This window comes from Glandiceps talaboti, chromosome 6 (assembly GCF_964340395.1).
Source record: "Glandiceps talaboti chromosome 6, keGlaTala1.1, whole genome shotgun sequence".
Taxonomy (NCBI): Eukaryota; Metazoa; Hemichordata; class Enteropneusta; family Spengelidae; genus Glandiceps; species Glandiceps talaboti.
In genome coordinates this window covers 2,232,424-2,470,000 of record NC_135554.1, presented here as the reverse complement: position 1 = coordinate 2,470,000, position 237,577 = coordinate 2,232,424, and the positions used below count along the sequence as shown (strand labels likewise).

At 36.6% G+C, this 237,577-nt stretch overlaps 7 protein-coding genes across 8 annotated transcripts; 3 read left to right on the top strand and 4 right to left on the bottom strand.

Annotated features, from left to right (window-relative positions):
- Nucleotides 1-2,070: 2,070 nt before the first annotated feature.
- Nucleotides 2,071-23,187, top strand: LOC144436107 (glutathione S-transferase P 1-like). Its single transcript, XM_078124797.1, has 5 exons — nucleotides 2,071-2,159; nucleotides 9,169-9,389; nucleotides 11,579-11,713; nucleotides 12,789-12,925; nucleotides 16,406-23,187. Exons 1-5 carry the CDS (start codon nucleotides 2,074-2,076, stop codon nucleotides 16,967-16,969), a joined length of 1,143 nt encoding a protein of 380 aa, XP_077980923.1. The 5' UTR covers nucleotides 2,071-2,073; the 3' UTR covers nucleotides 16,970-23,187.
- Nucleotides 23,188-44,727: 21,540 nt separating this feature from the next.
- LOC144436454 (zinc finger SWIM domain-containing protein 5-like) lies at nucleotides 44,728-115,232 on the bottom strand. The gene is made up of 13 exons (XM_078125253.1): nucleotides 114,866-115,232; nucleotides 76,009-76,371; nucleotides 73,520-73,668; nucleotides 67,546-67,696; nucleotides 67,088-67,261; nucleotides 66,625-66,792; nucleotides 62,351-62,509; nucleotides 60,190-60,336; nucleotides 55,184-55,480; nucleotides 54,402-54,537; nucleotides 53,569-53,714; nucleotides 48,557-49,346; nucleotides 44,728-47,146 (listed from the first exon to the last, which is right to left on the bottom strand). Exons 1-13 carry the CDS (start codon nucleotides 115,230-115,232, stop codon nucleotides 46,825-46,827), a joined length of 3,369 nt encoding a protein of 1,122 aa, XP_077981379.1. The 3' UTR covers nucleotides 44,728-46,824.
- Nucleotides 115,233-128,660: 13,428 nt separating this feature from the next.
- LOC144436234 (DNA-directed RNA polymerases I, II, and III subunit RPABC1) lies at nucleotides 128,661-156,513 on the bottom strand. Its single transcript, XM_078124972.1, has 8 exons — nucleotides 156,357-156,513; nucleotides 155,506-155,594; nucleotides 153,101-153,220; nucleotides 147,735-147,816; nucleotides 144,903-144,983; nucleotides 139,674-139,732; nucleotides 135,980-136,058; nucleotides 128,661-129,093 (listed from the first exon to the last, which is right to left on the bottom strand). Exons 1-8 carry the CDS (start codon nucleotides 156,411-156,413, stop codon nucleotides 129,028-129,030), a joined length of 633 nt encoding a protein of 210 aa, XP_077981098.1. The 5' UTR covers nucleotides 156,414-156,513; the 3' UTR covers nucleotides 128,661-129,027.
- A 6,306-nt stretch (nucleotides 156,514-162,819) lies between these two features.
- LOC144436453 (very long chain fatty acid elongase 4-like) lies at nucleotides 162,820-173,120 on the bottom strand. The gene is made up of 6 exons (XM_078125252.1): nucleotides 173,060-173,120; nucleotides 171,959-172,146; nucleotides 170,502-170,582; nucleotides 169,752-169,923; nucleotides 168,666-168,793; nucleotides 162,820-163,059 (listed from the first exon to the last, which is right to left on the bottom strand). Exons 1-6 carry the CDS (start codon nucleotides 173,118-173,120, stop codon nucleotides 162,820-162,822), a joined length of 870 nt encoding a protein of 289 aa, XP_077981378.1.
- A 1,341-nt stretch (nucleotides 173,121-174,461) lies between these two features.
- LOC144436244 (very long chain fatty acid elongase 7-like) lies at nucleotides 174,462-198,164 on the top strand. Its single transcript, XM_078124986.1, has 8 exons — nucleotides 174,462-174,634; nucleotides 186,199-186,281; nucleotides 187,392-187,579; nucleotides 190,394-190,474; nucleotides 192,004-192,060; nucleotides 194,586-194,691; nucleotides 196,656-196,792; nucleotides 197,178-198,164. Exons 2-8 carry the CDS (start codon nucleotides 186,230-186,232, stop codon nucleotides 197,406-197,408), a joined length of 852 nt encoding a protein of 283 aa, XP_077981112.1. The 5' UTR covers nucleotides 174,462-174,634; nucleotides 186,199-186,229; the 3' UTR covers nucleotides 197,409-198,164.
- Nucleotides 198,165-205,208: 7,044 nt separating this feature from the next.
- LOC144436587 (NADH dehydrogenase [ubiquinone] 1 beta subcomplex subunit 7-like) lies at nucleotides 205,209-208,868 on the bottom strand. The gene is made up of 3 exons (XM_078125411.1): nucleotides 208,696-208,868; nucleotides 206,327-206,495; nucleotides 205,209-205,683 (listed from the first exon to the last, which is right to left on the bottom strand). Exons 1-3 carry the CDS (start codon nucleotides 208,805-208,807, stop codon nucleotides 205,584-205,586), a joined length of 381 nt encoding a protein of 126 aa, XP_077981537.1. The 5' UTR covers nucleotides 208,808-208,868; the 3' UTR covers nucleotides 205,209-205,583.
- A 230-nt stretch (nucleotides 208,869-209,098) lies between these two features.
- On the top strand, nucleotides 209,099-236,874 carry LOC144436367 (glutathione peroxidase-like). Of its 2 annotated transcripts, none has more exons than XM_078125150.1 (7): nucleotides 209,099-209,234; nucleotides 212,999-213,099; nucleotides 217,747-217,894; nucleotides 221,001-221,149; nucleotides 226,996-227,020; nucleotides 235,150-235,209; nucleotides 235,835-236,874. In XM_078125150.1, exons 1-7 carry the CDS (start codon nucleotides 209,139-209,141, stop codon nucleotides 235,871-235,873), a joined length of 618 nt encoding a protein of 205 aa, XP_077981276.1. In that variant the 5' UTR covers nucleotides 209,099-209,138; the 3' UTR covers nucleotides 235,874-236,874. The 2 variants fall into 2 exon arrangements, with proteins under 2 accessions (XP_077981276.1, XP_077981277.1); XM_078125151.1 differs by lacking the exon at nucleotides 226,996-227,020 and adding an exon at nucleotides 226,895-226,919.
- The last annotated feature ends 703 nt before the right edge of the window (nucleotides 236,875-237,577 follow it).

Below are 237,577 nucleotides of genomic sequence, written 5' to 3'. Positions count from 1 at the left end.
ATCTGCCTTTAAATCTGTTGCCGATCGCTTAGATCCGATACAGTTCGCATATAGCAAAGAGAGGGGTTGAGGATGCCAGTTTCACCCTGATGCATCTAATTTCCAGTCACCATGATAATGCTTCCACTTATACTAGCATTTATGGATTTCTCGTCCGTTTCAACACCACTTGTTAGTCAAAAGACTGTTAGATTTAAATGTTAATCACTCCATTGTTCTTTGGATCAGACAATTCTTGAGCGATCGACCACAAAGGGTATTTCTAAGTGGGGCCAAGTCAAATGAATTAGTGTTAAATGTACTGGGCCGCCACAAAGTTGTGTTCTCTCGCCTATTCTTTTCTCAATCTACGCAAATGAAATAATGCTCAAATGATATGATGATATGGCATTAGTAGCTTCAAAAGACGAAGTCCCTCTGTTGCAATACCACCTTCAAATTGAGCGAATGCTTACATGGTTTAAGAATAGTTTCTTAACGTGGAATGTGAAAAAACAAAAGAATTAGTTATCGATTGTCGTAGAGGACCACATCAACATGATCCTGTCAAAATAGATAATGAAGAGGTAGTGACATTGTTCAAATATTTAGGTACCTATATGGATGAGAAACTGAATTTCAACGAAAACATTGATTGCATATTGAAGAAGGCACGGCAACGTCTACTCATGGTTAGGAAACTCGGAAGCTTTAATGTAAGCCCTCACATTCGAATTCTAGAATCTGTTTACCGTAGTTACATAGAAAATATACTCACATATAATACTGTATTGTGGTTCGGGTATCTGTCAATTAAAGGCAAGTCGAGGCTTTCAAGAGTAGTAAATATCTCTAGTAAGATCATAGGTAATAAACAAAAAGACCTCTGTGACCTATATAATTCAGCACTCCATAGGAAAGGATAAACCATTATAAGAGACTCATCACACCCACTAAATGATCACTTCCAATATTTACCATCAGGTCACCGTCTAATGATGCCCAGAGCTCGAAAGAACGGTTTTAAGAAGTCCTTTATTCCATCTGCTGTAAAACTTTTAAACTTGGACTTAGCAAAGAGTAAATGCAATTTTTAATGCTATTGTTCTAAGTCATTTTTCTGTAGCACAAGCAAGCACTTTTATTTACTTATTTTAATTTGATGTATACCCTTAGTTTTTATATTAGTGTTTTTTTTGTCTGTAAGCATGTCTTGTTTTTTATAATTACATTTTAATGTTTGTCTTAGTGCCAAGACGACTTTCCATGTTTTTATGGACAATAAAGTATATCTAATCTAATCTAATTTAGATTAACTTCTTTTATGAACTATCTATAAATAAAGATTACCATTACGAAACCTTGAAGTTCACTTTTGCCCCAAACTGCAATATAAGTTAAGCATTGATTGTGAAACAGCCAAGCATTTACATGACATGTTTTGTAACTATTGTGGTAGCTAGGTAATACATGTACACGTATATGTATATTTATAGGTATGTTTTAACTCTTACGTGAAGTATTGAATTGATGTAAGAAACAGGGCCGGGACAAGAACACATATTTCCATGTTCCACATTTCAGACAAGGCTATATGCCAGTGTAGAAAAGGATTTTTTTCTTCCACCACAATTCAAAACAAAACACAATGACCCCCCCCCCCCTCCACAATTTTCAAAACAGCATGACCTCCCTACTGGCAATTTCAAAAACAGGGTGACCCCCCCCCCCCCCCCCACGGCCGACCAAAACTGACCGGTCCCTTCCGTTCGTAAGCGACCTCCTGAAGTTAATTTGAAATTTCATGCCCAATTTCATCAATCTTTTTATTGCCCCCCCCCCCCCCCCCATTTCTCCCCAGGGCCCCCTGCCATAAATTCTGACCCCTGTCTTATGTAGTCAGACATGTAAACTTCGTCTTTTTTGTATCCCCGGTATCTCCATAACTCGGCCACATGACTGTTCGAAGGCATATACATGTATACATGTACTAAGTATATGTACGTAACAGGAAAGTGCATGCCCTGTCCTGGAAGCTGCCTGTCAATGAGCGCCCTCTACAGACGAATTTTTCATTGCGTTTCCCTTTCCAAGATGTCTGACTTTCTGCAGTTTGCTGTGGTGTTAGCAGCAGCACTGGTTGCCGTATATTACACCGGACATGGACCATATCTTCTCAGGTTACCTGTGATTTTTATCATTAATATTTGCACTATTATTTTCGAGGTAATGCACATAGCAAACACAGGGATATTAATTTTACAGTTTCACATAGCGGTGCGTACGTTGAACTCGCCGAATTCCTGTGCAGGTCATGCCATGAGGGACTTAAAAAGGGTTTAATCGTGTATGGTTTAATGGGAGTCAATGTGTTGTTAGTTGGTTGTCATTTTTATTCTATTCTAACTAAAAACACGATTTCCACTTTTTATTGTAGACAATAGATAGAGTGCAGATGAGCGGACACTAAACGAAAGTCGGAGCATCATACGTGTATTTATCAAACATGTGGATGACATGACACGTTAATATTTGTGAGGGGCCAGCTTATACATGTTTTACATGGTGTATTTCAGACCAATCATTCCACACGAATTCCTACGTTCACGCTATTGTGAAAACTGAAGTAGGAAACGAGAAACTTATGATCTGGAAATTTAGATTTAAAAAAAAATATTTTTGTGTTTATATCAAATCCCTTCGAAGTCAGTGTAGTGAAATTTTAAAAAGAGACATTGCACAATCAATAACTACTTTTGTCAACGTTTGAACAATATGGGAATATTATTACAGAACAAACATTGTACCGTGGGCTTACTAAAATCAATATTCAAGCACTGAAATTGACTGAATTGCTTTTATCTTGTTTGTTTTATCTTTAAACTCCAGTAGTCTTTTGGATATATGTGAAGTCAGTCAGACATGTGTTAGTGTAAATATGCAGACTCACTGTCATTGAATATCAGTGGTTAGACTTGTGTTAGTGTAAATATGCAGACTCATTGTCATTGAATATCAGTGGTTAGACTTGTGTTAGTGTAAATATGCAGACTCATTGTCATTGAATATCAGTGGTTAGACTTGGGTTAGTGTAAATATGCAGACTCATTGTCATTGAATATCAGTGGTCAGACTTGTGTTAGTGTAAATATGCAGACTCATTGTCATTGAATATCAGTGGTTAGACTTGTGTTAGTGTAAATATGCAGACTCATTGTCATTGAATATCAGTGGTCAGACTTGTGTTAGTGTAAATATGCAGACTCTTTGTCATTGAATATCAGTGGTTAGACTTGTGTTAGTGTAAATATGCAGACTCTTTGTCATTGAATATCAGTGGTCAGACTTGTGTTAGTGTAAATATGCAGACTCTTTGTCATTGAATATCAGTGGTTAGACTTGTGTTAGTGTAAATATGCAGACTCATTGTCATTGAATATCAGTGGTTAGACTTGTGTTAGTGTAAATATGCAGACTCATTGTCATTGAATATCAGTGGTCAGACTTGTGTTAGTGTAAATATGCAGACTCATTGTCATTGAATATCAGTGGTTAGACTTGGGTTAGTGTAAATATGCAGACTCATTGTCATTGAATATCAGTGGTCAGACTTGGGTTAGTGTAAATATGCAGACTCATTGTCATTGAATATCAGTGGTCAGACTTGGGTTAGTGTAAATATGCAGACTCATTGTCATTGAATATCAGTGGTTAGACTTGGGTTAGTGTAAATATGCAGACTCTTTGTCATTGAATATCAGTGGTTAGACTTGTGTTAGTGTAAATATGCAGACTCATTGTCATTGAATATCAGTGGTTAGACTTGTGTTAGTGTAAATATGCAGACTCATTGTCATTGAATATCAGTGGTTAGACTTGTGTTTGTGTAAATATGCAGACTCATTGTCAAAGTAAATTAGGATACAATATAACAGACAACACACTCACAATATTTAATAGCTCATTATCCTGAAAAAAACCCATCAAATTATCAATGTGGCATCACCTTGAAAGTTCATTTGTGTGTTTCAGTTTTTGTGCATCAAATTTCCAAGTTATTGTTGGCATTAGGATATGTTGGGATTGGGAGATGCAAATTATGTTGTTGTGATGTTCAGAAGTTTGAGGAGGTGACTACATTCATTGAACCCATGGAACTTCAGATAACTTGGACCAGACTTGTCCTGCTTGCAGGCAGCTTCTGGGACTCGATTCAGACAACATCCCTACCCTAAACATAGTCCAGCGTAACCTCGTACAACATACAAATTACCATGCAAATAAAATGCTTGCATGCAGGCCCAGCAATCAAATAGAAATGAATGGACTAACTGCCTATCTCACATGACTTGGATGAAAAATGTCTGCTCAAATGACTATGAATCTTGATATCAGAACTTTAGTTTCGTCATTTCTGGTTAGCTAAGTTTTCATGGCCAGTGGCTCTTCACCAGTGGCTCTTCACAGGCTGGCGAAGGAAAGGGACATTGTCAGAATAGAATCTCAATTTACTCTGTCTGCAACCAGTGTCTGGACTAGGGTGTCAGAATAGAATCTCAATTTACTCTGTGTGCAACCAGTGTCTGGACTAGGGTGTCAGAATAGAATCTCAATTTACTCTGTGTGCAACCAGTGTCTGGACTAGGGTGTCAGAATAGAATCTCAATTTACTCTGTGTGCAACCAGTGTCTGTACTAGGGTGTCAGAATAGAATCTCAATTTACTCTGTGTGCAACCAGTGTCTGGACTAGGGTGTCAGAATAGAATCTCAATTTACTCTGTGTGCAACCAGTGTCTGGACTAGGGTGCCAGAATAGAATCTCAATTTACTCTGTGTGCAACCAGTGTCTGGACTAGGGTGTCAGAATAGAATCTCAATTTACTCTGTGTGCAACCAGTGTCTGTACTAGGGTGTCAGAATAGAATCTCAATTTACTCTGTGTGCAACCAGTGTCTGGACTAGGGTGTCAGAATAGAATCTCAATTTACTCTGTGTGCAACCAGTGTCTGGACTAGGGTGTCAGAATAGAATCTCAATTTACTCTGTGTGCAACCAGTGTCTGGACTAGGGTGCCAGAATCGAATCTCAATTTACTCTGTGTGCAACCAGTGTCTGGACTAGGATGTCAGAATAGAATCTCAATTTACTCTGTGTGCAACCAGTGTCTGGACTAGGGTGTCAGAATAGAATCTCAATTTACTCTGTGTGCAACCAGTGTCTGGACTAGGGTGTCAGAATAGAATCTCAATTTACTCTGTGTGCAACCAGTGTCTGGACTAGGGTGTCAGAATAGAATCTCAATTTACTCTGTGTGCAACCAGTGTCTGGACTAGGGTGTCAGAATAGAATCTCAATTTACTCTGTGTGCAACCAGTGTCTGGACTAGGGTGTCAGAATAGAATCTCAATTTACTCTGTGTGCAACCAGTGTCTGGACTAGGGTGCCAGAATAGATTATCAATTTACTCTGTGTGCAACCAGTGTCTGGACTAGGGTGTCAGAATAGAATCTCAATTTACTCTGTGTGCAACCAGTGTCTGGACTAGGGTGTCAGAATAGAATCTCAATTTACTCTGTGTGCAACCAGTGTCTGGACTAGGGTGCCAGAATAGAATCTCAATTTACTCTGTGTGCAACCAGTGTCTGGACTAGGGTGCCAGAATAGAATCTCAATTTACTCTGTGTGCAACCAGTGTCTGGACTAGGGTGTCAGAATAGAATCTCAATTTACTCTGTGTGCAACCAGTGTCTGGACTAGGGTGTCAGAATAGAATCTCAATTTACTCTGTGTGCAACCAGTGTCTGGACTAGGGTGTCAGAATAGAATCTCAATTTACTCTGTGTGCAACCAGTGTCTGGACTAGGGTGCCAGAATAGAATCTCAATTTATTCTGTGTGCAACCAGTGTCTGGACTAGGGTGCCAGAATAGAATCTCAATTTACTCTGTGTGCAACCAGTGTCTGGACTAGGGTGTCAGAATAGAATCTCAATTTACTCTGTGTGCAACCAGTGTCTGTACTAGGGTGTCAGAATAGAATCTCAATTTACTCTGTGTGCAACCAGTGTCTGGACTAGGGTGTCAGAATAGAATCTCAATTTACTCTGTGTGCAACCAGTGTCTGGACTAGGGTGTCAGAATAGAATCTCAATTTACTCTGTGTGCAACCAGTGTCTGGACTAGGGTGTCAGAATAGAATCTCAATTTACTCTGTGTGCAACCAGTGTCTGGACTAGGGTGCCAGAATAGAATCTCAATTTACTCTGTGTGCAACCAGTGTCTGGACTAGGGTGCCAGAATAGAATCTCAATTTACTCTGTGTGCAACCAGTGTCTGGACTAGGGTGTCAGAATAGAATCTCAATTTACTCTGTGTGCAACCAGTGTCTGGACTAGGGTGCCAGAATAGAATCTCAATTTACTCTGTGTGCAACCAGTGTCTGGACTAGGGTGCCAGAATAGAATCTCAATTTACTCTGTGTGCAACCAGTGTCTGGACTAGGGTGTCAGAATAGAATCTCAATTTACTCTGTGTGCAACCAGTGTCTGGACTAGGGTGCCAGAATAGAATCTCAATTTACTCTGTGTGCAACCAGTGTCTGGACTAGGGTGCCAGAATAGAATCTCAATTTACTCTGTGTGCAACCAGTGTCTGGACTAGGGTGCCAGAATAGAATCTCAATTTACTCTGTGTGCAACCAGTGTCTGGACTAGGGTGTCAGAATAGAATCTCAATTTACTCTGTGTGCAACCAGTGTCTGGACTAGGGTGTCAGAATAGAATCTCAATTTACTCTGTGTGCAACCAGTGTCTGGACTAGGGTGCCAGAATAGAATCTCAATTTACTCTGTGTGCAACCAGTGTCTGGACTAGGGTGTCAGAATAGAATCTCAATTTACTCTGTGTGCAACCAGTGTCTGGACTAGGGTGCCAGAATAGAATCTCAATTTACTCTGTGTGCAACCAGTGTCTGGACTAGGGTGCCAGAATAGAATCTCAATTTACTCTGTATGTGCATAATGCACTGTACAATATTTTGCCCACAACTCTCTCAGATTTGTACTTTTGGACATACATCTCCTTGAAGTCAGACAAATCTCACCTGTGTACATGATTTTGTAAAAACATTTTTGCCAGGTGTAAAAATGTGAATTTGGTCAAAAACATATATCTCAAAAAATACTTGGTCAATGAGACTGAAACTTGGTGAGATGTTTCTAGAAGTGTTATTCGGTAGTTTTTCTGCAAAATGTTTTGACACAATTGGCCCTAGCAACCATTACTACACCCTTAGCAACAACCAAATAGTATACATTAGTCAAACATCATCTGGTAGGCAAGTGAGTAAACATTCAAGAAATGTATGCAAATACCCCTAGCAACCATGACCACACCCATAGCAACAGCCAAACGGTGTATTTCACAAAGATAACAACAGATTTTTAGAGAAGTGAAGAAACATTCAAAAAGTGTATGCAAATATGCCTAGCAACAAGACCATGCCCCTGGCAACACCCAAATGATCACATATTGCAAAGATAACAACAAGGATTAAAAAATAGACAAGTGAATAAACATCCAAAAACTGTATGCAAATATACCTAATATACCTAGCAACAAGACCACACCCATTGTAGCAACAGCCAAATGATCATGTATATTACAAACATAACATTAAGGATTCATAGACAAGTGAACGAACATTCAAAAAATGAATTCAAATATGTCTAGCAACATGACCACGTCCATAGCAACAGCCAAATGATCGCGTATATTGCAGAGATAACAACAGGGTTGGATAGGCACTGGATTGTCATTCAGCAAGTGAACACCTATACCTATAGCAACGCATAGATCAGCATGTGGGTAAACATTTTGAAAAACTGTAGTTGTGCTACAACACCCTTGTCGCTATTTTTCTCAAGTTTTATTGCAAATATTGTGCATGTCTTTCAAGAAAATCTGTTGACAAATTTCTAAAATTGCTATGTCTTTCTAATAAATAATTGATACCAAAACTGATGAAAATGGGCATTCAGAAACACATCATTGGCTATGCTTCACAAAATGTCACAAAATGTTTGTACAAAACCCAGTATTATCTGGTGATAATTTGCCTGACTTCAAGAAGGTGATGTCCAACAGTACATATCACAGCAGTACTTGTAAAAGCAAATAATATGCAAATTTCTAACATGATGAAATATCATGAAGATGGTCATCAATTAATGATTTTACTGAGGCGAGGTGTTTTGCAAACCAGACTTGTAGGTCAAAAGTCGTGTCATGCAATGCTGATAGTAGGGCTCATAGGTCAAAGGTCATGTCATGCAATGCTGATAGTACCGGTAGGGCTCATAGGTCACAAAATGCTAGTTGGTGTATGGGGCAAAGGTAACTTATTTTAACATCTGGGTCAAATGTCATATAATGCTGCCATATGAATTGATATGATGACATTATGTAATATCTGAAAGTTGACAAATAGTGCAAAAAGTAACTTAAAGTGTATATATATAGTCATTAGCTTAGTAAAATCATGGAATGTACAAAATAATGAATTATGACAACTATTAAAGTGGCCATATGGATGAGGATTGGATTTTTATTTCAGATATTTAATTCATGAAACCATTTTATCAGGCTTCTTACTTGAAAAATTAATGAGAAACGACAGACAAAATCCGTGTTTGATACTCAATTCAATATGTAAACATTTTGTTATTGTACGTACAGTAACAAAGATTTTGCACATTTATTAATCTTTTGCAATTCATTGATTTACAAACAAGAACTTGGCATATGTTGTTTGACATTAATTTTTCAAGTAGGAAGCTATGATAAAATTGTTCTATGAATTAAAAATCCCCAAATAAATACCAAATGCTCATCCATATGGCCACTTTAAAAATTAAAATTAATGTTTCTTGTCTTGTCAAGATGACTGATTACTAGATGGCTTTTGCTGCAGACTTCACTGTTGGTGACTCGGTCTTTGTAAGAGATTTACAATTTGAATTTGCTGTAAATATTGGAGAAAGTGCTGTTCAATGCAAGCAGGCAACAAAGAAAAGCGTGAATTAATGTAGAGATGGGATACTGTTAGGAAAGGCAATTTTAGTTTTAAAATATTGACAGCCATGTTGTTGAGTTTGGATTCTATAGTGATTACCTTATATATATATATGCAGGAAAACAACTGAGATAGTGTATGGTAAACCAGGATGTGCACCAGTACCTAAGATTGGTAATGTCACTATACACTATTTTGCTGCCAGAGGTAGAGCTGAACCAATCCGACTAATGCTAGAAGAAGCTGAGATCATATACAATGAAACGCTATTCACCAAAGAGACCTGGCCTGCAGCAAAGCAGAAAGGAATTGAAAGTGGCCTGTACACATTCGGACAAGGTGAGTTAGTACATGGAGTAACTATAGCCATAGACCCTCCACCAACACTGCAACAGGATACACAACATCAAAGAATCTCTAAATGTTTATTGTACAATGTTTTACATTAAGCTAAGCATTTCCTGTCCATTTCCGAGTTGTTTACACTCACTGTGACTCAGTGAGAGTTGCTAGCTATCCAGTAGGGTAAAATCGGAATACGGTCATCAGGAACTAGACTAGTAATGTATGAAGATAATGTAGAGTAAAATCGGAATACGGTCATCAGGAACTAGACTAGTAATGTATGAAGATAATGTAGAGTAAAATCGGAATACGGTCATCAGGAACTAGACTAGTAATGTATGAAGATAATGTAGGGTAAAATCGGAATACGGTCATCAGTAACTAGACTAGTAATGTATGAAGATAATGTAGGGTAAAATCGGAATACGGTCATCAGGAACTAGACTAGTAATGTATGAAGATAATGTAGGGTAACATCGGAATATGGTCGTCAGGAACTAGACTAGTAATGTATGAAGATAATGTAGAGTAAAATCGGAATACGGTCGTCAGGAACTAGAATAGGAAATCATGATGCATGAAACACATGTCAGCCATGTTTATACTTGAATTCGATGAACGTGTTGTAGAATTCATAGTCCAAATATGTCAAATAAAACGACATAGTAGCTCTACATTTTAATTTGAAAATACATATATATAGCTGATTTATAAATTTATATGATAAAATCAAAGAGAGTGAAAAAAATTCTCACCGTTTTCAATGATTTTTTCGGACACGGACGAATTAGCTGATGAATTACAGACTAAAAATTACATCATTGTCAACTATTAACTTGCATTATATGTACATCGTGATCGCATCCACTTTGTGTATTGGTTTTTAGATGACGCAAGGTGACGTATAAAGTCTGTGGAAAAGTTACGACACTGTATCCAATTTTAGACTTTGTTTAAAAATAGGAATACAATACAGCAATTTCGCTGCCTGGCATGCAAGATTAACCATTGTTCCTGCGATCCCTTGAGTGGATCCAACTCTAATTCAAAATCTAACATTTTCAAGTTTGTGTTGAAACTGATTTCAAAGGTAACATTGTCAATTTCAACCGGCTCTTCATCTGTGCCCAGACAGCCATAAATCACAGTCTGACAGCTAGTTATGAAACCCCTGCCAGCGACTTTTTCATACGCACATCAATTTTATAACCATACTTTAAAAGTTTGCTTCCCTTGATCTATCATACATACTGCACTGTACGTGCGATTACGTTGAGAACAGTGGTATTGCTAAGTGTTTGACACTTCAGCTTGACCCACCCTAACGTGGTTGCACTCAGTGGGATCTCATGAGATCTTCCGCGAGACGGATAATGCTTTATTGTGTCAAATCTGAGATGCCATGAAGTTGAAAGTGACATTAATACATTACATAGATTTATATTTTATAATACATTGATATTCAGAACTTGCCTAACGTAGCATTGATATTTTCAGTAAAGCACTAATCATTGTCGTATTCTGTGGAAGGTATACTTATGCTATTGAACAAATGATAATATAATTGTCTGTATATAAATATTTGTTCAGTTAAGGCCAAAAAAAAATTAGTTTCTGGTCAACACATGCATCACTTAAATACCCGTGCGTCAGTCTTTGTCCAAGCCCATGCAGTCTGCAGATCCGTGGGAAACACAAAAATAACCCTCCCTACTTCAGGTAAGACAACTGCAGAGCCATTATGAACAAGCAAATGACATCTGCTCCACACATACACACTTGCTCTAAAGTGCTAAATAAAAAGAACAGTAACTGCCATAAATAGTAGATTGAGTGACAGGTTTGTTGAGAAGTAAAAAAAGAAAAATTGCATCATCACACCATTTTAGACAAAATGTCCTTTTTTTGCCTAATACATGAAGTGTATGAAGTTCAATGTCTGCCCTGAGATTAGTAATGCGTGCAGACAAGAATTGATTGTGACATGAGAAGCTTGGTCGTAACCACTAAGTATTGCATTATTTAGGTGATTCCATTTCTTCAGACTCATTACATTTCATGTTCTTTTGAATATTTTCTGGGTGTCTCAAATGATTATTGGTGTCTTAACAATGGTTGACTTTTGAAACAATAAAACAATTGATTGAGAAGAATAACCTACTGCCATGATTGTTATTTACTAGTTCCTGCCATTACAACCACCTCTGGGATAGAAATGGTACAAAGCCAGGCAATTGTACATTACATTGGAAGATCTACTGGTATGGAATGTGATTGTCAGGACCTCCATTTCTGTGAAGTTGTAGCCTTAGCCATTGGTAAGTTATATGTAACATTATGGTAGAGTTGTTACCATTGGTAAGTTATATGTAACATTATGGTAGAGTTGTTACCATTGGTAAGTTATATGTTAAATTATAGTAGAGTTGTTACCATTGGTAAGTTATATGTAACATTATAGTAGAGTTGTTACCATTGGTAAGTTATATGTAACATTATGGTAGAGTTGTTACCATTGGTAAATTATATCTAACATTATGGTAGAGTTGTTACCATTGGTAAGTTATATGTTAAATTATAGTAGAGTTGTTATCATTGGTAAGTTATATGTAACATTATAGTAGAGTTGTTACCATTGGTAAGTTATATGTAACATTATGGTAGAGTTGTTACCATTGGTAAGTTATATGTTAAATTATAGTAGAGTTGTTACCATTGGTAAGTTATATGTAACATTATAGTAGAGTTGTTACCATTGGTAAGTTATATGTAACATTATGGTAGAGTTGTTACCATTGGTAAGTTATATCTAACATTATGGTAGAGTTGTTACCATTGGTAAATTATATCTAACATTATAGTAGAGTTGTTACCATTGGTAAGTTATATGTAACATTATGGTAGAGTTGTTACCATTGGTAAGTTATATGTAACATTATGGTAGAGTTGTTACCATTGGTAAGTTATATGTTAAATTATAGTAGAGTTGTTACCATTGGTAAGTTATATGTAACATTATGGTAGAGTTGTTACCATTGGTAAGTTATATGTAACATTATGGTACAGTTGTTACCATTGGTAAGTTATATGTAACATTATAGTAGAGTTGTTACCATTGGTAAGTTATATGTAACATTATAGTAGAGTTGTTACCATTGGTAAGTTATATGTAACATTATGGTACAGTTGTTACCATTGGTAAGTTATATGTAACATTATAGTAGAGTTGTTACCATTGGTAAGTTATATGTAACATTATAGTAGAGTTGTTACCATTGGTAAGTTATATGTAACATTATGGTAGAGTTGTTACCATTGGTAAGTTATATATAACATTATGTTAAATTATAGTAGAGTTGTAACATTATTTATTTTTCATCTTTTATTTTACAGAGGACATTGGACAAAAACTAAGCAAAGTAGTGTGGGATGTTGATTTTTCAGCACAGCTACGTGATGACTATTTGAAAAACGTGGCCCCAATATGGTTAGGCTATCTAGATAAAATAGCACCATGTATTACAGCTCAGGTAAAGTTTGTGGAAATATAATATCTGTATAAAGCCTTTCCAGTTACAATAATCCTAGTTAGTGAGTTCTTTTAGTAAGTACTATTATGACACTGGGTAATACTTTACACTATTATGACACTAGGTAATACTTTACACTATTATGTGTGTGCGTGTGTGCGTGTGTGTGGATGATTTGGTGATGGATCACTTTGTCGGAATTTCAACTTGTCCCATTCAACTTGCCCCAGTGTCAACTTGCCCCAATTTCAGTGCATCGGATTTGTGGGCTGATTGCTTGTTTTTATTTTTCATTATGTGTTTCTCATAAAAAATTAGTTTTTCTTATGAAAATGATGGAGGGATAAACCAAATTGAAAGTCAAGACATAGTGGATGCATGATGTTCTATACCGTAACGTCTTTTATATGTATAAAGATTAAAATCAGGAAATGCAATCGCAACCACATCAAACTAATCCTAATGCAACTTCCATAAGTAATATGCAAATTAGGGCTAAAAATTTGGTCGAGGAAATCTTTAATTCCAAAACTACTGAGTAGATTAGGCTGAAATTTAATGGGGGTGCATCTGGGGTATATAGATGAAGAAATATTTAGCATATTATGATCTCATCCGTGATATGCAAATTAGGTGTAAAAATGTGAATTTTGGTCAAAAACTTGTATCTCAAACAGTACTTGGTCGATCAATGAGACTGAACCTTGGTGAGATGTTTCTATTTTTTGCAGATTTTGTTCAAAACATTTCGACACAATTGGCTCTAGCAACCATTACTACACCCTTAGCAACAACCAAATAGCAGTATATTTCATTCAAATAACATCTCATAGGCAAGGGAATAAACATTCAAAAAATGTAAGCAACTATCCCTAGCAACCATGAGCATGCCCATAGCAACAGCCAAACAGTGATGTATTTCACAAAGATAAGAGGTTCAAAAAGTGTATGCAAATATGCCTAGCAACATGACCATGCCCATTGCAACAGCCAAATGATCACATACATTGCAAAGGTAACAGGGATTAATAGACAAAATGAATAAATATTCAAAAGATGTATGCAGATATATGTAGCAACAATACCACTCACATAGCAACAGCCAAATGATTGCATATATTGCAAAGATAACACAAGGGCTGGATAGACAAAATTGTTCAACTGGATAATCATTCAGCAAATGAACACCTATACCTAGCATGGATCAGCATGTAGATAAACCTTTTTAAAAACTGTACAGTTGTGCTACAACACCATTAATTGGCACTTTTTTTTATTCATAAAACAACTTTACTATGTTTTCCTAGTTGGAAATAGAATGTGAAAGAACATATATGAAGTCTATGTTTGTAACTCAATAAATTGCAAAATGCTAGAAAGTGTGTGAAAATGTTTGTTATTGTATGTCATGTGTTAATTTTTGGCACTTTATTGAGTTACAAACAAGTACTTGCAATATGTTATTTCACATTGTTTTTCAAGTAGGAAGACATAGTAAGGTTGTTTTATGAATAAAAAATCCAAAATAAATACTGATTTGTCATCCATATGGCCACTTCAACCTCAGAACATCATATAATGATATAGTCAGGGTCCTGGAAAACCCTGGAAAAACCCTAGAATTCCAAACCCTCCCTGGAAAACCCTAGAAAAATGCTCCCTAACCCTGGAAAACCCTGGAAAATGATCGTGATCGATTAATATTGACAATTGACATGTCTGTGCTTGAGCCACCCATTCATATGATTCACTACACTGAATCTCGTAAATGTGATATGGCAAAAATATATTCAAAGTCTTTCACCACCACGGTCAATCACGCTGATTAAACCCAGACAGTCAACCGATCGTTCCACAAGATACTTTGCCCACAGACCGTACCTATAGTTGAATGGGTGCCGCAGTGTTTCTTTCGATCTTGCCTATTGCTACTCCGAGTCCAGTCATCATTTCAGTGACATAATATTTAAACAGTACAGTACAGTACAGTACAGTACAGTAACATTCCTAAATGGTCGAGTTCATCATCATCATTAATTAAAGTCGATTTCTTCCCCCTGGCGGGGGGTCACCGACTGTCCTTCTTTCCATGTGGCAATCACATTCCTCCATTTCTGCCTGTTCCCATAGTCATTGATGTTTAATCCAATCTGTTTACATTGTCCTTCCACCATACTCTTCCATGTCAGCTTTGGTCGCCCTCTCCCTCTTTTTCCATCCACCTCCAGATTCCATGCCCTCTTCACTCCTTCTCCCTCATCTTTCCTCAGCACATGTCCACACCATCTCAGAGAGCTACGCCTTGCTACCTCCACAATTGACTCACATAGACCTAGCTGTTCCATTAGCACCTCTGAGCCAACCCTGTCACTCAATTTGACACCACATATCTTTCTAACCATAGCTCTCTCTGCTCTCCTCAAGATACCTGTCGAGTTGAGTTGAGAAATCGCAATGTTCCACAACACGTAGACTGTCGACAGTCGTTTGTGCCTTTTTTGCTACGTTTCATCTAAATCAAAGTCATCGCCTCGCTCGGTAGCACTGGATACTAATGCGTACTGATAGGAACTGCGATTGCCGAAGGCACAAACGTGCCTCCGGCACTCGCTGATCAGTACGTGGTTATAGTATTGCTCCAGATCGGAGCGAGGCAACGACTTTAGTTTTTGATAAAACGTAGCAAAAAGGTGCAAACGACTGTCGACAGTCTACGCAACATGTGGCGTCCATGCGCACATAAACATTGAGATGCAAGGGCTGAACGTATTCAGTTATTCATAATGTGAAATTTCATTAAGTAAATGATGTTTTTATTCAAAATTTTTAAGAAAAACATTATTTTTGGTGACCTCTAAATCTAATCACATCAAACCGTACAATAATGAGGACAAACTTTAGTTTTTAAATTGTTTTTTTTTTCAAGATATGTCTGAATTAGACTGACGAATGCTGTGACTCAAATCTTACACGATCAATGCACCAGCTTGACGTAACGACTACCTAGGGGATATGACAGAGGTTTCTCTGTTTAATCTTGGCTTGCAAACGTGGTTTTGAAACCAACATCTTGCTTTTGTCTTTTAAATGTTTTGTGACATATTATGGGAACCCTTGTTAATTTCTTCTCGTCCATATCAGACAATAAGATGTCATTCAAAAAATATACTTTGGTGTCAACACCCCTGGAAAATGGCCAAAATCAATGTGAATACCCCTGGAAAACTGGCGAAAAACCCCAGGAAAGTCCTGGAATTTTGTTTTGCTTTAAGTTTATGAACCCTGTATAGTGCATTCTCTTGATTGAAAAAATGCTCTTACTATGAGATACTTTCTGAATGGTGAGATAAAAAGATAGGAGTTTTAGTTAGACACTCATTTTTATAACACATGCCCCAGTTGTTGTAATCTTTTGCAATGAGAATAATGTGACCACTAGTGAAATTCAATCAATAAATATTGTATGTTTTACATAAACAGGATACTGCCTTCTTTGCCAGTGAACGTCTAACTTGGGTTGATTTCTTGGTTTTCAATATGTTGGACATCCATGTGGAACTAGCCAATGTCCAGCTGCCTGGTTTCAAAGTGGTGGATATCCTGACAGACTATTCAAGGCTGCTGTCATTTTATAACCAATTCAAGGCTCGGCAACGAATTGCTGCATATCTAGAGAGTCCACGAAGGTCAGCATATAAACTTCCACATACGCCTGCTAAACCAGGGGGTGCACCACCTCAACAGAAGAAACCCATCCCTACACCCACAGCCCAGACAAAGAAACAGGTTCCACCAACCCAAGGTCAGGCACAAAGGAAAGCCCCTGAACCTGCCAAAGTGAAAGCTACACAAGAAAGAGTACCCAAGCCTACAAGTGAACAGAAGAAAGCAAGTCCACCACCTGTCAAGACTGCTCCTACAGGAAGACAAGTACCACCGCAGGCTGCAAAACAGGTACCACCGCAGGCTGCAAAGCAGGTACCACCACAGGCTGCAAAACAGGTACCACCAGCAGCAGCAAAACAATCAGGTGGTAAGCAATAACAGCAACTGGAGAATCTTAGCGTGCAAACAGGACTCTAAATAATACAACCTTGATAAATAAGTCATCTTTCTTTTGGGAGGGGAATAATTCAACTGTGCAATTCAGATTTTTTCCTTTTACCCTCTGTCTGTCTGTCATATCTTGTAAGGACATTGTTATCCAATAGAACTATATAGATTCAAGTCATTTTTTGTTGCAGGTCACAATTCCAAGAATTACCATAGCAACTAATAATGTTGAAAATTATGAAAAATAATTATAAATCATGAAACAACAAAAGGGACTGGAACAGAAATATGAAATAAATTGTTAAAAACACTAATTTATTTTGTGATTTTCAAGTTCTGAATGTGATGAAAAGATAATAGTTTTTAAAAATCCATTTGAATGCCTTGTCAACTTCATTTGAATGCCTTGTCTATTTCATTTGAATGCCTTATCTATTTCATAAGAATGCCTCATCTATTTTCATTTGAATGCCTTGTCTTTTCATTTGAATGCCTTGTCTAATTCATTTGAATGTCCTTTTTGTTTCATTTGAATGCCTTGTCTATTTTCATTTGAATGCCTTGTCTATTTCATTTGAATGCCCTTGTCTATTTCATTTGAATGTCTTTTTTTTCATTTGAATACCTTGTCTATTTCAGTTGAATGCCTTGCCTATTTCAGTTGAATGTCTTGTCTATTTCATTTGAATGCCTTGTCCATTTCAGTTGAATGCCTTGTCTATTTCAGTTGAATGTCTTTTTCTTTTCAAGTATGTAACACACTAAAGGGTAGTACATTGTAATTGGAATTTCCTTGAAATGAATAATGTATGTTATCAGACCCATGGTATTGATTGGTAATCTCAAGTTTGTTGACCCCACCATTATAAACATTTTCATCTGCCTCAGTGTTAGTAGCTGTTCAGCTTTGAGTTGTCCCTACCACATATTCTGTTTTTATACAGCACGTTATCTACTTCTTGTGATTCTCCAAATTTTGTAAATTGTGTGAATACAATACAATAGTTACCAGTAAGAGTTTGATGATGACATTTTAATGTTCATTGCTATGTGATTATTTGGTAGCTTGGCATTATCTTCTTCTTTTCTTTAAATTAGCTGAAATTGAGTTAGTAACAGCATTTTTTAGTAGAAGTTTGCAGAAATTCATAAAATCTTTCTCCTGACATAGTCGTAGGACATTGATATTTTGATTTCACTTATAGTCCCATTTTAACTTGATTGTGTACACACCTTAGGCATATTGATTTATGTACACCTGTTTTGGAATGTTGGTTTATAGCACATGACTAGTGACTCTGTAGATAGTAATATTGGCAAAACTACAGGGTATACAACTGACTCTGTAGATAGTAATATTGGCAAAACTACAGGGTATACAACTGACTCTGTAGATAGTAATATTGGCAAGACTACAGGGTATACAACTGACTCTGTAGATAGTAATATGGCAAAACTACAGGGTATACAACTGACTCTGTAGATAGTAATATGGCAAAACTACAGGGTATACAACTGACTCTGTAGATAGTAATATGGCAAAACTACAGGGTATACAACTGACTCTGTAGATAGTAATATGGCAAAACTACAGGGTATACAACTGACTCTGTTGATAGTAATATTGGCAAGACTACAGGGTATACAACTGAAATTGTCAGTCATATCATAACTGTATTCAAACTGAACAAGTCAAGTGTCTTCAGTTGGAAGGTAAGAATAAACATTAAATTAAGTAAACACAAACTTTTATTGTAATTATTTTAGTCAGAATTTAAAGTTGTGTAAAGGGAATGTTTTAAATTGCAAATTGTCAGACATCTTGGTTATAACAGGGTAGTCAGTGTTGTACTAATAAAACCAGTCACAGTCAGTGGACATTGAAGAAAGAGATGTCACATGATCAAAGCTGAACCCAATTCAAAGTTCAAAGGTCAACTTTCATTAGATATCAAAGCTGAACTGCTTGAGCCTAATATAAATTAACCTAATATGATAAAAAAAAGTCAGGTGTCACATGCCAAAAGTTGAACTTAATGTGTCAAAGTTCAAAGGTCATCCAAGACTAAAAAATTAAACAAAAATATTAGCTCATATGACCTACTCACTGTATTTTCTTTCCAACATAAATGAAAAAGAATATAAAGTTTGGATTCAAAATCCATACTTGAGAACCTTTGAAATTGTTGTTGTAAATGTTGACATGTTTCTTGACAGTGTACATATACTTTCAGTTAATATAAGACCAGAAGAATAAAACCATGTCTGGTTTTCAGAACCTAGGAATTAAATAAACAAACTAATAATCATTGATAATAGTACTTAGGCAAGTAGTACTACTGTCCAATGTTTTATTGTCAAGTGTATGCACAGATGAAGGACGGCTGCTTTCCTATATTTTATTGTCAAGTGTATGCACAGATTATCACCATCACCATCACCTTAGTCCAAGGTGATTGGGTAGTAGTTTACACAGGGAACCTTGCGCATCCTAGCACTAGGATGTGGCCACACCCTAGTGCTAGGAAGAAGAGCACAGCTATGTACCAGCTGTGTGCCTCACAGCCCCGTTACAGGGTATATTTTTTCCACAGCCCTGGGACACCAGTGGTTGTGAAAAATAAGCCTGTTGAATGGATGTGGAATACTGCCTCTGTACCATGGCTGTTTTGCACATCCCAGTACCCAGTACCATAGCTGTGTATTGCATACCTAGCACACAGTTGTACACATACATGTAACAGCTGTGGTGGAATAATACCCTGTAGCAACCCTTTTGTTCATATCTAGCATTGCTCACATAGCTGGTACATGGCTGTGGGAAATACCTATGTTACAGCTATGCTAACATAGCTGGTACATGGTTGTGGGAAATACCTATGTTACAGCTATGCTAACATAGCTGGTACATGGTTGTGGGAAATACCTATGTTACAGCTATGCTAACATAGCTGGTACATGGTTGTGGGAAAAAGCTCTTGTCCATGGATGTTGTAAAAACCTATGCTGCATTGCTATTTTTCACATCCATGTTACATTGGTGTTGGCATACCAGTTACACATCTAGGTATGTTACACCTAGTGTGTTGGCCAGAGCTGTAACAGGGATATTGTACACATAGCTGGTACAGTCCCTCTGGCTCCACTGAGCTGGTACAGCCATGTGCACAACCCTGTCCTAGGTATGTGAATCTTACAGGGTGTGCAAGGTTCCCTGTGTATGGAGAATATTACACAATAGTTTTGTGTCTTTAATGTTGAAAACTGGTCTTTTTACTGCGCATCTTCACTGCACAGGTAAAAGTGTTCTAATCTTGTGTACGTAGAGAGTGTGGGCCCACTTACACGCACTCACAGCTATGGTTTTGTAAACTGGCATTCACTGTTGTGTTAATCTACACCTGAAGGAAAATGGTCTTTGGGGCTGCTTTAGTTGTCGTAGTGCTCATGATAAATCGATTTATGATAGTACTAGTGAGTTAACCTATCTTTTTCCAACCCAGCCAGTCAAGGAGAGCGATACACCGATCACTGTGCATTGAGTCCAGTATACACTGTGTGTGTGGACAAGTTTCGGTCCGGACTGAAAGCGATCAGTAATTGTGGACTAGAATCATTGTGTTTTTGGTCAATGTATTCTGTATGATTAGGGCGTTTAAGATATCAGGATTTAAAACTCTGGTTTTACCTCAGAAAGGCTATTTTTTGCCTCAGGCAGTATTATATTAGTACAACTCTCCCCCACGACTCCAACTTCAAAATGATCTTAAAGTTAGCTAGAGGTTCCATACGTTGCAACGTTGAACTGTGTAACTTGATGTTCTTGTTGAGAAGTTCGAAAGGCATAGTGATTGTGGTTTAAAACTGAATCTTACAAACTGTGTATCGGAGACGTAAACTTGTGCTTGCCAGTCAATTTATGCAGTGGGTGAGTGCGTTACTCAGATCTGAACATATTTCACAGCAAAAGTCCCACCAATAAAACCCTTAGTAACAGATGCAATGTCGGCGACAAGTTAATTCATCCATTGGTTAATTTTAAAACTGCTGTAGGCAAGATAAGAACATATTTTTGTGCAACTTTCATTTTAAGAGCATATACTTCCAATGCAAGAACTATGATTTTGTTTGGACATGGAATTAGACCTACCCCATAGTTCAATTCCCCCTGTAACTGTTAGAGCATATCCCAATTCCTTTGTGTGAGTTAGAAGGCATCCTTTGGAAAGTACCCCATTCGTCCCCTGTTAGATCTTGCATCCCTATTACCATAACAATATTACAAATATATGTAGCCATGATTGTTGTGACCATGAAGTCAAGTTCCTAGCTGCATGAGCAACTTTACTGATGAAATCTACAATTACCACAAGTATTGTAAAATGACATCATAAATTTTTGATCTCCAAAATGACCAAAAACAAGACTATTGAAGATATCTTGCTGTCGTGAACAAATCTGAATAGACTTTACGATAAAAAACCACATGGAGCGACAGTTTCTCTGGTGTTAGAAATAAAATAATATTACTCATTGGGAGCGAACGCAGTGTCAAAAAAATCACACTGGCTCAAAACATCACAGGGAAAAAACTTTCTCTGCCACACCTCACTTAAGAAATATAGCCACAACAAAACAGTTAATATGGGGACCCTGTCTTTTTTCTTCATTCAATCTTAACTTTATAATATAAAGAATAATATATATCAAAAAGAACAACAAAATGAGGGCAGATTTATTTTTATTTGGAAGCAAATAATCTGTTTGCAATGAATCTTGGTGCAAATTTTACGAATATGTGGTAACAATACCTAGAACTGAGTTACTGTACGAGTATATTGAGAAACTTTAGGTAGACAGGTATCAATTGCCCAGGGAAATAAGGTATGATGTCCAAATTTCATAAAATGCTGAAATGAAAAACTCCTTCACATCATATGAAAAAGTACTACTGGCTATGTCTGCACAACACAAACAAAAAATTGTATGATTTTTTCCAAAAGTGCATTGACTTTGAGTTAGCCTAACTTTTTACCGGAGACGAGGATCCCTAGTTTTTATTGCATATATTTTCAGTACATATATTCAATTTCTTATGTTGAAAGTATAGAAAAATGAGGGTAGATCTTATACTATTTAACTACCTTAACTATGCTGTATGATAGTGCTGATGGTAATCCACAACACAAAGTGATGGTAATCCACAATACAAAGTGATGGTAGTCCACAATACAATGTGATGGTAGTCCACTATACAATGTGATGGTAGTCCACTATACAAAGTGATGGTAGTCCACTATACAAAGTGATGGTAGTCCACTATACAAAGTGATGGTAGTCCACAATACAAAGTGATGGTAGTCCACAATACAATGTGATGGTAGTCCACTATACAATGTGATGGTAGTCCACTATACAAAGTGATGGTAGTCCACTATACAAAGTGATGGTAGTCCACTATACAAAGTGATAGTAGTCCACAATACAAAGTGATGGTAGTCCACAATACAATGTGATGGTAGTCCACTATACAAAGTGATGGTAGTCCACTATACAAAGTGATGGCAATCCACAATACAAAGTGATGGTAGTCCACTATACAAAGTGATGGTAGTCCACTATACAAAGTGATGGTAGTCCACAATACAAAGTGATGATAGTCCACTATACAAAGTGATGGTAGTCCACTATGCAAAGTGATGGTAGTCCACAATATGAAGTGGTGGTAGTCCACAATACGAAGTGATGGTAGTCCACTATACGAAGTGATGGTAGTCCACTATACAATGTGATGGTAGTCCACTATACAATGTGATGGTAGTCCACTATACAATGTGGTGGTAGTCCACAATACGAAGTGATGGTAGTCCACTATACAATGTGGTGGTAGTCCACAATACAATGTGATGGTAGTCCACTATACAATGTGGTGGTAGTCCACAATACAATGTGATGGTAGTCCACTATACAATGTGATGGTAATGGTAGTAAAGCAGACTTTATGATAGACTGCCATAGTAGACCAGTCAGTGGATTACTAGAAATGTGTAATGTAACCTAGTCAAACCATAAGCTTAGTCTTCACCGGATCGACATTTAGACCTAGTTTATCTGATGTGTTAAAAGTTTTGCAGTGAACCCATCAATTTCAGATACTAAAACTAAAAACAAATATTTTCTATGGACAGTGTTTTGGCATGGATTGTGACCTCTCTGTTGTGTAACTTTTATGTTAAAGAAAAAAAAAATAAAATCCTCCAATCTTGTGGGAACATCTAGTAAAATGTGTATTTTTCTTGCACTTACCATAAGCTTACCATTAATAAAATAGGATATTTGCTGACATGTTTAGTCATATAATGTTCACAATACCACTACTGTCAATATATGTTGTAAGAATAGTTTATCCCCCAGATACGAGGTTTAGTGTTGTCACTTTTGACAATATACGTGTAAGAATAGTAGCTTAGGGGCGACATCGAAATAAAAAGCATCTTAATTACGGTCCTACTACTACTATCCGGACGCTGCCCGGGCCAGATGTAGGAATCTTCTTGCTGTTCTCGGTGCAGATTACTGCTTTTAAACCAAAACAAATCTTTGTCGCAGCAAAAAGCTGAGTGTGAAGAGTTGAAAACACCGTTTTTACACACAACAAAATCCACGACCAAGCGATCTTATTTCAGGACGGCATTTTGATAGTCATACTCGACCATTCTATGATAGGGGTGCCAGGAAAGTTAACTTTGACGTGTGTAAGAACACATGCATGTTTGTGACACAAATATTTCACCATCCTTTTGTAATACACAGAAAGTCTCTTGGCAAACATCCACGACTGTTTACAGTTTCTATATCCGGCGTTGCATGCAGTTCTAAAAACTTTTCCGCCCATGCTAAAAATCCTGCAACCCCTCCTACAGAATAGTCGAGTCTTGAGTCCAAGATAGCGTTCCGTTTACTGAGTTTAATAGTAGCGCTGGAACAGGGGGTGCAATGTTTGTGCGATAAAACGGTGTTTTAACTTTTAAGCATTTACAAATCTATTTTTGCGTGATAGTAATTATATTATATCTGTAGTGTAGAAATCTGTGATTAAAATGGTAAGCACACTTCTACTTTCTGTGATCGCGCATGTTCACTCACTGCGAAAGAAGACACAGGCATTTGTTTCCCGAGTTATGTCTCATAATATTTCTATAAGAATACAATAACATGTCGATAATATCGTTAATATTGACGTACATAACCAACTATATACGAAAGGGGTAACATTACACTTGTTTCTGTGATCGCGCAGGATCACTCACTGCGAAAGAAGACGTCTTCTGGTGCATTGATCGTGTTAGATTCGAGTCGCAGGGTTCGTCAGTCGATATTCGAACGTTGTCCACAAAAACAAATTAAAAACTAAAGCTTGTCTCGCATTAATATATCGTTTGATTTGATTGATTTAGAAGTCACCTAAAAACATTTTGTTTCTTCAAAATGTTGACGTCATTTATATAACGAAATTTCGGGCTACGAATAACTGAATACGTTCATCACTTGCGTCTCTATCTACCGACATCATGCATCACGTTGCCGAACATTGCGATTTCTCAACTCAACCCCATCATTTAGGAATGTTACTGTACTGGGAAACATAAAAAAATAGTTGTTGTTTTAGAATATATAAAACAAATTCCGTTATTCGATGATATAAAAGTCAAAACTGCACTTCCGCAACCCGGAAATTCAACAGCATTTCTTGGCCCTACCATTACCATGGCCGCCAAGCGTGAGCTTGTAAGTTGTACTGTTAGTTTGTCGACCGTGCAGAAAACAAAAAGAAAGTCTAACCGCGATTGATGCTTTGAAAATCACAATTGTACGATAATCTTCCTCAAAGATTTACTGTTAACCCAGGACTATTACAATATTACGTTCATGCGTCCATCACAATAAATTTTGAATGCACACCGTCATGTTCGTGAAAAGATTTACTGAATATTGAAACTTTGATTTCGTGCGTATCTTATTGGTTTTTTTTAAATGAATATCGCCCATGAACTTGCACTTATAAAAACATGTACAGTACTAGTTTCATCAGCACATTACTGGCTGGAGTACGTGGTTTTCTTTGACGATCGAAAATTATGACAAACTACGATCAACTACGATAGAAGACGATGTCATCATTGGAAACACGGAAGGTGAGAATCACTATCTATTGTGTGTTGGTGATAAAAAATTACGCGTATCTACGCTCAAAGACGACGTCTTTACGGGAAACAAAGAAAAGTGAACTGATTATCTATTCATGAACTTGAACACCTCATTATCTCCTGTTTCACGTAGTACATCGTAACTACTAGTAGCTATACTCGGCTTTACTCGTTACGACGCGTAATTACGATGTGTTTGATTTTTGATGTCGTCCCTTAGGAGGTTTAAAGTTGTCACTTTTGACAAAATATATGTAAGAATACAAAATGTAGTAGCTTATCCCCCTGATAGGAGGTTTAGTGTTGTTAGAGTTTTGACAATATTCATGAATGAATAGTAGCGTATCCCCCCGATGTGAAGTTTAGTGTTGTTACAGTTTTGACAATATCCATGTAAGAATAGTAGCATACCCCCCTGATATGTTTAGTGTTGTCACATTTTTAGCACAACTGAACTGACAAGGTTTAGTAGTGCTAAGGGCATGGTGCAATGTCTCAGTTTTAATTTAAATATGAGGAGAAGAATGGACAAGATGTCTTTATTTAGTAAACAAGTGACCGATCGGTCAGAATAGCTCCGCTGTTTTTTGTTGTTGTTTTTTTGGAACATGTGTAGAAGTGAAGTTTTGTTTTAGCAAAGTAACAAAGTGGTTAGTGGCTGGTGAGAAAATATTTTTGTCAAAATGTGTTTTTGTTACTCTTAAAAACAGTCATGCCCCCCCCCCCCCCCCGAAATGAACCAATTCAAAATTGTTGTAATCCCCCCCCCCCCCGCCTACACATGTTAATGTGTAATTATACAGTACCCCCCCCCCACACACACACACACACACGCATACACACACACACGCTTCCTGCATTCTAGAGATGTACAACTGTATGGTACACTACATTAAAACAACCGTGGCGTAATAATTAATGTCAGCATCCGCATATAACAATAACATATGTCTTTACAAATAGATGTGGACTTTGCAAGGAGGGGTCTCACATTGGGCTGTAACCTGTATTTGGAAATACTTACACAACAGGGTTTTCTCGTTCAATCTTGACTTTGGGCAGAAACAGCACCCCCATCCCCAAGATAGTTAGTTGGGAGGGGTGTCCCCCATCTTGAACACATTTTTGAAAATAAGGACATGTAGGAGGTTATTTGTTTAGTGAGATAAAATTTCGAACCCTACAGATTATTGAAATCCACAGAGTTCAAAGATTGTCTCCAATACCCTCAATTTTACTCGACACATTATTATGCAACTGTATGGCTATATTGGCAACATTTTATCCTGGTCAGAGATATTGTTGCAGACACACACATTCACTTGGCTATCGACTACCTAATAATTAACTATATAATATGTATTAAAGTGAAGTGAACTGAACACCTTTGCAAATGTATAAGGTAAACTTTTTACACACACACACATACACATACACACAGAGTCTGAGAGCCAAACAGACAGAGATAGAGGGAAGAGAGACCATGGACATACACAAACGCATTCTTATGTCAGTCACCCACCTCATTACTGAACTTACTTGATCTAATTGCGGTGAATAAGCAGCAAGGAATTGTCATGTGTACTTGGTAAATGACCATTCCTGAGGTTTAATTTGATGAATCCCTTTCAAATCATCATACTTTTCATGCACACCCCTTCACACCCTCAATTTTGTTCGTACCCCCCTTGATCCACAGCCCCCTGCCGTAAATTCTGACTGCTCCCTAAACCATTTGTATTTTATGCAAACCTTTACTTTATCAATAAGTGAAATGTATCAGGAACAAAAATCTAATAATATTTTTTTTTATTTAATTTATTTAAAACACTGCATCCATAAATGGGTTTTCATGCAGATGTTAAAAGAAAAAATAAATAAATGTACATAAAGCAGAACACATACAATAAAAACAGTAAGGTGGAAAATAAAATCTACAATGACACATAAAAAACACAAAGCTATTTTATTCTATTGTTTGCAACAATGGAAGTCCTATATACAAAAGATCTATTATGTGCATTTGGGATATGGTAATTACTTCTAGTATTGTGCGAATGAATTGAGGAGTTTGTAGTCAATAGATCTGAAATATAGGATGGAACTTTGTTTCTGAGACATTTGTTAACAAGTTTGTTGAAATGTTTATCGTGCCTTTCTTGAATTGTTGGCCAGTCTAACGAGATTCTAGCAGCAGTAACATGATCAGATTTTTTCAGACCACATTGAATGTGGACTGCAAGATTGATAATGCGTTGCAAGCTGGTTTTAAGTATAAGGTTACAGTTTGAGTAGATGCTATCACAGTAATCTAAGAGTGAGAAAACAGTGGCAGAGATTACATGTTTTCGAGTGTTGCCAGGTATACATCGTCTGGCCCGGGCCAGACTGATAAGGCGGTATCCGCAGGCCCGACGAAGATGAGCGACGTGGTGTGACCATTTGAGTTCAGAGTCAAGTCTGATACCCAGACAAGTAGCAGTGGAGGTCGAGTGAATTGTATGGTCTCTGACTTTGAGAATTTTGATATGGTCGGGTACTTTTTTAAGTAGTTGACTGGTGCCGAGGAACATATATTGATATTTTGAAATGTTTGGTTTTAGTAAGTTTGAGTGAAACCAGGTTGTTAGGCGGTCGATTTCGTTGGCCATTTCACTGTGCAAATTGTCAAGTTGTGAGATAGATGCAGACTTTAGGATGTTAATATCATCAGCATATCCGTACACAGGTGTATCTGATTTTATCCAGGTCGGAAGGTCATTGTTGTACAGAGAGAAGAGAAGTGGTCCACAGACGGCGCTGCCTTGAGGTACACCGGTTACAACAGGAGTCTGATCTGAAGTTATCTTTCCAAGTTTAACACACTGTGTACGGTCTGAGAGGTAACTTTGAAACCAGGTCAGCGCAGTTGGGTGGATGTTGTAACGTTGGACTTTGTGTACTAGGATTTCATGGTTAACTGAGTCAAATGCTTTCGATAAGTCCAGCATCAGAAGACATGATATTTTCTTTGTATACATATTTTGAAGTATGTCATCGGTGATCTTTTGTAGTAATGTTGATGTTGAATGTCCTTGTCGAAAACCGGAGAAAGTTGTATGAAGAATATTATTTGTTTCCAAGTAAGCACTGAATTGCTTACAGACAGTCGTTCCAAAACCTTTGACAAGGTAGGCAATAATGAGATGGGCCGGTAATTAGAAATGTCTTGTTTATCCTGTTTTCCATTTTTGAAGATGGGAACTATTGTTGCTTTTTTTCCACTGAATGGGCATAATTCCTTGAGATAAAGACATATTAAAAAATTGAGTCACTGACGGAACGATAGCTGGTATGGAAAGTTTAATCAGACGTGAGTCGAAATCATCCGGGGAAGATGATTTGTTTGACGGCAGAGAGGTCAGTTCAGAATGGACATCTTCTTCGGAGATAGTCGAGAATTGAAATTGCACACCAGGTGTCGGTATGTGATCTAACAAAGGTTCTGTTTGTTGAAGATCCTTTTTTATCAGTGAACCAATATTTGCGAAATAGTTATTGAAGTTATTTGCAAGAGGTAAGGCATCATCATGAACAGGTAAAACGGTAGTGGACGGTTTCAGAAGTTCGTTTACTTTGTTCCAGACTTTGTGACTGTTGTTGATGTTTTCAGAGATGAGTCCTTCATAAAACTGGCAACAGTGTTGATATGTCTGTGTTATTGCAGTACAGTGTTATTCTGTCTGTGTGTTATTGCATTACACAGGGTTATTCTGTCTGTGTTATTGCATTACACAGGGTTATTCTGTCTGTGTTATTGCATTACACAGGGTTATTCTGTCTGTGTTATTGCATTACACAGGGTTATTCTGTCTGTGTTATTGCATTACACAGGGTTATTCTGTCTGTGTTATTGCAGTACAGTGTTATTCTGTCTGTGTGTTATTGCATTACACAGGGTTATTCTGTCTGTGTTATTGCATTACACAGGGTTATTCTGTCTGTGTTATTGCATTACACAGGGTTATTCTGTCTGTGTTATTGCATTACACAGGGTTATTCTGTCTGTGTTATTGCATTACACAGGGTTATTCTGTCTGTGTTATTGCATTACACAGGGTTATTCTGTCTGTGTTATTGCAGTACACAGGGTTATTCTGTCTGTGTTATTGCATTACACAGGGTTATTCTGTCTGTGTTATTGCAGTACACAGGGTTATTCTGTCTGTGTTATTGCAGTACACAGGGTTATTCTGTCTGTGTTATTGCAGTACACGGGGTTATTCTGTCTGTGTTATTGCAGTACACGGGGTTATTCTGTCTGTGTTATTGCAGTACACAGGGTTATTCTGTCTGTGTTATTGCATTACACAGGGTTATTCTGTCTGTGTTATTGCAGTACACAGGGTTATTCTGTCAGTGTTATTGCATTACACAGGGTTATTCTGTCTGTGTTATTGCAGTACACGGGGTTATTCTGTCTATGTTATTGCAGTACACGGGGTTATTCTGTCTGTGTTATTGCAGTACACGGGGTTATTCTCTCTGTGTTATTGCAGTACACAGGGTTATTCTGTCTATGTTATTGGCGTTATGGCCAGTACTTGACTATTTTACATTTAATACATTTTCACATTCTAAGGCTGCATGAAATACATTTAATACATTTAATACACGGGAGACGGTTGAGGTACATTTAATGCATTTAATACATTCTAGAGGTGCACGAAATACATTCTATTTCTCGGCGATGGTCCGGTAGCTTGCATTTAATACAGTTAATACATTCTAGAGGTGCACGAAATACATTCTATTTCTCGGCGATGGTCCAGGTAGCTTGCATTTAATACATTCTAGAGTTGCACGAAATACAATCTATTTCTCGGCGATGGTCCGGGTAGCTTGCATTTAATACATTTAATACATTAAATACATTTAATACATTCTAGAGGAGCGCGAAATACATTCTATTTCTCGGCGATGGTCCGAGAAATGTATTAAGTGTATGTATTATATACAATGTTTTATATACAAGCTCCCTGGACCATCCGCCCGATCCTAGAATGTATTCCGTGCAGTCATAGAATGTAAAAAATGATTACTAAGTTCTGTTAAAAATGTAAAACGTGAATAAGTTAAATGTAAAAATGTATTCCGTGCAAAATATCTGACTTCTGGCCATGGATGAGTTATTGCAGTACACAGGCTTTAATTTTCGGTCTGTGTTATTGTAGTACACATGGTTATTCTATCTGTGTTATTGCAGTACACAGGGTTATTCTATCTGTGTTATTGTAGTACACACGGTTATTCTATCTGTGTTATTGCAGTACACAGGCGAGGGTTATTCTATCTGTGTTATTGCAGTACACAGGGTTATTCTATCTGTGTGTTATTGCAGTACACAGGGTTATTCTCTCTGTGTGTTATTGCAGTACACATGATTATTCTATCTGTGTTATTGCAGTACACAGTGTTATTCTATCTGTGTTATTGCAGTACACAGTGTTATTCTATCCGTGTTATTGCAGTACACAGGGTTATTCTCTCTGTGTGTTATTGCAGTACACATGGTTAATCTATCTGTGTTATTGCAGTACACATGGTCATTCTATCTGTGTTATTGCAGTACACATGGTTATTCTATCTGTGTTATTGCAGTACACAGGGTTATTCTATCTGTGTGTTATTGCAGTACACAGTGTTATTCTATGTGTTATTGCAGTACACAGTGTTATTCTATCTGTGTTATTGCAGTACACAGTGTTATTCTATCTGTGTTATTGCAGTACACAGGGATATTCTATCCGTGTTATTGCAGTACACAGGGTTATTCTATCTGTGTGTTATTGCAGTACACAGTGTTATTCTATCTGTGTGTTATTGCAGTACACAGGGTTATTCTGTCTGTGGGTTATTCCTGTACACAGGGTTATTCTATCTGTGTTATTGCAGTACACAGGGTTATTCTCTCTCTGTGTTATTGCAGTACACAGGGTTATTCTCTCTGTGTTATTGCAGTACACAGGGTTATTCTGTCTGTGGGTTATTCCTGTACACAGCGTTATTCTGTCTGTTATTGCAGTACACAGTTATTCTGTCTGTGGGTTATTGCAGTACACAGAGTTATTCTGTCTGTTATTGCAGTACACAGGGTTATTCTGTCTGTGGGTTATTGCTATATACAGAGTTATTCTGTCTGTTATTGCAGTACACAGAGTTTTTCTGCCTGTTTTATTCCAGTAAGTGTTATCACAGACAACTAAGAAGAGTTGTCCGTGGTGTTATCTAAGATGTATTATAAAGATAGAGCGGTGGTAGAATACAACAATGTACCGTCCATCTGGGACTTCATCCCCAACACTGACATTGTACTTATGAACTCTCGTATAGGAGAATTTCGCTTTCCGATCTCATCATATGCGATATTAATTGTGATAGATAGTCCTTCATTGTTTGCTAAATTAAGAGACAAATGGAGTGACAGCACTGTTTACACTTTCAAACTGATTTCATTGGTAAAATTATATTTTCAACTTTTTGGACAAAAACGAGTCTTTTGGGGGGCATAGCTTTTAGAGTACACAGTACAGAGTACATTAAAAACAGCTTTGTTCTAGAAATGACAGTGCAATGATTTCCAACGTCTCTGATCCTCTCCGTATAAGCAAAGCATGACCCGTCCGTCATCTGTAATTCACATACATATACTCACAAAAGAAATAATCGAATGTTTAATAGCTTCGATTTTTCCGTATAAGGGAAAAGTTAAGCTTGGTTTCACAGTTGCCCCCCTGCGTCTACCAAAACAACACGTACACGAATACAGCAATGACTCGACTTTACCATCATTTAATACATACGATTAGGTTTGAAAATTCTGTTATACAACGAAATTGTTGACACAAGTAATGATAGCATGCAAGGCATTTGAATATACATTATTTCCCATATATTGAGAAGACATTTACCAGAAAGTAAATATTCGGATGTCCCGTCCTCTTCTTAGTCATATGCAAAAATTGCTTATTCTGTGCGCGATTTCATTGGCCAAAAGTTTCTATCATGTCATAAGTGCGACTACGCCTACTGACGAATGGAACGCTTGTCGTCTAGCAACTACCACCATTTACATACTGAATCTATCACAAGAGAACAGTCAACCATACTTCGCATCTTGAAGTTCTGTTGACTTGATTTACTCTGCATACGCTTTAAAGAAGTTCTGTTGACTTGATTTACTCTGCATACGCTTTAAAGAATACCTTTCCCAGTATAAGTATCACTACATCGAGTATTAGAGTTCTATCACAGAACAAAAGTCTACACGGCGACGTCAAAATAACCAGGCTGGTGAAATTAAATGATTTTCCCCTTTATGTATCCAGCAGTTGTACCAAGTTATTGTCTTTTCATGGGTCCATGGCGATGCAATTCTTAGGACAACCAAAACGATACTCTGGCATTTCAAAGAATCCCAGTCTTTCAATTGTTTGCATACAGTTTATTCTTTCAAAGTATCAACCAATTCCATGATTTAGCAGATAGAAGTATTGAAGTACCCTCAACGAGGTTGCCTTCCGATTTGAGGAGATTCTTGGAGAAAAGACCACATTAAAGAGAAGACTAGACACGTGTTGTATGTTTCCAAGGTGGCGTACAGAGAGGAGGAAAGAGAATACTTAGTATATGACAGCCTCAGACAGCGAAGAACTGTGCAGTATTCATGAATTAAGGATAATATAATAACTGACATCGTTGAGGAAAACAACGAAATGTTTGCCAAGACAGGGGTGCTAGAAGCAGTCTTTCTATTCCTGTTGTTATCTTTGCAATATACGTGATTATTTGGCTGTTGCCATGGGCGTGGTCATGGTCGCAAGGGCCAATTTTGTCAAAATGTTTAAAGAAAATCTGCAGAATAACACTTTCAGAAACATCTCACCAAGTTTCAGACTCGGTGACCAAGTACTTTTTGAAATATAAGTTTTTGACCAAAAATGAACATTTTTACACTTAATTTGCATATCACTCATGGAATCATTGTATGCTTAATATTTCTTCATCTATACATCCCTAGATACATTCCCATTAAATTTCAGCCCAATCTGCTCAGTACTTTTGGAATTATAGATTTTTAACCAAAAAGACACATTTTAGCCCTAATTTGCATATCACTGATTGAAACTCTTGGAGAAATGACCACATTAAAGATAATATATTTGCTCATTTGGCTGTTGCTATGGGCGTGGTCTTGTTGCTAGGCACATTTGCATACATTTTTTGAATGTTTATTCATTTGTCTTTCTATTCCTGTTGTTATCTTTGCAATATACGTGATTATTTGGCTGCTGCTATGGGCGTGGTCTTGTTGCTAGGCAAATTTACATACATTTTTGGAATGTTTATTCAATTGTCTATTAATCCCAGTTGTTAACTTTGTGAAATACACGACCGTTTGGCTGTTGCTATGGGTGTGGTCATGGTCGCTAGGGCCAATTTTGTCAAAATGTTTAAAGAAAATCTGCAGAATAACACTTTCAGAAAATCTCACCAAGTTTCAGACTCGGTGACCAAGTACTTTTTGAGATATAAGTTTTTGACCAAAAATGAACATTTTTACACCTAATTTGCATATCACTCATGGAATCATTGTATGCTTAATATTTCTTCATCTATACATCCCTAGATGCATTCCCATTAAATTTCAGCCCAATCTGCTCAGTACTTTTGGAATTATAGATTTTTAACCAAAAAGACACATTTTTAGCCCTAATTTGCATATCACTGATGGAATCATGTCATGAACAAATCCTACTTTACATCCCCTTAAGAATGTTCCCACCAAATTTCGCACTAATCTGGCCAGTAGTTTCTGAGTTTAAGTTTTTTGACCAAAAATCCCATTTTTTGCCCCAAATCATACACAGGTGGTAAGATCATCTTGATTTGAACAATTTTCCAAACTAGACACCCAAGGTAATATACTCACCAAATATCATGGCAATCAGTCTAGTGGTTTTTGACTTTCATTTGTTTACACACATCCACACAGACACACAGACAGACAGACAGACAGACAGACAGACAGATAGACATACATCCATGCAGACAGACAGACAGACACACATCCACACACAGACAGACAGACAGACAGACAGACAGACAGACAGACATTTAGTCATGCCTATAGCTAATACCGTATCAGTTCAGTTGTGCAAAAAAATCACGTTTTGACCTAAATCACACATCAGTGGTAAGATCATTTTGATTTCAACAATTTCCCAACTTTATATGCACCATCATTTTAATGTTATTACATAATTGAGCCATTAACTAAGGAAGTGGGGTTTCTTATCTCTCTTATCACTGATTATTTGTGTTCTTACTGTCCAATTCTAATAAAATGTCATGTCTGTACCGGAAAGGTTTACGTGTCTTACTGCGGCAGTCGCCATGTCTGAGCGAAAGTTGTGAACGACTATTTGTTATGCGCAGAAGCGGTGCGCAGTGGTTCAAACAACTTCAGCGGGCAATAGTCCCGGGCATTAGTCTCTGCACGAGCGGGCAATATCACCTTGTGGGCAATAGCCCAGTTAAAATCGGTCACGTGATACGAGTCTGACCAATCACAGCCTTCGGAAGAACGCCGAGGTGTAATAAATGGTGATATTGCCCTCGCTGGCATGTGTTATTACTAAATAATGTTTGTTGGCAATATTTACAAATGTGATAAAGCACTATTGCATAACACATCAGTGTGAAGCGCCTAATGTCATATCATTTATTATCAGTTTTACAGACCCATTATCAGTGACATTGAAAATAGCTTTAGAGATGCAAACAATTTTTATGACAGACTTGCTGGCTCACCAAGTCGGGAAAGTTATACTTGAACCGCTAATGCAAAAATCTGTCATGTGATATTTGCATTTTCTGACATTTTTACAGGTAATATAGAATAGAAAAGAAAAATTCACAAATGTTACATGTGATGCAGGCATATGGATGGACATATATGGACTGAAAGACAAAGTTCATTTTAAATCCATTGAGTAAAACAGTAATGCATTTATATGTTTCTCTTGTGTGCATTCAACATTAACATTGTTTGTTTACAGACCACCTCCCCCTACATTAACATTGTTTGTTTACTGACCCCATCCCCCTACATTAACGTTGTTTGTTTACTGACCCCCTTCCCCTACATTAACGTTGTTTGTTTACTGACCCCACCCCCTACATTAACGTTGTTTGTTTACTGACCCCACCCCCCTACATTAACGTTGTTTGTTTACTGACCCCACCCCCTACATTAACGTTTTGTTTACTGACCCCTCCCCCTCAATAACGTTGTTTGTTTACTGACCCCATCCCCCTACATTAACATTGTTTGTTTACTGACCCCCTTCCACTACATTAACATTGTTTGTTTACAGATCCCCTCCCCCTACATTAACGTTGTTTGTTTACAGATCCCCTCCCCCTACATTAACATTGTTTGTTTACTGACCCCCTTCCACTACATTGACATTGTTTGTTTACAGATCCCCTCCCCCTACATTAACATTGTTTGTTTACTGACCCCCTTCCACTACATTAACATTGTTTGTTTACAGACCCCATCCCCCTACATTAACATTGTTTGTTTACAGAATCCACCCCCCTACATTAACATTGTATGTTTACAGACCCCCTCCCCCTACATTAACATTGTTTGTTTACTGACCCCCTCCCCCTACATTAACATTATTTGTTTACTGACCCCATCCCCCTACATTAATGTGTTCTTTACAGATCCCCCCTACATTAACATTGTTTGCTTACAGACCCACTCCCCCTACATTAACATTGTTTGTTTACTGACCCCCTTCCCCTACATTAATGTTGTTTGTTTACAGATCCCCTCCCCCTACATTAACGTTGTTTGTGTACAGACCCCTCCCCCTACATTAATGTTGTTTGTGTACAGACCCCCTCCCCTACATTAACATTATTTGTTTACAGACCCCCTCCCCTACATTAACATTGTTTACAGACCCCATCCCCCTACATTAACATTGTTTGTTTACTGACCCCCTTCCACTACATTGACATTGTTTGTTTACAGACCCCTCCCCCTACATTAACATTGTTTGTTTACAGAATCCACCCCCCTACATTAACATTGTATGTTTACAGACCCCCTCCCCCTACATTAACATTGTTTGTTTACTGACCCCATCCCCCCACATTAACGTTGTTTGTTTACAGACCCCATCCCCCTACATTAATGTGTTCTTTACAGATCCCCCCTACATTAACATTGTTTGTTTACAGACCCCCTCCCCCTACATTAACATTGTATGTTTACAGACCCCATCCCCCTACATTAACATTGTTTGTTTACTGACCCCCTTCCCCTACATTAATGTTGTTTGTTTACAGATCCCCTCCCCCTACATTAACGTTGTGTACAGACCCCTCCCCCTACATTAATGTTGTTTGTGTACAGACCCCCTCCCCTACATTAACATTATTTGTTTACAGACCCCTCCCCTACATTAACATTGTTTACAGACCCCATCCCCCTACATTAACATTGTTTGTTTACTGACCCCCTCCCCCTACATTAACGTTGTTTGTTTACTGACCCCATCCCCTACATTAACGATGTTTGTTTGCTGACCCCTCCCCCTACATTAACGTTGTTTGTTTCCTGACCCCCTCTCCCCTACATTAAAAATGTTTGTTTACTGACCCGCTCCCCATACATTAACATTGTTTGTTTACTGACCCCATCCCCCTACATTAACGTAGTTTGTTTACTGACCCGCTCCCCATACATTAACATTGTTTGTTTACTGACCCCATCCCCCTACATTAACGTAGTTTGTTTACTGACCACCTCCCCCTACATTAATGTTGTTTGTTTACAGACCCCCTCACCTACATTAATGTTGTTTGTTTACTGACCCCATCCCCCTACATTAATGTTGTTTGTTTACAGACCCCATCCCCCTACATTAATGTCGTTTGTTTACAGACCCCTCCCCCTACATTAACGTTTGTTTACTGACCCCATCTCCCTACATTAACGTTGTTTGTTTACTGACCCCATCCCCCTACATTAATGTTGTTTGTTTACAGACCCCATCCCCCTACATTAATGTCGTTTGTTTACAGACCCCTCCCCCTACATTAACGTTTGTTTACTGACCCCATCCCCCTACATTAACGTTGTTTGTTTACTGACCCCCTCTCCCTACATTAACGCTGTTTGTTTGCTGACCCATCCCCCTACATTAACGTTGTTTGTTTGCTGACCCCCTCCCTCTACATTAACTTGTTTGTTTACTGACCACCCCCTACATTAATGTTGTTTGTTTACTGACCCCCTCCCCCTACATAAGTGTTGTTTGTTATCTGACCCCATCCCCCTACATTAACATTGTTTGTTTACAGATCCCCTCCCCCTACATTAACATTGTTTGTTTACAGATCCCCCCCCCTACATTAACATTTTTTTACAGACCCCATCCCCCTACATTAACATTGTTTGTTTACTGACCCCTCCCCCTATACTAACATTGTTTGTTTACAGATCCCCTCCCCCTACATTAACATTGTTTGTTTACAGATCCCCCCCCCCCTACATTAACATTTTTTTTACAGACCCCATCCCCCTACATTAACATTGTTTGTTTACTGACCCCTCCCCTATATTAACATTGTTTGTTTACAGATCCCCTCCCCCTACATTAACATTGTTTTTTTTACAGACCCCATCCCCCTACATTAACATTGTTTGTTTACAGACCCCATCCCCCTACATTAATATTGTTTCTACATTAATGTTGTTTGTTTACTGAGCTTGTCAGACATAGTGGGATCATTCTTAAGTTGTTAACATTTCTTTCCAAGTATATAACAACATTAATCACAAACTTTGTCCACTTTGGAATAATTTATTTTCAATATTTGATTACAGTATTTTGGAAAATTCATTCAATTTTTCTCGTAGCCTTTTTAATACTTTTCTGCAAATAAATATTAAATTCTTGAGTTACAATAATGCAGTCTCAATAACTTTGATTTGCTGCCTACAGTCAGCTTATTCTTCTAATACCATCATAAAAAAACACAGTAATATGACACATATTTCTATACTCCAAACAACCACGGTTTACATCTCTATGCTCTAATGGATGTTTCACTCTCAACTTAACTCTTGCACTTTAAATATCAACATTCCACAATCTAGTTGAATCTTAAAAACAATTTAAAAAAAAATAATACTGCCAATGGCATTAAAGCACAAGTGATTATACTTTTACTTCATTTAGTACTTGAACAATTATTGACGTACTTAAATTTTCAGTTTGACAAGAAACACCTTTTCACTTATAAACTTTAATAAAACAATCTTGCCTGGAACAAGTCATCACCTGGAATAAGTTATCACCTGGGCAAGGATAGGAACATCCAACCAATCTCCCCAGTAACTTGTAAGTTTTAGATTTCAATTGACCCACTTTTAGAGCTAATTTGAGACCAACATGGGGAATCATCAACCATTCTTAATGTACACATCCCAAGAAAAATCCGTATAAACTTGATTTTTAACCAAATATCCTGTTTTATCCATCTAAGCATATCAATACCATGTCTTCATATATGCTATATGTTTGGACCCCTACAAACATCCTATATCCATTCTATTCTATAGATTATGACTTTTAAGAGTTTTACACCAAGACACCCTTTTAAAACAACCACATCACACCACAATTCAGACTAAATCCACTTGTAGTTTTTGGTGTAAACTATTTGTCAAAAACATTCACTCAAATGCGCTATCATGTGACTAATTTTGCAACTTGACATTTTCAGCAATACATTGACAAATACCAAGGTAATCAGCAAAGTGTTTTTTGAGTTTAAGTTGCCACACTCAAATTCACACAGACGTCCATCCATACATACACAAATAGACAGACCCTTCACCATACCTACAGTCTTGAAGTTGTGATAAAAACCCTCAGAGGTACAGCATCATTTAAACTGTACAGTATTGTATTGATTTGTAAAATCATGAAAGTACACTTCAAACAGTAACATTAAAGATAATGAAGTTTTAAAACAAAGTCTTCTTGCAAAAAAGATTTTGCAGTGTGTATTTGTATTGAGCTTGATCACAATGTTGCTGAGAGTGAAACAACCAATACACATGGATGCTAGGGGCGCTATACTCATAGACTGCTGTCAAGTCAGAGGTCTTTAAAAGGTAAAAGTTCTAACGCCTTTACTGAATAAAGAACCAGCTAAGATCATGTGACAATCAATATCATATACAAAAAGAAATTGATAAATTCCATTTGATAACATGTTGAATTGCAATGCCTAGCACACTTGCATAGGAAGTTATCAATTAAAAATACATGAAATAAAGAATAGAGGACATGACAGAAAGATAAAAGAAAGCAGAAATAGAATAGTGCATTTTTTTTGTCAAGATTTGGTCTTCCTACTTGTAGATGGAATGCAATGTATAGAAATACACACATGTCAAAATAAAGGTGTACATATTTCTAGCTTTGACGTGTGACTCAATAATAATAAAACAACAACAACAACAACAACAACAACAACAACAGTACACATGGAAAACACAATTAACAATTGAAATTTAAACTGCTACAGACGTTTGCATTCTACCTCATTATTATTCAACTTGTTTGATCAATCATATTGACTGTATTACTTGCTTTACTTTGACAACTTATATAACATAATCTCTGATTGGCTACAACTGGTTGATATTTTTTGTTTGTTTTTGTTTTTGAGCTTGCTGATCAGAGGGTATCAGAATTGTTAATTCTTTGCCTTCTTGTCAAAGATCTGATTGGTTGAGAGAGAAATGGAAATGCCATCCATTTCTATACATATATAAGTAACTTTGCTAAGTATACTAATGCCAAATAGAATGATTTAATCTCATTTGTGTGCACCCATATCATGGTACTCGATATGACAACCTGTACACCATACATACATGTTTCAAGGTGTTGAAACACTTCTACATTCTATAGTCAACAAACACATGTAGAAAAAACCCACATTTCCTTTGCTATTGTTACATTAAAGTGTATTGTGTACTATGTTTTTGCCAACAAAGTAGCTTTATAAAGCATTACTAGCCAATACACACTTATACACCCATACCCAGGTAGGATTGTATAGTAAACTCCGGAAAATATATTGCTCTGGACCACCTTGGAATGGGTATCTTTCTTTTTTCTTTTTACAAAGCTCTATGAAAATGTACATCATGGATATGGTATGCCAAACATATCTGTTTGTTTCCAAGGTTACATGGTTACATCTACCAGCACTGTGTGTGCTAACAAACATCACAGTAATTACTATACAATTGAAAACAAATGGAAGAAATGAATTCATTCCATTGCAACCAATTCAACTTACTACCATGGTAATGTCAATAGTTTTCATGTGATTTTTGTCTCCAAGTAGACGATCCTCCTGAAAACACCTGACTGACCGCTTTTTTTTTGCATAACTATCATCATTGTTTGTTTGGTTATTGTTTGCCCCACTAAATCATATACTGTAGGATCCAATTCATTATAAATACCATGATTCTGTTGTATGATAACAGTGAATTCAAAACCACATCGGATTAGTTGTACTCAAATCTATGGTTTACATACATTTTTCTCACAATGTACTTCATACTCCGAAAGTTCCGTCTAAACTGCATGAACCCCACAAAGTCATTTTTTCCCCGAATCTGTCTGAAAAAACAACAAAAAAGGACAAACAGGAAGCAGACATGTAAACATAAGGAATCACCTAGATAAACAATTACAAATCTATGAATGACCTTTCACCTTTATACACAAACATACAAACAAACAAACAAACAAAGCTGGGTATAATTACTACCCACTATAGACACAATACACATACTACATTTCTTCTATAGCTTTCTCTATATCTAGATTATATCTAGAGCTTTCACAATCTGGAAGTTCATATATTTAAAAGAAAAATATCAAAAATTTGTTTTCTTGTATTTTTTCTGCTGACAAAGGACAAGTAAAGACTGCTATTAGTACTTGTTAATACCATGTAGAGTACAGGTTTGTAAAAGAGAGACAAGTATAAAATACAGGTGGGGTATTGGTCATAAAATCTTATTCTCTTCCCTAACCTTTCACTTTCACGCTTGCTTTGAGGTAGACATTCTTGATAGAAATTTTAAAAAAAAATTAAATTGACTTATTTCAGTCCCTTTCTTGTCTCATCTTCACCATCAAATACCTACAGGGGTATGTAGGTAAGAATAGTTATTTGGTACACATCATCACCATCAAATACCTACAGGGGTATGTAGGTAAGAATAGTTATTTGGTACACATCATCACCATCAAATACCTACAGGGGTATGTAGGTAAGAATAGTTATTTGGTACACATCATCACCATCAAATACCTACAGGGGTATGTAGGTAAGAATAGTTATTTGGTACACATCATCACCATCAAATACCTACAGGGGTATGTAGGTAAGAATAGTTATTTGGTACACATCATCACCATCAAATACCTACAGGGGTATGTAGGTAAGAATAGTTATTTGGTACACATCATCACCATCAAATACCTACAGGGGTATGTAGGTAAGAATAGTTATTTGGTACACATCATCACCATCAAATACCTACAGGGGTATGTAGGTAAGAATAGTTATTTGGTACACATCATCACCATCAAATACCTACAGGGGTATGTAGGTAAGAATAGTTATTTGGTACACATCATCACCATCAAATACCTACAGGGGTATGTAGGTAAGAATAGTTATTTGGTACACATCATCACCATCAAATACCTACAGGAGTATGTAGGTAAGAATAGTTATTTGGTACACATCATCACCATCAAATACCTACAGGGGTATGTAGGTAAGAATAGTTATTTGGTACACATCATCACCATCAAATACCTACAGGGGTATGTAGGTAAGAATAGTTATTTGGTACACATCATCACCATCAAATACCTACAGGAGTATGTAGGTAAGAATAGTTATTTGGTACACATCATCACCATCAAATACCTACAGGGGTATGTAGGTAAGAATAGTTATTTGGTACACATCTTCACCATCAAATACCTACAGGGGTATGTAGGTAAGAATAGTTATTTGAAACACATCTTCACCATCAATGAAAGTCAACCCTGGAGTGCACTCACTGTAAGTCAACCCTGGAGTGCAATCAATGAAAGTCAACCCTGGAGTGAATCAATGAAAGTCAACCCTGGATGTGAAATCAATGAAAGTCAACCCTGGAGTGCAATCAATGAAAGTCAACCCTGGAGTGCAATCAATGAAAGTCAACCCTGGAGTGCAATCAATGAAAGTCAACCCTGGAGTGAATCAATGAAAGTCAACCCTGGAGTGCAATCAATGAAAGTCAACCCTGGAGTGCAATCAATGAAAGTCAACCCTGGAGTGCAATCAATGAAAGTCAACCCTGGAGTGCAATCAATGAAAGTCAACCCAGGATGTGAAATCAATGAAAGTCAACCCTGGAGTGAAATCAATGAAAGTCAACCCTGGAGTGCAATCAATGAAAGTCAACCCTGGAGTGTAATCAATGAAAGTCAACCCTGGAGTGAATCAATGAAAGTCAACCCTGGAGTGCAATCAATGAAAGTCAAACCTGGAGTGCAATCAATGAAAGTCAACCCTGGAGTGAATCAATGAAAGTCAACCCTGGAGTGCAATCAATGAAAGTCAACCCTGGAGTGTAATCAATGAAAGTCAACCCTGGAGTGAATCAATGAAAGTCAACCCTGGAGTGCAATCAATGAAAGTCAACCCTGGAGTGCAATCAATGAAAGTCAACCCTGGAGTGCAATCAATGAAAGTCAACCCAGGATGTGAATCAATGAAAGTCAACCCTGGAGTGCAATCAATGAAAGTCAACCCTGGAGTGAATCAATGAAAGTCAACCCAGGATGTGAATCAATGAAAGTCAACCCTGGAGTGCAATCAATGAAAGTCAACCCAGGATGTGAATCAATGAAAGTCAACCCTGGAGTGCAATCAATGAAAGTCAACCCAGGATGTGAATCAATGAAAGTCAACCCAGGATGTGAATCAATGAAAGTCAACCCTGGAGTGAATCAATGAAAGTCAACCCTGGAGTGTAATCAATGAAAGTCAACCCTGGAGTGCAATCAATGAAAGTCAACCCTGGAGTGCAATCAATGAAAGTCAACCCTGGAGTGATTCATTGAAAGTCAACCCTGGAGTGTAATCAATGAAAGTCAACCCTGGAGTGCAATCAATGAAAGTCAACCCTGGAGTGCAATCAATGAAAGTCAACCCTGGAGTGATTCATTGAAAGTCAACCCTGGAGTGCAATCAATGAAAGTCAACCCTGGAGTGCAATCAATGAAAGTCAACCCTGGAGTGCAATCAATGAAAGTCAACCCTGGAGTGTAATCAATGAAAGTCAACCCTGGAGTGCAATCAATGAAAGTCAACCCTGGAGTGCAATCAATGAAAGTCAACCCTGGAGTGCAATCAATGAAAGTCAACCCTGGAGTGTAATCAATGAAAGTCAACCCTGGAGTGAATCAATGAAAGTCAACCCTGGATGTGAAATCAATGAAAGTCAACCCTGGAGTGCAATCAATGAAAGTCAACCCTGGAGTGAAATCAATGAAAGTCAACCCTGGAGTGAATCAATGAAAGTCAACCCTGGAGTGCAATCAATGAAAGTCAACCCTGGAGTGCAATCAATGAAAGTCAACCCTGGAGTGTAATCAATGAAAGTCAACCCTGGAGTGAATCAATGAAAGTCAACCCTGGATGTGAAATCAATGAAAGTCAACCCTGGAGTGCAATCAATGAAAGTCAACCCTGGAGTGAAATCAATGAAAGTCAACCCTGGAGTGAATCAATGAAAGTCAACCCTGGAGTGAAATCAATGAAAGTCAACCCTGGAGTGCAATCAATGAAAGTCAACCCTGGAGTGCAATCAACAAAAGTCAACCCTGGAGTGAATCAATGAAAGTCAACCCAGGATGTGAAATCAATGAAAGTCAACCCTGGAGTGAATCAATGAAAGTCAACCCAGGATGTGAAATCAATGAAAGTCAACCCTGGAGTGCAGTCAATGAAAGTCAACCCTGGAGTGCAATCAACAAAAGTCAACCCTGGAGTGAAATCATTGAAGGGTCATCAGAATAAACCAAAATGATACATACCATGGTGTGTACACGTATATATCTACCTGATACAGGGTTGACATACATACCATGGTGTGTACAGGTTTAAATCTACCTGATACATGGTTGACATACACACCATGGTGTGTACACATTTATATCTACCTGATACCGGGTTGACATACACACCATGGTGTGTACAGGTTTATATTTACCTGATACATGGTTGACATACACACCCTGGTGTGTACACATTTATATCTACCTGATACCAGGTTGACATACACACCATGGTGTGTACAGGTTTATATCTACCTGATACATGGTTGACATACACACCATGGTGTGTACACATTTATATCTACCTGATACCGGGTTGACATACACACCATGGTGTGTACAGGTTTATATCTACCTGATACATGGTTGACATACACACCATGGTGTGTACACATTTATATCTACCTGATACCGGGTTGACATACACACCATGGTGTGTACACATATCTACCTGATATAATGGGCTGACATACACACCATGGTGTATACACATTTATATCTACCTGATATAATGGGCTGACATACACACCATGGTGTGTACACATTTATATCTACCTGATATAATGGGCTGACATACACACCATGGTGTATACACATTTATATCTACCTGATATAATGGGCTGACATACACACCATGGTGTGTACACATTTATATCTACCTGATATAATGGGCTGACATACACACCATGGTGTATACACATTTATATCTACCTGATATAATGGGCTGACATACACACCATGGTGTGTACACATTTATATCTACCTGATACAATGGGCTGACACACACACCATGGTGTGTACACATTTATATCTACCTGATATAATGGGCTGACATACACACCATGGTGTGTACACATTTATATCTACCAATACAATGGGCTGACATACACACCATGGTGTGTACACGTTTATATCTACCTGATATAATGGGCTGACACACACACCATGGTGTATACACATTTATATCTACCTGATATAATGGGCTGACATACACACCATGGTGTGTACACATTTATATCTACCTGATATAATGGGCTGACATACACACCATGGTGTGTACACATTTATATCTACCTGATATAATGGGCTGACATACACACCATGGTGTGTACACATTTATATCTACCTGATATAATGGGCTGACACACACACCATGGTGTGTACACATTTATATCTACCTGATATAATGGGCTGACATACACACCATGGTGTATACACATTTATATCTACCTGATATAATGGGTTGACATACACACCATGGTGTGTACACATTTATATCTACCTGATATAATGGGCAGACATACACACCATGGTGTGTACAGGTTTATATCTACCTGATATAATGGGCTGACATACACACCATGGTGTGTACACATTTATATCTACCTGATATAATGGGCTGACACACACACCATGGTGTATACACATTTATATCTACCTGATATAATGGGCTGACATACACTTACTTTTGTCTTAGATTTATAATTCTCTCAAAGAACTTTCAATTGAAGAATTACAACATGAGAAATGTTTGCTTCCATTGAATATCTAAGATTGTCAGATGGAGACAAGAAGAGGACAAATTCACCTAAACAGGAAAGCTTTCAGGTAACTCTGACAAAAATGTCAGATTTGGGCATCAAATCATATATAATATCTGCATATCTGTCTTTCAAAAGATTTACCTTAATTTTGGACGACAAATAAAATAGACTATTTTAGCTAATAAATTCCACAGGTTCAGGAATAAACTAAAATGAAAAGAAGATTCAGATATGTGTAACTGTCATGTAGTCCAATGTCTTAAAACATTGAAGAATGTCCAATTATTGGCAGCTACATCACGACTTTGCATTAACGTTATTTGTTGAAAGCCTTTGAACCCAAACTTCTAAAGTAATGGACTATGTTTGTGATTTGTAATCAGAGACTGAAAGTAACATTTGATTACTACTATAGTCTGGAGATTATAGTTTATTTGGATGCATCTCAACTCTGTCATTTATCATAACACTTTACAGACAGAGCTCTGCTCACATTATCTTTAACATGAGAATATACATACATGTTCAAATATATATTTTTGGACAATAATTTCCAAATAAACTTGGAAGATGGTGAAAATAATGAAAAAAAGTGATAAAATATAGTTTTTACTGTTAACATTTTGTGTGGTTCATCACATTATTTATCAGATTATTGGGGCCAAATAAAACTGCCAAAAATCAAGGGTCAAGCGTTCAGTTTTCTTGATGCAACAGGCTAACTTGTTTTCCCATGATGCAAAGGGCTAGCTCGTTTTCCCATAGTTCTCAAGAAAACCAATTGCTTTGCAATTGGCTATGAACCTCCAATGTCATCCGAACCTTTCCCGAACAAGATGCATCAGTTTCTTCTTTCCTTTGTAGATTGTCTTCAAATTATCTATCAGCTTGGCAAACTGGATATGTCCATCATGGGCTAGAAGGAATGTTTCTCGTGCTTTGCTCAGAAAATCAATGAAGTCACCATAATGGCGAGGACTAATATGAGTTAGCCTGGAGTGGGCAGTGTTGATGTATGCAGTGATGGCAGCATCAAGTAACTGGCGTAGTGGTGCTTTGTCATAAGACAAAATTTTGTTGCCTCGCCGACGTCCATCAGGTAGTCCACCAATACCAGGAGCTGATAGTGTACATCTGTATGGAAACAAACCCAAACTGTTTTTTTTATTTTATCATCGGTACTGTCTCAGTGATGTGTACCAGTATTACTTCATAGAATAGACATCATGCAATAACAAGCCTTCATTCAGGACACTGGATTTGTCTGGTTTATGGTAATCAATTTCAAAATGAACCAATCAGTCAGTCAGTCTTTACTGACTTTACTGCAGCACTAGACTGACTGACTGCAGCATGAGTCCAACTGCCTGCCTGCAGCACTAGACCGACCGACTGACTGATTGATTGATTGCAGCACTAATCTGACTGACTGATTGCAGCACTAGACCGACTGACTGATTGCAGCACTAGACTGACTGACTGATTGCAGCACTAGACTGACTGACTGATTGCAGCACTAGACTGACTGACTGACTGACTGACTGACTGACTGATTGCAGCACTAGACTGACTGCCTGATTGACTGCAGCACTAGACTGACTGACTGACTGACTGACTGCAACACTAGACTGACTGACTTACTGATTGCAGCACTAGACTGACTGACTGACTGATTGACTGATTGCAGCACTAGTCTGACTGACTGACTGACTGCAGCACTAGACTGACTGACTTACTGATTGACTGATTGCAGCACTAGACTGACTGACTGACTGCAACACTAGACTGACTGACTTACTGATTGCAGCACTAGACTGACTGACTGACTGATTGCAGCACTAGACTGACTGACTGACTGACTGCAGCACTAGACTGACTGACTGCAGCACTAGTCTGACTGACTGACTGACTGACTGACTGCAGCACTAGACTGACTGACTGACTGGCTGCAGCACTAGACTGACTGACTGACTGACTGATTGCAGTACTAGACTGACTGACTGATTGCAGTACTAGACTGACTGACTGATTGCAGCACTAGACTTAATGAATACAGCAGCTAAACTTTAACATTTGTCCTTGACAGTCAAGGTCAAGGTAAATTGGCATTTTGCTTAAAGAACATTAGGTACTGTGTCAGGCCAAAATGTTTATCTGACTTGTACATTTGTTTTTCAAAAAAGTATCACTAACCATGGGAAAAAATCTTTGGAAGAAATTTTTAAAAACATGGACATATAATGTTGAACAATTTCTTGTACTGTCATACACATGGCCTGCATGATGACAACTTTAACCCTTGTTTTAACTTAATGTGGGGGTGACCTTGAATGATCTTCCTTTCATAAATGACATATTGCCAAGTTGGGCCATTGGTTAAAATCGAAGATGGCTACTTCTAACATAACATGACAAACTTATCATACATAACTAAAATGAAGCAAACCTATAGAATATCGTACTAGACTATTTACATACAAAAGACTTAGTGTTCTGTACTCTGATGTTATCAATACTCTGATGTTATCAATATGAGAAACTTACCTCCTTAGAATATCAGCAAGAACAGATGCACATTGTACACTTTTGACCACCAATGGTATCATTGCACTTAATTCAGATTTACCCAGTGAGTGACTAAGAGCACATGCCCAGTGAACATCATTAATTGCAGGATGTGTATCTTGGTTGTAAGCCAATGATAGATTCCTCATTGCCAGTAAAGCTAACTTGTAAGCTCTGATTGGGTATCCGCGGTGTTCCATGTAACGAGCAACAGTAAAAAGCTGGGTGGAATTCATCACTCCATTGGCTGCATCAAACACAATATGATAGGCCGTTTCAAAGGCAATTGGATCCTTCTCACATAGAGTTAGGGCACACAGAGCACAATTTGGGGGATCTTTGGCAGCACACTGTAATGCTAAAGTTCGAGCACAACTCGCAAGTTCTTCTTGTTGCTGATAATCTAGGCGTAACTGCAAAGCGGTACTGGGTGAAACTACTGTCATTGCAACCATTGATGTTGCTTCGGTGGGTGTGAAAAATGTGTACCAGGATTGCATAATACTGACAAGGGCACTGACCCCAATCTCTGTTGCACAGGTTACCATCCATCGCACCATTTCACGGCGACGCCAATTCAAGGTAGACAGCGTCATCCTCATAACATGAAGACCTAACTCAAATGCTGCATTTAGTAAAGAATGGTGGGTTGGTCCATCAACTGGAGTAGCTGCTTTAAATACATCTTGGGCAAGTTTAAACAGGTGGGAAGAACTGTGTATATTCTGTTGAGATGACTGCAACACCTTACGAAGTCGTCTTGGATCACCTACACAATAAATCACAAAAGTTCATACATTAACATTTAAAACTTTACAAATATATAAAATTTCAAAAAGGACATAAAAATATCACTAATGGTGCTAAAGCTCAAATGAGATATGATGGACATGCTAATTGTGTTTGTGTGTGTTCACTGTTGCTATGTGTGTGTTCACTGTTGCTATGTGTGTGTTCACTGTTGCTATGTGTGTGTTTACTGTTACTATGTGTGTTTTCACTGTTACTATGTGTGTTCACTGTTACTCTGTGTGTGTTCACTGTTGCTATATGTGTGTGTTCACTGTTACCATGTGTGTGTTCACTGTTACCATGTGTGTGTTCACTGTTACTGGGTGTGTTCACTGTTACTATGTGTGTTCACTGTTACTGTGTGTTCACTGTTACCATGTGTGTGTGTTCACTGTTACTATGTGTGTGTTCACTGTTGCTATATGTGTGTGTTCACTGTTACCATGTGTGTGTTCCCTGTTACCATGTGTGTGTTCACTCTTACTGTGTGTGTTCACTGTTACTATGTGTGTGTTCATTGTTACCATGTGTGTGTGTTCACTGTTACTATGTGTGTTCACTGTTGCTATATGTGTGTTCACTGTTACTATGTGTGTTCACTGTTACTATGTGTGTTCACTTACTGTGTGTGTTCACTGTTACTATGTGTGTTCACTGTTACTATGTGTGTGTTCACTGTTACTATGTGTGTGTTCACTGTTACTATGTGTGTGTTCACTGTTACTATGTGTTTTCCCTGTTACTATGTGTGTTCACTGTTACTGTGTGTGTTCACTGTTACTATGTGTATGTTCACCGTTGCTATGGGTGTGTTCACCGTTACTGTGTGTGTTCACTGTTACTGTGTGTGTGTGTTCAGTGTTACTGTGTGTGTGTTCACTGTTATTATGTGTGTTCACTGCTATTATGTGTGTTCACTGTTACTGTGTGTGTTCACTTTTACTATGTGTGTATTCACTGTTACTATGTGTGTGTTCACTGTTACTATGTGTGTTCCCTGTTACTATGTGTGTGTTCACTGTTACTATGTGTGTATTCACTGTTACTCTGTGTGTGTTCACTGTTACTCTGTGTGTGTTCACTGTTACTGTGTGTGTTCACTGTTACTATGTGTGTGTTCACTGTTACTATATGTGTGTTCACTGTTACTATGTGTGTGTTCACTGTGTGTGTGTGTTCACTGTTACTGTATGTGTGTGTGTGTGGTGTGTTCACCGTTACTATGTGTGTGTTCACTGTTACTGTGTGTGTGTTCACTGTTACTGTGTGTGTTCACCGTTACTATGTGTGTTCACCGTTACTATGTGTGTGTTCACTGTTACTTTGTGTGTGTGTTCACTGTTACTATGTGTGTGTGTTCACTGTTACTATGTGTGTGTTCACTGTTACTATGTGTGTAGCTATGGCTATGACAGAATTTAGGTATACCCCTATTGAACTAAACTGGTTCAGTAGAACTGTAAAGTACAACTTTAATTGATTATTCAAAGTACGATAGCCATATTGATGACAAATGGGTATTTATTTTGGATTTTTATCTGATGAAAGAACTCTACAATATCATTTAATCTACTGCAAAACATTACATGACACAACATAGGCATTTTCCATGTTTGTGACTAAATATTGCAAATTGCAAAAAAAATTTAAAATAGTGCCAATGGCGTTGTAGCACAACTGTATATATTTTTTTAACTGCTTACGAACACTTTATAGGTGTTCATTTGCTGATTGACTATCCAGTTGCCTATCAAACCCCTGTCATTATCTTTGCAATATACACTGTTGCTATGAAAATGGTCTTGTTGCTCAACATATTTGCATACAATTTTTGTTATCTTTGCAATATAAACGTGATCATTTAGCAGTTGCTATGGGCGTGGTCTTGTTTATTTTTTGAATATGTATTCATTTGTCTATTAATCTCCACTTATCTTTGCAATATAGGTGATCATTTGGCTGTTGCTATGGGTGTGGTCTTGTTGCTAGGCATATTTGCATACACTTTTTGAATGTTTGTTCACTTGTCTAAGTACCTGTGTTGCTAATACCGTCGGGCTATTGCTATGGGTGTGTTCATGGTTGCTAGGGAAATTTGCATACAATTATTGAAAGTTTACTCACTTGCCTACCAGATGATGATGTTATATGAGCAAAATATACTGTTGTTTGGTTGTTGCTAAGGGGGTGGTCATGATTGCTAGGGCCAATTTTGACAAACTGTTTTGAAGAAAATCTGCAGAATAACACTTTCCGAAACATCTCATTAAGTTTCAGTCTCATTGACCCGAGTACTTGTTGATATATAAGTTTTTGACCAAAAATTCACATTTTTACACCTAAATTTGCATATCACTGATGGGAATATCATGGCCGGTAGATTTCTTAATCTAAATATGCCTGAAAATGTTCCCACCAAATTTCAGACCGATCTGCCCAGTCATTTTTGAGATTAAGTGTTTTTTACTTAAAATAACACTTTTTAACCCAAAAAAGACTCTTTGTAGCATATGAATGAACTTCATGTTTTAATCATAGACACTCTCTATAATTTAACAAGTCATTGAGAATGACATAGTCCCCGCTATGATTGGGTTTTAAGGAATTATCACTACTCTGATCACGCAACAACACTTGTGAACCTAAATCATACAGACTTAGATATGTTGTGTCTGCTTGTTGGACATGGAACATGCCTACAACAATAAAGGATGGGTCGGGTATGGGGGATCATATCACGATGAAAATGGATATGCACATGTATGTCATAGAACACTGTCCTAATACCAACTTTGAATGTGATCTGTTCAAGCATGTCTTAGTTAAGGCTTTGGACATTGAAAAATCGCAAACAAAATGGCTGCCAGGAGGCCATATTGGATCGTATCATGACAACAATGAATATGCACATGTATGTCATAGAACATTGTCCTAATACCAACTTTGAATGAGATCTGTTCAAACATGTCTGAGTTATGGCTTTGGACATGGAAAATTCACAAACAAAATGGCTGCCAGGCAGCCATATTGGATCATATCACGACGAAAATGGATATGCACATGTATGTCATAGAACACTGTCCTAATACCAACTTTGAATGAGATCTGTTCAAGCATGTCTGAGTTATGGCTTTGGACATGGAAAAATCGCAAACAAAATGGCTGCCAGGCGGCCATATTGGATCGTATCACAACAACAATGAATATGCACATGTATGTCATAGAACACTGTCCTAATACCAACTTTGAATGAGATATGTTCAAGCATGTCTGAGTTATGGCTTTGGACATGGAAAATTTGCAAACAAAATGGCTGCCAGGCGGCCATATTGGATCGTATCACAACAACAATGAATATGCACATGTATGTCATAGAACACTGTCCTAATACCAACTTTGAATGAGATATGTTCAAGCATGTCTGAGTTATGGCTTTGGACATGGAAAATTTGCAAACAAAATGGCTGCCAGGCGGCCATATTGGATCGTATCACAACAACAATGAATATGCACATGTATGTCATAGAACACTGTCCTAATACCAACTTTGAATGAGATATGTTCAAGCATGTCTGAGTTATGGCTTTGGACATGAAAATTCACAAACAAAATGGCTGCCAGGTGGCCATATTGGATCGTATCATGACAACAATGAATATGCACATATATGTCATAGAACACTGTCCTAATACCAACTTTGAATGAGATCTGTTCAAGCATGTCTGAGATATGGCTTTAGACAGGGAAAATTTGCAAACAAAATGGCTGCTAGGCGGCCATATTGGATTGTATCATGAAACAAATTGACGTGCATATGTATGCCATAGCATGTTGCCCCTGTACCAAGTTTGAAAAAAATCGGTCAAGGCATCTCCAAGAAACGGCTGCGGACGGACGCATGGACGGACGGAACCCAATCCATAAGTCCCCGTTCCGGACTTCGTCCGCAGGGACTAACAAACTCTGTATATGTTCTGCAACATTATTTTTTCAAGTAGACAAACACAGTACAGTTGAAATACTTACCCATTTGTCATCCATATGGTGACTTTAAGAGAAAGCTGTTTGTGGTCCTATAAAACTATTGACACTACCACTATATACATAGTGAAGTAAGTTGAGATTATAGATAATGTGACAAATAAGCCTTAGCAGGACAGCTCTGGGCCAACATTAACACCGCATAATTGTATACTTACTTTTAGCTGCTGTAAGCATACACACTGCTAGTTCACACTGCTCTGTTTCCACATGTCCAAGTACAAACCAGCGTGGATAACGACCAGTCACAACTGATCCAACACCATTCTGGCCATTCTCCCCTGTATTGTCTAGTACTGGTAATCTACAAAATATACATAACACCTTAAGTCATTCACTGACACTGTACAACACATTAAGTCATGTACTCACACTGTACAACACTTTAAGTCATTCACTCACACTGTACAACACATTGTCATGTACTCACACTGTACAACACATTAAGTCATTCACTCACACTGTACAACACATTAAGTCATTCACTCAAACTGTACAGCACATTAAGTCATTCACTCACACTGTACAACACATTAAGTCATTCACTCAAACTGTACAACACATTAAGTCATTCACTCACACTGTACAACACATTAAGTCATTCACTCAAACTGTACAACACATTAAGTCATTCACTCACACTGTACAACACTTTAAGTCATGTACTCACACTGTACAACACATTAAGTCATTCACTCAAACTGTACAACACATTAAGTCTTTCACTCAAACTATACAGCACATTAAGTCATTCACTCACACTGTACAACACATTAAGTCATTCACTCAAACTGTACAACACATTAAGTCATTCACTCACACTGTACAACACATTAAGTCATTCACTCAAACCGTACAACACATTAAGTCATTCACTCACACTGTACAACACATTGTCATGTACTCACACTGTACAACACATTAAGTCATTCACTCACACTGTACAACACATTAAGTCATGTACTCACACTGTACAACAAACTAAACTTACCTCATAGCTCTAAGTCCAATTCGATAGGCCAAATCAGTATCAAATGATAACAATGCATTGAAAAGATAACGTGAAAATGTATGCATGGGAACACTCTCTGTTGGTATGCCAACTCCAAGCCCACTCTTTGAACCACCTATAGAAGACAAAACACAGTCAAAGGTCAGTCTTGTCAAATTACTGTTAACAACAAACAGTACATATAGGTACTTATACCATGTGAACCTAGCCTTACTATTGTTAGTAGCTACTATTAACAACAGTACATATAGGTACTTATACCATGTGAACCTAGCCTTACTATTGTTAGTAGCTACTATTAACAACAGTACATATAGGTACTTATACCATGTGAACCTAGCCTTACTATTGTTAGTAGCTACTATTAACAACAGTACATATAGGTACTTATACCATGTGAACCTAGCCTTACTATTGTTAGTAGCTACTATTAACAACAGTACATATAGGTACTTATACCATGTGAACCTAGCCTTACTATTGTTAGTAGCTACTATGACTTTAAGCATGTGTATGCAAATTTATAGAAACAAACTGTTAAAACTGAATGGCTTTTTTTTTTTAAATACAGTAATTTACAATCATACAGAATATATGTATGACAGGTGTGTGTTGAACACACACATGCACATATAAACACATAAGCATACACAGACATGCACACACACACATTTGCACACACATACACACACACATATGCAAACAGACAGAGACAAATAACTGTACTAAATATATACAAATATATACAAAGGCTTGTTTACCTTCTAGGAGGTGATATGCTTGTTTGCGTAGGACAGAGACTAATTTTGGATCTAGATCTATTTGTTGTAACTTTGTAATTAATTCTTCCTCTGCTCTGCATGCTTTATCCTGTGCATACAATCCAAGTGGCATAATACGTTGCTGACCAAGACCAATCAATGCACTTTCAAAGGCTAGCATTAGATAGGACTCATTTCGATCATAACTGCCAGGCACTTTGACATGTTTGTAGTGTGCTTTACTATTCTCTATGGATGATGTGCTGGCAAAGTTGGTTGTTGTTGAGTTGTTGTCACCTGTAAAAATTAGAACAGTATGTTAGCTAGTAGTCTTTCCTACAACAGTAACAAGGTAAAATCTGCCCAAGTTACCTAAGTACATGTATTTGACGAGATTTCATTACCATAATCGTCAATCAATTGTTCTATCATCTTCTCGATATTTCTTACTCAATTGTATCGATACACTGGCTCCTTAGCTGTCTCTCCACTTTTGATTAAGTGTTATTGCTTAAAACATTAGGTTTACTGTAAGAGTTATTGCTTAAAACATTAGGTTTACTGTAAGAGTTATTGCTTAAAACATTAGGTTTACTCTAAGAGTTATTGCTTAAAACATTAGGTTTACTCTAAGAGTTATTGCTTAAAACAATAGGTTTACTGTAAGCGTTATTGCTTGAAACAATAGGTTTACTGTAAGAGTTATTGTTTAAAACATTAGGTTTACTGTAAGTGTTATTGTTTAAAACATTAGGTTTACTGTAAGTGTTATTGTTTAAAACATTAGGTTTACTGTAAGAGTTATTGCTTAAAACATTAGGTTTACTGTAAGAGTTATTGCTTAATACATTAGGTTTACTGTAAGAGTTATTGCTTGAAACATTAGGTTTACTGTAAGCATTATTGCTTAAAACATTAGGTTTACTGTAAGAGTTATTGCTTGAAACATTAGGTTTACTGTAAGCATTATTGCTTAAAACATTAGGTTTACTGTAAGAGTTATTGCTTGAAACATTAGGTTTACTCTAAGAGTTATTGCTTAAAACATTAGGTTTACTGTAAGAGTTATTGCTTAAAACATTAGGTTTACTGTAAGCATTATTGCTTAAAACATTAGGTTTACTGTAAGAGTTATTGCTTGAAACATTAGGTTTACTCTAAGAGTTATTGCTTAAAACATTAGGTTTACTGTAAGAGTTATTGCTTAAAACATTAGGTTTACTGTAAGAGTTACTGCTTAAAACATTAGGTTTACTCTAAGAGTTATTGCTTAAAACAATAGGTTTACTGTAAGCGTTATTGCTTGAAACAATAGGTTTACTGTAAGAGTTATTGTTTAAAACATTAGGTTTACTGTAAGTGTTATTGTTTAAAACATTAGGTTTACTGTAAGTGTTATTGTTTAAAACATTAGGTTTACTGTAAGAGTTATTGCTTAAAACATTAGGTTTACTGTAAGAGTTATTGCTTAATACATTAGGTTTACTGTAAGAGTTATTGCTTGAAACATTAGGTTTACTGTAAGCATTATTGCTTAAAACATTAGGTTTACTGTAAGAGTTATTGCTTGAAACATTAGGTTTACTCTAAGAGTTATTGCTTAAAACATTAGGTTTACTGTAAGAGTTATTGCTTAAAACATTAGGTTTACTGTAAGCATTATTGCTTAAAACATTAGGTTTACTGTAAGAGTTATTGCTTGAAACATTAGGTTTACTCTAAGAGTTATTGCTTAAAACATTAGGTTTACTGTAAGAGTTATTGCTTAAAACATTAGGTTTACTGTTAGAGTTATTGCTTAAAACATTAGGTTTACTGTAAGAGTTATTGCTTAAAACATTAGGTTTACTGTAAGAGTTATTGCTTGAAACATTAGGTTTACTGTAAGAGTTATTGCTTGAAACATTATTAATCCACACTATCACTTGAGAGAATGAATATAAGACTTAAGTTTTTAAAGCATTGTTCTTTTCTATGAGCAGTCTTAGTGATTGCTTGTTTGAAGATATATGTATATACGGTAGTAAGATCTTAAAAATATCAAGATTTGTAGATATACATAAATGTTGAAGCCTGTCTTACGTCCATTGGTAAAGAATGTAGAAATGTTGGACATGGGAACGCTATGGAAAGAAACTATATGATAGAAATCTGATGAGCAGGAATTAGGAAAATTAATCCATTTATCTTTGTTACTTAGCATCTTAACACATAAATGTAATATACATTAAGATTATTACAAATTAACAAGTTTAGTAGAAATACAAGATCAATGCTTAAATTCTACTGGTAATACATAATTTTATTCCAAATATCCCAGACACTTTGTTAAATCTATTCCAATACTGCTGTTGGCACTTTTAACAGTGGAACTCAATACTGTACCATACATGTTTTGAGTATCAGTTGATAATTATCAAACTCTATATACACTTGTCAAACCTATTCACAATGTCTTGTTCTCTTTTTTTCACTTTTGAAATGTCAAAATAAATATATTACACAAAAAAGAGGGAATAAAAAAAGTATTCTTCAAAGAACATTCACTTTATATATTGTTGCGAAGGTAACTTTCTTATTGAAGATCAGCAATGAATAATTCTACGTCATATATGTTACAAAGTAATCTACAATATGGTGTAGACTTAACAGAAGAAATTAGGTGCTGAGTCATAACCCAGAGTTTCCCGATTTTGCAATCATAAGATGACTAAATCAGTTTGTCGAGGTCTATGTTTTTATGTATTAAAGATAAAAACACGTTATCATATACCTATGCCCATATCAATCACTCCTTGTGGCATTTAACGCAAAATATCACTTCTGATAACATCTCTCTGATTGGGCACGACTGTGTGAGCCATCCGCTCACACTGTACGCTACCCATACCACACTATCATACTGCAGTAGTTACGCTCGCAGAAGACCATCTAGTTTTATTAACATATTAAAGCATTTTCTGAAACTTTTAGAGAACTTACTCTAAAACCAATATTGTATTTCGAAACAATTATGAAAAGTTATACCGAAGACACACGAAGCGCACTGCATAGCAAGCCGTGCTCGTATTATTTTTCGTAATTTCCCTTTGAACTCGTGGGTATAGGCATATGATAAATCAGTTATTACCCAATATCACCTCTTCATTCCTCATTTCACTGTTCGTGCAGTTTCCGTAACGTGACATGAGTCGTTAGTCATGTTACGGAAATTGCACTCATGGTGATACGACGAATGAAGAGGTGATATCAGGATAATAGCCTCATATTATCTATTTTTTGAACTTGACTATTAAAGACATGCTGGTTTTATGGAATTCCATTTAAACCATTACATCATCACATCTATGCAAATGAATGTATCTCTCTGTAACATTGTGGAACTAGACAATAAATTTTAAGTCTTCAGGTATGGTGCCTGAAATTAATATCAGTGTTTCCTCTGGGTCAAAAAATTTACTAGCAATTTGGCTAATTTGCCTCGAAATTTATTAGCCAAACCAGACTTTCAATTAGCCAAACTTTTGTGATAAAAATGAACTTATATAAATAAAGACAATGATGCAAACTTGTATGTTTTTACTCTGTTTATTTACATACATTTTTCATGTCATGTTGGCAAACGTCCGGTTCTCATCTTTGCTTCAAAGTTGTAGCACTAGACATCTAGGTTTTAGTCAGTTCTCATTGTAACTATTTTCTAAATCTCAATGCGCAGTGTGACCTGTGAAATTTGAATATGACCCATGGTATGCATAACGTTTCAACAGTTTCACGTGCCCCATGACCATTTCCTGATGTGGAGATCACGTCTTAGGTAGTTTAGAAACCACGCGATATTATTATTACTTATCCATGTGATTGGTTACTTATTAACAGATGTGGTTAGAAACGGTTTCCATCAATAGCACGGCCATTGCGGTGAAGCATCTTCCCTCACGAGCGAAGCGATGATCAAATGGACCTCATCGTTGGACAGTCTATGATGAAAACTTCACTTAGATAAATTCAAACTGCCATGTCACCATTTCATTCTCACTAAAACTGAAACTTTTTCTTTTTGAGCTACGTTACTAGATTGAATGCATTACACAAATTTATTGTTCACTACACCATGCTCTTCGTCTGAGGTGAACATGGTTCACACGTTATGTTAAGGCATTGTTCAAGAATAAAGGAATAGCTTCACGTATACAGAGTTAACAGTTCTCCTCAGCGACACAAAATTTGTATCAGATGCTTTTAAAACTGTATCTCTGTCAAATTGAAAGTGCATGCTGTCGTTCGTACTTCATGTCATGGAACTCAGTTTGTGCATTGTGGTATTGATTTATTTTTTCGGCCTGCATAGTGGAAGGGTAAAGATGACTCATCTTCCATCACCCCTTCAAGGCTTGCGTGTGATGAACTACTTGATCACATTTTACAAGCATGGATCGCAAATCAGATGCTGCAAAGTTATACACAACGGAACTTACAAGTTTGTTGGATGGGATGTTTATTTGCATTGCTGATGTAACAATTTTATGAATTGTTTAACTTTTGAGGAACGCACAATTTGTACACTTCCTTCTAAATGTAATACAATGTAGTTTAAATTATGAATGTTCACCCTTGTGACAAAGAAACCACAAGCATTACGTATAGATTCTCTGGTGCCCTATTCTAAATTGGCTTCGCAAATTTGGCTAACTATATCAAAAATATTCTCTCCAAATGCAGATTTTATTCGCATTTTGCGATTTGGCGAGTGCGCAGCGGAAACACTGAATGTCCATGTTGTTACTGAGAAGATTAAAAGAAAATTACAATTATAGTTATTTTGGATTTCAGAAATTGCAGTTTACTCAAAACCTTGCCATGTATCCTCCTCTTCATGACTCCTTTGCATACGTTGTCATGGTAACTACATTACCCGATTCACTTGTAGAGTTGTCATGGTAACTGCAACCTCTTCATGTGATTTACTTGTCTGTCATGTTTGCTATACCTTCTATTTGACTTACCTGTATTAGGATTTGAATCGTCCTGTGTTATTGATGAATGAGTGAAGGTATCAAACAGACATCCTATTGGATCTAAAGGATGTCCAATCCAGCCTTCTTTACTGTTATCAAGTGACAACAGCCTCTCACCAATTCCTCTACTTGGAACTGAAATAAACCCACACAAAACATACTCCCTTTTGTCAAATTTACTTTTTAAGGTCCCTGACCATGTAAAACATACTAATTTTTGTCCTGACCACACAAAATATGCTAGCTTTTGTCAAAAAACATGTAAGCTTTTGTCAAATTTAGTACATATGGACCCTGACCACACAAAACATGTTAGCTTTTGTCAATTTAGTATGTATGGACCCCCTGACCACACAAAACATGTTAGTTTTTGTCACATTTAGTATGTATGGACCCTGACCACACAAAACATGTTAGTTTTTGTCAAATTTAGTACATATGGACCCTGACACACAAAACATGTTAGTTTTTGTCAAATTTAGTACATATGGACCCTGACCACACAAAACATGTTAGTTTTTGTCAAATTTAGTATTCTCCTTAGGTGGTATTTGTTTGTACACAACTAAGTACATGTTGGTCCTCTTTCTCCCTAGGGGGTATTTGTTTGTACACAACTAAGTACAAGTTGGTCCTCTTTCTCCCTAGGGGGTATTTGTTTGTACACAACTAAGTACAAGTTGGTCCTCTTTCTCCCTAGGTGGTATTTGTTTGTACACAACTAAGTACAAGTTGGTCCTCTTTCTCCCTAGGGGGTATTTGTTTGTACACAAGTAAGTACAAGTTGGTCCTCTTTCTCCCTAGGTGGTATTTGTTTGTACACAACTAAGTACAAGTTGGTCCCCTTTCTCCCTAGGGGGTATTTGTTTGTACACAACTAAGTACAAGTTGGGGGAAATTGCATAGTAACCTTACCTCTAATGATGTGGATGTATACATTGCCATGGTATCTCTAGGAATGACACTTCCAAATATATTGAACAATTTACCATTTGACCTTGATGATGAAGGTCAAAGCTCTAGTATCCAGCTTGAAAGCTAACCTCTAGAACTATAGGTATCGACACTTGAATAAGGTGTCTCTAGATACTAAAGTTTATAATTTATTAATAAATTATTTGCTACTTGATATACATTGAATATGGAGGCCAAAGCTCAAGGTATAAGAAAGCTTACCTTTAATAATATGAACATAGATACTTAAAGGCATAATTTCCTGGTGCCTGGCACCCTATTTTGCATATGACTGACCGTATGTTTGGAGGTGGAGAACTTGACTCACTGGCAAGTAATCGCCAAAAGATAAACATTCCCTAACTGAATTGTTCACATATGCAAATGTCGCATATTTGAATTATCCTGAGTGACACACAAACAGCTGTTTGCAGGGGAATTTGTCTCATTTTGAAAGGTTTTTACATTCTATGAAACAAACAAATTGATTTTCAAATAATTTGTGTATTAAGTTACCATCCTACGACATTCACAAACAATTTGTATATGATTCATGACCTGTGTGTTTCTCAGAGCACAGAAAAAATGCTGAAAACAAGACCCAGAAGCTAGTGCTCTATACAGCAGTTTGAATTTCCCGCATTTGCATAGATTAGCCATAATCCTCTTTATATAGGGCAGTTCTGTGTTTAAATGGAGTTTTACGTATTGAACTTCTTGAGTTATCAGTGTGACAAACTGAAAATCTTTGTCAAGGTCAAAGGTCAATTTCTCACTAGAAAGCTTATCATTGGTAATGTGGTGGTAGACACTTGAATGGTGTCTATGTATCAAACTTTTGGAGATAACAGGCAAAATGTGCTTTTTATCATAAATATGGCTGCCTTTTTGCTTTAAAGGTCAAGGAAATTTTACAACAAATATGGCCACCATTCGGCCACATTTGATTCAGTTGTAAAAAAACAAAGTGATGTGCATATGTCTAACATAGTATGTTAAGCTTGTACCAGGTTTGGTTGAAATCTGTTGGTACATGTTGGATATATGAGGGTGAATGTACATACGCATACACACATGAATGGATAGACAGATGGACCAATGTAATAGCCTCCTCCAAGTTGTGCCCATTGAGGGCTAATGAGGTTCACAGGTAAACATAAGCAATAAAGAGCTAGATAAGTAATAAGATGCTCACGTTCTTCCTCCTCATCCTCATCCTCATCTGAATCACTATGACGACGAAGCTGCTGTAACCGCAGATAGTGTACTATACCCACAGCAAGTCGCAATGCCTCCTTAGGATAACCATGTGACTGAAGTGCATCAACTCTGGCACATGCTGTAGGTAGATGCTCTAAGGAATTACAAACAAAAGTTAATACAATTATTATACACTGTACAACATTATAGGGCCAATACAATACTCAATGTGTTATATTTTGTCAACTGGTAGGTCATTCTACCAAACATATTTATCACTAGTTACCATGACATCTTTAAGTATTTATTGACTAGATAAAATAGTGTGTTAAGTTGGCCAATGCCTGGTATGTATGCCAATACACTTTGTGCTATACTGTAGCAATGCCTGGTATGTATGCCAATACACTTTGTGCTATACTGTAGCAATGCCTGGTATGTATGCCAATACACTTTGTGCTATACTGTAGCAATGCCTGGTATGTATGCCAATACACTTTGTGGTATACTGTAGCAATGCCTGGTATGTATGCCAATACACTTTGTGCTATACTGTATCAATGCCTGGGATGTATGCCAATACACTTTGTGCGATACTGTAGCAATGCCTGGTATGTATGCCAATACACTTTGTGCTATACTGTAGCAATGCCTGGTATGTATGCCAATACACTTTGTGCTATACTGTAGCAATGCCTGGTATGTATGCCAATACACTTTGTGCTATACTGTAGCAATGCCTGGTATGTATGCCAATACACTTTGTGCTATACTGTAGCAATGCCTGGTATGTATGCCAACACACTTTGTGCTATACTGTAGCAATGCCTGGTATGTGTGCCAATACACTTTGTGCTATACTGTAGCAATGCCTGGTATGTATGCCAATACACTTTGTGCTATACTGTAGCAATGCCTTGTATGTATGCCAATACACTTTGTGCTATACTGTAGCAATGCCTGGTATGTATGCCAATACACTTTGTGCTATACTGTAGCAATGCCTTGTATGTATGCCAATACACTTTGTGCTATACTGTAGCAATGCCTGGTATGTATGCCAATACACTTTGTGCTATACTGTAGCAATGCCTTGTATGTATGCCAATACACTTTGTGCTATACTGTAGCAATGCCTGGTATGTATGCCAATACACTTTGTGCTATACTGTAGCAATGCCAGGTATGTATGCCAATACACTTTGTGCTATACTGTAGCAATGCCTGGTATGTATGCCAATACACTTTGTGCTATACTGTAGCAATGCCAGGTATGTATGCCAATACACTTTGTGCTATACTGTAGCAATGCCTGGTATGTATGCCAATACACTTTGTGCTATACTGTAGCAATGCCTGGTATGTATGCCAATACACTTTGTGCTATACTGTAGCAATGCCTGGTATGTATGCCAATACACTTTGTGCTATACTGTAGCAATGCCTGGTATGTATGCCAATACACTTTGTGCTATACTGTAGCTATAACCTCAAGTCTTTTGTATTACATGTATACATTGTATGTAAATTGACATGAAAAGAAATATTAGAAAACAGTAAATCCAGGACTAGTTCAGGTTGTACCTAATTAGCATACATTTAAGGGGATTATATTTGAATTCAGACAGCACCCTCTAGTCAAACAGTGATCGTTAGTGAGTTTTCACAAAAATTTTCATCGCTTCATATTATCGTCGTCGTTGACCAACCATACCTAATTTGTGGTGATATTGAATAGCATTGTTGGTGAGAATTCGCATGTAATTTTTCAAGAATTTCTATGAAGAGAAACTGACATTTTAATGGTGCAATAGTTTTTTAGCGATTGAATATATGTACAAGTTTACCGATGCCACAAATACATGTAATGATATTTACATCCAAAACAAATCCTATTTTTCATAATACGAGAAACATTGAGACGTAATTTCTGTTTGGCTCAAGGTCTTGATACAAACTTAGAAACATTTAAAGATGACCATGAATGGACGTTTCCATCATGGCGACCTTCCTATTGAATCACTGAGTGCACATGTTCCCAGGCCTTAGATTTATAGTATAGTACTACTAGTGCACACACTGCTACACATGTCTAGTGTATACAAGGAACGACGGAAAATTGAGTTTCGTGTATATTCCGTTTCGGCAGTTGAAATCAGAATTAACTCATCTGTAATTGGTAGTAATAGAAGCATTTTGAGATTTATTTCAGAATAGCTATTCACAAAGTATTTGTGTTTCGACTTGCAGGTACGGAGTGGTTGGTCCTTAGAATCGAAGGAGGGATTTCTGGCGAGACATTCTACAAAACTTAGTCATTTGCCATATTATTTTGGATAACTTTGCTTATTTTCTGAACTTTTTCAGAGGTGTAAAGTGGCAAATTACATTTCGATATTGTCTTCTCAGGTCATTTTTTTTCATTTGTCCAAATAGTGGATATTGCTCCTTTTCAGCTATTGTAATTTTAATTCTTGCATTGTACTCTTCTATCATGATCCTAATAAAATCATTCAACAGTTCTGTCACCTAAAAGCAAGGTTGTCCTGAATAAAATGTCATTTATATGATTTAACATATATGTGCAAAGAAATGGCCATAAAATAACATATATGTGCAAAGAAATGGCCATAAAATAACATATATATGTACAACAAAATGACGATAAATTAACACATATATGTACACAAGAAATGGCCATAAAATAACATATATGTGCAAAGAAATGGCTATAAATTAACATATATATGTTATTTTATGGCCATTTCTTTGTACACATGACCATGATGTAAACTTATAGCACGTTGTTCTCGCTAGTGTATGAAAGTGGGCTCAGGCTGTACAACAGCACTGGAATATTATGATGACAGTATATATGGGGAAAAATAAACTGCTACTAGTGCTAGGGTATCATTATTTCTGTAGACATGGAGGAAAACTTGTCTTCTAGCAGACATCGACATCCACTGACATCTCAGAATATACGTCTTCTAGCAGACATTGACATCCACCGACAGATCTCAGAATACATGTCTTCTAGCAGACATTGACATCCACTGACAGATCTCAGAATATACATCTTCTAGCAGACATTGACATCCATTGACAGATCTCAGAATATATGTCTTCTAGCAGACATTGACATCCACTGACAGATCACAGAATACACGTCTTCTAGCAGACATTGACATCCACTGACAGATCTCAGAATATACATCTTCTAGCAGACATTGACATCCATTGACAGATCTCAGAATACATGTCTGCTAGCAGACATTGACATCCACCGACAGATCTCAGAATACATGTCTGCTAGCAGACATTGACATCCACCGACAGATCTCAGAATACATGTCTGCTAGCAGACATTGACATCCACCGACAGATCTCAGAATACATGTCTTCTAGCAGACATTGACATCCACCGACAGATCTCAAAATACATGTCTGCTAGCAGACATTGACATCCACCGACAGATCTCAAAATACATGTCTGCTAGCAGACATTGACATCCACCGACAGATCTCAAAATACACATCTTCTAATGAACATATAAACCTAATACGGTATGTTATAATCCTATTATGTAGATTATAACACTAAGTATATCAAATGTCTAATAGTGTCTGCAGGGAGTATTTAGTTCTCATCAGTGAATTACAAGATGAGTTTCAATTTTTTTTCGTCACCCTCAAGCTGAGATTATAATTGACAAATCTGAATGGGATAGATGTTCCTTCTTTAGGCCTGAAAAAATAAAAATGCTGTTCAACAGGGAACCTAACCCAACATTGGGTAGGTACATGTAGGTCAACTTTTTTTTTTAACAATGCTTGACAAGGATGTAAAAACAAACCATATATCATTCATGATGGCAAAACATTTCAAGTTGAGTTTATATAATATTTATTCAGTCATTTTGATTTCATCTCTGGTAATTGGCAATCGATTTCCATCAGTTGTACAGTTAGAAAATGTACAATTTATAGTCAAACAAATTTTGTAGCTCATTACTTCTAACTGTCAACCATATCTTGGCTATGTGGACAAAGTGCTATTACTACTAGCTGTCAACCATATCTTGGCTATGTGGACAAAGTGCTATTACTACTAGCTGTCAACCATATCTTGGCTATGTGGACAAAGTGCTATTACTACTAGCTGTCAACCATATCTTGGTTATGGCTATTTTCTTATTAATATTTGATGTCATCAAATTGATGGATGACTTGTATCACATTGACTAAGATTTACGTAAGTGCACTTACCTGTCCACAAAGGCTGTCCATGTTGATCAAATTTACCGTGGATACTGTGGTGTCCATGGTAATAATCATCTGACAATATGTTCTGTAGATGGACATTTGACCAAACTAAAGAACATGCGTCTATTGCACGATTAAATATGGTACGAGGTCTATTGGATGAGGAGGGACCTAAAAATGAATCACAAGGTATTCACCATCAGTTGGGCAACATCGTAACAGAAACAAGATATTTCACAATGAGTTAGGCAATATTGTCACAATGAGTTAGGCAATATTGTCACAAGTTATTGTAACAAAAACACAAGATGTTTAAACTGAGTGAGGCAACATTGTAACAGAAACACAAGATTGTCAACATGAATTAGACAACACTGTAACAGAAACACAAGATATTACCAATGAGTTGGGCAACATTGCAGGTCTGTACCTGCATGATTGCTATGGACAATACTGAGGTCTGTACCTGCATGATTGCTATGGAAAGCACTAGGATGGAGAGTTGTCAATGTATTTCTGGTATCTGCATCTTCTAGTGGACAAACATCTATTTCACTCCATTTTTGTAATTTTTCCCTCCAGCATTGCTTCTCTACTTTGACACTATGGGGGTTGAGTACTACACACATCCATAGGGCTCCTGTAGAATGGCAGAATGAGAACAGAGTTAGGCTTAATATCTCTACATGTATGTCTATATCTCTGTGGTTGGTATGTTATGTCAACTTAATATCTGTCTCTGTGGTTGGTATGTTATGTCAACTTAATATCTGTCTCTGTGGTTGGTATGTTATGTCAACATAATATCTGTCTCTGTGGTTGGTATGTTATGTCAACTTAATATCTGTCTCTGTGGTTAGTATGTTATGTTAACTTAATATCTGTCTCTGTAGTTAGTATGTTATGTTAACTTAACTAACTCACCTAATTGATCCCAAAGTTGTCTGCATTTATCTGTCATAGGTGTTCCTTGCTGTTTCCATAGCAACAGACGAGGATCGGCTAAAAACTGTTCTGTGATTAATGTCAGCATTCTAGCACCATTAGAATCATGGACTTTTAACATTTCACGAACCTGTATGAAGTACACAATGAACAAATCATTATAATATAAAACACAAACCTTTAAATTATTGTAACGAATATACACTAGTCTTTGCCAAAGACATACTCGCACAATATTTCAACTTACTAAGGGACCGGTCAGTTTCTTCTGCCTGGGGGGGGGGGGGGGGGGGGGGGGGGGAATTGGTGGGGGTGGTCACCCTGTTTTTGAAATTGGCAGTAGGGGGGGGGGGGTCATGCTGTTTTGAAAATTGTGGAAGGGGGGGGGGGGGGTCAAGGTGTTTTAGATTGTGATGGAAGAAAAAAATCCTTTCTACAATGGCATATAGCCTTGTCTGAAATGTGGTACATGTCAATATTTGTTCTTGTCCCTGTTTCTTACATGAATTCTTTAACATTACTTATTAGTTCAAACCTAACTATACATATTCATATACATTGTACATGTACCGGTATTACCTAGCTACCACACTAGTTACAGAACATGTCATGTAAATGCTTGCCTGTTTCACAATCAATGCTTCACTTATATTGCAGTTTGGGGCAAAAGTGTACTTGAAGGTTTCGTAATGGTAATTTTCATAGATAGTTTATAAATGAAGTAAATCTAAATTGTTCTACTCGTCATGCTATTGACACTACAAATCACCACATCTCATCAGATTCCAGTTACTATTATACACTAGGTATGACCACCTAAAGTTCTCTAACATACGGGTGACTTTATTATACATACATGTATATTAATGCCCCTATATACTAATGTTACGTGTCCATTTTATGTGATATGAGAAACTCATTTAAAAACGTTTTACGTTAGCTTTTCGAAGCTTGGAAATATTACTTCAAAGGTTATGAATAACCTAAACATTGCCTTAGTATCTCAAGCAAAAAACTCCAGATCTGCCAGGGGGAAAACCCCAAGGACTCCCTCACCCCCAGAGGTCACTCATACATTCAACCAACAATCAGATGCACCAACAACCTTTTTACTGTCATAATGGTATTAAACTTTTCTTAAATATTTTCACCCTATTCTAATTTGATATGATATTGTCTTTTCAAGATCTGAAACGTTTGCCAAGATAAGTAAAAATCCTCTAGGGTTTCTAGAGGGAGACCCCCTCAGACCCCCCACATGAGGTGGACATATCCCAGTCTCAAGCTCTTCCCCTCTTACTGTCAAGATGCTATCAAAGTATATTTCAAAAGTATTTCAACCCTATGTAGTTGCTTTTAACATGTTGGTGTTGTCTTGTAAGGCTTGGAAATTATTGCCCTAGAGGGCGCCCTGGAACTAAATATAAATGACAATGGTCTTTAACTATTAAGTTCCAAGGTTATATATGGCTATATAATCTGGCTACCAATAACTAGCCATGTCAGGCACTTTTTTAAAAGTGTCTTTTGCTTATCAAACCTGTAGTAGTTAAATAGATCTCATTGAAAGATGAAAAATGACACTTGAATAGCTAAAATCGGCCAAGAACTTTTGAAGATACAGATATGTAAGGCATTAAATTTCCAAATTGTTTTTCTGCCATGACTTCCAAATTGTGAACAATTACATTTTTGCCAACTTTGTGATATGATTTAAACAAGAATATGACATTTCTAGACAGTTATCTGATTTCCACATAGAAAAAGTGTTTGTCAACTGAAATAAGGAGGTACTGTAGTAAGCATCTATCATAACAAGTCATTGAGAATGACATAATCCCCGCTATGATTGGGTTTTAAGGAATTATCACTACTCTGATCATGCAACAACACTTGTGAACCTAAATCAAACAGACTTAGATATGTTGTGTCTGCTTGTTGGACATGGAACATGCCTACAACAATAAAGGATTGGTCGGGTATGGGGGATCATATCACGATGAAAATGGATATGCATATGTATGTCATAGAACACTGTCCTAATACCAACTTTGAATGAGATCTGTTCCAAGCATGTCTGAGTTATGGCTTTGGACATGGAAAATTCACAAATAAAATGGCTGCCAGGCAACCATATTGGATTGTATCATGACGAAAATGGATATGCACATGTATGTCATAGAACACTGTCCTAATACCAACTTTGAATGAGATCTGTTCAAGCATGTCTGAGTTATGGCGTTGGACATGGAAAATTCACAAACAAAATGGCTGCCAGGCAGCCATATTGGATCATATCATGACGAAAATGGATATGCACATGTATGTCATAGAACACTGTCCTAATGCCAACTTTGAATGAGATCTGTTCAAGCATGTCTGAGTTATGGCTTTGGACATAAAAATTCACAAACAAAATGGCTGCTAGGCGGCCATATTGGATCGTATCATGACAACAATGAATATGCACATATATGCCATAGAACACTGTCCTAATACCAACTTTGAATGAGATCTGTTCAAGCATGTCTGAGTTATGGCTTTAGACAGAGAAAATTTGCAAACAAAATGCCTGCTAGGCGGCCATATTGGATCGTATCATGAAAGAAATTGACGTGCATATGTATGCCATTGTATATTGCCCCTGTACCAAGTTTGAAAAAAAAAACAGTCCAGGCATCTCCAAGAAACGGCTGTGGACGGACGCACGGACGGACCGACGGACACAGGGATGCACAGACAGACGGAACCCAATCCATAAGTCCCCGTCCCGGACTTCGTCCAGCGGGGACCAACTAGTATGCATTTGCAAGTAAAAGCGTAGTTCCAGGGCACAGTAAGGTAAGAACAAGCATGAAGGCTCTGTCTGAGTTAGCATCTAAGAAAAATAAGGAAAAGTCATCGAGGACTCTGATACCTCCGTCAGAGAGATACATGCTACATGCAACACCATGTACCAACAACAAGCACATAGTAAAAGCATGATTTTGATTAGACAGTTTTGTAAAAATAAACATGTCTTCTGTCAAATTAGTTAGTTGTTGGTAGTCGTGTCTTTGCTGATATGACGTACGTGCCACTGTCCACATATACATGTACGTATCTCGGCCTCCATGTAAATTGCAGTTGACATTCATTTCACTCAGAACAACACGATAAAAACGTCTTGAATTGTTCACGATAGTTTAAATATTGATGTAGACAGACGTCATTGACAAACAAATTTGTCACTAGACAAAAACTAGACTCGATTGGTATATCGCTACCACGTAGTAGTCAAGTACGCTCAATTTCGGAGCAAGTCGCTGTAACAAAGGACCGGCCCAATCGGCCGGGAGGAGTAAGTTTACACGTGGAAGCACATGTCGTGTGATTGTATGCTGGCGAGTCTATGCCGATTGTTTTTGGTCAATACAGTTGGATTCCGTAAATAGGACAAATTTAATATTCGTCATCAAAGAGCTTTAGCCGTTCATACGTTCAAGGGGTGTGGATCATTGATCATTGAACGATCTTGAACACAAGAAATCGCGTACTTGTACAGTGCAAGGTCACGGAAGTACCGTACATGTAGTTTTAACTTGCACTTGTGAATTTAGTTTGCAGTTAATTTACCTAATACTGTTAAAAACTGAGCAATGTGTCGCCCATTAATTGCGTATGTATGTTTCTTGTAAAGCACTTTCTCTAAATTATAAATGCTATCCATCATGAAATTTCCAATTTTTTTATGTTTCAAAGGGTGCTGAACCTGATGATGTCATAGTAATCTGAGTTCAGATCCTCCCAATATGAGTTTCTGAAATTATGCAAATGTTTGCAAAAATTATGAAAGAGAAAAAGTACACTAGTCTTCACTAAATTTTCTTTCATACCGTGCACCATATGGTACCAACTGCGACGTACATACTATAGAGGCCACCGTTCTGATTTCAAATGCAGGTTACAATGCATCCCTGAATATAGGCGATAAACACCAGAGAAAATAATGAAAATTTAAACATATTTTTTCATGTTATAGTAATAAAGAACAAAAACCATCTTTCTGCTCATTTTCATCACCAAAAGGAATATATTCATCACTTTAAACCACTTTAAGCCATTCAGAACTAATAGCATCATCGCATCGTGTGGCGGCCATTTTGATCAGTAATCACTGCATATCTTGGCCTGGCTTGATGCCCACACACATACATGTACTTCCGCTAAGACAGTTCGCTTGGAAAACTAAACTCGTAAAGACAGAGGACTCACTCGATCAAAATGAGTAACAAATACATAATTCTATAAAAGAAACACTAAATTTCATCTCAGAGGTATCGTTATCTGAAATTCCTGGCATTTCTGGTCCAAAATCGACTTGAAAGTTTTAAATTGTCTCCTAAAGGCAGGTAACAGCAGAGAATCAATAGGATGATGCTATGACCCATTGTAAACTTCCAAGGGTCATATGTTGAGATTGGATTACCCATTCCCTTGGAATTGAGGAATATATGAGGCATTTGAAAATGGTCACTTTTTTGCTCGGCGTGCAGTTGAATAAATCGCATTTTCAAGGGTTTTTTGTATTTTTTCTCATACCTACTCAAAAATAATTTTACAGTTAAAATGAACTTTTAAATCTGAAAAAAATGATGTTTTATTTATCAAAATCTGACCTCTCTGAGAGGAGATATTGTCTTCTCAATGTCAGTGTTTGTGCCGTGGATACACAGTGGCAAAAAATTACTCAGTGTGTCTGACATGGCTACAATAATGTCAAGGTCGTGTAATTACAGGACAAGCATAAGTACCATTTAGTATCATGTTACCTTTGCACCAAATTTGGTTGAAATCTGCTAATGTATGTCAAAGAAATAAGGATGCACAGATGGACAGATGGATGGAAGGATGGTCTGACAGACAGACTTGTGGACAGAATCCAATATAATATCCCCTCTGGGTGTTGCCCATTGGGAGCTAAAATTAATACCCCCTCTGGGTGTTGCCCAGTGGAAGCTAAAAGTAATATCCCCCTCTGGGTGTTGCCCATCGGGGCTAAAAGTAATATCCCCCTCTGGGTGTTGCCCATTGGGGCTAAAAGTAATATCCCCCTCTGGGTGTTGCCCATTGGGGCTAAAAGTAATACCCCCTCTGGGTGTTGCCCATTGGGACTAAAAGTAATACCCCCCCCCCCCCCCCCCCTTCTGGGTGTTGCCCTATTGGGGCTAAAAGTAATATCTCCCTCTGGATGTTGCCCATTGGGGCTAAAAGTAATACCCCCCTCTGGGTGTTGCCCATTGGGGCTAAAAGTAATACCCCCCCCCCCTCTGGGTGTTGCCCATTGGGGCTAAAAGTAATATCCCCCTCTGGGTGTTGCCCATTGGGGCTAAAAGTAATACCCCCTCTGGGTGTTGCCCATTGGGGCTAAAAGTAATACCCCCTCTGGGTGTTGCCCATTGGGGCTAAAAGTAATATCCCCCTCTGGGTGTTGCCCATCGGGGCTAAAAGTAATACCCCCTCTGGGTGTTGCCCATCGGGGCTAAAAGTAATACCCCCTCTGGGTGTTGCCCATTGGGGCTAAAAGTAATATCCCCCTCTGTGTGTTGCCCACTGGGGCTAAAAGTAATATCCCCCTCTTGGTGTTGCCCATTGGGGCTAAAAGTAATACCCCCTCTGGGTGTTGCCCATTGGGGCTAAAAGTAATATCCCCCTCTGGGTGTTGCCCATTGGGGCTAAAAGTAATATCCCCCTCTGGGTGTTGCCAATTGGGGCTAAAAGTAATACCCCCCCTCTGGGTGTTGCCCATTGGGCTAAAAGTAATACCCCCTCTGGGTGTTGCCCATTGGGGCTAAAAGTAATACCCCCTCTGGGTGTTGCCCATTGGGGCTAAAAGTAATACCCCCTCTGGGTGTTGATTCATACAAATGATCAGATTGAAATAAAGTATCCATTCTCTTTACTTAGTACTTACTTTTGCAAACATGGAATTGAGTTGTTTCCCTGAGTCATAGTAGCCTCCTTGTGACAGGTACGCTTTGACTTGTTCCTGGACTTGTTCCTCATCTAAATGCCAACAATTGTCATCATCAACACTTGCACCTGCTGTTGGGTCTGGAGCACCTACAGTTCAGTGTACCAGTCACAGAAAACAATGGTTACCTTGTATTCATGAAGTGATTACACATATACACTTTTAAAGCACATCTTGACGTCCTAATCTTGAATAATTAACAGTAATGAATAGTAACTGCTTTTTAGTAAGAGTAACGACCAAGCCCCAGTCCAATAATGTTTTGTACAAAATTGTATATACCATTTAATATAAATATCAACAGTTTGTAACAACACATGCATTTCCAAGACATTCACACATCCACACACATACAAAAATTTATCACCACAATTATTAGACACTTGAATGGACTCTCTATACATTGAAATTTTTTACTTATGCAGTAATATTTTGATTTGTTACTCAAAAATACTGCCAATGGCGCTGTAGCACAACTGTACAGTTTTTAAAAATGTTTATCCATATGCTAGTCCATGCTACCAATAGGTGTTCATTTGCTGAATGACTATCTGTCATGTTGTTAGATATATTTGCATACATTTTTGGTTCACTTGTTTATGAATTCCTGATATTATCTTTGCAATATATGTGATCATTTGGTTGTTGCTATGGGTGTGGTCTTGTTGCTAGGCAAATTTACATACATTTTTTGAATGTTTATTCAATCGTCTATTAATCCCTGTTATCTTTGTGAAATACATGACCGTTTGGCTGTTGCTATGGTCATGGTTGCTAGGGTATTTGCATACATTTTTTGAATGTTTACTCATTTGCCTACCAGATGATGTTGTTATTTGACCAAAATATACTGCCATTTGGTTGTTGCTAAGGGCATGGCCATGGTTGCTAGGGCCAATTTTGTCAAAATGTTTTGAAGAAAGTTTCAGACTCATTGACCAAGTACTTTTTGAGATATAAGTTTTTGACCAAAAATGAACATTTGTACACCTAATTTGCATATCACTCATGGAATCATTGTATACTTAACATTTCTTCATCTATATATCCCTAGATGCATTCCCATTAAATTTCAGCCTAATCTGCTCAGCAGTTTTGGAAGTATAGATTTTTAACCAAAAAGACACATTTTAGCCCTAATTTGCATATTACTGATATTACTGCTCATGTCATGAACAAATCTTACTTTACACCCCCTTAAGAATGTTCCCACAAAATTTCGCACCAATCTATCCAGTAGTTTCTGAGTTTAAGTTTGTTTTTTTTTACCAAAAATCACATTTTTTGACCCAATTGATTTGATGTCTATAAAGGTCAAGGTCTTACAAGATAACTTGTACTTTTTGAGATACAAGTTTTTGACCAAAATTCATATTGTTACACCTAATTTGCATATTTCTGATGAGATCATATATGCTTAATATTTCTTACTCTATACACCCCATCTCTATTAAATTTCAGCCCAATCTGCTAAGTAGTTATGAAACTATAGGTTTTTGAATAAAAGACACATTTTTAGACCTAATTTGCATATCAGTGATAAGATCATCATGTCATGAACAATTCTCAATCTACACACCTATAAGAACATCCTCACCATATTTCACACAAATCTGCACAGCAGTTTTTGAGTTTAAGGTTGTTTGACAAAACATTACATTTTTTACCCAAATCACACAACTGTAATGCGATCATTTTGTTTTGAACAATTTCCCAACTAGACACCACAAGTGTAGTGTGCCCACAAAATACTAATGCAATCGGCAGTTTTTGAGTTTAAGTCGTCTGCAAACATACACACACACAACAGATAGACAGATACCACACCATGCCTTTAGCACTACTGAATCTTATCAGTTCAGTTGTGCTAAAAAATTGGATATTGCATGGCTGAGAAATGAAACATTATGGATGCATGGATGGATGGACTAACAGACAGACTGAGCCAATTGTAATAGTGCCTGGCCTATTCTCTTCGTGGCCAGGGGGACTATTCTCAAACTCAGGTATTTGGCTACCTATTAATGCAAAAACTAGACACTCAACCAAACATACCTACCAAGATGCATACAAAGCAGTCACGTATTTTTGCTTTTGACCAAGTCATTTACGTTCACTAACATAAACATAGAGAGTTACAAACATCTGTACCGCATGTCATGACAATACTGAAGTACAATCTTAAAGTTTAGTTCTGCTAACTATAACATATGAATCTTGTCATATGTGTTTACAAGTGTAGGTACTCGGGGTATTTGTATCCATGTTTCTAGTGTTTTTCTGCTGCATATTTTGTTGCTACGGTTGTGATAAAATAAAGCCACAGAGAACATCACAAGCAAAGAATAGTATACCAGACTGGTAGTGGTACTCACATGTGATGGGGTTCTGTATGTGACAGATGTAAACAACAAAATGTATTACGATACCTGGCAATTGATTGATTTCAGACTTAGACTGGAGAATTTCATCAGCAAGTTTCTGTGCGGTGGGTAAAACATCTGTGTGATGTGCACTTATGAGGTACTGAGCAAACTTTTGCAGTTGTTCTCTGTCCATTTGTAACAGGGTCTCTGATATAGGTACGCGGAGTTCAACACTTTCCGCTTTGCGAATTCTATACAATGACAATGCTACAACATGCTGACACCAGAAAATGTCCTTGTTGTCACAACCGCATGTTACAGAAGTAATTTTGCAACGGTCAAAGCTAATGGATACCCTGTAGACTCTATCCGGCTCTGAATATAATTGATTGCCTGGTTCTGTTACAGTACCACTCAGGTGAAAACCTGCAGGGAAAACAAAACAAAAACTACAGTCAATGGACATCAAAACACAACTGAATACTCATGGTTTGCATTAGAACCCCTTATCAGATTACAGATTACATGTATATTTGATGTCAGTCGATGTCATTTACATGACAAGGAGTATTGTTGGACAGTGCCAAAAAATTTGGACAAGATTTTTGAGAAACAAGTCATTGAAAATGATTGGGTTTTACGGAACTGGCAGTTTATGTTGTCATTTTCAAAACCTGGTTAATGTTGTTTGGCCTCATATGGTTGTTTTTGATATCACTACTCTGTTCAAGCATGTCTGAGTTATGGCTTTGGACATGGAAAATTCGCAAACAAAATGGCTGCCAGGTAGCCATATTGGATCGTATCATGACAACAATGAATATGCACATGTATGTCATATAACAAAGTCCTAATAGCAACTTTGAATGAGATCTGGTCAAGCATGTCTGAGTTATGGCTTTGGACATAGAAAATTCGCAAGCAAAATGGCTATCAGGCAGCCATATTGGATCGTATCATAACTGAGAATTACAATTTCATCTACAAATTACAATGTATATACTGGTGATATCTACCATTTCCATAACTGTGAATTACAAGTTCATCTATATATTGGTGATATAAATGGTATATGATCACACTTTGTAGTACATGACCTGAATAAAGAAAGATATGCAATTTGTACTTATGAATAATGTCCTTTTCTTCCAAGGTTACTAATTCTCACTTAGAGTATGATGATTTAATATCCCCCATCACACCCTAGGATTTAAAACCTCTCCCCCACCCCACCCAATTTTCCCTACTAGTAGTAAATAGAAAGGTATAATATTGTTCTTATTTGCAGAGTATGATGTGTCATTTCATATAGCTGGGTAATTTAGCTCTGAATATGAAATCATAAGATGTCTCTAAAAATGACAAAAAAGGCTGTGTTTTTGATATCAGTGGTTTGGTAAGTGTGGAGACCAAAGTGGGCTAATACATGATTTATGTTGACAATTTTGCCTGCATGGCTCCAGTTCAGAGATATTAGAATATTTTGATGAGTTCTACAGGTTTAATCAGTGTTCAAGTCTTAGCCACTATATTTCATAATCTCCTCAGCTGTCCCTGAAACACAATTACAACTTCCAATTTTCAGTCCTGTCATTCCACTTGATCAATGTAATATTTTGGTCCATTTTATGGCAATGTTAGAATCTCCAAAGCAGTCACTCCATATTGTCATTATCTTTTTATGACAGTAAAACATTACAGTTGGTATTGTAACTAACAACCCTTAATTGTGATATATACAGGATTACAAAGTAATATGGCTACAGAACTCTCATCAATATTTCTAATATATAATGTAGTGATCAAACAAGGAACACAAAGTGTGTAAATCACAAATGAACAAGTCATTGAGAATGACATAGTCCCCGCTATGATTGGGTTTTAAGGAATTATCACTACTCTGATCACGCAACAACACTTGTGAACCTAAATCAAACAGACTTAGATATGTTGTGTCTGCTTGTTGGACATGGAACATGCCTACAACAATAAAGAATGGGTCGGGTATGGGGGATCGTATCACGACGAAAATGGATATGCACATGTATGTCATAGAACACTGTCCTAATACCAACTTTGAATGAGATCTGTTCAAGCATGTCTGAGTTATGGCTTTGGACATGGAAAATACACAAACAAAATGGCTGCCAGGCAGCCATATTGGATCGTATCATGATGAAAATGGATATGCTCATGTATGTCATAGAACACTGTTCTAATACCAACTTTGAATGAGATCTGTTCAAGCATGTCTGAGTTATGTCTGCGGACGGACGGACGGACGGACGGACGGACGGAACCCAATCCATAAGTCCCCATCCCGGACTTCGTCCAGCGGGGACTAACAAATATACACAAGTAGCAGAAGGCAATTTTCTCTATAATACCCTATTACGTTTTGTACACTTATATGCTATATTATTTACATGTAAATGTCTGTTATATTAAATGTATAATAGGTGTCTGTGTCTGTAACTTACATTTCTGTGTCTGTAACTTACATTTCTATGTCTGTAACTTACATTTCTGTGTTTGTAACTTACATTTCTATGTCTATAACTTACTATATTTCTATGTCTGTAACTTACTATATTTCTGTCTGTAACTTACTATATTTCTATGTCTGTAACTTACATTTCTATGTCTATAACTTACATTTCTATGTCTGTAAATTACTATATTTCTATGTCTGTAACTTACTATATTTCTATGTCTGTAACTTACTACATTTCTATGTCTGTAACTTACTACATTTCTATGTCTATTACTTACTATATTTCTATGTCTGTAACTTACTATATTTCTATGTCTGTAACTTACTACATTTCTATGTCTGTAACTTACTACATTTCTGTGTCTGTAACTTACATTTCTGTGTCTGTAACTTACATTTCTGTGTTTGTAACTTACATTTCTGTGTTTGTAACTTACATTTCTATGTCTGTAACTTACTATATTTCTATGTCTGTAACTTACTATATTTCTATGTCTGTAACTTACTATATTTCTGTCTGTAACTTACTATATTTCTATGTCTGTAACTTACTATATTTCTATGTCTGTAACTTACATTTCTGTGTCTGTAACTTACATTTCTGTGTTTGTAACTTACATTTCTATGTTTGTAACTTACATTTCTATGTCTGTAACTTACTATATTTCTATGTCTGTAACTTACTATATTTCTATGTCTGTAACTTACTATATTTCTGTCTGTAACTTACTATATTTCTATGTCTGTAACTTACTATATTTCTATGTCTGTAACTTACTATATTTCTATGTCTGTAACTTACTATATTTCTATATGTCTGTAACTTACTACATTTCTGTCTGTAACTTACTATATTTCTATGTCTGTAACTTACTACATTTCTATGTCTGTAACTTACTATATTTCTGTCTGTAACTTACTATATTTCTATGTCTGTAACTTACTATATTTCTATGTCTGTAACTTACTATATTTCTATGTCTGTAACTTACTACATTTCTATGTCTGTAACTTACTACATTTCTATGTCTGTAACTTACTATATTTCTATGTCTGTAACTTACTATATTTCTATGTCTGTAACTTACTATATATTTCTATGTCTGTAACTTACTATATTTCTATGTCTGTAACTTACTACATTTCTATGTCTGTAACTTACTATATTTCTGTCTGTAACTTACTATATTTCTATGTCTGTAACTTACTATATTTCTATGTCTGTAACTTACTATATTTCTATGTCTGTAACTTACTACATTTCTATGTCTGTAACTTACTACATTTCTATGTCTGTAACTTACTATATTTCTATGTCTGTAACTTACTACATTTCTATGTCTGTAACTTACTACATTTCTATGTCTGTAACTTACTATATTTCTATGTCTGTAACTTACTATATTTCTATGTCTGTAACTTACTATATTTCTATATGTCTGTAACTTACTATATTTCTATGTCTGTAACTTACTATATTTCTATGTCTGTAACTTACTACATTTCTATGTCTGTAACTTACTATATTTCTGTCTGTAACTTACTATATTTCTATGTCTGTAACTTACTATATTTCTATGTCTGTAACTTACTATATTTCTATGTCTGTAACTTACTACATTTCTATGTCTGTAACTTACTACATTTCTATGTCTGTAACTTACTATATTTCTATGTCTGTAACTTACTACATTTCTATGTCTGTAACTTACTACATTTCTATGTCTGTAACTTACTATATTTCTATGTCTGTAACTTACTACATTTCTATGTCTGTAACTTACTATATTTCTATGTCTGTAACTTACTATATTTCTATGTCTGTAACTTACTATATTTCTGTCTGTAACTTACTACATTTCTATGTCTGTAACTTACTACATTTCTATGTCTGTAACTTACTATATTTCTATGTCTGTAACTTACTACATTTCTGTCTGTAACTTACTATATTTCTATGTCTGTAACTTACTATATTTCTATGTCTGTAACTTACTATATTTCTATATGTCTGTAACTTACTACATTTCTATGTCTGTAACTTACTACATTTCTGTCTGTAACTTACTATATTTCTATATGTCTGTAAACTTACACACTATATTTCTACACTCTTTGTCATAAAAGCTTAGCATTTGGGTGTTTGACACACACACAATCCTTGTTTGAGACACACACAATCCTGGTCATAAGACTAAGAGCTTAGCATTTGCAGTTTTGTGCAACATTTTACTCTAAAACAGGACACATCAAAAGATGTGTCAGCTAGAGGCAACAAAACAAACAGTCCAGGTGAAACCACACCAACTTACGTCTGTATTAACTGTGGTTGATGCAACCCTTGATGTCTTCTATTTTAGAGTAAATTGTTGCAGAAAACACCCAAATGCTAAGCTCTTATGACCAGAATTGAGGTGTTCGAAACACACTGAATCCTGGTCATAAGAGCTTAGCATTTGGGGATTTTCTGCAACAATTTACTCTAAAACAGAACGTATCAAACGGCCGTCAACATACATTGACAGTACAGGCAGTCTTCACGAGGGGTGTTTTCGGTGACCAACAATTACAATTCTGGCTCGCCGATGCCCCGGTGGTGGTAGTTGCTGGATCATGGATTGTGGGTACCCATGCTTGTTAGCTAAATTTCATACGTACCCCTTTCCAGTAAATATTTCAATGAAAAAGAACCCTTTTTTTTTTAGTGAATCTGGGAGAAAATCACTGCAAAAACCCCCTTCTTTCCGAAATTCCGGAGGTTTTACCTTCAAGGACACCTAATCCATACACTGCACATGATGGTCCTAGGTAGAGAGAGTCAAAAAGGGGCTTCCTACCCATATTCTTGGAGGGTGATCTGAAAAAGTACCCCCTTTTTATGATTCCAAGGACCTAGATACGAGATACGATACATCCATTGGGACGACTTACTCCGTATGCAAGCAGGACCAAGCGAACATTGTGATATTGCGATTCTGAAGAGTCACTATCACGGTAGTCCTGCTTGCAGACGATGCACGCATTTCGCTCAAGGGATGACTTACTCCGTATACAAGCAGGACTACTATCACAACAGAGTACCATCTAATTTGGACGAAGAATCATTGAAGTTTGAGCGTATCATACACCACTTTTTAAAATTTGATGTAGACACTGGACGTACCAGTACGTACTCTACGAAAAGACAGCAAAAGAGGGGTTAAAAACGAGACACAGGAAATATCAGTGGAGAATGGGATGGACCACCAAAAACACTGTCGTGTAGACATCTACTGACTGCTCGAACGCTCTCTTCCACTTTGAAAGCGGCATCTTCTGATCTTCATAAATGCTTAGCATTTGAGAGTTAATGTCAACAATTTACTCTGTTCAACAAACCAGAAGTTTGTGTGTCTTAGACACCACACAAAATTGTAACAGTGTGTAAGGCAGGATGCTTTGAGGAAGTCAACTCTGACTAACGCATCTTTTGATGTGTTCTGTTCTAGAGTAAATTGTATCATAAACGTCAAATGCTAAGCTCTTATGACCAGGATTCAGTGTGTTTCAAACAAGGATTGTGTGTCTCAAACACCCAAATGCTAAGCTTTTATGACAAAGAGTGTATGTCTGTAAACTTACACGCTATATTTCTGTCTGTAAACTTACACGCTATATTTCTGTCTGTAAACTTACACACTATATTTCTGTCTGTAAACTTACACGCTATATTTCTGTCTGTAAACTTACACGCTATATTTCTGTCTGTAAACTTACACGCTATATTTCTGTCTGTAAACTTACACGCTATATTTCTGTCTGTAAACTTACACGCTATATTTCTGTCTGTAAACTTACACACTATATTTCTGTCTGTAAACTTACACACTATATTTCCATCTGTAAACTTACACGCTATATTTGTCTGTAAACTTACTATATTTGTGTCTGTAAACTTACACACTATATTTCCGTCTGTAAACTTACACGCTATATTTCTGTCTGTAAACTTACTATATTTCCATCTGTAAACTTACACGCTATATTTGTCTGTAAACTTACACGCTATATTTCTGTCTGTAAACTTACACACTATATTTCTATATCTTTTGTATTTCTATGTGTTAATTTCCACTCTATAATTCTATAAATTCTATAAAATATTTGTTTCTGTTTCCAGCAATGTTTGTCCATCATTTTTCATGTTATTTGTGATTGTATGTCTCACTCTGTCATAAACAAGTTTGAATACAACCTGGTTTGATTTGATGTATTTTCTATCAAACACTGAAATGTGCTTGTATTGTATTGTTTCACTCCATAAGATCCATATTTTGCATTGTCATTGTACTGACTTATCTTTGCATATACTAGTATACTGCTATCTAGGCACAGCTTGAGGCAACACACTACCTAGTATCAATTCATATGCAAATTTACCCATAGCAATTACTCAAAACTTGTACCAGTATAACTTTAAATTATCATCAAATCTGTCACCAATTTATCTTCCCTACATGTCCAGATATATTTGGAAAGATGATTTTTTCATGGGAGTACAGTGGTTACATTTGAAGTGAACAGCACAAAATCTCCTTTGTTGCGAAAATTATTACCTACAGTTTCTCATCAAATTTTGTCAATGATTATTTGACTACAGGCAATTTCCTTGACAACAGTGACTCAGTAAGTTTTCAATGTATTGTTAAAAAATAGAAAATTGAATGAAAACTACAGGGCTTTTGAGGAAGTTCATGAGATGACAAGGCAGGGTACTGTATGGTATTCAACAAAGATGCATAAATTACTGACAAAGGCCATCACCAATTGCATGTTTATGACAAATGAATTGGCACAAAAGGGATATTAAATTCTGGATGGAGTACGGTGATGTCACTAATCATGTATGGTATGAGACCCTATAGCTCTCTATACTTTAGTAAGATTACAATGCAAATCAACCTTTTTAATCTTATTCTATCATCTCAGCTTCTCTCTAGGCATCCATCCATCTCTCTTAATATTCTACCATACGAGTCAAGCATTATTGGTGCTGTCAGTTTTCACTGAAAGCACTAATCACAGCAGATTATCAGTAACCATGAATACCAAACAAAATATATCCCATAATGTATAGAATGCCAGTGATAAAACAAAATATATCCCATAATGTATAGAATGCCAGTGATAAAACAAAATATATCCCATAATGTATAGAATGCCAGTGATAAAACAAAATATATCCCGTAATGTATAGAATGCCAGTGATAAAACAAAATATATCCCATAATGTATAGAATGCCAGTGATAAAACAAAATATATCCCGTAATGTATAGAATGCCAGTGATAAAACAAAATATATCCCATAATGTATAGAATGCCAGTGATAAAACAAAATATATCCCATAATGTATAGAATGCCAGTGATAAAACTAAATATATCCCGTAATGTATAGAATGCCAGTGATAAAACTAAATATACCCCATAATGTATATGCCAGTGATAAAACAAAATATATCCCATAATGTATAGAATGCCAGTGATAAAACAAAATATATCCCATAATGTATAGAATGCCAGTGATAAAACAAAATATACCCCATAATGTATAGAACTGCCAGTGATAAAACAAAATATATCCCATAATGTTAAAAATATTTACCCACATGCTGATCCATGCTAGGTGTTCATTTGCTGAATGACTATCCAGTTGCTTATCCAACCCTGTTGTTATCTTTGCAATATACGCGATCATTTGGCTGTTGCTATGGGCATGGTCTTGTTGCTAGACATATTTGCACACATTTTCTGAATGTTTGTTCACTTGTCTATGAATCTGATTCCCCAATATTTTCCATTGTTCAGCCATGGAAGTCACGAGTGACCAGTCAGGGAAAGAAATCATGAGTGAACTAAGGGGTCTTGTCACGACCAATCGCTAGATGAGTAATGACAAACCCTTTGGTCATGAATATTTTCTGATTGAATGTGGACAAATATTAGGGAATAATATAATTTAACTTCCTCTTGAAAGCATAATTTATGAAAAATCAGTTAATATAATAGCAATTTGGCACATTTTTGACTCATATTTCAAGCACTGCAGAACCTGTGACGTAGACACAGATTGTTGTCACATAGAATGACAAGGGCATAGAATCCATATTTTCGGTTCAAGATAATAACTTGGCTTGTGCATAGCATAATTGGCAATATTTCTATTTTACCTCTATAGCTTAGACTTATATTACAGAATGATAAAACTGTATCTACATTTGGTTGGCATTTAGTTATTATCTTTATGAAATGATCATTTTTTAGATGCATACAAATGCAAATCAACTCAATACACTGCAAATTAATGTTCCTGTATATTTCAACAGTCACAATAACAGTAAGTTATAAATACTGCATACTATGTCATACTATACATTTCAAGTCAGAATAACAGCAAGTTATAAATACTGCATACCATGTCATACTATACATTTCAAGTCAGAATAACAGTAAGTTATAAATACTGCATACCATGTCATACTCTTCATTTCAAGTCAGAATAACAGTAAGTTATAAATACTGCATACCATGTCATACTATACATTTCAAGTCAGAATAACAGTAAGTTATAAATACTGCATACCATGTCATACTATACATTTCAAGTCAGAATAACAGTAAGTTATAAATACTGCATACCATGTCATACTATACATTTCAACAAAATATTAGGTTCATCATTTCCCACTGAAATAATTTCAAATGTATATTCAACGACCTTGCAGTGAAATGAACAAAGGACTGTGTTCACTTGACCTTCATCATCAACCTTCTAATGTGTTACATCAAAACATTAACAGTAGTAAAAGGTTCACTATGAAATCTCATCTCTGGAAATGTTTATTTCTGGCCCTTGTTACATTGCTGCATTCAGGGATCAAAATAACCTTCCTTCCTTTATAAAAGTATTGATTTGCATAACAAACAGCCATTGTACTTTGTCCTGCCTCAACAATGTACACATGTGGAATCTTTTGTTGAGAACAAGGAATGCCACTTGTACTGAATGACATGGATACATTGCTGTCTTTTGTTTTTTTTACAACTGCACAATTTTCACATAGAAAACCTCACTCATTCATCTTTTAGGCCAAAAAAGAGAGAATTGTTTCTGGTCAATCATGAACAAGCAAATCAATCTGCCCCACATACACTTTTAGGTGTATCGCCTTGATAATAACAAAAACAGTTTACACCTTAAGAAGGTATGACGGTAGTTTCCATGGTCGGGTAAATCAACCCGGATTTTCCAAGCCTTTCCTAATAAGTACACATACGATACCATGACCGTTTTTGCATTGCATCTATGAATACGAATGAAACTTAAAATTTATATTTATTCTTAATAATGACTACTCTGGTATGGTTCTGTGTTAGAATTACTGTCCTAAATGATCAAGTTTGGATGTCAATCGTGATTGTCATTGCACGATATAGCAGCCATGTTTGTCACGCACATGAACACTGAATGTATTTGGTAATTCATAGCCCAAATTCGTCACATAAAAATATATATTTCTGGCAAATTTTGATGACAAATCTTTCTCCATTCATAAAAAAAAAATATCAAAGGTATAAAAATAAAAGAAAATGAATTGTTTTTAGATTATTTTTATAAAATGACATGCAAGTTTACAAGGCAAAACCAACGACTCAAAACTAACTGATAAGCTAACCTATAGGTGCATGTACTTAGCATGTGTAGTATGCTTGGCAACGTTGTCAAACCTGTGTAAACTTTCAATCTCCTTACTAAAACTTTTACATTGTGAATAATGTTAAAGGTTTGGAAATTGTTGATCTGAACAAATTTCTATGTATTCTAGTTTGCTGAATGGATAAAATATGTATTTAATTGATTGTAGGATTTTTTTTGTGATGATCTGAAAAAATATGCTAATGGTATACAAATTAATATGCAAATCAGGCCATCCCTTTCGTGGAGAACCCTACACTTGCTCTAAAGTACTAAATAAGAAGACCAATAACTGTCATAAATAGTAGACCAAGTAACAGGTTTATTGAGAATTAAAAAAAAAAATTGAGTCAGCGCACCATTTTAAACAAACTGTCCTGACCAGAAACAGGGTTTTTTTTGGCCTTATATCTCCATTAATTCTCAAATCACAACATATCACTGGCAAATATTATACATAAATTAGTAATCTGAATTAAACAGACTACATTATCACATCAAATTGACAAATGTGTTTCTTTTCAGATTTTGACTGCCATCCTCATTGCTTTCCATGACATGTTTTGTCAAAATGTGGTCAAAAGATACATGTACTCTGTGATGCTGTGAGTCAACACTTTTTTTGGTAATTCAATGTCATTACAGGCATAAATGCAAAACCTAATAAAAGACATGCTGCATACATAAATGTTTTTCATGGCTGATGAGGATGGCACCATCAGCCAGACAGAGAGACGTTAGTGTATACACACCACAATTTTCTGAATATATATGCAAAGTACCTACATGACTACCTCATGTCAAAAATGGACTACATAATTGTAGGCTTCAATATTAAAGGTGATTCAAAATGCTCACATTCACTATTGCTATTTTGCTAGACGACATGTTTGTGAAATATATACTGGTTTTAAAACTTTAAAAAAGCGTCTGCAAACACCTTAAAATGACAGTCAGTCAGATCCCATCATATTTACTTTGAGAGTTTTGGGGTATTTCCGGTCCCACGAAGACCATGCTTGTTTTGTGACATCATAGAGAGACTGCTTTTAGCACTGAAGCTATGACAAGCATAGTCAACAGGTGACTAAAACTCAACAACATTGCCGACAAGAGCACTGCGATACCATCATGGCGGCATAAGTTTTAGCCCACTCACTCGTGTCACCTTTTTCGCAGCTCATTTAACAACAAAGTAAACATATTTCATCTCAAATAAAATATACTAGTATCTATTAGAATACTCATAGAAAACTTCAAGAAAGCGATTCAGGACATGCAGTGCCACAATATTCTTGTTCCAGGCATAATATGTTATTGATTAAATTGTCCTATGCTTGGCTTGTGACAGTGAGTTTACAACTATTATTTTCAGCCAGGTACATGTATGTCTGCTAGGGCGTGATACTCTAGACTAATGGAACCCGAGTCTGCAACCTACATAAAACTTGCATTCAGACTGAACATAAGCCGGCCTCATTGACTTAATGGGGACTCAAATTATTGGCATGGTGTACAGGTGATTATTAGGGGTATTCATTTATCTGTAGTTTGGTAGTGTTGTCAGTGCAGTAATTTTGTTTCATGGGTAGTCACCGTGGTGGTATGACCATTCCCCGGTGAAAGCTGAAGAAGTGTACAGATAGACTTGGAGACCACACTTGCATTGAATTTATCTATAAAATCCATATTTATCAATTAGTAAAATTGAAAAATTCTTAAAGTCATACAGAAATAATATTCTGTGTTGTTTTCGGTCTATGGAAGAGAATCCAAAAGATCAGAGTAATAGCAAGTTTAGATTGAGTGGTTCCAAAGTTCAATCACTATAAGTTTTACCATAATTACTAGTATAATGAAATCAACATTATCTACACAATCTTTAAGTAACCATGGTAATCAAACTTAGCATGGAAGTCATTCAATACAATCCCTTCAAAAGTATATGACATAATTAAGGACAATGGCCTGACAAATAAACTCCAAGTCATTTACCAGCAGTGCTTTAGTGGTTTGCATTATAACTTTACAATATAACAGTGCATAACTTAGAATTTAACTGTTATAACAACTTTACAATATAACTGCATAATTTCGAATTTAATTGTTACAACAACATTACAATATAACTGCATAACTTAGAATTTAACTGTTACAACAACTTTACAGTATAACTGCATAATTTAGAATTTAACTGTTATAACAACTTTACAATATAACTGCATAATTTAGAATTTAATTGTTACAACAACTTTACAATATAACTGCATAATTTAGAATTTAATTGTTACAACTTTACAGTATAACAGAATAATAATTTGAATTCAAATACATCAGTATAATTTAACTGAACTTCACAACTATGAAAACAATTCTACTGCATTATAAAGTTGATTTTTGTGAATAGATTCATACCTACTATCATTTATTATAGGCTCCCCTAACTCCTGCATTATTGTCAAACTATGGTAACACCCTTGACGAATCCCTAACTCCACACAGAATGTCACACACCACTTGCCATGAGTTGCATATCCATACTGATACACGTATATTCCATGACATGTATATGTTGCTATTCCAGAAAATGAGGTAAAATCATAGAAAATCGGACATTGATGTGTAGAACACTAAACAATGAGTGCTTGACGTATGCAAACAAGGAATACACCATACATCAGACACATACATGTATAAGAAATAGAACACTTTGTTGATAACGATGACTGCAGTCACCTACTTATATGCTAGGACACAATGGCATTAAACTATAACTATAAGTAAGTCATAAATTACTGCGTCAAACAATCTATCCATACCATAAACTACGCTGGCCTTCTAGAACTCAGTTTTAACCACAAAATAGAATATGCTAACCATACCATTAGTCCCTAGTGTTATGTCAATGCCATATTGTTCTATCCACTACATGTAAACAGCCAATGTTCTGAGTGCAGTACTTCAACTCTCTTTCATTTCTGTGTCATTGACAATAACCACTTGATGTTGTATGTGCTACAAGTACACATACAAATGTACTTAGCCTGTCTTCATGTTTTCATCTTGGTTACAAAATTACCTTGTTGTTATACCATATATTTGTGAGGTGGTGGTGGACACATTACACTACATACAGCAGAGAACACTGCTCCAATTTACCGTTCCAAAGTAACTATATTGTACTGTCCTATTGATTCTAAGAACCATGAACAATATATTCTCCAATAATCATGTTGTTTAGATTCATTGACATATATTTTATGCACCAACTCAATACTGTTGGAATTAAAGCTTAGCAAACATATTTTTCTTTAACGGTATTCACTATTTGCAAAAATCCAAATAGTGAATTCACCTAGCACTGTGTATATCATCTAACTTGTTGACATTAAAAGTTATTTTTTCCTATCCCCACACATCAGATGAATTCACCTAGCACTGTGTTTATCATCTAACTTGTTGACATTAAAAGTTATTTTTTCCTATCCCCACACATCAGATCAGATCAGTCCAAAAAAAAACCAGTTGTTTTAAGAATTGAAAAATTTCAGTTGGTAAATATCTGCCTTTTATTAATGGCAGAATCTGTTAGTTGAGAACTAACTCATATTAAGGCTATTAGCAGTATGATTTAGTGAATCGTTCAGATGACTTGTTCTGCATCACACCCTTCATATGTCATTTCATATGAGAGCTAATAGGAATGTTGGAACAATTGTATTATGATAACATTTCAGCAACACATTAGGCTTGACAGGGAAAAAAATACCTCCAATGCACTGTAGCACAACTGTAGTTGGCTGTTGCTATGGGCATGGTCTTGTTGCTGGGCATATTTGCATACATTTAAGCATTCCTTCCCATACATAAGTTGACTCACTTTTCGCATCCACTATTTTTTGCCAGGCTTCACAATTTCGGTGATTTTTTTTCTAAAATACATAAAAAAGTTTAGGGTCGGAATGAAAAACTAGGTGGGGTTGAGTAACCGAAAAAAAAACCCCATCTTTTTTTAGACCTTTATAGTGCAAAGGTTGAGAATAAAAACATGTCACCTCCCTTGATAAAACTATACTTCATGAACCCAAAAAAAAGAGATGACATTAATATCAATGGAAACCATGTAGGACTATACTACAACAATGAAATGGGTACAAGACACTTAGACTGTCGACAGTCATTCATGCCTTTTTGCTATGTTTTATCTAAAACTAAAGTCGTTGCCTTGCTCTGATCTGGTCCGGAGCAATACTATAACCGTGTACTGTTCAGCGAGTGCCGGAGGCACGAGCGACTGTCACCACTCACTGTATCTCCCTTTCTATTACTTATTCATGATGTGACGTCATGGAATTGGGCTTTACTCTATTGTATGATTTGCATACAGTTCACTCAACATTCAATGCATATACATGTACACTGCAGTGCAAATTTGACCCCGTAAATGTATTTTGATGGTCATAATCAAGTAATTTACCTTTCCTATCTTTCTTTGTGAAAGCTTGAAAACATGCATGTTTTTTTGGACATTTGTAAATGACGTCATTGGTCTATGGTGCCGTGTACGTGTACAGTCTATTAGCTAGCTGTGAGTCGAAGGAACGCAATTGGCTCCAACTCATGGACTGTTATCATGCATATAATTTTTTTTTCTCTGAAAGTCTTTCACGTGTGAATATCCAAGTTCTCCAATACGTCTTGATATGTTTACTTGTTTGGTGACTGGCGATGCCATGTTGATTTTGATTGACAAGCTTTGAATATGATGACCCCAATGTCAAACATTCTACAATAAAAATGTTCTCACTATTATTGTGTGAGGGCGCGGCAAGGAACAACAGTCGTTCGTGCCTTCGGCAATCACAGTTCCTATCAGTACGTATTAGTATTCAGTGCTACAGAGTGAGGTGACAACTTTGATTTAGATGAAATGTAGTAAAAAAGGCACGAACGACTGTCGACAGTCTACGAGAAACCTTTCAATTATCAAAATTGAAGTACATCACTAATGTATATGTCTCGATTACATGTATATCATTGCAGTAATTTAATTTGAAACAAAGCATAACTTTCCTGAATTAAACACAATAAAAGTATACTCAGTAACAAGTATTTTTGTCATTGAGACTGAGGTCTGCATACACAAAGCTAAAAATGACACATTATATAATATAAGCTCACTCAGTGCTATCAAAAAATGAAAACACATCTGTGAATAGCTCTGGCATTGCATAACTTATGCAGTCTCTTCCACAGTGAAAGGAATGGTTTTTTAAAACTGTACTACGAGGACAGCTAAAAGTAACATTCTGAAAAATATGATAAAAACATGAAGCAAGTTAATGGATTTTTTCAAACAGTACAAGTTTTATGTCCTGGTCATATAAATAAAGAATGTAATAATAGAGAACCGTTATCATCAGAATTGGTTGACTTTGAAAGCTGTATAATGTGTGTCATGATTTATGTCCAAGGTCTTATGTGCACATATTAGCATTTCAATTGTGTGCTCTCAACAGAAAGGCAGGCATATCACTAGTTGAGAACAAAATGAAAGCTGACAAGCAATCAAGTGCATATCTTACAGATTTGAATGTTCAATATGGCTATATACATACACATTTCCAAAGCACATAAGTAACAAGATCTTTGTCAGCAAAATGTAGCATTTTATATCTCAATATTCAGTTTTACTATTAAGTCATAATTCCATGCAAATATTCTACAATATTTCGTGGTAGACACCATGATTGATTCAAGGTCAGTTAGGCATTGAACAATACCTAGAAATATGGCATACACATGTATGTAGCAAATGGCTGGATTTGGATAATTGATCCCAAAAGTCAAAGGTCAATGTTTTAAAAGAAAGTGTATAATATGGGGCAGACACTTGAATGGATCAGGAATCTCTACATATTAATATGGGGCAGACACTTGAATGGATCAGGAATCTCTACATATTAATATGGGGCAGACACTTGAATGGATCAGGAATCTCTATGTATTAATATGGGGCAGACACTTGAATGGATTAGGAATCTCTACATATTAATATGGGGCAGACACTTGAATGGATCAGGAATCTCTACATATTAATATGGGGCAGACACTTGAATGGATCAGGAATCTCTACGTATTAATATGGGGCAGACACTTGAATGGATCAGGAATCTCTACGTATTAATATGGGGCAGACACTTGAATGGATCAGGAATCTCTACATATTAATATGGGGCAGACACTTGAATGGATCAGGAATCTCTATGTATTAATATGGGGCAGACACTTGAATGGATCAGGAATCTCTACATATTAATATGGGGCAGACACTTGAATGGATCAGGAATCTCTACGTATTAATATGGGGCAGACACTTGAATGGATCAGGAATCTCTACGTATTAATATGGGGCAGACACTTGAATGGATCAGGAATCTCTATGTATTAATATGGGGCAGACACTTGAATGGATCAGGAATCTCTACATATTAATATGGGGCAGACACTTGAATGGATCAGGAATCTCTACATATTAATATGGGGCAGACACTTGAATGGATCAGGAATCTCTACGTATTAATATGGGGCAGACACTTGAATGGATCAGGAATCTCTACATATTAATATGGGGCAGACACTTGAATGGATCAGGAATCTCTACGTATTAATATGGGGCAGACACTTGAATGGATCAGGAATCTCTACATATTAATATGGGGCAGACACTTGAATGGATCAGGAATCTCTACATATTAATATGGGGCAGACACTTGAATGGATCAGGAATCTCTATGTATTAATATGAGGCAGACACTTGAATGGATCAGGAATCTCTACGTATTAATATGGGGCAGACACTTGAATGGATCAGGAATCTCTACGTATTAATACGCATGGACAGACGGAACCCAATCCATAAGTCCCCGTCCCGGACTTTGTCCGGCGGGGACTAATGATGACACAGACAGACACACACTGACGGACATACAGACAGACAGACATCCCCATTTTAATACCTCCCATACCCTTACGGGAGGTAATAACCATCCATCAATTGTAAGATGCCAGAGTTGTTATTTTGTAGTAAGGCGAAAGAAATAACAGTGCTGGTTTGTGAGAATGCGACTTTTAGTGCTTTTACATCTTTGTATGATCCGTAGATGTAGCAAGTTTCATTGAATTCGAAGCAGTCATTCTGCATATATAGCCCCATTTATAAATTCATTAACTATGCAAATTAGCATTAATAATGCAAGCCATTCCCACCAAAAACTAATCAGCGCTAACTGACAATGCCACATAGTAAATTGGAGAACATTTGCTTCAGTACTTTTTGAGATATCAGTAGAACAAAATTTCTGCACAGACAGACACACAGACAGTGCCACGACATCAGCTCCTATACAGGAGCTAATGATGTTTATACTCCCCATGGAACAATTCACCCAATATTGGAATGGAATAACCTTGACCATCAACTAAACTACATACAGTAAGTCTGTAATTATACTCTAAATTGATGCCTGAGTTTTGAGCTCTGGGGAATGAAAGGACTGTCTTCACAGAAACCATTAGGTCAATTACCAGGCGTGTCTAAATTGTTTGTGATGTGGAAGTTGAACCCTCTATGGACTGTACATTGTCATCACATCATACCATTTTTACCATTCAATTTCCATCACCACCAAGTTCAAACATCAATGGTCTATAGACAAACTTTAAGGATACCAACCTCCCTTGGCACAAATTCTACTCACTATTATGAGTACATACATTGCCTATATTTCTACCATGAAAGAGCCTCTCACTTTTAAAATACATGAAACCATAACAAAATGGCATAAAATCTATCCACAAATTGCATGTCAAGAGAATGGTATTCAACAAAGGAGAGTTGATTTATCTTAAATACATTGACTTGCTACATGTATGGTTCAAACAACACAGAGACAAATGTATAGCTAAATTATTTATACAGTTACAAAAATAGTGCCAATGGAGTTGTATCACAACTGTATACTTCCATTCAGTTAAAGTGATCAGATCATTTTATTCTGAATATAGATACACCTGGGAACAATGGTGCAAACTATCAAACCAAGGTATGTCTGGGAACAATGGTGCAAACTATCAAACCAAGGTATGTCTGGGAACAATGGTGCAAACTATCAAACCAAGGTATGTCTGGGAACAATGGTGCAAACTATCAAACCAAGGTATGTCTGGGAACAATGGTGCAAACTATCAAACCAAAGTGTGTCCGGGAACAATGGTACAAACTATCAAACCAAGGTATGTCTGGGAACAATGGTGCAAACTATCAAACCAAGGTATGTCTGGGAACAATGGTGCAAACTATCAAACAAAGGTATGTCTGGAAACAATGGTGCAAACTATCAAACCAAGGTATGTCTGGGAACAATGGTGCAAACTACCAAACTAAGGCATGTATGTAAATAGTTTCTAAGTTTAAGATTTTTAACTGAAAATGACATTTTTTTGTACTTTGCATTACTGCCATCTTTGTCTTTATCAATCTTTAATATGAGTCTTAAAGCTAGGAAAACAGCTACCTTACATTTGTGTACCACTCACCCATAACAGAATTGAAACCTGATAAAACCAGTGTACACAATACTAAATGAACAATTAGAGTATACATGTAGTTAATTCAGCTATTAATCAAATGGATTGAATTTTTTGGAGCAAAGGTTGGGAAAATTTTAATAGGTCAAATAATTAATGAAACAAATTATTCCACTTATACCTATTGGGGCTTTGATTTACTTGGGTAATCAATATGATCAATTTTCAGTCAAAAAGTAACCAGTTCTCAATTGAATGACAGAGGCTATACCATATCTCACTTCTTTAATGAAAGCAATATTTCAAATATACATTCTCATTTTGCTCTATAATCCGCCAAATACTTTTCCACATCTTGTTGCGAGAGGTCATTTTCCAGTAATAATGGTGAGCCCTTATACCAGATGAATTACCAGTAGTGAGAGGTCATTTTTTTCAGAAATAATCAGTGTTCTCCCCAGAATTTATTGATAGGATATCGACTCATTAGCATAAATTAGCATAAATGTACATGATAAAATAATTATATTTCTGAGTAACTTAATGATAAATTCAAAATACATCATTATATCAAACAAGTAGTACATGTATATGTGGCCAAAGGAAAGTTGAAGGCCAATTTATTATTACAAAATATTAGCACCAATAAGAAACTCATAACAGTTGTTTAAGGTTATAGACCACGTTCAATGTCCCTTGCTGATATTGGTTTGTAGTTAAGAAAGTAATGATTATACACATCCATAACTATACATTTTCTGAAAGCTCTTGATCCACTCTTTACAATGAAATTAGTAAAATTTGGTTTTATGTACTTCAGATCACGTGACCTCTACATACGTGATAATTTGCATGTTTGGTTCAACAAAAATTAGCTCCTTCAAATTTCGACTAACAATAGAAAACGACGCACAGTGTTTATCACCACGTCAGTGGCTACAAAACCGTGTCTCAGATTTTTCCTATCTGTTTTTGTAACGAAGATATATAAATAATAATAAATAGTGTCCAAATAAACCATGTATGTCTCATCTAAATCCGTCTAACTTTCGAACAAAAGACGCAATCAAAAATCTGAGACACGGTTTTGGAGCCACTGACGTGGTGAATAAGATCCTACTGTGTTTGTTATTGTCGGGTACTCTTTGAGGTTGCTAATTTCCACAAAGTAACGCAATTCTTTACAAAATGTAAACTTGAGAAAATGACAAAAACATGTGTTTGAGTTGAAACAAACAAAAAACGTTTAACACATCCCTTACAGAAAAGTTGTAAGTGTCACATCCTTTATCACCTTCAAAAATTTGTTTTTTTCCATGTTATGACCATTCTATTGGCCAAAAAATATGAAATCTGTCAGTTCAAAGGTAGCCAACGCCCACTATTCGACATGCGATTTTGGCTATTCGGGTTAAAAATTAACTTCCTCATTTACATATGTTTGCGAACAAATTGAGGGCGGAGCCTACTTCCTTTTATGGAAAGCAGAGTGTCAAGCTACGTTTTTAGCGGTCTCAGGTTTTATGTAAAATAAACGTAGTGGTTTATGGTGAGAGAGTAAATGTTCCCTGGGTTCCCGTTCAACATGAAACGACGGAAAATATACCAAATGCTTTGAAAGTGGTGTTTTAACTAATAAAGAATCTAGTTAGCTTCATAAAACATCTTTAGTATGATGGTATTTTCTTGGAGTAACAATGTATAGTCCGGTCGCGATTGTAGATGTACTATGTTTTGCTTTGAAGCATCTTACTCAGAGTCGATTGTTTTTATTTTGATACATAACATGTATCTGTGTCGAAATCAACGTCAAAAGACGCACCACCATTGTTGTAATTTGATATGTTGCCATTGTTGAATTTGTTGTGTCTACCAGCGCCGGTTCATCTGGATACAGCATACACAGTACATTCAACCATGGGTGGAGGATCTATGATTCAACACATCGCTTCAACGTCAATGCAAAACGAAAACTGTTAGACATGTCTAGCAATATAGCTCTCTCATGTCTCTAGCTCTTCGGCATGTTAATTTTTTTTACAAAAGCAAAAATAGTCGGAGATGACACGGCACCACGCGAGGGCTTCAGTGAGCACGGGCCGTGTTTAGAAAGAAGACGAAACCACCTCGTGTCAATTTGTGGTTGGTAATGAACTCAAACAAAAGAAAATGAAATAAGCGAGTACATAGTTTTCAAGAGGGATAGTTATCAGACAGCTTCGCTCTACTACGCGTATACGACGACTTCGCATTTGGAAGGTCGAAGACTGTAGCGTGATGACACGTGCTACGAAGGGAAGGGGGGGGGGGGTGGCGGACTTAGCGTTCGATACTGACGTACCGCGTATAGCGATGGAAAATCTGTACATTGAATATCGTAGATTTTTGAGGACATGTACCCAAAAATTCAATAACTGGGAATGATAATGTACCACGTTGTTCGTTTCTGTGACATTTTATTTAGTGTCACCTAAGTGAAGTAGTGTCGATGAACAACACGGGACGGTATATGTTTACATGGAAACGATCTGTTGACCTGTACTAGATAACTAGTCTTGCTGCTAGACGTTCGGGCTTTCTTTCGTATAAGTTACTATAACCATGGATGTATTAGTAATACATCCATGCTATAACATATAAGCGAACGAAGTTTGCAGTGAGGGCTTGCCCGAACATCCTCGATAGCGATGTTAGGTCGTGTGTCGTAATTGTAACGGAAGAACATCCGAGGTCTAACAGATAGATTACTAGATAACGGGAGAGATACGAGTGGTGAGTTATTTTTTTTATTACAAAATAGCTATGCATGTGGTTCACGAAAAGATAACTTCCAAATCGTGGGTTTTGACTTCACTCGCTGAAACATAATCACCACTACTGTACCACAAGGGCGAGTATGTTTTGTAAACCTAGGCTATGAATCATTACTTCGCCTAGATAGCGAAAATGGATTCCCCAGAGGATCGATGCGTTGCTGATAAATCAGCTGATAAATACTTTTTTCCCTTTTTTGTTTAAAATTGTGATGATGTGGTACTATTTACACCTTTCCACCATTCTTTGTTGTAGGATGCCTTTGGGTTTTGGAAGACTTCGCAAAGACCATCTGTGCTAAACTGTAACAAAGCTGACTTTCACTTGCATTTTGACACCTATTGTAATACATTCCTTTATGCACAGTAAAATTTCATTAAAATTGAGAAATGTTTTCACCATTTAAATAGTTTTGAGTAGACAATCGGTTATAAGTAAGAGAGAGAGAGAGAGAGAGAGAGAGAGAGAGAGAGAGAGAGAGAGAGAGAGAGAGAGAGAGAGAGAGAGAGAGAGAGAGAGAGAGAGAGAGAGAGAGAGAGAGAGAGAGAGAGAGAGAGAGAGAGACAGCAACTCTAATTCATTCTCTTTATTCATTTTTTTAGCTCGCTCATTACATTATTGGGCAACTCTTTTTTGACACTGGAAGGACGTCCTCTTGTTATTCATACTTGTGGTACACTGTACCCCAGACCCCATGACCATAGCAATTCTTTTACTGGTCTGAGACTGTACTGTATCAGCAAGTTTATGTAAATGAGTAGCCAAGTACTTGACACATTTCGTCAAATGTATGCTAATGAGCTGCCTAGTACTTGACACTTTCCGTTATATTATAATAAAGTGTGCAAATGGTTGTAAAGCCATGTGCATTTGTTTTGGTTTTTTATTCCTTCCCATATCTCAAGATTGAGAAGTGCTACATTTATTTGGGTTGCATACAATGATAGCTCAAATGGTTGGTAGTCATTTCCCCCCAAAAAGTTAATTTTGTAATTTTTTCTAGCTTTATCGTGGTCTATAACCTTAAAGCAGTGTTATTGATTATTATTCTTAGGAAAGCTGAAATTATTTCAATGTAAATGTCTACAGATAAATTAGACTTTCGAAACGTGAAAAGTTTGTGTACAGACATCGTGTTAGTCCGAAATTTCAGGATACACGAGACTTACTATACTTCCCTATTGAGCACTTCAAAAGCTCGTGATAGTTTGTGACGTTATGGCCGCCATATTGGAAAATCCATGCTTTCATCGTAGTCATATGATGTGTCAGTCTACAATGTCAAACTACAAACTAAAAGTGTTTTCAGAGTAAAATTGAACATGAAACTGACAATCGGAGATAACATCACCACTTTATTAGTATATTAGTTTGTTCAACTCTTTTCAAAATATGGGAAGTAAACCAACTATGCAAATCACTCTTGGGTTGAGACATACTCGGTGTTACTCAGTCATAGAACGAGACACTGAATGCCAACTTCATGTGTTTGTCGAACTTTTATACTTAATTGCAAAATGGCACAGCATCGTTTGATTTTATAGTTGTGAAAATCTGGCAGTTCCGACATGCTTCTACGGCCGAACCGACATTACAGATAGGCTGGTCTTGCCTAGATTTACCAAAAGCTTGTAGAGTCAGTAGTGTGAATCACACTACCATTAGCGGGCTAGTGGGACAACTGATCATGTATCGGCGATAATTAAAGGATATCGGGCCCAATACGTGAAAACCCTCTGAGGAGAACACTGAATAATGGTGAGCCATTATACCAGATAAATGACCAGTCATCTTTGCAATATACACGACCACTCGGCTGTTTCTGTGGTCGTGGTCATGTTGCTAGAAATATTTGCATATATTTTTGAATAATTATTCACTTGTCTAAGAATTCCCGTTATTTTTGTGAAATACACCACCGTTTGGCTGTTGCTATGGGTGTGGTCATGGTTGCTAGGTACATTTGCATACATATTTTGAAAGTTTACTCACGTGCCTACCAAATGATTTTGTTATTTGATAAAAATATACTGCCATTTGGTTGTTGCTAAGAGCGGGTCATGGTTGGTAGAGATTTAGACGATAGTCACAATCAAAACTGACTAAATCCACGATGTCTAGTTCTACAACTTTGAAGCAAAGATGACAACTGTACGTTTGCCAACAGTAAGCCCCATTTGTCCCCTGTTTATGACACATCCCCAGTGACGCATACATCCCCAAAAATGTATCCCAAGTGTCAAATATGCACAAATAATGCGTTAATGCAACCTCTGGCACGTACACACCCATGAACGGATGGACAGATGGAACCCAATGTACAAGTCCCCTCTGGGTGGTGCCCGATTGTGACTAATAAAATCACTTCCATGTTATCAGCTGAAAAATGAGTGCGTCCTTGTTTTGCATAATGTATTCCATTAACTGTATAGAAATGTTCATAATATGCTTTGTTGTTAAGCAAACATTGCACCCTCTTTGGCAGTAATTTTGATATCATTCACAAATATAGGAATTCATGTTTAAAATTGCATGATGATTGTGCATCCGTCATCTTTGCATTTTTGCTGTTCTGAGGTTGAATTTTTGACGATTTCCCTGTGACACGAAACATGCAATTCCAAAACATTTCGCAATGTATACACTGATAACATTTCCAACAGTTTATAATAAATTTGGCATTTGAAATGCTGGGTTAGCTGGATTTCTAGTTGTCTGTTAGGTTTGTTAACAAGGATAATTGCAGTGATCATTGCAGTGATCAAGTAATAGAAGAAGCAAAAAATATGGCTGTTGGTGAAACATATGCATTCCCATCGACATGATTCTCATCAAATCAGAATGCAAATGTAAATCGTAATAACACCATACAGGAACAAGTCATTGAGAATGACATAGTCCCCGCTATAATTGGGTTTTAAGGAATTATCACTACTCTGATCACGCAACAACATTTGTGAACCTAAAACAAACAGACTTAGATATGTTGTGTGTGCTTGTTGGACATGGAATATGCCTCCAACAATAAAGGATTGGTTGGGTATGGGGGATCATATCACGATGAAAATGGAGTCTAAGTTATGGCTTTGGACATGGAAAATTCACAAACAAAATGGCTGCCAGGCAGCCATATTGGATCGTATCACGACGAAAATGGATATGCACATGTATGTCATAGAACACTGTCCTAATACCAACTTTGAATGAGATCTGTTCAAGCATGTCTGAGTTATGGCTTTGGACATGAAAATTCGCAAACAAAATGGCTACCAGGCAGCCATATTGGATAATACCACAATGAAAATGGATATGCACATGTATGTCATAGAACACTGTCCTAATACCAACTTTGAATGAGATCTGTTAAAGCATGTCTGAGTTATGGCTTTGGACATGAAAATTCACAAACAAAATGGCTGCTAGGCGGCCATATTGGATCGTATCATGACAACAATGAATATGCACATGTATGTCATAGAACACTGTCCTAATACCAACTTTGAATGAGATCTGTTCAAGCATGTCTGAGTTATGGCTTTGGACATGGAAAATTCGCAAACAAAATGGCTACCAGGCAGCCATATTGGATAATATCACAATGAAAATGGATATGCACATGTATGTCATAGAACACTGTCCTAATACCAACTTTGAATGAGATCTGTTAAAGCATGTCTGAGTTATGGCTTTGGACATGAAAATTCACAAACAAAATGGCTGCTAGGCGGCCATATTGGATCGTATCATGACAATAATGAATATGCACATGTATGTCATAGAACACTGTCCTAATACCAACTTTGAATGAGATCTGTTCAAGCATGTCTGAGTTATGGCTTTAGACAGGGAAAATTCGCAAAGAAAATGGTTGCTAGGCGGCCATATTGGATCGTATCATAAAACAAATTGATGTGCATATGTATGATATAGCATGTTGCCCCTGTACCACGTTTGAAAAAAATCGGTCCAGGCATCTCCAAGAAACGGCTGCGGACGGACGGATGGACGGACGGATGCACGGACAGACGGAACCCAATCCATAAGTCCCTGTTCCGGACTTCGTCCGCGGGGACTAACTAGACTAACATGTACATGCCTACATTGTATATCACTATTGTATCTTTGGTTCACTAGCATTAAAAATGTTCAACAGATGCCTGTTTGTCACTAAAGCCTTTATCTGTCAATCCAAATAAATTCAATGGCTGACATTAAGTTTGTTGGTTGTGAAAGTCACAAGTATTGTTTACAGATACACCATGGTGGTCCATTGCATTTCTATAGTTGAAGTCTGGCTGTAACACTATGCAGATACACCATGGTGGTCCATTGCATTTCTATAGTTGAAGTCTGGCTGTAACACTATGCAGCATAAGACCAACCTAAATCACCATCTGGCTCTAAGGTTCTACAGACTCTACAAAGAACAACCTTGAAATAAACTTTACAACAAGTAAAGAACTCTTCTCATTGAACACAAAATAACAAACAAAGCTAGCCAAAGCACCTTTTTTCAGTCATTTTCAAACAAGACTTTATTTCAATGAAGCCTTCCCTACTTTCATTTACTGATAAACAAAGCATTCACCTACTGTACTACCAATGGCTGCCTAGTTTATCTATCAAGTAGGAAACTTGTCTCAGTACAATACTTTATATATAATTAGCGTAATTACAAACAGTTCCTTCCAAGTAGTCAAGTCAGTGGTCAGCATAGTCCATGTTACAAACCTCCCCTACTGCCAAGTAGTCAAGTCAGTGGTCAGCATAGTCCATGTTACAAACCTCCAGACATTACCACTCAAAACCTGCTAGACTACCAAAGGTTTTCACTAAAATTATTTTCAATTTCAAAAATACCACCAATGGTGTTGCAGCACAACTGTATTTGGATGTTGCTATAGGGTGGGTGGGTGGTCTTGTTGCTGGGCATATTTGCATACGTTTTTGGATTTTTATTCACTTGCTTAACCTTCCCAGTTTTCATCTTTGCAATATAAACCATCATTTGGATGTTGCTAGGGGTGTGGTCTTGTTCATTATTCACTTACCTACCTGTCTGTTGTTATCCTTGTAATATGCATTATCACTTCACTATTGCTAAGGGGCATGGTCATGGTCATGGTTGCTAGGGCCATTTGTGTCAAACTGTTTTGAACAAAAACTGCCGATAACACCTCCAGAAACATCCATTCACCATGTAGTTTTAAAGATATACGTTTTTGACCCAAATTGAAATTTTCAGATCTAATTTGCATATTGCTGATGGGATGACCATGTTGTGACTACATCTTCATATACAAATCCCTATAGGCATCCCCATTAAAATTCATCCCACACACACACACACACACACACACACACAGACAGACAGACAGACAGACACACACACACACACCCACACGTTCTCCGCAGAGGGTTTTAGCGTATTGGGCCCGATATCCTTTAATTTTCACCGATACGCTATCAGATTGCATAGGGTTCGGTAAATATTGCAAGTTGACATTGTTCATCTGTCAATCGGTCAGCTGACGCCTTTGTTGTTTCGCAACGTTTGTATTGATCCTTCACACATAAGCAGCAAGTAAAACTAAAGAGTGTCTAATTAGTTCAAACGACTATTCAACCATCTACCATTACCAGACAGATTTCATTGAAGTTTGCCGTCAGTATTGTTTTCGATAGGAATAAAATGCATAAACCTGCTAATGGTAGTGTGATTCACACTACAGTACAAAAGCTTTCGGTAAATCAAAGGCAAAACCGGCCCTTCCATAACGTTGGTTTGGCTGCCGAAGCATGTCGGAACTGCCAGATTTTGACAACTATATAATCAAACGATGCCATGCCATTTTGCTATAAAGTATAAAAGTTCGACAAACTCATGAATTTGCCATTCAGTGTCTAGTTAATTTTCTATGAGTGACTGAGTAACACCGAGTATCATGTATGTCTCAACCCAAGAGCATGTGCATTCCTCCATATCGTGAAAAGAGTTGAACAGACTAATGTACCTTCAGATAAAGTGGCGATGTTATCGATTATCAGTTTCATGTTCATTTTTACTCTGAAAACACTTTTAATTTATAGTTTGACATTGTAGACTGATACATCGTATGACTACGATGAAAGCATGGATTTTCCAATATGGCGGCCATGACGTCACAAACTATAACGAGTTTTTCAAGTCCTCCATAGGGAAGTATAGTAAGTCTCGTGTATCACGAAATTTCGGACTAACATGATGTCTGCCGGTAGCCGTACACAAACTTTTCGTGTTTCGAAAGTCTATGTGGACATTAAGATTGAAATAATTTCAGCTTTCCTAAGAATAATAATCAATAACACTGCTTTATGAGTTTCTCATTGGTGCTAATATTTTGAAGTAATAAATTGGCCTTCAACATTCCTTTGGCCACATGTACATGTACTATTTGTTCGATATAATGATGTACTTTGATTTTATCATTAAGTTACTCAGGAATATAATTATTTTGTTATGTAAATTGGTGGTAACAAACAAATCCTGGGGAGAACACTGTGTGCGCGCACACACACACACACACACACACACACACACACACACACACACACACACACACACACACACACACACACACACACACACACACACACACACATTTCACCATGCCTATTAGAGCACTACTGAACCTCAGTTCAGTTGTCCTAAAAACTGCCTTTTCAATGTTCTGTCTTCGGTTTCATGTTGATTACAAAGTCAGCCAACATGTCTTGACTCCCCTTTCACACCTCGAGGTCCACATTATCATATAACAGCATTTATATAGGTGTCCTTTATTTCCAAAGGAAGGGGAGCATTTTCATGTACCAATGATTTTCCCTAACTCGACTGTTTATAGCAATGACTTGTCCCCCTCCAAACAATGACCTGTCCCCCTCCAAACAATGACCTGTCCCCCTCCAAACAATGACTTGTCCCCCTCCAAACAATGACCTGTCCCCCTCCAAACAATGACCTGTCCCCCTCCAAACAATGACCTGTCCCCTCCAAACAATGACCTGTCCCCCTCCAAACAATGACTTGTCCCCCTCCAACCAATGACCTCTCCCCCTCCAAACCTTTTATTGGGTAAACACTTACCAATGACTTGGTTTGCATACCTTTGTGTAGGCAAACACTTAAAATGACTTGGTTTGCATACTTTTGTGTGAACACTTACCAATGACTTGGTTTGCATACCTTTGTGTGGACGAACACTTACAATGAGTTGTGCATTTGTACAGAACAGGTGTATGGAGCCAAGACGATAGAAAATGGTCCTCAATATGCTAACTGGTTGAGATGGTGAAAATGGGTCACAGGAAAATGTCAATTGATCACCAAAAATTGATCGCCTAAACATTTGCATATTTTTCACAAGATTAACGGTACCTCTGGGAAGTCTCTGAACTAACATTTCCATTCTCTGAAACCTTGGGAGGGGTGTGTAGCCCCTCAAAGTTCGACTTTCTTGGAAAACAAAAATTAATGACTTAACCAATTGACACAACATTTTGACCAGGCCGACCATGACTTGACCAGTTGGCAGTCCTGGACGGTGAATCTCTTCCATACATGAAATCGGCTACGCTGACGAATGACTTGACCAGTTGGCGGTGAATCTCTTCCATACATGAAATCGGCTACGCTGACGAATGACTTGACCTGATTTAATAATAGATGTTTTTTTCAAAGTGGAAACATTTTTGAAACCCTGGTTATGGTTAAAGCCAGATGATTCAATGTGTAATATAAAGATTGCTCTAGAAAAGCAGACGGAATTCTACACCACCTGTTCATAAAGACCACTGTCCTGTCAACCTTTAATACCCTTTTGTTGATATTAGACAATGGGGGTGGGGGAGGGGGGTGGGGAACCATCTTTTAAATCTGTGAAGTACTTTGTACCTTACATAACACACTACTGTGCAAGACTGTTGATAGGTTTACATTGTTCAGAAAGAGCAAAGATCAGCTGTTTGTGTTTGGACAAGTTAATCTGACATAAACCAGTCTTAAAATGTCCTGTTTGATCAACAACTCCCATCATGCACCTTGCAACTACGTGAAGGAAAACATTGTCTCAGCATAATGAAATTTGGTACACACCTTCTTTAGGTAATGGCTACAACTGAGTAGGTTTTGGCTAACAAATAAAAACAATGAATATTAATGAGTTATTTGCATAAATAACAATTTTCGGTAGGGCATGCTTCAAATGTCATGTAATTTTGTACATACATTGATGGTAATATAATACATGTGTGTATCAAGCTTTTTCCATTATAATGAATAATTGCTCATATTTTTTATTTTCTGTAATTAGGGAATATATTTTGAACGCAAGCTTCAAATTTCATATAATTTGCTACATACATAACAGCAAAAATATGCTATAAATCTGATGTATGTGTACCTTTCAAATCTTATACATGTAAGAGTATTCATAGCATATACTGTACAGTGCATTTTCTAACACTCTACCAGGACACAAGTACATTGTTAATTTATTCATAGCACACACTGTACAGTGCATGCATAGTACAACAAATTTGGAAAAATATCCATAGTCACTCATAAAAAATAATTCTCCTGGTAGTGATAAGAAAATACAGGAACAATGAAATGATTTGTTGGTGTTAGGGAGAGCCAGACTAAAAATAGATATGATCACACTGGTGATGACAAGGTTTACTTTGTAAATAGTACATTTAATCAACATGTTCTGTCAAGAAAATGAATTTTTTTGAGAAAAGAATTTGCATACAAGTTACTTTTTGCTATGAGAAGAATTAAAATACACTACACAATTTCAACAATACTGAATAAAAACTACACAAAACAAATACATGCAGAATTACAAGAAATTATTTTCTTGTTGTTCTATCATGTTTCTGACATTTCAGAATTACAAGAATAATTTTCTAGTTGTTCTATCATGTTTCCAGGCACTCCGCACAACCCTTATTAGCATATTAAATTGAGAAAAGTAATTGAAAAACGGGTTCGTTACGCTGGGCCCCATACATGGTGCTTGAATTGGGTCAAATTTTTCCCAATTTTCGGACGTTGATTGGCTTCGTTGTAGACCATTCAAAGTAATCTGGTTGTTTGTATTGAAAGGTACGTATATCAAACTATATTTTGATGGTTTTTTGTCCAGTTTTGATTTTTACATTTCGAGAAACCAAACGAATTTGAGAGCCATGAAAATTCACTTCGGCATGACTTGCCTCGCGAAATTCTTGAACTGAGTGTTACACAAGGATGTCACCGTAAACGAGCTGTATAGAATAAAAATATAGACCTGTATCATGCTTACCATGAAGTGTGTAAACTTTCTGGTGCGTGTTAGAAATGTTATGAAGGCTTGAATTTTGTTTATGTTTTGCATTGGAAATGCCATTTTCAGTGGAAAATATGGCGGGAGCACACAGCGTGTACTATAATGAGGCGATGTGACGCCTGAGTGAGGCGATCGGTGAACAAGCTTTCCCTTACTGAGATTAGCAAAAATGACTTTGAACAACCCTTTCGTCAACTAACCTTTACCTAGTCCTTCAAAAATCACAAATGTAGGGCCAAAGTATATGCATAATTCATGAAATGTTTAGTTGTATTTAATAATTTGATCACATCGATCACATCGTGTCTAGTCCTGCTTGCATACAGAGTAATCCGGGACTCAATTCTGACAATTGTCCATCCTATTTCTCCGTCCTGCAAAGAGCCAGCCGTGAAACACAGGCTTACTAAAATGCCAGTAACTAAGGAATAAAATTGCCCAGTGGTCAAATATTAGCAATAAATCGATTATTTAGTCTGTTTACCTCATCTTGACTGCAAAAATTCCATTGCGGGTTACCAAAACTCTTGAAATTGGAACTTTTCAATATCTACAGTAAATTGAATCACAGCTCCTTACGTACGTCAGCGCAAGTGTCTCTGGGTAATTATTCATCTCACTCAATGATATCAAATATGGCGGTGTTAACAAGGTTTATTTGAATGTTGCAGTTTGAACTTGAAAAGGTCCGATTTCGATGCTTTTTGTGATCTGAGCAGGGAATACTACCGTCATAGGAATGGAAAAGGTGTAGATATTCGATTGATTGCTAATATTTGATCATTGGGTAGGCAATTCTCTTGCAATTGGTGCAAATACATTTTGCTTGTGGTGTCGTAATACACCGCATACATCATTCTTTTGCATGACGGTGTTATGGGTTGTGTCAGTAATACAGACTCGTGCACCGTCTGCAAGCAGGACTACATAGTGTCATGTCACATGCTTGCTAGTTATGCAATCCACTCGTGTATAGACACTCATACTCATGTTGTTGTGCGGTGATCATCAACAGTGACATTTCTGTTTAGTGCACTTGAAATTTGTCTTTTTCAACTGTGAAAACACGTTTTTTCTTTTTATTTGCAGAATCGAGGCAAGACTACAATGCACTATACTCAACTGCAAATTTTACAGCTTCCCTATATATGTAATAATAGATTCTCTTTTTCAACTGGAAGTCGGGAATTTCTTAAAGTTGAATAAAATCTGTTCTGTGTGGACTTTTACGTGTATTTGTCTTTTCAAGTTATGACATAGCGATGTGGGTGTCGATTTAGCTATATTTTCCCATCTTCATGTGTTTATCCTTCTCACTTTCATTGGCCAGAAATTACACAATTATATTCTTATATTACGGTAAAAACTTACAACTTCAAGGTATATACAGTTCTAACCATTCCAGCTTGACTGTATCTCCAACTAGTTTACTAGCGGATGACATTGGCCTTACTTGTAATTTTATGTTCATCATCCCATTGTATTTAAACCTTGTACTTGACATTTCGCAATATCTATTATTTTCAACAAAATACATGTACCTCAACATGCCTTACCTTGCTTATACTCAAAGCAGTCCTGGTATGATCACTGACATGACCAGAGAGAACCTTTTCGGATTTACATGTAAAAAGGGGAAAGATGCACAAAACATAATGCAAAGTCGGAAGCCAAAATAAAGTTGTAATCACATTTACTTGCCAAATATTTGCATTTTGGAAATGGCAAGACATGTTCATGTTGGCCAATAAACAAAGTTTGGTCGATTCACAGTACGCAGTGTACAGAGAGTCTCGGAGACTGCCCATGCATAACTTCAGCAGTATGCCTTTCTTACGCAAGTTTTCTTCATTCTAGTTCACTATCACTCAAAATTGCATGACAATATCGAATTAAACACAAGTTACATGTTATCTGAAAACATCAAACCTTTATAGTGGGTCTGAAGTGTGATTTTAGTGAGTACCAAGAACTCCTGCATTGCTGCTGGCCTTGGAAAATAGCCCGGTCAAATGAGGTCAGCTTCAACTTCCGGGTCAAATCAGTCGCTTTCTACCAAAAATTCTCGAACGGACCCGTTACACAACGATCCTACTAAATTTTCTTGCCATGGTTATTTAAAACACAAAATCCATCTTCTTGTGAAATTTGTAAACTTTCCGGTCTGTATTAAGGAAACTATGAGCGAAAAAACAGGTCAAAATTTCAGGGCCTCAAGTATGTGTCCCGAATTAGTCGGAAAATCGGTATTCCTAAATTTATTTTGCTGACACAAAAGAAGAGATGTCAGTTGAGGTTTAGGCGCTCACAGTATCTAAAATGGTGGACTCAAGTGAAAGTTACGACGAGTTGAAAATACCCAAAAATAAGGCATGTGAGCAGCCATTCAAAGTATAACGGTCGCAATCTGAAGGATAGATTGTATGCAAATGAGGGTGTTGCGGACTGGCTGTTTCTGACTTCTCAGAATTACAATAATTATTTTCTAGTTGTTCTATCATGTTTCTGACTTCTCAGAATTACAATAAATTATTTTCTTGTTGTTCTATCATGTGTCATAGGTTCTTTAGTGATTATCACTACCATAGTACCAGTAAAAATGTTAAAATTGTCATTATTTTCCAAAAATTTCATAAATTAAGTTTGTGCTGGTATAATTAGATTGTACTTTATTCCCTTATATTTTTCTTCATTCAGCTGGATAATACTTGTGACATGTGTTTGCCACTCCTCGTCTTTCACTCATATTACCAAGGGCCCTTATGATAAAAACTAAACAATTAAAATATTGGTGTATAAACAGATGACAACTTACAAAATATCAGCTGTTTACACTTATATTTTATTGTTATACGCTTAGTACTACATATTTTCAAAAAATTATTTTATTTAAAACATTTGTATATCTTTTTTTTAAAGTTAAAATAATTTCTTGTATATAGTTGTATATCTTTTTTTAAAAGTTAAAACAGTTATGTATATATTTTAAAACGGTTTGCTATCTTTTTTAAAAGTCTTATATACATTTGTCTATATTCAAAATAAGTTTAATGTTACGCACACCAGTATTTTTTTAAAAATAGTTTGCATACTTGTATAATTTTTTAAAAGTTTATCTTTATTTGTATATAGCTTTTAAATATTTTGTTATATAAAACGTATATCTTTTGCTTAAAATAGTTTATATACATGTGTATCTTTTGCTTAAAATAGTTTATATACATGTGTATATCTTTTGCTTAAAATAGTTTATATACATGTGTATATCTTTTGCTTAAAATAGTTTATATACATGTTTATATTTTTCACAAGTTTGTTGCATTCATTTGTATATCTTAAATAATCAATTGCTATATATTCACTAGCATATCTTTGAGTATATGTCATTTATATGTCATGACCAGATCCATTTGTTACTTGGGACGTCTTCCCTCCTCTATTCATTCAACTCATACATGTTCATTCATAAATAATCTTTACAACCTCTAGTAGATGTATGACTTTGTCAGCATTTCCTGTATGTGTGTACACTGTGATAAATGTATATATAAATGTTTTGAAGAGAATCTGGAGAATAACATTTCTAGAAACATCTCACCAAGTTTCAGTCTCATTGACCAAATACTTTTTGAGATACTCGTTTTTAACCAAAATTCACATTTGTACACCTAATTTGCATATCACTGATGAAATCATTATATGCTTAATATTTCTTCATCTATATGCCCCCACATGCATCCCCATTAAATTTCAGCCCAATCTACACAGTACCTTTGGAATTAATGATTTTTGACCAAACAGACACATTTTAGCCCTAATTTGCATAACACTGATGGGATCATCATGTCATGAACAATTCTTAATCTAAACACCTTCAGGAATCTTCCCACCAAATTTCAGACTGATCTGCCCAGAAGTTTTTTGACCAAAAATCACATTTTTTGACACAAATCACACACCGGTGGTAAGATCATTTTAATTTGTACATCATACGAAACGAAAACATTTTTTTCCCAAAATGATGGGTAGTTGCGTCACAAACTATCGCAAAGTTTTGGAGGCTTCAACAGTAAGGTATAGTAAGTCTCATTTATTACGAGATTTCGTCCATACGATGCATATGTGTACATATATGCAACTTTTTAGAGTTTTGAAACTGTACTCATCTTTGGATATTTAGTTCGAAACAATTTTAGCTTTTCTGAGAAAACTAATCAAAAACTTAGATTGAAAAAAATCAGTGTGTAAAGATTGAGTTTAGAGAAATTAACAGATTTAGACACAGGTTACAATATAGAACTGTGAACAACAGTCTCATTCTTGTTATACAAATATAAAGGCAATGATATTATACCTTTGCTAATAGAAAGTCCACACATATCAACTGAAATATTTCACGATTTGTGACTTTCATTTTTTGGGTGACCATTATTGTTGTCATTCACCAAAGTACAAATGTAACTAGCCCCTGTACATAGCCAGAGCTAACCCTGCAAGGCAAATGAGAGCTTGACAGGGTCACAACATGACCATGACATCTAATGCAAGTACAAGTACATGTTTCTTCAGCTGTGTCTCAGCTAAAAACTGACAGCCCAGTTGACAACACAAACTATGTGAGGCAGGTCAATGTCAAGGATTATACTTTCAATTGCCACATGTGCATGTAAGTGCAAAGCTCTTCATCATTACTGTTGGCCCATATAGATATACATATTTAGCGTTGACATGCTATCAACAATGCTTGCATTTGTCCCCAAATGCCAAAACAAAACATTCCCATTAAATCAAATTACTGAGATTACTGACTTGACTTAGTTTTGAATCCTGTAAATTGTCATAATGATAAAATATTTTTGAATGGTATGACATGCAATTTACATTGTCAGAATTCTTTTCCTCTACATGTAAGTTAAGTTTTTCCCAAGTTCAAATTTCATAGTATGTATGTATGTATGTATGTATGTATGGACAGATGCATGCATGCATGTATGCATGTATGTATGTATGTATGTATGTATGTATGTATGTATGTATGTATGTATGTATGTATGTACGTACGTATGTATATATATATATATATATATATGGATGCATGCATGTATGTATGTATGTATACAACCATCAAAGAAACAGAAAATGTCAAGTGATTATGATGGACATTAAACTGGAATTATCAGTAATTTGCTGCATGCATGCATGCATGTATGCATGTATGTATGTATGTATGTATGTACGTACGTACGTACGTACGTACGTACGCAGGTATGTATGTATATATATATGTATGCATGTATGGAGGCATGTATGTATGTATGTATGTATGTATGTATGTATACAACCATCAAAGAACAGAAAACGTCAAGTGATTATGATGGACATTAAACTGGAATTATCAGTAATTTGCTACATGGGGCATGTGCTTGGAAAAAAATTTGCAGTCAAAGTACTAATAAAATTGATTTGGGGTCAAATCCCCCAGCACCCCCTCCCATATCAAATGGTTTTTACTCCTTACTACTTTCATGAACATATTTGGGTTAGCATTCTATCTCTGCTCCTTGCATTTACACTTTTTGGGTCAATGCTCAATGCTGCTGGCATACATTTATGGCACTCTATACTTTCTCTTTGCATATATACAGAATTGCTGGTTTAAATTACACAATATACCAAAGATTGATCATATTATGTTTAATGTCTTTTATTTCCTTTAGGTAAATAAAGTGTCAGAACCATATATGACATTAATGTGAAGAAGATTCTTTTGTGAAAGGTTTCTATGTTTCAGATGTCTACTAAGATTAGTAAAATTCTACTAATACACAATTTTATACTTGTGTAATAGGACCCCCCCCCCCCCCACCATCTATTTAGTTACAGCTACTTCTGCAGTATACATTTCACTGAGTGTCAGCCTTCCAATTCATCAAGTAGTTTACTACATTATGTTAGGTTTTTTTGGAGACAAACCATTGCTTTATAAATCTCATGGATTTTTAATACTTGGCATATAGTTAATTAACTGACACCTTTTAACTTACTGATAGGGAGTCTTAGAAATCAAAGAATGTGTTGTTTTGAGCTTAAATATTGGCTTGATTCTTTCACCTAGTTACACTTAATAATGACCAAAATTGACAAAATGAGTGATCTGAAAGACATGGCATTGACTATACCTGTATGCAGCTTTTCATGCAAATTACATCAAAGGAGAAAAAATAACTTGGTAATAAAATGTATTTGAAATGTGAGAAGTGGTTACTGAAAGTGTGTAAAGGGTGGTATAACTATGAGTTAAGACTGAATTAGTGAATAGTATATTCTCTGCACATACACTCCTCTGTTTGAGTTGCATCAACATTCATAGAGGTAGAGAGGATCCATTTGCTCAGCTTTCTTCTTTGATAACATGCTTTCCAATCAATAGAACAGCACAGCGGCTCTGTGCAGCTGATGAAGTATGGTTTGGAAGCCAAATACACAGTGCACTGTCACATATTGCCATCACTATAGTCATACAATTGCTTTTATGCCCCATGTTGGCATGCTCTTTTGATAAAGGACGGATGAAAATGAATGAAAGCCTGACACAAGATCATAAATGTTCTACCCTCTTTTTTGCTCTAATGAGAGAATATATCATACTGAAACTGAATAAATATTTTTAGTACCATTTATGCAACCAATCTGCACAGAACACTCCCTTTGTTGAATTAGTATTTGCCAATACTTCATGTACCACATTGTACTGGGCGTCCAATCAACATTTACAGGCTAATGGCATAGCAACTACCTTGGTAATAAAAGCATGATAGAACTGCCTGCCTTTGGGGGTTCTAAATTCAACAAAATGCCTTGACAGAATCAGTCGGAATTACTCTATCTACTTTGTTCTGCTAGAAAACTAATTCCCATGGAAAAGTAGCTTTGACATGGACTTCCTCATTGCATTCACGGTTACCATTAAATACACTACGGCTGCTGCTGCATACATAAAACTTAGCCGACAGCAACAGTGCTGATGGATAATTTTATCAATATTCTTCGCTGGATAATTTGCCATCTGTTAATGGCTGTTTGCGGCCTTTACATCATGTAAGAGTTTTCTCTTTGCCGTATTTTTTTTCTCTTGCCCGATGAAAAGCACAATGAAGGCCTACAGACAACCTTCTAAAAGCACAGTTGGTTCCTTTGCTATTGACCATGTTTGCATTTATTTAGCTGCAGTTCTCCCCGGGAAATTAGACTCGATTGTACATCTTTTTAAGGCAGATTTCCATTGCCAAAATAGGCATTGTGCGTCATTTAATAAAGGGAAATGTGGAATTTTCTTTCGGGGCCTTTCATGCACGAGTAAATAAGTATTTCCTTTGTGAACGTAAATAGGTCTGAATAAGAAAGCGCAGGCCCCTATACGTGCACTGATGTGTCCAAACCTTCCGTTCTCGCACCTTCCAGTCGCCTCGCTCTTCGCTTTGTTGTACAGACAGAGTGCTTCGCGACCACAACAGGAACGAATTCAAATACGATGTAACGACTCTACAATGCGACAAGCAAGTAACCCGAGAGGCAGGGTGGATTTTTGCATGCATGAAAGTCAGCGGAAAAATACGGCCTGGCTAAATACAAGAAAAAATAAACACCCCGGTGAATGGGATCAAAGCTGCGGCCTCTCTGTAAATACGAATACAATGCGTTAATTCTTTACCGTTTTGTCGGGAAAATTCGAGGAATTAACCCACTCCAGATAATGGGGCCATCAAAAATGTTTCGGGCTTCTCCAAGTTGACATTCTCGTCAATACGCAGAAACGAACATACTCCGAGAGCGACGGAGAACGGTGAATGAATGAACATGTGCGACTGACCCCGAACGTTCGACCATGAATGCAAAAAAAATCAAAAGAAAAAGCACTTACCAACTTGAAGAACATTATCAACCGCACCATTTTCGAGTAGCCTGATCCCCCGTTGGAATGGCAGTTTGTTGTAATCGCTATCGTTTACTGAAGCATTATTCAACGATGAGTACATACAGATGTCCTTCTCATTGCGAGGAAATGACCAGAAAACAATCCTCCTTTGAACCGGCTCCGGGATACGAGAAAAACGCTCTTCTACTCGTTGGAAAGGGATATTCAACGCCACAATTTTGGCGCTAACGTCGAGTAACGACTCTGGTTGACATACTCCGCTGCCTTTTCTGTTATTCTTCGGCTGATGTTGTAAGTTTTTCTGGTCATTTTGACCAGCTCGGCAACAACAAAGTCTCTTCGCAGCCGCCATTGAACAAAATTGAACTACTGCGGAAACAGTAGTACGCATGCGTCTGGAACTTTAATTAACCAGTACGCATGCTCAAAGCAATTAAATATTTGCATATATAAATAGTCATTTTAATATGATAACATTATCACTTCCGGTTCTCACAATGCTGTTCACGATGAGATCTCGGAGACGTCGGAAATGAATCATGCGAGGAAAGAAGGGTGGTCGCGGATTAAGAGTATACAAGGCCTGAAAGCTAGGGAAAATGAAGAGTGGTTCTTTATCTTTATGTTTAAGTAAAGTTTTTTTCTTTTAAATACACCTACGACGAGTCAGCTTTGAACTGAAAAGAGAAATTCAGTCGGGAATATTCGGATATTAATGCTAAATGGCAACTTCCTCCGTCGCCGTGTGTAATTTACATTTTGTAAACGTGTTTCAACCATGGCTGAACCATATTGTTTACTAGTATTGTTCACTTTATATTCCTGATTGCATGCAGGCGGATTAAGGTCTGTCTCGAATCTGACATTGGTCTTTCTCGATGTGTAAATGTCAGAATCAAGTCCCGACTAACGCTTGTTACAGCTACATGATATAGTTCTCCATATTGCGGAATTACGCACAACACTCGGATGACATTAAAAGTGTTGACCCTCAGTTTATTATGAAGATGTAACACTCTTTTTGATTACCCATCGGTGTGTGATCAAATATCCACAGAAAATATGTATGGTCATTGCCTCAGTCCATGCATGAATCTTTTATCAATATTCTAAACGGTACAGGCCAGGTAAAGGCCAGGCCAGGCCAGGTCAGACAAAGATTAATATATTTTTGGATTCACAATCACATTTGGATCCAAACATCTGTCATCTCTTTTTAATTGCAATATATATTTGCAGTATATAATTTCATCTCTTTTATAAATGCTAATTTAACAATGTAAGTACTCAAATATGTTCATATTCTGTTGAAAACGTCAATGATAAATACTCTGAACTGCCCAAACAATATCTCTCTTGACAACCATTAATTTCCAATTTTAAATACCACTTACATGGAGCATGCACATTTAGATGTGTCGTAGAGTGTTTAGTAGACAAGCAGAAATCAAAGCCTATTTGTTACATTGCATACAAAAGAAGTGAGTATAAATGGAAGATCTATGTGTACAATGATGGACAGGGTTCGCTTGGTCCTGGAAAACCGTGGAATTTCAAACCCTCCCTGGAAAACCCTGGATAAATGCTCCCTATCCCTGGATAACCATGGAAAATGATCGTGATCGATTAATATTGACAATTGACATGTCTGTGCTTGAGCCACCCATTCATATGATTCACTACACTGAATCTCGTAAATGTGAAATGGCAAAAATGGCAAAGTCTTTCGCCACCACGGTGAATCACGCTGATTAAACCCAGATCGTCAACCAATCGTTCTACAAGACACTTGGCCCACAGACTGTGCCTATGCGTAGTTGAATAGGCACCGCTAAGTTTGTTTTGATCTTGCGTATTGCTACTCCGAGTTCAGTCATTTCAGCGGCATAATATTGTAACAGTCCCGGGGGTAACAGTAGGTCTGTTAGCAAGATTATCGTAAGATTGTAGCGAATATCAAAGCATCACCAACCCAATTACCAACCATGATTAGAAATTGTTACAAGTTTGGCACATGAGTCTACATATTACAAGCTCACGAATGGCAATACTAGGGCCTAGGGAAGTGCAGTTGAATTTCCGGTTTGTGGAAGTACGGTTTTGACTTTTATGTCGTCGATAAATGGGTATTTGTTTTACATGTTCTAAAACAATAAACTACTTTTTTATGTTTGTCAGTACAGTACAGTAACATTCCTAAATGGTCAAGTTGAGTTGAGAATGGGGCGTCCATACATGAATATCGAGACGCACAGGATGAACATATTAAGTTATTCATAGTGCGAAATTTCGTTACGTAAATGACGTTTTTATTCAATATTTTGAAGAAAAAGTTATTTTGGTGACCTCTAAATCTAGTCACAACAAACCGTACAATAATGAGGACAAACTTTAGTTTTTAATTTGTTTTTTCTGGATATGTCTGACTTAGACTGACAAATGCTGCGACTCAAATCTTACACAATCAATGCACCAGCTTGACGAAATGACTGCTTGGGGGATAGGACAGAGGTTTTTCTGTTAATCTTAGAGTACAAATGTTGTTTTGAAACCAACATCTTGCTTAGTGTTGATTGTCTTTAAAATGTTTTTGTGACATATGGGAACCCTTGTTAATTTCTTCTTGTCCACATCAGACAAATAGATGTCATTCAAAAAATGTACTTTGGTGGTCAACACCCCTGGAAAATGGCCAAAATCAATATGAATACCCCTGGAAAACTGATGAAAACCTCCTGGAAAGTCCTGGAATTTTGTTTTACTTTAAGTGTACGAACCCTGGATGGAAATCCCCATTAAGCCATTTTCCGTCTTATACCTAACAACGGTTGTCAAGGAGGTCAAGCTATCGGCGTTGCCATGTTGTTTACATGAAGGTCAATGCAGTCGTCTGAAAAAATTCTCCCTTTTGTGACCATCTACAACCTCAAGTTGTCATGGAAAACATTGACAGATTGAAAGTATCCAAACAAAAGAGCATGTTATGAAAATTTGGCGTATCAACAACAAGTTGTAAGAAAAATATGTCACGGTGTCACATGGTCACTTCCGAACTGACTGTCCTTTCTGAGAATACATTGTCAGTGCCAAACTTATACAGCATACTAGATGGCTATAATATTTCAATCTTGATAAATGGTAATTAATGACAAGCAAAATTGAGTAGTTTTGATTATAGTACACATGCACATGGTGGAAGCATTTTCTGTCACCAAGATCAATAGTAGTATTTAGTACGCTATGCATGTGAAGTGTCGCATCGTACTAGTAGTATTACACATATACCGTAAGTATGTACCGTTGACATTTACATTGTTGACAAATATGAATGAAAGCTAAAAGTCTTACACATTTTTTAGAGAACAAATGCCCCATTCTAAATTATTGAGAAGCTTCGGGAAATCATTGTCTAGTTCCTGACGATCATATTCCGATTTTACTCTACGTTGTCTTAATACATTACTAGTCTAGTTCCTGATGACCGTATTCCGATTTATATAACATAGGGTAAACTCGGAATACAGTCATCAGGAACTAGACTAGGAAATCACAACATGCAAACAACGTGTCAGCCATACTTTACATCAGTTCTTAGCAATGGACATGTTGGAGAACTCATAGTCCAAATTCGCAAAATAAAATGACTTAGTATCTCCGAATTTGAAAATACATATATGTAGCTGATTTATAAATTTACATGATAAAATCAAAGAGAGTGAAAACAAATGCTCATCTGTTTTCAATGTTCATACCGGATGCGAATGAATTTAGCTGATGAAATACAGCATTGTTAGTCCCCGCCGGACGAAGTCCGGGACGGGGACTTATGGATTGGGTTCCGTCTGTCCGTGCGTCCGTCCGTCCGTCCATCCGTCCGTCCGTCCGCAGCCGTTTCTTGGAGATGCTTATACCGATTTTTTTTCAAACTTGGTACAGGGGCAACATACAATGGCATACATATGCACGTCAATTTGTTTCATGATACGATCCAATATGGCCGCCTAGCAGCCATTTTGTTTGCAAATTTTCCCTGTCCAAAGCCATAACTCAGACATGCTTGAACAGATCTCATTCAAAGTTGGCATTAGGACAGTGTTCTATGGCATATATGTGCATATTCATTGTTGTCATGATACGATCCAATATGGCCACCTAGCAGCCATTTTGTTTGTGAATTTTCATGTCCAAAGCCATAACTCAGACATGCTTGAACAGATCTCATTCAAAGTTGGTATTAGGACAGTGCTCTATGACATACATGTGCATATCTATTTTCATTGTGATACGATCCAATATGGCTGCCTGGCAGCCATTTTGTTTGCGAATTTTCCATGTCCAAAGCCATAACTCAGACATGCTTGAACAGATCTCATTCAAAGTTGGCATTAGGACAGTGTTCTATGACATACATGTGCATATCCATTTTCGTCATGATACAACCCAATATGGCTGCCTGGTAGCCATTTTGTTTGTGGATTTTCCATGTCCAAAGCCATAACTCAGACATGCTTGAACAGATCACATTCAAAGTTGGTATTAGGAGTGTTCTATGACATACATGTGCATATCCATTTTCGTTGTGATACGATCCAATATGGCTGCCTGGCAGCCATTTTGTTTGTGAATTTTCCATGTCCAAAGCCATAACTAAGACATGCTTGAACAGATCTCATTCAAAGTTGGTATTAGGACAGCGTTCTATGACATACATGTGCATATCCATTTTCGTCGTGATACGATCCAATATGGCTGCCTGGCAGCCATTTTGATTGAGAATTTTCCATGTCCAAAGCCATAACTCAGACTCCATTTTCATCGTGATATGATCCCCCATACCCGACCAATCCTTTATTGTTGTAGGCATGTTCCATGTCCAACAAGTCATTGAGAATGACATAGTCCCCGCTATGATTGTTTTTTAAGGAATTATCACTACTCTGATCACGCAACAACACTTGTGAACCTAAATCAAACAGACTTAGATATGTTGTGTCTGCTTGTTGGACATCACAGGTGTGTGATATGGGTCAAAAAATGTGATTTTTGGTCAAAATACTTAGACTCAGAAACTACTGGGCAGATTGGTGCGAAATTTGGTGGGAACATTCTTAAGGGGGTGTAAAGTAAGATTTGTTCATGACATGATGATTCCATCACTGATATGCAAATTAGGGCTAAAATGTATCTTTTTGGTTAAAAATCTATAATTCCAAAGCCACTGAGCAAATTGGGCTGAAATTTAATGGGAATGCATCTAGGGATGTATGGACGAAGAAATATTGAGCATACCATGATTCCATGACTGATATGCAAATTAGGTGTAAAAAAGTTCAATTTTGGTCAAAAACCTATGTCTCAAAAAGCACTTGGTCACCGAGTCTGAAACTGGGTGAGATGTTTCTGAAAGTGTTATTCTGCACATTTTGACAAAATTGGCCCTAGCGACCATGACCACGCCCTTAGCAACAACCAAATGGCAGTATATTTTGGTAAAATAACAACATCATCTGGTAGGCAATTGAGTAAACATTCAAAAAAAATGTATGCAAATACCCTAGCAACCATGATCATGCCCATTGCATTAGCCAAACGGTCATGTATTTCACAAAGATAACAACAGGGATTAATAGACAATTGAATAAACATTAAACAAATGTATGCAAATTTGCCTGGCAACAAGACCACGCCCATAGCAACAACCCAATAATCAGGTGTATTGCAAAGAGAACAACAGGAATAGAAAGGCAAATGAATGAACATTCAAAAAATGTATGCAAATGTGCCCAGCTACAAGACCACGCCCATAGCAACAGCCAAATGATCATGTATATTGCAAAGATAACAAAGGGGATTAATAGACAATTGAATAAACATTCAAAAAATGTATGTATATATGCCTTGCAACAAGACCACGCCCATAGCAAAAGCCAAATGATCATGTGTATTGCAAAGATAATATCAGGAATCCATACACAAGTGAACAAAAACATACACAAATGTATGCAAATGTATCTAACAACATGACCACGCCCATAGCAACAGCCAAATGATAGCATATAAAGATAGCAACATGGTTGGATAGGCAACTGGATAGTCATTCAGCATTCACTTATTGTTAGCATAAACATTTTTAAACACTGTACAGTTGTGCTACAACACCATTGGTGGTATTTTTAGATGACATGACACAAGTCTGATGAAAAGTTATGACATTGTTTCAAATTTTAGATGTTTATTTAAAAATAGGCAACAATATAGCAATTTTGCGACCTGGCAAGCAAGACATCCAATAAATAACCATAGGGCCTGCGATCCCACAAGTGGATCAAACTAATTCAAAACATAATATTTTCAAGTTTGTGTTGAAACTGATCTCAAAGGTAACACTCAGTTTCAATCAGTTTTTCATCTGTGCCTGATTGCCATAAATTGCCGTCTGATGGCTAGTTATGAAAACCCCTGTTGGCGACTTACATTCCCCACATGCACATCATTTTTACAACCATACTTTTAAAGTTTGCTTCGCTTGATCTATCATATACTGTACGTATGATGATGCTGAGAACAATGGTGTTGCTAAGTGTTTGACACTTCAGCTTGACCCGTCATAAGGTGGTTGCTATGCACTCAATGGGGTCTCATGGGATCTCGTGAGATCTGCTGCAAAACAGAAGATGGCTTATTACAAAGCATAGAATGTAACCATATCACCTAACCTGATTTTTTGTGCCAAATTTCATTGACATCTGATGCAACGTATATATATGTTAGTCTTGGTTACCCAAACTCTTGCTGTTGAGGGCTTCAGCTCCACCAGGGATTGAGCCCTCAATGGTAAGAGTCCGGGTAACTGAGACTGCGTATATGTATCAATATGTATATTAAAGCATAATTTTAAACATTCATGTAAAACAGATTGAATATAAGGCAAACTTTTAAACATTTCTTATTATTACACACACTGTTTCACTTGTTAAATTCTAACGATAATTACTATACATGTTATATAAATAACCATTGACCTTTTCATATTCAACGCATTTGTATAAACATGACTCTCAACAAAAAATTAGGACTTACGGAGGGCATTCATTTTCACAATGTTTTTTATCAGTTTTTGCAAACTACCAAAGGTTTACCCTCTGAGTTTGGGTGACAGATTTTCAATCATGAAATAGAGTCACCTGCTAGATCGTTATTTACCTTTGGGGATGTAATTCCTAGAACAGAAGACACTAATTGCATGGTGATTTTGAAAACAAAGATAACTGATGGCGAATTGCTGAGAAAAAAATAACCTGACAACTAATCAAAAATCTACACCAAATATAATGACGGATTCACATCTTTGGATCTGAATCAATCTGATTAAAATTTGATGTGGTGAAAGTGGCTAGATGCCTTTATTTACCTCTATTTCCATCATTTTGTGTCATTTGTTTTGTTCCGAGTGATCGTCGCCTTCCCACCTCTGAACCTGTATAAGGGAGCCTTCAGTATTTACGGGGGGGGGGGGGCAGAGGAAATCACACATGGTCTGTTAAGTAAAACATGATGCCCCCATTCTCCATTTGTAAAAAGTGACCCTCCCCTTCGTCCCATTTTGTAAACCATGACCCTCCCCATGACAATTGCATATACTGAACATTAATCAATATTTCCATTATATGTATACATACAAATTAAATGATTTTGACTCTGTATTAGAAAGCAATATTTGTACATATAAAGTGACAAAACGTAAAGGACTGGCTAAGTTACCTTTCTCTTATAATCATACACAATCTAGTTAGTATCTAAAACGTACTGTCCATGTTGTGCATACTCTGCCTGATCTGGTCACTTGTAAAAGTTCCCTGATATCATTGTCATCATAATCACCATCACCATTATCAGTGGTATTGCCATTATCACTGCTCTAATCTGACTCACTGTTACTACTTGAGTCAGTTTATGTATCACTGTCTGTGTTCTCTATGACATTCAAAACTAAATAATAATAATAATCATCATCATCATCATCATCATCATCATCATCACTGCTACCATCACCAACATTAACAACAACATTCACAGACAGTGTGAGTGATAAGGTGAGATGGCACACTCAACAAAATGCATCCTTTTATAAAACAATTTTCTGACAATATATGTATTTTTATTTTTGTATTTTGGCATGTAAAGTACTCGTAAAAAGTGCTCATCTCGCTTTTACATCTCAAAACACACAAAACGAATTGACAATAATTGAATCTTCAATTTGGTCACAAAACTACGAATTGTAAAATGTGACCCTCCCCCAAATATTGTAATGCAAAATATGACCCTCCCCCCAAGAGCAGGTTTGTAATATGTGAACCCCCCCCCCCCCCTGATTCCTCCACCCCCCTGTAAATACTGAAGGCTCCCTAATAGACAATTAACAATATTGTAAGATTTTCACAACCAATCAGCACGCTTCAATTTCTCCAGTGTGTGCAGCTGCCAACATAATGTATCCTGATTGGCCAATCGAAAGCATGAGATTCAAACACGATTGTCTATTACACAGGTTCAGATGTGGGATCAGCAATCACTCAGAACAAAAGAAACAACACAAAATGATGTACATATAGAGGTAAATACAGACATCTAGCCGCTTTTACCTCATCAGATTTTAATCAGATTGGATCTGAATGTGAATCCAAACTGATGTCAAATTTCTGAGAAAAAATAACCTGATAACTAATCAACAAGTCGTCATCGGAGATGACTCAGCCCTCGCAATGGATGTTTTCAGAGAATTGCCAAAAATCATGGTAGTGCATATTATTAGACTGTATGAAATATAGTGTCACTGGCATTGTAGGACAACTGTATAATCCATTGAATATTTGCATACATTTTTTGAATGTTTATTTATTTGTCTATTAATCCCTGTTATCTTTCCAATATGTGATCATGTGGCTGTTGCTATGGGCGTGATCTTTTTACTAGGCACATTTATACATTTTTTGAATATTTATTCAATTGTCTATTAATACATATTATCTTTGCAATATACCTGATCATTGGCTGTTGCTATGGGCGTAATCCTGTTGCTAGGCACATTTACATATTTTTTCATTTATTCACTTGTCTATTAATCCCTGTTGTTATCTTCGCAATATATGTGACCATTTGGCTGTTGCCATGGACATGGTCTTGTTGCTAGGAATATTTGCATACACCTTTTAAATATTTGTTCACTTGTCTAAGAATCCCTCATTATATTTGTGAAATACAGCACCATTTGCCTGTTGCTATGGGCGTGGCATGTTTGCTAGGGATATTTGTATACATTTTTTGAATGTTTACTCACTTACCAGATGATGTCATTTGCCCAAAATATACAGCCATTTTGTTGTTGCTAAGGGTGTGGTCACGGTTGCTAGGGCCAATTGTGTCAAAATATTTTGAAAAAAAATCTGCAGAATAACATTTCTAGAAACATCTCACCAAGTTTCAGTCTTATTGACCAAGTACTTTTTGAGATACATATTTTTGACCAAAATTCACATTTCTACAGCTTATTTGTATAACACTGACAAGATCATTATATGCTTAATATTTCTTCATCTACACATCCCCAGATGCATCCCCATTAAATTTCAGCTCATTCTGTTCCGTAGTTTTGGCATTAAAGATTTTTAACCAAAAAGACACATTTTTAGCCCTAATTTGCATATCACTGATGGAATCATCATGTCATGAACAATTCTTAATCTAAACACCCCTAAGAATGGTCCCACCAAATTTCAGACCGATCTGCCCAGTAGTTTTTTTAGTTTAACTTTAACTTAATCACATTTTTTTACCCAAATCACACACCGGTGGTAAGATCTTTTTGATCTGAACAATGTCCCAACTAGACACCCAAGGTAATACACCCACCAAATATCATGGCAATCGGTCCAGTGGTTTTTGACTTAAAGTTGTTTACACACACACAAATCCACACACACAGAGTGACAGACACTTTGCCATGCCGATAGCATCCTTATCAGTTCAGTTGTGCTAAAAACTGTCAAGGTGTTTGCAGACATCTTTTTTTTAAGTTTTAAAACCAGAATACATTTCACGAACATTTTGTCTAGCAAAATAGCAATAGTGAATGTGAGTATTTTGAATCACCTTTAAACCAATTTCAATAGTCGGGCAACATGCAAACTTGAATGTGTGAGTCTAACAGTTTTGGATTAGTACTGTTTTTAACATCAGTGGAGCCATAATCACAATTTAAATCTTAAACAAGTCATTGACATAGTCCCCGCTATGATTGGGTTTTAAGGAACTGGCAGTTTATGTTGTCATTTTCTTGATATCACTACTCTGATCACGCAACAACACTTGTGAACCTAAATCAAACAGACTTAGATATGTTGTGTGTGCTTGTTGGACATGGAATATGCCTCCAACAATAAAGGATTGGTTGGGTATGGGGGATCATATCACGATGAAAATGGAGTCTGAGTTATGGCTTTGGACATGGAAAATTCACAAACAAAATGGTTGCCAGGCAGCCATATTGGATCGTATCACGACGAAAATGGATATGCACATGTATGTCATAGAACACTGTCCTAATACCAACTTTGAATGAGATCTGTTCAAGCATGTCTGAGTTATGGCTTTGGACATGAAAATTCGCAAACAAAATGGCTACCAGGCAGCCATATTGGATCGTATCACAATGAAAATGGATATGCACATGTAGTTATAGAACACTGTCCTAATACCAACTTTGAATGAGATCTGTTCAAGCATGTCTGAGTTATGGCTTTGGACATGAAAATTCACAAACAAAATGGCTGCTAGGTGGCCATATTGGATCGTATCATGACAACAATGAATATGCACATGTATGTCATAGAACACTGTCCTAATACCAACTTTGAATGAGATCTGTTAAAGCATGTCTGAGTTATGGCTTTAGACAGGGAAAATTCGCAAACAAAATGGTTGCTAGGCAGCCATATTGGATCGTATCATAAAACAAATTGACGTGCATATGTATGCCATAGCATGTTGCCCCTGTACCAAGTTTGAAAAAAATCGGTCCAGGCATCTCCAAGAAACGGCTGCAGATGGACGGACGGACGGACGGACGGATGCATGGACGGACGCACGGACAGACGGAACCCAATCCATAAGTCCCCGTTCCGGACTTCGTCCGCGGGGACTAAAAATGGATAAAAACGAAAGTCACAAAATGCTAAAAATGAATACAGGATAAAAGTGTTGGAATTAAATGCTACAGATATGGAAGTAAAATATGACTACACGGTGAAAAGATCTCACTAACCTCGAATGTATTCCTGGATGGTAAACTAAAAAATAAATGGAAAATATGATGACAAAGGTGAGGGAGAAAGTGGACAAAAAAGGGGGAAAGTTAACCCTCTTTATGGTAATACCCTTGGGTGACAGTGTGTCTAAATTGTTGATGTACGAGAGTTCATGCAGTCTTCTGACCCTTGTGTTAGCGGTGCGTATCTTACATAAACTGCTTATTTTAAAGTGAGTAAGTTTATGCCCAGGTTGATTGAAGTGTTCGGATACAGGGGTTAATTTGTTGTTACGAATAGTGTAAACATGTTCATAAATACATCTCTTAAATACTCTTTTTGTTTCCCCGATGTATTGTTTTAAACATTTCTGACAGGTGATGACATAAATGAGATTACGAGTGGTACATGTGATGTGACTTATGACATTGTGAGTGTTGTTGGTGGTCGTGTGGGTTACCGTGTTACCTTCGGTGATAAATTCACATGGGTTACATTGACCACAGCGTTTAGTAGTGCCTGGATTATCAGAGATGTTTTTTTTGGTTAATTTAGCCTGTACTAGTGATCACCTTATGTTAGGAGGTTGTTTTTATGCAGTGATAGGAATATCAGTGATGGCTTTAGTGATTTCTTTATCACATGCAATTATACCCCAGTGTTTGGTAAGAATATTAGATATTATAGGGAGAGTGGGGTTAAATGTAATGACGAAAGGTATTCTGTTTTGCTGTTTACGGTTAGTGGGATGGGGTGTGATGAGCTGGTTCCTGTCAATAATTCTAGCTTTATGAATTTGTTTGTCAATTTCATTAGTGTTTAGCCTTTGTTTATAAAGTGTTGTTTCATCTCTGTGGTGGCGTTGTCATACATAGTTTCAGTACAGCAAATCCGATGGTAACAAAGGGTTTGACTCCAGGTAATTGATCTGAAAGTATGTTTAGGGTGTCAAGAGGTAGACCAGAGGTAGGAGTGATGATCTGTAGGTTTACTATAAATGGATGTGATAATTTTTTGTTATCCTGTATCGACATAGTGTATCTAGGAAGGAGACATTTTCTGAGCTATATTCCATTATAAATTGGATGCTAGGATGAATTTGATTACAGTATTGATGGGAACGAATATCAATTATGAATCTTCCCCATTTATTGGGTTTGAGATCATTACCTTGTAATAATCAAACTCGATCTTGCCCATGGCAAGATTAGCATATGAGGGTGCGACCTTTGACCCCAAGGCTGTGCCATGTGTTTGAAGATAGTAATTGTCATTAAATGTGAAATAGTTGTGTTCAAGAATAAAATCTAGCATTCTATGATCAGTTCTGGATTGTCAATCTTCTGCCGATGATCTGTGATAAAGTCTTTGACAGCATTAAGACCGAAATTGTGTGGTATGTTGGTATATAGGGATTTCACATCCATGGTGACGAGAAGAGCGTTGTCAGGGACGTTGACTTCATCAATTACATGAAGGTGATGGTTAATGTCCTTGAAATACGATGGTAGTGACTGAACAATAGGTTGGAGGTGATAGTCAATGAAGGTTGCAAGTTGATTGGTGATAGCTTGACACTAGGGGATAATGATTCGAAGAGGAGTATCTTTCTTGTGTACTTTAGGTAGTCCATAGAAATGACCGGGTTTAGGTTTTTCGGGTAGGAGTTTTGAAGCTATTTCATTGGTCAATGTCGGTTTTCATAAAGATCATCAGAAGATTATAGTGACTGGTCGAGACATCTTTAATTTCTACCTCGCAATTAGCATAGTTTTGTTTTTTTCAGTATTGAGGTACATGCGGTTGTCTCTACATCACTTCAGTACATTAGTGACGTCGTGATTAAGTTCATCCTGAATTGAAGTAAGTGATGTTCCACTGGAAAACATAGTGGAGTCATCTGCATACATTTCGAATTCACAGTTATCAAGGTACAGGGGAAGATCATTTATGTATGCAATAAAGAGTAGTGGTCCCAGGATCTAGGATGCAGCCCTATGGGACACCACTCACAATGTTTAACTTATTAGATGAAAATCCATTAAAGTAAACATATTGTGATCTTTCATAAAGATACCATTTAAACAAACGCATAGAATTTCCCGAGCAACCATAGGCATTCAATTTGGCAAGTAAGACGTCATGATTAATAACGTCAAATGCCTTTTTCAGATCAATTAGTACAACCCCAACCATTTTACCAGTATTGAAACCTAATCAGTTTTAGCCATTACCCTGCAGAACATGTGCACGAAAGTTCGTTCGAATTGAGCCACCTGTTTTTTGAGAAATGGTGATACAGACACAGACTGACAGACAGACTTTTCATACCTAATATATAACATTCATAATGGAAGGTAAAAACCTATCTCACAAATAACAATCACAGGTATGTCAATACCATATCTGTTGACACAAATATAGAGTCACTCGCAAATAGCATAATGCTTGATATTTTATTGAAAAAAGTACACTTCAACATTCAAGGACACATGTATTTAAAAAAAACTATGACCGCTCTTGCCTGTCACTTTACTTGTATAGCTGTCAGAGTCTACTTCATGCCATGCTATCAGCAACATACCTGATAGGGCTGAACAACAGGACATATCTTGCAGTCTAGAGTCTACTATAATGTCATTAAAGAAAGTGTCAAAAGATTGCCATGTAATGTTAGGAGTCTTTAAAAACACATGTCTTAGCTCCACATAGGATAGTTAGGCAGGGTCATCTCATCACACGCAATGTTCATTCAAGTCATTATGATGGAGTGAGAAGACTGCTTGTAATGTTTGGTTTGTCTTGCAGCACACAATATGTGATGAAAGTAGAATATTGGAATCACTGAACCAAGCGATATGAAATATATCTTCCTGCTGTCTCACTTGGTCGTATGATTTTTACAACCTGTAGCAAAGGAAAAGAAGAAAAAACTCAAAATATTAAGTGCTCCTTCCTGTATCGATGACAATACCCCATTTCATTTGAATTTACAGTACCCTTCACTTACTTACTTACTTATAGTAGTATTAGGAGACATTAACCCATATTTAAAGGTGTATTCTCATACCTGTAACTCTCTTATTTTTACACACTTCATAAACAGTAACTGTAACTCTGAACAAGACACAATACCCCACCCCCCACCCCCACCAGTGTGTGAACTTAAGGGAAAATGACTACTGGTCATAAGGACCGACATGTAGCAAATGCTGCTGGTCCTTAAGGAAAACTGCTGGTCCATACTCAATGCAGTTCATGTTCACGACCTGTATCTACACCCCCCCCCCCCATTTACAGATTAAATGATTTTGAACTTTAATATGATACAACATATCTATAGATATAAAAGTAAAAGAGAGTACAACGAATTGTTCACTATCCACTATTATTTCATAAAATTTCCACTCACAGAGTCAAAAAATAACTAGTAAATTTTGGATTCACAAGCAAGTACTTTTTTACTCTGTGAGTAGAGGTTTTCATTTGTAACTATGAACCCAGAGACTATGAATATTCATTCTCGCATAATCTGTTCCTATAGACTATAGTGGTCTGAGACTGAATGTATTCATTCCACCATAGAAATACATATCCATAGATTGTAGATAATATGGGTGAATGAATCAATAAATCTACATTATCTGCAATCTCTAAGAGATAACAGTCCTCTCCTTCCTCTCTGTACGATTCACTATTAAAATTCAGATTCATCGTATGTGGCAACAGCTGATGTAGCTTTCCAACTCTTCGCGAACATAGACCCACAAATTCATCATAGTAGAAGGTTTTGTCACATAACCATCCCTCTTGAAAACTGTGTATTTGCTTTATTGCAATTTCCATCCACACAGTGACACGGAGCGGTTTCGTCTTCCTTCAGTCTTTACAAATATGTACAGAAGCCCCCCCCCCCCCATAAAGCCCCTACCCGTATACCCTACCGTGGTGTAATTGAGTATCGTCTCTGCTTGTTTGTGTAAGAAATCTGACCATGATGAAGAGGACTATCATGGCTAACATTGTCTTACAGTGCGAGGTTTTTTTGACGTGGGAACGTGATATGGTAACTGTATTGTAATGTGTCATCCACTATGTACCCGTGTTTGGCATGATGCAGTAATTTTCCAGATACAACAATGGCAACAAAAATGCAACATTTCTAAGTTTATACGTTGATTACAACATGACAGGACGTACTTTATCAGATGCATCAAATTGAAAGCAATCAGACTACGCATTTTTTTTACTGTTTTTACAAAAAAAAAACTATCGTACTGAAGATATTTTACGAAGTGTACCTGTCTTCTTTATTAGTTAAAACGCCATTATCAGAGTAGTTTATATGTTTTCCGTCAGTTTGTTTCGATCATGGCCACACACATGGGGAACTCCGGTAAATTGATCGGGAAACCCGCAAACATTTACCGGCTTTAATACCAACAGTGTCTGTTTCGTCTTCTTCTTCGGAAGCTCATTAAATATCGCCACATACTTTATAAATACAACGTGGAACTGTCTCAAACACGTTAAAAGTTTCACACATTTCGAACAGTAAACTTTACAACAATGATTAAATGATTACGATATCATGGCGGAAAAAGACGCATGCGCTGAATGCGTAAAATGAGTCTGAATGTCTAAAACGTTCTGATTAGACAAGACAAAAAATAATTAGAGAAATTCAGCGAATCAAGTGTTTGCTAACATAATTTCATAAAGTAAATGCTGTACGCTACGTCATATGTAGACATGATATCAACATTGACAATAACACGTAGCGAGCTAGCTCTGTGTCGCTTGACTTGAACGAGATGTCGAGAGTAAAATAGGTAACACAAGATCAGATTCCTGTAGGTGAAATTGGATATATCTTTAAATAGATGTTATTATTTACTCCAAATTTCAGTCGGTCATAAGGACCGATACGTTGTTGTAATTCTGAAAAACTGTCGGTCCGAACGGAAATATGTTGGTCTCGGGCCGAAGGACCGGCATTAATTTCGCATGCTGCCCCCCCCCCCCCCCCCCCCCACCACACACACACACACACACAAACACTCCCCCATATATCAGCCATGGCAACATCTCATTCCCTAAAGTATTGGAGATAGATATAGTTACCCCTCACTCCTCAAGTATTAATGAGTATACCCTCACTTTAGAATCATACATAGTAACCCGTCATTCCCTCAAGTGTGAGACACAGTAACCCCTCCCTCCCTCCCTCCCTCAAGCATCACACACACAGTAACCCTTTAGTATTATTACACACAGTAAACCCTTGCCCACTCAAATTTCACACACAGTAGCCTGTCATTCCCTCTATTATGAGAAGAAATTAGTGATAGTGAGAGACTAAATACTAGTATATTTTCCAATGTGTGATTTTTTAAAGATTTTTCAGAGACCACTTTACACCCGGTTTCATGAACTTTTTTAGTACATTTTTTGTTGTTGGATCATGGGATTATGCATGCTGTTCACCATGGCAGGTACTCAACCACATCAATGTCATTTTCCCGGAATACCTGTTACATAGTAAGTTTACCATGAATGTTATTAAATGCAAAACCTTATTTAAAAGTAATTTTGTATTGTATGTTTTCTGTTTTTTGTGTATCATCAGCTGGGTTTGTGTGTTTCGTGTGACTCGAATGATGCATATATGTGAATGAAAGGAGCTCAAGCTATGATGAACATACAAATATATTGCCAATAGTGTTGGAGCACAACTGTACTGTTTTTAAAAATAGCACTAATGGCGTTGTAGCACAACTGTACAGTTTTTAAAACGTTTATTCACATGGTGAGCCATAATAGGTATTCATGTTCATTTACTGAATGACTATCGGGTTGCCTATCAACCCCTGTTGTAATCTTTGCAATTCATTTGACTGTTACTATAGGTGTGGTCATGTTGTTAGACATATTTGCATAGTATTTACACTTTCAATGTTTATTCATTTGTCTATTAATCCCTAATATTGTCAGTAACCCCCTTCCTCCCTCTAGTATCACAAAGAGTAACCCCCTTCCTCCCTCAAGTATCACACACAGTAACCCACTTCCTCCCTCTAGTATCACACAGTAACCCACTTCCTCCCTCAAATATCACACACAGTAACCCACTTCCTCCCTCTAGTATCACACAGCGCAACCCATTCCTCCCTCTAGTATCACACACAGTAACCCCCTCCTCCCTCAAGTATCACACAGCGCAACCCATTCCTCCCTCAAGTATCACATACAGTAACCCCCTTCCTCCCTCTAGTATCACACACAGTAACCCCCTTCCCCCCTCTAGTATCACACACAGTAACCCCCTCCTCCCTCAAGTATCACACACAGCAACCCATTCCTCCCTCAAGTATCACACACAATAACCCCCTTCCTTCCTCTAATATCACACACAGTAACCCCTTCCTCCCTCTAGTATCACACACAGTAACCCCCTTCCTCCCTCTAGTATCACACAGCAACCCCCTTCCTCCCTCTAGTATCACACAGTAACCCACTTCCTCCCTCTAGTATCACACACAGTAACCCACTTCCTCCCTCAAATATCACACACAGTAACCCACTTCCTCCCTCTAGTATCACACAGCGCAACCCATTCCTCCCTCAAGTATCACATACAGTAACCCCCTTCCTCCCTCTAGTATCACACACAGTAACCCCCTTCCCCCCTCTAGTATCACACACAGTAACCCCCTCCTCCCTCAAGTATCACACAGCGCAACCCATTCCTCCCTCAAGTATCACATACAGTAACCCCCTTCCTCCCTCTAGTATCACACACAGTAACCCCCTTCCCCCCTCTAGTATCACACACAGTAACCCCCTCCTCCCTCAAGTATCACACACAGCAACCCATTCCTCCCTCAAGTATCACATACAGTAACCCCCTTCCTCCCTTTAGTATCACACACAGTAACCCCCTTCCCCCCTCTAGTATCACACATAGTAACCCCCTTCCTCCCTTTAGTATCACACACAGTAACCCCCTTCCCCCCTCTAGTATCACACATAGTAACCCCCTTCCTCCCTCTAGTATCACACACAGTAACCCCCTTCCTCCCTCTAGTATCACACATAGTAACCCCCTTCCTCCCTCTAGTATCACACTCAGTAACCCCCTTCCTCCCTCTAGTATCACACACAGTAACCCCCTTCCTCCCTCTAGTATCACACTCAGTAACCCCCTTCCTCCCTCTAGTATCACACACAGTAACCCCCTTCCTCCCTCTAGTTTCACACACAGTAAACCCCTCCTCCCTCAAGTATCACACACAGTAATCCCCCTTCCCCCTCTAGTATCACACACAGTAACCCCCTTCCTCCCTCTAGTATCACACACAGTAACCCCTTCCTCCCCCAAGTATCACACACCAACCCATTCCTCCCTCAAGTATCACATACAGTAACCCCCTTCCCCCCTCTAGTATCACACACAGTAACCTCCTCCTCCCTCAAGTATCACACACAGTAATCCCCCTTCCTCCCTCTAGTATCACACACAGTAACCCCCTTCCTTCCTCTAGTATCACACACAGTAACCCCTTCCTCCCTCTAGTATCACACACAGTAACCCCTTCCTCCCTCTAGTATCACACACAGTAACCCCCTTCCCCCTCTAGTATCACACACAGTAACCCCTTCCTCCCTCTAATATCACACACAGTAACCCCTTCCTCCCTCTAGTATCACACACATTAACCCCCTTCCCCCCTCTAGTATCACACACAGTAACCCCTTCCTCCCTCTAATATCACACACAGTAACCCCTTCCTCCCTCTAGTATCACACACATTAACCCCCTTCCCCCCTCTAGTATCACACACAGTAACCCCCTTCCTCCCTCTAGTATCACACACATTAACCCCCTTCCCCCCTCTAGTATCACACACAGTAACCCCCTTCCTCCCTCTAGTATCACACACATGAACCCCCTTCCCCCTCTAGTATCACACACAGTAACCCCCTTCCTCCCTCTAGTATCATACATTAACCCCTTCCCCCCTCTAGTGTCACACACAGTAAGTCCTTCCATCCTCTAGTATCACACACATTAACCCCCATCTTCCCTATAATCACGGTGTGTATGTATGTATATATGTATGTATGTATGTATGTATGTATGTATGTGTGTATGTATGTATGTATGTATGTATGTATGTATGTATGTGTGTGTATGTATGTATGAATGTATGAATGTATGTATGTATGTATGTATGTATGTATGTATGTATGTATGTATGAATGTATGAATGTATGTATGTATGTATGTATGTATGTATGTATGTATGAATGTGTGTGTATGTATGTATGTATGTATGTATGTATGTATGTATGTGATTATGTATGTATGTATGTATGTATGTATGTATGTATGTATGTATGTATGTATGTATGTGTGTGTGTTTATGTATGTATGTATGTATGTATGTATGTATGTATGTATGTGTGTGTTTATGTATGTATGTATGTGTGTATGTATGTATGTGTGTGTGTTTATGTATGTATGTATGTATGTATGTATGTGTGTGTGTTTATGTATGTATGTATGTATGTATGTATGTATGTATGTGTGTGTGTTTATGTATGTATGTATGTGTGTATGTATGTATGTATGTATGTATGTATGTGTGTGTTTATGTATGTATGTATGTATGTGTGTATGTATGTATGTGTGTGTGTTTATGTATGTATGTATGTATGTATGTGTGTGTGTTTATGTATGTATGTATGTATGTATGTATGTATGTGTGTGTGTTTATGTATGTATGTATGTGTGTATGTATGTATGTATGTATGTGTGTGTGTTTATGTATGTATGTATGTATGTATGTATGTATGTATGTGTGTGTGTTTATGTATGTATGTATGTGTGTATGTATGTGTGTGTGTTTATGTATGTATGTATGTATGTATGTATGTATGTATGTATGTATGTGTGTGTGTTTATGTATGTATGTATGTGTGTATGTATGTATGTGTGTGTGTTTATGTATGTATGTATGTGTGTATGTATGTGTGTATGTATGTATGTATGTGTGTGTTTATGTATGTATGTATGTATGTATGTATGTAGGTATGTACGTACGTATGTACGTACGTACGTACGTATCGTGTGTATGTATGTATGTGTGTGTTTATGTGTATGTATGTACATATGTACGTACATATATACGTACGTACGTGTATGTACGTGTATGTAATCTAAGATTTTCATCATATAACATCATGATAAAGGGTAAAAATTGACTCCTCATTCGGAATCTGAAATACTGGTTTTCAATAGCTCTTGGTATATAGACTCTGTACTCTGAGGAGGCACTTAGATAAAGACGTGTCATAGCTCTCTGAGCCGTGTAACACATGCTAAATATGGAGCCACCTTTCATTAGGTTCAAATATTTCTGTTTTGATTCAGCACAGTCCCTCCACCAGGAGGGACTGTGGTTTTAGGTAGAACGTCTGCCATTTGCATATTTGAATTTATAACACAGTAAAACTATTGAAATTGTGTACACTAGGAGTTAGATTTACTGATTATAGATAAGGCAATGTTTATGGGACGGAGTACTAGTATTCACTAATGTCCGAACCTGGGATTGAAAGACAAGGCTTTAAACTTTCTTTGGAAGAAACTTGAAAAGAAAGTTAAATGTATCACTCCACAGAAGTAGGACACAGGCTACACAGTCAAACTGAGGCTATTCCTTGGGATAAGGCATGTGGTCTCTTTACTTCTTATTAATACAATATATAAAAGTAAACAAATTCTCACCTGTCCTCGTTTGAGACCAAAATATCTGGCAACTGGATCACCTTGTTGGATTCTTGGCAACTGGTGTTCTTTTAATCGACTGAGAAATATGTTAAGGAATACTTGCCATGGAACAACTTAGACCACAAAGTGCAATTAATACCTACCAAGTTATGGTATGGTCTATTGGAGATATTTACCATGGTACATTTTCAACTAATATTACCCTAACAAACTCAAACACATATTATACACCAAGATCACATCAGTTAACATTTACAGTCAAAGTCAAAGTCACTTTTTTTAAAGTTATTGTGCATTTAAGACTACATGGTTCTGTAACTAGACAATAAGGAAATTTGACAAAACATGACAGGAATTTCCTTCTTCTGGTGGAATGACATGTACATGTATAGTCAATGCATTATCCTATTGTTACTGATTACACAATGCAAACATAGGCATCACAACCCACTCAGAGTCAACATTACAAACAAGTACTTTTCTGCTTTTACGTACTATAGTAATAATTTTGAGTTAGAATGTGAGTTCAACTTTGACCAAGCTTAAATATCTGATGTGGTTAATACTTGAACTCCTATGGTAATAGGTCAAATGTAGAAAGGAGGCAACACTCACTCCAAGAATAACACAATCAGATGTAGGAAGGTGGCAACACTCACTCCAAGAATAACACAATCAGATGTAGGAAGGTGGCAACACTCACTCCAAGAATAACACAATCAGATGTAGGAAGGTGGCAACACTCACTCCAAGAATAACACAATCAGATGTACGAAGGTGGCAACACTCACTCCAAGAATAACACAATCAGATGTACGAAGGTGGTAATACTCACTTCAAGAATAACACAATCAGATGTAGGAAGGTGGCAACACTCACTCCAAGAATAACACAATCAGATGTACGAAGGTGGTAATACTCACTTCAAGAATAACACAATCAGATGTAGGAAGGTGGCAACACTCACTCCAAGAATAACACAATCAGATGTAGGAAGGTGGCAACACTCACTCCAAGAATAACACAATCAGATGTACGAAGGTGGTAATACTCACTTCAAGAATAACACAATCAGATGTAGGAAGGTGGCAACACTCACTCCAAGAATAACACAATCAGATGTACGAAGGTGGCAACACTCACTCCAAGAATAACACAATCAGATGTACGAAGGTGGCAACACTCACTCCAAGAATAACACAGTCAGATGTAGGAAGGTGGCAACACTCACTCCAAGAATAACACAATCAGATGTAGGAAGGTGGCAACACTCACTCCAAGAATAACACAATCAGATGTAGGAAGGTGGCAACACTCACTCCAAGAATAACACAATCAGATGTAGGAAGGTGGCAACACTCACTCCAAGAATAACACAGTCAGATGTACCAGACTGTCCCTATCACCTATGTACCAGACTGTCCCTATCACCTATGTACCAGACTGTCCCTATCACCAATGTACCAGACTGTCCCTATCACCTATGTACCAGACTGTCCCTATCACCTATGTACCAGACTGTCCCTATCACCTATGTACCACACTGTCCCTATCACCTATGTACCAGACTGTCCCTATCACCTATGTACCAGACTGTCCCTATCACCTATGTACCAGACTGTCCCTATCACCTATGTACCAGACTGTCCCTATCACCTATGTACCAGACTGTCCCTATCACCTATGTACCAGACTGTCCCTATCACCTATATACCACACTGTCCCTATCACCTATGTACCAGACTGTCCCTATCACCTATATACCAGACTGTCCCTATCACCTATGTTCCAGACTGTCCCTATCACCTATATACCACACTGTCCCTATCACCTAGGTACCAGACTGTCCCTACTGTCTTAATACCAACGTTGAACGAGATCTGTTCAAGCATGTCTGAGTTGTGGCTTTGGACATGGAAAATTCGCCAACAAAATCGGATTGTATCACGACGAAAATGGATATGCACATGTATGACTGTGCTAATACCAACTTCGAGTGAGATCTGTTCAAGCATGTCTGAGTTATGGCTTTGGACATGGAAAATTCGCAAACAAAATGGCTGCCAGGCAGCCATATCGGATTGTATCACGCCGAAAATGAATATGCACATGTATGTCATAGAACACTGTGCTAATAGCAACTTTGAATGAGATCTGTTCACGCATGTCTGAGTTATGGCTTTGGACAGGGAAAATTAGTAAACAAAATGGCTGCTAGGCGGCCATATTGGATCATATCATAAAACAAATTGACGTGCATATGTATGCCATTGTATATTGCCCCTGTACCAAGTTTGGAAAAAATCAGTCCAGGCATCTCCAAGAAATGGCTGCGGACGGACGGACGGACAGGACTACGTCCGGCAGGGACTAATAATAAGCATATGATAGACGTCTTCTTGGTGCCCCCTTAGCCATGTAATAAGTATATGATAGATGTCTTCTGGTGCCCCCTTAGCCATGCAATAAGTATATGATAGATGTCTTCTGGTGCCCCTTAGCCATGCAATAAGTATATGATAGATGTCTTCTGGTGCCCCCTTAGCCATGCAATAAGTATATGATAGATGTCTTCTGGTGCCCCCTTAGCCATGCAATAAATATATGATAGACGTCTTCTGGTGCCCCCTTAGCCATGCAATAAGTATATGATAGATGTCTTCTGGTGCCCCCTTAGCCATGCAATAAATATATGATAGATGTCTTCTGGTGCCCCCACAGTCTAGCTGCTAGATCTCTTGCGGTCTGGCTAAAGTCATCTCCACAATCCATGATATAAATAACAGCCTATCACCAAGAAGTATCTAAATCCTAAGAACAACATAAACATTCTAACCATGTGCGTTAATATGCATCACTTATTGAATACATTACCCAATATGCATACATTGCCCAGCCCACAACATGTAAATTAGCTTAAAGGAATTTTTCAACTTTTGATAAACCCATTTGGGATATCGCCCTCACTAGCGACCTTCAGTCACCTTCACAGTGAGCAGAATAGCCTGTGGGGTTTTGTAGCAAGACTAGTGACATCATAGCCATGCAATGAGTATGTAAATAGACATCTTCTGGTACCCTCATAGCCATGCAATGAGTATGTAATAGACATCTTCTGGTACCCTCATAGCCATGCAATGAGTATGTAATAGACATCTTCTGGTACCCTCATAGCCATGCAATGAGTATGTAATAGACATCTTCTGGTACCCTCATAGCCATGCAATGAGTATGTAATAGACATCTTCTGGTACCCTCATAGCCATGCAATGAGTATGTAATAGACATCTTCTGGTACCCTCATAGCCATGCAATGAGTATGTAAATAGACATCTTCTGGTACCCTCATAGCCATGCAATGAGTATGTAAATAGACATCTTCTGGTACCCTCATAGCCATGCAATGAGTATGTAATAGACATCTTCTGGTACCCTCATAGCCATGCAATGAGTATGTAATAGACATCTTCTGGTACCCTCATAGCCATGCAATAAGTGTTAACTACAAAAGATTTTTATCCCTTTTTTCCCTAAGATTTGGTCACTTTGAATTACAGGGTTCATGATTCCAAAATAGTTATATTTGTCCATGATTTTCTGAAAAAACTTCAGATTGCAGGACTGTTGATGAGTGTATTTTGTAACATTTCATGATGTTACCTGTACAGCACACTATACTATATAAGGATACTATCTCGCTAACAGTTCTGCCTTTTCCTCTGGTGTCATCACAACATGTTCTGGGACCAGCTGAAAAAGAGATTATTAATATGAATAAGAACTCAACTTCTCCTATAGTCAGAAGTACATGAATTTGTAGCTCACAAACATCTCTGCACTTCACAGAAGTACATGAATTTGTATCTAGATTACAAATGTATTTCATATATGGGTGAGGATAATAACAAATTGGAATAACCATTTTATATTTTCAGACTGATCTACAAAGTATACAATCTGTGAGACACATTGGATAGTGCGTCAAATCTTACAAAGCCTTCAGGTGATGAGAACAAAACGAAAGTGATAAGGATTACACTATCCATACATCGATAGATTATGAACCTAAGTCTACCCCTATAAACATTGTAACCCAGGACATTATGTATACAGTCTACCCCTATAAACATTGTAACCCAGCACATTATGTGTATAGTCTACCCCTATAAACATTGTAACCCAGCACATTATGTATACAGTCTACCCCTATAAACATTGTAACCCAGCATATTATGTGTATAGTCTACCCCTATAAACATTGTAACCCAGCACATTATGTACACAGTCTACCCCTATAAACATTGTAACCCAGCACATTATGTACACAGTCTACCCCTATAAACATTGTAACCCAGGACATTATGTGTATAGTCTACCCCTAAAAACATTGTAACCCAGCACATTATGTATACAGTCTACCCCTATAAACATTGTAACCCAGGACATTATGTGTATAGTCTACCCCTATAAACATAGTAACCAAGCACATCATGTATACAGTCTACCCCTATAAACATTGTAACCCAGCACATTATGTATACAGTCTACCCCTATAAACATTGTAACCCAGCACATTATGTGTAGTCTACCCCTAAAAACATTGTAACCCAGCACAGTATGTGTACAGTCTACCCCTATAAACATTGTAACCCAGCACATTATGTACACAGTCTACCCCTGTAAACATTGTAACCAAGCACAGTATGTATACAGTCTACCCCTATAAACATAGTAACCCAGCACATTATGTATATAGTCTACCCCTATAAACATTGTAACCAAGCACAGTATGTGTACAGTCTACCCCTATAAACATAGTAACCAAGCACAGTATGTGTACAGTCTACCCCTATAAACATAGTAACCAAGCACAGTATGTGTACAGTCTACCCCTATAAACATAGTAACCAAGCACAGTATGTGTACAGTCTACCCCTATAAACATAGTAACCAAGCACATTATGTATACAGTCTACCCCTATAAACATTGTAACCCAGCACATTATGTATACAGTCTACCCCTATAAACATTGTAACCCAGCACATTATGTATACAGTCTACCCCTATAAACATAGTAACCCAGCACATTATGTATACAGTCTACCCCTATAAACATTGTAACCCAGGACATTATGTGTATAGTCTACCCCTATAAACATTGTAACCCAGCACATTATGTACACAGTCTACCCCTATAAACATTGTAACCCAGCACATTATGTACACAGTCTACCCCTATAAACATTGTAACCCAGCACATTATGTATACAGTCTACCCCTATAAACATTGTAACCCAGCACATTATGTGTAGTCTACCCCTAAAAACATTGTAACCCAGCACAGTATGTGTACAGTCTACCCCTATAAACATTGTAACCCAGCACATTATGTACACAGTCTACCCCTGTAAACATTGTAACCAAGCACAGTATGTATACAGTCTACCCCTATAAACATAGTAACCCAGCACATTATGTATATAGTCTACCCCTATAAACATTGTAACCAAGCACAGTATGTGTACAGTCTACCCCTATAAACATAGTAACCAAGCACAGTATGTGTACATTCTACCCCTATAAACATAGTAACCAAGCACAGTATGTGTACAGTCTACCCCTATAAACATAGTAACCAAGCACAGTATGTGTACAGTCTACCCCTATAAACATAGTAACCAAGCACATTATGTATACAGTCTACCCCTATAAACATTGTAACCCAGCACATTATGTATACAGTCTACCCCTATAAACATTGTAACCCAGCACATTATGTATACAGTCTACCCCTATAAACATAGTAACCCAGCACATTATGTATACAGTCTACCCCTATAAACATTGTAACCCAGGACATTATGTGTATAGTCTACCCCTATAAACATTGTAACCCAGCACATTATGTACACAGTCTACCCCTATAAACATTGTAACCCAGCACATTATGTACACAGTCTACCCCTATAAACATTGTAACCCAGCACATTATGTATACAGTCTACCCCTATAAACATTGTAACCCAGCACATTATGTACACAGTCTACCCCTATAAACATTGTAACCCAGCACATTATGTACACAGTCTACCCCTGTAAACATTGTAACCCAGCACAGTATGTATACAGTCTACCCCTATAAACATTGTAACCCAGCACATTATTTATACAGTCTACCCCTATAAACATTGTAACCCAGCACATTATGTATACAGTCTACCCCTATAAACATTGTAACCCAGCACATTATGTATACAGTCTACCCCTATAAACATTGTAACCCAGCACATTATGTATACAGTCTACCCCTATAAACATTGTAACCCAGCACATTATGTATACAGTCTACCCCTATAAACATTGTAACCCAGCACATTATGTGTATAGTCTACCCCTATAAACATTGTAACCCAGCACATTATGTACACAGTCTACCCCTATAAACATTGTAACCCAGGACATTATGTGTATAGTCTACCCCTATAAACATTGTAACCCAGGACATTATGTGTATAGTCTACCCCTATAAACATTGTAACCCAGCACATTATGTATACAGTCTACCCATATAAACATTGTAACCCAGCACAGTATGTATACAGTCTACCCCTATAAACATTGTAACCCAGCACATTATGTGTATAGTCTACCCCTAAAAACATTGTAACCCAGGACATTATGTGTATAGTCTACCCCTATAAACATTGTAACCCAGCACATTATGTACACAGTCTACCCCTATAAACATTGTAACCCAGCACATTATGTACACAGTCTACCCCTATAAACATTGTAACCCAGCACATTATGTACACAGTCTACCCCTGTAAACATTGTAACCCAGGACATTATGTATACAGTCTACCCCTATAAACATTATAACCCAGGACATTATGTATACAGTCTACCCCTGTAAACATAGTAACCAAGCACAGTATGTATACAGTCTACCCCTATAAACATTGTAACCCATCACATTATGTATACAGTCTACCCCTATAAACATTGTAACCCAGCACAGTATGTATACAGTCTACCCCTATAAACATTGTAACCCAGCACATTATGTATAGTCTACCCCTATAAACATTGTAACCCAGCACATTATGTATACAGTCTACCCCTATAAACATTGTAACCCAGCACATTATGTACACAGTCTACCCCTATAAACATTGTAACCCAGCACATTATGTATACAGTCTACCCCTATAAACATAGTAACCAAGCACATTATGTATACAGTCTACCCCTGTAAACATAGTAACCCAGCACATTATGTATACAGTCTACCCCTATAAACATTGTAACCCAGCACATTATGTATACAGTCTACCCCTATAAACATTGTAACCCAGCACATTATGTGTATAGTCTACCCCTATAAACATTGTAACCAAGCGAATTTCATTACATACTATCATATATCACTGCAACAACCACAGTCCATCTGGTCCAAGTTAAAAGTGAAATTAGTTAGTCTGATTGATGAATAATAAAACTACATGTTTCACCATGCATAAGAGTGTTTTGGCATTCATTTACTACATGCATATTATTGTGCAACACGTATGTCACATTACCTGGGTTTCCCCATTGGATACATGTGATAGAACACTTGACAGTGTGTTTGTTTTTGAAAAAAACACTTGCATCTTTTTGTCAATACATCCGAGTTTTATCTAGGCCATCTTACACAAATTTCAACGTTTCTCGAAAGGTGTAGTTTTAATCTAAATTATCAAATGTAATGGATGACTTGCAATGTGGACACTGGAACTCTATGTGAATTTGAAGCAGACTAAGATCAAAGATCTTTTACATGTAAACACATACTGTCTTGTGTTATTGACTGACACCACATAGGTAAGACTCAATAAAATGTCCCTGAAATGATCAAAATGCTACATTTTAATTCCTAATTATTGAATTCTAATCAAAACGAAAATGATCTAATGTTTTTGTACCCATCTTACAGCGATTGGGTATCGAGTATGGCTTCCCTAGAAAACTACGCAATGCAATGTAACACTATTAATAACACTGTGGGCAAGTCTACTTTTCATGAATGGGTGGGGGCCGTGGCAAAGTCTTGGAAGGGTCCATTTTTATGTGTACATGTACTCCAAGATCTATGGTTTTCAAAGTCGCTATGGCTATGATTTGTTGGAAATCAGATTTTCTATGGCTATGTTAGTATTGAATGCTACATTGCCCTTTACAACGTATCAGATTCAGGGGTGAACAAATCATTTTGATAACTGGTGGTCCCCGGACCAGTGCCTTAAAAAATCCAGGGGTCCTGCTGAAAGAATTAGTGGTCCCAGGTCCTGCTAATGTGAAACATTAAATCTTACCTATGAATCTGTATATTCAGATGACTTTTTAACATAGTTATTAACAGTAAGGTACTGGTCCAACGGACCAGACAAGGTAAAATCTGTGTGGTTCGCCCAAAAAAATCACTAGTCCTGGACCCAGGACCAGTGGATTTGTTCACCCCTGAGATTTTCTATGGCTATGTTAGTATTGAATGCTATATTGCCCTTTATGGCTATGTTAGTATTGAATGCTACATTGCCCTTTACTAACACACACACACACACACACACACACACACACACACACACACACACACACACACACACACACACACACACACACACACACACACACACACACACACACACACACACACACACACACACACACACACACACACACACAAACACACACACACACACACACACACAGATTTTTCACCCCTAATATATATCCTTCCTTACGGAAGGAAAAAATAGTTTAAATCAGTTCTCACACATTTATTTTAACAATAGAAATTGCAATGTCATTTGATTGGACCGTCCCTTTAATAATAAGCTCTGCTTCTAAAACCTGAAAGTTAAAACATTGTCTTACCTCATGTTCTGTAATATTAATAAGAAGTTCTGCCTCTAAAAACTGTTCAAGGATGTACTTTGGTGCCATATCACTTAGTGACTGTAAATTGCAAATTGAAAACAGAAATGAGAAATATTAACCAACAAGAGTTGATTGTTCATCCAAGATAACAATATTCCACTTTAAACAGACAGACAGTCATAGTCACAGAAATACAGACTGACACATAAATAGACACATAGTCATACATAGACAGTCATACATACATGTAGACAATCATATCGACCGTCATACATCAAAAGTCATGCATAGACATCATATATAGACAGTCATACATATAAAGTCATACATAGACAGTCTTACATACATGTAGACAGTCATACATAGAAAGTCATACATAGTCATACATAGACAGTCATACATACATACATACATACATACATACATACATACATACATACATACATGTATACAGTCATACAGTCATACATAGACAGTCATACATACATGTAGACACAGTCATACATAGAAACAGTCATACATAGTCATACATAGACAGTCATACATACATACATACATACATACATACATACATACATACATACATACATACATACATGTATACAGTCATACAGAGTCATACATAGACAGTCATACATACATGTAGACACAGTCATACATAGAAACAGTCATACATAGTCATACATAGACAGTCATACATACATACATACATACATACATACATACATACATACATACATACATACATACATACATACATACATACATGTATACAGTCATACAGAGTCATACATAGACAGTCATACATACATACATACATACATACATACATACATACATACATACATACATACATACATACATACATACATACATACATACATACATGCACATACATACATGTAGACAGTCATACATAGAAAGTCATACATAGTCATACATAGAAAGTCATACATACAGTCATACATACATGTAGACACAGCCATACATAGAAACAGTCATGCATAGACGTCATACATAGACATTCATACATAGCAATACATAGACATAGTCATACATATAAAGTCATACATAGTCATAGTCATACATACATGTAGACACAGTCATACATAGACAGTCATACATAGACACAGTTGTACATAGACAGTCGTACATAGACAGTCATACTTAGACACAGTCGTACATAGACAGTCGTACAGTCATACATAGTCATACATAGACACAGTCATACATAGACATACATAGACACAGTCATACATAGACACAGTCGTACATAGACAGTCATACATAGACAGTCATATATTCTGTAGGCACAGTCATACATAGACAGTCATACATAGACAGTCATACATAGACAGTCATACATAGACATAGTCATACATTGACACAGTCATACATAGACAGTCATACATAGACATAGTCATACATAGACAGTCATACATAGACATAGTCATACATAGACACAGTCATACATAGACAGTCATACATAGACATAGTCATACATAGACACAGTCATACATAGACACAGTCATACATAGACAGTCATACATAGACATAGTCATACATAGACATAGTCATACATAGACAGTCATACATAGACATAGTCATACATAGACACAGTCATACATAGACAGTCATACATAGACAGTCATACATTGACAGTCATACATAGACACACATGACATATATACTATAGACAAAATATAGACTAGCACAACCATAGACAGACATATACACACCCATCCACCCACCACACACACAGTGACACACACACACATACATACAACATACATACATACATACATACATACATACATACACACACACACATACATACATACATACATACATACAATGTCATACATACATACATACATACATACATACATACATACATACATACATACATACATACATACATACATACATACATACATACATACATACATACATACATACATACATACATACATACATACATACATACATACATACATACATACATACATACATACATACATACATACATACATACATACATACATACATACATACATACATACATACATACATACATACATACATACCGGTACATACATACATACATACATACATACATACATACATACATACATACATACATACATGCATGCATGCATGCATGCATGCATGCATACATACATACATACATACATACATACATACATACATACATACATACATACATACATACATCTCATAAACCTGAAAGTAATTTTTCTGCTCACATAGAATATAACTCTGACTTGAAGTACAGCTTAAAATCAGGACTTAGCAGCACTCCTAAAATATTCGTAAGTAATGACTGTCATGACAATTAATCCAACCTTGAACCAACAACCTTCTTTATAGCATGAAATTCAGTCTTTCTTCAAAGCATCAGTGTTGGCAGGTATTGTTTGTTTCTATACAGGAATCAAACCACTACTACCTGCCTACTTGTCATACAAAATTCACATTTACTTCCTGTTTTCAGAAAGATGCACATCAGCCATGAGTCGAAATGATCCAAGTATAAATAGAATGCCTTCCATAACAGTTGTTGTTCCTATACCAAATTACATAAAATTTGAAGCATGCCTTGTCAAGATGCTAGATATATGTATTTTGTCAATGTATGTACCAAGTCATATGAAATGTGAAGCATGCATTAAAATATTGTCTAATTACCAAAAAATAATTGATCATTATACAAGTGGGACATATACATGTACGACAGGAATACACATCACACCACCATTACAGCACTACTTAATCTCTACTTCACTATTGCTCATACAATCTACTCACCTGTTTAGCAGATGGTGTCATGCCTGTCTGTACAACTATTATAGCTCTGGTGATATTTTCTTCTTGTAGTTTCTGGCAGTATCTGGCATAACACAAACAGAATTACCATAACATGACAATAGTTGTTTTCAAAACTGACAGCGAGGGCACTGTTCTTCCCTCTCAGTCTGTGTCCCATGGGGGAAATGTCATCACTTTATTACTACTAGTTCCTCACTGCAAATGGTAGGGAATGCAGGTCCACACATTGACATTCCTATATATATTATAGTTCTGATTTGGGTTATATTGTAGACAAGTGACAATGAGGCATAAACTAAAAGTTCCTGGCTGCATATCACTCATAGCACAAATACACAACCTTTAACCAGCATTATAAAATCCTCACCATTTACCGGGACAATAAACTTGTTAGGGACGTACACTGTGTTAGGAATGGCATTATAAAATCCTCACCATTTACCGGGACAATAAACTTGTTAGGGACGTACACTGTGTTAGGAATGGCAGAGTAATAATCCCCACCATTTACTGGGACAATAAACTTGTTAGGGACGTACACTGTGTTAGGAATGGCAGAGTAATAATCCCCACCATTTACCGGGACAATAAACTTGTTAGGGACGTACACTGTGTTAGGAATGGCAGAGTAATAATCCCCACCATTTACTGGGACAATAAACTTGTTAGGGACGTACACTGTGTTAGGAATGGAAGAGTAATAATCCCCACCATTTACTGGGACAATAAACTTGTTAGGGACGTACACTGTGTTAGGAATGGCAGAGTAATAATCCCCACCATTTACTGGGACAATAAACTTGTTAGGGACGTACACTGTGTTAGGAATGGCAGAGTAATAATCCCCACCATTTACTGGGACAATAAACTTGTTAGGGACGTACACTGTGTTAGGAATGGAAGAGTAATAATCCCCACCATTTACTGGGACAATAAACTTGTTAGGGACGTACACTGTGTTAGGAATGGCAGAGTAATAATCCCCACCATTTACTGGGACAATAAACTTGTTAGGGACGTACACTGTGTTAGGAATGGCAGAGTAATAATCCCCACCATTTACTGGGACAATAAACTTGTTAGGGACGTACACTGTGTTAGGAATGGCAGAGTAATAATCCCCACCATTTACTGGGACAATAAACTTGTTAGGGACGTACACTGTGTTAGGAATGGCAGAGTAATAATCCCCACCATTTACTGGGACAATAAACTTGTTAGGGACGTACACTGTGTTAGGAATGGCAGAGTAATAATCCCCACCATTTACTGGGACAATAAACTTGCTAGGGACGTACACTGTGTTAGGAATGGAAGAGTAATAATCCCCACCATTTACCGGGACAATAAACTTGTTAGGGACGTACACTGTGTTAGGAATGGAAGAGTAATAATCCCCACCATTTACTGGGACAATAAACTTGTTAGGGACGTACACTGTGTTAGGAATGGAAGAGTAATAATCCCCACCATTTACTGGGACAATAAACTTGTTAGGGACGTACACTGTGTTAGGAATGGCAGAGTAATAATCCTCACCATTTACTGGGACAATAAACTTGTTAGGGACGTACACTGTGTTAGGAATGGCAGAGTAATAATCCCCACCATTTACTGGGACAATAAACTTGTTAGGGACGTACACTGTGTTAGGAATGGCAGAGTAATAATCCTCACCATTTACTGGGACAATAAACTTGTTAGGGACGTACACTGTGTTAGGAATGGCAGAGTAATAATCCCCACCATTTACTGGGACAATAAACTTGTTAGGGACGTACACTGTGTTAGGAATGGCAGAGTAATAATCCCCACCATTTACCGGGACAATAAACTTGTTAGGGACGTACACTGTGTTAGGAATGGCAGAGTAATAATCCCCACCATTTACTGGGACAATAAACTTGTTAGGGACGTACACTGTGTTAGGAATGGCAGAGTAATAATCCCCACCATTTACCGGGACAATAAACTTGTTAGGGACGTACACTGTGTTAGGAATGGCAGAGTAATAATCCCCACCATTTACCGGGACAATAAACTTGTTAGGGACGTACACTGTGTTAGGAATGGCAGAGTAATAATCCTCACCATTTACCGGGACAATAAACTTGTTAGGGACGTACACTGTGTTAGGAATGGCAGAGTAATAATCCCCACCATTTACCGGGACAATAAACTTGTTAGGGACGTACACTGTGTTAGGAATGGCAGAGTAATAATCCTCACCATTTACCGGGACAATAAACTTGTTAGGGACGTACACTGTGTTAGGAATGGCAGAGTAATAATCCCCACCATTTACCGGGACAATAAACTTGTTAGGGACGTACACTGTGTTAGGAATGGCAGAGTAATAATCCCCACCATTTACCGGGACAATAAACTTGTTAGGGACGTACACTGTGTTAGGAATGGCAGAGTAATAATCCCCACCATTTAGCGGGACAATAAACTTGTTAGGGACGTACACTGTGTTAGGAATGGCAGAGTAATAATCCCCACCATTTACCGGGACAATAAACTTGTTAGGGACGTACACTGTGTTAGGAATGGCAGAGTAATAATCCCCACCATTTACCGGGACAATAAACTTGTTAGGGACGTACACTGTGTTAGGAATGGCAGAGTAATAATCCCCACCATTTACCGGGACAATAAACTTGTTAGGGACGTACACTGTGTTAGGAATGGCAGAGTAATAATCCCCACCATTTACCGGGACAATAAACTTGCTAGGGACGTACACTGTGTTAGGAATGGAAGAGTAATAATCCCCACCATTTACCGGGACAATAAACTTGTTAGGGACGTACACTGTGTTAGGAATGGCAGAGTAATAATCCCCACCATTTACCGGGACAATAAACTTGTTAGGGACGTACACTGTGTTAGGAATGGCAGAGTAATAATCCCCACCATTTACCGGGACAATAAACTTGCTAGGGACGTACACTGTGTTAGGAATGGCAGAGTAATAATCCCCACCATTTACCGGGACAATAAACTTGCTAGGGACGTACACTGTGTTAGGAATGGCAGAGTAATAATCCTCACCATTTACCGGGACAATAAACTTGCTAGGGACGTACACTGTGTTAGGAATGGCAGAGTATGCTCTAGTGTATGCCATTCCCAACAGTAAATATTTTGCGAGAGAGCGCTATAATTGCCGTTGTTTTGCATCCTGAAATGAACAATTTCACTATTCTATCTGTAACATAACACACATGATACAGAATTAACATAACATGGCAATGTCACTATTCTCTCCTTTTAGCACAGGCACTACATGTGTGTATACTATATATGGCATAACACTATGAAAACAATATTATCACTCATTCCTTTCAAAAGACAATTACACCATATGAAATACAATTTTTGTACTTGTTAGGTACATGTGCATGTATGGCGACTTCATTCCAAAATCTCTGCAAGAACTCTTTATGGCTTTGTCACATGAGGTCTTTACACCCAGCAACATTGCTCCCACTATGGTTTATCAGTATGCTAGAAGTGCAGTCACATTATCTGCTTTCACAAACAAATTGTGTGTTTGCCGCAAACTATTAGTGGTAAGTAATGTGTATACATGTACCCGTGTGTAACTTATTATCAAACAAAGTAATCCTAACGTAATCCTGAATAATTAACGACCAAGCTGAGAATCACTATCTTTCTCAGTAACTACTGGTAAGATGACCAAAAATCACATTTTTTGACCCAAAATGCACATCTCTGATGTGATCATTTTCATTTGAACAATTTCCCAACTAGACACCCAAAGTAACATGACCACCAAATATCAAACACACACACACACACAGACAGACACTTAGCGATGCCTATAGCACTACTGAACCTTATCTGTTCAGTTGTGCTAAAAAGCAAACAAAGTCTTACACCCGTTATTTATGCTTTTCTAAAAAAGTATTACACGTGTTGTACTTCGAGTGAAAATTAGCGTTCATTCACTTTCGTTGTAACTTGTAAACAATGTCACATATTGCTGCCCTCCTGTCTCCACAAAAACATCGAAAACCATAATAATCCGAGTCAACAAAGGGGGCATGAAGAGACGACCGCTACTTGAAAGTAAAGGGGCATCTAATGCGAATGGTTAGCATTGTTGAAAGAGATGTGATGCCAGAGTGAGTCATCGAATCGATGCGCTCTCTTTACCTAAACCCAACCTTACATTGGTTATATGTGGGAGTATAGTAACGTTGTAATTTGCTATGTAACGTGTGCGAAAGCATTGCATATTCCAAAAGAGAACCGAAACAACTCTTTACTAGTATCCTTTATTTACTATCCTAATTTGACAATTAGTTCAACTCCAGGACTATCCTTGCACTTTCCGTATCAGTGGAAGTACACGGCTCAGTGTGAACACTATCAACAAAAATCATGTTGAAAAAATGTTGTTTCTTTGACAATCACCTACAATCGTAGTGACTTAGTAGTAGTGTTCGCTATTCATCTTTTTGAAATCTTTCATTTCAGCACTGTTACTTTATGCATTATGCATAGACATTGTGAATAATGCCAATGCTTTATGAAAGCAAGCATACATGGCATGCACCTTTATGCTTGGGCATGCATGGAGAGGTACTGATTACAAATCATGTTTACTTTAAGATAACGTTGATTGCTACACAAACTTTATTTGATTTACATACCTATATTTGAACAAGTGTGATTGGCAGGCATTTTAATTGGCAGGCATTTTATTCCCGGGTTTGAAAAGTAACGACTTTTCACTAGTAACGAACAGACCCAGTTTGACTGTGTTTTGTACGAAATTGTCTCTACCATGTTTAAATATCACCTTTCTGTGACCACACCTGCACTCCACAGACATTCACAAGTCTACACATACCAAATTTATTACAAAAATCACCAGCTGCTCATTATTATCACGGCTTTTCAGAGAGGAATCAAGACGTTGTTAACAGTCTGCATTCAAATCTGACAATAACCCCACGAAGTTAGGGGGCCTTTTATACCCAACATTCGCCTTTTAACAAATTACAACTTTTCCTACAGAACTACAAAACAATCTCTTGAACCATCAGCTGCCACACATTCTCCATCAACCTCAGGAAACCATACAGTATGTAAACATTGCCAAACAATATAGTTCCATTAGGTACATTCTAAATGTCATGTTAATAGTGTTGTAATGAAGTGGATAATTTGCACTATAATCTAAGTTATTGTTATTATGACTGCCATTCTTTTGAGAGAATTACAAGTACAGCACAAACATGAAACTCTTAATATGGAACACTCTTAATATGGAACACACATGGAAAATTAATTTATAGTAAAGGACATACGTTTTAATTGTTTTAATCCCAATCTTTGGCTCTTCAGGAAAGAATACAAACATCTGGTCTGTTGGGTCATCATTATGAGCAACAAGAACAGTTAAGTCATTTCTCCTTGGTCGTCCCTCACTGAAAACAGTAATACAACAAAATATGCACAATGAAAAATTCATATTAACATATATGATCAAAAAGTTGATATTGAGGCACACTGGCAAAAAGTAGAAATACATAGAGTATGCCACACTGGTAAACACTTGTACAAATACCCACAGTATACCACACTGGCAAACACTTGTACAAATACCCACAGTATACCACACTGACAAACACTTGTACAAATACCCAGAGTATGCCACACTGGCAAACACTTGTACAAATACCCAGAGTATGCCACACTGGCAAACACTTGTACAATTTCAAATACCCAGAGTATGCCACACTGGCAAACACTTGTACAAATACCCAGAGTATGCCACACTGGCAAACACTTGTACAAATACCCAGAGTATGCCACACTGGCAAACACTTGTACAAATACCCAGAGTATGCCACACTGGCAAACACTTGTACAAATACCCACAGTATGCCACACTGACAAACACTTGTACAAATACCCAGAGTATGCCACACTGGCAAACACTTGTACAAATACCCACAGTATACCACACTGGTAAACACTTGTACAAATACCCAGAGTATGCCACACTGGTAAACACTTGTACAAATACCCAGAGTATGCCACACTGGTAAACACTTGTACAAATACCCAGAGTATGCCACCCTGGCAAACACTTGTACAAATACCCAGAGTATACCACACTGGCAAACACTTGTACAAATACCCAGAGTATACCACACTGGCAAACACTCATACAAATACCCACAGTATGCCACACTGGTAAACACTCGTACAAATACCCAGTGTATGCCACACTGGCAAACACTTGTACAAATACCCAGAGTATACCACACTGGCAAACACTCGTACAAATACCCACAGTAAGCCACACTGGCAAACACTTGTACAAATACCCAGAGTATACCACACTGGCAAACACTTGTACAAATACCCAGAGTATACCACACTGGCAAACACTTGTACAAATACCCACAGTATACCACACTGGCAAACCCTTGTACAAATACCCAGAGTATGCCACACTGGCAAACACTTGTACAAATACCCAGAGTATGCCACACTGGTAAACACTTGAACAAATACCCACAGTAAGCCACACTGGCAAACACTCGTACAAATACCCAGAGTATACCACACTGGCAAACACTTGTACAAATACCCACAGTATGCCACACTGGCAAACACTTGTACAAATACCCAGAGTATGCCACACTGGCAAACACTTGTACAAATACCCAGAGTAAGCCACACTGGCAAACACTTGTACAAATACCCAGAGTATGCCACACTGGTAAACACTCATACAAATACCCAGAGTATGCCACACTGGCAAACACTTGTACAAATACCCAGAGTATACCGCACTGGCAAACACTCGTACAAATACCCACAGTAAGCCACACTGGCAAACACTTGTACAAATACCCACAGTATACTACACTGGTAAACACTTGTACAAATACCCAGAGTACATGTATGCCACACTGGCAAACACTTGTACAAATACCCAGAGTATGCCACACTGGCAAACACTCGTACAAATACCCAGAGTATGCCACACTGGCAAACACTTGTACAAATACCCAGAGTATGCCACACTGGCAAACACTTGTACAAATACCCAGAGTATGCCACACTGGTAAACACTCGTACAAATACCCAGAGTATGCCACACTGGCAAACACTTGTACAAATACCCAGAGTATACCACACTGGCAAACACTCGTATAAATACCCAGAGTATGCCACACTGGTAAACACTTGTACAAATACCCAGAGTAAGCCACACTGGCAAACACTTGTACAAATACCCAGAGTATGCCACACTGGCAAACACTTGTACAAATACCCACAGTATGCCACACTGGTAAACACTTGTACAAATACCCAGAGTATGCCACACTACACTGACACTTATGTATCATGAGTTTTGTCATAGAATTCAATAGCTCTATAAGACATGAGTGCATGTGTGGGCCTGAAAAAAATAAAAAAGCTGTTCAACAGGCAACCTAGCCCACCACATTGGGTAGTTGGGTCAATTATTTTTTTTACAATGTTAGGCAAGACGTGAAAACGAGTCGTATATATTGATAGCAAAACATTTCAAGTTGAGTTGACATTTTTGTACATAGCACTTATTCAGTCATTTAAATTAGACTTGCAATTTGTCTGTATGGCAATCCATTTTGTCCATCAGTTTTACAGGTGTCTTGGTGATATATAACTAAACCATGTCTCTGAATGAAAAGTTTGAAACTGGTATTGTTACCTTGGCTTATCTCCAAACTGTGATTTGAATTGTTCGACTGTCTGGTCCAATTCTTCTTGTGTTACTAGATACCCTCTATCATGGCAAAGCTGAGAAGTCAAACAATGTGTGTGTCACTATGTCAAAATATTATTCCCAATGCAATAACTCCGGCAGTTTTTTCATCATCATCATCATCATATCATCATCATCATCATCATCATCATCACCAAATTGCCAGAACATTGAAACATAAATGAATGCAGATAACTTAAACATAATGCTCTTGGCAAAACAAATTCTTGAAAACATACACACAGACTATATAATGCAATATGTCATTGCCAAAGAGATTTTATTTTGTTATAACTGCTAGTGTAGACTGGCTAACAGTTCAGTGATCACTTTCAAAGAAATAGTCAGCTCTTGTCATAGTCCTGTTTACAGACGGAGCAAGTCTTTGAGGGCAATGTCAGAATCTAGTTCCGACTTACTCCCTCCTTGGAGTAATTATACTTACTCCAAGCTCCGTCTGTAAGCAGAACTACTGTCATCATCATGGCCATATGGAGGCAGAATCACATGTTGTACAACAACACCAGATCAGTGGATTTGTTCTTCCACAGACACGAAAGAATTTCTTCCTTGTATGTGGTGTGGGTCTTCATAATCAGTTTCAAAAGAATGTTAATAGACCGTCATCGAACCACTCTTTTGCGGTAGAAAGACTCCACGTCCAACACTGCATTCATGAGTGCACTAGTCTTTTAGAATACACAATACATGCGATCAACACAATACGCTTAGTACGGAAGTTCCCCAGTACTATGGATGGATTATTTGGGAGGGAAATGCCTTCATATAATACTTACCTGCATAACTGTTTTCCGTATTCTCCACAGCTTATATGTTTCAGCTTCATCGTCCATCTTTTATTTCTTAGAGAAAGACTTACACACACAATACCGAGAGCTTATGCTTCCCTTTCAGCTTTATCTGTTAATGCAACTTGCACGATCAGCAGTCGACGAAATAAATGGCGCACGAAATCCCGCGTGGATCGACGAGAGAAGATATTGGTCGAATCCACTCCTCATAATAGGAACATCGAACTAAACTAGACGTGGGGGGGGGGGGGACAACTTTATTTTCCTCCCCTGTCTAGATTTGGTGCTTATCTTTTTCCTTTTTTCTTTAAATTACTATTAAATCCTGCCATCATATACGTTACATAGAATTACATTATAACAACAATATGGTATAATTACCACCCCTTGTACCACAATAGAGTAGCGGGACAGCCCTCTTTGTCACATGACACGACAGAAATAGATCACGGTTCACGGAAACGAGGCACTGAGTGTTCCTTTTTCATGCTGTATTCTTATTTCAGCGCATTTGCCGTAATGCGTGTTGCAGTTCGTTCTGTCAGGGACGTATATACGTCCCTGGTTCTGTAGCATGGCCAGACAACATGGAGGTAGTAAGGACGATGGAAGTACCATGGATCTATTATTGAGATATTAAATAATAGATCCATGGAAGTATAAGAGGAGAAGATATAGGTGAGAGGAGAAGAATGGACAAGGCGTCTTTATATACAAATGAAAGAGAGAAAAGTAGACAGGGAAAGAGAAAAAGAAAAGTTTTTATATCACCACAAAACTCAATGAGTGACTTGATCAATATCACAACAAAATAAGTTATATATTGCACCCAAAAATTGATCATTCAATCGATCAATCATTCAACCAAATAATAAATAAATAAATAAATAAATAAATCAATCAATAAATCAATCAATCAATCAATCAATCAATCGATCGATCAATCAATCAATTACATGCTTGCTGACCCCTGTGACCATACTATAGTACACTGTCAGACAGGTTACCCATAGCACACTGTCAGACAATAATCACATACAGGTTACCCATAGCACACTGTCAGACAATAATCACATACAGGTTACCCATAGCACACTGTCAGACAATAATCACATACAGGTTACCCATAGCACACTGTCAGACAATAATCACATACAGGTTACCCATAGCACACTGTCAGACAATAATCGCATACTAGGTTACCCATAGCACACTGTCAGACAATCGCATACAGGTTACCCATAGCACACTGTCAGACAATCGCATACAGGTTACCCATAGCACACTGTCAGACAATCGCATACAGGTTACCCATAGCACACTGTCAGACAATCGCATACAGGTTACCCGTAGCACACTGTCAGACAATCGCATACAGGTTACCCGTAGCACACTGTCAGACAATCGCATACAGGTTACCCGTAGCACACTATCAGACAATCGCATACAGGTTACCCGTAGCACACTGTCTGACAATCGCATACAGGTTACCCGTAGCACACTGTCTGACAATCGCATACAGGTTACCCGTAGCACACTGTCTGACAATCGCATACATGTTACCCATAGCACACTGTCAGACAATCACATACATGTTACCCATAGCACACTATCAGACAATCACATACAGGTTACCCATAGCATACTGTCTGACAATCGCATACAGGTTACCCATAGCACACTATCAGACAATCACATACAGGTTACCCATAGCATACTGTCTGACAATCGCATACAGGTTACCCATAGCACACTATCAGACAATCGCATACATGTTACCCGTATCACATTATCAGACAATCGCATACAGGTTACCCGTAGCACATTATCAGACAATCGCATACATGTTACCCATAGCACACTGTCAGACAATCGCATACAGGTTACCCATAGCATACTGTCTGACAATCGCATACAGGTTACCCGTAGCACACTGTCAGACAATCGCATACAGGTTACCCGTAGCATACTGTCTGACAATCGCATACAGGTTACCCGTAGCACACTGTCTGACAATCGCATACATGTTACCCGTAGCACACTGTCAGACAATCACATACAGGTTACCCATAGCACATTATCAGACAATCGCATACATGTTACCCATAGCACACTATCAGACAATCACATACAGGTTACCCGTAGCACACTATCAGACAATCGCATACAGGTTACCCATAGCACACTGTCTGACAATCGCATACATGTTACCCATAGCACACTGTCAGACAATCGCATACAGGTTACCCATAGCACACTATCAGACAATCGCATACAGGTTACCCATAGCACACTATCAGACAATCGCATACAGGTTACCCGTAGCATACTGTCTGACAATCGCATACAGGTTACCCATAGCACACTATCAGACAATCGCATACAGGTTACCCGTAGCATACTGTCTGACAATCGCATACAGGTTACCCGTAGCACACTATCAGACAATCGCATACAGGTTACCCGTAGCATACTGTCTGACAATCGCATACAGGTTACCCGTAGCACACTGTCAGACAATCGCATACAGGTTACCCGTAGCACACTATCAGACAATCGCATACAGGTTACCCATAGCACACTGTCAGACAATCGCATACAGGTTACCCGTAGCACACTATCATGCAGACAATCGCATACAGGTTACCCATAGCACACTATCAGACAATCGCATACAGGTTACCCATAGCACACTGTCTGACAATCGCATACAGGTTACCCATAGCACACTGTCTGACAATCGCATACAGGTTACCCATAGCACACTGTCTGACAATCGCATACATGTTACCCATAGCACAGTATCAGACAATCGCATACAGGTTACCCATAGCACACTTTCAGACAATCGCATACAGGTTACCCGTAGCACACTATCAGACAATCGCATACAGGTTACCCATAGCACACTGTCAGACAATCGCATACAGGTTACCCATAGCACACTGTCAGACAATCGCATACAGGTTACCCATAGCACACTGTCAGACAATCGCATACAGGTTACCCATAGCACACTATCAGACAATCGCATACAGGTTACCCGTAGCACACTATCAGACAATCGCATACATGTTACCCGTAGCACATTATCAGACAATCGCATACATGTTACCCATAGCAGACTGTCTGACAATCGCATACAGGTTACCCATAGCACACTATCAGACAATCGCATACATGTTACCCATAGCACACTATCAGACAATCACATACAGGTTACCCGTAGCACACTATCAGACAATCGCATACAGGTTACCCGTAGCACATTATCAGACAATCGCGTAGCACACTATCAGACAATCGCATACAGGTTACACGTAGCACACTATCAGACAATCGCATACAGGTTACCCATAGCATACTGTCTGACAATCGCATACATGTTACCCATAGCACACTATCAGACAATCACATACAGGTTACCCGTCGCACACTATCAGGCAATCGCATACAGGTTACCCATAGCACACTATCAGACAGTCTCATTTACCATTCTTCTCTGAATAACCATGACCAATATCATTATGTTCTTTTAGTTACTGTAGACAAAGTATTCCTCTGGAAAGACACTTACAACAATTATTTTGATTTTAAATATAAACTTTATTTAAATCTGGTTAATACACGTACTAAAAAATAGCGCCAATGGCATTGTAGCACAACTGTACTTGGCTTTTACTATGTACATGGTCTTGTTGCTAGGCATTTTGCATACATTTTTGAAATCTTTAGTCACTTACCTACCCATCCCTGTTGATATCTTTGTAATATGCATCGTAATTTCACTGTTGCTAAGGGTGTGATCATGGTTGCTAGGGCAATTGTTTCGAAATGTTTTCAACAATAACTGCAGAATAATACCTCCAGAAACATCCCCACCAAGTTACCAGCCATTCACCATGCAGATGTTTTTGATCAAAATTGAGATTTTTAGACCTAATTTGCATATCGACACATTTTTAGTCCTAATATCACTAATGGGATCATCATGAACAATTCTTAATCTTAACACCCCTAAGAATGCTCCCACTAAATTTCAGCCCAATCTTCTGTTTTGGAATTATAGATTTTTGACCAAAAAGATGCATTTTAGCCCTAATTTGCATATCACTGATGGGATCATCATGTCATGAACAATTCTTAATCAAAACTCCACTAAGAACGTTCCAATCACATTAGAACCCAATCTGCTCAATAATTTTGGAATAATGTATTTTTTACCAAAAACACACATTTTTAGCCCTAATTTGCATATCACTGATTGGATCATCATGTCATGAACAATTCTTAAGATCGATCTGCTGAAAAGTTTTTCAGTTTAAGTTTTTTACCAAAAATCACATTTTTTGACCCAAATCATACACCGGTGGTAAGATAATTTTGATTTGAACAATTTACCAACTAGACACCCAAGGTAATATACCCATCAAATATCATGGCAATCGGTCCAGTGGTTTTTTACTTTAAGTTGTTTACATCCACACACACACATCCACACACACACACACACACACTTTGCCATGCCTATAGCACAGTACAGAACCTTATCAGTTCAGTTGTGCTAAAAATCAATAAAAGTAATTATCTTTTAAACACAAACAATGTATCTTTCCTTTAAGCTTTCTTTGATCAACTTCTTAAAATCATAACCAGATTAAATGAACAGTTTGTTTCAACTATCTCTTGAAAAATATATAAATTATGTAATTTGAAGGTATCTTGAGACCCTGCAGTTAGTATCATCTGAAAGTCTACACACTGCGGTTTGCATTGTCTGAAAGTCTACAAATTTTTTTTTTATCCATCCATCCATACACACACACACACACACACACACACACACACACACACATATACATACATACATATACACACACACGCAAAACATCCATCCATACATACATACATACATACATACATACATACATACATACATACATACATACAAACATACATGCATATACATGCACACACACATATACATACATACATATATATATATATATATATATATATATATATATATATATATATATATATATATATATATATATATATATATATACACACACATACATACATACATGCATACATACATACATACATAGATGCACACACACATGCATACATACATACATACATACATACATACATACGCACGCACACGCATGCACGCACGCACACACACACACATACATACATACATACATACATACATTGATGTTTACATAAAAATTTACCATTTTGATGATTTCATCAGTAATTTGAATGTTGAATGAAGTGATGACTTAGGAGTAATTTTTACTTTTTGCATTTTAAGACACAAAGTCAACTGTGAATATTATCATGATATAAGTAGCCTATAAATTAGACTGTATCATTTTTTTCTTTTTAACCACTTTCAGAATTCATACAAAACAATATCAAACAAGTTCAAGGTAAGCAAACCTTTGAAATACCAAATAGAAAAACAACAATATTAGACTAAGATCAGTTACCTTTTTTGAAATAATCTTTTCATTTAATTTATAGCCATGTAAAAGACTTATTGAGTACAATGGAGTATTTTGAAAATCATCACTTCACCCCCTTTTGATTCCAATAGTTGGCAGTATCACTTTTGCTTATTTTAATTTTCCATGACGATGATAAAGAAACCATGAAAGTCTTTGCAATACAAATATTAAATCATATCATGAAACTTATCACGTGTCTTTGTTGACTGCTTCTTTTCATGCCATTCAATTGGTCTTCATGACAAAAATCTAAAGCCCTGGAACACACTTTGTGTAATGCTTCAAAGTGGGTAACCAAAATATGTATACAAAGCTTACAAATCAAGAAAATAGCTTAATGCAGCAGAATAGAGAGATATCATGTGAAACATAAAGTCAGGTGATCACGCTTGGTCTGTCTGTAAATACACAACTCATCGGAAGCAATCAACATACATAAAATTTGCACAGACTAATTTATTAAAAATTTAACAAAAAGTATAGGGTAACTAATACTGATTACAACACCATCTTCATATAGCCTTCAGTGAGTGGCTTAGATCATATCCTGTGGTATGGACTATTGACCCATAGCAACTAAATTTGCATATTTGAGCACAGTTGCATTCTATTATCCCTAGGGCAATATTCAAGTAGTACAACAGTCCTATTGGGAATTTGCTTATGTGCCTGAGAATGTGATGTGTTACAAAACATTACTGCCTGGCTTTATTCAGACACTAGTAGACATCTACACCCCAAGGACTGTTATGTAGCTGAAGCAAAAGGAAAAAGTTGCTATATAACATTATGAGGGGTAATTTGGCATCTACTAGTGCTTGAAATAGTCACGACATAACAACCCTAATAGACATCTTGCAGTGCCCTCATAGGCAGGCAACAAGTGTATATTAGTTTATCATATCCTGTAAATACTCATTGAATAAATGTTAATCTAATTTGGCTACATCAAAACCATTCTGCTTTATTCCATTTAGTTCTCTTCTCCTCAGTTGTTCATGTTTCTGGTAAGCTTTCTTTTCACCATATGCTTTACTATAAAAATTACCAAACAGCAGAATCATAGATAGTGCATACATGACTACAGCAAGATTAAACCCCCTTGGAAAGTCACAATCTGACTGAATAAGGTTGACACAGGTATGAACCATCACAGCAAAAAACTGAGTCTGTAATTGAAAAGTTGATAATCTAATGTCAGTCATGATCTATTATTATGAACAAACAATATTTACCTTGCCAACTTTACACTAGTGTCTATTGGTCATACAATTATGTTACCCATATGTCTATTGGTCATACAATTATGTTACCCACATGTCTATTGGTCATTACAATTACATTACCCACATGTCTATTGGTCATTACAATTACATTACCCATATGTCTATTGGTCATACAATTATGTTACCAATATGTCTATTGGTCATTACAATTATGTTACCTATATGTCTATTGGTCATAGAATTCTGTTATCCATATGTCTATTGGTCATTACAATTCTGTTACCCATATGTCTATTGGTCATAGAATTCTGTTACCCATATGTCTATTGGTCATAAATTATGTTACCCATATGTCTATTGGTCATTACAATTATGTTACCAATATGTCTATTGGTCATATAATTACATTACCCACATGTCTATTGGTCATACAATTATGTTACCCATATGTCTATTGGTCATTACAATTACATTACCCATATGTCTATTGGTCATACAATTATGTTACCCACATGTCTATTGGTCATTACAATTATGTTATCCACATGTCTATTGGTCATTACAATTACATTACCCATATGTCTATTGGTCATTACAATTACATTACCCATATGTCTATTGGTCATTACAATTACATTACCCATATGTCTATTGGTCATACAATTATGTTACCCACATGTCTATTGGTCATACAATTATGTTACCCATATGTCTATTGGTCATACAATTATGTTACCCATATGTCTATTGGTCATACAATTATGTTACCCATATGTCTATTGGTCATTACAATTACATTACCCATATGTCTATTGGTCATTACATTATGTTACCTATATGTCTATTGGTCATACAATTATGTTACCCACATGTCTATTGGTCATTACAATTATGTTACCCATACGTCTATTTGTCATATAATTACCCATATGTCTATTGGTCATTACATTATGTTACCTATATGTCTATTGGTCATACAATTCTGTGACCCATCTGTCTATTGGTCATAGAATTCTGTTACCCATATGTCTATTGGTCATAAATTATGTTACCCACATGTCTATTGGTCATACAATTATGTTACCTATATGTCTATTGGTCATACAATTATGTTACCCATATGTCTATTGGTCATTACAATTATGTTACCCATATGTCTATTGGTCATTACAAGTACATTACCCGTATGTCTATTGGTCATACAATTATGTTACCCATATGTCTATTGGTCATACAATTATGTTACCTGTATGTCTATTGGTCATTACAATTACATTACCCATATGTCTATTGGTCATACAATTATGTTACCCACATGTCTATTGGTCATTACAATTACATTACCCATATGTCTATTGGTCATACAATTATGTTACCCATATGTCTATTGGTCATACAATTATGTGACCCATATGTCTATTGGTCATTACAATTACATTACCCATATGTCTATTGGTCATACAATTATGTTACCCATATGTCTATTGGTCATACAATTATGTTACCCATATGTCTATTGGTCATTACAATTATGTTACCCATATGTCTATTGGTCATATAATTACATTACCCATATGTCTATTGGTCATACAATTATTTTACCCACATGTCTATTGGTCATTACAATTACATTACCCATATGTCTATTGGTCATTACAATTATGTTACCCATATGTCTATTGGTCATACAATTATGTTACCCACATGTCTATTGGTCATTACAATTATGTTACCCATACGTCTATTTGTCATATAATTACATTACCCATATGTCTATTGGTCATTACAATTACATTACCCATATGTCTATTGGTCATACAATTATGTTACCCACATGTCTATTGGTCATTACAATTACATTACCCATATGTCTATTGGTCATTACAATTATGTTACCCATATGTCTATTGGTCATACAATTATGTTACCCACATGTCTATTGGTCATTACAATTATGTTACCCATACGTCTATTTGTCATATAATTACATTACCCATATGTCTATTGGTCATTAGAATTACATTACCCATATGTCTATTGGTCATACAATTATGTTACCCATATGTCTATTGGCCATTACAATTATGTTATCCACATGTCTATTGGTCATTACAATTACATTACCCATATGTCTATTGGTCATACAATTATGTTACCCACATGTCTATTGGTCATTACAATTATGTTATCCACATGTCTATTGGTCATTATAATTACATTACCCATATGTCTATTGGTCATACAATTATGTTACCCATATGTCTATTGGTCATTACAATTATGTTATCCACATGTCTATTGGTCATTACAATTATGTTACCCATATGTCTATTGGTCATTACAATTATGTTACCCACATGTCTATTGGTCATTACAATTACATTACCCATATGTCTATTGGTCATTACAATTATGTTACCCATATGTCTATTGGTCATATAATTACATTACCCACATGTCTATTGGTCATACAATTATGTTACCCATATGTCTATTGGTCATAAAATTATGTTACCCATATGTCTATTGGTCATTACAATTATGTTACCCATATGTCTATTGGTCATTACAATTATGTTACCCACATGTCTATTGGTCATTACAATTATGTTACCCATACGTCTATTTGTCATATAATTACATTACCCATATGTCTATTGGTCATTAGAATTACATTACCCATATGTCTATTGGTCATACAATTATGTTACCCATATGTCTATTGGCCATTACAATTATGTTATCCACATGTCTATTGGTCATTACAATTACATTACCCATATGTCTATTGGTCATACAATTATGTTACCCACATGTCTATTGGTCATTACAATTATGTTATCCACATGTCTATTGGTCATTATAATTACATTACCCATATGTCTATTGGTCATACAATTATGTTACCCATATGTCTATTGGTCATTACAATTATGTTATCCACATGTCTATTGGTCATTACAATTATGTTACCCATATGTCTATTGGTCATTACAATTATGTTACCCACATGTCTATTGGTCATTACAATTACATTACCCATATGTCTATTGGTCATTACAATTATGTTACCCATATGTCTATTGGTCATATAATTACATTACCCACATGTCTATTGGTCATACAATTATGTTACCCATATGTCTATTGGTCATAAAATTATGTTACCCATATGTCTATTGGTCATTACAATTATGTTACCCATATGTCTATTGGTCATTACAATTATGTTACCCACATGTCTATTGGTCATATAATTACATTACCCACATGTCTATTGGTCATACAATTATGTTACCCATATGTCTATTGGTCATATAATTACATTACCCACATGTCTATTGGTCATACAATTATGTTACCCATATGTCTATTGGTCATAAAATTATGTTACCCATATGTCTATTGGTCATTACAATTATGTTACCCATATGTCTATTGGTCATATAATTACATTACCCACATGTCTATTGGTCATACAATTATGTTACCCACATGTCTATTGGTCATAAAATTATGTTACCCATATGTCTATTGGTCATTACAATTATGTTACCCATATGTCTATTGGTCATTACAATTACATTACCCATATGTCTATTGGTCATTACAATTACATTACCCATATGTCTATTGGTCATTACAATTGTGTTACCCATATGTCTATTGGTCATTACAATTATGTTACCCATATGTCTATTTGTCATATAATTACATTACCCATATGTCTATTGGTCATACAACTATGTTACCCATATGTCTATTGGTCATTACAATTACATTACCCATATGTCTATTGGTCATACAATTATGTTACCCACATGTCTATTGGCCATTACAATTATGTTACCCATATGTCTATTGGTCATTACAATTATGTTACCCACATGTCTATTGGTCATTACAATTATGTTACCCATGTGTCTATTGGTCAGTACAATTATGTTACCCACATGTCTATTGGTCATATAATTACATTACCCATATGTCTACTGGTCATTACAATTATGTTACCAATATGTCTATTGGTCATAAAATTACATTACCCATATGTCTACTGGTCATTACAATTATGTTACCCATATGTCTATTGGTCATTACAATTATGTTACCCATATGTCTATTGGTCATTACAATTATGTTACCCATATGTCTATTGGTCATATAATTACATTACCCACATGTCTATTGGTCATACAATTATGTTACCCATATGTCTATTGGTCATTACAATTACATTACCCATATGTCTATTGGTCATACAATTATGTTACCCATATGTCTATTGGTCATTACAATTACATTACCCATATGTCTATTGGTCATTACAATTACATTACCCATATGTCTATTGGTCATATAATTACATTACCCATATGTCTATTGGTCATTACAATTATGTTACCCATATGTCTATTGGTCATTACAATTATGTTACCCATATGTCTATTGGTCATTACAATTATGTTACCCATATGTCTATTGGTCATTACAATTACATTACCCATATGTCTATTGGTCATACAATTACACTACCCATATGTCTATTGGTCATTACAATTACATTACCCATATGTCTATTGGTCATTACAATTACATTACCCATATGTCTATTGGTCATTACAATTACATTACCCATATGTCTATTGGTCATATAATTACATTACCCATATGTCTATTGGTCATTACAATTATGTTACCCATATGTCTATTGGTCATTACAATTATGTTACCCATATGTCTATTGGTCATTACAATTATGTTACCCATATGTCTATTGGTCATTACAATTATGTTACCCATATGTCTATTGGTCATTACAATTACATTACCCACATGTCTATTGGTCATTACAATTATGTTATCCACATGTCTATTGGTCATTACAATTATGTTACCCATATGTCTATTGGTCATTACAATTATGTTAATACCCATATGTCTATTGGTCATTACAATTATGTTACCCATATGTCTATTGGTCATTACAATTATGTTACCCATATGTCTATTGGTCATTACGATTATGTTAATACCCATATGTCTATTGGTCATTACAATTATGTTACCCATATGTCTATTGGTCATTACAATTATGTTACCCACATGTCTATTGGTCATTACAATTATGTTACCCACATGTCTATTGGTCATTACAATTACATTACCCATATGTCTATTGGTCATTACAATTATGTTACCCACATGTCTATTGGTCATTACAATTACATTACCCATATGTCTGTTGGTCATACAATTATGTAATCCACATGTCCATTGGTCATTACAATTATCTTACCCATATGTCTATTGGTCATTACAATTATGTTACCCATATGTCTATTGGTCATTACAATTATGTTACCAATATGTCTATTGGTCATTCAATTATGTTACCCATATGTCTATTGGTCATTACAATTATGTTACCCATAATATTTATATGCCTATATTGGTCATTACAATGATGCTCTCCATACGTCTATTGTAAAACTATGGAATGGAAAAGTTGTAAGGAAGCACTGGGATGATACTAAAGTATTACTTACTAGCTGTAACTGCGTCATATACTTTTTCCACCATAGATACCTCTTCATAGAAGGGCCAATGGCAGCAAGTCCATAGTATGTGTACATAATAGTATGAATAAATGAATTTACCATGGCTAAGAAGAATGCTAAAAAAAAACAGATTTAAACAGAAAATTATGCTTCAAAATATATAAGCTTACATAAATTACTGAATGACTTTGCTAGCTGTTATAATTTTGCAATCATTTCTGATATTTTATCATAAGGTTGTGACAGTGAAGTATCTTCTCCAATATTGAATGTTCATGTTCATATCTTAACTTATATGCTATATTGCATTTATTTCCTAGAGAATAGCAAAAATCAACAGACTTAGACTACATTTACAAAACAGGAAAAGTACAGTCGCTAATGATGCACCGGGGTGGGGGGGGGGGGGTGGGGGGGTGCATATACATATATGTACTGGGGTTTTGAACCCCCCCCCCCCCCCCCCACTTTTCGACTCATATAGACTTTTGAGCCTTGATTTTTAAAGCATTATGTAGAGGTTTGGCCCCCTCTTTGAATGCATGTACAACTTTTGACCCCATATATGGTTGTTTCCATGGTTGTTTTCAGTCATCTTCATCAGAAGTAGGCACCTCTCCCCCCTGGCCCGGGGCAGCCAATGAAATGGCGATGACTGAAGCATGTACATATCATGTGAAAGTGTATCAAAAGTGTTCAAAACTCATGACCACTCACCCCCCCCCCCCCCCCCATGTAGACTTTTGACCCCTGTTTCTGGTTAAAATGTAGACTTTTGACCCCTACTTTTTGAATTTTTGTAGAGTTTGTGGTTGTAATTTTTGTCCACCACTGAGGGCACATATGTATCTATTACCCACCTGAGTACCCCCCCCCCCCCCATGGCGCACCTGTTCCATATCCCAGACTATCAGATGGTTTCAATACCTGTTGCACCCTCAAGGCAATGTGCCTTTTGAGCTTAGCAACTTAGCTTTGCCATAAAGCTCCAACAACAATTTCTATTCCTTTATACTACAATACAAGTTCATATATATATATTTATATATATATACTGACCACCTTACAACTTACACTGTCCACCAGCGATATACTTGACACCTAACCACCAGTTAATTATCATTGTACTGTGATGGTAGACATGAAGGAATGTTACTTGGTTGTTCTTCTTGCGTAACATGAAAAATACTGTATCAAGTACTTCTATCACTTTGGAGAAAAAGAACCACCAACAGACACTAGCCATCTGGAAAATCAAATGATTCATATCTCATTCAATATATACAATGGAAGCATAGACCCTCCCAAGTTGGTGGAGGGTCTACAATGGAAATACTCATAAGAAACTGAAAGGTATAAAGAACAAGGCAATATTATATTTTAAATATTTGCAGATGGATACTTTTGTTGATACATGTGACATATTGCCTGTTACTAGTTACAGGATGGATGTAGAGAACCTTTCAGAACTTTTAATACTTTTAATAAGGAAGATTATGATAGAGAATGTTTTCAAATTTATTTTATTTTCATTATCATTCACATCATTTCTACATTCTCAGCAAAAATGAACAACTAGTGTACATTGTGTTCTGTTTATATGAATGGATTATTGTGTCTGTCTCTGTGTGTCTGTCTGTGTGTGTGTGTGTGTGTGTCTGTCTGTCTGTCTGTCTGTCTGTCTGTGTGTCTGTCTGTGTCTGTGTGTCTGTGTGTGCACACCTTTGATCAGAAAACCATTTATGTCAATAACTTTGATGTTCTCTCACTTAGCGTATTATTCAGTTAATGAACACATAAATTAGTTATAAACATATTACTTACTCGTAAAGCCAACGGATCATTAGAATAATCAACTGGTTGACATTTGTAACTGTAACCAGCAAGAGTTGATGTCACTGCAAACTAACATATAAAATTAAATGAAATTACATATGTATGCATAAGATTATCTCATTCCTACAGAGGACCACTGCTGTCCATGACACCTCAATTAGAAGCTGATAGCAGGATTGCACCAAGGAATCTGCATGGCAGTTTTGGAATTTAAAAGACACACTTTAGACTAAATTTGCATATCATTGATGAGGTCTTGATGTCAAAAAAAAATGTTTATCTATACACATTCCTAAAATAGGCTTCAATGGTGTTATAGTACAACTGTACATTTGTTTGTTTGTTTATCTGTTGCCTTTCCAGTTCTGTTGTTACATTACCATACAATGCCATCATTTGGCTGTTGCATGGCATAGTCTTGTTTATTTGCAGTCATCTTTTGTTTGTTTATCCACTTGCCTAACCATCTGTGTTGTTATATTGGCAATATACATTATTTGGCTGTTACTATGGGTGTGGTCTTGTTGCTAGGCATATTTGTACATATTTTTCGAATGTTTATCCCCCTGCCTGTTAATGTCTATTATTATCTTTAATATTAATAATAATAATAATAATAATAATTAAATAATAGTATATAGTAATAATAATTTTTATAATAATAATAATAATAATAATAATAATGTTGGGTTCTTATATAGCGCTATCCCACACCATGCTCAAAGTGCTTTACAATTATTACCCCTGGCTCGGCCCTTTAGTCTTCCTCAACTCCCAGGGGAGCATACAATCCATTGCAGCCATGCAATGTTTCTTTACAAGAAACTTCATCTTTAGGTTGTTGGTATGGGTGTGGTCATGTTGCTAGGCACATTTGCATACATTTTTGGAATCTTTAGTCACCTGCCTTCCCTTTACAGTTTTCATCTTTGCAATATAAACCATCATTTGGCTGTAGTTATGGGCATGGTCTTGTTGCTAGGCATTAAAAATCAATATTCACTTATCTACCAATCCCTGTTGTTATCTTCATAATATGCATCATCATTTCACTGCTGCTAAAGGCCATAGTAATGATTCCTAGGGTCAGTTTTGTTGATATGTTTTGCAGAATAACTGCAGAATAACACTTCCAGAAACATCCTCACCAAGTTTCATCCCCATCCCCATGTAGTTTCCATGTCAAGATATAAGTTTTTGACCAATATTGAGCTTTTTAGACCTCGTTTGCATATTGCCAATGGGATCATGTTGTGAATTAACCTTTATCTACACATCCCCCGATGCATTCCATTAAATTTCAGCCCAATCTGGTCAGTAGTTTTCGAATGATAGATTTTTGGCCCCCAAAAAGACACATTTTGAGCCCTAATTTACATATCAATGATGAGATCATCATGCAATCAATATTTCTTATTCTAAAAAGGTTTATGAAATATACTTACCTCTACAAACATATAAGATGATAATATAACTAATGTTAGATTGTAAATTACTAAAACTGATTTGAGTTGATAAGGTTGCTGATGTTCCATAGACCTGGGTAGCAGCCATACTACTAGCAGGTATACACACACAATGATCATACAGGGTATTGGAGATTTCATTAACAACCAGTTCTCAACTCTAGGATCTATCAACAAAAAAGAGATATAATATTATAACTTACATGTTAAATAAATAAATAAACATAATATGTACCTGTATATATATATTATATATCAATCTACCCAACTGACTAGTCCAGTCAAAATACTGGATGCTGACCAAAGATAATCATTCTCATTAATTTTAAACAATGGATTCTGGTGAGTCATTTCATATTTTATGAATTTTTAAGAAGCATCAGCCAAGTTGAAATTATGTGCCTCATTTGGGAATTCTGCTGTGAGCCACATTGCATCAAGGGAGTTAGCAGAAATACATTATGCAATGAATATTCATGATACATTCAATGGAGTGAATAAGCACTCAGGAGTCATGAATATTCATTGCTCACCTATTGTATACACATTTCTGCTGACTCCTATGAGGCAATGTAGCCCACAGCAAAGATCTCAGAATGGCACACAAGTTCATTTTAATGTTTCTCTGAAATCATGTGTAATGTAAGAGATATGAAATATGAAATAAACAAATCTCCAGAACTCCAAGTTTATGGAAATGCTTTTATTTTCTTGGAGTGGCCTTCTCAAATACAATGTAAGTCTTTTGATTATGCCAATCACCTTTTTACCTAATTTACATATCAAAGTTCCTATCAATTTGTATGTACAATTTCTTGGCTAGACACTAAAACAAATATTCCCTAAAGTATCATAGCACTTGGCAAAGTAGATTTTAACCTTTAGTCATGTCACATGTTAACAAAGACAGACATATAGACAGGCACAGTTATCACTGCAGAAACTTAATTAGTTCAGATGTGCTAAAAAAGTAGAAAATACATATTACAAAGTAAGTTAAATAAAGAATGTAAACAGACATTAATGTTAGCCAGTCCTCATTCACTTTAGAGTTCAGATAAAAATGGATAATTATTATACCTCCTTCCTCTAGCATCCAGTTGTAAAAGTCCGTTGTTTTCTGCATCGCTTCAAGTTCCATGATTTCTGTATGGAAATTATTACAGGAGGAAACGTTTTCAGAACAAGTGAACTCTCGGGTTAATAGGAAAGTGGATGTGAGTGTGTGAACAACATGTAGAAATCAAAACCATAAGACCTATTGCCTTGATATTTGGTGGGAATATTACTTAGGGCGTGTAGATGGAAAATTGTTCATGAAAATGATTGCACCCCAGGTGTGTGATTTGCCATTGACCTAATATATCATATTGGTATTAGCATGGTCATTGTTGCTCAAGACACCTTGTGTATGGTTGTTGCTATGGGCATGACCATGGTTACTATTCACATGTATTCAAATGTACAAATTTAAATGTTATTTTCATAATTTGCAATTGAGCACTTATTTTTTCTGTAAATATACTGGGGGACCCCCCCCCCTTCCCCCCCTCATCAACTTTTACATTGTTTACAATATTTATTTCAGTAATCACAATTTCAGGACTTTAAACTTCTTCTTTTCATGTCTTGTTACCATGGAAACAAGTACGGTGATCCAGTTTTCAAGCCGTTGGAAATAGATATTGAATATTTGTTGTCAAGTGGTATGAAATTAATTAACATTACTTTCAAGAAAGTTACATATTGTCGTACTTGTGGCCCCCTCTATCAATCCATGCTCCCTCCCCAAACAGAAACACAGCTACATTCCATAATGACGTCTTAAAAGTAAAGCACTGCACAGCTCTGAAAAAGCCTTTCCTAGTATGGTAAACATTTTAAATCTATATTGTTGCCCTTCCGTGTACACGATTATTCAGTATTGACCTACGTTCACCTCTTACATAACTTTACATAACTAAAGTAAATTAAATAGCTGTCTTATTAAACCGCATTATTTTCGTTGAATTTAGTTGGACATTTAAAAGCAATGCTAATATTGTTAGAGACACATTTCCTTAGGCGAAGGAGAAACAGAAGTTTCCATTGTTGTAAACATCAAATCATCATTATTATGAGTGAAAATCTTTTCATTCATTGATTTCAATTCGAACGCCTACACGTGTAAATACTTAGCAACCATAAATGCATAGTTACATTAATTACTTTTATACTTTACCTGGTTATCACGGTAGTTATTCGAAAAAAAAGTGTCAATTCAAAGAGTCTGGGTAATCCTGACTCTTTACTATACTTGCAAAACTTGTAGTTGTACGGCTCGCGGCTGTTATGCATATGCGTGCATATGAGCTACGTAAATCACGCCACCGACGTTCATGCATGTGTAGTGTTGAACTGACGCCCACACTATTAGCATATCACAATGTTAGGTCGTCATGCAAATATGATAGAGCCTCGTTTTGCCATGTGAGGACTTCGACCGATGCATGCATTTAGCCTAGCCTAAGTCGTGCATAATATATCTCAGATGAATGATAGGTTCCAGGGCCGGGGATTGGTTGTGGATCGGTCACTGAATATATTGTCGTACATGCTGCACTAACAACTCGACTAACACTGTTTCTGATAAATTTGGCAGCTGTACGTGATTTCGTAAGTATCTAACGATGTATCTATGGTATAAGTCATGTCACAGATTTTCTCATTGATGTGCTGTGTGTTGTAATTCACGTTCGTAACGACAATGTGGTCTGGTGTGGTGATAACATTAGGCCAAGAAAAAAAAATATTGTGTTTCTCATCCGGGGGGGGGGGGTATGGAAATAATGGTGCGCGGTGCGCTAGAACGCAGTATTCTTCTTAAAATACTTTTAAGGGACTTAATACTAAATTAATTAATAGGATTAGAAACAAAAATAAAATATTACAGACTAGCTTTCAAAAGTTTTCAAAAATGTATTTCGAATAGATGTATATTACTCATTACTCAAAACCAAACATGTACAGTTACGACATTCTTATGGTGCTGAATGTATTACTGAATATTACATTGAGATTTGGACAATATCACGTAAATCAAAATGCCCTGATGCGCACATTCTCAAGTGGTGCACGTGGGGACAAGATAGAAACACAACATTTTTTTTGTTGGCCTTAACTGGCGCTGCAGGGTCATACGTTTACCGCCTAACCTAGGCGTGGTATGGCACGCCGTCTCCTTGAGAACGATTGCAAACACACGTCTTGACAGATCTTTGACAAGGGAGAATTCATTTCCCCGATATAACATTTTTGACAAATGGATATTTTCAAAGCAATGCCAAGGTACATGGTTATCATTTATAAATTGAAACACGGCTGTGCACAACTTGATGTGTGATAGCTTCACAGGAAAGATAATTGTGTGGGTTTGTTCACTGATTAGTCTGTAGGTAATGAAATCCATGCAGAACTGGAGGTCAAAACAGTTCAATATGCATTCTTGACCCCATGTTTTGAAATTAGTAACAAACGGCTTGTAATGCATACTTTATTTATTTTATTTGAATGCAAGAAACAATTTGTGCACCACTTTTGCTGAAAAATAAAGCACTAGTTTTTTTGACTGTATAAAAGCTTACACAGATTTGGCAACAAATAAACCTTTTCACAAATTAAAATACACTACAGATTTATTGTTGACAAAATGGGGAAGTTTAATTGTTCATGACATTTTCAGTGTTACAAATGATTTCAATTATCAATGCACTGAAAACTGCTTAAATTACTAATAAACATTACTTGAATGCTTGATTGAGACATATGAACATGACATTAATTGGTGGGCTTTACCATATATCAAATGTAGTTGCCATGACAACAGACACTGGCTGTAACTTATTTCATAATATCTTATATTATATTGGAATTAATTAACTAGTAATACCTCCTAGAACAGATGTAATAGTTCAGGTATTTCAGTATGATAGAACATTGTACAGATTGATTCAAGTTTCCATGGAGATAACATTGTTGTAGTGGCTGGGTATTTATATTATCATGAATGGTCTCATGATAATTATATCATATATATATATAATCTTGGGTCTGTAATAATCAATGGCTATGATCAGTAATATGGCATTCAGATAACTACCACCTGTCAAGGATCAGGAATATCTGTCTCTGTCTGTCTGTTTGTTTGTCTGTCTGTCTGTCTGTCATGATTTTCTCTAACATGACTGGGTCAATAAAACTTCGCCTTGATGCACATCTTTCTTATGGAATAAGGAAGAACTGGTTAGGTTTTGGTAAACATATCTGAATATTAAGGAGGCATTTTCATAATTTGATAATTTCTGGAATTTGGCAATATCTTTAAAATGTATTCCTCAATTATCATACAAGTCGGTATATAGAAGTTGGTAACAAAGCGCAAATATCCTATAAGGGGAGAACCATTTGATTTCGGGGGGGGGGGGGTATGGAGGAAGTAGGTATGGGAGCAAATTTTTTTTCCAGTCAGTGACAGCAATTTTTTTTTCTACTGTCAGTCCTGCATCAATTTTTTTTTTCAAATGGAGTAGCAGTGCAATTTATTTTTTTAATTAGTCATTAAGTTTGTAATGCGTTGTTCATACCTATACCACGTCACAATGGTTCACAACTGTACCTCTAAATAACTTGTTCTGTGCAAGTAGAAGAATGAGCAGTTAGTATGAAAGACGTCTGTCTACCAACCATACTTCTGCTACTTAAAATTGTATGTACAAAAGATGACTGGTAAAATATCCCTGAGGAGCTGACTGATCTTGGGAGTGCTGTACCCCTGACCCCTGTGAATTGCTTTCCTTTAAGCCATCATAGTAGTACCAGGAACCAGAAGAAAATATCTTGCATGTGTAATGTGACCCATTCCAATATGTTGCAGCATCTAGAACAAACCTATGTATAAAAAACAGGAATTTATATATGTACTTGTATTAAAAACATTTGTGCCGCCTATGGATATATGAGAATAAGGTTTCCAAATTTGCTCATTTCTGGTGCATTGTGACAAATTTTTTTTTCACTTCTGTCTGTTATGAAAATTTTTTTTTTCTCAAGCCATTACAGGATCAAAAATTTTTTTTTCTTGTTCACCTGGAAACAATTTTTTTTTCTCAAAATCCTCCATACCCCCCCCCCCCCCATCCAAGAAATCAAATGGTACATGGTTCTCCCCTAAAGCTTGTTGACTACTAGTACTAGCCTTGGATTTGAATGAGTAATTTGCATAACTGATGATTAGCAAAACTGAACTGAGGTTCAGTAGTACAATAGCCACAATGAAATGTCTGTGTGTGCATGCGGATGTGTGTGTATGTAAATGACTTTAAAGTCAAAAACCACCAGACCAATTGCCTTTATATTTGTTGGGGACATTACTTAGGGCGTGTAGATGGGAAATTGTTCAAATGGAAATGATTGCATCAGAGCTGTGCAGTTTGGGTCAAAAAATGTGATTCTTGGTCAAATGCTTTGAGTCATCCTAGTAATGAAAGGTTATTGTTTTATTGAAGTCATGAAATCATTAAATCTTTTTGGGCTAATTCACACATCAATGTCAATGGCATCAAGATTAACCTCTGTTTGAGGTTGCTTGGAAACACTGTTTTTAGCACAGCTGAATTAAATCATAGACACTGTCTATGATTAAAACAAGTTCATTCATGCTACAGACATGATAAAGAGTCTTGTCCGTCTGTCTGTCTGTCTGCGTACGTACCTGTGGTTGAAGAAAAGTAAAAAGTCAATAAACCACTGGGAAAAATATTTTAATATTTTGGTAGGGATGTTGATTTCAGTCTCTAGTTAGCACAACTGAACTAATGAAGTTCAAGTGCTATAGATATGGTGCAGTGTCTGGATGTCTATCTATCTGTTTGTCTGGATGACTTAAACTCAAAAACTGCTCAACCGATTGCCTAACTTTGTATTTTGTAGGGACAATACTCTTGGAGTTTAGTTGGGAAATTGATGTGCTTTTTGGGTCCAAAAAATTGATTTTTGGTATAAAAAAAAACTTACACTCAAAAACCACTGGGCAGATTGGTCTGAAATTTGGTGGGAACATTCTTAGTGGTTTGTATATTAAGAATTGTTTATGACATTATGATCCAATCAGTGATATGCAAATTAGGGCTAAGAATGTGTCTTTTTGGTCAAAAGTCTATGATTCAAAAACTACTGAGCTGGTGGGGCTGAAATTTTGGTGGGAGCATTCTTAGGTGTGTTTAGATTCAGAATTATTCACGACATGATGATCCCAGTGATATGTCAGTGATATGCAAATTAGGTGTAAAATGTGTCTTTTTTGTCAAAATTCTATAATTCCAAAACTACAGAGCAGTGTGGGCTGAAATTTAGTAGGGATGCATCTAGAGATGTGTAGATGAAGGTGAATTAACAACATGATGCCATTGACGATATCCAAATTAGGTCTAAAAATATCAATTTTGGTCAAACACTGAAATCTTCAAACTACATGGTGAATGGGGCTGAAACTTGATGGGAACATTTCTGGAGGTGTTATTCTGCAGATTATCTTCAGAATTTTTTGACACAATTGTCCCTAGCAACCATGACCACACTCTTAGCAACAGTGAAATGATTATGCATATTGCAAAGATAAGAACAATGATGGGTAGGTAAGTGAATACATATTCAAAAAAATGTATGCACATATGCCTGCCAACAGGACCATGCACATAGCAACAGCTAAATGATGGTTTATATTGCAAAGATGAAAAGTGGGAAGGGTAGGCAAGTTAATAAAGATTCCAAAAATTTTTGCAAATATACAACACAACAATACTATGTCCATAGCAACAGCCAAATACAGTTGTGCTACAAATGCCATTGGCGCTATTTTTGAATCAAGTATTTCAAGTGATGATGGTATTTTCATGACTTTAATAGTAATCCCTTGTCCACAGACTACCAATTCTTGTCATGGGGCTACCCTAATGTTCAGCTGGTAGCCCACTCAGACTACCACTGATTATGCAATGATTTAAAGGATGGAAGATTTACACTGACTTTTTTTCAAAAGAGGAACTCTGTTTTCAGTTCAGGAATACATGTACAGGACTATTTGTCACAATCCTTGGGATACCAATTTCTGAAATTGGTGGCCCACTGCGACTGCTAAAGAAAACAAGTTAATTTTGAGCCCTGATTTTAATCATGTCTTTATTAGCACACCTGAACTGATAATGTTCACTAGTGCTATAGGCATGGCAAAGTGTCTGTCTGTCTGTCTGTCTGTCTGTCTGTTTGTCTGCCTGTATGTATGAGTGTGTGTGTGTGTGTGAGACACCATTCATAATTTTGCAATAAAACATATAAGTTGGAGACTGTGTGTTCTATTGAAGGCTTGTTGGTAATTATGTTATACCATAAGACAGTACATGTTAATTCCATATAATTGGTATATACACAGGGTTTTATATCACTTTTTAGTAATGAGGGTCTTTGTGACCCAAGGTCTATAATTGGTACATACACAGGGTTTTACATCACTTTTTAGTTATGAGGGTCTTTGTGACCCAAGGTCTATAATTGGTATATACACAGGGTTTTATATCACTTTTTAGTTATGAGGGTCTTTGTGACCCAAGGTCTATAATTGGTACATATACAGGGTTTTATATCACTTTTTAGTTATGAGGGTCTTTGTGACCCAAGGTCTATAATTGGTACATATACAGGGTTTTATATCACTTTTTAGTTATGAGGGTCTTTGTGACCCAAGGTCTATAATTGGTACATATACAGGGTTTTATATCACTTTTTAGTAATGAGGGTCTTTGTGACCCAAGGTCTATAATTGGTACATATACAGGGTTTTATATCACTTTTTAGTTATGAGGGTCTTTGTGACCCAAGGTCTATAATTGGTACATATACAGGGTTTTATATCACTTTTTAGTTATGAGGGTCTTTGTGACCCAAGGTCTATAATTGGTACATATACAGGGTTTTATATCACTTTTTAGTTATGAGGGTCTTTGTGACCCAAGGTCTGAAAATTTGGGGGTCATTCAGAAAACCAAGCAATTAATGTCTGTAAGATGGGGAAATAGTACAATGGAGCGATTGAAATAAGCCAGAACAGAATTAAATTGATTTGAATGAAATTGAGAAGGCAAATGAAAATATAAATAATTAAGTGTAATCCCAGTCTTTATTCACCCATGAGATAGGAACTTTGTTATACCATACATTTACATTTTTATTGTTCGAGAGATTTTGAAAGTACCTGTTCAATGCATTCCTTGAACTCCCTGACAATCTGGGGCTGTTTGTAATAGTCAGTGTCTAAACCATTCAAACTTTGAACATGCATGAAATTGGTATTTATACATCATGATCACAAGGGAGATCTTGTTTAGTCATTATATCATAACGTAAACATGTTAACAGTTTGCAGTTGAGTTGCGTATGACTATGATATTACATTGTCACTCATCTCTTGCGATTTCCTCTCGTTTGTTACCTGACGGTCTGTAGTAAAGTCCAACTTCATGGACAACAAACAAACACTGTTTATGTGACTTCTAGAGTCTTTATTTCGTGTAAGAGTCAAGTTTCTGTAATTTGAACACCCTTCAGAAAAAGAATTTTTTTCATTTTGCTTTGAAACAAACGTCGCATTCCATGACGTTACGGTCTGACAAGTAACAATCTGATTAAAATACGATGTGTAGATAGGCTACGTTTCTTTTATTTACCTTTACTTCATCGTAATTGCATCTTATACATACGTCTTTTGTCTTCCGGTTGTTACCGGTGAGATTGGCGGTAACACTCGCAAGATAAAATATGTATATAAAAGACGCAATTACAAGGACACATGGAAGTACAACGTAGCCTATCTACACATCGGATTTTAATCAGATTGGACAAGTGACAACAACATTTAAAACGACTGAGCCACCCATCGTTGAAAGTTCAATTATTCGTCGGTAAAACCGGTGACTTCTTACTACTACCAATAATTAACAAAAATCTCGAGTATTGAAACAAGGCACCGACGCAGTATATATCTTGCTATTGGTGCAAATGATGACGTCCTGATGTATAAATAATGAAGTTCCGGAACTTTTCATTTCAGGTCGGGGGGTAATCAGAATCTAATGCTGGTGAATGCAATCACTTCAAACGGGGGGGGGGGTATTATATCTTGCGCCAAAATTCTTGCGTCAGGATGCGCTCCTAATTTTTATGAGGGTCACGAGGCCATAATAATGCGTAAAAGACGCAATATATTGTGTCATGTAAAACCCTGCATACATCAACCTTAACAAAAGCATACATAGCCTTTACAGGTTGTTGACATAGCTATTAGCTTTAATATTTCTTTTCACATTTTTAAATTTTAATGTAGTTTGGTATGATTAATTTGCCAATTAAGGAGTATATCATTGTGATAGCTATTAGTATAGCTAATGATTTTGCATGTCGATAATTAATGTGTGTAGGAACAAAAATCTGGAGGCTTAGCCCAGACTAAAGGTGTACAGTTTACATCTGTGCACTGTCAATTGTAAATTGTTATTTGCTATCCATTTAGGTATGGTTGTGCATTTTAACTCTTCTATTAGGGAGGTAACCATAATGAAATAGCAATTTAATGTCTGCCGCTTTGTTTCTTGTCTCTGTCTCTTTGTCTTTGTCTCTATCACATTTTCTCTATAAAAAAAACCTTAGTCAATTTAATAAAAATTGGTACTTCATTCTTATGAAAAAAGGAAGAACTTGGGTAGATTTTGGGAGACATCCCCAAAGTGAGGTATTTACATAATTAACAATTTTAGGAATTAAGCATTCTTCATCTCTGGTATGATTTAATTAGTGTATATGAATGATAATAACAATTAAAGCACGTCCTACAAACCTTGTGATGATGTAGCCAATTTGCCTAATTAAAATTCTGTAGAAATATCTGTGGAATGTATGCTTCAAATCTCACATGATTTGGGTATACATTGTTAACAAAGCTCCTGTATAATTCAAAACTTGTTGATGTAGTTTTTTAATTGAGCATAATTAGTGATGTTTAGCACAACTTAAGACGAAAGTAATTCGCTAGGGCTATAGGCATCACAAAATGTGTGGTTGTGAGCGTGTGTGTTACCAATTTAGAGTCAATAACTACCTGACCAATTGCCTTGAGATTTGGTGGAGACATTACTTTGGTGTCCAGATGAAAAATTGTTCAATGACAGTGATCTGATCAGTTGTTTTCAAGTTACATCGAAAAGAGTGATTTTCTATCGAGATAGTAGGTCTTTTAGAGCCGAAGTCCATAAAGTATGGTTATATAATGTTACATAATTACTTGACTAAAGTCCATGGGATATTCCATTATCCTGGAAGGGTGTTTTCATGTTTGAAGTTTGTTTCTCAGACATTGGATTTCAGTTGTGCACATTGAGCCTGACAGTATTTTTTGTAATTAACCTATATCTTAAGAATACCTGATTTAATTCTCACATAATTTGGTGTTTACATATTCAACATTTTCTTAATGTAGCTTGTCTTTGGGCAAATCATTTGCATAATTGCGTCCATGTGTCCGTAATACATCATTTCTCAGACATTCAATATCCAATTTCTTTAAAACCTGGCACAAAGGTGACATATCATATGGGACATATGCACATAATTTTATTTTTTGATATATGCAAATTTGACCAACTGGTAGCATATTTTTAGTTAAAAATCAATATTTACTGCATAACTCAATACATAGACTACATTCAAGTGCCTACCCCATATCAGTTGCAAGCTAGCATTTGAGACCTTGACCTGCAGTCAATTGTCACATTCAAGCCAATTCCTGTCTATCACAGACTTATTGTAGTATTTACATATAGTCAGTTTCTTTTAAATCGTGTTTACAAGTAATATTGAAGAAAGGAATTGTACCCAAGTATTATGTTTGGTGCTGATATCACTTTTACTGAATGACAGCAATATTGTAGGTTAAAAAAATCATCATTTACTGCATAACTCAAAAAGTACATACATAGAGACTCCATTAAAGTGTCTAACAAGTGGCTAAGTGTAAAATAATATGTTTTTGTCAAAAAATCATCTAGCTACGGCTATTAATTAAGCTGGAGGGTTCAAAAGAATTAGTCATTCTAGGAACATCACTTGCCATGGTGACCAAAATCACCACTTTATGTGAATTTTTTTGAAATTTAGCCATAACACATGAAAAAAGAGTACGAAAATATTTCCTTGCTCATGGCATTTGAGAGTCGATGACATGAATTGTAACACACATGAAACGAATAAAACACATGTGCATTTTCTAAGGAAACATAATGTTTTTTAAAATTTCTAGATATACTGGGTATGTGTATGGTAACAGCACCTCAAGTTTTAAGAGTCTTGTCAAAGGTGTATGCTGTTCACAAATGCCAAAACAATACAAAACACTACCATCAAATCAAATTACTGAGATAAATGACCTGACTTAGTACATTATAATCTCTGTTAAAAGCATAATGATATGTGAATTTGTAGTTCAATTCATTATTTTGCGATGGTCTAAATAAAACTTAGCTTCACCAGTGAAAATTTATATTTTGAACGTCAGATGTTGTATACAAAACTAAATACAAAGAATTTTTCTTCAATAATTCTGAAGATATGTTCTTGTACCACGAACAAGGGTTCTTACTACATGTACTTGCAAGTAACAAATTGCCTGTTCAGGTCAACAGGCGTTGTGAGCTCTTCATTTGCTGCCTTTACTGTCATTTTGATAACAATATCTACCTCAGTGAAAAGTTTTCATGAAAAATTATTTTGAAAATCTAAGTACAACCACATAACATTAAAAATGCCTGATTCTGTGATGTTTTTGTTAGCACAACTGAACTGTGGTTCAGTAGTGGTATAGCCATGGAGAAATGTGTGTGTGTGTGTGTGTGTGTATATATATATATGCATGCGTGCATGCGGATGTGTGTGTATGTGTATGTATGTCGTGTATGTGTGTCATGTGTATGTAAACGACTTAAAGACAGAACTGCCCTATATAAAGAGGATTATGGCTAATTTATGCAAATGCCGGAAATTCAAACTGCTGTACAGAGCACTAGCTTCTGGGTCTTGTTTTCAGCATTTTTTCTGTGCTCCGAGAACACACAGGTCAATATATCATGTACAAATTGTTTGTGAATGGTGTAGGATGGTAACTTGATACACAAATTAGTTGAAAATCAGTCTGTTTGTTTCATAGAATGAAAAAACCTTTCCAAATGAGACAAATTCCCCTGCAAACAGCTGCTTAGATTGTGTGTCATTCAGGATTATTCTAATATGCAGTATTTGCATGTGAACAACCCAGATAGGGAATGTTTATATTTTTTGTGATTATTTGCCAGTGAGTCATCACAAGTTCTCCACCTCCAAACATACAGTCAGTCATGCAAAAATAGGGTCCCAGGTGCCATCAGTTGCATGTTTAAAGTAAAAAAAATGCTTGACCCACCACCTTGGTATTTGCTTGGGACATTACTTAGGGCGTGTAGATGGGAAATTGTTCAAATGAAAATGATTGCATCAGAGATGGGCATTTTGGGTCAAGAAATATGATTTTTGGTCAAAAAACTTGAACTCCAAAACTACTGGGCAGATTGGTCTGAAATTTGGTGTGAACATTCTTTTTTTGTATTTAACAAGATTTTTATTACAGTCAGAAGTTGAATAACAAAGAAGAAATACAAAAGCTGGAAAGTCATTCAAGAAAAGATTACAATTCACTACAAATCATTTCGACCAAGTTTTTTAAGAAAGTCACACCATTTTTTAAAGTGCTTGTCGAGTTTGGTCTTACAGTTCACAATAAAAAACTCAGTTTTTTGTGTTCTGTGTACAAAATCGGGTAATTTCCCATTACAACCACTCACATAAATATATCTCTTAGCTGCTAACAGAAGGAAATTTAAAAGAGTTGGCAACAATGTATTCCTCAAAAGAAGTTGTTATGCTGAAACCACAGTTCGCACCTGGAAATGTTTGCCCCAATTTTAATTCAAAGAAATTTTGCCGAAATGTTTTTATCAATCCACAGTTATAAAATAAGTGAAGAATAGTTTCTTCTTCCAGACCCCAAATGTACAGGCTGCAGAGGCCACTCTTGGTGGGAACATTTTGTACAACTTGGCATTCGCCATAAGAATATTGTGTGAAAGTTTCCATTGAAAATTTCTTAGTTTTGTGTCCAGGGTTAGTCTAAATGGTAACTGGTAAATGGCTTCCCAAGCAACAACAAAATAAATCTGTGAACGAGGTGAAATGAAGTAATTAGATATGAGCTTTGGAGTGATAATTTTGGTTTTACACTGGTATAGGCTATAAGACGCATTCAAAAATTGAATATTAATGGTGTGTTCCTCTTGTTTAGATTAAGAAATGTTCATGACATGATGATCCTATCATTGATATGCAAATTAGGGCTAAAAATGTGTGTTTTTGGTTAAAAAATCTATAAATCCAAAACTACTAAGCAGATTGGGCCGAAATGTAATGGGGATGCATCTTGGAATGTGTAGATGAAACTGTATTCATAATGTGATGATCCCATTATAGATATGCAAATTAGGTCTAAAAGTCTCAATTTTGGTCTAAAGCATATCTTGAAACTGCATGGTGGATGGGTTGAAACTTTGTGGGTATTTTCTGGGGGTATTGTTCCGCAGTTACTTTTGAAAACATTTCAACACAATTGGCCCTTGCAACCATGACCATGACCATGCCCTTAGCAATAATGAAATAACAATTCATGTTACAAAGATAACAACAGGGATGGGTAGGCAAGTGACTAAAGATTCAAAAAAATGTATGCAAATACCCCTAGCAACAAGACCATGTCCATAGCAACAGCCAAATACAGTTGTGCTACAATGCTATTGGCATGGGTTTTTTTTAAAGCCTGTAACTCTCCTTAGCAAATTGTAGGACTATAACAATCAGATGAATGAAACCATGATAAATATGTGGCAGAAATTACTTGGGAGAAATGGGCTCTTTAGATCACCATGGATCACCACAATATGTACCTTGTATTTTGGAGAAATGGACTCTTTAGATCACATGGATCCTTGAATATGTACCTTGTATTTTCAGTACAAGATACAAGTGAACCAAATATTGTATATTATTTATTTTAACAGATTTGTATCAAGAACTTTAACACCTGCAATCATGGTAATCATGGATATGATAGGATGGTACAAGGAGACTATGAAACATGCTGGTGAGTTCTTCCTGGGTATAGGTTTGATTAGCAACCATGACCATGCCCTTAGCAACAGTGAAATGATTATGCATATTGCAAAGATAAGAACAAGGATGGGTAGGTATGTAAGTGAATAAAAATTTTACAAATGTTTGCAAATATGCCTAGCAACAAGACCATGCCCATAACAACAGCCAAATGACGATGCAAAGATGAAACCTGGGATTAGTAGGTAAGTGATTAACGATTCGAAAAATGTAACCAAATATGCCTAGCAACAAGACCGCATCCAAATACATTTGTGCCAAAATGCCATTGGTGCTATTTCTGACCTTGCGAAAGGTGATGAATTCGGTTATGTAATTTGCCATGGAGAATACAGTACTGTATTAGTGAAATTCAATTCAAAATTATAGAAAAAATTATATGGATGTCATGTATGTGATAAATATATAATCCCATGAAATACAAATAATCACCTGTGGCTCATCTTTGTATATTAGTCTGCAGAATCATACGTGGAGCATTATGATGTACAACTAACATTGATTTCATGGGATTATATATATAAAAATGTCAATGTGAAAAGGTTGTCTGGCAGACTATAGGAAATAGTTGGTCCAGAACAATAGATCCCACATAATCCGTATGGCTCTACTCTATTAGATGGGATTGAAACAATAGATCCCACATAATCCGTATGGCTCTACTCTATTAGATGGGATTGAAACAATAGATCCCACATAATCCGTATGGCTCCACTCTATTAGATGGGATTGAAACAATAGATCCCACATAATCCGTATGGCTCTACTCTATTAGATGGGATTGAAACAATAGATCCCACATAATCCGTATGGCTCTACTCTATTAGATGGGATTGAAACAATAGATCCCACATAATCCGTATGGCTCTACTCTATTAGATGGGATTGAAACAATAGATCCCACATAATCCGTATGGCTCTACTCTATTAGATGGGATTGAAACAATAGATCCCACATAATCCGTATGGCTCTACTCTATTAGATGGGATTGAAACAATAGATCCCACATAATCCGTATGGCTCTACTCTATTAGATGGGATTGAAACATAGCCCTTTAAATTCTTTTTGTTTTGTTACAGATCCTAGACTTGATGTCTATCCTCTGATGTCAGACCCTACACCTGTCTGGATAATCATCATGTCATATTTACTTTTTGTATGGCTTGGCCCTAAGTGGATGAAAATTAAAGAACCATATGACATTAAAAATATTATGTTAGTTTATAATGTTTGTATGGTGGCACTCTCAGGTTACATATTGTATGAGGTACGTAGCCACTGATTTCTATGCTCACTTGCTTGAAATTATCAACTGCTTGCTTGAACTTTGAACTTATCAACTGCTTGTTTGAACTTATCAACTACTTGCTTGATCTTTGAACTTATCAACTGCTCGCTTGATTTTTGAATTTATCAACTGCTTGCTTAAACTTTGAACTTATCAACACCTTGCTTGAACTTTGAACTGAGCAACTGCTTGCTTGTACACTACATCTCACTATTAAAGTACTAACAAACTGTTAGTCATGAGTATTTTCTGGCTATATAAAGTGAAGAATATTATTGGAAATTATATAATTATACCTCCTCAAGTATTATATATAAAAAGTATCAACAATAATGTCATTTTTAGCAGAAATGAACCGAGGTTCAGTAGTGCTATAGGCATGGTGAAATGTGTGTGTGTGTGTGTGTGTGTGTGTGTGTGTGTGTGTGTGTGTGTGTGTGTGTAAATGACTTAAAGTCAAAAAATGCCAGACTGATTGCCTTGGCATTTGATGGGGACATTATTTAGGGCTTGTAGATGGGAAATCGTTCAAATGAAAATGATTGCATCAGCAATGTGTGTTTTAGGTCAAAAAATATGAATTTTGGTCAAAAAACTTAAACTCCAAAACTACTGGGCAGATTGGCCAGAAAGTTGGTGGGAATGTTCTTTGGGGTGTTTAGTTTAAGAACTGTTTATGACATGATGATCCCATCAGGGATATGCAAATTTGGGATAAAAATATGTCTTTTTTGTTGAAAATCTATAATTCCAAAACTACTGAGCAGATTGGGCTGACTTTTAATGGGGATACATTTGAGGGTTTGCAGGTAATATAATATTAACCATATAATGAGCTCATCAGCAATATGCAAATTAGATGCAAAAATGTGAATTTTGGTGAAAAATTTGTCTCAAAAGGTGCCATGACCAAACCCATAGCAACAGCCAAACTATGGTGTGTTTCACAAAGATAAAAACAGTGATTAATAGACAAGTGAATAAACATTCAAAAATGTGTGTAAATGTGCCTAGCGAAAAAGACCATGCCGATATCAACAACCAAATTTATATTGCAAAGATAACAACAAGGCAACTGGATAATCATTCAGCAAATGAACACCTATACCTAGCATGGATCAACATGTTGGTAAACATTTTTTTAAAAATGTACAGTTATGCTACAATGCCATCGGCACTATTTTTGAATGGTTTGATTGTTATTTTTAGCACTGCTAAGAACGAATGACAGAGTTGGTTGTCATGACATAGAACGACCAGGGTATGAAATCCACATAATATCTGCTCAAAGGCTGCTACAAAGAACCTTCATACCATAGATTTAATTGATCTAGCTAAGTTGGTATTTTTGGCCAAACACCTTGTACATTTTTTGAAATAATTTGATCAAAATACAGAAATATATTATTATGGAGATTAAAAGTGAGTTATCCCTTTTTAGCACAACTGAACTGATAAGGTTCAATCGTACCATAGGCATGGTGCGGTGTATGTCTGTCTGTCTGTCTATCTATCTGTATGTGTGTGTGTGTGTGTGTGTGTGTGTGTGTGTGTGTGTGTGTGTGTGTGTGTGTGTGTGTGTGTGTGTGTATGAACGACTTAAACTGAAAAACAGCCACACTGATTGCCTTGGTATTTGGTGGGGGCATTTTTGTGTCTTAAGTGGGGAAATTGTTCAAAGCAAAATGATCATATCACAGGTATGTGATTTGGGTCAAAAATATCATTTTTGGTAATAAAACTCAAAACCTACTGGGCAGACCAGTCTGAAATTTGGTTGGAATATGCTTTTATGAAGTACGTGTACACTGTATTACACAGTTCTATTCTGATCCTCAAATTCTACAATCACTGTATTACACAGTTCTATTCTGATCCTCAATTCTACAATCACTGTATTACACAGTTCTATTCTGATCCTCAATTCTACAATCACTGCAATTACACAGTTCTATTCTGATCCTCAATTCTACAGTCACTGTATTACACAGTTCTATTCTGATCCTCAATTCTACAATCACTGTATTACACAGTTCTATTCTGATCCTCAATTCTACAGTCACTGTATTACACAGTTCTATTCTGATCCTCAATTCTACAATCACTGTATTACACAGTTCTATTCTGATCCTCAATTCTACAGTCACTGTATTACACAGTTCTATTCTGATCCTCAAATTCTACAATCACTGTATTACACAGTTCTATTCTGATCCTCAATTCTACAGTCACTGTATTACACAGTTCTATTCTGATCCTCAAATTCTACAATCACTGTATTACACAGTTCTATTCTGATCCTCAATTCTACAATCACTGTAATACACAGTTCTATTCTGATCCTCAATTCTACAATCACTGTATTACACAGTTCTATTCTGATCCTCAATTCTACAATCAAAAACTGTGTATACATCCAAGTTTCAAATTCATTTCCTAATGTTATCATAATAGTAAATGTAATTATTTATTATGCTAAAATAAAACCCCGATTTTTGTGTGCAAAATTGTCAGACACAACAAGTTTGACACTAGAGCTAGCCAACCTGTAGTCTTGGGATTACAGTTGATTTTATGACATTATTTTAGTGACCATAATTGGTGTCAGTGCCCAAAGGAGGATATCACAATGGGCTCCCTCCTTACACACACACACCTTTGGCCATCAAGGAAGGTTGTCTTTAGCTAAAGCACTATGTACCGGTAGATGGATATCATTGTAGATGTATGTTAGCTCACCTGAAGTAATAAGCACAGTGTTTTTGACCATTTCTGATATCTTTTTCTTTCCAGTTCTGTATGGCGGGATGGCTGACTGGCTATACTTTAGGTTGTGAGTTGGTAGATTACTCTGATAGTCCTAAAGCACTCAGGGTAAGTAATTGAATTGTCAATGAATTTTTGTGAAAGTAAATTCTTAGCTGATAAAACCATACTTGTAAATTTACGGTAATAAATATTGAGAATATCAGCCAAACATTACATTACATTACATTACATTACATTACATTACATTACATTACATTACATTACATTACATTACATTACATTGCATTGCATTATATTGATATGATTACATTACATTCATATATATGTGGACTATATTACATTGCATTCATTTATGTTGACTATATTACATCACATTCATATATGTTGACTATTACATTGCATTCATATATGTGGACTATATTACATTCCATTCATTTATGTTGACTATATTACATTGCATTCATATATGTGGACTATTACATTGCATTCATATATGTGGACTATATTACATTCCATTCATTTATGTTGACTATATTACATCACATTCATATATGTTGACTATATTACATCACATTCATATATGTGGACTATATTACATCACATTCATATGTGTGGACTATATTACATCACATTCATATATGTTGACTATATTACATCACATTCATATATGTTGACTATATTACATCACATTCATATATGTTGACTATATTACATTGCATTCATATATGTGGACTATATTACATCACATTCATATATGTTGACTATATTACATTGCATTCATATATGTGGACTATATTACATTGCATTCATATATGTGGACTATATTACATCACATTCATATGTGTGGACATTATTACATTGCATTCATATATGTTGACTATATTACATTGCATTCATATATGTGGACTATATTACATTGCATTCATATATGTGGACTATATTACATCACATTCATATGTGTGGACATTATTACATTGCATTCATATATGTGGACTCACTATATTACATTGCATTCATATATGTGGACTATATTACATCACATTCATATGTGTGGACTATATTACATCACATTCATATATGTTGACTATATTACATTACATTCATATATGTGGACTATATTACATTGCATTCATATGTGTGGACATTATTACATTGCATTCATATATGTTGACTATATTACATTGCATTCATATATGTGGACATTATTACATTGCATTCATATGTGTGGACTATATTACATCACATTCATATATGTGGACATTATTACATTGCTTTCATATATGTGGACATTATTACATTACATTCATGTATGTGGACATTATTACATTGCTTTCATATATGTGGACATTATTACATTACATTCATATATGTGGACATTATTACATTGCATTCATATGTGTTGACTATATTACATTACATTCATATATGTGGACTATATATCTTGGAAGGTATGTGTGTGTTACCCCATTACTTTATATGATATTATGAGATTTTCTTGGCTACCCGAAGTCAAGTTTAAGAGTTAAATAGAATAGTGCTTCAAGACAAATACTGGCTGTTGTGTATACTGTCCTCTCCAAATCTATGTCTGGACTATGTAGACAGTTAATCAAGCAATTCTGTCTTCTTTTCAGATGGTTCGTGTTTGTTGGTTATTCACTTTTTCCAAGCTTATAGAATTATTAGATACAGTGAGTATTAAATACAATATTTGTACTAAAAGCTTTTGATAATTGTCTACCATTGTCTTGTTTCCTAATAATTGTCTACCATTGTCTATAGGAGATTGTTTCCCAATAATTGTCTACCATTGTGTATAGATGATTGTTTCCCAATAATTGTCTACCATTGTGTATAGATGATTGTTTCCCAATAATTGTCTACCATTGTCTTGTTTCCTAATAATTGTCTACTATTGTCTATAGGAGATTGTTTCCCAATAATTGTCTACCATTGTGTATAGATGATTGTTTCCCAATAATTGTCTACCATTGTGTATAGATGATTGTTTCCCAATAATTGTCTACCAGCAAATAAAGTTGTGTGCTCGTCTATATTTGCTCACTCAATGATTGGATTGTCTTTGTTCTCAATATAAAATACTGTTTCACTATAAATGTACATTGTTGTATGATTCAAATGATGCTTCTGTGCCATACCATACCTAGGGTATGTGATAAGACCTTTACAGTCTGGAAATAGTTTTTGTATACCTTGGTAGTTAATGCTGGCTGACAGACCCTCCTAAAGGTGGACTCTTCTGCCATACAACCTCAGACTGCAAACCCTGGACATCTGGGCTGTAAACATTACCCTGTACAAATGTTCCAATCTTATGTGTTTCCAATATTGGTCAATTTTGCACTGATAATATATTATGAGAAGAAAAATTATATTTGTTTATGTGATGGTACAATGGTAAAAAAACACTGGCTATAGTCACCAGATTAATTAATAAATTGCAAAATAAGGTGATATTTGGTCAAACAATTGTTAAATTCCTAAACTACAGGACATATTCATGTGAAAATTGATGGAAATGTTTGTGTGTGTCCGAATGGAGAATTATTGAAGACATTATGACCCCACAGATGATATGCAAATAAAGTCTCTAAAAATGGGATTTGTTGTCAAAAAGATAACATTTTCTGAAATTTGGTGGGATTCTGGAGTAATCTAGTTGTAAAGCTTTTGATGAAAAGATTATCAAAATATAAACTTCAAAACTATAATTATATCAGATCAACATTCAAAAAGGAATATCCTCTTGAATATAATGACAGCTTGGATTCCAGTTTCACTTGTGCACAACACCATTGCCAGTATCTTTTAGTGCCCCCCCCCCCCCCCCCTTTTACGGGGGATGCTATTAACAATGGGCTCCGTCCGTGCATGTGTCCATCCATCCATAATACGTCATTTCTCAGACAATATCAGATTTCTTTCAAACCTGACACAAAGGTGCCAATATCATGTGGGACATATGCACATCAATTTGTTTTTTGATATATGTAAATTTGACCGAATGGCAGCCATATCTGTAGTTACAAATCAATATTTACTGCATTACTCAAAACTGTAATACACAGACACTCTACAATGTATTCAAGTGTCTACCCCATATTATCAGATGCGAGCTATCTTAGTAAACATTGACCTTGACCTTGTGGGTCAATTATTAAAATCAAGCCGACACCAATCACAGACACATCATCATGTTTACATATTTGCCAGTTTCTTTTAAATCATGCTTACAAGTAATATTGAAGAAAGGAACCATACACAAGTATTATGTTTGGTGCTTATATTACTGTTACTGAATGGCAGCCATATTTGTAGTTACAAATCATTATTTATTGCATAACTCAAAAAAATGTAATGTGCATAGAGACTCCATTAAAGTGTCTGCCCCATATTATCAGATGTGACCTTGACATTTAACCTTCAGGGCTAATTATCAAAATCAAGCCAATTTCTGCCTATGACAAACACATTAATGTTTACATATTGCCAATTTCTTTCATGTTTACATTACAAGTAATGTTAAAGTAATGTTAAAGAAAGGAACTATACACAAACGTTAGTTTTTGTTTTGGTAAACAATCACTATATTTAATACTTCATAACTCAATAACTTCAATCATAGACTATTGATAGACCATCAATGTTACTTACATATTGCAGACACTTTGTGTGAATTCTGATTATGTGTATTTAATGTCTTTTAGATCATATCTATAGATAATGCAGAACCAGATAAATCTACATAAACATGGGTTACTTTTGGTGCTAATGTAACATTTTACCCAATGGCAGCCATATTTGTAGTAAACATTTTACTCAATGGCAGCCATATTTGTAGTAAACATTTTACTCAATGGCAGCCATATTTGTAGTAAACATTTTACGCAATGGCAGTCATATTTGTAGTAAACATTTTACTCAATGGCAGCCATATTTGTAGTGAATAATCATGATTTACCAATGAACTCATATTGCCAGGTTTAAAATTTCTTTTTAGGCATTGACCTTTGACCTAGACCCGGATCTTCAGGTTCAGTTACTGAAATTCAGCCATTCTCTTCATTATCACAGACATTTTGTATATTTATTTATTGCCACCAATTTCTTTAAATCATGTCTTCATTCAGTAACACTTGAAGACTTGTTGTTCTGTTACTTACCAGGTATTTTTTGTACTGTACTTACTTACCAGGTATTTTTTATACTACGAAAGAAAACCAATCAAATCACATTTCTACATGTTTTTCATCATGCAATTATGCCAATTAGTTGGTGGTATGGTGTCAAATTTGTAGCAGGTAAGTGGCATTGGTATAAACGTTAATGAAAAAAAGGTCTTGCAGTTATCATATGGATGAGAAATCAGTATTAATTTTGTGCTATAGGCATGGTGAAATGTGTGTATGTATGTGTGTAAATGACCAGACCAGACCGATAGGCTTGATATTTCATGGGGACATTACTAAGGGCGTGTAGATAGAAACTTGTTGAAATGAAAATGATCGCATCAGCAATGTGAGTTTTGGGTCAACAAATGTGATTTTTGGTCAAAAAACTTAAACTCCAAAACTACTGGGCAGATTGGCCTGAAATTTGGTGGGAACGTTCTTATGGGTGTGTAGATTAAGAATTGTTCATGACATGATACCTCCTTCAGTAATATGCAAATTAGGGCTAAAAATGTGTCTTTTTGGTCAAAAATCTTTAAATCCAAAACTACTGAGCAGATTGGTCTGAAATTTAATGGGGTTGCATCTGAAGAAATTTTAAGCATATTATGATCTCATCAGTGAGGTGTAAAATGTGAATTTTGGTCAAAAATTTATATATCAAAAAGTACTTGGTCAATGACATTGAAACTAGGTGAGATTTTTCTAGAAGTGTTATTGTGCAGATTTTGAATAGAACACAATTGGCCCTTGCAACCATGACCATGCCCTTACCAACAACCAAATGGCAGTATATTTTGGTCAAATAACAACATCATCTGGTAGGCAAGTGAATAAACATTCAAAAAATGTATGCAAATATCCCTGGCAACCATGACCACGCCCATAGCAACAGCCAAATGGAGGTATCTTTTACAAAGATAACAGGGAATTTGAGACAAATGAATAAACACTCAAAAATGTATGTAAATGTGCCTAGCAACAAGACCATGCCCATAGCAACAGCCAAATGATCATGTATATTGCAAAGGTAACAACAAGGCTAGATAGGCAACTGGATAACCATTCAGCAAATGAACACCTATGCCTAGCATGGATCAGCATGTGGATTAAAACATTAAAAAAAATTGTACAGTTGTGCTACAATGCCACTGGCGCTATTTTTGTAAAACTACAGTTGTACGACAACACCATTGGCGCTATTTTTACGAAATCAAATAACTTTATAATAACTATGATTCTGTTACTTTCCAAACTAATTGTGAAATGTCTTGTATGGATTTCTCAATCGTCTATAGACCCAATATCTCCTCAGATCAACTTTCCATCTAAATTATTAGCCCCCAGCGAACAGAGCCACAAGCAGGGACTTTAGGAATGATCGACCTATGTCTGTCCATCTGTGCATTCTTTGTGTCCATCATCATCCATACCTAAGACACCCATAGATCAATTACAACCAAACCTTGCACAAATGTCACACAATATATAGGGTACATCTGCAAGTCGCTTAATTTTGCAACATTAACCTTTATGGCAAAATGGTGGCCATATTTGTGGTAAAAATACATATTTTGCCTCTTAGTCTTACCTCTGAAAGTGTGATAAATACAGGTTCTAATCAAGTGTTTAGATCAATTTTATCAATGGTGACCTTTTAATGTTACCCTCCCCTCCATCTTCGAGGTCAAATACCCCAATTTTGTCTTTAGACCATACTTCAAGAAGTTGAATCCACGGAGGTTGTATTCAAATGTCTATACCCATGCTATTGTAGGTAAACTTCCTTTTCATACCATCTCAAACTCAAAGATTTGACTTTCATTTCCAAGGTCAAACACCAAATAGCTCAATAATTTTCAAAGTTTTACACTTGGAGACACACCATTTATGTTTGTATACTCAAATTATAAGAGGTAAGCTTTCTATTTAAACCTCTACATTTTACATTGACTTTCAACTTCAAGGTCAAATGAAATTTTGCACAATAACTTTAGAACTCAGTGAAATGATGAAGGGTCACCTAAGATGGTTCATTTAAAATTTAAGAAAAATCAATTTTATTTACGTGGTGCTGTTTTGGTTACTTTCAGGTGGTTTTGGTACCTTCCACTCAATGTTGAATTCCTGGATTCACTTTGTCATGTACATTTACTACGGTTTGGCAGCCATGGGACCTCGTGTACAGAAGTACTTATGGTGGAAGAAGTATATGACATTCATGCAAATTGTAAGTATATGAAATCTATGCAAATTGTAAGTATATGATATCTATGCAAATTGTAAGTATATGAAATCTATGCAAATTGTAAGTATATATCTATGCAAATTGTAAGTATATGAAATCTATGCAAATTGTAAGTATATGATATCTCTGCAAATTGTAAGTATATGATATACAGTATACATATGTAATCATATAGAATAGAAAGTATATATATTGTATTAGATTAGAACTGACAGTAATCTTATGGAAGAATAGACAGTATATATCTATTGTATTATAGATTAGAACTGACATTCTTTTTCTTGGATCATTTTCATACCTATCTCCCCAATTTATACATTGATGAATACATTTTATATAATTATCTATTTTATTACTTTTCTTGCAGACACAGTTTGGTTTGGTGATTCTACATTCTAGTCAGTTATTTTTCACTGACTGTCCATATCCCAAGTTCTTTGCATTTGTTATCGCATTGTATGCACTGGTCTTCATCATTATGTTCTTGAACTTTTACCTGAAAACATATTCCAAGAAGCATCATTCAAAGAAATTGGAAGTCAGTACTAATGGCATTGGAGCTGTTGTCAATGGATTCGAAGCAAAGAAGACAAAGTGAAGTGTGAAGCCACACTTCTCTCATTATTTGCTTGTTGTCTTTGATCTAAATAATCTTGTTAGTTCTAACATTAAGTGCTATTATTATCTATGTACAGATTAAATTACATAGAAACATGAGTGACAAACAATAATTAGGTGCACGTCCAACTCGGCCCATCGCCAACACGGCCCACCAACTCGGTCCACTCATTGCCAACTCGGCCCACCAACTCGGTCCACACTCTGCCAACTCGGCCCACCAACTCGGCCCATCCTCTGCCAACTCAGCCCACTCTGTTCAATTCGTCCCAGTTGAACTAGTCCAAGTTTCGCCTCAAGTTCAATACGATTGCGATTCCTGTTTCTCCTCTTTGACATTCATGACTTTGCTATAAAAAGTTCAAAGCCCAAAATAGTTGAGGCAATTCGTCCCTGTGTACCTTAAAAGTGCAGGAGTACAGTAGGACTAGGCTGAGTCTGGATCGACCTTGGCTTGTTTTCTGTATCTGCTTGTTCAGAATATCATTTCTGTGATGACAAATTAACGTATGACACAGTGGGCCAAGTTGGTATCACTGAATGGGCCGAGTTGGCAATCATGTGGGCCGAGTTGGCAATCACCTGGGCCGAGTTGGTAATCCCCGGGGCTGAGTTGGTAATGGGCCGAGTTGGCAATGGGCCGAGTTGGACCTACCCCCAATAATTATTGCAATTGTATAACGTAGCAGCGAGTTTTTTAAAGTAATTCTTTTATTCACAATCTTATAACTATAATGCCATAAACTGTATTTAAAATAGCTGTATTATCTGACAATGTGAGATGTAAAATAGCTGTATTATCTGACAATGTGAGATGTAAAATAGCTGTATTATCTGACAATGTTAGAGGTAAAAAATTCACAGTGGAAGTAGTTTGCTTTAATAGTGACTTCCTGTTCAAATACTGTAGTAATACTGTCTTTGGGACATATTTCTTTCTGTGTTCATTCATTTCATATGACATAAAGCCTGGTTAGGAGTAAAATTGTCACTGTAACAAAAAAGTTCAGATTTGATATTTGGTGCTTCAGTTAGTAACACAACTTGATCTGTTAAGAACTAGATACTCCAATCATGTATCAATCATTACATTAAAAGCACTTTATTATGTCAACAAGAATAGGTTGTTGACGCCAAAAAGTGTAGAATTTGTTGTACACAGTGAAATTTTAAATTGGTGTTTTGAAGATGATGCAGGCAATTTTATTTCTTGACCTTTGAACTGAAATGTATACTTTGACCTTTGAACACTAACTTAATGTATGATTTTATCATTAACCCCTACACTAGATGTAGATTAGTTGACTGCTGTACACTAGATGTAGATTAGTTGACTACTGTATGTAATGTATGGGCAGTAAATTCAAAGCATTCAGTTGTTCTCAAAGAACTGCATCAGCTTTCACAGTGCACTGAAATACTTCGATAAATATTTTACCAGCCTCAAAAGGTTAAACATTAATTGATAACATGAGTCAATGCAATTATATTACAGTGAATCAATATTACCATGGAGACAACAGAAGATGAGAAATGAACAATGTGTTTATTTGATGATGATCACATCACAGTTGGCCATATACACAAGCTCTAAGTAATGAACCTCCAATTCACTTGTAAATACACATGAAATGTGTTGAGGGAGGGAAGGGGGAAGGGCTTATTTAATAGTAATATCTATGGGTGGTATCGTAATAGTGATACCTGGATGAGAGTATTGTTGTAGTTTTTGTATTTTTGTTGTTGCTGCTGCTTCTGCTACTTGTGCTTAAATAGTATCTATATTTAAACAATAATGTACGCCCTCCCAGCCCATAATGGACGAAAGCAAACTTTGAACGACATGTCGCCTCGCCCATTATGGAGTACAAAGTTTGCTTGAGCCCATTATGGACTGGGAGGGCGTACATTATTGTTATTATTTTATAGTTTTGCCAATTCCAGTGAATTTTTAGACCTAGAAACGCAAAACAACGTATAATATACACAGCGCTGAACATCGTCTGCCATGTTCGGCCCGGAAGCTGAATACTAATCATAGCGACTCACGTACGTACACGTACACACATATATACACTTCAATGAACTGTTGTGAACACAAATTTGTTTCATGAATGCGTTGTATTTTTAAACAGTAGAAATGACAATCATTAGTAACAACATAAATTTCAAAAAAATACCTAGTTGTATGAAGAAACAGAACAAATCTCATCTCTCATTACGGACATAAGCTAGTATTGTTATGCTCATTCCGGGGCCGCGATGCCCAATAACGGAGTACATTATCAGTAATAATGTACAGCGATGACGTCACAAAATTCACTGGAATTGGTAATGCTATAATATAATTGTCAATATTCTACAATGACAGTTGTGTATTGTCACCAATATCACATGACCTCATTGCATTGCTTTGTATAATACATGCCATTCAAATCCAGTCAGTTATTTACATTGAGATAATGGTGATATTAATCATGCACATTTCCTCCATCATTAGCTAACAATTAAAAGAATTTGACATACTCATGGTGCAACTCCTCAGGAAAGTTTTAAAACTTTGAAATTTCTGAATAACTGTCGTAATACAAAATTCAAATCCTTCAACTCATAGACTTATAGCCATAACGATAGTGGCTACTAGTATTAGTAGTATGTAGTGATTTCCACCATGTAAACTTGACTAAGTATTAGTATAGTAGATACCAGTACAGAGTGACTTCCACCATGGGAAACTTAACTAAGTGTTACTATAGTAGCTCACAGTGACTTCTACCATGTACACTTGACTGAGTGTTAGTATAGTGGGTACCAGTACAGAGTGACTTCCACCATGTATACTTGACTAAGTGTTAGTATAGTGGTTACCAGTACAGAGTGACTTCTACCATGTATACTTGACTAAGTGTTACTATATTGGTTACCAGTTCAACTGGTGTCAATCTATTCATATCATATATAATGCCAATTTACAACCAGACAATGCAAATGACTATGTTTACAATCATGCCCTTTTATGGCAACAAACGAAAACTTATTAACCTTTATCAATTTTTAGAAACTTGCTTTTTAGTGAACTGCCTTTTTTAAGTCAAATAGAATTCCTGGTTGATTCACTGGTGTGATGAATGCTTTATTTGTAGAATTTGTACTTACATGCAGTGATTTTATAGTACCTACATGCAGTGATTTTATAGTACCTACATGCAGTGATTTTATAGTACCTACATGCAGTGATTTTATAGTACCTACATGCAGTGATTTTATTGTACCTACATGCAGTGATTTTATTGTACTTACATGCAGTGATTTTATTGTACTTAAAACAGTGTGATAAATCAAATGTGAAGTTACCTATCAAAGCAAGATGAGTTTATTTATTGTAAAAATGAAAAAGTGTCAACATTGAAGGATTTTGGTGACATAATGAAGTACTAATTTCAGTCTTGTCTTTGTAGTACAATATAGTCACAATAAGTGTCTGTCTGTAAATGACTTATAGAGTCAAACATCACATGGCCGCTTGCCATGATATGTGGAATGGATGTTTCTTAGAGTGTCAACTTTGGGAAATTTTTCAAATCAAAATAATCACACCACTTGCAATTTAGGTTAAACGACACCAATGGCTGTTCTGTAGAAATTGGTGGCAATAATTTAATACTAATATTTTAAACAATGTAGTGCTTTGTCACCACTTTTTAGAATCACTTTGGATTTATTTTTATGGAGTAGTGTGTCTTCTAATTTAAATTAGTGTTGGAAAAATTGAACTTTGACCTTTCAGCAAATAGGAGCAAACCTATATGGAAGATAGATAGATACTTTATATTTATATCATGCTTCGCTTGTAGAGATTAGATGCATTATAAATGCTGTTTATTATATTATACCTGTGAGTTAGATAATATTAATTAGTGCTGTAGATAATTATATGCATATCACATGATCACTGCCACACCAACTCAAAGGGCACAAGTATTCAAGTACTAGTTCTCAACTTTTCTCAACTGTGCTCAACGTCCTAAATGTAAATGATTGTGTACAGGATTGTGGCAGTGAGGCAAGTATTTAATTAATGTATTGAAATATTGTCTTACGCTAGTGATTGTGATATCCTTCAGTCTAGAGGCAGTTGTGTGCATTAATTGGGATATATTTCAAAATGGTGATGAATCTTAATAAAATTATTTTGTATGACTACAAGCTAGTGACAAATTATCATACATGAATTGGTGTGTACATATCCAAGTGGTCCATCAAGGATGCTAGTAGTGTCTGAATGGTTTGACTATCTGTACCCAGTGTGTTAGGAGTGTCTGAATGGTTTGACTATTGGTACCCAGTGTATTAGCAGTGTCTGAATGGTTTGACTATCTGTACCTAGTGTGTTAGCAGCGTCTGAATGGTTTGACTATCTGTACCTAGTGTGTTAGCAGTGTCTGAATGGTTTGACTATCTGTACCTAGTGTGTTACCAGCGTCTGAATGGTTTGACTATCTGTACCTAGTGTGTTAGCAGCGTCTGAATGGTTTGACTATCTGTACCTAGTGTGTTAGCAGCGTCTGAATGGTTTGACTATCTGTACCTAGTGTGTTAGCAGCGTCTGAATGGTTTGACTATCGGTACCCAGTGTGTTAGCAGTGTCTGAATGGTCTGACTATCTGTACCCTGTGTGTTAGGAGTGTCTGAATGGTTTGACTATCTGTACCCAGTGTGTTAAGTGTCTGAATGGTTTGACTATCTGTACCCAGTGTGTTAGGAGTGTCTGAATGGTTTGACTATCTGTACCCAGTGTGTTAGGAGTGTCTGAATGGTTTGACTATCTGTACCCAGTGTATTAGCAGCGTCTGAATGGTTTGACTATCTGTACCCAGTGTGTTAGGAGTGTCTGAATGGTTTGACTATCTGTACCCAGTGTGTTAGCAGTGTCTGAATGGTTTGACTATCGGTACCCAGTGTGTTAGGAGTGTCTGAATGGTTTGACTATCTGTACCCAGTGTGTTAGCAGTGTCTGAATGGTTTGACTATCTGTACCCAGTGTGTTAGTAGTGTCTGAATGGTTTGACTATCGGTACCCAGTGTGTTAGGAGTGTCTGAATGGTTTGACTATCTGTACCCAGTGTGTTAGCAGCGTCTGAATGGTCTGACTATCTGTACCCAGTGTGTTAGCAGCGTCTGAATGGTTTGACTATCTGTACCCAGTGTGTTAGCAGCGTCTGAATGGTTTGACTATCTGTACCCAGTGTGTTAGGAGTGTCTGAATGGCTTGACTATCGGTACCCAGTGTGTTAGCAGCGTCTGAATGGTTTGACTATCTGTACCCAGTGTGTTAAGTGTCTGAATGGTTTGACTATCGGTACCCAGTGTGTTAGGAGTGTCTGAATGGTTTAACTATCTGTACCTAGTGTGTTAGCAGCGTCTGAATGGTTTGACTATCTGTACCCTGTGTGTTAGCAGCGTCTGAATGGTTTGACTATCTGTACCCAGTGTGTTAGGAGTGTCTGAATGGTTTGACTATCTGTACCCAGTGTGTTAGGAGTGTCTGAATGGTTTGACTATCTGTACCCAGTGTATTAGCAGCGTCTGAATGGTTTGACTATCTGTACCCAGTGTGTTAGCAGCGTCTGAATGGTTTGACTATCTGTACCCAGTGTGTTAGCAGCGTCTGAATGGTTTGACTATCTGTACCCAGTGTGTTAGCAGCGTCTGAATGGTTTGACTATCTGTACCCAGTGTGTTAGCAGCGTCTGAATGGTTTGACTATCTGTACCCAGTGTGTTAGCAGCGTCTGAATGGTTTGACTATCGGTACCCAGTGTGTTAGCAGCGTCTGAATGGTTTGACTATCTGTACCCAGTGTGTTAGGAGTGTCTGAATGGTTTGACTATCGATACCCTGTGTGTTAGGAGTGTCTGAATGGTTTGACTACTAGTATCTGTACCCAGTGTATTAGCAGTGTCTGAATGGTTTGACTATCTGTACCCAGTGTGTTAGGAGTGTCTGAATGGTTTGACTATCTGTACCCAGTGTGTTAGCAGCGTCTGAATGGTTTGACTATCTGTACCCAGTGTGTTAGCAGTGTCTGAATGGTTTGACTATCTGTACCCAGTGTGTTAGCAGCGTCTGAATGGTTTGACTATCTGTACCCAGTGTGTTAGGAGTGTCTGAATGGTTTGACTATCTGTACCCAGTGTATTAGCAGCGTCTGAATGGTTTGACTATCTGTACCCAGTGTGTTAGCAGCGTCTGAATGGTTTGACTATCTGTACCCAGTGTGTTAGTAGTGTCTGAATGGCTTGACTATCGGTACCCAGTGTGTTAGGAGTGTCTGAATGGTTTGACTATCTGTACCCAGTGTATTAGCAGCGTCTGAATGGTTTGACTATCTGTACCCAGTGTGTTAGCAGCGTCTGAATGGTTTGACTATCTGTACCCAGTGTGTTAGCAGTGTCTGAATGGTTTGACTATCTGTACCCAGTGTATTAGCAGCGTCTGAATGGTTTGACTATCTGTACCCAGTGTGTTAGGAGTGTCTGAATGGTTTGACTATCTGTACCCAGTGTGTTAGGAGTGTCTGAATGGTTTGACTATCTGTATCCAGTGTGTTAGCAGCGTCTGAATGGTTTGACTATCTGTACCCAGTGTGTTAGCAGCGTCTGAATGGTTTGACTATCTGTACCCAGTGTGTTAGGAGTGTCTGAATGGTTTGACTATCTGTACCCAGTGTGTTAGGAGTGTCTGAATGGTTTGACTATCTGTACCCAGTGTGTTAGGAGTGTCTGAATGGTTTGACTATCTGTACCCAGTGTGTTAGGAGTGTCTGAATGGTTTGACTATCTGTACCCAGTGTATTAGCAGCGTCTGAATGGTTTAACTATCTGTACCCAGTGTGTTAGGAGTGTCTGAATGGTTTGACTATCTGTACCCAGTGTGTTAGGAGTGTCTGAATGGTTTGACTATCGATACCCAGTGTGTTAAGTGTCTGAATGGTTTGACTATCTGTACCTAGTGTGTTAGCAGCGTCTGAATGGTTTGACTATTGGTACCCAGTGTATTAGCAGTGTCTGAATGGTTTGACTATCTGTACCTAGTGTGTTAGCAGCGTCTGAATGGTTTGACTATTTGTACCCAGTGTGTTAGCAGTGTCTGAATGGTTTGACTATCTGTACCAAGTGTGTTAGCAGTGTCTGAATGGTTTGACTATTTGTACCTAGTGTGTTAGCAGTGTCTGAATGGTTTTATAGGTACCCTGTGTGTTAACAGTGTCTGAATGGCTTGACTATCGGTACACAGTGTGTTAGGAGTGTCTGAATGGTTTGACTACTAGTATCTGTACCCAGTGTGTTAGGAGTGTCTGAATGGTTTGACTATCTGTACCCAGTGTGTTAGCAGTGTCTGAATGGTTTGATTAGCGGTACCCAGGGTTTCCTAACTTAGTAACACTCCAGATACTAATAGTAAAATCATTCAGAATGCACTTAAGATGGTTCTTAAATACAAAACTCGTGTTCGTCCTCTGTATGTGAGACAGTGCATATTGCCAGTCTAAATGTATCTATCCAACACAACACACGCTTTTGAGTGTAAGAGCGTTAAATTTCCTTCCTTTGTGTAATAAGACCTAATCTTACTGGAAAATAGTAGTAGTTTATTAGGCCGTTGATAAAATATGAGGAGAGATTTCATTGAACTTGTGTCAGATCAAACACAACATAGCAAATTATCCCTTGATAGAATCTAATGTGAAATAATTGGATGATGCATGACACTTATAACATAAACACTCAAAAATTCTTTAATTTTCATGCCCAAAGTATACATATTTCACTAAAGCTGAGCAGGACAATAAACCAATTATTTGAAGCTTGTAAAGAGAAAATACAGAAAAGAATAACAACCACTATTTTAACATTTGAAACTATAGCAAACTATAGTAGTGATCAGTTGCCTGGCACTACTACACTGTACATGTACATTATGTCATTACACAATGTTGGCTAATTTCTACACAAAATTAACTGAAATTGAATTATCAAAAATTGTTGATCTATTAACAACCAAGTCGTAATGCCATAACTCTGCTACAATAGCTTATCCACCACAGTCTGATCACAATCCTGTACATATTCTAAATCACACCACACAGTTCAACATTATTCCTTCAATGCTTCTCTTTCTTCTTTAAGTTTCTTTCTTTTGACTCTTTCCAGTAGTCTTTTCTCTCTTTCATATTCTTTCATTCTCATCACATAGCTGAAAACAATCCAAAAAAATGAGTTTTATTCACACTGTTTGGTACTTTTTAAAGTCAGGGGAGGGTTTTTTCAAATTTTTTTTTCATAAACTCTTAAGATGAAATTGAAGAGTGAATGATATGAGCTAGCCACACTAAACCATACATTGTCATTGATGATGTAGTGGTCTATGACTTCACAAAAACATGTAATGTGAAAACACAGCAGAGCAACAGTTCTAAAAGTGAAACAAGTGATTACATGGTAAATTTCAGTGTGTTTTCAAAAAATAATTTTAGTTTAGTTTTCATGGGCTTCAAAAAATGCCCCTAAAGTTTTTAGTTTTGCTCCTAAAATTTTAGCTTAGGGGCAAAATGCTACAATGTACTAATGCAAAATGTTAACTTTGAGCCCTGAATAGTCACAGGTGACATACAAGTATGTTATTTGCCAAATACTGTGTTCCATATCTTGCTGCTCGAGGTAATTTTCCAGTATAACGGCTTGCCTCCAGCTTGCCATTATTACTAGAAAAATGACCTCTTGCAGCACGATATGGAACAGTATTTGGCAAATAATATATACTTATTACACCAGAAGCATTTATGATGTCACAAATCAGTTGTGCTTGAAAAAAAACATTCACAGAAATGGTGACTTACTCCTCATATTCACATTGGTCATATACATGTTTTTGGTGACTACATTCATTAAACCATGGATAATTATCTCGTTTGCATTTCATTAGGTCAATGAGTAGATGAGCACAGTAGTCACGTTGGTTGAGAGGAATTTTAGCTCTATCCATCTCTTCCTGTGTTGCTTTCATCTCTGTTAAACAGAATAAAAAATTAACACAAAGTAAAATTTCACTATATACATGTACATTAAAATATCCTAGATGTAAATACTGACTGTAAGCCTACATAAATTCTAAATGAATATGCCAGACATACATGAGCATCACAGAAGGTGCACTTGATTAATGTACTGTACATGCATGTCGAAAGTGACTATAAACTGAGCTCAGCCTCTGAATATTAAGTATAAAGTCATGTACCAAGTTTTGCTCTGTCCACAAAGAAGACTTGGACATGTCTTTACAACGCCAAGTCCTCACATCATACATTGTTTGTATGTATCCAAAGCTGTACCAGGATTATACAATTATAAAGTGTTTGGAGAGAAAACCTCTAAGTGCTTTGAAAAAAACAGTGATCAAAGTCAGTTGGCCAGTGTAGACTACATATTGTATTTACAAGTCTGTATCATTGGTATGAATACAAGAGAATAATTCAACCAGTTGCAACCAATAGGAAAACTCACCCAACTGTAATACCTGAATAGTATTAATTAATGAAGCATGAATAGGAAGTATCCAGAATCTAATTACTACATTAGCTTTATCAATTTGTCAATGACCATGTGCAACACCCCACAAGCTGATTGGAGATTTTCAAACAATTGTATTACCAGTGGTTTGCAATTCTTGTCACTAGCAAGGTATGAGACTAAATTGATTATACCGTAAGTGTTGTAAAACAGGCTAGCCATGGAAACCATCTTGACTGGCATCTTGTCTCTATCAGTGTCAATGTGAAATCAATTTATCATTGTAAGTGTACATACACTTCTGATACCATCAAGTTACCACATAAATGAAATAGCAAAATATATCCTTTGCTTTCAAAACATTGTTTGTTCATGTCTGACCTTTATATTGAACTAATGTACCATACATAGTACAGTTTTCAGTATTGGCTAATTTCTCTTGATACTAGTAGCTTTGTTTTTATTTCTTTTTTATATTATATGTTGTGTGACTAAACATTTTTTGTTTTACTTTTTGTCTTCTTATGCTTGCAAAAAAAATGAGATGGAGCAGAACTGCTACAGTTACTGTAGTTATCTTGATACCATGACAATATTACACATATTTAAATATAATATTTGTAATGGCATGTGATAAAAAACTTGGCTCATGTGAATGTTAGCTGATCAATTAGAAATGTTCTAGTGGTGATTGATTTTCAGCAGTACTGTAATATTGTGGCACACAGTGAGACTGTCATTACTTGAGATGGGAAAAGAGGAGAACCATTTGATTTCTGTGGTAGGGGTGGAGGATTTTTTGGGGAAAAATTTTGTCGACAGGTGAAGGAGAAAAAAAATAATTTGATCCTGTAATGTCTCGAGAAAATAAAATTGTTCCAACAGACAGAAGTATACAATGAATTTGTTGCGATGTGTTGAAATCAGCAAAATTTGGGAACCCAATTCTCTCATTTTCTCTGGAGGTGCCTAATGTGGTGCTAATATTTTCAGTATTTGTGAGCAAGCCCTATGTTTTTTTTATATATAAGATGTAAGGCTGCTTTCACAAAAACTTGTGGTGGGGGAGGGGGGTCGAGTGGTACTTGAAACAATATGCATAGTGTTGGGTGGTATCTGAAAAAATAATGTGGGTCATGGGGGGAGGGGGTACCTGAAACCGAGAAGAGAAAAAAAATTTACATTGCTTCTGCATATGGAAAAAATAATTTGATGCAGGACTCGGACTGAAAAAATTGCTGTCACAGAGATGGGAAAAAAAATCGCTGCCATACCCACTTCCTCCATCTCCCCCCCCCTTCCCCCCGAAATCAAATGTTTCTCCCCTAAGATATAAGATGGAGGGAAGTGATTCTGAATCTACATGGTATGTACATGTACTATGATGTAGGGTTAGGGATTTACAACTTCTGCACTGACCTCGCAACTATTATCTCGAGGTATTTGAATTGTTTTGCAAGGGGTTATGGCAAACAAACTATTGCATTAGAAACCTCGTTCCTTCGCTCAGATTGCTAATCAATCAACAGGATATATTTAAGGTTATGGTTCTAGCCCGTACACTGAGAACTATACTGTATACTTCTTACAACGCCGATTATAATGTACACGCACACAGGTTACAGCTAGCTGTGCATGCGACCGATTGACATGTTGCATAAAAAAGACTTATTATTGATACTGTAGTTTATTAACTCACCGCGCTCCTTCCTCCCATTTTCGAAGCCATACAGGGGATCAAAAGTAGGGATTTTATGCAAGTCGGGAGCGGTGTCCGGGTGGCTCACATACGCCGACCACATATGCCCCATTTCGGCTACGTCTTGCAACTAACTATCACTAGTCACACGATCGCAATACAAGGGCTGCCGGCTGGGGTCAGCGAACTGTGGTGTTGGTAATCCGACAACTACCGAAAATACCCGAATGAATCCTGTTTTATTTTTGATAAACATAGTTCGTAGATATTTACAAAGTTCAACATTTATGATTTTAATGGATTCATTATTCAGCAAGATATTTCATTTTTCAGTTATTTGAAGAAAAAATAAGCGTCATGTTGTAGAGCAACAAGAGAGGGCGCTCTAACGGACATGATAATGACTCCATTGTCATTATCATATATACATAAGGCGTGCATCTATGTTGACGGTACAGAGGTCGATATCCGGTATCGGTACACGACAACTCAAACAGATAGCTGCAGCACTGTTCATACCAACCAGATTCTTCGTCATGGTAAGAGTTTGTTTCACAAGAATGTCCATCTCGCCCGAGGTACATGATGTGTCTAGTCTCCGTCCAGCTGACTGAGCCTTGCAGACAGACGGAGTGTCATTATATTCTATACATATTTGTGATTGCATTTGTGTCTTATGGGCTGTGATCATATCATGTGACTAGTTTTGTTATCTATTAAGGGGGTCGTGGTTTTTTAACCGACGGGGGGGGGGGGGTGTCATCATATCGCTTGAAGTGGGGGGGGGGGGTCATTTTGGAAAATGACAAAATAAGTACCCCGGTGGTGGAAAGATAAACAACAGGGCGGAGCCGCTTTGTTTATCTTTCCACCGGTGTCTATTGTACTTATGCCCGACAAGTTCACAGGATAGCAGGATTAGTCCATCTCACCCTTACTAGACTTATTAAGATAAAGTACACAATGTCTCACCCCTTGCCAGGCTAGGTGATGATAATACTGAGATAAAAGTGTACACATTCGGATGGGAACACACACAGCATGCAGTGTTCACGGCGAAACAAATAAGCCATACAAGTTTACAACATTCACAAGCCCTGATATGGTTGAATAACGAGATGTGTCTTATAGTGTAGCTCATATGAAGATCTGTGTAAAATTCGTTTTTTTAAATGTTTACCGATTCTTTTGAATGGTAACAGTTGTGCCCTTCATCCTTAAACCCTTACTGTGCAGTCACTACTCCATTCATGGTACAGTAGTATGACTTATTTTTAATACTACTCGCCACCACTATTTTTCTCCGTAATTAAGTTCTCCTCGTAATTTTGGCAAACTATTTGGTCCGGGTCGTACTCTTGCATTTCATTCTTCAGACCATGGAGGCTCCCCTTCTATACTTCCATGTTCAGGCATATGGTTTCTGACTTTGCTGGACTGGTTTTACTTGAACTACAAAGGTCAACCCAATTCACACCTTCTAAATCCCCCTTTGTCTTACACTATCCAATACTGATAAGACTTCAGCAGCAACTCAGACAAGGAGTTGGTTATAACCCGCTACACAAACTTTAATATTAGCTCCAGTAGAGGACTACTAATCCCGTACATGTCAAACAATGTGTCAACATTATGACAGATAAAGGGTATAAATGTCATTTTGGTGTCATGAAATGGCTCATGAAGAATTGTAATTTATCAACATTTTCTACTTACCCCTACCCTCCCCAATCTGCATTTTGCACACATGCATGTGTCCGGTGCATTTTTTCTCAAATAATATATTCAAATAAACAAATATTTAATATTTGTTATTTTGTATATAGTATATGGGTACTTGTGTATTAGGTTATAGTTTAATATGAGTAGCTTTCATTAAATTAACCACAGGATACATACTACCTCAGTTTTAACTGGTGATTGAACTTGCCATTTGTGTTTCAATCAATTTATCATTCTCAAGATCATCTGAATGAAATTGTAGAAGCATTATGGTGTTGGCTACTTCTGAATGTACAAATGAATGAAAACCTTAATACATGCATCTCTGTATTGGGACCTCAATACATGCATCTCTGTATGGGGACCTCAATACATGCATCTCTGTATGGGGACCTCAATACATGCATCTCTGTATGGGGACCTCGATACATGCATCTTTGTATGAGGACCTCAATACACACATCTCTGTATGGGGACCTCAATACATGCATCTCTGTATGGGGACCTCAATACATGCATCTCTGTATGGGGACCTTGATACATGCATCTCTGTATGGGGACCTCAATACATGCATCTTTGTATGAGGACCTCAATACACACATCTCTGTATGGGGACCTCAATACATGCATCTTTGTATGAGGACCTCAATACACACATCTCTGTATGGGGACCTCAATACATGCATCTTTGTATGGGGACCTCAATACACGCATCTCTGTATGGGGACCTCAATACATGCATCTCTGTATGGAGACCTCAATGCATGCATATCAAAATAGTCAATTTGTAACTATTTCCTAGTCTTTCAGTGCCTCACAGTCAGAAATTCCAATATGGGATGATAACTTTATAAGTACTACTACTAAACAGTTACAAATGTACAAGAGTTAAATGTATAGCAATCAATCAATCAATCAATCAGCCTTTATTCAGAGAGTGTGTACTAGTATAATACAGTTGTAAATATAACACATTTTACATTCACCATTTTTACCTTATATTATCATATCATATATTGATGTTTATAGTACTGTAAGACAATCAGATATTAAAGTGGCCATATGAATGAGAATTTGGTATTTATTTTGGATTTTTATTTGATAAAACAGCTTCACTATGTTTTTCTACTTGAAAAAATAATGTGAAATAACATATACCAAGTCCATGTTCACAACTCAATACATTGCAAAAAGATACAAAAAGCGTAAAAAGTTTGTTATTGTACGTACAATAACAAACATTTTACACATTGTTTCAATGATGTTTTGCAGTTTATTAAGTACAAGTTACATGTTACCTGAAAATATCTCAAACCTGAGTGAAATTCAGTGTGAATGGTGATTTAGTAGTTGAGCCAGTTGTGAGAATCTCATGATCACTTGTTTACCTTGTCACATCACTTGTCAAACGAGTTCACCTTTGACTTGGGTCAAATCACCCGCTTTCTACCGAAAATCTTGAATGAACATTGTCTTTTTCTTACTGTATAATAGCCATTTAAAGTAGACAAGAATCCATCTATTTTTGTGACATTTGTAAATTTTCTGTGAAAAAACAAATGTGCGAAAAACCCTGGGTAAAAAAAAAAAAATGGCAAAAATTTACGACTTCAGGGTCAAGTATATGTATGCTCATGAAATCGTTAAAAATCAGTATTCTTATCAATAAATGATGCTAAAATTGATTGTGGTAGTCTGGAAGAAGAAATATCAGTCAAGATTTTCACTTCAATGAATTCTTGTTAAAGTTATGGCGAGTTAAAAATACCCCAAAATATGGCTGGTGAGCACTGAGCCAGCCACCACTCTAAACGTACCACACGATTGAAGTATACACAATGGAGGCTCACACTGAGTCACAGCATAATGTGTTATCACAGTTGTTTTTTACCCATCATGCTCTGCACCCCTTCCAGCCTCCTCTGGGAAATAGTTGTCTTGAAATCATTAGTACATGTACTAATTCTAATCTACCATTACAGTATTTGATTATTCAATTCAAACATGATACTGTATCTGATTGGTTAATATTATAGATAATTTAAATGTGATACAGTATCTGATTGGTCAATATTATAGATAATTCAAATGTGATACAGTATCTGATTGGACAATATTATTAATAATTCAAATATGATGGAGAGTCTTAGTTTTAAAGTTCTTGAAGAAATATTACAACTGAAAATGTCAATGTTACTTTTGGAGTTTTTGGCAGACATAAGATTTGTAACAGTAGTGATAATAGCTATCTGTAACTTCTATAATCATTGTAATGTCTGTCTCAATGTATCATTGTGTGTGTGTGTGTGTGTGTGTGTGTCTGTCTGTCTGTCTGTCTGTCTGTCTGTCTATGTTTGTCTGTCTGTCTGTCTGTCTGTCTGTCTTAGATATGCCTCTGTATGTATGTGTGTGTGTATGTGTGTATGTGTGTGACACACACTGTACAGTTTAGGACAGTAGGTACACTTGATGAATTGTCTTGGTATTTGATGGGATGGCTCTATATCACTTATTACTCCTAGCTTTAATCCAATAACCATTGATTGTCACACTCTGCCTCTTCCATATACAATACAATAGGCTGAAGGAAAAGAAAAAGACTGGTGGAAGAAAGCAGAATCCATTTATGAGTTTACTGCCAATGATATTGATGGCAATGAAGTGTCACTGGAAAAATACAGGTAGGAGCCTATGAAGTTTACATCAGATTCCCAGCCAAGTTATAGTATTTATACATGTAGTCCCTCTACCACTTGCTTCATATCAATGTTTTCCCACAACTATCATGTGCTAAGTATTTAAGTGGTGACATTCATTAACTATTCACTTTCAGCAATACATGCTCTAGCTAGCACTATACATGTATGCTATATTAGAATGACTACACCCACCACCCTATACATGTATGCTATATTAGAATGACTATACCCACCACCCTATACATGTATGCTATATTAGAATGACTACACCCACCATCCTATACATGTATGCTATATTAGAATGACTACACCCACCACCCTATACATGTATGCTATATTAGAATGACTATACCCACCACCCTATACATGTATGCTATATTAGAATGACTAGTATACCCACCCCATGTTGTTATGGATAGGTTGTTTTTATCACCATTATCATGTCATTACTGGCTTTTTTAGCTCCGCTGTCAGCGAAAGCTGAAAGCATAGCTTTAGGTATAGGTTGTATAGAGTATAGAGTGTATATGTGAATCATAGGTGTCCGTCAAACTTTTATATTTTCACTAACTTCTCTGAAAGTAACAGCCAGAATACTTCGATATTTGGTGTGCATGTTCCCTGGGGGGAGGCTATTCAGATTTGTTCATGCCAAGTTGATCTGTGCCATTTTCAATTTTTTATGATTTTTTTTCCAAAAATGACATTTTCATCAACTCCTCATATACTTCAAGTCAGATTGCTTTGATATCTGGTACGTTGATGCACAGAGGGTAGCTTACTTAGATTTGTTAATTTCAAGTCAGCACGTCTTCTCTTCTATTTTTTATTAATTTATTTTTGAAATTTGAAAAAAAAAATGAATATGTTAATGAGCATTATGACCGACACCATATTGGAAATCAGTCCGCGAGACTTTAGGTAAAGTGCAACTTTTCAAAAGACACTATTGAAGTCAAACAAGCAATGTAATATGTGCTATAGTCTTAATTCTACGCATTGTGCGCCCAAATGACAAATATTTGTTCGGAAAAGGGTTGTAAACTTCAAATCCAATTCTCCACCCCTCCTACAGAATGGTTCATTCCAGTATATACACCTCATGATCAAGTACAGTGAGAAGTCTTGCATGCCTGAACTGAAGTGTATGGAACGATTTTTGACAGAGTCAGTCGTCAATAAAAACGATAATACTCTTTCTAAAATTACCACATTTTGAAAGGGAAAGTACTTTGTGGTTCATTTATGGAGTTTTGTTTTTGTACGATCAATATTGGTGGCAAAATTACAGCGTCAAAATTGCCGATGTGGTAATGCACGACAATCCCAAGTGCCCGGATGCACGAGGGACTAACCCAGAAGCAAGTCGTTGTCAGCCATACGTTACAGTGCAGTGGTAACATCGTCTGAGAAATCGCTGCGTTCAGTGTCATTATTCACATAATTGTTGTTTTCGAGTGAAAACCTGTCTTGAATTGTATAACTCTAACAAATGAAGACATGTCAAGTTATATTTTGAAAGTTGTATCGCTAGTTTGAGACGATTTTCTCACGTACTATCGGGGCTTACTTGGACTTGGACCTTACTCCAGTTCATTGGGAAGTTTAGCCAGCCCGATAATTCTTTCTGGTTTAGTTTACAACACTTTTGATCACGCAGATTTTGTTGTTGTGATGAAAAGAAATTAAAAAAAAGATTACTTCAACCATTTCATTGTGTTTTCTTTATGAAGGGTAATCGAACATGAACGAGTGTTACCACTGTAACCAGGAGGGTCTATGCTGTAACGTATGGCAAGGGTTCGACATATACGCTGGTCCGCTATCCCGCGAGTCTAGTAACTTTCTGTAAGGACCAGTAAAGGTTACTAAAATGCCCATTGCAGGTAGTCCGACGGGATAGTGACTTTTCGATAGGTATATTAGGGAGCTCAGAATTCAAACCACTGGCTATATGATGAATTCACAGTCATAGTAAAATTCATTTGATTTTTAATTTGCTATTTTGACCAACTTGCAATAAAATTACGATTAGTTTGGAAACGGGTCAATTTTCTATGATTCCGTGTTGTAAAAGCACGTGTTGTGTAGTTTTCGAAAAGCACACCCGGTGGGAAAGTCGCCCAACAGGCGATCTCGCACCATTGCTGTACTACGTGGCACTTTATTCTGGCGGGGTGTCTCTTGAAAACGGGAATAGCGAAGGGTGAGCCAATCAAGTGAGACCTTTCAAATGTAGCTAATATTATAGCCAATAAAATTAGTTGTACGATGATATGTGTATAGGCTGGCCTCTACACTGTAACAAGTAAATTAGTAAAGTTGAAATCTTTGTCGCATGATTTCGTATTTATGTACGGATGCGTAGTCTTTCTAAACAGTAATTTTTAGATCAGTTAGTATTTAAACTACGTTTCTGAGTTAATTATTCGGTAGGTTATTGACGAGCTCCCTTTGTAAAAACGCTGTACAAATTGGATGTTAGCGTTCGCCCGGGCCCGGCCACGTTCAATGGTACTAAGTAAAGAAAGCTCAATCGTAACAATGGTGGCTGTCAAAATCGAAGACGCAATTTGACCGTGTTGTTATTTCAGTGAGTTTATTCAGCAAGAAAACAACGTGTTCTATGTTTTTGTACTTCCTACATGATGTGATGATCGTTTTTTTTTACCAGTACAACTTACAGCCTACAATGAAACTGCTAACTTAGTAGTTATTAACACTGACACGATTCCGTGTTCCGTGTTCATGTTTTGGGGCACATTTCTAAATACGCGAAACCAGTTATTGAATGTGTAGTGGATATTGATATTCAGTTTGAAAAATTATAATCCTGAACTTTATTTTGCGAACGGTTTTGTCTTTTCTTAGTAATTATAGGGCCGACTGTATCACGTTTAACGTTTATGTCAACCCGGAAGTACATAGACACGAAAATAGACGAAGTACAATGTCAAACTACTAACTAAAAGTGTTTTCAGAGTAAAATTGAACAGAAAACTAATGATCGGACACAACGTCAACACTTTATAAAAGGTATATGAGGCTGTTATACTTTTTTTATGACGCTGAAGAATGGTAGTCGAAAGTCTGTAGCATCGTGTTTGCCATGTAATTCACACGTACTCACTGTATACGAGATATCAATGTATAGCGTCAGCTGTTGTCAGTTCACGTCTACATTGTTCGTTTCTCAAAGACATTTTGATACTTCATTATCTTTTAAATCGATACGCCAATGAAAGTACAATTATTAAAGTGAGTGTGTGTGGGGTGTCGAATGGTAACCAATTGAAGGTGGTGGACGGCAACTTTGAGTAGTGGTCGCCAAGACTGAGTCCCGGACGCTAGCGTCCGGTGCCGTCCAGCGTGAGGAGATCCCTGGTACATGTAATTAGTAACAAAATTTTGCTGTAACTGCTGGTAACCTTCAAATTTATTTATTTTTATGTTGTAAATACATTCTAATATGCACTAAGGACAACACTATAAAGACTTGCTCTATGGGAAGGTATTTTTTTGCCTTTTAAAAATGCAATAGTTAGATCAATGTGTACCAGAAATGTTATGTAGTATTTAAGCTAGAAATAAGACCACATAACATCTTAATCCTCCCCCCCCCCCCCCCAATTAAGACAAACTACTCACAGAAAGCAACAAAAAAAGAGAAGAAGCTCCAAAACATAAAATAGAGAATAAAATTACAGTAAGGAGTTGATGATGCACAAACAACTACAAAGAAATAGACAGTTCAATTACAACACTGGGTTTGAAATAAATATGGGGTTTGGAAAAGTGAATTAGAAGTAGAGCAAAAACTAAGAGAGATGAAGAGCCTAAGTGAACAAGTGAAAGCACTTAAAGATAGGACCACCAAATTTTTTGAAGGACTACTACGTTATCAATTTTACTAGTCCTGTGGGATAGTGACTTTTTTACTCCAGTGTCGAACCCTGTTGGCTGAGAATGACTCTCTTTCGGGTACTTGGGATTGTCGCCGTACGGAAACTAAGATGGCGATTAATACATTTCTTCCCTATATATATATATATCTACTACAACTAGTACAAGTTGAATGTTGTTGACTTGGTAAATTTGTTAGAAAATTGAAATTCAAATTGCCTCAAAATTATTTTAGATCCCTAGTTTATTTCATTCATCATTAAAATTGTCCAGGGTTAAAGCTGTAAGACACTGGAATTATTTATAGCCAACCTCAAAATCCTCTTTTTTTTTCTTTTTCTTGTGTGCATTTCCCAGTCATTTTTTTTCTGAGATTTTGTGCAATTTTTCAGAACAGTAGATTTTTGTTATAAAATGGTGACTATGGTATAAAAGTACAATACATTACCAACTTCTGTGTAAAATGTGTTTTATAGTGAGACATCATATGAAACCACTAACCACTTTATTGCATAGCTAAAACAAAACTGCATAGTGAAGAGCTGAAGAACTGAACCACTTCTACATGTCACCAAAATAAAAAATAAAATAAAAAACAACAACAGCGGAGCTATTCTGACCGATAGGTCGCTTGTTTCATTGAAATGTGTACTTTGATCTTTACCTGATATTCAGTCCATACATTATGACCACAAAGTGTACTGAATGATAGTGTTTTTGTTACAGGGGTCACGTTGTGTTGATTGTCAACGTAGCTTCTAAATGAGGCTTCACTGACAAGAACTACACTCAGCTACAACAATTGCACGCTAAGTATGCTGAGTCTAAAGGTCTTCGCATCCTGGCCTTCCCTTGTAATCAGTTTGGAAGTCAAGTAAGTATGTCAGTACGATAAGACAGTGGGCCGACAGCCCAATAGCTTATGAATATTATGATGTCATCAAATACAAAATGTAGGTCAGTGTCATCAGATATGTTAGTGTCACATGGATGATGTCATTAAATATGTCGGTGTCATGTGATATGTTAGTGTCACATGGATGATGTCATTAAATATGTCGGTGTCATGTGATATGTTAGTGTCACATGGATGATGTCATTAAATATGTCGGTGTCATGTGAATGATATCATCAGATATGTTAGTGTCACATGGATGATGTCATTAAATATGTCAGTGTCATGTGAATGATATCATCATATAGGTCAGTGTCATTCACATGACATTGGCCTATTTGATGACATCATTCACACGACACTGACCTATTTGATGACATCATTCACATGACATTGGCCTATTTGATGACATCATTCACACGACATTGGCCTATTTGATGACATCATTCACATGACATTGGCCTATTTGATGACATCATTCACATGACATTGGCCTATTTGATGACATCATTCACATGACATTGGCCTATTTGATGACATCATTCACATGACATTGGCCTATTTGATGACATCATTCACACGACACTGACCTATTTGATGACATCATTCACATGACACTGAGCTATTTGATGACATCATTCACATGACACACCTATTTGATGACATCATTCACATGACATTGGCCTATTTGATGACATCATTCACATGACATTGGCCTATTTGATGACATCATTCACATGACATTGGCCTATTTGATGACATCATTCACATGACATTGGCCTATTTGATGACATCATTCACAGGACATTGGCCTATTTGATGACATCATTCACACGACATTGGCCTATTTAATGACATCATTCACATGACATTGGCCTATTTGATGACATCATTCACATGACATTGGCCTATTTGATGACATCATTCACACGACATTGGCCTATTTGATGACATCATTCACATGACATTGGCCTATTTGATGACATCATTCACACGACATTGGCCTATTTGATGACATCATTCACACGACATTGGCCTATTTGATGACATCATTCACATGACATTGGCCTATTTGATGACATCATTCACATGACATTGGCCTATTTGATGACATCATTCACACGACATTGGCCTATTTGATGACATCATTCACATGACATTGGCCTATTTGATGACATCATTCACATGACATTGGCCTATTTGACGACATCATTCACATGACACACCTATTTGATGACATCATTCACACGACATTGGCCTATTTGATGACATCATTCACACGACATTGGCCTATTTGATGACATCATTCACATGACATTGGCCTATTTGATGACATCATTCACATGACACACCTATTTGATGACATCATTCACACGACATTGGCCTATTTGATGACATCATTCACATGACATTGGCCTATTTGATGACATCATTCACACGACATTGGCCTATTTGATGACATCATTCACATGACATTGGCCTATTTGATGACATCATTCACACGACATTGGCCTATTTGATGACATCATTCACATGACATTGGCCTATTTGATGATATCATTCACGTGACATTGGCATATTTGATGACATCATTCACATGACATTGGCCTATTTGATGACATCATTCACATGACATTGACCTATTTGATGACATCATTCACATGACATTGGCCTATTTGATGACATCATTCACATGACATTGACCTATTTGATGACATCATTCACATGACATTGGCCTATTTGATGACATCATTCACATGACATTGGCCTATTTGATGACATCATTCACATGACACTGACCTATTTGATGACATCATTCCCATGACATTGGCCTATTTGATGACATCATTCACATGACACACCTATTTGATGACATCATTCACATGACATTGGCCTATTTGATGACATCATTCACACGACATTGGCCTATTTGATGACATCATTCACACGACATTGGCCTATTTGATGACATCATTCACATGACATTGGCCTATTTGATGACATCATTCACATGACATTGGCCTATTTGATGACATCATTCACATGACACACCTATTTGATGACATCATTCACATGACATTGGCTTATTTGATGACATCATTCACATGACATTGGCCTATTCGATGACATCATTCACACGACATTGGCCTATTTGATGACATCATTCACATGACATTGGCCTATTTGATGACATCATTCACATGACATTGGCCTATTTGATGACATCATTCACATGACATTGGCCTATTTAATGACATCATTCACATGACAATGACCTATTTGATGACATCATTCACATGACATTGGCCTATTTGATGACATCATTCACATGACATTGGCCTATTTGATGACATCATTCACATGACATTGGCCTATTTGATGACATCATTCACACGACATTGGCCTATTTGATGACATCATTCACATGACATTGGCCTATTTGATGACATCATTCACATGACACTGACCTATTTGATGACATCATTCACATGACATTGGCCTATTTGATGACATCATTCACATGACAATGACCTATTTGATGACATCATTCACATGCCATTGACCTATTTGATGACATCATTCACAGGACATTGGCCTATTTGATGACATCATTCACATGACATTGGCATATTTGATGACATCATTCACACGACACTGACCTATTTGATGACATCATTCACATGACAATGACCTATTTGATGACATCATTCACATGACATTGGCCTATTTGATGACATCATTCACATGACATTGGCCTATTTGATGACATCATTCACATGACATTGGCCTATTTAATGACATCATTCACATGACATTGGCCTATTTGATGACATCATTCCCATGACATTGGCCTATTTGATGACATCATTCACATGACATTGACCTATTTGATGACATCATTCCCATGACATTGGCCTATTTGATGACATCATTCCCATGACATTGGCCTATTTGATGACATCATTCACATGACATTGGCATATTTGATGACATCATTCACATGACAATGGCCTATTTGATGACATCATTCACATAGCATGTACATTGTATATTTTCACTTTGTTTTAATTTCATTTCATACCAGGAACCTGGTACCAATGCAGATATTAAGGAGTTCGCCACAAAAAAATATGGAGCAGAGTTCGATTTGTTTGCAAAGATAAACGTAAATGGCGATGATGCTCATATATTGTACAAGTATCTGAAAATCAAACAGAAAGGGTTCCTGGGAAAGTGAGTAGTTGTACACTGTGTATAGTATAGTTATTCAAATTATTCAAATTGTATCATTTTTTAATTCAAAAGTCACCTGTTTAGTGAAATACACAATACTCATATTTACTGCTGTAAGCTAAAACAGCACAAGTACATTTAGTGGAATATTGATGTCTATGTATTAGCATGATCTTGAATACTAGTACACTGTCTGTCTGTCTATATATTAACGTGAATACTAGTTCCCTCTGTATTAGTGTGATCTTGAATACTAGTACTTCTGTCTGTCTGTCTGTCTGTCTGTCTGTCTGTCTGTCTGTCTGTCTGTCTATTAGTGTGATCTTGAATACTAGTACTTCTGTCTGTCTGTCTGTCTGTCTGTCTGTCTGTCTGTCTGTCTGTCTGTCTGTCTGTCTGTCTGTCTATTAGTGTGATCTTGAATACTAGAACATGTACATCTCTGTCAGTCTGTGTATTAGCGTGAATACTAGTATATCTGTCTGTAATGTCTGTCTGTGCATTAACATATACATAAGTCTGCCTACATGTATGTATTGGCATGGATACAAAAGTCTGTCTGTCTGTCTGCCTGCATGCCTGCCTGTGTATTAACATATACATAAGTCTGCTTATGTATTAGCATGAATACATGTCATTCTGTCTGTCTGTCTGCCTGCCTACCGGTCTGTCTGTCTGTCTGTCTGTCTGTCTGTCTGTCTGTCTGTCTGTCTGCCTGCCTGCTTGTCTGCCTGTCTCTCTGTGTATTAACACATGTATGCAGAAGACAATCTATGACTCAGGGCGTGAACTTAACAGTTGTCCACTTGCCCGGGACAAGTTAAATATACTGCATGCAGGACAAGTAGATTTTCATTCTTACTTGCCTATTTGCATGTAACAAAGAATTCAAAATCGGAACAGTTGCGGGGCAAAGTGCTAGATCTAGCACTTCACCACTTTTTGACAAAGTGCTAGATCTAGCACTTAGATCTAGCACTTAGCGAAGTGCTAAATCTAGCACTTTGTCAAAAAGTGGCGAAATGCTAGATCTAGCAGTTCAAAAAGAGTGGCAAAGTGCTAGGTCATGAGCATCGGTAAATATGTCGGGTCATGTTATACCTAATGGACATGTTATTGCTCTCAGTGTAAAATGTTACTTCCTGTGTTTAACGACCTTAGAGTTTGATTTTCCGTATGTTTTTCGTCTGTTTTGCCAATGCACAACCAAGTTTCTACTTCGTAATTTTTAGTAACGTCAAGTTTTGTATTATTTCGATGTTCTATGTGGCGAAAACTACAGCATGTGGTCGTTTCATACTCCGTACTTGACAATGGCTTGACACCACTACCAACAACCGTAGACCTCCATTTTGACAGCTGTCACGTCAAATAACGCACTCCCATACAGTCGAAAACTTCGAAGATTTCAGGAAGAAGAAACATTTTGTTCGGCGTGCGTCACAGACTTCATACTGCAGATTTAATGGCAGTGACATTTGTAACATTGCATGACAAAGAAATAATACAAAGGAAAACTGAATTTCTTGGTGTGTGTGTGTGGTTTGACCCCCCACATTTATTTTGTCATTTCAGAGAGATCATTGGACAACAAAATAAAACTATCAGTTCAAAAAGTTTGGAGAAAATTTTAAAAGATTTTTATAGAATAAATGTGTCCCTGGAGGGGCTCTACCTCTACCTAACAGAACACACAACCCCCGGGACACAACCGTACGACAACATGAACTTACAACCGACCGTTTTACTCAGCAAATATTTAACAAACTTCAGATAAATCGTGTCGTTGTTACAATCGGCCAAAGATAAGTTTTGGAGTCGATCATGCACCACACGACCACGTACACGGACTACTGACACCATGACGCATGTATGTGACTTTTATCGATGTGAACGACCACGTTATATCCAGCCGTAGGAGGCGCTTCATTGTTTACAGTCCCGAACTTCGTTGTTTTCTGGCGAAGTGCTATATCTAGCACTTTGCCCCGCAACTGTTCAATTTTGGACCATTTAGCTACCTCATCAGCCAATTTGTACACCAATGTCATTGTCACTGTCTATGTGTTGTGTTATTTATAGCCAATTTGTACACCAATGTCATTGTCACTGTCTATGTGTTGTGTTATTTATAGTCAATTTGTACACCAATGTCATTGTCACTGTCTATGTGTTGTGTTATTTATAGTCAATTTGTACACCAATGTCATTGTCACTGTCTATGTGTTGTGTTATTTATAGTCAATTTGTACACCAATGTCATTGTCACTGTCTATGTGTTGTGTTATTTATAGTCAATTTGTACACCAATGTCATTGTCACTGTCTGTGTGTGTTGTTATTTATAGCCAATTTGTACACCAATGTCATTGTCACTGTCTATGTGTTGTGTTATTTATAGTCAATTTGTACACCAATGTCATTGTCACTGTCTATGTGTTGTGTTATTTATAGTCAATTTGTACACCAATGTCATTGTCACTGTCTATGTGTTGTGTTATTTATAGTCAATTTGTACACCAATGTCATTGTCACTGTCTATGTGTTGTGTTATTTATAGTCAATTTGTACACCAATGTCATTGTCACTGTCTATGTTTTGTGTTATTTATAGTCAATTTGTACACCAATGTCATTGTCACTGTCTATGTGTTGTGTTATTTATAGTCAATTTGTACACCAATGTCATTGTCACTGTCTATGTGTTGTGTTATTTATAGTCAATTTGTACACCAATGTCATTGTCACTGTCTATGTGTTGTGTTATTTATAGTCAATTTGTACACCAATGTCATTGTCACTGTCTATGTGTTGTGTTATTTATAGTCAATTTGTACACCAATGTCATTGTCACTGTCTATGTGTTGTGTTATTTATAGTCAATTTGTACACCAATGTCATTGTCACTGTCTATGTGTTGTGTTATTTATAGTCAATTTGTACACCAATGTCATTGTCACTGTCTATGTGTTGTGTTATTTATAGTCAATTTGTACACCAATGTCATTGTCACTGTCTATGTGTTGTGTTATTTATAGTCAATTTGTACACCAATGTCATTGTCACTGTCTGTGTGTGTTGTTATTTATAGCCAATTTGTACACCAATGTCATTGTCACTGTCTATGTGTTGTGTTATTTATAGTCAATTTGTACACCAATGTCAGTCACTGTCTATGTGTTGTGTTATTTATAGCCAATTTGTACACCAATGTCATTGTCACTGTCTATGTGTTGTGTTATTTATAGTCAATTTGTACACCAATGTCATTGTCACTGTCTATGTGTTGTGTTATTTATAGTCAATTTGTACACCAATGTCATTGTCACTGTCTATGTGTTGTGTTATTTATAGTCAATTTGTACACCAATGTCATTGTCACTGTCTGTGTGTGTTGTTATTTATAGCCAATGTGTACACCAATGTCATTGTCACTGTCTATGTGTTGTGTTATTTATAGTCAATTTGTACACCAATGTCATTGTCACTGTCTATGTGTTGTGTTATTTATAGTCAATTTGTACACCAATGTCATTGTCACTGTCTATGTGTTGTGTTATTTATAGTCAATTTGTACACCAATGTCATTGTCACTGTCTATGTGTTGTGTTATTTATAGTCAATTTGTACACCAATGTCATTGTCACTGTCTATGTGTTGTGTTATTTATAGTCAATTTGTACACCAATGTCATTGTCACTGTCTATGTGTTGTGTTATTTATAGTCAATTTGTACACCAATGTCATTGTCACTGTCTATGTTTTGTGTTATTTATAGTCAATTTGTACACCAATGTCATTGTCACTGTCTATGTTTTGTGTTATTTATAGTCAATTTGTACACCAATGTCATTGTCACTGTCTATGTGTTGTGTTATTTATAGTCAATTTGTACACCAATGTCATTGTCACTGTCTATGTGTTGTGTTATTTATAGTCAATTTGTACACCAATGTCATTGTCACTGTCTATGTTTTGTGTTATTTATAGTCAATTTGTACACCAATGCCATTGTCACTGTCTATGTGTTGTGTTATTTATAGCCAATTTGTACACCAATGTCATTGTCACTGTCTATGTGTTGTGTTATTTATAGTCAATTTGTACACCAATGTCATTGTCACTGTCTATGTGTTGTGTTATTTATAGTCAATTTGTACACCAATGTCATTGTCACTGTCTGTGTGTGTTGTTATTTATAGTCAATTTGTACACCAATGTCATTGTCACTGTCTATGTGTTGTGTTATTTATAGCCAATTTGTACACCAATGTCATTGTCACTGTCTATGTGTTGTGTTATTTATAGTCAATTTGTACACCAATGTCATTGTCACTGTCTATGTGTTGTGTTATTTATAGTCAATTTGTACACCAATGTCATTGTCACTGTCTGTGTTGTGTTATTTATAGTCAATTTGTACACCAATGTCATTGTCACTGTCTATGTGTTGTGTTATTTATAGTCAATTTGTACACCAATGTCATTGTCACTGTCTATGTGTTGTGTTATTTATAGTCAATTTGTACACCAATGTCATTGTCACTGTCTGTGTGTGTTGTTATTTATAGTCAATTTGTACACCAATGTCATTGTCACTGTCTATGTGTTGTGTTATTTATAGCCAATTTGTACACCAATGTCATTGTCACTGTCTATGTGTTGTGTTATTTATAGTCAATTTGTACACCAATGTCATTGTCACTGTCTATGTGTTGTGTTATTTATAGTCAATTTGTACACCAATGTCATTGTCACTGTCTGTGTGTGTTGTTATTTATAGTCAATTTGTACACCAATGTCATTGTCACTGTCTATGTGTTGTGTTATTTATAGCCAATTTGTACACCAATGTCATTGTCACTGTCTATGTGTTGTGTTATTTATAGTCAATTTGTACACCAATGTCATTGTCACTGTCTATGTGTTGTGTTATTTATAGTCAATTTGTACACCAATGTCATTGTCACTGTCTGTGTTGTGTTATTTATAGTCAATTTGTACACCAATGTCATTGTCACTGTCTATGTGTTGTGTTATTTATAGCCAATTTGTACACCAATGTCATTGTCACTGTCTATGTGTTGTGTTATTTATAGTCAATTTGTACACCAATGTCATTGTCACTGTCTATGTGTTGTGTTATTTATAGTCAATTTGTACACCAATGTCATTGTCACTGTCTGTGTGTGTTGTTATTTATAGTCAATTTGTACACCAATGTCATTGTCACTGTCTATGTGTTGTGTTATTTATAGCCAATTTGTACACCAATGTCATTGTCACTGTCTATGTGTTGTGTTATTTATATTCAATTTGTACACCAATGTCATTGTCACTGTCTATGTGTTGTGTTATTTATAGCCAATTTGTACACCAATGTCATTGTCACTGTCTATGTTTTGTGTTATTTATAGTCAATTTGTACACCAATGTCATTGTCACTGTCTATGTGTTGTGTTATTTATAGTCAATTTGTACACCAATGTCATTGTCACTGTCTATGTGTTGTGTTATTTATAGCCAATTTGTACACCAATGTCATTGTCACTGTCTATGTGTTGTGTTATTTATAGTCAATTTGTACACCAATGTCATTGTCACTGTCTATGTGTTGTGTTATTTATAGTCAATTTGTACACCAATGATGTCATTGTCGCTGTTTATGTGTTATTGTACATGAGCTTACCCTAACCTGTTCTTTTGTCTTTTCTTTAAAACTAACTCTGCATGGTGTCAATCTTTAGTTTCATCAAATGGAATTTTACTAAGGTAAGTGTTTAGTTACCATCATGTGAAATGCCATTTATACAGTCATGTTTTTTCTTTTTTTCTATCATATCCACAGTCAGATCAAATGGAATTTTACCAAGGTAGGAGATCATTTAACACTCCCTGACTTTGAAACTTTTCTTTTTCTACTTTTCATACAAAGTCTGCATCAGATAGCATGAATAGTTTACATGTTGACACATGTATGCTTCTAAAGTGTAGTGTTGCTACCAAATTTAAGATTGTATACAGTTTCGATTAGGTGACTCAATGTTTTCTATGTCTCTCAGGTTTTCAGCGCAACTGATCGAATTGATAAGATTCAGTAGTACTAAAAGCGTGGTGCGGTGTGTGTGTGTGTGTGTGTGTGTGTGTGTGTGTGTGTGTGTGACACTGTGTGTGTGTGTGTGTGTGTGTGTGTGTGTGTGTGTGTGTGTGTGTGTGTGTGTGTGTGTGTGTGTGTGTGTGTGGATGACTTAAACTCAAAAACCACCAGACCGATTGATTTGGTATTTGCTGGGGACATTATTTTAGGTGTCTAGTTGGGAAATTGTTCAAAGCAACATGATCGCATCACAGGTATATGTTTTGGTCAAAAGTATTATTCTTGGTGTGAGAAAATGCTTTGACCCTGCTTTGAAATGAAAGGCTATAGTTCTATTGATGCCATGAAATCATTAAATCTTTTATGGGCTACTTCAAGTTCACATCTCAATGTCAATGGCATCAAGATTTACCTGTTTGAGGTTGCATTGGAATGCTGTTTTTAGCATACCTGAATTAAATCATAGACACTATCTATGATTAAAACAGGTTCATTCATGCTACAGAAATTTGGTTGGAGCTTAGTGGAATGTGTCTGGAGGTGTTATTCTGTTATTGTTCAAAATCTTTTGACACAACTAGCCCTAGAAACCATGACCACGCCCTTACATTTTGTACCAACAGTGAAATGATTATGCATATTATAAAGATAACAACAGGGATGGGTAGGTAAGTGAATAAAGATTTAAAAAATGTATGCAAAATGCCTAGCAACAAGACCATGCCCATAGCAACAGCCAAACAGTCTAAAGACTTGGTAGCAAATTACATAATAATGTCTTGCTGCAGAGCCTCGTTCTAGCATACGCTTTGATGGCGGCCTTGTCAACATTGTGTGAGGACTACAGAGAAGTTTCTGTGGCTTACAACCCCGTAAATCACGTTTTCACAAAATCTTATTATGTATTAATCATAATATTGAATAAAATTTATAGCAGGAAATTTGCAAGTTGTCAAATTACGGTCGATGCTAATGATTGTAGCTATGTTGTGTCTGTGCCGAAATTTGTCTTTCCGGCAAGGTGCGTTGCGATGCTTGAAACAACACAACATTTTCAGGACTAAAATTTTAGTTTATATTCATTATCTGTGCCAAATTTGGTGTCTCTACCTTATGGGGTCTATATTTCGTACAGATTTCAATGACCTTGCAAGTTCTCAAGTTAATGATTGTGGGTACATATGTATCTGTGTTGAATTTACCGTGGCTGGCAAAGTGGGTTAATAACGCTCGAAACAACACAACATTTTGAAGACTAAAATTTTAGTTTATATCCATTATCTGTGCCAAATTTGGAGTCTTTACCTTATGTGGTCCTTAAATCGTACAGATTTCAATTTGACGTGTAGTTAGAAAATTAGTTAGACTGGGGTGTAACCGTAGACCCTATGATGTAACAGTGTACCATGTGTGTATGTGTTGTTCTTCTATGGCCTTGAATATATTTGTACAGTATCTGAATAGCATCAATAAGGGGTGGTAAAATACTGTATTAAACTTATCAAACTAATTTTTATTGATATTTAATTTTTTTCATATGACTACTCATACAATACAATCCCTGATCTATTTTTTTGTTTTTCTGTGGAGAATGTGTATGGGTGTGTGTTTTCTTCTGTTTAATCATTTCTGTTTTTGTGTTTTGAGTAAATCAACAACGGGATCACAGCTTCCCACAGTATCCATTCCTGAAAAAAAGAAAGAGCAAAAAATTATATCAAAATTGCCAAATGTGTGTGTTGAGTGACAATGTTGTATTTTCTCTCAAACTAGATAATACAGTGATACATGAACTTCGATGTCATTTTGCCCTGATTCAGTGGTTGGCATGCATGTAATGTAAACGGCAGTCACATTGTATTTTCCCGCCCAAATAAGAATCTTCACAAACACATACATTCACAGCTTGTTTGGGTGTTTTTAGTCCCCGCGGACGAAGTCCGGAACGGGGACTTATGGATTGGGTTCCGTGCGTGCGTCCGTCCGTCCGTCCGTCCGTCCATCCGCAGCCGTTTCTTGGAGATGCCTGCACCGATTTTTTTCAAACTTGGTACAGGGGCAACATGCTATGGCATACATATGCACGTCAATTTGTTTTATGATACGATCCAATATGGCCGCCTAGCAGCCATTTTGTTTGCGAATTTTCCCTGTCCAAAGCCATAACTCGGACATGCTTTAACAGATCTCATTCAAAGTTGGTATTAGGACAATGTTCTATGACATACATGTGCATATCCATTTTTGTTGTGATACGATCCAATATGGCTTCCTGGCAGCCATTTTATTTGCAAATTTTCCATGTCCAAAGCCATAACTCGGACATGCTTGAACAGATCTCATTCAAAGTTGGTATTAGGACAGTGTTCTATGACATACATGTGCATGTCCATTTTCGTTGTGATACGATCCAATATGGCTGCCTGGCAGCTATTTTATTTGCAAATTTTCCATGTCCAAAGCCATAACTCAGACACGCTTGAACAGGTCCCCCCCCCCCCATACCTGACCCATCCTTTATTGTTGAATGGTTTATTCCATCATGTCATCTTGAAGAGTAGGCATGTTCCATGTCCAACGAGCAGACACAACATATCTAAGTCTGTTTGATTTAGGTTCACAAGTGTTGTTGCGTGATCAGAGTAGTGATATCAAGAAAATGACAACATAAACTGCCAGTTCCTTAAAACCCAATCATAGCGAGGACTGTGTCATTCTCAATGACTTGATAAATATAATTCTTGGTCGTTGGTATTGCTAGTAAATTTACAAAAAATAAGATGTTGATTACATGAGATTCTTTGCTAAAATCTAGCTCTTTTTTTTTCTCAGGAAAATATGTCAGTGGCACAGTGTAATATATGCGAGGTTGATGGCCAAATTGAGTACTGCAAGTGTGAACTATAGTAATTTTTATCGGCCGTTTTTCATGGAATTATGCCTTGAAACGACCAAAATAAAAAACAAACAAGAAATATATGATGTAAAAATTCAAAAAATTCTAATTTTGAAACATAGTGGCCATGATTCTGTAATTCGTACAGTAGTCATTTTACTGAAAACTGAGTTAGCACACACGGAACAAATCATGTAAAAGTCACGAAAACACTATTCACATTCAAATTTTACATAACAACATACCCACCTTCATAAAAACAACAGTTGATAACCTAAAATGCTGTAAAATATCGATAAAATCCTCGAAAAAAGCGAAAAAACCATGTCAGGCTCTCCAATGGTCACTACAGTGCACTGATGGTGTCTCAGATTTGATAATAATAATAATAATAATAATAATAATAATAATAATAATAATAATAATACGTTTATTGCTTTACAGGGCCTCTGGCCCATATACAACATAAGAGATTTACAACAAAATAAAAATCAAAGTCAAAGTCACATATCAATGGTTGGAATAAATACTAGTATTACATTATTTCACTTGTAAGCATCTCTCTACTCTCTATGTTTAAGCATTGTATACAAATTTACATAATGATGTTAGAAGTTCAGGTTTGTTTGTTCTCATCAGTCTTATGAATTTATTAAAATTTGGCTCGGCTATGAATTCTATTGGGATGTATTTTTTCCTCTCATCGTCGTAGAAGGAACATACTATAAGAAAGTGATATTCATCTTCTACATCACCACAGTCACAAATCTTACAAATTCTATTCCATGGGTCAGTGTAAGGTTGCCTTCCTTCTTCAATTGCCAATGGCAAAGCAGAACAACGAAATCTAGCAAAAGAGCGGGTAAATTTACTGTTGCAAATTAAGAATAAATATTTTTCTGGTTCAAGTAGACTTTTGAATAAATAATATGTACGTAGTTTGGATTTTTGTGATATATTCTTTTGCCATTGTTGCTGATTGATATCAGAAATACGAGATAGAAACTCACTTATAAATACATCCTTATTTCCTACTTCTTTGGACACCCATACATATCCAAAACCATATGAGAATAAAATATGTTTCAATGAAATTGCATAAGTATGTCTACCCATTCTATCTAAATTGTAAAGCTGCTGCATTAGATATGCTTGTTTTGGAAGTCTTTCACTTGGCATTTCAATAAGTTTTAACCAGTAACTTACACATCGCTTTAATGTAGATTTAAAAACAGGGTGGCGACCACATTCACCCGTGATTGCTTCATTTGGTGTGTGACCAGGAACTCCTAATAATCTCCTACACCATTTTCTTTGTACTTTTTCTACGATATCATAATATTGATATCCCCAGATTTCAGCACCATAACACAAAATTGACATAATCATAGAATCAAAAAGTTTGAAATGGCAGAGAAACGGAAGGAAACCCGCAACTGATATTATTTTCATAGCTTTATTAGCCTGGCCTGCCAGAGTTTTGACTGCTTTTGACCACATATTTCTTGAGGATAGCAATAGGCCCAGGTATTTATAGTATGAAACAACTTTGATTTTTGAATTTCCAAAGTACCATGTCTCAGAACGAGCTGGATGACCCCGCTTTCAAAAGATCTTAATTTTAGTTTTGTCTAAGTTTATTTCCATGTGCCATTTCTTACAAAAGTGGTGTAAAACATTTATAATGTACTGTAGGTTTCTAACTGAATCGGCAAAAATTACAATATCATCTGCATAAAGAAGGGAAAAAATATTGCAAAGTTCCTGTGTCAACTGTATGCCAATATGGCCCAAATTAACAAGCATTGTATTGAGCTCCTCTATTAAAAAAGGAAAATAGCAATGGGCTTAAAATACACCCTTGTCTAACACCAGTTGGACATTCAAAGTATTGAGATGTAGTATTCTGAGATTTGACACACGCTTTAACCCCCACCATACATTCACTGTAAGATTTCAAACATTTTACCTTTGACACCTAAGAACATAAGCCTGTACAATAACAATGAGTGATTAACTCAGTCAAATGCCTTTGAAAACTCTACAAATAAACAGTAAAATTTCCCTCGTCTGACACTCAAATATTTCTGTATGATAGCATGTAGTACAAAATATTATCAACTCTGCTATGCCCTTTTTGGAAACCAGCTTGGCAATCAGATAGTATATCCATAGACTCGGACCATTTAGTTAGTCTGGTATTTAAAATAGAGGTGAACATTTTGCAAAGTACATTTAACAGTGATATTCCTCTATAATTATTTGCATCCTCTCTAGAGCCCTTTTTTAGCACAACTGAACTGAGGTTCAGTAGTGCTATAGGGATCGCCCGGCGTCTGTTTGTGTGTGTGTGTGTGTGTGTGTGTGTGTGTGTGTGTGTGTGTGTGTGTGTGTGTGTGTGTGTGTGTGAACAACTTAAAGTAAAAAACTGCTGAACCGTTTGCCATAATATTTGGTGGGTCCATTACCTTGGGTGTCTAGTTGGGAAATTGTTCAAATCAAAATGATCGCATCACAGGTGTGTGATTTGGGTAAACAAAAATGTGATTTTGGGTCAAAAAACTTAAACTCAGAAACTACTGGGCAGATTGGTGCGAAATTTGGTGGGAAGATTCTTAAGGGGGTGTAAAGTAAGATTTGTTCATGACATGATGATTCCATCAGTGATATGCAAATTAGGGCTAAAAATGTGTCTTTTTGGTTAAAAATCTATAATTCCACAATTATTGAGCAGATTGGGCTGAAATTTAATGGGAATGCATCTAGGGATGTATGGACGATAGTGTTAGAGACTTATTAAGAAACAAATATTAGGGTCAGTGGATACTTTTATTACTATTTAGAATGCGAGTTTATCCACTGTTGTAGGAGACTCATTAGAAAGGTATCTATGTCAGGTTGGTATGATCGACGGTGCTATAGAGGTGATCATACCTGTTAAAGACGTTGATTTTTGAGTTTGCATAACAATAGACCCATCATGCTGTTCGGCGGGCTGTTTGGTGAGGAAAAGCGATTTATCGAAAATAACAAAAAACTTCAGTGAAATCTTTGTGGTTTTTAGCTGTGTAATTATTGTTTACAAATAACTATATGTTTGTACCTTAGTTTCACCAGTGTTATCTGTTATTAAAGGTATACCACATTCTTGGATCACTAAAACCGTAGATAGAGTTTTAGTGTTAATGTTAGCATACTTAAATGAATAGATATCATAACATCAATTGCACAACTCTGGGTACCCAAATAGTCGACTATTGCTTGCTGCTTGCTTGCTTGCTTGCTAAAACCCTGTTCTGTCGTATAGACCGCCACAAACACATGAGTGTACACAAAGTCTCAATCTCATACACTTTATCGATTACTAAAGTCGACACAGATTGTTTCATACATACAAAATGTGAACGCACTCGCATTCCAACAGCTTTAAAATTGGCTTGGGGCACGGGTCATTGATTTAGAGTCACCTCGCAACAATAGTAACTCGTACGATACCAACTCGCCCGGATCCAAGTCTCAACAATTCTAAGTCGCACCACTAATCGCAAATGCCGTTGTATTCGGCATAATTGTGAACAAATAGGCAATAAAAAACAATTTTGTGACCTAAACAGTTTTGTGTTTGAATCTTTCATTTGTCATCTGACAGTCATGTTCATTTGTGTTGATAATGAGATGAAATGTAGTATCATTTTATATGCATACACACTATCCTTGTCTGTGTCAGTGTGTAATTCATAACAAAAAATCCTTGTGTGAGACATAAAAATACAATAGCACCTAAGTGAAACTGTATACCCTCTTTCAGCAAAGAATATTAGGTTTTAGTGATTCCACAACCCACTCCACCTCTACCATATTCATCCCCTGATTTGACTTTTTAGTCCAACTGAAATAAAGGCTCACTACTAATACTGCTAGTTCAGGGTTAGTGCTAGAGATAGCCACAGTAGCAAAATGCATTGGAAAACAGAAAGTCCTAAATCGTAATATCAAATCAGAATGGTAACACGTTCATACTAACAAATTTGTCAAAACCCCAAAATGTCTTTCTTTCCCATTTGAATTTGAATGCTAGAACCTCATAAGTCATAGAAAGTTGTAATTCCTTGCTGTCGCTGTGACTTATTGGACTACATACGATCACTTGTGACCTCATGACCTCATAAGATAGTATACTATAATCATGACCTAATTTTGAATGTTGAACTACTTAGAATGTGGTTGACAAATCACAGCCACTGTAAGAAGAACGGTTTGAAAAATAACCTATCATAGGACAATATATTCATGCTGCAGTAGATGTATCAATAGGACAATTATTTTTAGCATGCTTACAAGTTGAAGTTTACATTGTTAGTTCTGCAGTCTAGATTACATTACAAGATAATATGTGTAGCTCTCAACATTTTAAAAAGTAAAGAAAGTGTGAGTGCTTCAAAATGTCAAATATTATGTACATAGTCCTGCAGAAACTCTCCTCCTATGAGTACAATGATCAAATATTATGTACATAGTCCTGCAGAAACTCTCCTCCTATGAGTACAATGATCAAATATTATGTACATAGTCCTGCAGAAACTCTCCTCCTATGAGTACAATGATCAAATATTATGTACATAGTCCTGCAGAAACTCTCCTCCTATGAGTACAATGATCAAATATTATGTACATAGTCCTGCAGAAACTCTACTCCTATGAGTACAATGATGCCTTCTGTTAACTTTGAAATTATTGAGAATATAATGTGGCTAATAAAACTTACTTGTGGCTAAAGGAAATTTTAGAACTTTCACCACTAAGGTAATGTGTGGCTAACATTTCAAATCCTAGCACTAACCCTGACTGTTTCTTATTTTTGTATTTTGTACCTTGTAATGAGGTAATGTGTGGCTAATACTAGTAAATCTGAAATGCTAGCACTTACCGATAGTGTTGTTTCTTATTTTAGCATGTTGTACCTTGTGCAATGATTGACTAATGATTTTCACATTATTTATTTTGTACAGTTTCTAGTTAGTAAGACTGGTCAACCTGTCAAACGCTATGCACCAAACACAGAACCCTTTGTAAGTACACTAATAAGTTTCCATATTTTAATGATATATTCAACTTTGCAATGGGACTTGCCCTTATTTGATAGACCTATCCTTTATGTTTGTTGGTAAGTTAGTGACCAGTGTTCCTGCTAAGGCTAAGGTCTTCATCTTCTCTTGCTGTCAAAGTTCATTTTTCGTGCAACCTTATATCCAAGTATCGAGAATGAAAGACAAAAGATATATACAAAGTATGATTAATGATTAAATGAAATGTTATCATAGAGTTTTTATTTCTCTCTATTCAGCATCCAAGAGCATGTAAAAAGTGTTAGATTCATATTCCAAATAAACATATGACTTTGCTTCCGGCCTCCAGCCAAAGGACGTATACCCCCCCCCCCCTCCTGACCACCACAAGCGTGGCCACCATGTCACCTTTTCCATTTTTTCCCTTCTCCTTAAGGTGTTCAGTCTCAAAAAAGTTAGAGGGAACACTGTTAGTGAGATGCATTTTTAAAGAAAATTTTATGAAGCTTTGATGTTTCAAGCTCAATGTTATTTAGCGTGACTCCCTAATTCAATTTGATGTGTTCAATAGTTAGTATTTCATCAACAGTTCTATTTCATGATGAGTATGTTGTCTTCTTTGTTTCAGACTGTTGAAAAAGATTTTGGCAAGGAATTTGAGAAGTAGATGAAGATCGGAGTGAGACATATGTAGAGGAGTATTTGTTGTGATTTGACTTTGAAGTTACTAATTATGATTTGTCTAGATGTTCCATTTGTACATGCTATATGACGGCTGACTCACAAACCTTTATGGTAGAGTTAACCTGAAAAACTGCGTGCCTGCAAAGTACAAATGGTGTTTCTGAAAAATCATATTTAGTCTGTTTTCTGGTTAATTGACACATGTGCTAAACATTCTCAATTATGCTTTGTAATTTTGTCAGTATAGGCAGTATATCAATTATACTTTGTAATTTTGTCAGTATAGACAGTATATCAATTATACTTTGTAATTTTGTCAGTATAGACAGTATATCAATTATACTTTGTAATATTGTCAGTATAGACAGTATATCAATTATACTTTATAATTTTGTCAGTATAGACAGTATATCAATTATACTTTGTAATTTTGTCAGTATAGACAGTACATCAATTATACTTTGTAATATTGTCAGTATAGACAGTATATCAATTATGCTTTGTAATTTTGTCAGTATAGACAGTATATCAATTATACTTTGTAATATTGTCAGTATAGACAGTATATCAATTATACTTTATAATTTTGTCAGTATAGACAGTATATCAATTATGCTTTGTAATTTTGTCAGTATAGACAGTATATCAATTATACTTTGTAATATTGTCAGTATAGACAGTATATCAATTATACTTTATAATTTTGTCAGTATAGACAGTATATCAATTATGCTTTGTAATTTTGTCAGTATAGACAGTATATCAATTATACTTTGTAATATTGTCAGTATAGACAGTATATCAATTATACTTTATAATTTTGTCAGTATAGACAGTATATCAATTATGCTTTGTAATTTTGTCAGTATAGACAGTATATCAATTATACTTTGTAATTTTGTCAGTATAGACAGTATATCAATTATGCTTTGTAATTTTGTCAGTATAGACATACTTTGTGTAGCATTATATTATCAGCAGTAAAGGACAAATTAAAAAGTTGTTGCATCAAAATGATTTTCTTTTTTGTTGATATTTTTTCAGTAGTACAATGTTCAATTATTTGAAGCACTTTTCAGACATCTTTTCTGTCAAGAGTTGGTGTGAGCAGAAAATAAGTAAGGTTAAATAGTATAGTATAATGAAACTATTGATAGGAGTAACTGATTTACTTTGAAGATGATGTTACAAGAGAAGATCACAAATTATGAGGATTTTCATCTCTATGTACACAACATGTACACCCATATACTGTATAATTTGAAAAGGTATTTGCCATGGAAACTTGCAAACAGTGACAATTGTAGTATAATATTCTGATATTGACATGTCACTCATACTAAGTTTATAGCTTCAGTTCTGGATGCTATTCACATCCAATGAAGTATTCAGAATATATGCAATTAGTATATACATGACATATATCCAATTAGTATATACATGACATATATGCAGTTAGTATATACATGACATATATACAGTTAGTATATACATGACATATATCCAATTAGTATATACATGACATATATAGTTAGTATATACATGACATATATACAGTTAGTATATACATGACATATATACAATTAGTATATACATGACATATATACAGTTAGTATATACATGACATATATACAATTAGTATATACATGACATATATACAGTTAGTATATACATGACATATATACAG

Bases quoted from the DNA above. Each gene is read 5' to 3' on its own strand.
- LOC144436107 (XM_078124797.1), top strand. From the start codon at position 2,074: ATGTCTGACTTTCTGCAGTTTGCTGTGGTGTTAGCAGCAGCACTGGTT. The intron at 9,390-11,578 runs GTGAGTTAGTAC...GTTATTTACTAG, and splicing joins CCTGTACACATTCGGACAAG to TTCCTGCCATTACAACCACC. The intron at 11,714-12,788 runs GTAAGTTATATG...TTTATTTTACAG, and splicing joins AGTTGTAGCCTTAGCCATTG to AGGACATTGGACAAAAACTA.
- LOC144436454 (XM_078125253.1), bottom strand. From the start codon at position 115,232: ATGGCGGCTGCGAAGAGACTTTGTTGTTGCCGAGCTGGTCAAAATGAC. The intron at 73,669-76,008 runs GTATCGTAATAC...ACTGAACTGTAG, and splicing joins TGAAATCAATCAATTGCCAG to GTGCTCCAGACCCAACAGCA. The intron at 54,538-55,183 runs GTAAACAAGCCT...TGTCTTCTATAG, and splicing joins AGCATATCACCTCCTAGAAG to GTGGTTCAAAGAGTGGGCTT.
- LOC144436234 (XM_078124972.1), bottom strand. From the start codon at position 156,413: ATGGACGATGAAGCTGAAACATATAAGCTGTGGAGAATACGGAAAACA. The intron at 153,221-155,505 runs GTAACAATACCA...TACTGTTTTCAG, and splicing joins CAGTTTGGAGATAAGCCAAG to TGAGGGACGACCAAGGAGAA. The intron at 136,059-139,673 runs GTATCCTTATAT...CATATTTCTCAG, and splicing joins GCAGAACTGTTAGCGAGATA to TCGATTAAAAGAACACCAGT.
- LOC144436453 (XM_078125252.1), bottom strand. From the start codon at position 173,120: ATGGAACTTGAAGCGATGCAGAAAACAACGGACTTTTACAACTGGATG. The intron at 168,794-169,751 runs GTAAGTTGTAAG...GTTTTTTTTTAG, and splicing joins GTATATCGCTGGTGGACAGT to CATTCTTCTTAGCCATGGTA. The intron at 163,060-168,665 runs GTAAGTAATACT...TTTCAATTACAG, and splicing joins ATATGACGCAGTTACAGCTA to ACTCAGTTTTTTGCTGTGAT.
- LOC144436244 (XM_078124986.1), top strand. From the start codon at position 186,230: ATGGTAATCATGGATATGATAGGATGGTACAAGGAGACTATGAAACAT. The intron at 186,282-187,391 runs GTGAGTTCTTCC...GTTTTGTTACAG, and splicing joins GGAGACTATGAAACATGCTG to ATCCTAGACTTGATGTCTAT. The intron at 187,580-190,393 runs GTACGTAGCCAC...TTTTCTTTCCAG, and splicing joins CAGGTTACATATTGTATGAG to TTCTGTATGGCGGGATGGCT.
- LOC144436587 (XM_078125411.1), bottom strand. From the start codon at position 208,807: ATGGGGCATATGTGGTCGGCGTATGTGAGCCACCCGGACACCGCTCCC. The intron at 206,496-208,695 runs GTGAGTTAATAA...TCTGTTTAACAG, and splicing joins AAATGGGAGGAAGGAGCGCG to AGATGAAAGCAACACAGGAA. The intron at 205,684-206,326 runs GTAAGTCACCAT...GATTGTTTTCAG, and splicing joins GACCAATGTGAATATGAGGA to CTATGTGATGAGAATGAAAG.